This window comes from Papio anubis, chromosome 13 (assembly GCF_008728515.1).
Source record: "Papio anubis isolate 15944 chromosome 13, Panubis1.0, whole genome shotgun sequence".
Lineage (NCBI taxonomy): Eukaryota > Metazoa > Chordata > Mammalia > Primates > Cercopithecidae > Papio > Papio anubis.
The window spans coordinates 63708986-63983209 of NC_044988.1; the positions used below are offsets into that span (position 1 = coordinate 63708986).

Sequence of the window (274224 nt, forward strand, 5' to 3'; positions counted from 1 at the left end):
GCGCGCGCCCGCAGTCACAACTACTTGGGAGCCTGAGGTGAGGGATCGAGGGTGCAGTTAGTCGCGACAGTGTGCGACCCTGTCTGAGGAACAAAATCAGCCGTGCTGAGAATGAGCCCCGTGTGGTTAGTGCGCCAAGACGCACTGCCTGCGTAACTAGAAGAGCTGACGGACGACTACCCCGCACCACGCCGCTCAGCGGGACACGCTTCTTGGCGGACTTTACAGTGGGAAAGGGGAATGTCTACGTGCTTATGCACGTGGCACTCTCTGCCGGAGGTCCGGGGACTTTCCCCTAGGCAGCGGGGGAGGAACATAGTCCCCAGTTTGTAGCCTAGGATACAGGCCTTCAGCACGACTTGCATAGTCGCTGGCATACTGTATTACTTTATAGCCCTAAAAAAGACTTTATTTTTACATTAGGGTGAGAAAGTTGGTGGCGTCAGAGAAAAACAAACCGTTTTTGGGCATAACTTTCTAAGACTATAGGTTTCCAGAGGCATTGTGGCTAGCAGAATAGCTTAATAGATAAGGAATGAGCAAATGCAGGAAAGCTGGATTGACACTATCTTATGCAAATATGGTCTGGCCCCGCCCTACGAGTGGGCGTGGCCTCCCCGGGAGGCCCGTAGCGGGCGTGCTCGCTTGCGCGTGCGCGTGAACACTGGGGCGGCCGGTCAACGCCGGACTGCTTCGGGACAGCCCGCCCCATCCCTCCACCCGTGGGCTGGCAATGGCGGGCCCAGTTTCTCTCTTCGGTATGGTGGGGCTGCTGCTTGTGTCTGCGCTGCCCGGGGTCCTAGGAGACCGCGCCAGTCCCGACCTCCGGGCACACCCAGGTATCAGCGAGAGCTGCTGGAAGAGGGCCGGGACTGCGCACCGGTCCCAGGCCCCACCCAGCTCGGCTGACTTGCCTGTGTCCTCCCTCCGCAGGGAACGCAGCCCACCCCGGCTCTGGGGCCACGGAACCCCGACGGCGACCACCGCTCAAGGACCAGCGCGAGCGGGCCCGGGCCGGGTCGCTGCCTCTGGGGGCGCTTTACACCGCGGCCGTCGTGGCTTTTGTGCTGTACAAGTGTTTGCAGGTGCGGGACCGCCGGGGGTGGGGATGCCCTGAGCCCGAATCTCCCATGGGGGCGCCAGGGTACCAAGAGCAAGACACAGCTTCCCTGTCTGTAAAATAAAGACAAATGGTCCGTTGGCCTTCCAATATTATGAGGTTATTTTGAGGATCCAGGGAGGTAACGGATGTGAAGAGTGAACTGTAAATAAATAATGACCATCACATTTAGTTCTCCCACAATCTAATGAAGAGTAGTCACTTGCTCGAGGTCACCCAGCGCTGGCAACTACTGGAGCTAGGATTTGTAGCAGTGTCCATGCTACAAGAGTGGGGCCACCTTGGCACAGGAGGTTGATTGCTGCAGCGTGTTTCTAGAGTTCCAGATATGAAGTGGTCTTATGTTGTCCTTGGGAAGGAGGCCCTGAAATGTGAGTTGACAGTACATTTTGAAAAGTAGTACCTTCCAGGGCTGTGTCTTTAGCCCTGACCCTATTACATAGTTGCATTATAAAATAGAACCGATGGAACCAGTTTAGATGCATGAAACTAGAAGAGATAGCTAATAATGACCCCAGGTAGATATGACAGGCTAGGATGAATGACTGAATTTAACGATGAACTTTGAGGACAGACTAGTAAATTCTATTCTTGGACCTGAGTACAGTCTGGAAGAAACATAAAGTAGCAGCAACTCTTACGAAAGAGATTTAGGCATTCCAGTTGACTGAGTTTACTGTGGGATGTGACAAGCCACTTCCCAAATCAGTGCTGGGAACATGGCACTGTGCTTCACCTGTTGATCAGAATGCCCCTGGAGAATTGTATTCGCCTCAGGGCACTGCTTTAAGAGCACTACATGTTCAGTAAACCACCAGAGAAAACCACCGTCAGTGAGCACTGACTGTAAAGACTGAAGTTATTAAACCAGAAAAGACTCAGGAAAGGGGGTGAGGGTGTGGCCATTGTCTTCAAATTCCTGAGGGGCTGTCACATTGAGGAGACATTATTTTGGAAGCCTCCAGTAAGCACTATGGAAAGAAGATACATAAAGGACAAATTTTGGCTTTATGCATGAACTGTCTAACAACCAGGGTTTTTGTTTTTTGAGACAGAGACTCCTTGTGTCACCCAGGCTGGAGTGCAGCAGCGCGATCTCAGCTCACTGCAACCTCCGGCTCCCAGGTTCAAGCGATTCTCCTGCCTCAGCCTCTCAAGTAGCTGGGATTACAGGCATCTGCCACCATGCTGGCTAATTTTTGTATTTTTAGTAGAGACGGGGTTTCACCATGTTGGCCAGGCTGGTCTCAAACTCCTGACCTCAGGTGATCCACCCACCTCGGCCTTCCAAAGTGCTGGGATTACAGGTGTGAGCCACCGCGCCCAGCCACCAGAGCTATATTCAAACCGGAGAGAGCTGCTCATTCCTGGAGGTGTTTTTCAGCAAACTGAATGACCATGTGTGGGACATAGGACATGTTGCTTCATGTGCTGGGTGAGGAGCTAGATAGATTAGAATTGCTATTCTCTGAGCTAAAAACCCAATCACCGTCTCCACCTCAAATTGCACTCTCTCCTGGCTGGCTCTGGAGACTGAGGTGATGGAGCAGAACCTTGTTGCTTCAGTTCTGCCCTTTCCTTCTTCCACAACAGGGGAAAGATGAAACTGCGGTTCTCCACAAGGAGGCAAGCAAGCAGCAGCCACTGCAGTCAGGTGGGTGTAGCAGAAGTCTGTGCTGGGTAGAGGGAGATTAGGGGACAGCAGAAGATACGTAACCACTTCTGCCCCCCTTTTTTGCCTTATCCCCAGAGCAACAGCTGGCCCAGTTGACACAACAGCTGGCCCAGACAGAGCAGCACCTGAACAACCTGATGGCCCAGCTGGACCCCCTTTTTGAGCGGTGAGGAGAGCAATGATTCTGTTAATTTTGGGGGAATTTGTGGCAGGAGGGAGGAATGGGGACATAAGTTGGGAGCCACTGAGTGGACATTTCTTCAGTGTGACTACTCTGGCTGGAGCCCAGCAGGAACTTCTGAACATGAAGCTACGGACCATCCACGAGCTGCTGCAAGACAGCAAGCCGGACAAGGGTATGGAGGCTTCAGAACCAGGTGAAGGCTTGGGAGGCGAGTCTGCTGGAGGTGGAGACAAAGTCTCTGAAACTGGAACATTCCTGATCTCTCCCCACACAGAGACCAGCAGACCTCTTCCTGAGGACTTTTGTTTAAAGCAAGACGAGGAGGAGGTTGGTGACAGTCAGGACTGGGAGGAGCCCACAAACTGGACCACAGAGACATGGAACCTATCTACTTCCTGGGAAGTGGAGCGGGGGCTACGGAGAAGGTGCAGCCAGACTGTGGCAGAGGGCCCCAGTCACAGCCCTGGCTGGGAAGGAGGGACGATAGCTGAAGGTTGAGTAAAACAAAGTCTGTTTTTGTGATGGGGTGCTCCTGTGTGTTTTTTCCATCCTAGCTGGTTGTACACACCCATACTAGGTGCCTAAGGACAACTGGGCCTTCTTGAAGAGCTGTCCTTATTAGGACAAAAAGAGGCTGCCTTCCAGTGTGACAGCAGAAAAGATAGAGGGAGCTCCAGCTCTTTTCCTTGTATTCCTGAGGCCACCAGCATACCCGTGTTCAGGGCCCAAAAATCCCTTTTCTCATAGCAAAACTGAGACAGAAGGGTCTTTCCCCCCAAAAAGAAAAAACTTTACTCAAATCCAGTGGAAAAATAAATGATAGAAACTATACACAACATAAAAATAGCCACATTTACAAAGCTGCAGCCTTGATAAATGATGGGCCATGGACACAGCACGGAGCTTATCAGTCCCAAATCCCCTCATCTGTGTTAGGGGCTGGTTCAGTTGGGTCAGACTTGGTTTCCTGATTCTTTTTTAATAAAATATCTTAATTATTTTTTCTTAAATAGAGACAGGGTCTCACTCACTGCGTTGCCCAGGCTGGTCTTGAACTCCTGGGCTCAAACGATCCTCCCACCTCTGCTTCCCAAAGTGCTGGGATTACAGGCATGAGCCACTGTGCCTGGTCGTGATTTTTAAGAGTTGGTCAGGTGATCTTGAGTAGCTTGGTCCAGGTAAACACAAAGTGACCTTTGTCAAATCATGAAAGGTTCTGTTTTGTTCAGTACTGAAGAAGATTCCTTTGTACTCCTGGCTGTGACCTATCCCTGAGGTATCCTGAGTTCTGGAATCTGTAAGATTCCTCTAGTTTTTCTGGCTGCTGTGGAGAGAAGACAGTCAGTTCAGGCACTGGCATGAGTGCTCTTTTCAGACAAAATCATCTGTGGGGTTGGTGGCTGGGGCGTGCCAGACCAATGTAGGGCACGAGACAGGAACTGCTTATTTCCTGCTTGTGGGCCTCATCACAGCGCCCTTCCTGGGGGAAGACAGAACTTACCTGATAGCCCAAGTCAGACTGTGGTACCAGCATGACAGCTCCTCCTGGTCTGTGGACATAAGCAGTAGCTTCTCATGAGGGAAGGACAGCTAGAGAGAGACCACCTCTTAGCGCATGGCTCAGAAAGGTCCAGGCTAAAGCTGAAGCCCTTGCTGTTTCCATGGAGCTAATTCGGGGATGAGACAATTACTAGGTATGAAGCCTGAGCCCCAGCTATCCTCTCTCAATGTAGATGGTGCTGTTCCTATGAAAAGGGACCCACACCAGGAAGATAAACCAGCCTATAAGCATCTGAGACATATTTTGGGTCTAGGGTTCCCACCTATTACTTACACTGAGCAACCCACCACAAGGGCCTCCTGAGTGGCCAAAGACCCTGCTGAGTTGACACTGGGCCATGGGGTAGAGGGCCTTGCAGGCAAAGGTGCCACTCTGCAGCAGGTGCAGTGGAGGTCGAGGCTTGGCCATGAGCAGCACATCAGTGAAGAGGAAGAACATGCGGGGCCGAGGCTCCCCATGGGGAGGCACCACCAACAGCCAGCCCTGGCGTAGGAACCAGCGCCCTGGGGGATGGGAGCGCTGTTATTCTAGGGCAGCTTCAGGATCCATGGGAATAAGAGGAAAGGGAAGCTAAGAAAGCAGGGGTTATGTGCTGGGTCAATACCGGAAGAAGGGTGAGTAAGAAAAGAGCAGCTGGTTGGCGCTTGGAGAGTTAGATAAAAATAAAAGACGGGGCAGTTGAGGTTTGAGGGGGAAGTAGGCAGGCTACCTGAGGTCAGCCCCTTTGCCTGGCGTCCACTGAGCAGAGCCTGGACACGCCGAAGGTGCTGGTCATTCTTCTGTTTCTGACCAATGGTGTGGACTCTCTGGGCAGTCTCACTTATCAGTCGGGCAGCCCCTGGAATAACATCTCCCACGCCTTACTCCCCAAATAACTTTGACTTTGGGTGGCATGGTTGTGAAAGAGGCTATTCTGGAGGGGACCAGGGTCAGGGTCTGACTTCTTGAAGAAAAGGCAGAGCAGTAGGGATACTGTATACATGTCAGTGGAAGATAGGGTCATACCAGACATTGTTGGAGGTCAGAGTCAGAAAGGGATACAGGAAAGGAAGCCTCCAGCCTGCGTTGCAGAGGAGCAAGAACCTACGTGTGAGCTGTTGATGGTCAGGGCTGTTGGGACCTGTGTTTTCAGCCAAAGCAACGACGAGATTCTCATACCTGGAATTCAACAGTGGGAAGTCTGAGGGGAAGCACAGCCAGGCAAAATTCCCCCTGCCTGATGTGCAGATCACCCTCTACCCATACTTCAATTGCAAGGCCAGGAAAGATCTGCTTCTGGCTACTGTATCCCCTTCTTTCATGTAGGACTGAGAACCAGGGCTCACACCACACAGCCCTCTTCCATCCCGCACTGAAGAGTCAGTGGCAGACTAGCCATAGTTCAGGAGGCCAGACTGGAAGATGAAAGTTTATCAACCCAAGGAGGATGCTACAGACAGCCTGACTATAGCCCTTAACTCAGGCTTAACCCAGAGACAGAAATTCTAAGCCAGGCCAGCCCCTCATCTGAAACTTTTCCAGAAACCGTGCCTCAGGCCCTAGTAGAGGCCCCCTCACTTCAATGTAAAGTCCCACAGTTCCAGCTGAGGGCCTCAGGCTGCAGACTCTCAGTACTCCAATGGGTTCACATTTACTCTTGCAAAAGGTTTTTAGAAGCAATTTGGCTCAGGGTCGAGGCAGGGCTTTGGGATCGACCCCAAGACATCCCACAAAGCTGAGGGCCGCAGTCATACAATCTCAAAGAGAGAGGCGGCTGGAATCAAGGGAAGTTCACTCACTGCTGGAGCCGCTGCAGAGGCAGAGGGAGTAGGTCCTGGAGCTGAAGGCCCCCAAACTCAGGGCGGCTTTCCTGAAGCCGCACAAACCTCCGGAAACCTTTATTTTTCTTTAGCTGCTCCTGGAGTGAGGGAGAAAGGATTGGAAGCAGGGAGACAAGCCACTCCTTATATTGCATTCATCTGTATCCACATTCCCAGCCTTCAGTAAGCTGTGCGCTCCTAAGAGAAACCCTGTCTCCCTACAGAGAACTTACCACAGAGCTGAGCACCCAGAGGGCTCTATAAATGCAGGAAATGTATAAAGTTTGGGTCTCCAGATGAAGGGGAAAGGTAAGGGGCAAGATTTGAGGTCATCTCCAGGTTACCTGCAGGGTGGTCTGGGATCTCTCTGAGTTGGCAGCAAATTGGTTATAGAGCTCCAAGTGGCGGCAGAAGCCCTCCAGCCCTTGGCCCCAGCATCCTCCTTCCAGGTAGGGAAGCAGCTCCCTGTGTGGGCGAGGACAGCAAAAGAGCAGCTCTAGAGCCACTCAAGCACCACCTCATTTAGTTCTCATGAGAATTAATAGCACTAATAGTAGTGCTATTACCCCATTGTACAGATGGAGAACAAGGGCATGCTAAAGGCACTGGGCCAAGGCCACAGGTGAGGTAACTGGCGGACTCCAAATAGAACCTGATACAATCTGAGTCTCTGACTCCAAGCTCTGTGCACGGCCACAGGCCAGGACTCTCCCTCCTTTCCTCTCCCTGTGCCCCTTCCACTTACTGGCTCGCGCCGTAGATGAGCTCCCAGGAGCCAAACAGGGCCTGGCGCTCAGGTGGTCGCAGGGTCCCCTTGGCTTTCAGGATCCCCAAAAAGTACTGCGGAAGGAGAGAATATTGGTTCCTAGCCTGGAGGAAGAGGAGGCTAACGCCAGGCTCCCCCAGAAACCGCAGAAGTCTGCCCAGGCTCCCTGCATGCAGAAGGATAGTCCAAGACCACCCTATTCCGGGTTACCGACCTCGCAGAGACCCTCCCACACCCTGGGGTCCCCGTTCCATAATGGGAGTGTGTGCCAGGTCCCGCACCGTGGCCACCAGCCCCAGCTGTTCTTGGTAGCGCCGCTCAGTCGCTAGCAGCTCCCGGGCGGTGCAAGCGCGTTTCCGCTCCCAGCGGGCACGCTGCTCTTGCACCGGGGACCGCACACCCGCGTAGTGGATCTCCATGCCTGGCTAGGGGATCGACACTTCCGGCTGCAACCCGCGGCAGATTCAAATCCTAACCGCTCTAGGGCGGGAGCCGCGGAGGCGGGGCCGGGGAGGGCAGCGCGCAGGAAGGAGCATGCGCGGCGGCCGGCCGGACAGCGCAGGGTCTCTTTAGTCCTGCCCCACCGCCAGGGAGGCGCCTTAGCTGCGCGGCGCCGGCAAGGGCAGGGCGGGGTGGGGCAGGTGTGGGGCCCTCCTCTGAGTGGCACTATGTTGGAGCAGCAGCCTGAACTTTCAGTCAGGAGACGGGCTGCAGATGCTGGCAGGAACTTAGCGTCCTATCTGGAGAATTGGATGGGGGTGGGGCGCGATCATTACAGTACACATTCTGTCCCGAGCCCATGCCGAATGCCAGGGGGTCGGTTGTTCCCAGAATTGGCTAGGAAAAGGTATAGCCATTTGAAGGAATGATATGAAAGTATTAAATATTATAAATGGTGTTGTGAAGAAGCTATTAATATGGGAAAACACACATAGTAAGTATATTGCTGAGAGGAAAAAAGTAGGCTACGAAGGTGTATAATATAATCTCCTTTGTATAAAATACATACAAAAGGTTTGAAGGCGAAACAAGCAAAAGCTAACTGTGTGGCCGGCACGAGAGCTCACACCTGTAATTCCAGCACTTTGGGAGGCAGAGGCGGGAGCATCGCCTGAGCCCAGGAGTTCGAGACTCCATCTCTCCAAAAAAAAAAAAGAAAGAAAAAAAAAAGTTAACTGTGGTTTTTATCTCTGGGTAATGGAATTGAAGATAATTTGTTTAACAAATGTGTATTAAGTACCTAATCTGTATCTGTGCCAGGCACTGGATCACTGAAGCTAAAGGGATGAACGGGACAGACAGGGCGATTTTTTAAATTCTCGTATACTTCTGCCTTTCCCAAGTTTTCTACATTAAGCATGCATTACTTTGTAGTTAGAAAAAAAATGTTATAAAAAAAACAAAATGTCAGAAACTTTAGGCCCCCTCCCTACTGTTTTGGACTCCTAGGAATCTGGACCCCAAGCCAAGAACGAGGGGATTGTCAAGGTTCTGAGGTCTCCACCACCTCCCCACCAGCTCTGACATTCTAAGAATTCTAAGAAAGAAATAATGCTGGGCTTAGACCAGGGAGAAATAACTTGAAGCGCTTGGTTGAAGGAAGGGGAGAGTTTGGATCAGACTGTACCTTGGGCTCATGTCCCAAGGAAACTGGTAGTGATACCAAATAGGTAGAGGACTGGTTATACTGTCTCAAGTGAATGTGGGACAGTCCACACACTAAGAGCTCGAACATAGAAGAGGACAGATAATCCCGTGGTAATTGGTGTCACTGTGAGCCCAGGTGATGAGAGTAGACCACAACACCTGGGGTGCAGTTGGTGATGGGTATGTTTGTGAATGCTGCCAGTGTGTGTTAGTGCTTTGGGTGGGTGGAAGGGGGTGGAGAATAGAGCCTCCTATAAGCATCGGTTGGGGAAGAGGGCAAAGCCGAGAGGACACACTGAAAACAATTGGCGACAACTAATTCCCTGGGGACCAAATCCCTCACAGAGCAAGTCAGGCATACCACACTCTACCTGGAACAGCTGCTAAACTCTGCTCCCACAGCCAAAGATAGGAGGGGCCAACAGGAGGAGGTTCAGAGGGTAGTCAATAACCCCTTTATTCTTTATCCTCAAATTTTGCATTCAACCTGATGGATGCTGGAGAAGCCCTAGGGATGCTTTGAACAACAGTCATCAGTCATTCAACAAAATTAGGCTGAGTGCGGTGGTTCACACCTGTAATCCCAGCACTTTGGGAGGCCGAGGTAGGCAGATCACCTGAGGTCGGTAGTTACAGTTACAATGGCTGTGTGCTTCTTTATGTGTTGTTGGAAACCAGCCTGACCAACATGGTGAAACCCTGTCTCTACTAAAAAATACAAAATTAACTGGGCATGGTGGCACATGCCTGTAATCCCAGCTACTTGGGAGGCTGAGGCAGGAGAATCTCTTGAACCCAGGAGGCAGAGGTTTCAGTGAGCTGAGATTGTGCCATTGCACTCCAGCCTGAGCAACAAGAGCGAAACTCCGTCTCAGAAAAAAAAAAAAAAAATTAAATGCCAATCATGTGCCAGGTCCTGTGCTAGGCATGAAGATGAAATGGTGGACAAGAGAAATATGACTCCTGCCCATAGGCAGCTTACACTCCAGCATGGCAGATACAGTAAGGAGTCACCATAAAATGAGGAAACATTACAAGGGACATTTAGGCTTCTACACAATCATGCAGTGAAGGGACTGATCCTAGTGTAGGAGTCAGGGAAGGCTTCTCAAAGGAAGTAATATGTGAACTGATGACCTGAAGGATGAATAAAACCTGGCTAGGCAGAGCTGGGTGCTGGCAGCAGGGGAAGTGGAAAAAAGAGTCAAACAGCACGGACAAAGGCCTGGACACACACATACACAAGCATACGATGAATTTAAGGAACTGCTAGACGTTCTGTAAGATGAGAGCATAGACTGCAAGGGAGAGAGTGATGACAAAGGAGACTGGAGAGGTAGACAGAGGCCAAACTTAGAAGGAATTTATATCAGTAAAATTGTGATATAAGTAATAACAAATTCAAAGTGGCTAAACATTAAGATAATTTATTAACTCATGCAACTGAAAAGTCCAGAAGCAGGTGGGCCCTAGTGTTGGCCTAATCCAGCAGCTCAATCATGTTACCAAGGACCTCTTTCCACCACTCCACCGTGCCTTCCATGGTTTTACCTTCATCTTAAGGCTGGCTTCCATTGTGGATACAAGGTGGCTGCCCACAGTTACAATGACTGTGTGCTTCTTTATGTGTTGTCCGCAGAGTTGGTTCCCTTAGCCATCAAATACTTCAGACAGAGAGCTTTACTGATTGGACTCCCCTAGGTCACAAGCCCGCCATGGAAACCAGGGCAATAGTGGCACGCTGAAGGCCACGTCAGTTACTGTGAACCTTATCCTAAGAGCAATGGGAAACCATTGAAAGGCCTTAAACAGGGAGTGAGATAATGAGATGTGCCATTTTAGAAACATCACTCTGGTTAGCTGGACTCAGCAAGACCTATCAGGAGGCAGTTGCAGTCATCCAGGTAAAAGCTGATGTAAGTGTGAGCAAAGATGAAAAATGTGGATGAAAAATTTAGAAGGTAGAATCTATAGGGCATGGTTATTGAATGCTAGGGTGAAGGAAAAGATGAAAGTAGAGATGGTACCAGGTTTCTGGCTTCTAGGCAGAGGGTGGTGCTATTTACTGAAGGAGGATGAAGAGGAGGTTTGTGGGGAAGACAAATTCAACCTGGGGCCTGTTAAACTTGAAATACTTGTGGGACATTCAAGTGGAGATGTCTTGGGTCTTGTCTATTAGGCAGATGGTTATGGGTCTGACATGGGGAGAGAGTCCAGCCTGGGAATACTTGGGTGTCATCAATTTATAGGAGCCATGGGAGTGGATGACACTGCCTTGCAAAGATAAGGAGCAGGATAAGGGCAAAAGCATGAGAGTCTTCAATATGAACTCATCCCTTCTCATCCTGTGCATCCACTTCAGTTCCACCGTACTGATGGTGGACTAAATCGTGGCCCCATAAAGACACGTCCATGTCCTAATCCTCAAGACCTGCATATGTGACCTTGTTTGGAAAAAGTGTCTTTGCAGACATAATTAGTTAAGGATCTTTTTTTTTTTTTTTTTTTTTTGAGATGGAGTTGCTCTGTCGCCCAGGCTGGAGTGCAGTGGCGCAATCTCGGCTCACTGCAAGCTCCACATTCCGGGTTCACGCCATTCTCTTGCCTCAGCCTCCCAAGTAGCTGGGACTACAGGCGCCCACCACCATGCCCAGCTAATTTTTTGTATTTTTAGTAGAGATGGGGTTTCACCGTGTTAGCCAGGCTGGTCTCGACCTCCTGACCTCATGATCCGTCCACCTCCGCCTCCCAATAGTTGAGGATCTTGAGATGAGATCATTCTGGATTATGTTGGTGGGCCCTAAATCCAATGACAAGTGTCTCAATGAGAAACACCCAGTGGAGACACAGGGGCAAGAGAAGGCCATGCGAAGTTGGAGGCAGACATGGAGTAATGCAGCTACAAGTCAAGGAATGCCTGGAGCCGCCAGAAGTTAGAAGAGGCAAGGAAGGATTCTTTCCCAGAGCCTTCAGAGAGAGTCCAGCCCTGCCAAAACCTTGATTTCAGACTTCTGGTCTCCAGAACTGTGAAAAAATCCATTTCTGTTGTTTTAAGCCACCCAGTTGGTGGTAATTTGTTACAGCAGCCCTTGGAAATGAATAAAGATGGGGAGGTGGCCAGAACTACAAGTTAGCCTCAAGGTTCTATAAGGAATTTGATCAGTCTTTGCCCCCAAGCCATGACTTGGGAGAGGGACCATTTTCCCTTCTACCCAACCAGTGAATAGTTTCCTCCTCTGCCATGCTGGGATAGGCAGAGACATGTTTTAGTAACATGACCCTTCAGTGTTTTAAAACACAAACCCTCATGAACAAACACTTGACCTATAATAACCTGTATCAGAGAGGTCCTGATCCAGGTGTGGGGTGCCCTCATCAGTAAGTCCTGAGTACACTCTGTCCCAACCTGGGGAGACTCAGGAAACAATAACTCAAACCTGTTTTAGGGTTTGGCAGACTCCCAGCATGATCCAGGATCAGAGTCCACATTCTCCACTCAGATCAGAGACGAGAGAGACAAGGAGAGAAACGGAGCCATAGGGAATCGCATTTGGAAAATGAGTGAGCTGTAACAGAGAGCTGAATTAGTCTTTACCACATTCTGTCTTGTATAGGCCTGTCCAATTCAGATATTACCATGTACTTCCATGTGTCAGGAGCCAAGCAAGGTCCAAGCCAAAGACAGAGCTGACCAAGACAATCAGCTGGCCATTCAGAGTGTACACTGGACAACACTGCCATGGAGAGCTCTGAATTTGGCTCCAGAAATGGCACCCTAGAATCTTAGGCTGACTACATCTGAGGATGACCATTTGGAGGACAACTGTTATTCAGCCATATATATTTTGGTGTACAATATGACAGTCATCTGACAACACAGATGATTTGGAGTGCCACAAAAATGTGGTGTGAGGCCAGGCATGGTGGCTTACGCCTATAATCCCAAACTTTTGTAGGCTGAGGTGGGAGGATCACTTGAGGTCAGAGGATCACTTGAGGTCAAGAGTTCAAGACCAACCTGGGCAATATAGCAAAACCCTGTCTCTACAAAACAAATTTAAAAAATTAGCCAGGGGTGGTGGCTTGTGCCTGTGGTCCTAGCTACTCAGGAGGCTGAGGTGGGGGGATCACTTGAGCCTGGGAGATTGAACCTGCAGTGAGCTATGATGACCCCACTGTACTCCAGTCTGGGTGACAGAGCAAGACCTTGTCTCAAAAATAATAATAATGTAAAAAGTTATGTCCTGTTTATGGAATAGCTGTGGTTTGACATGCACAGGTCATTGACAATGAGCTCCCTGAGGGCAGAGACTATATCTTAGTCAATTTGGTATTTCTCAAGCACCTGGCAAGGTAATCTACAAATAGAAAATGCTCAATAATGGCTGTTGAATAAAAGACTGACTCAATCAAGTACTGAGCCCCGACCTTATGGAGCTGAAGGCCGTTAGAGCAGATAAAATGTCATAAATCACCCTTATATGAGTTAGATGGTGGACAAGGTTATTATTGAGGGCAGGCAAAGAACTGGGTTGGCTCAAAGATGACAGGGATCTTTTCCAGACTAATGGTAGAGGGTTGGTTAAGGAGTTTCCTGAAGGAGGTGGCCTTTCATCTGAGTCTCAAAGAATAGAAGGGATTAGACAGGGAGAACAGTAAAACTTTTTTTTTTTTTTTTGAGACGGAGTCTCCCTTTGTCGTCCAGGTTGCAGTGCAGTGGTGTGATCTCAGCTCACTGCAAGCTCCGCCTCCTGGGTTCACACCGTTCTCCTGCCTCAGCCTCCGAGTAGCTGGGACTACAGGTGCCTGCCAGCACACCCAGCTAATTTTTTTTTTTTTTTTTTTTGTATTTTCAGTAGACACGGGGTTTCACTGTGTTAGCCAGGATTTTTTTAAAAATTATTTTTATTTATTTATTTATTTTTTTGAGACAGAGTCTCACTCTGTCCACCAGGCTGGATTGCAGTGGTGCGATCTCGGCTCACTGCCATCTCCGCCTCCCAGGTTCAAGTGATTCTCCTGCCTCAGCCTCCTGAGTAGCTGACATTACAGGTGCCTGCCACCATGCCCAGATAATTTTTGTATTTTTAGTAGAGTCGCCATGTTGGCCAGGCTGGTCTCAAACTCCTGACCTCAGGTGATCTCCCAAAGTGCTGGTATTAGAGGCATAAGTCACCGCACCCAGCCAGCAAAACTATTTGGAACACAGCAGCAAGTGCACAAGCACTGACCCATCAGAGTTGAAGGTGGCTGAGGCACTCAAGTGGGCTCCTGGGGACTCTGTTATGCCAGGCAATACCTCTTTAGATAAGGGATCAGGAGGTCTAGAGGGTCCCTAAGGAAGAGCTAGGGAAGCAGGGGCACCCGGGAGCTAGGGGCCATGGCTATATGCCAACAAGATTAGAAATATCTTAATATATTTAATTAAGCTACTCAACCATATTGGTGTGTGCCTACTGAATATTAGCCCTAGATGGACCCGAAATGGCCTTATTCTCTTGTGGTTTATTGAAGCCAGTGGAGCCTTACTAGAATGTGAGCTACAAAACAGTAGAGCTGTTCTCTATTCAATGCTGCATCTGTAGGGCCTAGAACAGCACCTGGAGGACTAGAGGAGGCTTAATAAATTGTTAAAAGGGCAGACTAGCCAGCGGTGATGGCACGTGCCTGTAGTCCCAGCTACTTGGGAGGCTGAGGCAGGAGGATCACTTGATCCCAGGAGTTCTGGGCTGTAGTGTAGTATACCAGTCAGGTGTCTGCACTAAGTTCTGCATCAACCTGGTTGCCTAAGGATAGTTGAACTGACCCAGGTGCAAATTGGAGCAGGTCAAAACTCCAGTGCTGATCAGTAGCAGGGTCGCACCTGTAAATAGGCACTGCCCTCCAGCCTGGGCAACATAGTGAGATCCCATCTCGAAAATAAATTTTAAAAATAATTAATTAGAAAAAAAAACAGCCTGTAATCCCAGCACTTTGGGAGAGCAAGGTGGGCAGATCACCTGAGGTCAGGAGTTCAAGACTAGCCTGGCCAACATGGCGAAACCCAATCTCTACCAAAAATACAAAATTTAGCTGGGCATGGTAGCACGCACCTGTAGTCCCAGCTATTAGGGAGGCTGAGGCAGGAGAATCGCTTGAACCTGGGAGGTGGAGATTGCAGTGAGCCGAGATCACACCACTGCACTCCAGCCTGGGCAGCAGAGTGAGACTCTGTCAAAAAAAAAAAAAAAAAAAAAAAGGAAAAAGAAAAAAGGAAAGAAAAGAAAAAAACCTGGGAGGCCTAAGCCCATCCTTGGGGTCCTCACACTCTTCTACCCCATCTCCTTGCACCCAGTCTTCCCCTGCAATCTCTGTTCCATACTAGCCTTCAAGCCCTCAACATGACCTAGTATGAGAATTGGATTCTGTCGCTCTCCTGCTCATAATATTTTATGCCTCCCCTTCACCCAGAATATCATTCTCCCTATTGTTTTTACCAATTGAACTGGTATTTCTTCAAGGATATAAACAAATTTGCCTACTTCTATATTATCTTCTAAAGCAGAATTCATCTCTCTTCCCTCAATATTATGATATTGACAGGGTTTGCCCTCACTCACTAGACTGCGAGCTCCTCAGGGCAGGCAGTTGGTTTTTTGTTTCTTTTTTTTGTTTTTGAGACAGGGTCTTGCTCTGTCACCCAGGCCAGAGTGCAATGGTACAATCTCAGCTCACTGCAGCCGCAACCGCCTCGGCTCAAGCAATCATCCCATTTCAGCCTCCTGAGTAGCTGGGACTACGGGCACATGCCATTACACCTGGCTAATTTTTTGTATTTCTAGTAGAGACAGGGTTTGGCCATGTTGCCCGGGCTGGTCCAAACTCCTGGACTCAAGCAATCCACCTACCTCAGCCTCCCAAAATGAGGGACTGTGTCTTATTCATTTCCATGTCCCTAGTCCATAGCCCAGTGCTGGACCTGTGGTGGTACTAAATACATATTTGTTGGATGCAATAGTAAATAGCATTTCAGGGAGCAAGAACTAGATTAACAAAGGTAGTAAAAGGTTTGGAGAAAAAAATAATAGTTTAATTTGGCTAGAGTATGAGGGAGAGTAGTAGGAGACAAGGCGGAAAGGTCTCTTGGGCAAGGCTTTGAAGGGACTTGGAAGTCAGAAGTACACAATGTGCATATTGTGGTAGGTACTGGGGAGCCAATGAAGACTTTTGAGCAGTTGAGTAACGTGATGAAAAATAAATATAGGTTAAACCTATCAGAGCCCCTCTGACACATACACTTGCTTTTGATTCAAGCTCAAATTTGTCTCCCACATACCCAGTACTTAACTCACCCTCGGGCTCCCCTAGCAGCCTGCCCTACCCCTTTACCTGCTTCCTAGTGGAGTCAGGGATGTATACATAAGCTGCTTTCCCTCTCAGCCAGAGGACATGGGGGCCCCAGCTCCCCTGCCTTTCCCCTTCTGTGCCTGGAGCTGGGAAGCAGGCCAGGGTTAGCTGAGACTGGCTGGCAAGCAGCTGGGTGGTGCCAGGGAGAGCCTGCATAGTGCCAGGTGGTGCCTTGGGTTCCAAGCTGAGTCCATGGCCCTGATAACCTTCTGCCTGTGCACACACCTGCCCCTCACTCCACCCCCATCCTGGCTTTGGTATGGGGGAGGGGGCACAGGGCCAGACAAACCTGTGAGACTTTGGCTCCATCTCTGCAAAAGGGCGCTCTGTGAGTCAGCCTGCTCCCCTCCAGGCTTGCTCCTCCCCCACCCAGCTCTTGTTTCCAATGCACGTACAGCCCGTACACACCGTGTGCTGGGACACCCCACAGTCAGCCGCATGGCTCCCCTGTGCCCCAGCCCCTGGCTCCCTCTGTTGATCCCAGCCCCTGCTCCAGGCCTCACTGTGCAACTGCTGCTGTCACTGCTGCTTCTGGTGCCTGCCCATCCCCAGAGGCTGCCCCGGATGCAGGAGGATTCCCCGCTGGGAGGAGGCTCTTCTGGGGAAGATGACCAACTGCATGAGGAGGATCTGCCCAGTGAAGAGGATCCACCCAGAGAGGAGGATCCACCCAGAGAGGAGGATCTACCTGAAGTTAAGCCTAAATCAGAAGAAGAGGGCTCCCTGAAGTTAGAGGATCTACCTACTGTTGAGGCTCCTGGAGATCCTCAAGAACCCCAGAATAATGCCCACGGGGACAAAAAAGGTAAGTGGTCACCAGTCTCCAAATCCAGGTTTCAGGAGGTTCATGCCTCCCCTCCCATACCCCAGCCTAGGCTCTGGTCACTTAGCGAAGGAGGGGAGCCTGTACTCCCACAGAAGCCCTTCCATAGGTCCCATACCAATATCCCCATCCCCACTCTCGGAGGTAGAAAGGGACAGATGTGGAGAGAAAATAAAAAGGGCGCAAAAGGAGAGAAGTGAGTTGGATAAGATGGGAGAGAAGGGGGAGGCTGGAGAAGAGAAAGGGATGAGAAGTGCAGATGAGAGAAAAAATGTGCAGAGAAAAAATAGGTGAAGAAGGAGAGCCAGAGAGTTTGAGGGGAAGAGGAAAGGAGGTGAAATGGGTACCAGAGGACAAGCAAGAAGAGCTTGTAGAAGTCATCTCATCTTCAGTCTACAATGAGGAAATTGAGGCCTAGGAAGAAGGACACAGCAGGTAGAGAAACGTGGCGTCTTGACTCCCAAGCCAGGAATTTGGGGAAAGGGGTTGGAGACTAGACAAGGCAGAGGGATGAGTTGGGAGAAGAAAGAAAGGAGAAAGGAAAGATGGTGTACTCACTTATTTGGGACTCAGGACTGAAGTGCCCACTCACTTTTTTTTTTTTTTTTTTTGAGACGAACTTTCACTTTTGTTGCCCAGGCTGGAGTGCAATGGCGTGATCTCGGCTCACTGCAACCTCCACCTCATGGGTTCAAGCAATTCTCCTGCCTCAGCCTCTTGCCAAGTAGCTGGGATTACTGGCATGCGCTACCACGCCCGGCTATTAGTAGAGACGGGGTTTCACTATGTTGGTCAGGCTGGTCTCCAACTCCTGATCTCAGATGATCCACCCGCCCTGGCCTCCCAAAGTGCTGGGATTACAGGCGTAAGCCACAGCGCCTGGCCTGAAGCAGCCACTCACTTTTACAGACCCTAAGACAATGACTGCAAACTGGTAGGATAGCTGTTTGGCCCACCCAGTCGCGGTGATGAGTTTGAGTGCGGTCTCGAGCTTTGCACCTGGCCCGCTTAAGGCATTTGTTACCGGTAATGCCCCTGTAAGGCATCTGAGTTTGTGACATCGTTTTGGCCGCCAGGAAGGGATTGGGCCCTAAGCTTGGGCGGTTCATCCTTTTCATTTATACAGGGGATAACCAGAGACACTGGCGCTATGGAGGTGAGACACCCACCTGCTGCACAGACCCAATCTGGGAACCCAGCTCTATGGATCTCCCGTCCCACCCGCCGCCTGCCGTCCCATCCCCTCACCTTTTCTACCCGGGCTCCCTGAGTTCCTGACCTAGGCGTCAGACTTCCTCACTAAACTCTTCCACCCCAGGCGACCCGCCCTGGCCCCAGGTGTCCCCAGCCTGCGCGGGCCGCTTCCAGTCCCCGGTAGATATCCGCCCCCAGCTCGCCGCCTTCTGCCCCGCCCTGCGACCCCTGGAACTCCTGGGCTTCGAGCTACCGCTGCTCCCAGAACTGCGCCTGCGCAACAATGGCCACAGTGGTGAGAGGGTCTCCCCGCCAAGACTTGGGGATGGGGCGGGGCGCAGGAAAGGGAACCTTCGCTGCAATGCCTGCCCGGGGATTGGGCTGGCCCCTCCCGGGCGGGGCCGGTTTACTTGCCTCTCCCTACGCAGTGCAACTGACCCTGCCTTCCGGGCTAGAGATGGCTCTGGGTCCTGGGCGGGAGTACCGGGCTCTGCAGCTGCATCTGCACTGGGGTGCTGCAGGTCGTCCGGGCTCGGAGCACACTGTGGAAGGCCACCGTTTCCCTGCCGAGGTGAGCGCGGAGCTGGCGGAGAAGGGGCAAAGGAGCGGGGCGGGGCGAGGCCAGGCCAGAGACGTGGCTCTCTGCTACCCTCGTGTCCTCTCCAGATCCACGTGGTTCACCTCAGCACCGCCTATGCCAGAGTTGAGGAGGCTTTGGGGCACCCCGGAGGCCTGGCCGTGTTGGCCGCTTTTCTGGAGGTACCAGATCCTGGACACCCCCTACTCCTCGCTTTCCCATCCCATGCTCCCTCCCGGACTCTGTATGGTGGTGCCAGAGACCCCATCACAGCATGCTCACCCTGGCCCCTGGCTGACAAACTCTTTCACGCACTGTTCGTTCATTTAACACCCACTGTGAACCAGGCACCAGTCCACAACAAGGATTCTGAAGCTGTGGGTCCTTGCCTCTGAGGAGCCCACAGCCAGTGGGGGAGGCTGACATGACAGACACATAGGAAGGACATAGTAAAAATGGTGGTCACAGAGGAGGTGACACTTAAAGCCTTCACTAGTAGGAAAGAAAAGGAAGTGTTCATTGCAGAGGGAACATAATGTGCAAAGTCTCAGAATATGGCCTATTTAGGGAATGGCTCCTGCAGTGCATTAGATATCAGGAAGAGTAATTTCTCTAATACTCCAATGACCCATCATTTCCCCTTTGTGAAATGCAGTGTTTAGTGACCTCTTTGGACCCATAATAATCAAGGCTACATCCACCATAATTAGAGGAGGCCAGTAAAGGGAAGGGATGGTGAGATGCCTGCTAGGTTCACTCATTCACTGATTTTTGTTTTTTGGACAGAGTCTCTCTCTGTCGCCCAGGCTGGAGTGCAGTGGTGTGATCTTGGGGCACTGCAGCCTCCGTCTCCCGGGTTTCCTCCTGCCTCAGCCTCCTGAGTAGCTGGGATTACAGGTTTGTGCCACCATGCCCAGCTAATTTTTTTTTTTTTGTATTTTTAGTAGACGGGATTTCACCATGTTGGTCCGGCTGGTGTCAAACTCCTGGCCTCAAGTGATCCACCTGCCTCAGCCTCCCAAAGTGCTAGGATTACAAGAATGAGCCACCATGCCCAGCCACACTCACTGATTCTTTAACACCAGCCACACAACGCAAAGTTCAGAGAAATGCCTCTGACATAGCATGTCAATATGTTCATACTCTTAGGTTTATAATGTTCTTAACATTAGGTTCATAAGCAAAATAAAAAAGAATAATAAATAAAAGAAGTGGCATGTCAGGACCTCTCCTGAAAAGCCAAACACAGAATGATGAAGGTGAAGGCAGAGGTGACACCAACACAAAGGTGTATATATGGTTTCCTGTGGGGGTTATGTATGGAGGCAGCAGTGAGCGAGACTGCAAACATTAGAAGGGCCCAGGTCACTGAGAGCCTAGTATCCTCGTAAAGTGGCCTCTCTCCCTCCCTCTCCAGCTTGTCATTGAAAACCAGTCCACCAAGCTTGTTGGTTCGCACAGCAAGAGTACATAGAGTTTGAGTACTAATACATAAGATTTTTTTTTTTTTTTTTTTTGAGACGGAGTCTCACTCTGTCACCCAGGCTGGAGCGCAGTGGCCGGATCTCAGCTCACTGCAAGCTCCGCATCCCAGGTTTACGCCATTCTCCTGCCTCAGCCTCCTGAGTAGCTGGGACTACAGGCGCCCGCCACCTCGCCCGGCTAGTTTTTTGTATTTCTTAGTAGAGACGGGGTTTCACCGTGTTAGCCAGGACGATCTCGATCTCCTGACCTCGTGATCCGCCCGTCTCGGCCTCCCAAAGTGCTGGGATTACAGGCCTGAGCCACCGCGCCCGGCCTAATACATAAGATTTTAAGAGGGAGACCCTGTCCCAAAAACAACAACAACAAAAATCAACCACCATTACAATTTTACGTTCCCTCAGCATTTTCAGAGCTGAGGAATGGGAGAGGACCATGGGAACCCCCATGATGTTCCGGCCTTCAGCTATGGTCCTTGATACATGCACTCATCTGCCTTACAATGTCATCCCCCAGGAGGGCCCGGAAGAAAACAGTGCCTATGAGCAGTTGCTGTCTCACTTGGAAGAAATCGCTGAGGAAGGTCAGTTTGTTGGTCTGGCTACTAATCTCTGTGGCCTAGTTCATAAAGAATCACCCTTGGGAGCTTCAGGTCTGAGGCTGGAGATGGGCTCTCTCCAGTGCAGGAGGGATTGAAGCATGAGCCAGTGCTCATCTTGATAATAACCATGAAGCTGACAGACGCAGTTACCTGCAAACGGCTGCCTACAGATTGAAAACCAAGCAAAAACCGCCAGGTGCAGTGGCTTACGCCTGTAACCCCAGCACGTTGGGAGGCCGAGGCGGGTGGATCACGAGGTCAAGAGATCGAGACCATACTGGCCAACATGGTGAAACCCCATCTCTACTAAAAATACAAAAAAATAGCTGGGCATGGTGGGTGCCTGTAGTCCCAGCTACTCAGGAGGCTGAGGCAGAAGAATGGCATGAACCCAGGAGGCAGAAGTTGCAGTGAGCCAAGATTGTGCCACTGCACTCCAGCCTGGGTGACAGAGCGAGACTCTGTCTAAAAAAATGAGACAAAAAACCCACAAAAAACAAAAAAAAACAAGACCAAAAAATGGTGTTTGGAATTGTCAAGGTCAAGTCTGGAGAGCTAAACTTTTTCTGAGGACTGTTTATCTTTAATAAGCATCAAATGTTTTAACTTTGTAAATACTTTTGTTGGAAATCTTTCCCTTCTTAGTCACTCTTGGGCCATTTTAAATCTCACTTACTCTACTAGACTTTTAGGTTTCTGCTAGACTAGGTAGAACTCTGCCTTTGCATTTCTTGTGTCTGTTTTGTATCAATATTCATATTTATTTACAAGTTATTCAGATCATTTTTTATTTTATTTTATTTTATTTTTTATTTTTTTGTATTTTTAGTAGGGACAGAGTTTCACCATATTGGCTAGGCTGGTCTCAAACTCCTGACCTTATGATCCACACGCCTCGGCCTCTCAAAGTGCTGGGATTCATTTTTTTATTTTTAATTTGCTCTGGGCTTAAACTTGTGACCCAGCACTTTATGATGGTACACAGAGTTAAGAGTGTAGACTCAGATGGTCTTTCTTCTTTCCTTCTCTTCCTTCCTCCCTTCCCTCCTGCCTTCCCTTCTCTCCTTCCTTTCTTTCTCCCTCTCTCGCTCCCTTAGGCCTCTTCCAGTTGCGCCAATGCCCAGTACTTTTTTTGAGTTATGTCTTATGGGAAGGGCCTGCACTTAGTGAAGAAGTGGTCTCAGAGAGTTGAGTTACCTTGGCTTCTGGGAGGTGAAACTGTATGTCTATACCATGAAGCTTTAAGGGAGTGCAGTGTAAGTGAAACCCCAACATAGATCCTCTTCACAGGCTCAGAGACTCAGGTCCCAGGACTGGACGTATCTGCACTCCTGCCCTCTGACCTCAGCCGCTACTTCCGATATGAGGGGTCTCTGACTACACCGCCCTGTGCCCAGGGTGTCATCTGGACTGTGTTTAACCAGACAGTGATGCTGAGTGCTAAGCAGGTGGGCCTGGGGTGTGTGTGTGGACACAGTGGGTGTGGGGGAAGGAGGATGTAAGATGAGAAAGAGGAGAAGAAAGAAATCAAGGCTGGGCTCTGTGGCTCACGCCTATAATCCCAGCACGTTGGGAGGCTGAGGTGGGAGAATGGTTTGAGCACAGGAGTTCAAGACAAGGCAGGGAAACATAGTGTGACCCCATCTCTACCAAAAAAACCCCAACAAAACCAAAATTAGCGGGGCATGGTGGTGTGCGCCTAGTCCCAGCTACTCAGGAGGCTGAGGTTGGAAGATCGCTTGAGTCCAGGAGTTTGAGGCTGCAGTGAGCTATGTGATCCCACCGCTGCCTACCATCTTTAGGATACATTAATTTATTTATAAAAGATACCAAGGGGCCGGGTGGGGAATACAGGAGATGGAGGATGGAGCCCTGAGGTGCTGGTTGTGAGCTGGCCTGGGACCCTTGTTTCCTGTCATGCCATGAACCAACCCACACTGTCTACCGACCTCCCTAGCTCCACACCCTCTCTGACGCCCTGTGGGGACCTGGTGACTCTCGGCTACAGCTGAACTTCCGAGTGACGCAGCCTTTGAATGGGCGAGTGATTGAGGCCTCCTTCCCTGCTGGAGTGGACAGCAGTCCTCGGGCTGCTGAGCCAGGTACAGCTTTGTCTGGTGTCCCCCCAGCCGGGGGTCCCTTATCCTCCCATGTGTGTGCCAGTGTCTGTCATTGGTTGTCACAGCCCGCCTCTCACATCTCCCTTTTTCTCTCCAGTCCAGCTGAATTCCTGCCTGGCTGCTGGTGAGTCTGTGCCCCTCCTCTTGGTCCTGATGCCAGGAGACTCCTCAGCACCATTCAGCCTCAGGGCTGCTCAGGACCGCCTCTGTTCCCTCTCCTTTTCTGCAGAACAGACCCCAATCCCAATATTAGAGGCAGATCATGATGGGGATTTCCCCATTGTCCCCAGGGCCTAATTGATTAGAATGAAGCTTGAGAAATCTCCTAGCATCCCTCTCCCCAACCCCCGCCCCCCTTTTTTTAAAGACAGGGTCTCCCTCTTGTCCAGGCTGGGGTGTTGTGGCACGATCATAGCTCACTGCAGCCTCGAACTCCTAGGCTCAGGCAATCCTTTCACCTAAGCCTCTCAAAACACTGGGACTGTAGGCATGAGCCACTGTGCCTGGCCCCAGACAGCCCTTTTACTTGGCTTTTAGGAAGGAAAAACGGTGCTTATCTTGCCCCTTCTTGTGTATCCACCCTCATCCCTTGGCTGGCCTCTTCTGGAGACTGAGGCACTGGGGGCTGCCTGAGAACTTGGGGCAGGGGTGGTGGAGTGCACTGAGGCAGGTGTTGAGGAACTCTGCAGACCCCTCTTCCTTCCCAAAGCAGCCCTCTCTGCTCTCCATTCCAGGTGACATCCTAGCCCTGGTTTTTGGCCTCCTTTTTGCTGTCACCAGCGTCGCCTTCCTTGTGCAGATGAGAAGGCAACACAGGTATTACACTGACCCTTTCCTCAGGCACACCCTTCCCCAACCCCGTGTGGAGTCGCTTCGTAAAAAGTACATGCAAATGAGCTGCTCCGGGGCCCGTTTTCTGATTAGTCTTCCCTGTTGTGTACACACAGAAGGGGAACCAATGGGGGTGTGAGCTACCACCCAGCAGAGGTAGCCGAGACCGGAGCCTAGAGGCTGGATCTTCGAGAATGTGAGAAGCCAGCCAGAGGCATCTGAGGGGGAGCCGGTAACTGTCCTGTCTTGCTCATTATGCCACTACTTCCTTTTAACTGCCAAGTAATTTTTTAAAGTAAATATTTATAATAAAATATGTGTTCGTCATCTTTTTTCCCCAAATCAGAAGGATGGTATTTGAATTTCCTATTATTATTAGCACGAACTTAGTGGTAATGCACTTATTATCTTACAGTTCGGAGGTCAGCAGTCAGATGTCAGTAGGGCTTGCTCGTCCTGGATGCTCTAAAAGTAGAATGTTTCCTTGCCCTTTTCAGATTCTAGGAATTCAGATTCAAGGAACCTGCATTCCTTGGCTCTCAGCCACTTCCACACATCACTCCAATCTCTTGCTCCCATTGTCACAACTCCTACCTCTACATTTGACCTCCTTGTCTCCTTAAGAACCCTTGGGATTACACTGGGCCTATCTAGATAATCAAGGATAATCACCCCATCTCAAAATCTTAAAAACCAAGTTTCTTCCCATGTAAGGTAAGAACAATGCACAGGATTAGAACATGGACATTTTGGAGAAGGGGAATATTCTGCCTACCACAGATGCTATCAGGAAGAGGACAGAAATGACTGATACTGTTGGGATGGCTGTGTGTATGTGTGTGTGCAGTGTATGTGTTGAGGGGTAGGGCAGACAGCAGCCCAAGGCTTAACATCACACTCAAGCTTTTGGGTTTTCACCTTGCTGAAAGAAAATGTGTCACCTCTTGCAGTTTTTGCTTCAGGATGTGCTGTCTGGCCCAGCTGGCTGCTGGAACAGGGCGGTGCTATGGATGGCAGCTCCTCAGGCTGTAGGGCACAAGGCCTACGATGTCCCCCAGTTTTGTCAGACTTCCTGCTTCACACAGCCTGTTCACAGCCCCTCCTCAATGAGCCCAGGCCCCCCATCCCAGTTTCCCCTGAAAAGGAAGTCCTAATGCAGAGCAAGGACCCAGGCCCTGCTCATTCAGGGGTCCTTCAAACTCCATTGCCAACACCAAAGAAAGGCTTAAAGGGCCTTGAGAAGCTGGTAACATCAGTTTTATTGGGTTGGGGCAGCAGCCACAGCCTGGCTGTGGGTGGGGCGGGCCCTCACAGGTTGTTGAGTTCCAGCAGGGTCTGGTCCAAAGTCTGGTGAATCTCGACGTTCTCCTCCTTGGCACTGGCCAAGGTCTCTGTGAGGGGAAGCAGCAGGTGAGGGAGGAGGGAGACACAAGGGGGAGACGTAGGGGGACAGGGCCAGGGGAAGGTGACCTATAAACATTGAGTGGGTCAGGAGACACAGGAAGACACATGCTTTCAGGGACCTCAGGGCCCCATGGCAGGGACAAATGGATGGACTGACCAGGATGAGGGCAACAAGACGGACATGGATGCCTCACTCATGGCCTTAGGGTCATGGAGGTGGGGTGGGGAGGCCTGAGTCATAAACTACTTTATCCTCCTCTTTAGAAGGTTTAAGAAAGTTGGAGACAGAAGGTAAGACAAAGACTGCGCCAGGAAAGGAAGGGCCAGACAGACTTGAGGTAGAAAACAGACCTGCCGCTGCAGTGAAAGCCTCATGTTGCAGATATCCAACATTTTTTCCAAGCTCCATTCCAGACCTTTTGCAACCTTCTTGCCCCTGTCCTGCACCTCACCACCCTACTTCCTTTCCAGTCACTCTGTTTGATCCTGGAACCCCAGCTAAGTGCTCTGAGGTCAGTGATTGGCACCAGAGGGGGTCATGGTTTGACGGGGCTACACGTGTCCACATGCAGCGGTGAGTCAGAGAGCGACAGCCAGGGAGTGCCTGTGCAGAGGGGTTTCAGCGTGGGCCATGGTGTTTTGTGGGCAGGCTCAGTGCAGGGGCTGGGGGTGTCAGTAAGAGTCAGGGTGTCAGGAGTGAACCAGTGCTCCGTGGTGGCGATAGAGGTGCTCTCTGGAGGGCAGGAAAACAGCATGGAGACCAAGTTCAGAGTTTATTAAGCAGCAAAGGGGGGTGGAGGGGACAGGTAAAGGATGAAGCCAGTGCCAGAGTGGGTGGTGGGCATGATAGGGGCTCTCCCTAGGCTGCTCCCAGCCTGGCTGTGCAATGTTGGCAATTTCTGCTCCTCCTGCCTGCTCCCCTCCCCATAGAGAGAATAGAAAGGAGAGGAGAGAAGAGGGCTGAGGTGGCCACTCTGGCGTGGGGCTCAGAGGGAGGTGATGTCATTGAGTGCGTTGTCCAGTTCCTCGCTAATGGCCTTGTACTTCATCTTCTGGGCATAGACTTCATCTGGGGGGGTGTCCAGGGAGGCAAACAGGTGGGAGTGTGGGAAAGGGAGTGGAGGGAAAGAGGAAAGGAAGGAAAGAGGGCAATGGAAAGAAAAACAGAATCAGAGGTGCACAAAGACAGAGTGAAGGAGGGAGGCCAGGGAACAGGCTGGACGGCTGTCGGGAACTCCTTCTCCCCATCTCTACCCCATCTCTTTTCTGTCCTTCTCTGTACCCCAAATTGGCTCTACCCACAGAAGCTCCTGTCTCCCCAGGGAGCTGTGGGCACAGTGCTCTCCACAAGCAGAAGTGCTTGCTTTGCAGGGAGAGGGAGGGTGCTGGAGCCAGAAAGGGCAAACCTCCTAAAGCCGGAGGTAAAAGTGCAGCTTGCCTGAGAAGGCTGGAAGCGAGAGAAGTGGGAAAGTGAAAGGGTTATCACAGAATAAAAAGGAAAGGCAACTTTAGCCACAACACCATTAACAATAGAAATAGCCACAGACTCACAAATATCTGGATGTTTGCTTTTGCCAAATCTAGCTTAAAACAGTGTTTTCTATGAGTGTTGTCATGCAGACCTAGATGTTCAGTCCAATAGCTCTCTAGTTAATAAGCCAGTCTCTGAGCTAGAACTCTACTGCGTTACACTCGGGGACGCAATTGTCTATATGGGTGCCACTCAGAGTGTGGCATGAGGACCAGCAGCATCGGCAGTACCAGAGAACTAGCTAGAAATGTAAATCCTCCAGCCCAAAGTCAGCAATCTCTTTGGGGCAGAGCCAAGGAATCTGTTTTTAAAAATCTCCCAGTGATTCTCATGCATGCTGAAGTTTGAGAAGCACTGGAGTTGTTGTGCCGTGGGCAGCTACAATTACTTGAATTGTAGACGTGGCCCACAGAGCTGGGGAGTTGGTAGGGTCCTAGGTGGTCCAATCCTAGTTTACTGGTAGCAAATAACATGGGATGAGAAGGTATGGGACAGACTGATAATCACGGCAGGTGTGGACCTACTTATAAAGGCTTCTTTTACCTTCTAGGTCATCAATGGTTTTCTCCAACTTTGCCACAGACCTCTCAGCAAACTCTGCTCGGGTCTCAGCCTGGGGGTAAAGGCAGGGTGGGAGAAATGGCAAAGAATTAGGCCCTCCCACAGACCACTGCCTAAGTCAAGCTTCTTGCCCATCCCAACCCTCAAGTGTCCTGCCACAGGCTGTCTCTGGCAAGGACTAGGGTGGCTTGAGGGGAGACTGGGAACTGGAAGAGGACTCTCACCTCCTTCAGCTTCTCCTCCAACAGTTTGATCTCCTCTTCATATTTATCTTCTTTGGTGGAATACTTTTGGGGACACACACAGGCCATCAGTACAGCACCACCACAGATCCTTCATTTCTCCATTGTACCCCGTAGGCTCCTGGCCATCTTGCCTCTGTTGAACACCCCGCCCCTCCCTGCCTTGGGCCTCTCACCTCCCTCCCCTGTGGGACCCCATCCTCACTGCCCCTCTGCTCCCGTCTACCTTGTCCGCCTGGGCCTCCAGGGATTTCAAGTTGTTGGTAACAATTTTCAGCTCCTCCTCTAGGTCCCCACATTTACTGCAGGGGGTGTGTGGCGGGGGGGGCGGGGTGTGAGGGCACAGCGAAGCCAGACAGTGGAGATGGCACAGCGGGGGATGGGTGGAGGAGAGAAGAGAAGAGCAAAGTTGTGAGAGTGATAGCAGGCAGGGCTCAGAAGCCCCAGGCCCTTCCTGATCCCCAGCAGCTGAGAAAGAGCAGTCTGCAGTGCTGAGACGGAGGGAAGGTGAGCTGAGAGAAGGCGCCATTGCCCAGAAAGGTTCAGAGGGGTCGCTACCTCCTCCTCTGAGGCCATCAGGGACTTGAGGGCCTGGTCCATGGTTCGAAGTTCCTCCTCCAGCTGTCTGGCTCGGCTGGGGGCAGCGGGCAGGGGTCAGAGAACAGGGCCTGTCCCTATAGCCCCAAGCCTAGGACGCTACCTCCCCACTATGTGGAAGGCCCCAGGGCCAATGGGCTCACTTGCCACCCCAGGGTATCTTTACCTCTCAGCCACCTCAGCTCTCTCCTCCGAGCGCTCCAGCTCTCCTTCCAGGATCACCAGCTTCCTGGCCACCTGAGGGAAGTCAGAAAGAGAGGGTAGATCAGTGGAGAAGGACTGGGCATGTTGCAGGCTGGGCAGCGAGCAGGCAGAGGGGCAAGGCTGTCACCTCTTCGTATTTGCGGTCTGAATCCTCAGCGATGTGCTTGGCCTCCTTCAGCTGCATCTCCTGCAGCTCCATCTTCTCCTCGTCCTTCATGGCCCGGTTTTCAATGACCTTCATTCCTCTGAAAGACAGGGAGAGGGTGAGCGTGGGGTCAGGACTAGCAGAGACAGGCTCCCTCCTCCTTCCCGGACCATCCTCTCCGAGGCCCCAACCACCTCTCGCTCTCATCAGCCGCCTTCTCGGCCTCCTCCAGCTTCTGCAGGGCTGTAGCCAGGCGCTCCTGGGCCCGGTCCAGCTCCTCCTCAACCAGCTGAATGCGGCGGTTCAGAGAGGCCACATCTGCCTCAGCCTGTGGGTCAGAGGTCAGGTGTCAAAAAAGCCTCGTTAGCCTTGGATAAGGATCAGAGAGGCTCCAGAGGATGGCAAGATTCTTCTCAGAAAGAACTGAGGCTTCCTGGTTTCTAGACATTCTATGTAATTTTTTCCCAACCAATCATCTTCTCCCCAGACTGTGCTCCAGTAAAAATGTGCATTCGGCCGGGTGCGGTGGCTCACGCCTGTAATCCCAGCACTTTGGGAGGCCGGGACGGGTGGATCACGAGGTCCGGAGATCGAGACCAGCCTGGCTAACACGGTGAAACCCCGTCTCTACTAAAAAAATACAAAAAACTAAGTGGCGGGCACCTGTAGTCCCAGCTACTCGAGAGGCTGAGGCAGGTGAATGGCGTAAACCCAGGAGGCGGGGCTTGCAGTTAGCTGAAATCTGGCCACTGCACTCCAGCCTGGGCGACAGAGCGAGACTCCGTCTCAAAAAAAAAAAAAAAAAAAAGTACATTCAGGCCGGGCATGGTGGCTCACGCCTGTAATCCCCGCACTCTGGGAGGCCGAGGCAGGTGGATCACCTGAGGTCAGGAGTTTGAGAGCCACCTGGCCAACATGGTGAAACCCTGTCTCTATTAAAAATAAAAAATTAGCCAGGCATGGTGGTGGGCACCTGTAATTCCAGCTACTTGGGAGGCTGAGGCACAAGAATCACTTGAATCCAGGAGGCGGAAGAGTTGCAGTGAGCTGAGGTCATGCCACTGCACTCCAGCCTGGGTAAAAAGAATGAAACTCCGTCTCAAAACAACATGCATTCCTTGCTTGACAAGCTCCGCTCCCCTGCTGCAGGGCCTCTCCTGCACCGTGCACAGTTAGTTTCCCAAAGGTCACCTGCACACGAGTCCTCCTGTTCCCTGTGAGAGCACTTCAAGTGCTGGGGCCAGGTCTGATGCAGCTCTGATTCCTACACAGCAAAGCCTGGCCCAGGTAAGGGGATGGGGAAAGAATCAGGCCAACCAGACGTCACTGCTGCTAAGAATAGCCCGTCACAGAATCAAGCTCAGTGATGCTGGGCATGGTGGTGCACGCCTGTCATCCCAGCTACTCTGGAGCCTAAGGCGGGAGTTCAGCTTGACCCTAGGAGCCCAGCCTGGGCAACATAGCAAGATCCCATCTCAAAAAAAAAAAAAAAAGAATCAAGCTCAGTGATGTAATCTGTTATCAGCTGCAAGGCAGACTCCCAGCAAGAAGCCCAAGAGCAGGCCTATAAGGGACACCCATGGCTGTAGCAAGGGGCTCCCTGCCAAGGCCAGCAGAGAGCTGGGGGCAATGCAGGGGCAGTGTGAGAGATGTCTACTCAGCCCCTGGGCTTGCAGTAGGAGGCAAAACCATGGAGGTTTTGGAAAAAATTCATAAAAACTGCTCAAACACTGAGAAAAAGGGCAGAGCAAGGCGAGTGCCAATAAAGGAAAATGAGAGGAGCAGTGCAGCCTGGTGTTAAGAGCATCGGCTCTGAGTCAGACTTGTCTTTGAGCCACAGCTCAGCCACTCAACACTTGTGTAACTGTGGGCAACTTATTTAGCCTCTCTAAGCCTCAGTTTCCTCCTTCACAAGTTGGAGTTAACAATAACAGTTCCTTCTTCTTAAGGCTGTTCTGAGATAATCCAGTGTTTCTGATACTCAATTAATCAACAGGACCCCCAGTGAGGTCCATCAAACTAAACAGGTTCTCTTACTCCATGCTACATTCACTGAATTGGGATGTGTAGGGTGGGGGCTTGGGAATCTTCTCTTTTTTTTAAAGCCCCCTAGTGATTCTGATGATATACCAAGTTTGGGAAATCGTAAAATAACATGCAGAAAGCACTGAATACATTGCCTGCACAGGGTCCATATTCCATAAATATTAGATTATCCCCTTTCTCTGTCACAAACAAGGACACAGAGACCCTGAGATTTCAGAGTGGAGAGGAGAGAGGACCTGTGTAGGGGAAGGAGGTGGAGGGAGGGGCTGGGGGCAGCACTTGGACACAGCATAGGAAGCAGGTCCTTGGTAGGACTGTAGGGCAGGAGAAACAGCACCATATATAGAGAGTAGATGGTAGCTTGTCTTCCAGGTGCTGAAGGCACCTGGAGCTTGGCCACCTAGAGTGACAAGGGCCCATCATGGGCACAGGGCCGGATGACTCAGTGTGGAAGGATTCTGGGGACAGCATTGGGGGTTGGGAAGAATCACTGTGGGGAACATTGGAGGACCACCCTAGAGAGAGGTGAGACTAAAAGAAAAACTCTTCATGATGGTGGAGTGACAAAAGACTGGAAAGTTTGGGAAGGTCCTGAGGTCCTCATCATGGGACTGATATGTGCCATTTCCTGCCCCTCAAGCTCTTCCCAGTTACAGGGGCTGCTCTCTAGCCACAGGACAGGCACTACTGTCCCCATTAGAAAAATGGGAAGCAAGAGAGAGGGAGAAACTGAGGCACCATGTAAATTGAGTGCTGTGTTCAAGGTCACCAATAAGCTTGGGCAGTCTTTCCTATCTGCTTCTGGTGCCGTGGCTCTGCCTCCCCAGCTCTGTCCCTGTCCCCCCCGCCCCTCCAGCCCCAACCAGCTCCTTGGGTTTCCAATCCTGCCTCCAGCTGCACTGGGCCTTGGTTATTTATAGAGTGTCAGATGCCCAGGGTCGTCTGTGCTAGCAGCTGCAGGTCAGCTCCCTCCCAAGTGCCAGGACTGGTAGAGAACCAAAACTGGAGGCTGGAGGTCACAGAAGCCCAACTTTGGGGGGCTGGGAACATGAGCAGTCGACACAAACAGCAATGTCATCTCTGATGTTCAGACCATGCTTTATGCTAATCTAACCATAGGTTCATCTTAAAACAATCCTGGGTGGAAGGAAGATGGGGAAACTGAGGCAGAAAATGGGGAAACTACCATGTCCAAAGCCATATGGCCATTCTCCTACCTTAAGGAGGGGGTTGGGAATGGCAGGAAGTGAAGTCTGGTTGGGGTTGTGGGTGGGCAGAGAAATCTCAGGGTAAATAACCTGTCCAGGTAGCTGCTTTGGCATCTGTGGCCCTGTCCCTCTGCCCTGTGGCCTGGCGTGGTCTCCAGGCTGACAGCTTAATGAGGGTAAATGAGGAGCCGTTAGAAACTGAGCCGCTGGGGCCCCAGGGCATAGCAGGGCTGTAGAAGCCAGAGGTCAAGGCCAGGGAATTTCTAATGGCCCCTTAGGGTTGTAACTCAAGTGAGGCCTCATCTCTGGATCCCTCTCCCTCCTCCTGCCTGCTAGTACCTCACACCCACATCCCCCCACCCCCAAATGGCTGCAGTCTCCTCTCCAATTTCAGCTGGAGGATTAATTGAGGTAGATGGTAAATTCTTATACCTTCCACCCCCACAATGACTCACTGCTTGATCACTGTACATTCTAAAAGCTGGAACCAAACAGAATTACAGGGCTAAGTCCTCTGGGGGGAGTGGTAGGTGGTTTTGATTTATCCACTGTCTTGGATTACTTGTGTAAGGTTACCCTAACCCTGGTTACTGAGATGAAACCATTTCTTTCCTGGTGCTGGGGACACAAGGGGATAAGGTGCCCCTAATCCCCTTATTCCCATACCTGGGGGGCCCCTCCCTAGTGCCCTAACTCCTCCCATTGTCCCCCAAGTCCACACTCACATCAGTGGCCTTCTTCTCGGCCTGCTCCAGTTTCTCCTGGGCCTCCTTCACGGATTCAGAATACTTTTCCACCTCATCCTCTGTCCCCTTCAGCTTCTTCTGGAGGGCCTGCTGCTCCTCCTCCAGCTGGGACAGAGGGGACTTGGTCAGCCAGGCTGGGAGGGGGCCCAGGCCCAGAATGGAGACACGGTAGGTGTAGGGGCCCTACTAAGATTTGGAGGCTACTGAGATGGAAGCGAATAACAGAAGAGGGACAGTCCAGTCAAGGGTGCTGGTGAGACTTGTTGGGGGTACAGAGAAAAAACTTCAAGCTCCAAGGAGCAGGACCAACCACGCTCTGCAAGGGCAGGAGTGGAAATCAGGGTCCTGAGGCTTCCCCAGGCTATGGGTAGGGGAGATAAGCGGCTCTGGCGAAGGCCCTGAGGGTAATGTGAAGGCCCAGCCCGCACACTGGGTGGGAGAGAGCCCTGGTGGGCAGGCCCAGGGCTGGGGGACCCATGGCAGCAGCCCACCCCTGCCCTTGGCGCGGGGGAGAGCAGGCTGCATTGGGCCCGGCCCTAACCTGCTTGCAGCGGTCCTCAGCTTGTTTCTTGTCGGCTTCGGCCTGCTCGGCGCGGTCGATGGCGTTCTCCTTGTCCAGCTTCAGCATCTGCATCTTCTTCTTGATGGCGTCCATGGCTGCGGTGGGGGGTGGGCAGGCCGGCAGGCAGTGAGGACCGGACGGACTGGGCTGGCTGAGCGGACTGGGTGCACGGGTGACAGGCGAGGAGGACCAAGCGGAGCTGGGACGTCCCGGCCGCGCGGGCGCCTAAAAGGCAGGGAGGGACCGGGCGGGGCCGGCAACCAGGACCCTCCCCCACCTCGGCCCAAACCTTGTAGGGGCAGAAGCACGGCCCGGCCGGGGGGCGCGCCCGCCCCCTTCGCCCACCCACTGGGGACCGCCTCCCTTGGGGTCCCGCCCCCATTCCCCTCTTCCCCGCCAGCCGTCGGAGGAAAAAGTAGCAGAAGGTCGGCTGGAAAAACTCCGCTGCGGAGGGGAGGGGACCCTTGGGCTGGGGGCTCCGTGCTTCCTCTGAGTGACAGCCGAACCCAGTGGCAGCTGCAGCTGGGGCCCCTGGGGCTATTTCGGGGCGTGAGCTCACGGCAGCTGCCCAGGCGCAGCGACCGGCGTGCCCCCCCTCAGCTGCAGCAGCCGCTACCCTTAATTTAGAAGTTTCCTGCAAATCCCCCTGGATTAAATGTCTCTTGGGAGGCGGAGCTCCTCGGCAATTTGAGTGCCTCAGTTTACCCAGAGTCCCTCTAAGTTTGCGTTATCGACGTGGTGGTAGTAGCGGAGTCTCATCGGGGGCTTGGGGAAACTGAGGCAGGAGGCGAGCCCAGAGCCCCGGTCGCGGTGCGGAGTGTGGCCGGGCTTGCTGCCCCCGGGACCGGCCTGACCTCTCATCCCCTCGCCTCCCCTCCCAGCCCCCGCCCCTGGAGCCAGGCCCTTCCTGCGAGCGCCCGGCGGCTCAGGACCCAGCTCCCCGCCCAGCCCCCCACGTGTCCCGCATATTTTCCACGCGGTTGCGGCTGGGCTGGTCACCGCGCGTTCCCCGCCCCCGCTCCCACCCGGACGCGTAACGAACCCCTCCGCTCCCCGCCCCCGGCTCGCCTGGCCCCACTCCCCTCCGCGCGCCCTCCCTCTCTTCCCCCGCTCCCCGCGGACGCTCCCCTCTTTCCCAGTGGGCCAACTTTATGCTGAAATTTCTTTTCTGCCCTTTTTTGGGATGTTTCCCCATTGGGAGGCGGAGTCGGGCTGGGGCGGGGAAGGCGGAGGGCGAGGCGAAGAGTCACTGAGCTGCGGGGCGTAGGGGGTCCGGGGCGAGGTGCCTTCTCCGACCCAGGCCGCCAAAGCAGTTCCGGAGCCGGGTCGTGGGGTGCGGGAGTCGGAGGTGCGGGGCGCAAGGGTGTTTGTTTTCGTTTTTCCCTGGGGTGGGGTGAGGGGAGAGGAAGTGGAGAGCCGCCCGGAGGAGGGGGAAGGGGAGGAGAGAACAAGCGGAGGAAGCCGGGAGGGAGCTGCTAGCCTCGCCCCTACCCTCCAGTCGTAGAGGGGCGGGAAGCCTGGATTTTGCAGTGGACTGGGGACCGTGGGAACCCGAGGCCGCGGGCCGGGGCGGTAGGGAGGAGGCGTGGAAATGCATTCAGATCTGTTTAGCTGCCTGCTAGCCACACGGAGAGCAACCCTGGCCTGACCTGGCAGTGTTCCTCTAACTCCATGGAAGACCCCTCATCCACCAGTAGCCTATGCTGGACCACTGGGTTTCCCCTGCCCTTCGCGTCTCACATCCCCCTAATCCTGAAGAGGCTGCTTCTACCAATGAGGTTCCTCCTCGGGTCGGTCTGGGCTGGCTTCTGGCCGCTCCTTATGCATTCTCCAGTCTAAGTGTTTTGTAGTTTTACTTCTGGTTCCTCCATTCATTCATTCATTTGACTGTCCCATGACATTGTTGTCAAATATCTTTTTAAAAGTTAATGCGAATATTATCTAAAATCCTCCAAACCCCTCCCTAATCCCTGTTCCCCCACCTTTTTTGAGACAGGAGCTTGCTAGATTGCCCAGGCTGGTCTTGAATTTATGGGCTCAAGTGGTCCTCCCGACTCGGCCTCCTGAGTAGCTGGGATTACAGGCGTGCGGGCACCCTGCCTGTTTTGAGGAGAAAAAAAAAATCCACATTTCTTAATATGGTATAGAAGCCCTGCTGTTTTGGCTCTTGCCTGCCTCTCCGGCCTTATCTCCTTCCATGCCCAACCTCACCCCTAGTATTCAGACTTGTACCTCATGCTGCATTCGTAATGAGCTACGTGCAGGAGCTGGAAATAGCTATACTTTTCTTAAAGCTTCCACAGTTTATGCATTCTGTTCCCTCTCCCTAAAATGCCCTTCCCCTTGGCTGATTCCTAGTGGCCTTTAAGACTCAGATCAAATGTCAGCTTTTCTGGGAAGCCTTCCCTGGCCACTACTCTTCTCACCGCCTCACCTAATAGGTGCGTGTACTTGGTGCGGGCTCTCACCCTCATCCTAGGCCCATGGTATAACTGTTCTTATACCGGTTTGGCGCCTCCGCCGGTCTGTGAGTCCTCAACAGAAACGATTGTTCTCAATTCTGAATCCCCAAGGCCTAGCACAGCACCAGGCATAGAGTTGGCACTTCATGAACATTTGCCAGATGAGTTTTTTATGTACCAGGTTCTGGGTACTTTTCAAATACACTAATATGGTGTGGGTCTTTTGGTCTTAGAACCCTTCACACTCTTAAAAATTATTGAAGACCCCCAAACAGCTTTTTTGTTGAAGTGGGTTATATCTACCAATAGTTGCCATATTAAAATGAAACTTGAGAAAACTTTTAAATATGTATCAATTCGTTAAAAATAACAAAAATAAACTCATTACACATTAACCATGTTAACATAATGTTCTAAATGAAAGATAACTATATTCTCATTCTCCGAATTAATGAGAGTATGGAAATTATTTTACATTTTTACAAATCTCTTTACTCTCCGGCTTCCAAGGGAACAGCTGGATTCTCAATATCTCCTTCATATTTGATCTGTTGCTTTATGTTGGTTACTGAGACATATGAAGAAAATCCGGTTTCACAACAGGTAAGCAATTGGAAAGATTTATTTATTTATGTATTTATTTAATTTATTTTGAGACAGAGTCTCGCTTGGTTGCCCAGGCTGGAGTGCAGTGGTGCGATCTTGGCTCACTGCAACCTCCGCCTCCCAGGTTCAAGCAATTCTCCTATCTCAGCCTCCTGAGTAGCTGGGACTACAGGCATGCACCACCATGCCTAACTAATTTTTGTATTTTTAGTAGAAACGGGCTTTCACCATGTTGGCCAGGCTGGTCTCGAACTCCTGACCTCAAGTGATCCGTCTGACTTGGCCTCCCAAAGTGCTAGGATTACAGGCGTGAACCACCAAGCCTGGTCTATTTATTATTATGATTATTATTATTTGTTTTTTATTTTTTTGAGACAGTCTTGTGCTGTCACCCAGGCTGGAGTGCAGCGGGGCGATCTCAGCTCACTGCAACCTCTGCCTCCGAGATTCAAGTGATTCTCCTGCCTCAGCCTCCTGAGTAGCTGGGACTATAGGCATAAGCCACCACACCCAGCTAACTGTTGTATTTTTTTGTTTGTTTGTTTTGTTTTTTTGAGACAGAGTCTCGCTCTGTCGCCCAGGCTGGAGTGCAGTGACACAATCTCGGCTCACTGCAACCTCCGCCTCCCAGGTTCACACCATTCTCCTGCCTCAGCCTCCCGAGTAACTGGGACTACAGCCGTCAGCCACCATGCCCGGATAATTTTTTATATTTTTAGTAGAGATGGGGTTTCACTGTGTTAGCTAGGCTGGTCTCGAACTCCTGAACTCAAGTAATCTGCCTGCCTTGGCCTCCCAAAGTGCTGGGATTACAGGTGTGAGCCACCATGCCAGGCCTGGCCTATTTATGGTTTTTTTGAGACAAGGTCTGGCTCTATCATCCAGGCTGTAGTGCAGTGACACAATCACGGCTTGGCTCACTGCAGCCTTGACCTTCTGGGCTCAAGTGTTCTCTCCGCCTCAGTCTCCTCCAGTAGCTGGGACTACACATGTGCACCATCATGCCTGGCCTTTTATTTTATTTTATTTTTTTAAATAGAGATGGTGTCCCACTATGTTGCCTAGGTTGGTCTCAAACTCCTAGGCTCAAGCTACCCTCCTGCCTCAGTCTCCCAAAGTGCTGGAATTACAGGCCTGAGCCACTGTGCCTGGCTGATAATTGGCAGTTTCTTAAGGGGCAGTTGCCATGTAGAACGTGAAACAGTATCAATGACCTTTTTGTACTGTTAAACTAAAATCCATTGTTTTGGCCGAGTGCGGCAGCTCACGCCTGTAATCCCAGCACTTTGGGAGGCCAAGGTGGGTGGATCACCTGAGGTCAGGAGTTTGAGACCACCCTGGCCAACATGGTGAAACCCTGTCTCTACTAAACCTACAAAAATTAGTCGGGTGTGGTGGTGGCACACGCCTGTAATCCCAGCTACTCGGGAGGCTGAGGCAGGGGAATCACTTGAACCTGCGAGGTGAAGGTTGCAGTGAGCCGAGATTGCACCACAGCACTCCAGCCTGGGTGACAGAGCAAGACTCTGTCTCAAAAAAAAAAAAAAAAAAAAATCCGTTTTCCTGAACTGCACCTTGATTGGATCTTTTACCCATGCATGATTTTGTAACACCGTGCATTGGTCATATGAAAAATAATTGATTCACTGAGCTATGCAAATCTTCCAAATATTAATGTTTCATTATTTAAAAAATCACAATAGGTTTCAGGCCAGGCGCAGTGGCTTATGCCTTTAATCCCAGCACTTTAGGAGGCCGAGGTGGGTGGATTGCCTGAGCTCAGGAGTTCGAGACCAGCCTGGGCAACATGGCAAAACCCTGTCTCTACTAAAAATATAAAAAGTTAGCTGGGTGTCGTGGCGGGCGCCTGTAGTCCCAGCTACTCAGGAGGCTGAGGCAGGAGAATTGCTTGAACCCAGGAGGTGGAGGTTGCAGTGAGCTGAGATTGCACCACTGCATTCCAGCCTGGGCAACAGAGTAAGACTCTGTCTTAAATAAATAAATAAATAAATAAATAAAAATAAAATAAAAAATCACAATAGGTTTCAACAGTAAAGTCTTTGTTTTTCTTCATAGTATTATACTGGAGAACAGTAAAGTCTTTAAGTTTTAAATTTTGGAAAGCTGTGAAGCTCATGTAGCAAATACAAGTATTCGAAAATTCTATTTTTCACTTGAAAGCCTGAACTGTATCATTGGCAACAAACACTGTCAGATTTTTCCCTGAAGTGACAGACTCACTTTGTTCCTTTTTATAAAAGTTCTACCAGCTACCTAAGTCTGATAACCAGTTTGTCGGTCATTCTTTTGAGTAAACGTGGCATTCCACAAACAAGCAGCTAGTTCAGCTCGGAACTCAAAGAATGGTCTAAGTTATTTCCTCCTGAAAACCATCATACCTTGGTATGCAAAATGCCTTATGCATACTTCCCACTTTATCAGACAGAATGTTGAAAAGACTTTTCCTGCAGGATTAAGGTTTAATTAAATTAATACATTTAGGCTGGGCGTGGTGGCTCACGCCTGTTATCCCAGCACTTTGGGAGGCTGAGGCAGGCAGATCACGAGGTCAGGAGTTTAAGACCAGTCTGGCCAACATGGTGAAACCCCGTCTCTACTAAAAATACAAAAATTAGCTGGGCATGGTGGCATGTGCCTGTAATCCCAGCTTCTCAGGAGGCTGAGGCAGAATTTCTTGAACGGGGACCCAGAAGGTGGAGGTTGCAGTGAGCCGAGATCATGCCACTACACTCCAGCCTGGGCTACAGACCAAGACTCCGTCTCAAAAAAAAAAAAAAAAAAAAATTTTTTTTACTTCATCAAGTACATTTTTTTTGAGTCTTGCTCTGTTGCCCAGGCTGGAGTGCAGTGGCGTGATCTCAGCTCACTGCAACTCTGTGTCCCAGGTTCAAGCAATTCTGGTGCTTCAGCCTCCCGGGTAGCTGGGATTACATGTGTGCGCCACCATCCCCAGCTAAGGAAAATAATGTCTTGGTATTGTTATGAAAATAATTTTGACCTATGGACCCCTGAAAAGGTCTTAGGGAACCCTAGGGGTCTGAGGACCACATTTGAAGAGTTGCTGGTCTAATGGGTTTTAAAGCCTCTCCCCAGATGGCTCCCAAGGTATCACTAGTGAGAAGTACGTGATTGGTCCCAGTTCCTGAGGACATGACAAGGAAATGGTAACAGGAGTAAGCAGTTGTCCTGGGCTCATAGCTGGAGTTCAGAGTCTGGACTACCACTTGTCAGGGAGGTTGCAGAAGGGATTTGATCTCCAAGGCCCTCAACTCAGACTATGACATTGAATCTAGGATTAGGGAGCCCCTGCAGTATGTACTGGAGTTGCCAGTCCTCTGCGTCAGAGAAGTGATAATACATCTAAATTTTCCAGTGCTTAGCACAAGCATGGCTTAGTAAATATTAAATGAATGAATCACAGGTGATAGGAGTGACGGTAGGAAGTTGGCACCATCTCTAATGGGCTGTCCTAGAGTTTCATCTACTTTCTTAGAGAAGGGCTCTCACTCCGTCACCCAGGCCGGCGCACAGTGGCACCACCATAGCTCACTGCAGCCTTGAACTCCTGGTCTCAAGCAGTCCTCCTGCCTTAGCCTTTTAAGTAGCTGGGATTAGAGGCTCGAGCCACCGTACCAGCTACATTCCATCTACTTCAAGCTTTCCCTAATATGGTGGGAGTAGAAGGTGTTAGTAGCAGATGGGTGGTGTTTGTGTTCTACTTGAGGAAATAATGTACTGGGCGGTAGTGTTGACTAAAGAATCATGCATGAAAATAGAGGCCAACCTGAGATGACTGTCAGAGACTCCATGCATTATGGGCAGAGTGGGTGGATGAGGACATGGAAGCACACAGCATCCATCTTCCGGACTGGCTCCTTCCACTGACCCACCAGATTAGCAGGGCGGCTGGAACAGGGCTGCTAGCACCTGCCTGGCCACTAGGGGAGCTCTGCCCCTCTAACAATAAATTCTCACAGCTGGGTCAAGCTTTTCCCTTTTAGTGATTCTCTAGGCAGGAGTGCCCCAACCCAATCAAGAGTGGTGCCTACCCGAGGCAGCCTCAAGTTGGGATTTTTTTGTTTGCTAATGGCTTCAATCAATTTTGTGGCCATAGTTCTCTTAGGCTCACACACTTACAGGCTTATTATTTTTAGCAAAGCTTCTTTTGAAAATTTGAATTTGGTCGAGGACTGGATTTGCTGACATACCCTGAGTAGTCATGAAGAACAGAATGTCCTGGTAGCCACAAGGAGCTGTAATAGCTGCTGTCTCAGCAGCAGCAGAACAACACTTTGTGAGGCTTAGGTGCTGGCCAGTGAGGTGAGGATAACAGGAGTATGACTTCTCAGGCACAGCTTCCCCAATGGGTAACTTTAGGGGTCTGGGTGCAAGGATGAAGCGCCCTCAGGGGCAGATTGCCAGTCTTCTCTCCCATTTCAAGCCGGATCAAGGAGGGTGACAGAACTCAACCCCACTCTCTCCCCTACTGCCCTGGGAGAAATCTTCTGTCTCCCTTGAAGCCAGGCAGAGGTTGTAGGTAGAATCATTTTTATTGGAACATGACCTGTTTGGGGCTTACAACTCTGCAGCCCCCATGGGTAGCTGGGGGTGGGGGAAGATAGTATCAAAAAACGACGAAGAGAGCTGATGAGGCTGTGGGGACTGGCTGGAAGCTGCTGGCAGGGTGGAGTGGGCTGGGGCCCTGGCAGGTTCAGATCAAGGTACAGCAGCGTTAATAATACTCTTGGAGCGTTAATACTCTGGGGAGGGGCAGGCACTTGGGGGGCCCTAGGGCATGAAGGCACTTGGGGTTAGGGAGGGGAAAGGGGATGTGCTGCGGGATTGGGCGGGGCCAGGCCCTGGGGTTTGGCAGGCACTTTGGGGACTGCTGGGGTTGGGCAGATTGGGCCCTGACAGCCCAGAAGGCTTTGGTAGTGGCAGGCAGAGTCTCTGGGCTGGGTCTGCGTTAAATAGAAGCGGCTTCTCTAGTGCTCATCTCGAAGCTCTGAAGGCAGGAACTTATACTGCTGCTGCCGGATCTGGGCCAGTTTCTTCCGCGCCTCTTCTAGCTCTCGTTCCTTCCGAAGCATCTCTTCCTGTGCTGCGATGATCTGAGGGTGGAGATCAGGGACTTAGTTCAGTGAGGATGTACAGCAGGGGCATAGGGAAGTTGGGACCAGTACAGACAACATGACTGCCCTCCTGACAGCATTCCTCAGTGTCTGGGGTGAAGCTCACCTGGGCAATGCCGCCGACCATCTTCTCTTTCACCACCACTGTCTCATTCTCCTGCTCTTCGAAGGCTGCAGCCTTTTGTGCTGCTTTCACCAGGTTATCTGAGGCTCGCTTCACTGCGTTGCCAGCAGCCTGGGCAGAGAGAAAGTGGCCTAAGTTGAGAACTCAGGTAGGGTCCCAGTTGAGACAGTCCCTCAATTCTCTCATAGAAACATACATCTCGGGAGTGACAGTTTGAAGCAGTATAGCCCAAGGGACAATGGGATGGGTCAGGGTTCTCACCTGAAGTCGTTTCATTGCCTCCGAGTCCTGGTCAGCCTTGACCTTGCAGGCCACAAGGAGCTGGGCTGTGGAGGCAGCTACCTGCTTGGCTGATGAGATGAGCTTCTCCTGGCTAGCGTGGCCTTGCACAGCTGCATTGGCTGCCTCACACAGATTGTTGGTGGCCGCAGCCACCATCCGGGCCTAAAGCAGGGAGAGTTTGCTTAAAAATATGTCCCTTGCCCTGGTCCATCCCCACTCCAGCCTTTTCAAGTCTCTCAAACTGAAAGAGACCTAGCGGGTATTGCACACTTACAGCAGAAATGAGGCCCTGAGACCACTGTCCATCGTCCAGTGCATTGGCTGGAATGGCACCCACCTGCAGGAAGGAGAAGAGCCTGCTTAGACCTCCATTTTCCTCACTTCAAAGACTCGTTGGCTATGGATGTGGGTGTGGACATCAAAGTGCCGACCCGTCCCCATTCTTGTGGGTATTTAAACACTCACCTTCCCTTGGGCCACTAGTTCTCTCTGGGCAGCCGATGCAGCCTTTACCAGTGCACTGGTGGCTGCTGCAATGGACTTGGCAGCTTCTAGTATCTGTTCCTCAAAGTTCAAGGACTCATCTGCCTCCTGCGATAAGCAAAGGTTGCAGAGAGAGATGTAAAGTCAGAGATGGGGCGGAAGGTGAGGACACTCTGCCATGGTGAGGGTGGAAGAGGAAGGGAGCAGGACTGACCTTGGGTTTGGCCCGGGGCTTCAGCTGCTCTAGCTTTTTAGCTGCAGCCTCAATGGCGGCTGCAGCTCCCAGGAGCTCATTCTCAGCAATGACTGTGGGGTCCTCTGGGTCCACCCATTCTGTTCCTAGTGGGATGAGGGAAGAGGAAAGAGGCTGAGGCAGAGTGGAGAGGTCAAAAGCACCAGAGAGCATGGTTAGTATCATCAGGCCCTGGCACCTGTAGGGACTATGGGCAGAGGCTAGCACAGAGCTATCCAGCCAGGAAGCAGAGATCACACCATGATAAGGGTTTTCCATCCATCCCTGTCCCTGGTCACCCCTCACCCTTCATGGCTTCAGCAGCCTGGATGAGCTCAGTGACGGAACCAGCCACACGCTTTGAATGTCCTGTCAACTGCTGCTTCAGTTCTGGGCTTGGCTTCTGCAGGGTCTGGGCAAGAAGCAGGCAGGGGACAAAGAGCATCACATCTTAGGGTCTACCCTGATCTATGAAATAGGGCAGACCATGGCCCCCTCACCCCTATCCCTAGAGCACTCCATACCACAGCCCTCAAACACCACGCTGCCTATCCAAGCACACATCATGCATCACACCTCACACATGATGGAGACAGTGGGGCTGTGTCACTCACCGGCTGCAAGGAGCAAGGAGAATGATGAGATGAAAGAGATGACGAAGGTAGAGAAGGGGGTGATCAGGTGGGAAGGGAGGAGAAAAAAGAGGAAGAGGAAGAGGTGACTGGGAGAACCAAAGATGATAAGAAGGATAGGGCCTGGGAGAAAGGGAGACTTGGAAAGGAGAACAGATTTGGGAAACAGAAGGTGGGGTAGGGAGGAGATCTGAGCAAAACAGAGAGCAGGGTGTGAGGCCTGCAGGAAGAGAGGCCTGTGTATTCAGAGAGGCTGGTATGAGGAACAAGCTACGCCCTCCCTTACCAGCAGCACATGGTCCAGCAGTTCCAGGTAGCCATTGGCACACTCCCGGCCATAGTGCAGGGCTCGAAGCCGCACATCAGGGGCCACTTCCGGGTGGTAAGCTGCTTCCTGTCCCCAGAGTAATATGTTAGTTTTAGGATCCCAGATCCCTACAGTTTCTTTCCCACTATGTTCTGCCCCAAAGCTGCCTCACAGAAATGCCTCAAGGATTTCTACCTTGCAAGCCCGAAGCATATCTGCAATAGCACGGCGGCTCAGATTGGCTGTGGCAATGACATCTTCTTGGCGACAGGAATTGCCAGCGGCAACGGCCTTGGCTGTTGCCATGGTGATACCCTTGGTCATTCGGATGAAGTCTTCTGGGGTAGAGGTCTTGGCAGGTGGCTCTGGGGAACAGAAAACCTGTGGGGGCAGAACAAGAAGAAAGATTTTACAGTGGCTGAGACTATGAGACAGTGTAGAACTCTGTGTGCATGTGATTTGGTGCAGACATTCACATATCACAGTCAATGTAACAGAAGGCAGCTGGTTATCATTTCTGACTGAAGCAACTGGGGAGTTTGTTTGTTTGTTTGAAATCACAAAAGTAATTACAAAAGTGGCTTTTGGCTGGGTTTTCATTCCCAAAAGAGAGAGAACCCTTGAAGGGGTGAGAGGCAGAGCTGGGCCGTAAAAGATATACATAAAAGATGATAGGAGGGCATTTTAGGTAAATGGTAGGGCATGAACAACCAAGATGTCAAGTGGGAAAGTATCAAGGAATGTTCTGGAATATAGGAATGGTGAAGAAAAGGTTACTGGGGCCTTGAGTATCACACTGAGGAACCTGGAATTTTACATAATATGTGAAAGTCATAAAATATTTTGATGTATGGGTTCAATCTACAAACATTTATTAAAGATCAGCTAGGTGGCAGATTCTATGCAAGGGGCTAGGGATGCTCCTTGTTCTCACGGAGCTTACATTCTGGTTTTGGACACAGGTAATAAGTAAACAAGCAGTAAAACTGAGGACTGTGATTTGGATTATGAGAGAATTTAAAAAGAGTGCTGTGATGAGAACTATTTCAAATAGGTGGTCAAGGAAGGGCCCTCTGAGGAGGTGACACTGAAGCTGAAGCCTGAGGAACTGGAAGGAGCACAGCGTTTAAAAAGCTGGAGAAAAGTGAGTGGAAGAGCCTGCAACAGGTGAGAGCCTGGCATGTTCTCAGAACTGATAGGGCAGGGGGATGGGGCGCAAAAAGGAGGGGAGTAGGATGAGATTGGAGAAGCAAGCAGGGTCATCACTGATAGGTTTTAAGTAGTGAGGTGACATAATCTAATATATATTTAAGACAGGGTCTTGCTCTGTCACCCAGGCTGGAGTGCCCTGGAGTGATCATAGTTCACTGTAGCCTTGAACCCCTGGGCGTGAGGGATCCTCCTGCCTCCAGACTCATGAGTAGCTGGGACAGTCGTGGGCCACCTTGCCTAGCTAATCTTTAAATTTTTTTGTAGAGACAGTATCTTGCTATGTTGTACAGACTAGTCTTGAACTCACTGAAGTGATCCTACCATCTCAGTCTCCCAAAGCGCTGGGATTTTACAGGCATCAGCCACCATGTCCAGCTCTAATTTATATTTTAAAAACATAATTCTGGCTACTGTGTACAAAGAAGGGGGCAAGTGTTGAAGCACGGTGATTGGATAGAGACTACTGTATAAATCCAATTAAGGACTGATGATGGTTTGGACAGTGTGGTAGTGGTGGCAGATAAAAAGAGAAAATGAGCTGTATTTGGAAGGGGCACTAACAAAACTTAGATGTGGGGAATGAGAGAAAGAGAGAAGTCTAATATATTGAAGCTGGGTTTCTGGCTTTAGGAACCGAGTTACTATAAGGTGCCATTTACTGAGATGGTGGAAGACCAGGAAAGGACCAGGTATGGGAGGCAAAGAGTCAAGAGTTCCAACTTGGACATCTTCAAGTAAAGGTGAAAACAGAACCTTAGAAAGATGAATTTAGAAATCAGAAAGATGACTAGGGAGAGAGGAGAGTGGCAGGGACCGGAATCAGGGAGACCAGGGAGAAAGCTGGTGCCACAGCCAAAGTGCAGTAGAGTATGGAAGTGTGAACCAGAGTGCGGACAGGGCACCAGGGAGGAAGAATGAAAGAACATGGCAATAGCCTGGATATAGTGGCTAAGATGGTGAAGTCAAAGATGACTGAGGTAGAATCTTCATGAGTGCAAGGGTGTTCCCACCATTAGGAGGACCATGTCATGATTCAGAGACACTGTATCTAGGTGGTGATGTCAAACAGGCAGTTGAAAATAACTCAACTCAGCACTGGATGTCTGCTTCTTACAGAATAATAATGAAAGTGGTTAAACTTGCCAAAGAAGACAAGAGAGAAAGAAGGCTATTTGTACAACCCTGGGAAGACCTCTACATTTACTAGGTTAAAGGTGATTCAATGATGTTTGAGAAACAAGAGAAAAGCCAGTATCTAGGCCAAGGGAAAAAAGAATTTTTTTTTTTTTCTTTTTTTGAGATGGAGTCTCGCTCTGTCGCCCAGGCTGGAGTGCAGTGGCGCCATCTTGGCTCACTGACACCTCTGCCTCCTGGGTTCTAGCGATTCTCCTGCCTTAGCCTCCCAAGCAGCTGAGACTACAGGCGCACACCACTATGCCCAGCTAATTTTTGTATTTTTAGTAGAGATGGGGTTTCGCCATGTTGGCCAGGCTGGTCTCGAACTCCTGACCTTGTAATGCACCTGCCTCAACCTCGCAAAGTGCTGGGAATTACAGACATGAGCCACCGTGCCTGGCGGAAGAAAGAATTTCAAAGAGAGGCTTGTTAACAGAGTCAGATGCTTTGGAAATGTTTGAAGAGGATGAAGGCCAAGAAGTGGCCACTGAATGTGGCAATTAAGAGGCCACTAGTGACTGGAGAAAGAGGGAGGGTGGTGAAAAGACAGTTGTCAAATGCTAAAGAATAAACAAGTGGGTAGGGGACAGACATGAGTGTAGCTCACTGGCACAGTGGCTCATGAGTGTAATCCCAGCACTTTGGGAGGCCAAGGCGGGAGGATCACTTGAGGCCAGGAGTTTGAGACCAGCCTGGTCAACATGGTGAAACCCCATCTCTACTAAAAATACAAAAACTAGCCAGCATGGTATGCACCTGTAGTCCCAGTGACTCAGAAAGCTGAGGCATGAGAATTGCTTGAACCTGGGAGGTGGAGGTTGCAGTGAGCCGAGATCACGCCACTGCACTCCAGAAGGAGGGCGTGGGAGACCTGGGGTAGGGAAAGTCACATGGTGATTGAGGAAGATGCCATGTGAAATGGAAAGGTTACCCACACCTGGGAGAAGTGACAAGAGAAGAGGGCTGAGAAGGCTGGAGGAGGATGGCTACAGAGTGAGACCCTTCTCAAAAAAAAAAAAAAAAGTCTGGCGATAGATGAGAGAGAAGACTGTGTGTGACTCCATCTGTGAGTATATGTGTGGCACAGGTTCACAGGCTTTCAGGATCCCTCTCTCTGACCCTAGTCCCTGATGCCCCAGACTCTCACTCACCGCCAGTTCCTGCCGTATGTGTTCGGTGGTTGCCTCCAGGGCCCGAGTGCCTTTGGTGGCCTCATCTTCCACGGCTTTTACTGTCTTAAGCAATGATGTCACATTGGTCACCATCACCTGGAGGTATCAGAGGAGTGTAGAGGAATGATTTTAAGGAACAGGGGGAAGTACATTAATCCAGTGCCCCTCCTGATGTTGCTCTCATTCTCTCCAACCTTGGCAGAGTTCTTTAGCTGCCACACAGCAGGGTCATCTCCAACTTTGCCAGCTGCAGCCTTCGTTGCACTGATGAGGTCTCCCAGGGCCTTGGCTACATCTTTCACTGCGTTGATTAGTACCACCTGTATGGGAGAGGGTTGGCTCTGGTCTATGGGAGGAAGAAGCGGGACAGGAAGTGGTTCCAGCTGGAATTAGGGGCATCAGGTTGCTACCTGGGTCTCAGGGTCCTCAGCTCCCAGGCTGGCTGCACCCAGCTTGACCACATCAGCGAGGCGGGTGATGGTCGCCACGGAGGACTGGGCAGCCTGCGCCAACTTCTCCTGGCTCCCGGCTGCGTTTTGCACCAGGACCTTGGTGTCCTCCACCAGCACCTTCGCAGTCTTCAGGATGCCCTCCCTGAAGGAGGGCCCAGCTTAGTCAGATCTCCCCTACCCACTCTAACCTGTCCAAGGTGCCTGGTCCAGGCTTCCCTATTCCAGCGAATGCTATCCTGCCTCTTCCAGCCCCATGCCCTGACCTGTCTGCCTCCCTTAGGCCCAGGTCCTGTCTTACCGGTGGTCAGCGAAAGTTTCAGTACCCTCGCGATTGAGCGTGCCAGCAGTGGCGAACATGATGGTGGTGTCGAGGTCAGCAATGATACCAGACACAGCGCTGGCCGCTGTGATGCAGGCCTGGGTGCCACGATTCCCAGCCTGGAGCGCAGCTAGGACGTGAGAGACCTGGGGTAGGGAAAGTCACATGGTGACTGTGGAAGGTGCCATGTGAAATGGAAAGGTTGCCCATGCCTGGGAGAAGTGACAAGAGGAGAGGGCTGAGAGGGCTGGAGGAGGATGGCAAAGGCTACAGAGTTTGGAGGCAGTCCCACCATCTGCAGGGATGAGCATTGTCACCTTCTCAGAAACTCTCCGGGCACATTCTATGAGCTCCTTCTTGGTGTAGGCATCACTGGGGCTGCACTGCAGGGCGCCTGCCTTGGTGACCAGAGCGGCACAGCCATGGCCCAGCTCCTGTACCCGGTGTTTGATATGGGAACCTATCTGTGAGCCGAGGGAAAGAGAGAGATTTTACAAGGGGCACTCAGGGTACCACTGTGCTTGGAAAAGTCACTAAGGACATAGAAAAAACATACATCGTAGATTAAAGCAGCAGAGAGAGAAAGTTCCCAGCACAAGGACGTTTCTGGTTTCATGTCCTTTAGGCAGGAGGTAACCTCCCACACATGGAAAATAGTAGCATGCAGGCACTAAGTGGTGAGGATTGTGTTAAGCACAGTGGGGAGGAGGGGAGGAGCACTTTATGCTTGAGTGTTAGAATCAGAGGGCCATGGATTACCATGTGGCCTGTATGGGGTTATGGACGGTTTTGAGGATGGGGATTACATGTGTCCTACTAAGATCCAATTACTTGGTTTCTTGGAAAGCTAGAGGCTTAGGTAAGGAAGAGCTTCATGGCCTTGCAGCAAGAAAGAACAAGAACATGGACTGGCAGCACAGCAAAGAAGCAGCCGTAGGCCCAGATGAGGGTCAGCAGAAGCCAAAGAGACAGGTCCAGGAAGGCTCCAGATTCTGAGCTGTCTCCTTTGTACCCGTGACTGAAGAAGGCTTTGATCCTCTGTCCCTACCCAGAGCCTCACTAGTGTTCAGCAGAGTGGCCCTGAGGCTGTTCCCCTTTCTATGAAAGACCAGAGAGGGTGGGGGTGGGACAGCCCTAGACGCTGACACATCAGGAACAAGGGGCAGGGGGCAGGGCAGAGCTGCCTCCACGTTTACCTCTTCATTTTCAGCAGCCACCGCTGCAGGCTTGGCCTCCGAGGCCAGACGGCCATAGTCACTGGTCAGCTGGTTAGCAAGAGGGCCCAGCTCCTCTGGGCTGGTGTTTGACTTGGTAACCTGGTGATAATGGAAGGAGTGAAGTTATATCCAAAGTCAGCTCTCCGAGGGCAGTCCTCTGGCACTCGCCCAAACTCACCATCTCCTGAACGGTCACTGCAATGGCCTTGGCTGTCCGCACCATAGTTGTTTGGTAATCCACGAAGGAACCTTCTGGTTCACCCATTGGTCCTTCATCTAGCTGAAGGGGGAGGACAGGGACAGGGAAAGACTGTTAAGGTCTCTGCCACTGTGCTTGGAGGCTCTGGCCCAGGGTAGCCTCAGTGTCTACAGGCACCCCAAGACTCTAACCTGGTTGATGGCCTGGGTGATGGAGTCCACCATGCCACCCACGACCCCAGCAGCACTGGCTGCCTCGTTGAGAGTTGTTGTCAGGTCCTCTACGGCCTCTGTCATCATCTGCACAGCCTCCTCCAGGGCTTCCTGGGTGTGAGCTGCTTGCTGTGGGGAGAGAAGAAGAGCTCTGTTGTTCCTGTTTCTCCAGCCTCTTGCTAGTAACAGCTCCTCCCTCCCAACCCTCAATACCTTTGGGTTACCACCAGCCTCCTTGGCAGTGTATAGCAACTGCAGGGCAGATTCTGCCAATGTTTTAGTCTGGTCCAGGAGTGCCATCTGCTGCGGGTGGCTCAGGGTCTTGGAGGCAGCACCCACTGCAGCCAGGGTGAGTGGCTCAAAGTACTGGGCCATCTGGGACACCTGAGGCAAGGGGTTGGACTAGGGGTCAGGTCCCCTCTTTCTCACCCTACTCCCTGGGATTTCCCATGAGTCTCCATAGGTACCTTGTGTCCCAGCTGGGAGGCTTCAGCCCGGGCAGCATTGGCCAGTGGCTCAATGAGATGGGAGATCTCTTGTACTGCAGTGAGCATCTGAGTGTGCAAGGCCTGGGGAGGAAGTGGACTTTAGCCCTGATCGTGACCTGCAATAGGACCCTCTGGCTACACAGGACTGCTCTTCCTTTCATACTGAATACCCTAACCCTCCTTGGCACATCCTAGCCCTTTGATGTCCTAAGAAGCCACTCCATGATCCCCCAGCTTCTTTGAGTCTGACATTTCTCTTCCTAGACACATCTTTCCATATAACCCTCTCCCCCTCACCTCTTGAGAGATTCCCTCACGGGGAGCAAGCTGCTGGCTGACTGCAGCGAGGGAAGCCTGGTCTAGGTCCCGTAGACAACTGTTCAGACCTGCAATGGCCGCTTCACACTCCAGCTGCCCTGGAGCCTTGTCCCTGCAGACACATCAGGGGCTCCAACACCAAGAACATCCCCTAGTGCAAGGCCAGCCTATCCTTCCCCTATATCCTCCCAACACCATCCCATCTAATTGCACTTAAGTGCCCATCCTCCATTCTGCCACAATGTGTGCCCCCCAGCCACACTGGTTCTCCACCCCTCAGTACCTCATGCTTGTAATTAGCTTCTTGATGGAGTCTGAGACAGTACGGGAGTGGCCGGCCAGCACTGACCAGCTCGGGGGGTCCCGGGGATTGACTGCGAGGGCCCGGGCTGTCTGGATGAGTCCCCCAGCACTCTCTAACATTGTCTTGGCAGATATCACAATGGGCTCCATGGCAGCCCGACCCTGGGGAGAGGCGAGGCAGGAAGGTAAGTCTCAGGATTCCCTGGAAGATGAGGTGATAAGCTGGCCTGTCAGGTCCCCCTTCACATCGCCTCACCTCAGGGCTGATCTGGGCAGGAATGCTGGAGAACTCAGGGTTGGACGCAAAGGCACTCAGATTGTCCACAGCCTCCAGCAGAGGGGCTGTTGCTGCTCGGCACTGGGCACGGTTCTCCTCTGTGAAGGCCCCATCTAGCGCCTAGAAGTGACAGAGAGGCTCTCAGGACTTGGGATGCAGGCATAGGGGGTACAGGAAGTGAAGTCCAGGTCTCCTTCCCAGGACTTAAAGGATTTGGGGAGAGGCTAGGGGGTCAGTCTGGATAGAAAGAGTTTGGGCTCAGGCAGAGGGGATTTGGTAGAAGGCCTCAGAGAATAACTGGGGGACTCGGGAGAGATTGGACAGGTCAGGGAGAGGCTGGGAATTCAAGCACTGGGAACCTTGATGGTCTTGACAAGATTAGCTGTGCTGTTGGCCACCTCCTTGGCTGACTGTACAAACTGGCGCTTGGCAGTAGGATTGGCGGTACGGGCAGAAGCCAGGCGACAGCTGTTACACAGTGCAGAGGTGTGTTTGGCCACAATGGTGGCTGCGGAGAGCACCTGAGGAGACACGTGGAAGAGCCACAATGAGGGCAGGAAGGAGGTGTACATACCCAAGGAGGAGCCATTTTAGGGTCAGAGGATGGAGAGCAATACCCTGGGGAGTCAAAACAGGAAAAACAGAGTCACCTGAAAAGTCAAGATCTAGGAGACAGAGACACCCAAAGATGAACTGGGCATGGGAGAGGAAAGACATACTAACAGAGAAGCCATAAGAGGGCTGGTGGGAGAGTAACCTCGAACATCTACAGAGAAGTTGTGAATTTAGCAGTAACTGAAAAATGATGAGACCCATGGCAGAAAAAGATAGTTACTCAAAGAGAAGCCGTGTGTGCAAGGTCAGAGATGGGTCCCTGCCTTCTTTCCCACATGCCTCACCTCCCTCTACTCCACGGGGTTGGTCTGCCCTTTCCCAGACTTGCCTGTGGTCCCTATTCCCTTGAGTTACCTGGGCCTGGGTACAGCCAGGCTCTCCCAAACTGTGGCAGGCCATCTGAATTGCCTGGTTTGCACGGGCAAACTGTGTGGGCTCCACCAGCCCTTGCTGTCCAGCTTGACTATTGGGGTCAGAGACACCAACCAGATATGCAGCCTAGGAAGAGAAAAGGGGGTTGGGGTGAGGAATAAAGATTGCAGGTGGGAAATGAATAGTGATAGCAGGGACAAAAGAGAGCAGAGGTAAGTTTAGAGAACAGGGCTTATTTTTCAGAGTTCTCCATGAGTGGAGATACATTAGCAAACTATGGTTATACTGTAAAGAAGAAAAAAAATACTCTCCTGTTTCATTAAGTATATTCAAGCATTTCAGAAGATTAAAAAAGTTAATCAAAAGGAAAACTATATAACAAGGGTTTTTATCAAATCTCTATTTAGATATGTTTGTGTATGCTGGGTCTTAGAGTAAAAAGTATGGCTTACTTTAAGTAGCGGTAAAAAGTTTAAGAGTGAAATACAAATATACACCTTCGTGCACACAAGCAAAGCCTCTTTTAAAGACAGTTCAAAACTGATGAAGATTATTAGGCTAATTCACATTTACAGCACCTCCATGCAGCAGGTATTTTTGGAAAGGGAAGGGAGGGATTAAAAAGCCGTTTTTATGATGGAAACAACATCCTAATGTTTGATTCATACTTCAATCAATACACATTAGCTTTGCTTTTTCCTCTATGCATTTTCACAAGTTGGGGGAAAAAACAAACAAACAACAAAGAGGTTTAGTGAAACCCCCTCTTACTAAAAATACAAAAATTAGGCGGGTGTGGTGGTGCACACCTGTAGTCCCAACTACTTGGGAGGCTGAGGTAGGAGAATCTCTTGAACCCGGGAGGCGGAGGTTGTAGTGAGCCGAGATTGTGCCTCTGCACTCCAGCCTGGTGACAGAGTGAGACTCCATCTCAAAAAGCAAACAAACAAAAACAAACAAACAAAAAAACAAAAAAAAAAAAACAAAAAAAACCTCAAGCCACTTAGAGCAAGGGACCCATTCTGACAGGGCACAGGGAGGTGGTGGAGATGGAGGGCTAGGATGGTAGGCTTTCAGGGAAAACAGTCTGAGGCGAACTCTCATGCCAGTTTGTTTTAAGGATTCATATACTAAAGCAAAATACTTTAGAGTTAATAGGTAGTTTTATACTTGATAATGTGGAAAAAGGCAAAGTTAAGTGATGACTCAAGTAACTAGAAATTTTGTCACTAGTACTATTTTAAGAAAGTAGTCATTACAGCCGGGCACGGTGGCTCACGCCTGTAATCCCAGCACTTTGGGAGACCGAGGTGGGCAGATCATGAGGTCAGGAGATCGAAACCATCCTGGCTGACATGGTGAAACCCCGTCTCTACTAAAAAAAAAAATACAAAAAATTAGCCAGGCGTGGTGGGAAGTGCCTGTAGTCCCAGCTACTCAGGAAGCTGGGGCAGGAGAATGGCGTGAACCTGGGAGGCAGAGCTTGCAGTGGGCGGAGATCACGCCACTGCACTCCAGCCTGGGCAACAGAGCGAGACTCCATCTCCAAAAAAAAAAAAAAAAAAAAGTAGTAATTAGATGAAAAAATGGTTTGTATAAGCTAATTAGTATATTTTGAGAAAGCCAGCTGGAAAAGGCCTCATGGTTGGGCAGTGTAATCCTAACCAAAGTACCAGGGTTCAGGAATTACAGCAATCAGAACTGTTGATGTTCAGTAATTGCTGACAAGTGTCTCCACTTCAGGAGGACAACCCACACCACAGAGCTGGCTTTGCAAACATAAACTTCTTGATTTATCTACAGATATGTCAGGCTGAGAGGAGACAGGGTAAAGAAAGTAGGGGCCATTCAAGGAACCCATCTCAGGAAAATAACCTGTGCAGCTGCCTCTGTGAAGCCACAAAGTGCCTTTGAGGCTGTGGAAATGGCCTCTCCAAACTCTGGCAGATTTCCATTCTTGGCATTTTGGGAGATGCCAGTCATAGCCTCGCCCAGCACCTGAGGAACAGAGGACATCAGGGGAGTCACAGCGTGTTCTCAGAACCCCAGGGCAGCATCTGGTTAGCTCCATCCTACCGCCCTCTCTCCTCCGAGTTCCTGGCTGTGCTGACCTTTGAGTTCTCCATTACACTGTCCAGGCAACCAAAGTAGGACATGTCATTGATGGGCTGGACTGGGTTCTCCAGGAGTTCCCGGACTGTCTGTGTAGGGGGAGGGCAAAGTGAGATCCAAGACACCTCCCTCAGACCCAAAACCAGAACACTTCCCTCAACCTCAATGCCATCAGCCTGCCATGTGCCTACCTCCAATTCCCGCAGGGCATTATCACACTCCTTCTGGCCGGGTGCCTGCTGGGTGCACATAGTGATGAGCTGATTGATACTGTCAGTTACTGCCCTGGGAGGGACAGAAAGTTGAGTGAATAGGTGAATAGGTCATCATTTCTGGGTCCTATATAAGTATTTATCTTTTGCCTATAGCCACTCTTAAGCCGGGAAGCTCTCATGAACTGCCTGCTCCCCAGTCTCTCTCACACAGTCCAGGGCTGGGCATGTCAGCAACTATTTACCTGGCAGCTGCAGCCAGCTGACTCTTGAGGTTAGGGGCAGCAGGGTCCGTGGACAGGGCCTTGGCAGCCAGAAGAAGTTTGCTTGAAGACATGGAGATGCCCTTCAAGTTGGACACAACTTGGGCTCGGTCCTCCTGGCTCTGTTGAAGTTGACAAGGTCAATGCATTGTCCTGTCCTTTCTTATCTGTCTCTAAAAGGGATCTTCTTTCCCAGACACTCAAGTAGTGCTAGAGACTGGGGAGGGAAGGGAGCCAGGAGCAAGTCAGGACTGGTCACCCAACTGCCTCCTATCTAACCCTTAGTGGGAACCATTCAACCAGACCCTCTGCCTCTTCATACCGGAGCCTGGCCTGCCATCTCCACACCCGCTTCCAGGAAGGTGCTGAAGTCCTGTCCAAATCGGCCTGAGGCTCGAGCCAGGTCCTGAGGGGTTCCCCGAGAGGCCTGCACCAGTTCTGTGGCTGCCTGATTCAGCCCAGCAGCCGCTTCATTCAACCGGCTCTGAGCTTCTTGAAATGTCCCAGTGCTAGGAGGAAGCTGCAGGGTGAGAGGGGAAGTCAGACAGAAGAACGGGGAATGATGCAGGGAGAAGTTTCGTAAAGGAGGGCTGAAAAGGTGGGCACATAGCCTGGGAGTAATGACAGGGGACAGATCTGGGAAGTCAGGGTCAAAGGACAACCGAGAGGGAAGAAGGAGAGGCCTGGCATTCTTTGACTCCTATGTTCCCCCACCCCCTACCGTCCTCCTACCGAGTCACTCAGGAGTCGCTTGCTGGCATCTCCAACTGCCCTCAGGGCATTATCCACATCGCGCTGGCCAGGTAGGCAGCTGACACAGCGGTTCAGAGCCTGGGTCACTGCTTTAGCCACCTGGGGTGAGAAAGGAGACAGGGTTGCCCAAGTGAAAAAAATTTGAGTGATCGCCTCCATTCATGAGACCTGGGAGATGACTAGCTCTACTGCCTCTGAAAGTGAAAAAAGCATTGTAGGTGAACAGGCTGAGGTTAGGCTTTCAAGTGACAGTAATTAAACTTCCCCAAACTTGGTGTTTAGCTTGGCCCATGACTGAATCCAACTGAGACACTTCTACAAGACCAAGAGGGCTGGGCACGGTGGCTGACGCCTGTAATCCCGGCACTATGTGAGGTCGAGGCGGGCGGATCACGAGGTCAAGAGATCGAGACCATCCTGACCAACATGGTGAAGCCCTTTCTCTACTAAAAAAAATACAAAAATTAGCTGGGTGTGGTGGTACGTGCCTGCAGTCCCAGCTACTAGGGAGGCTGAGGCAGGAGAATCACTTGAACCCAGGAGGTGGAGATTGAAGTGAGCCAAGATTGCGCCATTGCACTCCAGCCTGGGCAAGAGCGAAACTCCATCTCAAAAAAAAAAATAAAATAAAAAAAATAAAAGACCAAGAGAACATAAGGGTGGAATCCACAGAGGGGCTCTCAAGAGCAGACACGAGAAGACATCGCTCTGTCAGTGCGGACGAGGCTTAGAAGCTTTGGCCTCAATCAGGGTGGGCCTTATGAAGGAACCTGGGGGAGAGGGAGAGGGAGAGGGAGGGAGCGGCCCCTCCCCAATACCTGACCTGGGCAAGCCGCTGCTGGCTCTCAGGGTCCCCTGGATGGCCAGCTGCCTTTTTCGCCTCCTCAATAAGGCTGCTAGCTTTGTCCAGCACATCACTGGCCGTGTCAAGTACAATGGCCTGCACTGCAGGATCTGACGTCAGTGCAGCAACTCCCCTAGCGGCCTGGGCCAGTGACCGCAGCCCACCTGCCACATCCCGAGCTGCAATACCTGGGGAGATGAGGAGAAGAGGGAAGGGAAGGTGCCTTCATTGCCAGGCCCTGATTCCAGTGGTTTCCTCTGTCAGTCCCATCCCTCATCCAGCTCCCATTTTCCTACCTCCCTCACAATATGCCCCATGCCTGGCCCTCTGCCCACATACCTGCATAATTCTCATTGCCCTGGGCAACCTCTCCCAGTAGCTGGGCGATGGCGGAGCTCACGGCTTTGGTGCTGTTGCCCAGGTCCTGGGCACACTTCTCCATCTAAGGATGAAGGGGGAAGAACTGGACTTGAGAAAGGAGGAGGTGAGGAGAAGGAACCTGAGAAGGTACTTGGGGACAGGTGGCAATTTAAATAAAGGTTTTGGGCTGGGTGCGATGGCTCACACCTATAATCCTAGCACTTTGGGAGGCCGAGGCAGGTGGATCAGCTGAGGTCAGGAGTTCAAGACCAGCCTGGGCAACATGGCAAAACCCCATCTCTACTAAAAATATAAAAATTAGCCAGGCATGGTGGCGCATGCCTGTAATTCCAGCTACTCAAGAGGCTAAGGCAGGAGGATGGCTTGAACCCAGGAGGTGGAGGTTGCAGTGAGCTGAGATTGCACAACTGCACTACAGTTTAGGCGACAGAGCGAGACTCCATCAAGAAAAAAAAAAAGAAATAAAAGAAAGAAAAAGAAAAGAGAAAAGGAAAGAGGAAAGGAAAGAAGGGAAAGGAAAGGAAATGAAGAAGAGAGGAAGGAAGAAAGAAAGGAAGGAAGAAATAAGGAAGGAAGGAGAAACAAGAGAAAGAGAAAGAAAGAAAGAGAAGGAAGGAAGGAAGGAGAGAAAGAGAAAAGAAAAAGAAACGAGAGAAAGAAAGAGAATATAAAAAAGGAAGGAAGGAAGAAAGGGAGGGAGGGAGGGAGGAAAGGTTTTGAGCAGCTCAGGGGCACGGAGGGGAAGGAAGACTTTAGGATTTGAGTAAGAATGAGGTCTTAAACATACTTACCGTCTCCCCAGGTAAGGGTTTAAGCTTGCCATCTCGAGCCGCCGCCTTCACTTCCTGTAGATCTTTCTCTAGATTCTGTACCAAACTCAGGGCAGAATCCATCTCCAAAGGTCCACATGCTTCCTGAGCCTGTAAGAAAGGGTTTTGGGTGTAGGAGGTCCTGCTGTGTCTCACCAATGCCTCTGATCACACAATTATCCACGTATCGGGTTATTCTGCACAGATTTCCTCTCATTACAGGACTCCAGCCTCATCTTCCAAAGCCACAACCAGCTTCCATACCTTCTGGGCAGCTGTCCGGAGTTCAGCCAGCGCGGTGCCCAGGTTCTTGGCACACTGACTCAGCTGCATGGCTGAAGCCTGGTCCTGAATCGTTGGCACTGAGGCCTTTGCAGCTGCCACCATCTTCCCACCTGGCTGTTGGGGAATAGGCAGGTGGATGAAGCGTGCCATCCTCCCTCTGGACTTGGGTACAAGGACTGATGATGATCAAGACGTAGGGAACACTGGGGCTTGGTATTGGGAAAGAGGCTGTTGGCAGAGATTCAAACTATGGGAGATGGAGGCTTAGAAAGGTGGGAAGGTCAGGTCAGAGAAGTGCGGAGAGGGTGCCTTGCCTGCAGAAAGCTCTGGCTGGCAGCAATGAGGGCAAGCTGAGTGCTGGGGCTGTCAGGCTGGGCTTGGCTTCCTCGGACACCCTGCACCAGCAGCGGAATCTGCTCTGCCACTGCCTGTAGGTGAAAAATGTCATAAGAGACGCACAAGTCTCCCTCTTCCCACTCCCACATGCTTCCTAGAGTCTTACCTTGCAGCTCTGCACCAGCAGGGGCTGGGGGCCGGCAGAGGCCTTGGGGGTAGAGGCTGCATGCTGAGCTGCAGCGATGGTCTGTGTGGCTGAGGCTGCAGCCTGCTTGGCTGCATGCTGTGAAGACAGAGTAGTCAGACCAAGCCCATGGATTCCCATGCCCAGTCCCTGGCCTACCTTGCCCAGGCTATGCCCCAAGGACATATGAACTTACTCTCCGCACCTCCCTTCCAGTTAATGCCTCCCACAGCACCCACACTCTCTCTTGCTCCTGGTGAAACTCCCAGCCTCACCTCCAGGCGCTGCACCAGCTTTTTCTTGATGGCATTCTGCGCGGCTGCATTGGTGGCCATGCGCAGCCCCTCAGCTGCCTCCCGCAGCCGCTGCTGCTGCTCCTCACTGTCAGGGTAGGCGGCTGCTCCCTGTGGGAGAGGTGGAAAGAGAGTCATCACCCAGCTCTCCTGTGGATCCTAAAGAAGCTCCTCTCTCACTTCTCTAGACTCGGTTTAAAATTCACGTATTTTCCTGAAGTCATCTCTAACTGGCCCCACCAAAAAACAATCACCTTTGAGAGGAGCTGCCTCATGAAGGTCAATGGGAAATCTCAGGGGGCTAGGATTCCCACTGGATGCTGAAATCCTTTCTTAAGGTGGAATTGTTTTGCCTTCCCCTCCTTGGGGAATACCACACATGAGTGAGATGAGTAGGGGGGCTCCCTGGGCAAAGGAGGACTCAGTTTAGAGCAGGCATCTCAGGAATACTAAAGCAGGGGACCTGCTTACTCCTGCCAACTAAAAAGCCCCAGAGCCCAGGGGGCCTAGGAATCATCTGGGCTTCTTTCTGATGGTTCTCTGCATCCTGGTGTCTCAGTGTCCTACTGCCTTGTCTTTCTCTGTACCGCTGGCAGCAGAGGCCCCGGAGACTGAATGCCTATGTGTATTCACAGGGGAGACCAAGAAGGAGAGGAATCCCAGGCAGGCTAGCAGCAAAGAAGGTAAAAATAGGAATAGAAGACCTTGGACTTAAAGAAAAAGGATCCGGTTGCCTACTACAGAGGAATGGGAGATATTTATTAAAGGACACAAAATTACAGCTAGATAGGAGTAAGTTCTAGCGTTCTACACTACTGTAGGATGACTAAAATTAAGAATAATATATTATATAGTCTCAAATAGTTGGAGAATACTGAATGTTCCCAACACAAATGATAAATATTTGGATAAATGCTGGCTATGTTAATTACTCTGATCTGATTACTATGTATGTATTTAAATGTCACTGTGTACCTCATGAATATGTAAAATTATGTCAATTAAAAAATAATTTTAGGCCAGGTGCGGTGGCTCACGCCTGTAATCCCAACACTTTGGGAGTCCAAGAGTTTGAGACAAGCCTGGGCAACAATAGTGAGACTACCTCTTTAAAAAAAAAAAAAAAAAAAAAAAACAAAAAAACCTGGGCCATGGCTCACCCGCAGCCTTAGGGCTCATTCACTTCCTGAGTGCTCCTCTACTTGTCCTCTTGTATTTTCTGCTTTTCCTGGGTCTCCCCTATCAGATGAGGGTGACCATCTGGACCTCTCTACTTCCCTCCAGGGCCCAGTCTGGGGGTGTGCACAGAAGACTTTGTACCTTGGCAGCCTCTACCATCTTGGCTGTGGCATCAGCTAGGATCTTGGCAGCACTTAAGAGCTTGCGGGAGTTCTCCAGATCACTTTCCCCCTCAGCATCGGCCTTGATGGCATTGACCAAGTCAGATGTGGCTTGGGCCAGGATGCGGGCCTGTCGCACCATCTCCCCTGAGAGCACAGGGTATAGTCAGGCAAGGAAGCCAGAGATACTGAGGTGTCAGGGGTGGGGACAAAGGTGGAGAAAAGTGGTGTAGACAAGGTAGACGGGGGCTTTAGGGACAGAAAAGAGACTGGCAAAAGCTCTTGCATGATTTCTTTGGGGTTTTTTTCTGCGTTTAGGATCTTGAGAAAAACAGATTCTCCAGTGGGTTCTTATGGGAGGACAGTCTCCAATGGGTATTTTCAGCCAGTAGCCTTGAGAAGACGAGACACTCTCTGAAAACTTTTGGGGTCAGGGGTACAGTAGGGAAGGCTATACCACTTTCATGTCACTTTCTATATATTTTTGTGCATACTTTGGTATATTCTTTAAATGCTCCAGGGAAGGTAGAGAACTTAATATTCCTTTTTTTTTTTTTTTTTTTTCTGAGACGGAGTCTCGCTCTGTCGCCCAGGCTGGAGTGTAGTGGCCGGATCTCAGCTCACTGCAAGCTCCGCCTCCCGGGTTCACGCCATTCTCCTGCCTCAGCCTCCCGAGTAGCTGGGACTACAGGCGCCCGCCACCTCGCCCGGCTAGTTTTTTTTGTATTTTTAGTAGAGACGGGGTTTCACCGTGTTAGCCAGGATGGTCTCGATCTCCTGACCTCGTGATCCGCCCGTCTTGGCCTCCCAAAGTGCTGGGATTACAGGCTTGAGCCACCGCGCCCGGCCTAATATTCCTTTTACAGGAGAGGAAGCAGAGGGTTCAGAGAGCTTTAATGATGAGCCTATGGTTGTGTGGCTGGCAAGCCCACACTGTGCTGAGTTTCTTGGGGTGAAGTGGTTGGGTCCGCAAGGGGATGATGTCCAGTGGGCTTAGGGAACCCTAGTGGGGTTTTTTGTTTTCCTGGGGGTGGGTGTCTTACCAGCATCACCCATGGAGCTAAAGATGTTCTCAGTGACAGTAAGGATGGTGTCAGTGGCCTGGTCATAACGGCCAGCAGGCCCAGCCCCTGTGGCATGGGCCTTCACATGCTGCAGCAGCTCATTCAGGGCCTGGGTGACAGCTGTGGCTGCTGCTCCTACCCCTCGCAACAGTTGCCCATCCTCTGTAGCTGCCTGGGAAGCAGACACACAGCCCTCCACGGCTTTGGCTACCAGTCGTCCAGCCTCCACCAGTTGTTCTTGGCAGACAGGTGAGCTGATTGTAGGTGCCACCACCTGTAGGTAAAGTGAATGTCAGAGATGTAGGCAAGGGAAAGGAAGTAGAGTGTGCTGCTCATAGCAGTAACTGGGATGAGTGAGGAGGCCTCTAGAGCCAAAGAAATAAAATGAGAGGCTCACATGTATGTGGTAGTATCACCCCTCAGCACAGACTAGAGCAACCTTTGGGGCTCACCTTAGTACAGGCCACTAGTTGGGAAGTGGACAGGGCACACTGTGTTGCTGCAGCAATAACTTGGGTCTGAAGTCCCGAGTCCTCTGTCCGCTGGGCCACACTCTTGGCCTTGAGGACCAGGGCAGCTGCAGCACTTGCCACAGCTTTGGCAAGCTGCATTAGCACGTCCTGTAAGAAAACAGCAGTTAGCATGACCTGAGATCAGGCTTGGGATTCACAGACACTTCTCAGAGGCGTAAGCTGCTTCATTATTCCCACTAATCCAATCAAAGGAGAGCGCACGCAGAAGCAATCAGAATCTACCCCGAGCCACTGCCCTGAGCACCCAGCAGGACAGAACCTCCACTGAAGAACAAACCCACACTGAGAGAAATACAGCCTACACCAAATGGAGACACACATGAGGCGGATACACTCGATGATGATGGGGAAAGAACGGGGTGGCACTGTTACAATGGGGTGAGGAGAGGAGGTATCTCCTGGGATCCCTTCACCCCCAGCTTCTTTACTTCACTTCTTGATCTTGGATTGGAAGTGGTCATCCTGGAATCTTGGGAGCAAGTCCCTGTACTACGCTACCTGATCCCATATCCCAAAGCCTGCCTTCGCCAGGCCTCTTCATCTCCCACCAAGTTCTGGTCCCCTAGGAGACTGAGGGAGAAGTACAGAAACGAGTGTATGCGGCTCAGAGAGGACAAAGCTGGGAAGGCCCAGGCCAGAGGCTGTTACCGTAGGGGAATCGGGGGGAGATCGAACCCCAGCCCCTCCGGATGCACATATCTGCACGGGAAATCCAGGGTGAAAAGTCAGCTGAGGATATTGGCATGGAGTGGGAAGGGGGAGAGCTAGAGGAACACTATCCTCAGGGTGGCATGGTCTATAGCATTGTGGGGGTCCTCAAGTTGGGGCAAGGGCTATGTATGGGGAAGAGAGGGAAAAGATGACAAGGGGCTAAAGAATAAATGAGGGCCAATAGTAAACCAGCAGGTTAAGTTTGGATTCAGAGGTTCTGAATTCTAACCCCTAAAAGAGAGATCAGAAGCTACCAGTATCATCCCCTGGAAATAGAGGATCATATTGGTTTTTAGGGGTCAATGCATAGAAGCCAGGACTAGGAACTAGATTCAGGAGCAGAAGTTACTTCCTAGATTCTGGGGTTCTGGGGGGTTGGGTAAGTCACCAACCTGGAAGTGGGGGTCAGTATCACTTTCCCCAATTTGTTGCAACAGCTCCCCACTGGCCTGGCCCACGTTCCCAGCTGCTTGCAGCAGGTTCTGACGGGGCTGTGGAGAGTGAACACCAGTCAGAAGCTGCCCAACCCCTGCCCACATGCCTGTGCATCTCACAGGCCCATGGGACCCAGGTTTCCATCCTGTGGCTTGGATTGTCCCTTCTCTTTGGGCTTGAACCCTGTCTCCGCCCTAGCCCAACCCTGTGGCCCCTGACCTCAGCACTGGCTGGTTGCGCACTGCGCAGCAGTTCTGACACTGCCCCCGCAAGGCCCTTTGCTGCCTGCAACAGGGGCCGGCCACTGCCGCCTTCGTCCTCCAGCAAGGCAGCCAGCAGCTTCACCCCACGGGACATCTCCGTCAGGTTGGAGGAGATTGTGGTGACTGCACAGCCCACTGCGGTATAGTCTGTCTCAGCAGGGTCCCCTAAGGGGAAAAGGAGAAAGAGGAACATGAGAGACGGACAGGCCAGACAAAGGGCTGGGGAAGGAGCAAAGTCACACCCAGTTAGTCACACACACGTCCACGGAGAGACGCACACACACAGTCCCTTCCACAATGAGTCAAGGCACAGTCATACACGAAGCCAGTCACATGCATGCCTGTGCACACTCACATCCTCTCTCCCCATCACACACCCGGAAGCTAGCATCCGGCCTACCTGCTGTCAGGTTCACCACAGACGCAGTACCAGCTGTGATGGCATCTACCTGAGAGTGGATCTCATGCTTTGATTCATCCATCTTGTTCTTACGCCAGGCCTTAGAGGCCTGAAAGAGAGAGGAAAAGACCTCAGGATCTGCCCTGGTTTGGTTCACCTCATCCCTATCCCTTGGAGTCTCAGCTTCAGTACCACGGGCCTCTCCTCCATCCCATACTTACAGCATCCTGGCCAAGAGGTGGCAGAGTGTCAAAGTCATCCAGGGTGGCCTGGGCAGCCTGCACGGCCTGCATGCTGGAGTTAATGGTTCCAGTGAGTGCCTGCTGGGCCGAAGTCTAAAGACAAATGGGGAGAAACAGGGACTGGAATGGATGTTTGGAGAAAAGAGAAGGTAAAAGAGAACCATGGGCTAAGGAGAGAATACAAATAGGGACCTGGGAAAAGACTGCCTAACTCCTGGCTCAGCCCAGCTGAGGGTGAGAGAAGGGCCCTGGCACCATGGTAGACATAGGACACTTACCAGAGGAGGCATGTGTCCTCGGTGCATCTGGCCGCTGGTAATCTGCTGCTGGGCAGGGGGCATGCTGCCCACCTGGAAATTCTCAGGACCAGAGGCTCCAGAGCGCATGATGGCAGGCAGGGCCACAGAGCCATGCTCCACTTTCCCTACCCGGTTGTACTGCTGCTGCAGGACTGTTGACCTGTAGAGGGGTGAACTATTGAGCTCACAGAGGACTCCTCATCTCTACCCCTCCCACCCAGTTACACGACCTTTGCAGATGTGTGAGGTTTCACTACAGCCTGCAACTAGTTAAATAACCATTTTAAGGACTCCCCACCTCCCAAGAGTCCTTAGAGTCAGGCCTTGCCTTCTCTACCCCTGGGAAATGGGATCAGCCCAACTCCCTTCGTACTTTTTGGGGGACACTGAGTCCTCCAGCATAGTAGACTCCTCATCTCCTTCCAGCCCAAAGTGATCCTTGCTTTTTTTCTGTAGGAAGAAAAAAGGAACAAGAGTTGGGATACTTAAAGAAGAGGGAAGTGGAGAAAAGGCAGCCTCTTGTTTCCACAACCAGCCATTTTCCAGAAGCTACGTGCCCATTTCATTTTTTGTTTTTTTGACAAAAAAGGGCTCTGTCACCCAGGCTGAAGTGCAGAGGTATGATCTCGGCTTATTGCAACCCTCGCCTCCCAGGTTCAAGCATTCTGAGTGCCCATTTCTAAAGGACTGGCTTGTGGAGAGGGCAAGGGGAGATAAGGAGAAGGCTGGGGCAGGCAGTGCTCACCTTCTTCAGGATGATATCAATGTAGCCAGCAATGAGCTGTGCAATCTGCTCCCCTTCAGTTGTCTGTACTGAGTAGTAGCCATCTTGGTAATCTCCAAAATCCTAGGGTGACAAGGTGGTGGACTCAGTGGCAAAGCTCTAATCTATCCAGGATGGAAAAGGCTAGGATGGAAGGCCCAAGGTTGAGCTGATGAGATGCCTTCCCGTGCAACAGCCCTCTTGGAAGATGCCCACCTTTCTTGAACCTCCTCTTTATTTTCCTCCTTGGAGGGAAATTTTTTACTTCTGAGGAGTGGCTTCTACACTACATGGTTTCAAATACATATTTACGAAGTCTCTTATTTTTGCTCTGATGATAAAATTGGGAGGATATAATATTTGGCATTAAATGGCCACACTTTAAGGTTGGCTGTAGTATCCAAAAGGGAAAAAACAGCATTTCCTATAATTTCTATTTCTGTCATTGGGGTACTTTATCAAGTTGGTATCAGTTTTCAATTCATAACCCTATAATATAAAGTCAAAAATTCACTGTACATAGCTGCTGCTGCAACAGGGAGGTTATCACATTTTTCCTTTCACCAACCCCCCAAGAATTCCAGTGATCTCAGTTTGCTGATGAGATTTTTGTTCTGCTGATTTTAAAGAATAAGTCTGTCACCCATTTCATTTAAGCCTCACACTCTCCCAGAGGAAGATTCTCCATCTACTCTAACCTCCTTTTTTTCTGGAGTAATACTCAGTATACTTACCCCAAGAGAGGGAAAAGACCTCTGCAGCTGCCCCTTTTCTGAAACTCCCAAAGCACTTCCTTGTTGGAGTCCCCAGACTCACCAGGGTGAAGCTTTTGGGAGAGGCAGCCCAGCGTTTGATGTTGGTGAGGTTCCACTCCTGGATCACTTCCTTGGTTTTCTCATCCACTCGCATCACACACTCCTTGGTGATGCCCAGAAGCCTGGGCACTAGCTTGTTCTTCCCTTTCATTTTTTCCTATGAGGCAGAGGTTGGTGCTGGTGTTACAGGTCAGAGGTCAAATGAGAGGTGAATGATCAGATCAGCTTGCAGCCATAGGGGATGTTGAGGTGGCCCGGAGGGCTAATGGACAAGGGAAAATGCAGGGTAGGGAGGGAAATGGTGGTGGAGGGCTGATGACAGGCAGGTTTTCATGAGGTCAGAGCAAGGAAGAGAATGAGGAATCTTAGGGAATGGTGGGAAATGTGACTGAGGGCAAGGTCAGAGACTTTCAGAGACAGAAAAGGGCAAGAGTGGGAAACAAGGAGGGCAGTGAAAAGGGTCTATAACCTACCTTCACCAGGAAGAAGGAGACACCGTAAGTCTTGAGAGAACGGGCTAGCTTCACGTAGCGGACCTTGGCCTCAATCTCACTCATCTGCCCACAATTCTTGTGTGCCTGAGCATAAAACGGGGAAGAATTTAGCAAATAGTTTAATATCACAGCTAAGGAATTAAGGTTGGATGCTAACTACAACAAGAGAGAATTATGGGGAGACTGGAAAGGTTGAGGAGTGCAAGATATGAGAATGAGACCGCAACGGGATGGAGACTGATAAGGGCTATGCAGAAGCAATGAGTCGAGGGATACAGTCAAGGAACTTGTAGACATTCTGGAGATATGAACAGAGTTCGGAAGCAGAAGGGCAAAGAGAAGGCCTTTTGGGCTGAGTATTCAGAGTAGGGGGTAACATCTTATACATGGACAAAGACTGTACTCTTCCAGAGTAATTTCAGATTATGCTACCTCATTTGATCCTCCTATCAGTCCTACACAGGGCAAATACTGTTATCCCAAATTAGAGAGAAATAAAAGAATACAAGAATATTGAACTGAATTGCACAGCAAAAGCAGGGATGGAGCTGAGACTAAAAGCCCAGGTTATCTTCTTTCTTGGCAGAGGTGAGGTGGGATAACAGTCTGGTGGGTGAAAGCTGAGTTAGGGGAGACAGGGAGGAGGCGGGGGGCCATTTAGTCAGTAAGATTAAGCAGCAAAGCTCCGCGGTCATCCCAAATACTTTCCCCTACCCACATTCACCTGGAAGATCTTACGTTCTCCCTTCTGCTTCACATACTCCTTGGGCAGGAAGTCCTTCAGGCTACACCAGAAAAGGGAGGGTCAGCATGTGGTAGACAGCATCAGGGGACATGTGGGCCATGAACTGTGGGCCTGGGGGTATGAGGAAATACCTACGACAGTGTTATCTTTGGGGAGAAAACAGACTCTAAGGGAATAGAGTCTAGATTATCTTCTGAAATAGAGGTGACTTAGTGTAAACTCTTCTTTTTTTTTTTTGAGATGGAGTTTCGCTCTTGTTGCCCAGGCTAGAGAGCAATAGCATGATCTCATCTCACCAAAACCTCTGCCTCCCAGGTTCAAGTGAATCTCCTGCCTCAGCCTCCTGAGTAGCTGGGATTACAGTCATGCACCACCACGCACAGCTAATTTTGTATTTTTAGTAGAGATGGGGTTTCTCCATGTTGGTCAGGCTGGTCTCAAACTCCCGACCTCAGGTGATCTGCCTGCCTCGGTCTCCCAAAGTGCTGGGATTACAGGCACGAGCCACTGCGCCTGGCCAGTATGAATTCTTAACGTAACCTGTGTCTCTCCCTGTAGGGAAAGGGACTGAGGAAAATTAAGTTAGAGGCTCAGTCCCTGAGGGAAAGTGGATCTAGAGCACCATTTTAGGGAACCAAGACGAGAAAGAGCTTTCCAGAAGGATGACCATGCACTTAGGAAGCTGAGAAAGCCACGCCAAACTCTGCATTCCAAGAAACACCAGCAGATGAGGCTTGTGAGACTTTTAACCCACGTTCCCTATAGGGAAAATTTTACCCTGTTTCCCTCTGGCTACTGCAGCAAAATTCTTCAGACAATCTCAAAAAAAAGTGACATGCTTGCTTCAGAGATGGGGGTAGGGGCAGAGATACTAACTACATTCATATTCCAGAGGTAGAAAAGAGACAGTGGATGATGGCAACTAAAAGGGTAACTATGTCAGTCAAACCCTGGTACCTCGGAAGAAGAAATAGGGGGAGCAGGCTTGGAATGGAGACAGGCCCACTGGGGTCACAATGGCAGGGAGTGCTGGGCCCTGACAGGGTGTAGGATGTGGGTCACTCACTCGAGGAAGCCAGCCTTGTGTTTCTGCTCATTGTGGGGCCCAAACTGGATCTGGCATTGGAAGCCAGCAAACTCACAGGCCTTGTCAAAGGAGACAGGGTGGGAGCCATTCAGGATGTCATCTCGTGCCTGGAGAGCACAGGGCAAGGAGGCGAATGTTGTGTGTGGGTGCAGGGACACGCACACTGTGCTTCCGACCCCTCCCTATTCCTGCCCCACCCCAGCCAAGTCCTCTGCATACCTGCACATACAGGAGGTTCAGCTGTACGGGGTCCCGGGAATCCACATTCTGGTCTGAGTAAAAGAACTTCCTCCGCAGCAGCAGCGTCTCATGCTCCTCTACACCCTGCTCCCTCAGTGTCCGGCCATGGTCCAGCCAGTTCACTGGGATACAGACAGTCCCCTCAGTGCCAAACCCCCATGGCCCCTGTGTTGTCTGGTCTCTGTTTACTTCTCCACTTCCTACCTCTCCTTACTTAAATGTAAGTTCCGTGAATGTAGGACTTTGTTTTCTTACTGACGTATCCCCAGGGTGTAAAACAGTGCCTGGCAGAAGCACAGAAGGCTAAAGCCCCTTCCCACCCTTCCCATTTCAAAAGCCCTCTTTTTTCTGGTTCTGCTTACACTCGTCATCTGTGTGTAATTTCTGCTTTAGTTTCTCCATCTTCTTTTCATCTCGCAGCAATGTCTTGTCTTTTCTTAAGGTCCCTGTCACTTCCTCCTTTTTCTCTTCCATCAGCTCTCGAACCAATGAATATTCATCATGGTTGGTGATGCCTGGGGAAGGAGATGGCTTGTTAGCTTCCCAGGTACTACATCAATGCCTTTTGAGAGAGCTGAGGCCTTCTGGCCCAGGCCTTCAACTGTACTGGGGCCCCTTACCAATGCGGGCACAGATGGTCATCAGCATGTCAGTGACAGTCTTAGAGTCATCCACCATGATCGTCTTCACAGTTCCATCCAGCATACGGATCTTCAGGGGTCTCTGTTTCTTCCTGTACTCCATAGTGTCCTGTTAGGGTAGGAAGAAGAGACAGGGGCCTACTCTGAGCTAAGGATATTATTTCCTCTTTACACAGCCTGAGGGGAGAGAGTGGAGCACTAAAAGGAAGACTATGGTGGTTCATTCAAAAGCAGGGAATTATGACTGTCTGTTAATAGGAAGAAAGCATGGGGAGGGCTAAGAGACAACAGATGTGGGTGCTGAAAACAGGAGGTGGAACAGGGAGAACCTGATGGAAGGGGATGTGGTGGTCCTTGATGAAGGGATACGTACCCCATTTCGGAGCATGTAGTAGTCCAAAGCTTTCCCAGCCTCCAGCCATATACCCTTTTTGGGGTCATCATCTGACAGAAAGAGCCCAAAGTCGCTGGCTAAAAGAGAGGATGGATCACCTTAGGCTTATGAAGACTCCAATGTGGCTGAACAGCTTGTACCATGTTGCCCCTGTTTCTCCCATGAACTTAGGCCTAAAGAAGGAGGGAACACAGACCTGAGGGGTGAGTAGTCTTAGGGGACAAAGGGGCCAACTCTCAAGGCCGAGAGCCTGGGAACAAGAAGGGACTGAAGACTCCCACTCCAGCCACCTGGGGAGTCAGACTCACGAGGACCAGCCGGGGCCTCTGGGATCCGCTCACGAATGATGCGGCAGGCGTCGTACACCATGGTAGACGGCTCAAACTGCATCGTCTTCACCACATTCCCAATGCTGATCTTCAGCGAAAGTGCAACCATGGTGGCAGCTTTTCTCCAGCCTGGCTATACCTGGCCCATGGCATCAGGGCATTAGAATACACTCTTCTGGTGGGAGAAGAGGCCCCCCAGATGGTGGAGTCCCAGGGAAGAGTGTTTTTGAAAGGGACTCACCAAAGTAGATAGTAATAAGGTTGTTTTCACTGTATTTAATAATTTTAAAGAGTGAAAAATTATTTACATCAAAAGAATGAATCCTGACAATTTTTTTTTTTTGAGACAGAGTTTCGTTCCGTTGCCCGGGCTAGAGTACAGCGGCGCGATCTCGGCTCACTGCAAGCTCCACCTCCTGGGTTCACGCCATTCTCCTGCCTCAGCCTCCCGAGTAGCTGGGACTACACGCGCCTGCTGCCACGCCCAGCTAATTTTTTGTATTTTTAGTAGAGACGGGGTTTCACCGTGTTAGCCAGGATGGTCACGATCTCCTGACCTCGTGATCCACCCACCTTGGCCTCCCAAAGTGCTGGGATTACAGGCATAAGCCACTGCGCCTGGCCGAGTCCTGACAATTTAAGACGTCTGAGGGAAAGGAGAAGCTGGTCTGCAAGGTACAACAGCAGGTCTGAAATGCAGTGCTACCTGAGGACACTGCCCTGCCCCACCACTGGAACTTGTACCTCCCTACTTTCATCCAAGTGTCTCTCTTGCCCCTTGTTCCTGATCACCTTTCTTAGCCCTACTCCTGCTTGTTTTCATTTTTGCCTGGTTCAGTATTTTTCTCTCTTTGTCTCCTGCTGTGTCCTGCTGGCTCTTCCCTGTCTGGGATTTTCCGAGCTCTCTTCTCACCACGTGACCTTCTTCTCATGGCTTTAGCTGCCTTCTCTGCAAAATGAAGACGTTATAATTCCCTAGGGCTCCCTGTCAGGGAGACCAAATACTGGATGCTCAAGCCATCCAGAGGTCCGCTCTTGCCCCAGCTTTTCTCTAACCTGAGATGCTGAGGGCCTTCTCAAGGAGCCTAGCCCTGTACTGGGCTTCCCAGGCAGTCAAGCTAGAAATGTGATTCTCTAACTCAAAAGGGTCTATCTCAGAAGTTATCTGATCAACTCTTGTGTTTTGGAGAAGGGGAAATAGACTCTGGGTGGCCAGGAAACATTTTCAAGGCAGGCCAGAGAAAGGCCCCAGTTCCTGTAACTCAGTCCTTGCTTGTTCCAAGTCACCAATACTCAGTCCTGCAACTCCTCCTATGCTTTCTCCTCTTCAGCAAGTCTGTCTCAAATTCTGCTCTGTCTCACCCACTTCCCCTGACAGTATTTTCAGTGCAGCTCAGAATACTAGTCCTACCCCACCTTGTTCCACCCTCCTGGCACCCCCTCTCAGCGGCTAGAGGAGACACTGGAGGCAGCAGGCGGCGCACAGGCTGCAAGAGGACAAGTCTGCCCAGCAGCTGATGATGTGCCCCAGCTTGGTACAGGGATTGGGTGCCTCTTAACTAAAAGAATGAGCAAATACAAGCTGCCCATTCCCCTTCTGGCAAACTACAAGCCTCAAGTGGGGAAAAGCAGGGTGAGAGGGGAAGGCTGGAAAGAATAGATGGGGGTGTTAGGATACAGAAGGCATTTGAAAGCCAGGGAAGTTAAGGGGTAGAGGGTAAAGAAGTTAGGAGAGATGGGATGAGGAGAACTGAAAATCTAAGTAGAAACAAGAGACAGGACACAGGTGTGAAAAAGGTGTAGATCAGGGGTCTGGTACCGAGCGGCAGATAGACCATTTCTGACCTTACAAGCAGTCCAGAGTCTCAGAAGAACCACAGCTCTCTGTCTTTACTCCCAAATAAGTGAGGACCCTCCCAGTCTCCCCAGTTCCAGCTCTCTGCCCCCCTCCCCACTCCTGGGGCACTTTGCCCAACCTTATTACTATCCGCTTTGGTGTCCCAGCTGGACAGAGCTGGCTACGGGGTTGCTGACCATGAAAGAATGAGGGCTGGGCTGGAGGATCCGAGAAGCTGGAGGAGTCTGTGGAGCCGAGAAGCAGGACTGAAGGGACCCTTCATACCAAGCTGAAACTGCATGTCTCCCCCCATTTCCTCCGGACACTTACACACCCCTTCTTCCTCAAGCACGGAAGCCTCTGGTGACACCCCGATAAGGGAGCTGAGTCATGCCCACCCTTACTCCCGAGCTGGTCCAGAGTGGATATTCACACAGCTACAAGAGGGTGAGTGGACGTGAAGAACTGATCAGTGAATTGGAGGTGATGGTGGCAAATAACAAGGCTGCTACAAGTATGAGTAGAAGCTAGCTCATTCCTGCTTTGGCCTGAGAACTTTGCTCCCCTTTCCATCGTGTTTTATGGAACAGCAACTCCCCACTGCAGTGTCCCCCTCCCAGGGAACTCCTCCTCCCTCAATACATTCCTGAGATGCATTCCAAAGGAGTTGGGCAATTGGAGAGGGGGAATGGAGGACAGGAGGTCAAATCCCAGCAAGGAATGGAATGTAAGGGTATTGGGGCTAAGAAAGTTGGGGTACTTGGAGAATACAGGCAGAGCAGATACCCACAAGGGGAACTGCAGAAAGATAGGGAGTTACAAAAAGAGGGACAAAAGGAAAGAGCCTAAGACAGTCAGAATATAAGAGGGATGGGGGAGTAACACTCAGTCTGTTACCAAATTTGGCCTCTGAGTCCGCAACCACTGGCAGCGGGGGAGGGCTGTGGGTGAGACTGACATATCCGGCCTCAGGCTGCTGGAGGCTCATTTAAAGCTGGACTGGGCAGCTAGATGAAGAGCTGCACAGAACTTCCCCCAGTATAGCCCCTCCACACCCACATGCACACTCATTCTCCCCAAATGCACCCCGGCCTATGTAGAGCTCTTTCCCACAAAGCTACCTTACTGTCTCTACATACACATTATCTCAATCACACAGCCCCTACACAGATCCCATCAGGACTGCGTTACCTTCTTCTAGGGAGCCCATCCTACGCACACGGTGTTCGCACAGATAACCTCCATAACAAGCACACCCGGCACCCAGAGTCTCTCCTCCTATTATGTAGACATTCTCCATTCACCCAGCAAGCATTCCTTGAGGGCCAGTTGTGGGGAAGACCCTGGGCCAAACTTTCAGCGGCTGGGGACCAAGATCAGTAAGACCTAGCCTTTGTGTTCAAAGGGCTCCCAGTCCATGAGGTGAGTGAATAAGCCAAGTACAGAATCACAACAGAGGGCAGGATGTGGTAAAAGCCAAAAGGTGTGTGCTCAGAGAGATCCCTTTAGGTTAGGGAAGGGGAACCAAAAAGTCTCCATGATAGGTATCATCTGAAGTTAAAATTTTAAAAAATAGAGATAATAAAAAATAATAGTGATCTGCCATTTATTGACTCTATGTCACTTGCACTGTATACATAATTTCATTTAATCCTTACAGTAAGTGCCATTATTTCCATTTTTACAGATCAGAAAACAGAACTCAAAGATGTTAAATACTTGTTCAAATACTTCTCCAAGTAATAAGTTGTGAAGCCAGGATCCGAACCCAGGTTTCTGACTGCAAAACCCAAGCTCTCTCCACTACGCCAGCCAGATGGAGATGTGTCAGGGGCAGTTTTCACTCCAGGCAGAGAAATAGTATAAGCAAAGATGGAGAAGCAGTAAATCGTGGAGGAGCATTCAGGGAAGTGAGCAGGCAGGCTGGTTGAAGCACAGGGTACCTGCAAGGGAGCAGTGGTGGGGAAGTCAGGGTTAGGATGGAAAGGCAGAGGAAAGCTAGAGAGGGGTATGAGGAATTTTACTTATTGGAGGACAAAAGGAGGCCAAGGGAGTCTTTGAGCAGAGAAGAGACATAACCAGAACTGGATTTTAGAAAAATAACTCCGGCAGTTACCTTGGAGATTAGTTAGAAGGATACTGTATTAGTACAAAATAAAGGTAACCAAGCCAGAGTTTGAATGGCATTGAGGAAGATGTCACTCAGAAGAAGTTTGGGGAGGTAGAATTGACAGGACCTGATATCTACTAAGGTAGTCAGGTTAGGGTCCCATAGCTTCCTATCATCAGCAGCCACTTTAGTGGCTGGGGCAGCTTGAGTTTAGGTGAGGAACTGGGAAGAGGGGAAAGGATCAGGTTGGGCAGAGAATGTAAGGATGAGGCTATGGTTAGGGGATGTGGTTAGGCTGTGGGAAAAAGCCGATGAGTATATGATTAGTAGCCACTAGGGGCAGATGGGGTTGGGTTAGTGACTGCATCGGGCTGGGAATAGGGAAGACAGGATGTAGAAAAAGGATGGGAAGACAGGGTGTAGAAAAAGGATGCTGGTGATGATGGTGTTGGGAAAAATACCTATACATAAGATACATATATGACCAGTCATTGGATCAGGTTGGGGGAAGGGGAATGATTACATAGATGGTGGCTAAGTCAGGGAATGATGGGGTGAGGTCAGAGGCCAGGTCAGGCTATAGGAAGTTGAGAAGAGATAGGCCTGTGGTCAGCGGCTAAATTAGACTGGGGTGGGGGTGGGAAAGTGAAGGGACATTGTCAACGTCTAAGTAAACTGGAGCTGGGATGGGGGATGGGGGATAGGGTATAGCCAGTGGCTGGGTCAGGCTGAGTAGAGGACAGTGCTGTGGTCAGTGGCAGGGTCAGGCTGGGAGTGAAATGGGGGTGTGGTCAGTGGCCTGGCTGGGCGTGGGATCAGCAAGACCCAGTTTCCTCTTTGGGTCTCGTTTCCTCTTTTCTGTTGGGGAGTGGGGGAAGGGGATCTACAAATGGTCCAAGAAATTAAAAGAGGCTTAGATCTAGGGGGTGGCACACAGCAGGGGCTGGGAGTAGGGTATTCAGCTGATGACCAGGTGGAATGTAGGTACATGACTGGGTGAAAATGGTAGGAGAGTAATTTAAAATGATGGGAAAGCTCAGGTTATGATGAGGCTAAATTCAGGTAGGATGTGCGGATTAAGGGTTGGTGAGGGAGGTAGAACTGAGGATGGGAACGGATGATAAGATGAGCATGGGACAGTTAAAGGCAAGGGAAGTATTTTGTAAGGGGATAGTCAGGATGGATGTGAAATGCAGAGTCAGGGATGAGAGTTGGAGAGGAGGCCTTAATACCTAGAGAACAAGTGAAGTGGGAGACAGCAAAGCTAAACTTTCAGGGGATTCAGTTATTCCCTTCTCCCGTGGCAACAGTGATTCCTTGATCAGCTTCCCCCATAGTCAACAGCTCCTTCTTCCCCAGGCAGTCTCCAACTTGTGACTAGGCCTTGTACATCCTGGGTCCCTATTTCCCACCTATATTGTATGTAAACAACATAGTCCAGAATCTCTGTCCCCTAACTGTGGTGGCCACAGCAAGGGCCTTAGGCTTAGAGAATGGAATAAAGATGCTGGAATCCCAGATGCCTGCAATAAGCCAGAACACTAGCCTGAAGTTAGTTTGTTATCTCTCTGGGTGAAAAGAAGCCCCTGTAACTACACAGTAATAAAGGACTTCCCTACAAAAGAAGGGCATTTACCTACTGCCAACCTCTTAAATTTCATCTGCTCAAGGCCAACTACGCTAGCCTCAATTACAACCCCTAAAGTTGCCCCAAATTCCTAACATTAACCCCACCTCTAATTTGTTTCCTGATTCCCACTACCGGCTTGGACATTCATCCCTTTCCCAGCAGAGACTCATATCCAATCCCTGATCCCTGATACTGATCTAAGTTTTACCTTTAGCACCAAATCGCCTGATGTTAACCCTAAATGTTGACCCCTAAGCCTAAAGTCCATTTGTAACTTGATTCCTAACTCACGCTTTCACTGTTTATCCTTAATACCGACCATGTCAACATTCTTTAATCCCTCAAACAGGCTCTAACCTGATTCCTGTTGTTGACCCTTAACCCGACCCTGAACTCAAATTATGACGTATGATGGCCATCCCAGCAAACAAAATAATGACCTTAATCTAAACCTTACCTACCTAAAACGGATCTGACTCACACTACTAACTCTTAAGTTTTAACCCCAGCTTTTAACTCCTATAGCGACCCTTGATTCCTAAACGGACCCCACCTAATCCCCAACTCACCCAAAGCTTTCCTACCCACATGGCCGCTATCAGCTAACACCAAAGCCCGTCCCCGTCCTGCGCCCCGCTGCCACCCGACTCCTCACGCTCCCCAAAGCCTATCCCAGGCAGAGGACTGCCCCCAGGAGAGGCCTGTCTCCCCCAAGACGGCCTACTTCACGATGAGCCCAAGTTGAGATGCGCTGGACGCTGACCTCTCCAACTAACAGGACCCGAACCGGACACGCAGGAGAGGCAGGGCCCCGCCCGCCCCCGGGGCCAGGCTCCGCGGCCCCACCCTAAGGCCCCCGCCCGGCCCGGTCTGGCCTACCTGCGCTGCCAGGCTCTGCGCCCCGCCTGCCGGCCCGCCGGCCCGCTGCCCTGCCGCTTCTCGGGTCGCCCTCGGGCTCCGGCCTCGCCCTCCCTTCGACACTCTCTCGGCCACTTCCGTCCTGGGAACGTCCCCCACCCGCGGGCGGCGCCCTGGGGCAGCGCTCTATGGTCGCGGGGGGCAGGCAGGAAGCTGCTCTGGCCGCGTTCTCGATGCTCGGGGGCCGCCAAAGGCCGGCAGCCCCTCCCTGGCAGGAAGCGAGGGTGCGGCGCAATCCGGAGAGAACGCCAAGGCGACGCCCGAGTTCCCTTTCAGGCCAGAACTCTTCCTTTTTCTAGCTTGGGGGAGAAGGCGGAGCCGGAGCCCCGGAACCCCCGCCCTCGGGGTGCGAGGCGGCAGCAGGGCCGTCCCCTACATTTGCATAGCCCCTGGGACGTGGCGCGGCACCCAGGCCTCTTCTCAGTTGGAGGGAACTCCAAGTCCCACAATGCCACGGGGTGGGGTGCGTCACTTTCGCTGCGTTGGAGGCTGAGGAGAATTGAGCCTGGGAGGCGGGTCCGGAGAGGGCTACGGAAAGCCCCCGGCCGGGAAGCCCGGCCGTAGAAGGACAGTGGATAGGTGCCCGAGGCCTACAGCTGGCCTGGGGCTCGTGTCTGGGCTTCGGACGTTGGGGCCCGGTAGCCCACCCTTTCCGTAGTTGTCCCAAATGGAGCTGGAATTGGACGCTGGTGACCAAGACCTACTGGGCTTCCTGCTAGAGGAAAGTGGAGATTTGAGGACGGCGCCCGATGAGTCCGTGAGGGCCCCACTGGACTGGGAGCTGCCGCTCTCTGAGGTGCGTTGGGGTTCTGACTGGGGAAAGCGTGGGATGTCCATGAGGTCAGGGGATGGTGATAGGTCAAGGCCTGTTCACTGGAACCCTGCGCAGGTACCGAGCGACTGGGAGGTAGATGATTTGCTGAGCTCCCTGCTGAGTCCCCCAGCGTCGTCGTTGAACGTTCTCAGCAACTCCAACCCCTGCCTTGTCCACCATGACCACACCTACTCCCTCCCACGAGAACCTGTCTCTATGGATCTAGGTTAGTCTGAAATAAGTTTGCGGGGAGGAGAAGGTTCATGGGCCTGGCTATTCATACTTTCCCTTTTGCAGAGAGTGAGAGCTGTAGAAAAGAGGGGACCCAGATGACTCCACAGCATATGGAGGAGCTGGCAGAGCAGGTACTTGACTTGATTTTCAGGAAGATTACTCTCACATTCCTCAGGTGGGGGCAGGATTCCCCATTCCTCTGTGACATCCCCATGCAACTGCCGCCCACTTTCTGGTTACCCTAGGATATTGTTAGGCTGGTACTGACAGATGAGGAGAAGAGTCTATTGGAGAAGGAGGGGCTTATTCTGCCTGAGACACTTCCTCTCACTAAGGTAAGACTCTCGTTAGTTGAGCAAAGGCTGAAAAGGGATTAAAAGTCTCAAGTAGGCCAATTCTGTTAACTTTATATCAATAACTTTAAAAAAGGATTGAGGTGAGAAACTTAGCAGATTTATTGCTAATAGGAAGTTGAGGCAGGTACCCAATATGCTAGATGCAAGGCAGATCATTTTCGTTGGGCTTACACAAATTTTGGTGTTCTGTTAAAAAACAAACAAACAAAAAACCCTCAAAATTATCAGTGCAACATTAGTATTGGGCCTTGGAAAGGATTGTGTAAGTGAAGGGCCTTGACACTTCATTGGCTTCATAGTAATCCACCTCTTGCTGAATGGTAGAACTGTTTAGAGAGTTCAACACGGTTCGACTAAGCAGTACATGAATAAATGCAAAATCCTTAGTTTCCAGTTTTAAGCAATCAGTGGCAACTTCACAAGCAGAGTACTGGGATACTATGATGAAATCAGTGCTCATTAATAGAAAGGTTCCAGGAATTTTTTTTTTTTTGACAAGGTCTTGTTCTGTTGCACAGGCTGGAGTGCAGTGATGTGATCATGGCACACTGCAGCCTTGAATTTCTGGGCTTAGGTGATTCTCCCACCTCAGCCTCCTGAGTAGCTGAGACTACAGGTGCACACCACCCTGCCCGGCAAATTTTTTTTTGGTGTTTTTAGTAGAGATGGGGTTTTGCCTTGTTGCCAGGCTGGTCTTGAACGCCTGTGCTCAAGTGATCTACCCACCTTGGCCTCCAAAAGTAAAGAATTTTAATTCCTTCAAAGTACAAGATGAGTCAGCAGTGTGATGTGGCTACTAGGAAAGTTAATGGGATTTGGAAACTGTAGCAAGAGTTATTGTCTCCACAAGTCACTATCTTGCTTTCCTTTATACTAGCTAGAGCACATCTTTGACAGATACTAAGAAGATGCAGTCTATCCTAAGAAGATGAGTTAAAATTTTTGTCTAAGCTGTTTTTTTCTTGAACTTTTTTTCTCTGAGGAAATGTCAAATGCCTGAAAATAGCTAAACAGGGTTCATTCTATTTGGCCCCAGAGATACTAGGTAAGTCCAACGTATAGAAATTGTAAGGAGACAGCTGTTGGTTCAGGATAAGGAAGTTTTTGTTTGAAGACAGATTCTTGCTTTACTGCCCAGGTTGGAGAATAGTGGTGAGATCATGGCTCACTACAGCTTCGACCTCTCAGGCTCAAGCGATTGTCCTTCCTCAGCCTCCTGAGGAGCAGGGACCACAGGCATGTGCCACCACACCCGGCTAATTTATTTTTAGTAGAGACAAGGTCTCACTGTGTTGCTCAGGCTGGTCTCAAACTCCTGGGCTCAAGCGGTCCTCCTGCCTTAGCTCCCCAAAGTGTTGGGATTACAGGCATGAGCCATGTCACCTGAATATTGCCTGACCAATTTTTTTTTTAATAGTTTAAAATGGTCTGGCTTGTTAGGGTTAACACCTGGTCCGTGGAGGCATTCAGAAAGAATGTGAATGCCTATTGGTCAGGGAAGCTGTAGAAGGGATTTCTGTATTGGAAAGAGATGGATCTCAGTTGCCTTTCAACTTCTTGTTCTAGAGTCCCTCTAATGATACCCCTTTCCCTGTTTCCTTTCAGATGGAGGAACAAATTCTGAAACGTGTGCGGAGGAAGATTCGAAATAAAAGATCTGCTCAAGAGAGCCGCAGGAAAAAGAAGGTGTATGTTGGGGGTTTAGAGAGCAGGTATGAAAGGGAGAGGGACTCAGTTTTAAGTGTTAGGTTTTTGAAGGGGGGACACAGGCCATATCCCCATATCTTTGTTATTTCCCCCAGGGTCTTGAAATACACAGCCCAGAATATGGAGCTTCAGAACAAAGTACAGCTTCTGGAGGAACAGAATTTGTAAGTATCCCTCCAAACCATTCCCTTCCTACGCTCCTCATTTAATGTTTTCTCACTCTTTCCCCTGCCCTACACTTGATTTCTAACAGGGTGGCTGCCTTCACTAGGTCTCTGATTCTAAGACGCTCACAGTAGTGGGGAATATATTTATAAGTAACTGAGAATAAGCTAAGTACCTAGAAAAAGAAAGGGGGTAAGAAAGACCTCATGGGCTTTCATAGGATTCTGGGGTTGGGTTGGGAAAACATTCTAGGCAGAGAGAAAGCATCCTAGGCAAGAGGATTGGCCCAGCATAGTCCTCTTGGGCTGGAACACATGTGAGCTGGGACAGAAGGTAGAGAACATAGAGAATGCCCGGTGAGGATTATGTGCATAGCTGATCAGACAATGGGGAACTACTGATGATATTTGCAAAGGAGGTTAAGTCCTGGAAGAGTTTGTTTTGTTTTGTTTTTGCTTTTTTTGTTTGTTTTAATGAGGAACTTCAGGCATTTTTTCCAGAGTGGAAGAAGTCGTTTGCAAAAATAGAATGAAAAGTAAGAGAGAGGATCCAGTGCAGAGATGGAGGAGGTGGCCTGAACAGGAGTTTCATTGTGTCTCAGGGTGCTAGGCCAGGGGATGCTCACCATTGGCCCCTCTCTTCCTCTAGGTCCCTTCTACATCAACTGAGGAAACTCCAGGCCATGGTGATTGAGATATCAAACAAAACGAGCAGTAGCAGCACCTGCATCTTGGTGAGGATAGTGATGAGGGGAGAAATTCTTTTCTCAGTTGCTGGGGACAGTTGTGCAATCCAGAGCCCTTCTTCATCTCCTTTTTCCTCTGCTGTAGGTCCTACTAGTCTCCTTCTGCCTCCTCCTTGTACCTGCTATGTACTCCTCTGACACAAGGGGGAGCCTGCCAGCTGAGCATGGAGGTAAGAGGCTTAAGGATAGCTCTCAGACATGGGCAAGGGGAGAGGCCTGGGTTGGCCTCTGAAGATTCTTTGTCTCCTCAGTGTTGTCCCGCCAGCTTCGTGCCCTCCCCAGTGAGAACCCTTACCAGCTGGAGTTGCCTGCCCTGCAGTCAGAGGTGCCAAAAGACAGCACACACCAGTGGCTGGACAGCTCAGACCACGTACTCCAGGCCCCTGGCAACTCTTCCTGCCTACTGTACTACATGCCTCAGGCTCCCAGTGCAGAGCCTCCCCTGGAGTGGCCATTCCCTGACCTCTTCTCAGAGCCTCTCTGCCGAGGTCCCATCCTCCCCCTGCAGGCAAATCTCACAAGGAAGGGGGGATGGCTTCCTACCGGTAGTCCCTCTGTCATCTTGCAGGACAGATACTCAGGCTAGATATGAGGATATGTGGGGGGGTCTCAGCAAGAGCTTGTGGGGCTCCCCATCTGTGTCCAAATAAAAAGGGGTGGGCGAGGGCTGGCTGCAGCTCCTATGCCCTATCAGGAGGACTGAGGGCTCAAACACACCACACTTACTGGCTTTCTGGGTCTTTTATTTGTACCCATGTGTCTCACCCCATGAATGTACCTGGGGAAATCAACTGACCTCCCTGAACATTTCATGCAGTGAGGGAACGGGTGAGGAAAGAAATAAATAAGTGATTCTAATGCTGCCTAGGTCACCCTCAACCCCCATTTACTGGCACAACTGGGTGGGGAGAAGGGAAGGGGTATGATTGTCCTGATGGCTCAGGGTTGCAGGAGGTTCAGAGGGGAAGGAGGAAAGGCCAGGCTGGAGGCTGGGCTGTTAGCACTTTCCTCCCACAGTTCAGATGGTTCACTCTGGGCTCACGTTTGCCATGGCTTCCTTTGGTTCAAACATAGGCCCTGTCCTTAGTCCTGTGCCCTGTTCGACTTTTGGCCTGGAGGCCTTTTTGTGCTGCTGCTGTTGCAGGGCTAGCTGCATGGCCCAGATGCTCAGTGGCCGCATGTAGGCCAGTGAGCGGAACACCCGCTGCTGGCAGTATGCCTCTGGGGTCTGGAAGGCCAGACCCAGGCGCTCCCACACGGTACGGTAGCAGCCTTCAGCTGTCTGGAAGCCCTCCCAAGTCAGGCCCTGTTGGGAGAGATGACAGTCATACATACTAACTTGGCACCCTCTGAATAGCCATTTCCACTGGATAGATGGAGGCAGTATAGTCTTTGCCTTCAAGGAGCGGGAAGCAAATAGAGGAGGTAACTGTGACCCACAGGCAAGCCTGAAGGCAGGAGCTAGAATGCATACCAGGGAAAAGCGGGAGGCTTTATAGATGGATAAGATGGCATTGGGTTATGCCTTGAAGAAATTTGGTGGCTGAGGAAGTTTTCTGGGCCAGGATACAGATGGTAGAGAGATGGGAAAGGGAGTGCATTACCTCTTGGATCATGGTAGCTGCCAATCCGTAGACCACACCCACCCAGACTTCATCAGACTGCACACTGGATTTATCAGGGACACCATGGGGCTGCATCCCATTCACAGCCCCCATGGCCCCTCCTGCAAAGGCCTGGACGTTCAGCTCAAAGATAGTTTGGAGAGCACGGACCACATGTGGGGTAGGAAACACCTGGAGGGGCAATGGCAGGAACATAGTCTCATATACTTACTTCCCACCTTCAGGGAAAACCCAGTTTTCTCTCTGGCTCCTCCTCCTAGTCTCACCTCAGTCTCTCCTTCTCCTAGGCCACAGGCCTTCAGGAACCACTGTCCAGCACACTGGTCAGACATAACACTACGAGACTGAGGCTGAGAGCTGCTGTCATAGTTGTAATAGCGGCCTGGAGTCGAGGAAGAGAAAATAAGGCTCCTGGTGTCCCTTCAGCTGCTTTAAGACTACTTAGGCTCTCCAAACTCACCATTCCACAGCAGTCTCTCATAGGCTTCTTGGCCCCGGTGGAGGATGGAAGAAAACTTATCCTGAATGTCCTGTGCCCCACACAGAGCAGCCATCTGGACCATCACAGCCACAGCTGCCAGCCACAGCCCTCCACAGTAAGCACTGATCAGGGACATGGGTTTGGGGGTCAGACTGGCAGCTCCAGCTACTCCCATGCAGTGTAACAGACAATGAGTCATTTTTTCTTGAGCCCTACAATCCCTTGGTGCCCAGTTTCCCACCTCAGGCCTCCTGGAAACCCCTACCCACTAACCTGGGGCCTGTGGTCACCCATCCATCATAGGTCTGGTCTGCGTAGCCTCCATTTTCAATGAGTCCATCATGATCCTTGTCAAACTTCATTTCAGACTCCATCACAGCCTAGAGAGGGGACCAAGATGCTGAAGACCTAGGTACCGAGGAAAGGCAACAACCAGCTAGGCTCTTCCCAGACACCAGCCATACCCCTGGCACACTGGTCACTGCATGTGCATCCCTTACTAGACACACAGGCCACATGTCCTTCAGGAAGTTTTGATCACCCGTCAGGTAATAGTCCCGATAAACCTGCAGCACAAACTTCAGGTTCAGGTCCTTCCAGTCAGCAGTATCGTGGATCAAATATGCATTGACCCGGAGCCATGGTTCATCATCTGTGGGAGAGGCGGGGACCTGGGTCATTTGCATTGGTGGGTAGGGTAGAGGGTACAAAAGTTGAGGGAGGGAAGCTGACCTTGGGGTGGACTTTTACCTGGGTCCCCAATATCATGGGGGATGACGTTCCTCCTTTTCACAGGTGCCATCACCCCACTCATCAGGTACCGTCGCCGTGTCAGGTCCTCCCTGAGAGTGGCCAGAGCTGCGGGAGCAGACACAGAAGGGAGGCAGGGAATGGGCATGCTTGAGGAGGGGCACAGAGCTATGTGTGTGACCGCAGTGGGGAACCAGTAAGCAGCATGCAGATATGTATAAAGGGAAGGGAAAGAAGAGACAATCTGAGGGACCACAGAAGTTCAGGGGTATGGGGAGCCAAGAGGGCAGAAGAGGCACAAAAGAGATCCTCACCCATGTCATACTGTAGGCTGAGCTCAAGTTTGGGCCATAGCATGATGAGGGCAAAGGAGGCATAAAAGTGGACATCATATGTGTTGTACATGCGGTACTCCTGGCCTGGAGGAATGAATGAGAAACACTGTTGCCAGAATTCCTGCTTCCCCTTCAAACCCCTCTGTAGCTTGTCCTCTAGATTTGGAAGTGGGGCACTGTCACTAGTCCACATCCATCACCCCCTCACCCTAACCAATATCCTGGGGTAGGCAAATCCATCATCCTGGCTTAGGCACGGCCTGCCATATCCCAGCCCACCAGCATCCTGTACCCTCAAGGTAGCCAAATCGACCGTAGTCCCGTAGGGTGGGGCAGAGGTGACACATGTTTCTGCCCAGCTCCTCTGGTAGGGAGTCCTCACGAACTTCCAGCCATACTGTGCCTCCATCAGCCAGGAAGTATAGTTCATTGAACAGTGCAGATTTGTACCAGGCAGGCAGTGATCTGGGAAGTGAGGAGGAGGAAATGGTTTAAGGAACATGCACCTCCCAAGATGGAAAGGATTTGGGGGTTCAGCAGAGTAGGAGCATCAAATTAATCCCAGTGCAAGTCTACTGACTTTGGTGGGTGGAGAGTAAATCGAGGAGTCCCATTCGGAGTGAGTGCCTAGGAGAAAGGCAAGAGATGGGCCCCACTGGTACCTGTCATCCAATACCGGGCTCTGCCAAGCTGAGATCCTCTCTTCCCACTCTGCGTATTGGCACAGTGCATAGTGGCTGAGGGCAGGTGCTGCATCTCCATCCTGGCCAAAGAACCTTGTATACCGCCTGGGGTGGGAAGGGGAAGGATGAACACAAGCCCCAGGTCAGAGCTTTGGATCCTTACACTTTCTTGCTCCCCTCACCTGTAGTGGACTTGGCCTTTAGCTCCAAACAGGATCCTGGGCATGTCCCAGGCCAGTGAAAACTCCAGGCGGCACTGGCCTCGAGGTCGCAACTTGCTGGAAACACACACAGCTCCAGCAATGCCTACTCCTTTCTGCGTAGGGGTGCTTTGGCCTGAGAGAAGCACAAGAGAATTCAGGACAGGAGCCCCTGCAACCCCAGGGATAGGGATCCCTAACAGGGAAACAAGGCCTACTTATTGCCAGGCCTCCCACCCTTGGTCCCAAGACAGGGACAACCTCTCTTCCCACCATCTCCCAGTCAGACCCCCCATCACCAGCGGGAGAGTCCAGCTGTCCATCCTGAAGTAGATCTTGCCACACCTGCTGCCCCGTGCTGTCAGGGTCAAAGGCTGTGATGTGGGTTACCGTGGTATCTGCCTGTGAAGGGGCCAGGGACTGTGAGGGCAGGCACGAGTACACTGGGTCCCGGCTAGCTCCCCAGCTCCTCTTACCCAGACCTAGGGGCTTACGGGAGTATGATGAGGGTGGATGAAGAGACCATGGTGGGGTGGAGATAGGGTTCAGGGGCTAAGGTATAGGGCAGGCTCTTTCCTTACCGTGACTCGTGCAGCCACAGCCATTGTGTAGGGGTTTGGAAGGGTTGGATGATGCAGCAGCAGCCCCTGGACAGTTTCCCCGCCATGCTCCAGACAGAAGGGCTCATTCCACAAACCCCCTGGGGCATCGTCTCCACCCCCCAGTCCGTTCCGCATGGAGAACATGATGGACACATCTAGAGCTTCATCCCCTTCATTTTCCACATCCCACACAAAGACTCCTACAGGCAGGCTGCTGTCCTGGGGGCAGAACATTAGACTCAGACGGTCCCAGTAGAGCCCCTCCTGACCCCACTCTCCTAGGATCAGTCCTGGGTGCACACAGGACCTGACTCAAATACTCCTCAGTATACTCTTCTTTTGTCCACTTGCATCTCCCTGTATTCCCAGGCAAGCTGCCTATCGGGACATAGAAGACCAGAACCAATTGGGCGGTGGTTCTGGGAAGCCAGTGTGATGGCTTCAATCTCCCTTTCACAGGTCATGCAGTTTATTTTCCTTTTTTTTTTGAGACGGAGTCTTGCTCTGTCACCCAGGCTGGAGTGCAGTGGCATGATCTTGGCTCACTGCAAGCTCCACCTCCTGGGTTCACGCCATTCTCCTGCCTCAGCCTCCCGAGTAGCTGGGATTACAGGCGCCTGCCACAATGCCCCGCTAATTTTTTTTGTATTTTTAGTAGAGACAGGGTTTCATGTATTAGCCAGGATGATTTCCATCTCCTGACCTCGTGATCCGCCTGCCTCGGCCTCCCAAAGTGTTGAGATTACAGGCGTGAGCCACCGTGGAGCCTGGCAGGCCATGCAGTTTCTAGCAGAGGCAAGGTCCTGGGGAAGGGAGGGCAATGGAAAATACAGACGTGGGGGCCTCACCTGGTAGTCATGGGGCAAGATGGGTGTGATCTGACGGCAGGTGAGGGTGACATTCTGGCCAGGAAGCTGATAGACAGTCCAGGCTCGGGGATAGAGGGCGTGGTAGAAAGCAAAGTACCCACACAGGCCCCAGTTCCAGCTGCGGAGGACACTTGGGCGCTCCAGGGACAGGACTTGCTGGTACACAGTCTGCCCTTCCCGGCGTAGGCACACTGTGAACTTAAAGAGGGCAGATAAGCTGGAACGGGGTAAGCCACAGGCACCACAAACTAAGTCTTCCCTCTTCTCAAATCAGCTCCTCCCCTTTCAGAGCCTGCAGCTGTTACCACTGCACCATCAGCTTCAAGTCATCCCCCAGGCTCAGTGAATCACCAAGTCCTGCTACCTCCTCGTCCATCTATCTCCCAAGCTTTCTCTCCCTTCTCCACTATGGTGGTGTTAGCACCTCATTTAAGCCCAAACAATCTCCTGCTTTTTCTGTGGCCCTTTTCATCTGGGTAGCAGAGTGATCTTTCTCACAGGCAAATCTAGATATGTCGTCCTTGGTTAGAATGTTTCAGTGACTCCCCATGGCCCTCAGGCTAAAGTCTCAACTCTTGCCTGGCTTTCAAGGCCCTTCTTGAGCTGGCCTCTCCCTGCCCATCAGACTCATCACCTCTTCAAGCACCTATATTCTGCTCATATAAAAATACTCACTGTTCCTTGAGCACACTACATTCCCTCCTCCATGCCTGTGCTCATACTTATTCGCTATCTGGTGAAACCTCTCATCCTGCAAAGCCTAGGTCAAAAGCCATCTCTTCCTCTTCCTCTCCTTCCTCCAGCAGTGAGTCATTATATGTGCCCCCCTCCCGCTCTATTCTAGCATTTGGTGTATTATCTTATAATGTATTGACTGACCATTCTGTGTCCCTGACTGCTCTATGGGTTCTTCTGAGGGTAGTTACATTTTCTAATTCACTGATGCACCATTCTTCAGAGTTGGTGTGTATGTGGAGGGAATGAGTGAAATCTGCAGCGCCGTCCCTTTTTCCACAGTATACTATCCACCCCTCTTCTTTTAGCACTGATGTGGTCTCTGTCTCCATTTCCCCTAAGTCTTGTTTTCTCAAAAAAAGTTTTAGCTCTTGGAGGGTAGGAGCTATGAGGGATTAATATCCCTTTCCCTGGTTCAAACTATGCCAAATATTTTTATTGTATACAGTCGGCTCTCCATATCTGTGAGTTCCGCATCAGTGGATTCAACCAACCAAATCTAAAATATGCGGAAAAAAAGTTGCATCTGTACCGAATATGCACACACTTTATTTCTTGTACGGTATGACAAGGGTTTATGTAACAATGTATGAGGTATTATAAGTAATCTACAGATGATTTAAAGTATATAGGAGGATGTGCAATGGTTATTTGCAAATACTGTATGCCACTTCAAATCAAAGACTGAGCATCCTCGGATAGTGCGTCCTGGGCCCAACCCCCAATGGATACTGAGGGACAACTATATAAAATACTTTTTCATTTTGTTGGAATGGTACATAATGGTTAAGACCGCAAGCTCTTCACCACAGAAAGAAATGGTTCTAGGCCGGGCGCGGTGGCTCAAGCCTGTAATCCCAGCACTTTGGGAGGCCGAGACGGGCGGATCACGAGGTCAGGAGATCGAGACCATCCTGGCTAACATGGTGAAACCCCGTCTCTACTAAAAAATACAAAAAACTAGCCGGGCGCGGTGGCGGGCGCCTGTAGTCCCAGCTACTCGGAAGGCTGAGGCAGGAGAATGGCGTGAACCCGGGAGGCGGAGCTTGCAGTGAGCAGAGATCCGGCCACTGCACTCCAGCCTGGGCGGCAGAGCGAGACTCCGTCTCAAAAAAAAAAAAAAGAAATGGTTCTGAATCCCAACCCTTCCATTTACCAACCTTGTGACCTTGCACATGTTACTAAACCTCTCTGGATCTTAGTGTCCTCATCTGCAAAATGAGCATAATAGTGGTACTTCCCTTGTAGGATTGTTTTTAATATTAAACAGTATACAAAGAGCCTAGAACAGTGTCTAGCACATGTTAAGCATGCAATAATTACTTTAATTGTAGAGTCACAATTCTAGAAGCCATTCCCCTCAGGATACCTAAGGGATGAGGCAGAGAGGGATCTTGGAACATGGGCAGGGCTGGTAAACCTGAACCAGGAAGGGCATTGTCATTAATTGGACCAAAGATTTGCTAGTCATTTTTCCTTTGAAGATGAAGCTGAATGCTGGAGCCAGGAAAGAGGAACTTCCTAGACAACTCTAAAGGGGTGGTCAACTAGAGAGATATGGTGAAAGGCAGGCCACATACTTCTGGCAATTTAAGGCCCAGATGTGATGCAGGAGCAAAAGGAAAAAAGTGAAGCTTCAGAAGAGGGAAGAAGGCTAGAGATCTAAGCCCGGGAGAGAAGGAGCTTTTTAGACCCTAAGCCAGAGAGACCTCCAGGGAAGTGATCAGCAGAGGAGCTGAACTTTGGTGAAGGTTCCTCAATCAGGGTGAGAAACTTTGTACTACATGTCTTTTTTTCCCATGAGTTTATAGACTTTGGGTTTTCTTCTCCCTTCCAGTCCTACCAAATGTTCTTTTAGCCAGGTTAAGTGATTTGGGAATTCTCTGCATTCTTTGTGGTTGGGGGCTGCCTCAGCTAGTTGGGTTGGGCCAGTGAGGTAGACAGGAGGCATTTGCTAGAGAAATGCCAAGTCTGTTTACTCTTTCAAGGAATGTGTGCTCTGTGTGTGTCGTATTCCTACAGTATATCCTAGCACAGGGCTGGGCACACAGGAAGCATCCTGAGAGTACTTATTGGATTGAATCATATTCACATCTAACTGCTACCTCCTACACTAGCCAAGAGGTCCTTCCTTCTTGGCCTGGGGAGGTACTGTCCTGGCCTCTCCACCTCCTGGCTCTTACTTGGTCAGCGATGACTGTCCGGTGCTGATACATTCCAGGGTTAAGCTGCCAACGACAGAACTGGCCTCTCCAGCCACGGGTAATAGTGCCTCCCCCGATGCCACCCAAGGGACAACCTAGAGAAATCAGGATGGTTAGTGGGGTATTGGGAGAGGAAAATAAGCATATTTCTAACTTTCTAGACTATAAAGCCTGGTTCTTCTGAAAACCTAGGGAATGGAACAGTGCAATTTGCATAAACTGGAAGCCTCTGCCTAACTGTGGTAGACCTGGAGGCTGGGCCTTTTCTGAGCAGAGCACAGATGGGGTGAGGCTCACCATAAATCTGTCTTAGGGGTACAGAATTGATCATGTCGATGAAAGGTGTCTTCTTTTCCACCTGGGTCTTCCGGTACCACCACTGCAGGTACCTGAGGAGCAAGAGGCAATGTGAGTGGAAGGGGGCAGGTGGGCAGTTGTTCACAGGCTGTCACCTGCCTGTCTCTGTGACCTCCCATTAAATGTCCCAAGGACATCTGCTTTCAAATCTCTCTTCCTCTTGATTTCTATACAGTTCAAGGTCCCTTCATCTTCCCAGTCACCCCAGCTAAAGTGTAGGAGTGGCTTTGTTTCTCTCCTTTTTTCTCCTCAGAAGGGGCTTTCTGATCTCTCCTTATCTCTCTAGTGCCACCACCACTGCTTTACTTCCAACATTAGGAGCTTCTGTCTGAGGTGCTGAAAGGACCGTTTATGGTTTCCTGGCCTACAGCCTCCACCCCCAATCCCCTACCTCCAAAACAGGCATAGACTGCTGGGGATAACTTTCTTATTTTTATTTTTATTATTTATTTATTTTTTTTGAGATAGTTTCATTCTTTGTTGTCCAAGCTAGAGTGCAGTGACGCGCAGTCTTGGCTCACTGCAAACTCCGCCTCCTGTGTTCAAGCAATTCTCCTGCCTCAGCCTCCCAAGTAGCTGGGATTACAGGCGTCCACTACCATGCCTGGCACATTTTTTTTTTTGTATTTTTAGTAGAGATGGGGTTTCACCATGTTAGCCAGGCTGGTCTTGAACTCCTGACCTCAGGTGATCTGCCTGCCTCGGTCTCCCAAAGGGCTGGGATTAGAGGCGTGAGCTACCGCTTGTGGCCTTTCTTCTTTTTAAAATGATCATTTTTCTTTCTAATTGTGAAAGGTGAAAGGGGGAAAAAAACCATCTCACCCACAGACAATCAGTGTTTATATTTATTTCTGGGCATTTCCTCTCAAGTCTTTTTTTTTTTTTTTTTTTTTTAAATTCAGCATTTAAACCGTGAAGCTTTCTGATTTTGCTCTCGGTAAAGCCTTCAAAAAATCCCAACATTTTCCTGGGCTTGCTACAGCCCTGTATCCAAGAGGCAAATGATTGAGGCTGTTTTCAATAGGCAAATGATTCTGTTTTCAAGGCTCTGACATCTGTCCCAGCCTATCTTCTAATCTTATTTCCTACAAATTCTCATTCCAGATGGGTCCTCACCAAGTAGCCCCTGCCTTGCCAGGCTCTTTCCCATTTCCACTGTCCTCCCTACCTAACCACATTATGCCTACTGTTCAGTCACACCACTTCTAGCCAAATAATTGGGTAAGTAACCCCTAAGTCCCAGTTTCTTCATCTACAAAATGAGGATACCACCTGCTCTAGCTACCTAATAAAATGGTTGAAAGATCAAATGACATAATAGATAAGAAAGCCATAAAGTACAGGTATGATTATTACTCATATATACAAACTGCTATCTCAATTCCTAATCAGACATTGCCTTGTTATTTCAGTGTTCCTCATGTGAGGCTGACATATTTTTAAGTTCCTTGGGGAAAGGGACAATGACAAAGACTAGTTGAATATTACCCTCAGGTCCAAGCACTGGGCAGGACATATGGTCTGCAGTCAATGCATATTTGCCAAATTTACAAATTAATGAACATACAAATGATGGGGCACAAGAGAGATAACAGACAGACTGGAGCAGAGGAGGAGAAATGTGATTAAAGAATAGGGACAGCGGCCAGGTGCAGTGGCTCACACCTGTAATCCCAGCACTTTGGGAGGCCGAGGTGGGCGGATTACCTGAGGTCAGGAGTTCAAGACCAGCCTGGCCAACATGATGAAACCCCGTCTCTACTAAAAATACAAAAAAATTAGCCGGATATGGTGGTGGGCACCTGCAATCCCAGCTACTTGGGAGGCTGAGGCAGGAGAATAGCTTGAACCCAGGAGACAGAGGTTGCAGTGAGCTGAGATCGCACCATTGCACTCCAGCCTGGGTGACAAAAGCAAGACTGTCTCAAAAAAAAAAAAAAAAAAAAAAAGGGACAGCACATTCTAGGGGTGGAAAGAAGAGGGAAGGAAGACAAAGGATGGGATGACAAGAAGGCAGAGAATCCTCTCTGCCAGCTTAGAGAAAATTGGACTTTGAAACTAGAGGCCAGAAAGGACTGGTAGAGGGAGGGTGCGGCCGAGGATTAGGGCAACCAGGGAGAGTAACTGCAATCTATGAGGATAGGCAGAACAAAGGACTATCTGGCAGGGAAGAAGCACTCAATAAATATTTATTGAATGAGTGGACTCTGGCTGGAAGGGAGAACAATTGAAATTGAATTCTTACCGAGGTAAGGCCCAGAGAACTCTGTCTTGCTGGAGCTCCTGGTCAGAGTGTCCCCAGTTCAGCTCTGTCTTAGGAGCTCTCTCACTCCCTTAATATGGTAGCTGGCCATTCCTGACCTATTTGGCCTTCTCCACAATTTCAACCTCAACTCAAGAGTTATCACTTAGAATTCTTGTCTCACCTGTGCTTTCTCCTCACAGGAACTCATCCTATTCCAAAAACCTTGTATCAGTCCCCCCCACTCTATCCTGGAATGGGGAGCCAGGGTCCAGGGGGTTGAGCACAGCTTCAGGCCTCTATGACTCAGTTCATATTTAAGGGCTAAGAGGCTAGGATGCCCATCTTTTCTTGATCTCATTGTTCCCACCACATGCAACTCAGTGTACTTCTCTCTGTACACTAGATCCTATTTTGACCCAAAAGCTTTTGGGGTCAAACTTGGACTGAATTGATTTCAGAAGCAGCCTGGAGGGATGATTCTTCTCTGCTGCAGGCCACTCACAGGCACCAGCAAAGCCAGATGTGCAGGCAGCATCAGGCCCTTCCCACTCCCCAGGGCTGGGGTTAGATAACTGACCTCTCCACCACAGCCCCACAGCACTTACTGGGGAAATGAAGGGTCTCCTACTCTAGAAGCTGTCAGGGCAGGATTTCCCAAGCTTTATGCCTCCCTCCACAGTTCTGTGTTTATTGTGTAGACTGAGTCAGGATGACCTCAGGGTGATGCTTTCTGTCCTCACATCCACCTGTTCCTGTTAGTGGGTCTGGCTCCTCATCACTAGTCTTTGAACTCAGTGGGGATCTAGACGGGTTCTACATCTATGGCAGTGCCTCTCTGATAAATGACTTAATATCAAGAGCTCTCTCTCCCAGAATAGAATGACAGCACCTTTTCATCACTTCAGAGTTGAGGGCAGGGAGGCTCTTACCTACTCCCTGGAGCTAAAGCTTGAGGAAAGAAGCAGTAGTGTTGGGACTCTAACAATGTGCCTAAAGAGGTACAGAGAATGCCCCAGCTGCTTGCAGGAAGTAAGGGGTTGAGACTCCCCACCCCCAAATAAAACAATATTGTGTTAGTATCACAGCAGCCAGATTATCCTTTCCTACCTTGCCACAAAGTATAGCTAATCCCAAAGGGAAGTCATTGGAAACCAGTATGTGAGAAGGAGCCTGAATGGGAAAGGCTGACTGCATGACCAAATGTTCCTACTGTTTCCTTCTGAAAAGACAAAACACTGGGAGGGAATGGTGTTGCAAAGAGATGTGACCTGGTCTCATGGTCCAAAACCATAGGCCTAAAATATGCCAGGGATAGGGGCCGCTTCACTGGGACAAGAAGCCCAACTGCTTTCTTGCCCTTTCCCACCTCTGCTAGTTTTGAGCTGGAACAAAGTGAAGCCAAAGGCATTCTAGGCAATGGGGTCTACTCACCTCAAGCCCATGCCTATATGCTTTATCATGTTCCTTAGGGAGACATTGTTAGCTTGAAAGGGTTTCCTCTTCTCTGTAAACTCATGAGCCAGACAGATGCGCCAGCCAAAGGGAGGCACCTGGTAGCCCACAGCTTTACCCTCATAGGAAGCCATCAGCTGCCCAGAGTCCTCCGGATTGCAGCAGCCCGTCTCTTTTTGGGGTCGGTTGTCTTCGGGACTCTTGCAGTCTGTAACCTGCACATCCTTGGTGCCTACAGTCTCTTCAGGGCAATAAACCTGTGGATCCTCTTTGGCACAGCTTATCTGCTCCGAGGCTGGGACGCCAGTTCCCATGTTTCCTGGATCCTGGGTCCCCATGACCTCGATGGCCCCAAGTTCCGAGCCCTCGGATACTAAGTATCTCGCCAGCCTATTCCAGATGTGGGCGCCGGTGGTTGTTAGGTATCGTCCCGGAGGACCGGGCGTTGGGGAAAGCTTAGATGAGCTGGTGTTTCAGTGGAGCCGGGGAGCTCTTGCTTCAGTGGCGGCGGCGACAGCAATGAAGCCGCCTTGGGCTCTCCTTCGGTTGTCTCTGTAGGTCCTGGACGGGAAGGGTCGGGCCTCGTCGTCATTGAGCCGCGATGATTAGCTCGCCCGGCCAAAGGGCGACTGGGCCCGCAGAGAGGGGAGGAGCCGCGGGGCCAGCCCACCAGGCACCGCCCCAGGACGGGCCCGCAAGGCACCGCCCCCGGGACCTCGGCCCGGCCCCTGGGCCACGGCACCGGGTCCCCCAGGATTGGGCGCCAGGTCCCGCAGGCCGGCTCCGGGGCAGCGCCCGCGCCCAGGTGCCAGCCCGTGGGAAGGTGACCCTGGGCGCCGGGACAACCCGAGCCCTTTCCGGTCTGGCCGGCCGGGCGCTTCCGGCCGGAAGGGACTCCGCGGAGGGTGGAGGACCGAAGGGAAGTCCCGCCTCTACCGCCCAGCGGACGCTGCCGCCGACGACGCCGCCGCCGCCGCTGCCGCGCACCTAACCGGGACCCAGAGGGGCGGGCAGGTGAGGCCTGGGGGTCCTAATCCCTAGTGTCGACTATGCGAGGTGACGGGCGGCCGTGATCTTGGGCTGGGACGTGGAACTTTGAGGAAAGGAGGAGCGGAGGCCAGTTTGGCAACTCCGCGGGGGTGCCCAGGGAGAAGAACCCGGCGCACAGGGGCGGGGTCCAGGGCCCAGAGCGACGTCCTCCCCCGGGCAGTACTGAGTCTTCAGCCGCCTCCCTGCCACCCGCTTACCCTTCCTATATCCAGGCGCTCCCTCGGGCACCACGGTGCTGACCACCCCTGTCCTCAGCCCTAGGTGCTCACCGCAACGCTCCTCCCTGTCACGGTGCTGACCTCCGCCCCACCTTGTTTCCTTCTAGATCTGATTCCGGAGCTGCCATGATTGAAGTGGTAGCAGAGCTGAGCCGGGGTCCTGTATTTTTGGCTGGGGAGGCGCTGGAGTGTGTAGTGACCGTCACCAACCCCCTTCCCCCCACGGCCACTTCTGCATCCAGGTGGGGATGCTGGCACTGAAGGTGGTGGCCCTTCTGGGAAGAAGCCAGATTATCTCTGGGGCTGAGGCAGAGCTCAGGTTGTCCTGTAGCGACACTACCTCCTTTTGCTTATTGTGCTCTCATTGTAGGAGAGGGCTCTTTAACAGAAGATGTGGATGACATAGCTGTGCGCTTTCCTTCCCCTCCCCCTTTCCCCGTTTTACCCACAGTTTGCTACTCTTTATTTTATGGTTTCTCTTTGGAGTTCTGGATTTCCTGATCACTAGGACAGTCATCTAACCTTGTTGGTTAAGACAGTGCGATAGGGAGCTTGGAAAAGCATTTGTGAGGTCGGGAACTACCTCGAATACCTCCTTTTCCTCTTCCCACAGTGAGGCCCTGGCCTGGGCCAGTGCTCAAATCCACTGCCAGTTCCATGCCAGTGAGAGTCGAGTAGCACTGCCTCCCCCTGACTCTAGTCAGCCAGATGTCCAGCCGGACAGCCAGACTGTCTTTCTGCCACACCGAGGTTAGAGAGGGGCATTTGCCTGGGAGAGGTGGGGTGTGGGGGGTGTGTGTGGAGGCATTGTCACCCATGGGTGAAGTTGTTAATTGTTCTTGTTCTTATAGTCCCTGTTGTGCTGGGAATGTTGGGGAGCATGACTATTTCTTTAGGGGTAGAAGACTATTCTCATTTCACAGCAGGGAAAGAGGGCCTGGCAGCTTTTCACTGTCTCCACTTGCCATGCTAGTCTTGTTCAGTACTGGACAATGGGTCATTAAATTAGTCATTCTTACCTTTTTCAGGTGAGAGGGGTCAGTGTATCCTTTCTACTCCACCAAAAATTCTATTCTGTGACCTGAGGCTAGATCCTGGAGAGTCCAAATCATGTGAGTGATTGTCCCCATCCCTGAATTGCCTTCTAAGCCTCCTGGAGGGAGAACTCCTCTGGTGCCTCTGGCTGCCCTGACAACTACTTCCCAACCAGACTCCTACAGTGAAGTGCTGCCCATAGAGGGACCACCCTCCTTTCGGGGTCAGTCAGTCAAGTACGTCTACAAACTGACCATTGGCTGCCAGCGTGTCAACTCCCCCATCACGTTACTCAGAGTCCCTCTGAGGGTTCTTGTGCTGACTGGTAAGCAAGGGCTCCTGGAGGGAAGGGCTGGGAAAGGACCATGTCAAAGCAGAAATTGTCTTACAGGACTTGCAAGAGGGGCTGCAGGGAAAGTTCCTGGTCTCAGTGATGGTGCTCGGGAGTTGGGAAGGAAGGGAGGGTTCTGGAGATAGAGATGTACACCTCAGCCCTGGCGCCCCTTACCTTCAGCCGTCTCACGTTGGAATCTGAAACCCTAACCTCTACTGTCATCTCTGTTCCCTGTCAGCGTTACCTCTCCACTTATTCTTTCTCTAGGCCTTCAGGATGTCCGGTTTCCCCAGGATGAGGCTGTAGCCCCATCCAGTCCATTCTTGGAGGAGGATGAAGGTGGGAAGAAGGATTCATGGCTAGCTGAGCTGGCTGGGGAGCGCCTAATGGCTGCCACATCCTGCCGCAGCCTCCGTGAGAATTCTTTCAGAATTGTCCTACCCCATCCTTCCCCTCATTGTATTCCCATCTCAGACAGTCTCCTAACCACCACACACTTCTGTGGATCCACTGATACCTCACACCTCCAATTATAAAGAAAAGCCCCACCTTTTGGCCTGTTGTGCCCAGTCCTAGACGTTCCCCAGTGTGTAGACTCCAGGCTTATAGTGTCCTATTCTCCCCAGATCTATACAATATCAGTGATGGCCGAGGGAAAGTTGGGACGTTTGGCATCTTCAAATCTGTGTACAGACTTGGCGAGGACGTGGTGGGGACCTTAAACTTAGGGGAAGGAACTGTAGCTTGTTTGCAGGTAAGAAGGGAGCAGAGCTTCTTATCCGCTGGGTGCTGGAGTTGAAGGGCTAGGGTGGAAGGCCTGTAGAAAGAGGGGTGGCATGTAGAAGGGGATAGTGGGGTCATCCAGGGTCCCTTTGTAAAACAGCTTGAGGTTGGGCTGTCCTCTCACCTACAGACAGCACTTCCTGTTAGCACAGATCTCTTGCTCCCAGTTTTCAGTCAGCTTACAGACCGAGGAGCGTGTACAGCCTGAGTACCAGCGGCGACGTGGGGCAGGGGGTGTCCCCTCTGTGTCACATGTGACTCACGCCCGGCACCAGGAATCCTGCCTGCATACAACCAGAACCAGCTTCTCCCTCCCAATCCCTCTCAGCTCCACCCCAGGCTTCTGTACAGCCATTGGTGAGACCCTCACTGTTACTGGAGAAGGGAGAGGGGGACAGTAAAATGCTGTGCTAAGGGGGGGTGTAATGGATCCTGATTCCTTATACACACTCCCAGACATACCCACATCTAGCCTCTGACCTTGAACAGTTTCTCAGACCTTCAGCCGCTTCCCGTTTCTTAGATGCACTGACCCCTAAACTCCTAACAGCTTGATAGAACTTCCCCATGCCTACCTACTGGGAGCTTGTGATACACTGATTTTTGATTACTTCACACTACCTAGACTTCACTGCCTCACTCTTGGGTTGTTAGGTATTCTATTCTGCTATGTTAGGTATTCTTTTCATTCTGCTATCTTCAGCTGACATCTATGGGACTACCCAATTGCTTCAGAAAAACCCTTAATCACAGCTCCCTGCTCTGTGACTTTTGCCTGTCTTCCTGAATACAGATTGTTTTTTTTCTCATTCACTAACTATATCCTATCATTGGCCTTTACTCCCGCTGGCTTCTAATGCTTGTACCTTAATCTTTTTCTTCCGTAGTGTCCTTGAAGTGGAGATTGCATTTTGAATTTGTAACGTCCCGAGAACCAGGATTGGTACTCCTACCCCCTGTGGAACAGCCCGAACCTACCACGTGGACAGGTCCTGAGCAAGTACCTGTAGACACCTTCAGCTGGGACCTCCCCATCAAGGTGCTGCCTACCAGCCCCACCCTGGCCTCATATGCTGCCCCAGGCCCTAGCACCAGCACCATAACCATCTGAAACTGGCCCACCCTGGCGCTAGTTCCTTGCGAATACTGAGAACTCAGCACCTGGACTCTAGTGGGACCCACTTTTTCCACCTGGGGTCCAATGTCGTGGACAGTGAGAGTCAGGCTTTCAGCTATAGCATTAATTTATTTATTCAGAATACATTGGCAGCTGCTAGTGGTTTCCCTGGAAGTGGCAGCAGCAGTGAGCAGTCAGCAGATGGGTGATCAGTTGAGTTTAGCTGGAGTGGGGAGCAGGAGCCCCAGGAACAGGGGTGTTGGCTGAGCCCCATTCTGGGTCAGGCCCTCCCCCTTTGCAGGGCAGCCGAGGGTCAGATTTTTGCACCAAGGAGAACTGGCAGGTTCCTGCCTCCTGACGTACCTCACACCCAGCTGGAAAGTCGATGGGATGCTGGGACCTGGGAAACCAAGGATGGGGGAAGGAATCAGCACAGTGAAAGGCTGCCTTTATCCCTGCCCATATGTTCCCTCTCTCACAGCTTTCCCCACTAGAGCCCCTTTCAGTGGCCCCTTGGTCCTCCTAAGCTCTCACCTACCATATGTGGGCCTTTTTGTTTTATAACAGGAGTATTTTCTCTCCAGGTACACCCCAACCTCCCCTGATTTATAGCCTGAGGCCTTATCTTTCACACTAGCGTTGGGCCCTTCATGTTCGGCCCATCTTGTACTGCTCTTCTGTTCATTCTTACATCACAGCAATCTAGTCCCTCCCTGGTCATCCCTCAGTCATTCACATCAGAGTCATTCTCTCTGGCTATCTTTGGTCACTCACGTGTCACAGCAGCCCACACCAACAGGATGCAGACAGGTGCAATGGAAACAGTCCTTGCGGAGCCAAGACTCACCCAGGGAGAAATATTTCCCCTCATAGTGACAGGGGGCTAGGGAAGAACGGAATATGTTAGTGGGTGTAGGAGTGCTGATGAGAGGCAGAGTCTCTTCAGGTCTGGGGTGGAGACGGTAAGTACATACTATATCCGTATTTAGTTTGTCTTTCCTCTTTCACAGCTGAAGGGAGCCTGGGTATTTTGACATGGGATCATCTCTAAGGCCCCGTCCTCCCTGTGCCCTCTCTGCTGCTCCTTCATTCCTAATGCCTCACCCCACTTTACCTTGAGCTTGGAAGTAGCACTTGCTGTAGACTCCTGGGTGCTGGAGGAGTAGAGACATCACCAAGCAGACGATCCCCCAGCCTCCTAGGATCCCCTTGGCCTGTCCAGCCCAGAGCATCCTCAGGGCCATTACTGCTGCACAGCCCTCTCGGACCCTTCTTGGCCTCTGCTCAGCTACTCTGGTCTTGACTCCTTGACTTTGCTTTGCGTTGCTCCTTGAGTCTTAGTTTCTTTCTTTCTCCCCTGGGCTCCTGTCTCACACTATCTCCCTGCCCTCTGCTCTCACAGGCTGGGGATGTTTATAAAGTGAGGACCCTGGCCCCCTGCTGAGTAGAGCTGGAAAAGCTGTAACTCTGTTTCCTGAGGTGAGGGCATGAAAACAAGAGGTCTAGCTTTAACAAGCTGTGAGAGCTGATTCATGCCCCGGCACAGCTAGAGGGAGGGAGGTGGCCATGGAGCGGGCACTGGACTGGGCACTTCCCCAGCAAGGAGGCAGGAGGGGTGAGGGCCCCCAGGTGGTCCCCAGATCTCTTCCCTGACCTGAAGAGAAGGAAGCATTCCACCTTCCCCCTTTCTCCCCCACTGCCACCACCAGGGGTGTGTACGCTGGGATCCCTGCCTGGACCGGAGGGAGGCATTTCCTGGGGATGGTTAATCCTGTGCCCCAGCCAAACCCAGGAGCTGCAATAGGGTGCGACGGCCAGAGGCTCCAGGAGAGTGAGCAGGCACCTGGAATGGAGACTGTGTTTCTCTCAGATCCTGGGGCAGGGTTTCCCTAATGTATCCAAGAAATAGGGCTGCCCCTCAGAGATGGTGGGGAGGGTCCCTTTTCCTCAGGCATTCCAGAGGTGAACTGTCCATTGCTTATCACCCTCAAACATACAGCAGATGTGGGATCACCCCACCTCTGGGGATGGTTCTTTCCCCCTTTCAAAAAGGAGCATCGCTATGTGCCCTGATAGGATGAATCACTCCAGGTTCACAGAGGTGTCCTCTCTTTCCTCCCATATGTAATAAGTGTGGTTTTTAGGAATTTATCATTTGGCATCCTCTGAGTTTCCCACAGGTTCTGGAGGAGCCCAGGATGCATGATTGAGAGCATAGGCTGCAGAGACAATCTTCTTGGATTCAGATCCTGACTCTACTTAGCTATGTAACCTGGTCAGATTACTTCACCTCTCTGAGCCTGTTTCCTCATCTATAAATTGGGGATAGTAATGCCAACTCATCGGGCTGTTATGAGGATTAAATGAGATAATGCATGCAGTGCTCTTATCACCATCTCTGGTACGTAAGCATCAGGAAATAGCAGTTGCTGTGATTGGGGTTAAAGCTCAGAGGCAAAATGGGTGACATCCTTTTCTTTGAATGACATTAAGCAGTTTGTGCATAGCTGAGGGCTTCTGTTGGGGATGGCTGTCTCCTGGCATAGACCTCTGCCCCTTTCACACTCATGCTCCATGTTAGCAGTCCCCATCCTTTTTGGTACCAGGGACCGGTTTTGTGGAAAACAATTTTTCCAGCAGTGGATAGAGGGGGATAGCAGCGAGGGGATGATTTTGGGGTGAAACTGTTCCACCTCAGATCATCAGGCATTAGATTCTCATAAGGAGCGTGCAGCCTAGATCCCTTGCATGTGGAGTTCACAGTGGGGTTTGCACTTCTCTGAGAATCTAATGCCCCTGCTGATCTGCCAGGAGGAGGAGCTCAGGCGGTAATGCTCACTCGTCCGTGGACCATGTCCTGCTTTGTGCTCCCGCTTCCTAACAGGCCACAGACTGGTACTGGTCTGTGACCTGGGGGATGGAGACCCCTGCTCCATGTCACCTTTCCCACCTCTTTCAAAAACAGGTACCTCCAGGAGCATTTTGGTTTTGGCCCTTGTATTGACTTCTGAATGTCTAGTTTGAAAAACTGTTCCCAATAAGCCTTCTTCCCCCAGATCTGCACCCTTACCTCTACCGTGGGACAAGGTGTCCTTTTAAGTCTCCTGCTTTTTCTCACTGGGATTCGGATCCATTTCTTCCCATCTCCGCTCATGTGAACTCTCCAGTTCTCCTTTCTCACCACTCTCCTGCTAGCCATCTCTTTGGCACTAAAGGCCCTGGTCAAACTGGATTTCTTTCATTTTCCATACTTCAAAGACCCATGTTCCACGTATTCCCCATAAGGACAATTTCTTTGGCGTTTATTTGATTTGTCTAAGTTTTCAGTCCCGTTTACTCCAAGACTCACTCCCTGCCACCTAGTGCATCAGATACAACTTCCGGCTGACTTTTCAAGGGGGGCCGCCCTACCTGTCATCTCTTCATTGTTCAGAAATGACTGTGTCAGTGCACCTCATACTGCCTTCCTGTCCTCTTCCAAGGAGACAGCTAAGGTGGATGGAGATGCAGAATGGACCTCACGTTCGCCCTAGTCAGGACTGATGCCCTTTCCGTTTCAGAGGAGTGCCAAGAAAAAACTCACAGTTGCACAGCAGGGTGCTGTGAGGTCGGCTGCAGTGTGGGAGGCACGGCCTGGGCCTGCTCTCTGGGCGGGAGCAGGTGGATTCGAAGGCCTGTCTAGCACGAGGACCCAAAGGTCTTGTCAGTGGCCAGTAGCTCTGCTGCCTTTCCCAGAGAGGGGGTCCAGTGGACACCTTGGAAGGAGGCTGGACTGTGGGCCATCTTCTGCAAGCTAGAGCCAGCCCAATAGGGGGCGGACGTCAGTGGGTAGCTGGGGCGCATGAAGGTGGGGGTGATGCTGAAGGGGAAGGGAGCCCCAGTGGGGATTGGTGCGTGTGCGGAAACGGGGACAGAAGTGAGGGTTCATCGCCTGTAACGAAGATGAGGTAGGCATACAGGGGCTTCTGGAAAGCTAGAGGCTGGGCTGAGCCAGGAGTCCTCTCCCAGAAGTTGGGGGGCGGCGCAGAGGTGTGGGTCGAGCCCGCATGCGTGCCTGATGGGGAGGGGGTGAGTCGTTGAGGACCAGGCCCGCTGGGTCCCCGGGGCTCGGTGGCTGGCGCGCAGGGCCCGGAGGGGGCGGCTGGCGCGCACCGCACGCATGGGGACAAGGAAAACATCCGCCGGAGGCCCGGCCGGGCGGCGCTCCAGCCTCGGGGCAGGTGCGCGGCGAGGAAGTGAGAGTATTCCGGCCCCACCCCCAACCCCGGCGGCCCTCCGGTGAGTCACCGCCGACCCCCGCCGCCGGAGGGAGAGGGGAGCTGCGGGCCAGAGCCCCGGAGGGTCTGGAGGAGCCAGGAGGGTTTCTGGGAGCAGAGGGTCACTTAGTGGGCTTCTGTCCTGATGTCGCTACGGGCGCGAAACGGACACTGAACACAGTCTGACTGAATGGAGGCAGGTGGGGAGGGATCCCTTGGGAGAACTTGGCGGACCGAGAGCAGACCCCAGGGCAAGGAGGAGCCCCCGAGGAGGAAAGGGGAAACCGGCAGATGGCGAGGCCCAGAAAGGGCAGGGGAGCCGGGTTGATTGGGGTGACACAGGAAGGAAACACGCCAAGTTAGGCCTGGGAGAACTGAGGGACCTGAGGAGGGAGGAGGGAGACCAACATCAGGTGGGAAGGTGGAAATGGCTAAACCCCAGGCATCAGGTCTGTCCAGAGGCTGGCGTAGACAGTGAAGGGTAGGTTTTAGGGGGTAGGGGGAGTTATGATTATTTGGGTACATTTTGGGATTATTTGGTCTCATAGGTAGAAGGGAGCCTGCTGGTCTCGTGTAACGGATGGTTTAAAAGCAAGGTTGTCTGCGTCTTGGATTACTGTCTGCCATTCAGCCTTTGCCAAAAAATTTGGCACTGATCTGCACATTTTTATAGTCATTTAAAATTGTGTGACTCTATTTGTCAAACGATTTAGGTAATTTTGGATTTTTTAAAAGTAAAAATTTAAAAATAAAAATAGAAGAGTTGCACAATCTAATTCAATATTTGACTTAAAACCCAAAGTGAGGCTCTCAGATTAATAATATGGTGTTGAGCCTTTTTCTTGTTTGACCCTTCTGCCATTTTCCCCTCACTGACTTGATTGAATTCTTTGTGACTGATGCCTCAGTTTTTCTGGATCAGTAGTGCTGCACTTCTACTTTTCCTCTCCCTCATTTTACTGTCTTTATTTTTAACCTTTTTTCTGTGTAGCCCTCTAACAGGCCCTATACATTTTGAACCAAGTAAAACATTTCTTGAAATGGGAGCCTTGGACTACAGTATACAGAGACAAACAACTCACAGTTTTAGCATATATGTTAGGCTACTATCTTCTGTGGATGTGTATATAACTATACAGTTTCTGTATTTATCCTGTGGCTGACAGAAAAAGTTAAAGCTGTTTAATTCACCATAGTATTTCTTTTTTTTTTTTTTTGAGACGGAGTCTCGCTGTGTCGCCCAGGCTGGAGTGCAGTGGCCGGATCTCAGCTCACTGCAAGCTCCGCCTCCCAGGTTCACGCCATTCTCCTGCCTCAGCCTCCCAGGTAGCTGGGACTACAGGCGCCCGCCACCTCACCCGGCTAGGTTTTTGTATTTTTTAGTAGAGACGGCGTTTCACTGTGCTAGCCAGGATGGTCTCGATCTCCTGACCTCGTGATCCACCCGTCTCGGCCTCCCAAAGTGCTGGGATTACAGGCTTGAGCCACCGCGCCCGGCCCTTTCACCATAGTATTTCTACAACACAGCAATTTATTAGCCTGACTTCTCTTCTAAAATCAACACTAAAATGGTATTTTGTATTTGTCTCAGAGACACTAATTCTGTCATGATCCTTATGATCTGTGTTGGGCCAAAGGCGATTACTTTATAAATTATAAAGAACCTTAAACTCTGCATTGCCTTTGGTCCCAAACAAGCAAATCTGGGTCAATTAATAATAACAAAAAAAAAAAAAAAAAAAAAGAAAAGAAAAATGTCTTGCTTTGGGCCCTGTTGCTTTCTCCCATGCTGTTTTAGCCCCAGCCCTACCCTATGCCCAGTGGCCTTTGCCTTCATTCCTTCTTTGCTCTGCTGGGCATCTTGAGAGGAAAACTTCACACTAACTTCCTCTACTATAAATTCTCTCCCTTCTCTCAACTCTACACTTCTCTTCGCCAACATACACCATTACTGCTTCACTGATTTTTTTTTAAAGCCCTACAGTCCTTTCTGGCTCTTTTCCACCTTTAACACTCTTATGTTGAAATCCTCCCTTTTCCTCCTTTCTCTTTAGTAAGACCTCAGATTTTTTAAAAAGCTAGGCTTGATTGTTTATTCTGCATGGTCCACTTCTGCCTTCCTTCCTCTTCTATTACCCTTTTCTTATTCTAGACTGTTTTTAAACTCAGTTATGCTTGCTTTCACCAAAACCTTAAACTTTCCTGTGATTAGAAAAAGATGCTTATGTTTCCATTACTTTTCCTACAATAAAACACATTCTCAAATTCATATCCACTTCAAACTCTCCCAACGTTTTGCATCCAGAAGCATAAAGTGGCCATTATTGTGAAGTCTACTGAGTGACCATTTAAGCTTGGTGTTATGCCAGACACTGTATAGTTAATTTCATAATCCTGGTACCAGTTTTCTAAATTATTACAGACAATAGATGATGGGCTGGGCACAGTGGCTCACACCTGTAATCCCAACACTTGGGGAGGCCAAGGCAGGCAGATTGCTTGAGACCAGGAGTTCAAGACCAGCCAGGCCAACATGGTGAAACCCTGTCTCTAAAAATACAAAAATTAACTGGGCGTGGTGGCGCATGCCTGTAATCCCAGCTATTCCGGAGGCTGGGATGGGAGAATCACTGAAACCTAGGAGGCTGAGGCTCCAGTGAGCCAAGATTGCACCACTGCACTGCACTTCAGCCTGGGTGACAGAGTGAGACCCTGTCTCCAGAAAAAAAAAAAAAAAAATTCTTTGATATGCAATTGCTTCTCCACTTTCCCTTCCCTCTCATGATCTCTGCTCAGTAAAACCAAGGTGCAGTTTCTGGATCCACCTATCTTGGGGTGATTAGGAGTAGAGGGTTGTAAATACCTAGAATTTTTTTCCTTTCTGATATAATTCTTGACCTCCTTCTAGAAGTCCTGTTGTCTTTGCCGTAGAATTTTTTTTTTTTTTTTTTTTTTGAGACGGAGTCTTGCTCTGTGCCCCAGGCTGGAGTGCAGTGGCGCGATCTCGGCTCACTGCAAGCTCCGCCCCCCCGGGTTCACGCCATTCTCCTGCCTCAGCCTCCTGAGTAGCTGGGACTACAGGCGCCCGCCACCTCGCCCGGCTAATTTTCTTGTATTTTTAGTAGAGACGGGGTTTCACCGTGTTAGCCAGGATGGTCTCGATCTCCTGACCTCGTGATCCGCCCGTCTCGGCCTCCCAAAGTGCTGGGATTACAGGCTTGAGCCACCGCGCCCGGCCAGAATTTTTATTTAAGCATTCTTTTGCAGAAGAATCTCTAATGTCCTTTTTTCATCCAGATTTACACTTGACAAATCCTAAAGCTACTTCTACACAGTTCCTTTATCCATTTTTCCTTTTTTGTGCCTATGTTATTTTTCATGGGTTTATCATCTCTTTACAAATGGGCTGCATTCACTGAGGGGCAGCATTGATTTCCCGCTGCTGTCACCCAGTGCCTCAGCCTCTCTTGATTCTTTTTTTTGGTTCACCCTTGTTTCCTGTACTTACTTTCCTTTATTGTCTGTTCTAATCTTTTCCATATCTATCTGTTTAATGAAATTCACTATTTTGAAAAAGATTTCTGGGGTCTCAAAAGTTTTTCAGGGGATCTCACATAAGTCTCTGCATTGTGACCTAAACTGTGTAGCATTGATTTCCAATAGATTGAGGCTAATGGGCGAGGGGAGGGGGTGGTTGTTGGGAGAGTGGAATATCCTCATGCACAGAGTTTCTCAGCTGTGACACTGTTAACATTTTGGAGGATAATCCTTTGTTGTGGGGTGCTGTCCTGTGCGCATTGTAGGATGCTCAGCAGCTACTCAGTAGATGCCAGTGATACTATCTCAGTTGTGACAACCAAAATGTCTCCAAATCCTGCCAAATGTTCCTGGAAGACAAAATATGCCCTCTACCCGAGTGTTGAGATTACTGTGCTAGAATATCAGCTTTTTGAAATTGATTAAATGGTTATACTTTCTCTTCCTAACTGCTGATTTGTAGCTGGAGTTTTAAAAGTGTGGTCTTTGACTTACTTGGTAGGTGGTAGCTTCTTAAAATTGCAGGTTCCTGAGCATATCCTAGACCTACTGAATCAGAAATGCTGAAGGTAGAACCCAGATCTGATTTTTACAAGACACTACCTTCCCACCCCCAACCAGGTAATTCTTCTGCCCTAGGCTTGACCCTCCTGTGGCATAACTGCTGCATTATCTACATTTTTTTTCCCTGCAAGTCTTCCTGGTGTTCCAGCTTTGCTTCCGCTTTTGGCCCCATGATGCCAACACAAATAAGGAGGCCTCAGGTTACCAAGACAACTGGAGCACAGGAAACCGTAAAGGCTCAGTGCTCCCACAGGCATCACGGACTGTGGCTATGCTGGCTTGCTTTCTCCTTAGGGACTCAGTCATACTTCCTTTTCCCTATCCCCCAAACTACCCAGACTGGCAGATACTGAGGCCCAAGCCACAGATCCTGATTTCACAGACCTGGTAGTAGATTTATGGGGTGGGTGGGATAGGGAATGGTGAATGAAGCTTTCCTTCTAGCATTGATATTTCATGTCATTTTGGTGATAACTGAATTTGTAATCATGAGAACTACATTTCCCTGGGAGTTGGTTGTTAGATGCAAGCTTTGAAATCAGGATGCTTCTCTTTATTTATGTTATTTATGCCTACTTCACTGGACCTTGAGTCTTAGATGTTTTTGCATCCCTAGCTAAATTTCTTTACAATTTGCTTTGGGCCAAAAGGTTTGGCAATCTACTTCTAATACACTGGAAGCAGCTAATGTTTAGCAAGAAAAGAATATTTTTAGGGCCAGGTGCAGTGGTTCATACCTGTAATCCCAGCACTTTGGGAACATGAGGCAGGTGGATTGCTTGAGTCCAGGAGTTCAAGACCTGCCTGGGTAACATGACAAAACCCTGTCTTTACAAAAAAGAATACAGAATTAGCCAGGTGTGGTGGTGCACTCCTGTAGTCTCAGCTACTCAGGAGCCTCAGGTGAGAGAATCACTTGAGCCTGGGAGGTCAATGCTGCAGTGGGCCATGATTGTGCCACTACACTTCAGCCTGGATGACAGAGCAAGACCCTGTCTAAACAACAACAACAAAAACAAATAATGAATTTGGGTTCTGTTTACACTTACCAAAGCTAGTCATTTTTTTTTTTTTTGAGACAGAGTCTCGCTTTGTCGCCCAGGCTGGAGTGCAGTGGCCAGATCTCAGCTCACTGCAAGCTCCGCCTCCCGGGTTTACGCCATTCTCCTGCCTCAGCCTCCCGAGTAGCTGGGACTACAGGCACCCGCCACCTCGCCTGGCTAGTTTTTTGTATTTTTTAGTAGAGACGGGGTTTCACCTTGTTAGCCAGGATGGTCTCGATCTCCTGACCTCGTGATCCGCCCGTCTCGGCCTCCCAAAGTGCTGGGATTAACAGGCTTGAGCCACCGTGCCCAGCCAGCTAGTCATTTTTTAAAGGAGGATCATCTGGCTTGATTAATTAAGTCTCTTTAAAGCCATGAATAAATGAAAACCTACTTGCGCTTAGATGCTTAAAAATACTGACTCGGGCTGGGCGTGGTGGCTCACACCTGTAATCCTAGCACTTTGGGAAGCCAAGGCAGGCAGATCACTTGGGGTCAAGAGTTCGAGACCAGCCTGGTCAACATGGTGAAACCCCCATCTCTACCAAAAATACAAAAAAGTAACCAGACATGGTGGCACATGCCTGTAATCCCAGCTGAGGCAGGAGAATCACTTGAACCTGAGATGGAGGTTGCAGTGAGCTGAGATCAGTGTGAGATTCTGTTAAAAAAAAAAAAAATTCGACTTGATCCAAAACAGGAGCAGACTGCCTCCCTGGGACATTCATGCCATGCCAGAGCAAGGGAGAATTCAGGGAAATAAGGCAGATGTGATAGCTCTCCTCAAACAATTGAAGGACTGTCATGATGAAGAAGCGATTAGATTTACTTGGTTTAGTTCCAGAAGATAAAGAACTTTTATTTAGTGATGGGGGACAAGCTTTGGCTTGATAAGGAGAACTTCTGACTCATTTGCGGACCCCGAAGTGGAGGAGCTGAATTGTTAGGCAGTAAATTGTGTCCATATTGTTTATATACGTGTTAGATGACTGTTTGCACAAGGGTTAGATGAGGTTTTAGACATTAAATTGGGTTCAACCTGCAAGAAGAAGCAGGCAGATTTAGGAAAAGTCAATTCGCCCTTTCTGTCATGTGATTCTGTGGCACTATTAAATTCATTGTTACTTTTCTAGGCACCTCTGTCAATTTTACCCCCTTAAGTAAGTGATAATAGAGTTGATAGTAAAGTCTTTAGAGATTTCTCAAACTTTGTTCCTCAGCCCTCTGGAGATTTCTGAAGGATGCCTCAGAAGTGGCTGACAAGGTTGAAATGAAGGCTAGCTGAGGCTCTGAGCCCTTTACCTATGCTTCAACCAGAACAATCTTGCTTTTATTTGTTTTACAAATTAAATGTACTGGCTTCCTTGAAGATTTTCTTTTTAACTGAAAAAAAAAAATAGTTCTGCTGTTAAAGAAAAAAAAAAGTTAAAGGCTCTGATATTTCAAGATGTTCCTTTTATTGACAGGGAAACTGAGATATGGAAGAAGTGTCTTGCCAAAGGTCACACAGCTAGTAAATTTCAGAGCTGGGACTCAAATCTAGCTGTTCTAGTTCAAATCTTTTGTTTCCTCCGCTCTACAAGTCTGCCTTGTTAGAATTCAGTAAAAGCTTCTCTCCATTCTACTGGCCACCACTGTAATCCAGAATCTCATTTCTTCTAATCTACTATTCTGTATTAGCCACTTAACTAGTCTCCGTGCTGTCTAATTCTATTCTATATTATATATACTGTTGCCATTTTATTCTTCTTGGAACATTGTTTTCATCCTGAGATTTCCCTGTTTAAGAACCTTCTCCCTATCTCTTATAAGAACTTTTCAGGCTAGCCTTGTGTTAGCATTCTTTAGGATCCTCATTGTTTAGCTGAATGTGAGCCTAAATCCATCCTATTATGAGTAATTAATGGGCTATATAATAGTGAGATTAACTGAGTTCCTCCCTATTCCTAGACTTCACCTTTGGCAGGATTTTCATGTGTACGGTTTTAATCAGGCATGACAAGAAGATACAAAAGAAATAGAAAATCACAGCCTATAAAAAGCAAGTTACATAATAATACCAATAATATTATCCTATTTATATCTCACATGCATGCATTTTTTAAAACAAGAATGAATATATAGAAATTGCCTGGAAGAAAACACATTAGGCTGGGCGCAGTGGCTCATGCCTGTAATCCCAGCACGTTGGGAGGCCAAGGCAAACAGATCACCTGAGGTCAGGAGTTTGAGACCAGCCTGGCCAACATGGCGAAACCCTGTCTCTACTAAAAATACAAAAATTAGCCGAGTGTGTTGGTGTATGCCTGTTATCCTAGCTGCTTGGGAGGCTGAGGCAGGAGAATTGCTTGAACCTGGGAGATGGAGATTGCAGTGAGTCTAGATCTTGCCACTGCACTCTAGTTTGGGCAACAGAGCAAGACTCCATCTCAAAAAAAAAAAAAAAAAGAAAACACATCAGACTGATGACAGACATTAACTCTGATAAGAGAGATTGAGAAAGGAGAGGAGGTGAGGAAGAGAGACTCCTTTTTTTTACTCAGGAGGCTGAGGTGGGAGGACGGCTTGAGGCTAGGAGCTTGAGGCTATAGTGAGCCATGATCATGCCACCACACTCAGCCTGGGAAACAGTGAGACTCTGTCTCAAAAATAAAATAAAATAAAATAAAATGAAAAGAAGAAGAAAGAAGAAAAAAGAAAAGAAGAAGAAAAGTGTTTAGTTTTCCCTCAATGGAAAAAGGTTAATTTTAATTCTTATTGCTTGGTCTGATTTTTTAAAATTTGACTTAAGCTAATGATGAGAAGTGTGCATATTCACACTCTTTAACTTCTGTGAATTGAATAAGAAATTAACCTCCATTTCCACTGACAGAGGACTCGTTCTTCTGGTATGTTTCAGAAGGCTAATGGAGCAAGGATAACCTTATATTACCAATGGGCTGCTTAATCTCTATAATGATTTGTTGGCCAGCTACTATTGATAACAAAAAATACTTTTAAATAACCGTTTCAAAATGCTTTTTTCAACTTTATTGAAATATAATTTATATACAAGAAGATGTACCCATTTAAAATGTACAATTCAGTGAGTTTTAACAGATGTATATACCTGTGTAATCATCTTCCCAATCAAGATATAGAACATCTCTGTCACCACCCCACCACTGCCCCCAAATTTCCTTATTACCCTTTGCATTTACTCCCCACTCATTGCAATCCACACTGATCTGGTTTCTATCACTGTAGATTTGTAGAGTTTCATGTAAATGGAGTCACAGAGTATGTATTTTGCATTCTGCATTTGGCTTCTTTAACTCAGCACACTGTATTTGATATTTAGTCATGTTTTTATGTATATTAATAGTTTGGCCAGGCACGATGGCTCACTCCTGTAATCCCAGCACTTTGGGATGCCAAGGTGGGTGGATCATGGAAGGTCAGGAGTTTGAGACCAGCCTGGCCAACATGGTGAAAATCTGTCTTGACTAAAAATACAAAAACTAGCTGGGCGTGATGGTGTACGCCTGTAGTCCCAGCTACTCAGGAGGCTGAGGGAGGAGGATCTCTTGAACTCAGGAGACAGGTTGCAGTGAGCCAAGATGGCGCCACTGCACTCCAGCCTGGCAACACAGCAAGACTCTGTCTCAAAAAAAAAAAAAAAAATTGTCCATTTTTACTGCTGAGCAATAATTCATTGTATGGACATACAGCAGTTTATTTATTCATTCATCTGATTATGGATATTTGGGCTGTTTTCCACTTTTTTGGAAGCTGCTATGAACACTCACATTGAAGTCTTTGTGGACATATGTTTGCATTTTTTAAGATCAATGCCTAGAAGTGAAATATTAGGTCCTGTTGTAAGTGAATGTTTTACTTGATAAATAAAAATTGCCAGTTTGGTGCAGTGGCTCATGCCTATAATCCCAGCACTTTGGAAGGCCAAGGCAGGCAGATTGCTTGAGTCCAGGAGTTTGAGACCAGCTTGGACAACATGGCGAAACCCCATCTCTACAAAAAATACAAAAATTAGCTGGGTGTGGTGGCCCAGGCCTGTAGTCCCAGCTACTCGGGAAGCTGAAGTGGGAGGATCATCTGTGTCTACAAGGCGGAGGTTGCAGTGAGTCATGATCTTGCTGCTGTACTCCAGCCTGGGTAACAGAGCATGACCCTGTCTCAAAAAAAAAAAAAAAAAAGTTACTAATTTATTAATAAAATAAGATACATTTTTTAAAAAGAGAAGTGCCATACTGTTTTCCAAAGCATCTGTACAGTTTTCCACTTACTAGCATTATATGGGAGTTCTGGTTGCTTTGCATCCCTGCCCGCAGTTAGTATTGTCAGTTTCTTTTTTATTTTTTTTGAGACAGAGTCTCGCTCTGTCGCCCAGGCTGGAGTGCAGTGTCATGATCTCGGCTCACTGCAAACTCCACCTCCCGGGTTCAGGCCATTCTCCTGCCTCAGCCTCCTGAGTAGCTGGGACTATGGGCGCCCGCCACCACACCTGGCTAATTTTTTGTATTTTTAGTAGAGCCGGGGTTTCACTGTGTTAGCCAGGATGGTCTTGATCTCCTGACCTCGTGATCCGCCTGCCTCGGCCTCCCAAAGTGCTGGGATTACAGGCGTGAGCCACTGCACCTGGCCTTAGTATCGTCAGTTTCTCAAAAAAAAAAAAAAAAATCATTCTAGTAGATGTGTAGTGCTGCCTCATTGTGGTTTTAATTTGCATTTTCCTAATGTTTAATGACTTGGAGCATCTTTTTATGTGCTTTTTTGTCATCAGTATCTCATATTTGGTGAAATCTATTCAAATTATTTGCCCATTTAAAAAACTGGAATGTTTGGCTTCTTGTTACTGAGTTTTAAGAGTTCTTTATATATTCTGGATACAAGTCCTTTGTGAGTATATGAATTAAAGATATTTTCCCCCACTTGGTGGCTTGCCGTTTTGTTTTCGTTATAGTGTCTTTTGAGGAGCGGAAGTTTTAAATTTTGGTGAAGTCTAATTTTTTGCTTTTTTCTTGTATGGCTAGTGTTTTTTGTATCCTGCATAAGAAATCTTCCCTTATAACAGGTCACAGAGATTTTTTTTTTCCTACATTTTCTCCTATATCTAAAAGTTTTATGATTTCAGCTTTTACATTTAGGTCTTTTATGTCTATGATCCATTTTGATTGCATGCTTAATTTTGTTCTCACTGCACAAAAGACACAGTAGGAAAGGAAGAATCTGGAATAAAGATGACTGCCTCTTTCAAATGACAGACAGGTTGTAGAATAGAAATATTAAACTTTTGTTCTGTGTATTATCTTCATCTAATATTTATTAAGTAGTAACTGTTCAGTAGTAAAATATATATAGATTACCTACTATGAGTCAGGCACTGGAGTTACAGTAATGAAAACACTGGACAATGTCCTTGCTCCCTTGGAGTTTTTATTGGAGTGGGCAAAATTGTGTTTTTATTATGACGAGCATCCATTGTATATATGTTAAAGTCAAGAAAAATGTTGTTGCCTCTCTGTGGTTTCTCAAATCCTCAATTGAAGGAAGCATTGTTGGTAATCTTCTTTTTTTTTTTTTTTTTTTTTTTGAGACAGAGTCTTGCTCTGTCGCCCAGGGTGGAGTGCAGTGGCCAGATCTCGGCTCACTGCAAGCTCCTCCTCCCAGGTTCATGCCACTCTCCTGCCTCAGCCTCCCGAGTAGCTGGGACTACAGGCACCCGCCACCTCGCCTGGCTAATTTTTTGTATTTTTTAGTAGAGACGGGGTTCCACCGTGTTAGCCAGGATGGTCTCGATCTCCTGACCTTGCGATCCGCCCGTCTCGGCCTCCCAAAGTGCTGGGATTACAGGCTTGAGCCACCGCGCCCGGCCGATGGTAATCTTCTTAATATTATTGTGTGATAGAGCATGAACCTCTTTCCACGAAGAGTCACTGATCTGCAGAGAAAAGGGAATCTTGGGCTGCATACAACCAACTGTAATACAATGTGTCATGTGGTAGAGCAGTACTGGATGCAGAATCATATTAAATGATCTCATGTTCCTGTTACTATTGAGGTGTAATGACCAGACTTAATGCTCTTTTCTTTGGTTTAAGTGAATTGGTTTTATTTTATTTTATTTTTTTTTCCAGAAGAGTTCATTAATACTACCTTTGGAGAACTCTTAGATCTCTTTTCTGATAGCCAGAGGACCAGACACCTTCTATAATTAGCCATTCATGTATTCCTTAAAACGAGTCATACTTTGTGTTAGTGATACCACCATTCTTCAAGCCATTTCAAGTATTAAAAATAAGTTCTATTTACTATTAACCTTTATAAACTAATACCAGTATTAAATAGCCAAATAATAAATGGTGTTAAGTCAGAGCAGGATGAGCTGTATGACCTAGTCTTGGATGATGAGTAGGATTTTAGTAGATACAAATAAAGAGGGCAGATTAATTTATATTGATGGATTTGAGGAAACAGATGATATCAGCAAATACACTATTCATGGCTTGACTCCTTTATCATCTGTCCATAACAGACATCATTAAATTCATCATGGCATTCTTTCTTGCTGAGCGTGGACATAGCCTGGTAAGACTAGAACTAGATGATAGGAAAAGAAACGTAGACATTAAGTGGACATTTGTTGTTGTTGTTGTTGTTTTGCACTCCGTTGCCCAGGCTGGAGTGCAGTGGCACGATCTCAGCTCACTGCCATCTCCGCCTACCAGGTTTAAGCAATTCTTGTGCCTCAGCCTGAGTAGCTGGGATTATAGGCGTCCACCACTACACCCGGCTAAGTTTTTGTATTTTTAGTAGAGACAGGGTTTCGCTATATTGGCCAGACTGGTCTCCAACTCCTGACCTCAGGTGATCTGCCCGCTTCAGCCTCCCAAATTGCTGGGATTACATGCATGAGCCACTGTGCCTGGCCAGAATTTTTTTTTTTCTTTTTTCAGACAAGGTCTGGCTCTGTCGCCCAAGTTGGAGTGCAGTGGCTCACTGCATCCTCCCACCTCACCCTCCCAAGTAGCTGGGACCACAAGCATGTGCCACCACTCCTGGCTAATTTTTGTCTTTTTTGTAGAGATGAGGTTTCACCATGATGCCCAGGCTGATCTTGAACTCCTGAGCTCAAGCGATCCACCCACCTTGGCCTCCAAGAGTGCTGGGATTAGACATGAGCCACTGTGCCTGACCGTGGAGAGGTTATTTTGAAAGAGACATCAGTGAGATTTTATGGAGATATCTGACCCTGGAGGTCAAGATGTGGGGCATTCCGTATGTGCAACAGGGAAGCCCTTGGCACAGAGACTATGAAGGGTTTCTGTTGCATGCATCTGAGGGGTGCAATAGGATCACAACCGCACTCAGAAAAAATAGTGCCGGGGAAGACAGTGCAATTTATTCTGCCAGAGGGTACCACTCAGGCTGTCTCCAGGCTGAGAGAGACCCTAGAGTTATACTAGCACAGAGTTGGACCATGGTTGCCTGCAGAGTAAGCAGCAAACAGGGGCAAAGGGACATTGGCCTGGAGATCTTAAGAAGCTGGAGGAGCACTTCCTCAAGGGTTGCAACTTTTTCCTGCTGCTATGAAGTCCCCTTCCCCTGATATATCCAGATCCATCTCAGGTAGATAAGCAGGAGAGGGGTTGCTATCTGAGAGACTGAGCAATTTTTATTCAAGAGAGTCTGAGCAGTACCTAAAAAGACATTAACTGATCAGATAGGACTATGTTAAAGTGGTTTGGGGCTTATGAGGGACAATGTAGGCAATTGTGAAGATGCACAAGACCTTCATGTGAGTAGAGGGTGCCCTCAGTTCACCCACCACTTTCGATAAAGTGAGACAGGACTGAATGTGGAATGAGGCATGCCTGTTTACAGTGTCCAACGAGGACTGATTGGGTCCATTTGAGGTAAGTTAGGTAGCAAGCGGCCTAGCTGAGCAGGGAGCTAGGTGCACTCAGCTGCAGGGGCACTGTGTGCCCATGTGTACCTGCCTCAGCACCACCAGTGTCACAGCCCTGGCTGCACCCATTGCCAAGGAAGAAAGAACCATGTGGTTGAAACACATCTACTGTACCTGGCCCTGTCAGACTTGGGAGGACAGGTTCTTGTCTTGTTGTCCTTGATGCTGTTTCCATCAGCATCCACCTGTTATCTCTCCTCACCCTGAGGAGCTCAACCCATCCTGATTTTGTCATTCGTTTTTTTTTTTTTTTCTCATTCACTCATTCTGTTATTGAGTCTGTTATGCCATACACTGTGCTGGGGACTGAGGACACAGTATTTTGTAGAGGTAAGGGAATAAACACACACGAATACAATGAAGTTTGAACAATATTAAGCTTCAGAAATATTACTGAGAAAATACAGAGTCTTATTGGAGTACACATTTTTGGGGGAACATAATTTGTAAAGGAAGTAGGGAGGTTTGTGCTGTGACCTGAGAATGATTTTGAGGTAATCAGATGAAAAGTGCAAAGAAAGTTTCAGGCAGAGGGAACAACATGTGCAAAGATGAGAGAGATTAAAGGAACGAAAGTTCAGTGTGTCTAGAGTATAGAGGATGAGGAAGAGGGATGTGATGTGAGACGAGGCTGAAGAGAGGCAGGGACCTGACCATGGGGCACCTTGAAATTCAGGATCAGTTGTTTATATTTCATCCTAAGCACAATGGGAAGCTATTCAAGGGTTTTATGCAGAGGAGTGACTGCCAGCATTGCATTTTAAAAAAAAGAATTTAAAAAATTTTAATATAGTTCAAATCTGCATGTCTGGTTCATTTCAGCTCCTTCACTGCCAAGCTTCGGGGCAGGGACTGCTTCAGTTTCTCTGCCTAAGATTCTTACCAGCACTGCATTTTGAATGTTTATAGTGTGGATTGGAGTGGATCAACACTAGATGCTGGGAGACAAGTTAAGGTATTGTTACATTAGTCCAGATGAAGGATGATGGTGGTTTGAACTGCATAGGGTAGAGGTAGTAGAGAAGATAGATTTGGGGCATATTTTGGAGGTGTGTCCAGCAAGGCTTAGATGTGGAGAGTAGTGAGGGAGATGGAGAATTCAAGGATAATTGAGGTTTTTGGCTGAGCACCTATGTGGATGATAGTGTCCTTTGCTGAGTAGGAAAACATTGGATGGGAATATATTTTGGAGGGAAATCATGTGTCTTGTTTGGATGTTGAGTTCGAAGTTCTTGCAAGACCATCAAGTGAAGATATCCTGTGGACAATTAGATATATGATTTGAAAGCTGATAGAAATGGACTAGCGATTCATTCTTGGCATACAGAAATTGGTTATTGGAGCAACAGGCATAGGTATTACCGTAGAGAGAGAGAGAGAGAGTTGAGTGGAAAAAAAATCTAGAATAGATCCCTGAGGATCATCAATCAACGCAGGGGCAGGTAGAGAAGGAAGAATCGGTAAGAGACTGAGAAACAGCTGCCAGGTGGTTGGAAAAAACCTGGACAGTGTGGTGTCATGGAGGGTGTACCACTACAGTCAGCTGTAGGGGAGTGTCAGAGTGTTTGGCTGCACTCCTGGAGATGCTCAGGTTACTTATAATAATTGAATGAGTGGGTAGGCTACAGAGGATCAGAGGATCACACCTGGAGCTCCCAGCCTCCCCTAAGCCTCTCCCTAATAAACACAGCAACCTTCTGCCTGTCAAATCAGAAGAAAACCTGAACTCCAGGAAGTAGCAGGGGTTCAGAGGAAAGACCAGGTGCTCACACAGGTGTATTATACCTTCAAGGTAAACCTTTAACCTGGTGAGGTTTGGTAGGATCAGAATGAATTTCAGTCTCTGGATCTGAAGCATCCCATTCATTTTGTTGCCCTCTTATCACTTCCTAGAAGCTGACCTTACTTTTTTCTGTGTCTGTGCCTCTATCTTTGCCCCTCTGATTCTCTAGCCCAGTTGATTCTCCTTGGCTCTTGATCTTGGTTTAGTTTGGCTAGCACCCCTTTTCTGAGGAGTAACTTCCATAACAAATATTTACAGTAACCCCTCTGCTTGGCTGGCAAGTCCCGGAATCTGTGTCCTTACGCACTGCCCTAAAAAGCAGTCATCCCAGAACACAGCCCAGCTTTATTGGCCTAGATATGATTAGATGCTTCCTTTACCCCTTCTGGAGGTGTTAGTGGTTCTGAGCCTTGGAAGTTCTGTTCTCCTTAACCATCTCCTTCTCTCCTGTATTGCTTGTCTGAAACATATTTATTAGCTAGATGTTAAGGTTAGTAGTTCTACCCTTCAGTTAAGATTGATGAAAAATTAGCCCAAAATTGCTGTCTTCTAATTCCAAAAATCTATAATCTCTATGTTCTATGAATTGGGTCTGAGGCTAGCTCTTAGCTTATTTCGGGACCTAAATTTAACATACCCTGGGTTTAAGTGGTGGCTTGTAATTTATATGTAGGAGAAGCTTAAGGGGAGAAATCTGATTGGAAGAGAAGGGAGGCAGTTAGGTTTGCCTTAAAGCTGAGTACACGAGAGTAATCTGATCAGCTGGCTGGGACTGACTGCTAGAAAAATTAAAAAACAAAGATGTGATTGATAAAAATGGGTACTTTGTTCATGTAAGTGAGTTTTAAAAATGTAGACTCTAAGACCTTTTTTCTCTACCTTCCATTGGCCAATTATTGCATTTACATAGTTTCTTCCTTCCTTCCCCAAACAAGGTATAACACCATTAACCTGAGAATTTTAAACCCATACTTTGCTCACTTTTTTTCTATTTATGTAGTATTTTTATTTGATTTGCTTTTGGGGGAGGGGAGGCAGGAGTTGCCATTTGTGCCAACAACTCTTCCTCAAATCTTCCAAGCAGTCTTTTCCTTGGGGAGTTGTACTACAAAATTCTACTAATTATGGTTGTGCAATTTTGAGATACCTTACATATGTAGTGACAATGACACATATGCCCACACCCAGTGAAACAAGGTCATTTTCTACTGTCAGTTATATGCATCAAGGTGACGGGTGATGGCATGGTTATGGATTAACTCACCAAGGAAATGAGTGTGGAAAGAAGAATGCAGAAATCTGAGGACTAGAGCCTGGAGATTGGGAGCTTCGAGCTCAGAGGAAGAAGAGGATCTTCATCATGGGGAGACATCAGCTGGATATTGAGATGGAAGGATGACTATGAGTATGAGCTATTATAGAAACCATGGTAAGAGTTTTAAGTAGATGACAGTAACATCAAATGTGACTGATGTGTAACTGGAGGAACTTACTGTCATATGCAAACTAACAACTCCACTGTATTCTTCTTCAGCTAGATCATTTGTAAAAATTTTATACTAGACTACTCAATTCTACTCAACAAATATTTTTTGAGCTGCATACTAACTGTGGTGGGGTTGTATAAAAGAGCTATAAAGTTGTGTTTTAAAGTGATATTTCTTTATAAACAAATATGCTGCAAATTTATATGTAAAACTCTCAGACTTTACTGGTGTATTCGGTAAGTGGAGACTACAGACCTATTTCAGTGACATTTACAAAAACTCCTTTGGTATTCTTTCATCCTTGTGGTACCTTAAAAAACCCACATGTAGCTTCTTATTACAAAAGTAATACATAATTATTGAAAAATACAGCCAGGCATGGTGGCTAACACCTGTAATCTCAGCACTTTGGGAGGCTGAGGCAGGAGGAGTTCAAGACCAACCTGGGCAACATAGTGAGACCTTGTCTCTACAAAAAATAAAAAACAAATAGCCAGGTGTGATGGTGAATGCCCATAGTCCCAGCTACTCGGGAGGCTGAGACAGAAGGATTGCCTGAGCCCAGGAGGTTGAGCCTGCAGTGAGCCGAGATCGCACTACTGCCCCTCAGCCTGGGTGACAGAGTGAGACCCTGTCTTAAGTAAAAAGAAAGAAAAGAAAAGAAAATAAATAAATAAATATATATATATATTCTAGCACATACTGTTCCTAAAGAGACAGTCACTCTGAACATTTTGATTTATACTGTTCCAGGTTTCCTTTTTCTTTTTTTTGAGATGGAGGCTTGCTCTGTCACCCAGGCTGGAATGCAGTGGTGCTATCTTGGCTCACTATAACCTCTGCATCCTGGATTCAAGCGATTCTCCTGCCGCAGCCTCCCAAGTTGCTGGGAGGACCAGGCCTGGTTAATTTTTGTGTGTTTAGTAGAGATGGGATTTCACCATGTTGGCCAGGCTGGTCTTGAACTCCTGACCTCAGGTGATCCATCCACCTTGGCCCCCCAAAATGCTGGGATTACAGGAGTGAGCCACCAAGCCCAACCCCAGGTTTCTTTTTTAAAATTATTTATTTATTTAATTTTTAAAATAAATAAAAGAGACGGGGTCTTGCTATTTGCCCAGGCTGGTCTTGAACTCCTGGGCTCAAGCAATCCTCCTGCCTTGGACTCCCAATGTTGGGGTTGCAGGTGTGAGCCACCACGCCTGGCCCATATTATTATTTCTGAAGATCTTTTTTTAATGTGAAAAAATAGTCCATTGTTATTTCAGTTTTAAAGCCACTTTAAAAACATGTGTATTGGTGCAAAAACTTTATTCTTTGATGATAAATTTCATTAAAACAGTAAAAAATTATTATAATTTGGTTGAATGAAGTGAATGGTTAATCTGGGTTATTCTGGTTTTGGTTGAATGGACATGGGACTCTGAAGGGGTTATACCCCAGTTCTAACACTGCTGGGTCCTCAGGAGACTCAGCTTCAGCACCTTACTCCCCCTTGGCAGCAAACGCCTCCCTCCCTGAGAGACTGATTGTGCTCAGTTCTGGTCAGGGCAGGCTGCACAGGCCTTTTGCTGGATGACCCGGTAGGCAGACTAAGTGTGTGCCTTTAGGGGCTCAGCAAAGCAGTGGTACTAAATAGATTTGGAGGAAAGGATGTTGATGTGTTTTTAAAAACGTGGAAGTAGTTGGCCGGGCGCAGTGGCTCACGCCTGTAATCCCAGCACTTTGGGAGGCCAAGGCGGGCGGATCACGAGGTCAGGAGATCAAGACCATCCTGGCTAACATGGTGAGACTCCCTCTCTCGGGAGGCTGAGGCAGGAGAATGGCGTGAACCCGGGAGGCGGAGCTTGCAGTGAGCCGAGATCGGGCCGCTGCACTCCAGCCTGAGCGACAGAGCGAGACTCCTTCTCAAAAAACAAACAAACAAAAAAACCACAAAACAAAACAAAACAAGCAAAAAACAAGGAAGTAGTTGCTATGGGGAAATTTGAATTTATTGATTTTATTTTTATTTCTTGTTTGGAGGAAGGGAGTACTACAATCTTTTTAGTGTTTTTGGTTTTTATATAGGTCAATTCCCCTCTTTGACTCATCCCAACTTTTGGTGGGGGGGGGCTTCAGTCACATCCTTGTCTTTTTAAGTAACCCCCTCCCCATATTGTCCCGAGGATTGGGAAGCAGGAAATTTATAATGCCCTTTTCTCTCTCTTTTCTCCAAATTCATTTTCTCTCCTGTGTTCCTTTGGGAGAAAAGGGAAATTAGTTCTGTCTCTTCACTCCTCTATATTACTCCATCTGGATGGACCCACACTGATAGCAGTGAACCTTGAACTTGGCAGTTTTGGAGCCAGAGTCTTTGCTCTCAGTGCAGTAAATTCATTTTTTTTTGTTTGTTTGTTTAGCTGCCAGATTTAGAGTCCAAACAGGAAAACAGAACTCACTCTGAGCATTTAAACCAGAGGGCATTTAATCCAGAGAATTAGCTGGCTGTGAATGTGGTGGAAGAGCTGAGAAGCCTTTCAAGGGAAGGTGAGGCAATGCGGGGGAAGATTAGCAACCTTAGGAACTTTCTGTCATCCCTAGGCTGCGGGAAGGGGGGGAAGTGCAAGGGTCAGGGTAACTTAGAAGCCAGAACTTTGGGGGCCTTTTTAAAGATGGGGTCTGTTGCCCAGGCTGGAGTGTAGTGTTGTGATCATGGCTCATTGCAGCCCGAATCTCTTGGGCACAAGTGATCCTCCTGCCTCAGCCTCCCGAGTATCTGGGACTGCAGGCATGTGCCACCACATTTGGCTAATTAAAAAAAAAAATTTGTTTTAGAGACAGGGTCTCCCTATGTTGCACAGGCTGGTCTCAAACTCGTGGGCTCAAGTGATCCTCCTGCCTCAGCCTTCCAATGCCTTGGGATTACAGGCATGAACCACCGTGCCCAAGAAAGATAGCATTTTGACATCTGCCAAACAGCAGTTTGGCATGGACTGTCAGCAAACAGTGGTTTGTGATAACTAGCTTGTTAAATAAAAAGAGAGTTGTTCTTTTCCTCCCTTCCCTCGTCTTAGTTCCCAACCACCAAGGAGCTAAAACCCTTCAGGAGAACCTTCCAGAGAACTAGAAGAGGAGGAGCAGAATCAATAGAAGGGATCATATTCTCCTCTCCACCGCAGGTTCTTTAAGCCATGGCTTACGATGAGTTCTGCATTGGACCTGAGACTGGAGTTTTAAGCCATACTGGACTGAGTTTTTAAATAACCAAAAGGGAGCAGAGTGTTATGGACTCTGACCATGATGTTGTGAAGAGGTACAAAAGAGACATTTGTCATGGCACAGATGAAGACTGTGATGAGTGGCAGGTTATGTTTATATCTGACCAAGCTCAATGCTCAACAGATAAGTTCAATTTATCCATCACTAAATCTATCCCTGAATCCATTGTCCCACCTTTCCCTGAAGTCTCAGAGGAATTTCTTTTTCTTTTAAAGTGAATTCCTGGCTGGGCACAGTGGCTCACACCTGTGATCCCAGCACTTTGGGAGGCTGAGGAGGGTGGATCACTTGAGCTCAGGAGTTCGAGATCAGCCTGGGCAACGTAGTGAAACTCCATCTCTACCAAAAATACAAAAATACAAAAAAAAAAAAAAGAAAGCAACCAGGTGTGGTGGTGTGTGTCTGTGGTCCCAGCTACTTGGGAGGCTGAAGTGGGAGGATTGCTTGAGTCTCGGGGGATGGAGGTTGCAGTGAGCCGAGATGGCACCACTGCACTCCAGCCTGGGTGACAGAGTGAGACTCCATCTCAAAATACAAATAAAAAAATAAAAATAAAGTGAATCCCTTCATCCATACTCATATATCCATTAAGAAAATATTTATTTGAATTCTAAAATGTGTTGCCAATGTGAGGTACAAAGATTAAGGACAATAAAATTCCTTTTCATGGAATGCACAATCTAATGGGGTAGAAAGTACCTACTTTAAAACCAATGTATTAAATTAAATTGAAAAGTGGCCTGATTAAGCCTCAAAGAAGAGTAATTAGAATGCAAGGGAAGAGAAAACATTTCAGGCTGACAGAAAACCCATGGGCATGGAATAACGTGGCCCACTTAGAGGATTATAGATAGTTCTATATGTTTAGAAGGCATATGTGGCTGCAGAGGAGGCTGGAGAGGAAGATGGAGCCAGGACCACCTGGTGGGCTGAGATTCTTGTTCTCCACCCTGCAGGCTAGTGGCTCTGAACAGCAGTAGTACTTTTCCTGGAGGGGCACTTTGGCAGGTAGTGGGTGTGCAGGAGGTAGTGGGGGCAGGGGGGAGGAGGGAGGAGGGCAGGTGGGAGGTGGTGGGGAGGAAGGGGGCATTTTCTTGGTTGCTATAGTGATGAGAGTGGGTGCTACTGGCATTGTAGTAGTTGGAGGCCACAGATGTTAGACTCTGCAATGTGAGGACAGTTCCACATAATTAAGAATGTATTCCATGAGAGAAGGAATTTTATCTTGTTTTGGTTGTTAATCCTTGTACCTTGACACTGGCAATACCTTTTAGGTGTCAAATAAATGTCCTGCATTCGGCATGATTTAGAGATCCTGAGTTCTGCAGAGTCTTCAAATATTGCACCAAACAGTTGTGTAGGGTGTTATATATAAATACATCTGGTCTATTATTGCTTATCCTAACACTGGTGTTTAATGCCATATCTTTCTTTATGGAGTGGCTTCTGATCTCTTAAATCTAAATTTGTTCATTCCTTGTAATTAGATGATGGAAGCATCTAATTACAATTAGTTGAGTGCCTCCTTTAGTGTTCTATCACAGTTATATGCAACCATTTACATATTGAAATACCTATTTTTAAAAATAAGTTATTGTCTTTTATTTCTCTAGTTTTATTTTTTTTTTGAGATAGAGTCTCACTCTGTTGCCTAGGCTGGAGTGCAGTGGCGTGATCTCGGCTCACTGCAACCTCCACCTCCCAGGTTCAAGGGATTCTTGTGCCTCAGCCTCCCGAGTAGCTGAGATTACAGGCGTCTGCCACCATGCCTGGCTGTTATTTCTCTTCTATATTACAGTTAGGACATTTTATTGATGTTTTGAAATTATGTGTAGAGATAGGTTGTATTATCTATGCATTTTATTTTAAGTTAGTAAAGGTGCCGTTAGAAAATAATTATTAGAAGGAAGATTTAGGTTTGGTAGCATCAAGAGTCATTGTTTAGTCACTGATTTTCAAAGTGTTATTTTGAGCTGTAGAGCTCAAACATTTTTGTTCATGAGCTCCTTAAAATAATAACCCACTCACACAATTTTAAATTGAAATCTAACTTTATTATTACAAGATTTTTTGTTTTTGTTTTTGTTTTTCGAGACGGAGTCTCGCTTTGTTGCCCAGGCTGGAGTGCAGTGGCGCAACCTCGGCTCACTGCAATCTCCACCTCCTGGAATCAAGTGATTCTCCTGCTTCGGCCTCCCGAGTAGCTGGGATCACAGGTATGTGCCACCACGCCTGGCTACTTTTTGTATTTTTAGTAGAGATGGGGTTTCTCCATGTTGGTCAGGCTGGTCTCAAACTCCTGACCTCAGGTGATCCACCCTCCTCGGCCTCCCAAAGTGCTGGAATTACAGGTGTGAGCCACTGCGCCAGGCCAGATAAAGTAGACTTTTAACTATTTTATTGAATAAAGTACATCAACTATGAAATAAGTTAATTTTTTTTTTTTTTTGAGATGGAGTTTTTCTCTTGTTGCCCAGGCTGGAGTGCAATGGTGGATCTCGGCTCATTGCAACCTCCCCCTCCTAGGTTCAAGCAATTCTTGTGTCTCACCTCCCAAGTAGCTGTGATTACAGGAATGCGCCACCAGGCCTGGCTAATTTTTGTATTATTAGTAGAGACGGGGTTTCTCTATGTTGGTCAGGCTGGTCTCGAACTCCTGACCTCAGGTAATCCACCCACCTCAGCCTCCCAAAGTGCTGGGATTACAGGCGTGAGCCACCATGCCTGGCTAGTTACTTAATTTTGTTTTGAGACGGAGTCTCACTCTGTCCCCCAGGCTGGAGTACAGTGGTGCAATTTTGGCTCACTGCAAGCTCTGCCTCCCGGATTCACACCATTCTCCCGCCTCAGCCTCCCAAGTAGCTGGGACTACAGGCGCCCGCCACCTTGCTCGGCTAATTTTCTGTATTTTTAGTAGAGACGGGGTTTCACCATGTTAGCCAGGATGTTCTCGATCTCCTGACCTCATGATCTGCTGGCCTCAGCCTCCCAAAGTGCTGGGATTACAGGTGTGAGCCACTGCGCCCAGCCCTTAATTTTTTTATTCATGGATTTTATTCAATGTAGCTGAAGTATTTTTGTGGCTTGTAAAACTTTTCAGTTTAATTTTCTCTTTTTATTTTATTTTTAATTGACAATAATTATATATACTTATGAAATACAATGTGATGTTTTGATACATGTATAGTGTATAATTATCAAATTAAGGCAATTAGTAGCTCAAAAATTTATCATTTCTTTGTGGTAGGAACATTCAAAATCCTCTCTTCTAGCTATTTTGAAAAATACAATAATATTGTTAACCAAAATCACCCTATTGTGCAATGGAACACTGGAACTTACTCCCCCTGTCTATCTGTAACTTTGTACTAGTTGGCCCACCTCAACCCATCCACCCCTCCTACCTATGCTTCCCAACCTCTGGTAACAATTATTCTACTCTTTACTTCTAAGAGATCAGGTTTTTTGTTTTTTTTGATTCCACATATGAGTGAGATCCTGTGGTGTTTGTCTTTCTGGCTTATTTTTCTTAACTTAATGTCCTCCAGGCTCATCTATGCTGCTGCAAATGACAGGAATTCATTCTTTTTTTTATGGCTGAATAGTATTCCATTGTGTAAATATACCACATTATCTTTATCCATTCATCTGTTGATGGACACTTGGGTTGATACCATATCTTGGCTACTGTGAATAGAGCTGCAATAAACATGGGAGTGCAGACATTTCTTCAGCATACTATTTCCTTTGCATAAATACCCACTAGTGGGATTACTGGATAATATGGTAGTTCTGTTTTTAATTTTTTGAGAAACCTCTATACTGTTTTTCATTATGACTATACTAATTTATGTTCCCACTAGTATAAAAGTTCTCCTTTCTCCACATCCTCATGAGCATTTGTTACTTTTTGTCTTTTTGATAATAGCCATTCCAACTGGGATGAGATGATATCTAATTGAGGTTTTGATTTGCATTTCCCTGATGATTAGTGATATTGAGCATTTTTTCATATACCTGTTGGCCATTTGTATGCGTTCTTTTGAGAAATGTCTATTTTGCCCATTTTAAAAATCATATTATTTGGGTTTTTTTTTTTTTTTTTTTTTGCTATTGAGTTGTTGAGTTCCTTATATAGTCTAGGTATTAACCGTTTAGATGTATAGGTTGCAAATATTGTCTTCCATTCTGTAGCTTGCCTCTTCATTTTGTTGACCGTTTCCTTTGCTGTGAAGAAGCTTTTTAATATGATGCAATCCAATCCCGTTTGTCATTTTTGCTTTGGTTGCCTGTGCCTTTGAAATCTTATCCAAAAAATCCTTGCCCAGTCCAATGTCATAAAGGGTTTTTCCTGAAATTTTTTCTAGTGCTTTCATGGTTTTCAGTCCTTACATTTAAGTCTTTAATCCATTTCGAGTTGACTTTTGTAAGTGGTGAGAGATAGGATGTTTATATATTTATTTATTTAGAGACAGAGTTTTGCTCTTGTCACCCAAGCTGGAGTGCAATGGCACTATTTCGGCTCACTGCAACCTCTGCCTCTTGGGTTCAAGTGATTCTCCTCCTCCCTCAGCCTCCCAAGTAGCTGGGATTACAGGTGCCTGTCACCACACCTGGGTAATTTTTGTATTTTTAGTAGAGACGGGGTTTCACCATATTGGCCAGGCTGGTCTCTTGGCCAGGCTAGTCTTGAACTCCTGATCTTGTGATCTACCTGCCTCGGCCTCCCAAAGTGCTGGGATTACAGGTGTGAGCCACCGTGCCCTGCCCTATCTCTATATATTTTTAAAACAGAAGACAGGGTCTCACTATGTTGCCCAGGCTAAACTTGAACTCCTAGTCTCATGAGATCCTCCTGCCTTAGCCTCCTGAGTAGCTGAAACTACAGGCACACACCACCCCGCTCAGTTGAAAACACCCCATTTTAATGCCAAGCTTTACTCTTCACAGAACATGGATATGGTGGGGAAAGACAGGAAGCCCCATTCATTGAAGGCACTTTGATTCATCTTCACAAATTTCCCTAGACCAATACTTGATGTATATATCCTTTTTCTTGGTGCTCCAAAAGTTTTTACACCCTAGAATAATTCATCATAGTAAAATTTGGCTTGGGGGAGGGGCATGCCTTTCTATTGTAAACTGGGAGGGTTGTTGTCAGCACAACTGTTGTGAGCACAGGTCATTCTCAGGCAGATCAGTTTTGGGACTGAGTACATAAGGAAGTTCAGGGTCTGGAGATGGATTCCCTTAAAGCTATCTGCACAAACATAGTCCCTGGAAAGCCTTTTTGTGCTACCACTGTTTGAAGGCTGCTGCCCAGAGGTTCCCTGAAGGTGCCTCAGGGGTTCTGTTTGAGAATGAGGTGAAGGCGAAGGGTTTCTGGGCCCACTCCCACTGTTTCATCTGGAGCAGCTGGGTTTTTTTTTTTTTCTTTTTTCTGTTTTACGTGTACGTTTTCATCTGAAGGAATAGTTTTGCTGCTAAAAATAACAGTGTGAAAAACATAGCCTCCAAGGGGGACCATTTAAAGATTTTAAGCAGTGACATGACATAATTAGGTTTTTGTTTCAAAAGATCGCTTTGGCACCTGAACATATCGTGGAGGCTGGACTGGAGGGAAGTGAGACTGGAGAGACCCAGAGAGAACACAGAGTAAGAACTGGCCACTCTGGGCTCCATCCCAGGGCCAGCATCCACTTTAGATGGAGCCAGGGTTCATGGCTTGCCAGTCTCCACTCAGCTCCTTCTCCCATTTGCATTTCCTGCCTGGCCTATGACCACCTTTGCCTTTGCGACCCCTGCCTTTGACTGTTTTTCGTCTTGGATATCCAGTTGGCCACCTAATCCTGTTGTTTCTTTCCTCAAATTACCTTAGATTTGTTCCTCTCTCCATTACTATCCCATCATCCTAGATTAGGCACTTAGCATTTCAGGCTTGAGTTTCTCCAGGAACCTCTTCACAGTTCTTCTTGCTTTCAGTCTGTCTGCCCACCAATCTTACATCACTACTGCTTAGCTTCTCTTTGTTCTTCATGACATATTGCAGTACGGTTTTGCCCATTTTTACTTCAGATTTCTTCTCTTCTTCCCAGTCTTTGGCTTCCATAGAAAATTCTACACAGAGCAGAAGATTAAAATAGTGACTAGTGCATTTCCAGTCTCTAGAAGCAGTGACAACCATGTTTCCTTTGCCTCTTTTTATGCCAGATATTTGTGGAGTTAGCAGGACTTAAAAGGCAAGGGGACACCTTTCCCTCTTGCCACTTGCCTCTTACCACTTTTTCTTTAGTGAAAGATTTTGTGAAGTGGAATTTCAAATTGAGTGGGGAGGAGATTATTTCAGGGAATATTATATTTGAGACTTCATGCTATCGGACGCTCCCAAGGGGTCGTAAATAACTATTGGGGTTGGTAATAATGACAAAGGGTGGAATAGGAAAATAGGGAAACAATCTATATACCTAGGAAGATGGGCCAAGTGTGAGACAGCAGAGAAGACCACCAGGGCCTTCCTGGAGACTCACAGAGGTGCCAGTCCAGGCCCGGATGGAGCAGACAGGTGAAATATGGTTCACCTGGAGCTTGAATCATCAAGAAAATAAATGTTTGTGGTTGCTTCTCCTGACGATTCTTAAATTCCTCTCTAAGGAATCATTGGCTGTCTATGAAACAATTTCCATGGGAAAATGACTTGTTTGGACTGTATTTTCACAAAGCTGATATTTCTGGTCCTTAGAATATGATACCTGTTTGTCTTTTAAAACATATATCTATTCAGGTAAGTTGGAAGCTGGGATCTGATTTGAAAACATTTTGAACTTACAAAGATGTGTATGAATTCAAAGTAAAAACCCTTGACCCTTTAAACAATCACAGCAGTGCCATCCCCCTGCTTTTTTTTTTTTTTTTTTTTTTTTTTTTGAGACAGAGACTTGCTCTGTCCCCCAGGCTGGAGTGCAGAGGTGCGATCTCAGCTCACTGCAACCTCCACCTCCTGGGTTCAAGCAATTCTCCTGCCTCAGCCTCCTGAGTAGCTGGGATTACAGGTGCATGCCACCACGCCTGGAGTTTGTATTTTTAGTAGAGATGGGGTTTTGCCATGTTGGCCAGGCTGATCTTGAACTCCTGACCTCAGGTGATCTGCCTGCCTTGGCCTCTCAAAGTGCTGGGATTACAGGCATGAACCACCACACCTGGCCCACAGCAGCCTTTTGAGGCTGTTGAATATCTGTGAGAAGATGAACTGGATCTTAGATCTCCAACCATACTGTGCACTGCTGCGTGGCTGGGAGGGAAGTAGGAGTTGGAGGGGAACTAGAGGTTTGACCTGATTTCAGGATTCTGTCTCTCCCTTATGGGGCTAAAGTAAAGAATGCAGAATTTGAATAAAGTCTGTATTTGCTTTCTATATACTTTACTACATTTCTTTTTCTACATTACTTTCTCCTTTTCCTATTGAGATGTGTTGTGAAGTGTCTTTCCTGCGTTATTCGATCTACCTTTCCATGGCTGTTCTCTGCCCTCTGTTGGCAGGTTCTCTTGGACCTGTCTGTCTGTGTGCAGGGGACAACTGCATGGAGTCAAAGCCCATTTCTGCTAGTCAGGTCAGCAGAGAGAAGTCTGGAAGATATTTTGTTTTCTGGATTTCTGTAGGCCTAGGAGGCATGATCTGGTGTAGAATAAACCTGAGGATCCAGATTCAGCTGCACATATAGGTCAGTTATAAAATGTTTAATGCTGTCAGTTTGGGGCATCAGAGCCTGTCATGAAGATTAGCATGAGCCTGAATCCCATGGTGGTTGCAGAGCTCAGCTAGGGTCTTAAGGCACCTTTGGCCTGAGTGAAACCAGGATTAGGATTTCTTTTGAAGAAGGAACAGGGCAGCTTGGAAACCATAGGAAATTCTAGCAGCTGGCCAATTTGATGCTCTGCAGTTTAGTTCTGCATCAGAAATAAGGTGTTTGGGGCTGGGCATGGTGGCTTACGCCTGTAATCCCAGCACTTTGGGAATCTGAGGCGAGTGGATCACTTGAGGTCAGGAGTTTGAGACCAGCTGGCCAACATGGTGAAACACTGTCTCTAATAAAAACAAAAATTAGCCAGGCGTGGTGGCGGGTGCCTGTAATTCCAGCTACTTGGGAGACTGAGGCGGGAGAATCACTTGAACCTGGGAGGTGGAGGTTGCAGTGAGCCGAGATTGTGCCACTGCATTCCAGCCTGGGTAACAGAGTGAGACTCCGTCTCAAAAAAAAGCAAAAAAAAAAAAAAAAAAAAAAAGAGATAAGGTGTTGATTGACTCTATCCAGAAGAAATTATAGCTGGTATCTGTCTGTGAAGTAGAAGAAGGCCATGACAGTGCTACAAAGAGAAAGTTGGACCCTAGCTGGTTGCTGCTTAGGCCAGTAGAATCTAAATTTCCCAGGTTTTCTATGTATTGCAGCAGGGTCACCAAATACAGCCAAAATATTATTGTCCATATCAATGAGAGCAGTGATAGCTTGGATAGTGGGATATATACATAACCGAAGGTCTCATTTATCTAATATTTTCAGCTTCCCCTCAAACATGAAAAAATAAATACCAAAAGCCTTTCACTGTATGTTAATAAAAAACCTCATTAGGTGATTTATCTTTTATGTCCCCACTCCTTCCCACTTCCCTTTTGTCTTTTAAAATTGATTTTTAGTTTTTACTTGTGTTTTCTTTTTCTTTCTTTCTTTCTTTCTTTTTTTTTTTTTTTTTGAGATGGAGTCTTGCTCCGTTGCACAGTGGTGTGATCTCTGCTCACTGCAACCTCTGCCTCCCGGATTCAAGCGATTCTCCTGCCCCAGCCTCCCAAGTAGCTGGGATTACAGGTGCCCGCCACCGTGCCCAGCTAATTTTTCTATTTTTAGTAGAGATGAGGTTTCACCTTGTTGGCCAGGCTAGTCTTGAACTCCTGACCTCAAACGATCCTCCCACCTTGGCCTCCCAAAATGCTGGGATTATAGGTGTGAGCCACTGCACCAGGCTCCTTCCACTTCCTTTTTTTTTGTTTTTTTTTTTGGAGACAGGATCTTGCTGTCACCCAGGCTGCCTCTATCCTCTGGGCTCAAGCGATCACCCCACTTTAGCCTCCCAAGTAGCTGGGACCACAGGTTCGTGCCACCATATCCGATTGATTTGTTTGGTTTTTAATAGAGATTATAGGCATTACAGGCAAGAGCCACTGCACCTGGCCCCTTCCTACTTTCTAGTTAAGTGGCCAACTGGAAGGAAGAGGGAAAGGCAAGATGCTTGAATGCTTAATCCCTAACATAATAAATTGTCCTTAATGTTCAGAATAATGACATATCATGCACTTGTACTTGCTTAGGAGTCGGGGTGACAGTGGTAGTGGTGGCTGATCCTCACTGAGGGCTGCAGGTGTTCCAGAGAGACTCACCTGGGTATTTGGTAGCTATTATACTGTAAGCACAGCTTTCTGTGGTAAGTTCTATGAGTCAGCAAAATATCTGTAAAGAGCCTCTCCTTGGAGACCATGAAACCTGCATTTTAGTCTCTCTTTTGCAACTAAAAAGCCATATGGGATTGGGGGAGAGGAGCAAGTAAGGACACTGCGACTTTCCTCTCCGGGATTTGGTTTTCAATTATCTTTAAATGAGAGGGCTAAACAATATAGTTATATGATTCCTCCTAGCCCTGCCATTCTGTAATTCTTTCAGGAATTTTGTCATTTTGGATTTGCTTGTCTCATAAAACAGTGAGTAGTTGCTTAAAAATCAATTATTCTATTTGGTTGACTTGGTCTAAAGTATTTCTCATGTTGTCTCTTCATTCTTTTGACTGTTCCTTTTTTTTTTGCCTTGGCCAGATAGGACAAATTCCTTTTCACTACAGTATTGGGAGCCTGGAACTAGAGTTACCACCCCTCTGCGTTAAAGAAGGAGCTGTCCTGAGGCTTCTCTACTGGGCTTGAGGCAAGAACATTGTCAGGGGCGGTCTGCTCTTGGCCTCTTGCCCCAGGGATTGCAAATGTATGTGCCTCAAAGGTAAGGGCTGTATCATTCGGCTTTCTTTGTATTCACAGTTACAGCTTGTGCTAGGCAGCCCGTGTTCAATAAATACCGTGCCTAAGGATAAAGTAGCATTGTCCTTAATTTCCCCCCCCAAACCACTAGGTGTCGCCTTCATCTCAGGGAAACCATGCCCATCCTCGCCCTATACACTCCCACCCCACTCCAGGGCTCCAAGAGCGCTCTTGGTGATTTCTGGAGAAATAGCTTGAAGGGGGAGAGAAACCGTGGCTCTCAGCGCGGGCAGAGAATGGGCTTATGTGCATGTCCTTTATGACAGTTGGAGGAAAATCCCCAAGGTCCCATAGCAGTCCCTCTCAGCCACCATGAGATCATCCCTCACAAGCTGTTCTTGGGGTCAGATTGGCACTCCAGATATGGGGGCCCCGGGGAGAGCTTCCTAAGGCTGGAAGCCTGGGAGCAAGGTGGAACCCCAGGAGAGGGTGGATGGGCTTCCACTGCGGGGGGGTGTCCCGCCCGTCCGTTACAGGCTTTCCCCAGGCGCCAGCCCGCGCTGTGCAGGAGACAAAAGAAAATCGAGGCCCTGACCGAGCAGATGGTGTGGAGGAAGCCGGTCGGGCTGCGGTGGGCCTCTGAGGACACGGGGAGGGCAGGGGGTCATGGAGACAGCGGGGGGCCTAGGGTTGAGTCCCAAGCAAGAAGGAGCCTCGTGGACTTTCTAAGGACTGGTGGGAAGTGTAGCGCAGGGGCCCCTGGCTGCTGGAGGGGCCCGTCCAGGGAGCGGGCATGGTCCTCGGTGGAGTAAGCGGCACTGCCGTCGGGAGGGCGCTATGGTTTGCTAGGTGGGGGTGCTGGTGAGGACACCACACGTCTGGGGATCCTCGACTGCTTCCTGGAGACTGGAGCCACTGAGGGACTCAGGGAGTTCACAGGGGAGACCCAAGAAGAGCGGGCTAAGCGAGGGGAAGAGGACAAACCCTGGGGTCGCCGGCGTGTGTGAGATGGAAGGAGAGGTGGCGGGGGGACCAGGGGCGTGGGGGAGACCGGGGTAGGCCCTGAGAGTGAGGGAGCGCCCGGGAATCCTGCTGGTCGGCGAGGCCTTGGTGCGGAGCCCCCAAGTGCTCACCGGGGTGGGTTTGGGACCTGGCGGTCCCGAGCGCCCGGGTGGGGGGTGGGGGAAGGCAGCCGGCGCCGGAGGGTGGGGCCGGGAGGGAGGAGGAGGGGCAGCGGGGGAGGGGCGGGGGCGGGCGGCCTGCCCGGGGGAGTCGCACTCGGTCGCCGGCGCAGCGAGCGGAGACGGGCCGGGCCGAGGCGACCTGACCCGGACGAGCGGCGCGCGCGGGGCCCAGGCGGGGGGCGGGAGGAAGCGCCGGGCAGCGCTGGCCGCCGGGGCCCAGGAGAAGCGGAGCAGAGAGGAGCGGGGACACGGGCGGGGCCGCCGTAGCTCCGGATGGGACCGGCGCCCGGGCCCGTTAGTCCAAGCAGGAGCTTCGGAAGAAGTCTTCACAGGGAGATTTTCCCCTGCCTTCCCCTGCCCTCCGGCCCAGGCCTCGCTTCGCTCCCCGCCTGCCCATGATCCCAGTCCGTCCTTCCGCGGCGCGGGCACCCTCCCACCTTACCCCCTTGGTCCTATGTGTCGCAGCGTCCTCCTGTCCTCCCGGCCCTTTCAGCTGTGAGGTTCCCCCAGGCCGTTTCTTTGAACCACCCGCCTCCCACCCCCACCCCATCCCAGTCCCAGATCCCCTTTTTCCTTCTCAGCTTTGGATTCATCAGGCTACTTCACCTCGCACTGTCTCCATCCCGGCCGCAGGACCCCTCGGTGCCTCCCTCCCCCTGCCACCCCGCTCTCAGTCCTCAGTCCTTGCCTTAGGCTGGTAGCCCACTCCTTGCCCGCCCCCCGCCTTCCTCCCATCTCTCTATCCTCTCCCTGGCCCCCAGCACCTTTTGCATCCCAGCCTACCTAGCCTACTCCTCCTTCTCTTCCTGGCCTTCTTCCCCAGGCTCCAGGCTGGGGGGTGTTCGTGTCTCCCCTGTAGGCCAGAGCAGCCCCAAGTTCTGGGGGCGGTGGGGCTGCTGCTTTATCCCCATGGCGCTGCCATCACTCCTGCTGTTGGTGGCAGCCCTGGCAGGTGGGGTGCGTCCTCCCGGGGCGCGGAACTTGACGCTGGCGGTGGTGCTGCCAGAACACAACCTGAGCTATGCCTGGGCCTGGCCACGGGTGGGACCCGCTGTGGCACTAGCTGTGGAGGCGCTGGGCCGGGCACTGCCCGTGGACCTGCGGTTTGTCAGCTCCGAACTGGAAGGCGCCTGCTCTGAGTACCTGGCACCACTGAGCGCTGTGGATCTCAAGCTGTACCATGACCCTGACCTGCTGTTAGGCCCTGGTTGCGTGTACCCTGCTGCCTCTGTGGCCCGCTTTGCCTCCCATTGGCGCCTTCCCTTGCTGACTGCGGGTGCTGTGGCCTCTGGTTTTTCGGCTAAGAATGACCATTATCGTACCCTGGTTCGCACTGGCCCCTCTGCTCCCAAGCTGGGTGAGTTTGTGGTGACGCTACACGGGCACTTCAATTGGACTGCCCGTGCTGCCTTGCTGTACCTGGATGCTCGCACAGATGACCGGCCTCACTACTTCACCATCGAGGGCGTCTTTGAGGCCCTGCAGGGCAGCAACCTCAGTGTGCAGCACCAGGTGTATGCCCGAGAGCCAGGGGGCCCTGAGCAGGCCACCCACTTCATCCGGGCCAACGGGCGCAGTGAGTGTGGCCCGGGCTATTTTAGGGTCAGGGGAGGAGGGTCGCTGTGTCCTTAAAGCTCAGCACTGGGGAACTGTAGATGGAGATAAGCATTGAGCAGCTGTATGTGGTGGTTGGGATCAAGAAGCACACATGGACAGAGCACCTGTGAGAGGGCCAAGGCTTCATGATGGGAGCTCGTGAACACCCTAAGCAGATGCAAACAAGGCAAAAGAGAGCATGAGGGGTGAAGCTTGTATCAAGGTGGAATGTGAAAATGAGGGGATATTAAGTTTCAGGAGCAATGTGTGCGCCCTAGAGTAGTGAATGTGATTGATGGCCACTCTGAAATGTGCCCTGTCTGTGATCAGAGCTACCACCCAGACTGGGCGCCAAGACCACTTGGTGGTGTAAAAATAATGAGGGCTCCATGAACGGGCTCAAGGCTCAGCAGATTTGGGAAAGACAGGTAAAGCTCATACTGAGAAATCTGTGCTGTCAGTGCCTTTGAGCCCAGGGAAGGGCAGGGAAGAGTCAGGGAGTGAGGCAGGTTGGGTGGGGAGCAGCAAGGGAAGCTCTGGGAAAGGGAGGGGCTTGAGAGTGACAGCTCCCTTCCTCTGGGGTCTGGACAGGCTCTGACTTCTGCCAGATGGTCCATATGGTCCCAGGGTACTTATGGTGGACTCCAAGGGGTGCAGGCTGTGGAGCATCTGCTTTGGGGTTGATAGGTTAGGGCACTCTCTTTCTTGCTGAAGAGGGACATCCCAGTGATTCAGAGAGGGGGCTGTGTGGGGGACCTGGATACTTTCTCAGGGTGCTCCTCTGTCATGTACCTGCTCCCAGTTGTGTATATCTGCGGCCCTCTGGAGATGCTGCATGAGATCCTGCTTCAGGCCCAGAGGGAGAATCTGACCAATGGGGATTATGTCTTCTTTTACCTGGATGTCTTTGGGGAGAGTCTCCGTGCAGGCCCCACACGTGCTACAGGCCGGCCCTGGCAGGACAATCGCACCCGGGAACAGGCCCAGGCCCTCAGAGAGGCCTTTCAGGTATCATTTGAGCCAAATCTGAAGGAGGAGGGGGAAGAGGTGCTTCGTTGGAAATTCCCTATCTCTCACAAGACCCCACAGAAACCCTACGAACCAGGGAGGAATTGTGAGCCACAGGAGTAAAATGAACAGAGGCGTTCTGAGTCTAGTGTCACCCTTTCTTACTTCTCTACTTTTGTGACCCTTAGTGTGCTTGCTGCCAAGACTGACTTTGGCTGCCTCCAAAATCCTAAAACACTGACTTTCCTAAGTGCCAGTAGTAGGCTATATTGTGGGGGAGAAAAGTTCAGGAAAAGATTTGATCCTAACCCTTGGGTGGGCTTCCACTCTTTATGGAGAGGTGAGGCATCGTTCTGGTACAGTTAGACAAAGTTTGAGAAAGGGTATGATTATGTGTCCTGGAACAGACACTAAGAACTTTAGTGGCTCAGAGGAGGAAGAGTCAATGTGGGCTGTGTTTAGGGAAAACTTTTATACAGAAAGTGAGACCCTATTGTGACTTTAATGATAGATGTCATATTCATAGTTAGAGTGGGAGAGGAGATCCAGGCATCCTGAGCAAAGAGAAAAAGATAGGAATGGGCGTGTTTGAGAGACCAGGAAGATACTGACCTGACAAGAATGAGGGGTTCACTTAAAGGAGATACAGGAAATAAAGTTGCAAAGGTATAATCAGATTAAGGAGAGCCCTAAGTCTTAATGCACTAGGACTTGAATTTGGGGTCCTTGACTTTTTGTGTGTGTGTGTGTGTGTGGAGATAAATATACAGTAGTGACAGAATTCAGGATTAGAAGAGAGGGAGACCTGGGGCAGTGAGACCAACTGTAACAGGTTAGAAGGGGGTGAGGTGATATGCTTGAACTAGTGTGATGATGGCAGGAATGGAAAGAAATGCATTTCAGATTTCAGAAAATTTGTGGGGAATGTTGGCATGACTCTGTTCATTTCACTCCTGCTCAAAACTTTCAGTGACTTGTGTTCTAGAGAATAAAATCCCAACTCCTTATTGTGACATTTAAGACCTTCTGCAGTCTGTTCTGAAACCACTTTTTCAGTTTTACCTCCTGGTACCCTCATGCTGAGAACTGCAAACCACCAGGCCTCTCTGAGTTCCCCCAACCCCAGGGCCTTCCTGCCCCTATGCCTTTATGTTCTTTTTCCTTTTGTCTGGAATGCTCTTCCTTCCCTCATATAAGTGTTTCCCATGTATTTATCCATATCCCTCCTTTTTACCAAGAAGGATGGGAGGTGGCTTATGGGATAACCTTAAGGTCCTTTAAACTCTGGGATTATTTGGTCCTAAGTAGCTGTGTATAAGGGCTGGACCTGGGTGGCCATTCTTCTCCAGTGAGTAAGGTTTTATGTGGCTGTGATTATATATTTGGTTGCGACTGACGAGTGTGTGTCTGACTGTGGATGACATAGCTGTTTACATGCCTGAGAATGAGTCTGTGACTGTCACACTTGAATATGGGCAGTGGCAGGACAGGTTTTGTTTATGCTATAATGTTTTCCTAAAACAATCTTCTCACCTTTGTCTGGGTAATGCTTCCATATTCTTTAAGATTCATACCAGTTATTTTCCCTTCTAGGAAATGATCCCAGAATCCCTAAGTGGGACTGAATTTCCTACTCTTTTGCTTAACTCCATCTATGATAGAACTAACCATATTATTCAGTCAGTGTTTGATTTATTTGAAGGCTGACTCATTTCATTAGTATTTACTGAGCACCTATCATGTCCAGTCACTGTGCTAGGTACTGGCATACAAGAGAGAGCATACCAGACTTAGCTCCTGCCTTTTTGGAGTTTACATTTGGTAGGATGGGCAGGCAGTAAACAAGTAAGCAAATAAATACAAATGTAGAAACATATTGTGATGTGTTACTAAAACATAAAGGGGAAAGGAATAGAGTGCTATGAAGAGAAGAACGAGGGGATTATACCTCAGCTGGTGTGGACTTCAGAAGATCTGTGGCCCTCTCAGATGGGAGCACTCCATAACCTTCCTGGTGATATCCTTTTTCTTTTTGAGTCAACTCCGTTGCCCAGGTTGGAGTTCAGTGGTGTGATCACAGCTGCTCACTGCAGTCTTGACCTTCCAGCCTGAAGCAATCCTCCCACCTCAGCCTCCCGAGTTGCTGGGACTACAGGCATATGCCACCACACCCATCTAATTTTTTATTTTTTGTGGAGATGGGGTCTTGTCATATTGCCCAGGCTGGTCTCAAATTCCTGGACTCAAATGATCTTCTTGCCTTGGCCTCTCAAAGTGCTGGGATTACAGGCATGAGCCACTGCGCCTTGCTGGCTGTATTCTATTTGTGGAAGAAAAGCCTCGCTTTCTTCTGTGAGAATTATTGGCCAGCCAAGGGTCCCCAGCATTAAGGGTAGGGAGAGGAGGGATCTAGTCATCCAATAATCAGTTATATCAATTAACTCTCAGTTCTCCCCCTCACTGTGGGCATTATTCAGACAGAAATAAAGAGGGAGCCTTTGCTGCAACACAAGCGAAGGGAACTAGGCAGCCAGGAATATGCTGACAGGAAGGTCAAGGCTTTGGGTAGGTGGGGCTGAGGGGTGATGAGGTGCCCCGCCTCTCCCCCCCACCTTCCAGTGTGGAAGCAGGGGAGGGGCTGAGGGAAGTTGGGCAGTTAGCTCCAGCCAAGCAAGGATGAAAGAGCACAGAGCCCTTCTCCCAGAGACACTGGCCCTCTGAGGTCCCAGACCAGGCCAGCCTGGAAAAGGTGGCAATAGAGGAAAGGAGGCCTTGACACAGATGCCCACAGCTTTTCCAGGAGGGTATCATGCTCAAGGAAAGGCCCTAGCTCATGCTGTATTGATACTGGCTACTGGGGAGAGAGCTTTGAAATCAAGTATGTTGATACGATTTTTCTGTCCCATTTAGATCTAGCTGCTCCAGGGCAGGGATCATGCTCATCTTCATATTCCATATGTCTAGTATGTAGTAGGTGTTTAATACATATTTGCTGAATTGAATTAGGTGTGTGTTGGGGAGAGGGGGATAGGATGAGGGATTCATCTAGACAGGAGTAGAGCTGGCAAGTAATGTAAACTAGGTGATCAACCAGGATAGGGAAGAAAAGATTGAGTGGAACTAAATAAGCAATGACCAGGCTCTGAGGATCCAGAGGCCCAGGCTGGTCAATGGAGGACTGCAGGGTTAGAAACCCAGGCATAGGTCATAACCTACATGACCAGCATGAGATTGGGTTACATGCAGGGAGCACCAGTGGCAAGAATGGAAGAAAGCACCAAACCAAGGGCTTGGAGATCACTCGTCTTGTCAGGCCACCATTGACCACCCTCCTGCCGTGGCCAGGGCAGGTCTCAGTGGGTGGGTCCGCAGGTAGAGGCAGGTGCCTCCTGATGGTGCACATTTCCTAGGTGTGTTGCTGGCACCCACCCACCACTGCACCCGTTTGTGGTGGCCTTTGCTTGTTTTTTCCACCTGGGGTCCACTGTGAAATGAGACACAATTATCCTAAACAATCTAAACAATCTCAAGCCCCTGAGCAAGCCCAGAAACTGTTTGAGGTTGGGGTTTTTTGGTTTGTTTTTTCATTTTTGTCTTTTGGTACTACAACTATAACTAGTAACCACAGCAAAAACAGTTCTAGCGTAGCAGTTTAGGGGGACCATGGGGTCAAAACTATTTAAAAATAATACTAAGATCTTATCTGCCTGTCATGCTTGTTCTTTTGTGATTGTGTAGTGAAGTTTTCCAGAAGTTACATGGCATGATGATGTCATCACTTGGACAGCTATAGAAGGTGTACTTGTGTGTTCTTGCATTTTCAAAATTTATCAGTTTTAATTTCTAAGATGGTCAATACTGATAGATATAGTCCACATAAATAAACTTTATTTGGGGGTCCTTAATAATTTTTAAGAGTGCAAAGTGATTATGAGACCAAAAAGTTTGATAACTGCTAGCCTAGCAAACCAGCCAACCTAGAGAATTGTGTTAAAAATATGTTAAAAACTTTTCATCGGCCTTTATTGAAATATAAATTGTGTTGGACCTGATCTTTTCTCGCTCTTTTCCTGACTTTTTTTTTTTTTTTTTGATATGGACTCTCGCTGTCGCCCAGGCTGGAGTGCAGTGGCGCGATCTTGGGTCACTGCAAGCTCTGCCTCCCGGGTTCACACCATTCTTGTGCCTCAGTCTCCCGAGTAGCTGGGACTACAGGCGCCCGCCACCATGCCCAGCTAATTTTTTGTATTTTTAGTAGAGATGGGGTTTCACCGTGTTAGCCAGGATGATCTCGATCTCCTGACCTCGTGATCTGCCCACCTTGGCCTCCCAAAGTGCTGGGATTATAGGCGTGAGCCACCGCGCCCTGCCTTTTCCTAACGTTTTATATTGCTTGTCAAAAATATTCTACCTCTTTCTTTAATTCTTGGAACAGGTGCTACCGAATGAACTGTTTCAACCCTTTCCTCAGTTCCCTTGTCTTTTTTTTTTTTTTTTTCACTCTTGTTGCCCAGGCTGGAGTGTAACGGCATGATCTTGGCTCACCACAACCTCCGCCCCCCAGGTTCAAGTGATTCTCCTGCCTCAACCTCCCGAGTAACTGGGATTACAGGCATGTGCCACCACGCCCGGCTAATTTTTGTATTTTTAGTAGAGACGGAGTTTCTCCATGTTGGTCAGGCTGGTCTCGAACTCCCGACCTCAGGTGATCCGCCCACCTCAGCCTCCCAAAGTGCTGGGATTACAGGCGTGAGCCACTGTGCCCGGCCTCCCTTGTCTTTTTAAAAAATTTCTACCTGAGACTGGGAGAATATTAGAAGTGTGTAATCAGGGAGCCAAATGCTCTAGTAAGAATAATGATATCTTGAGGCAAGCTGCAGTCTAATGTAATGAATGCATATTAGAAATAGACTTTATTATTTCCTATCTGAAATGAATTGATACATAATAGGCCATATGTGATGTGTCTAGTGCAGCGTACCTCTATGGTCCATGTGTACTTTCTACGACAAGAATAAACAAAACTGGGAGAAATGACCAGATTTTAAATTATCATTTCACAAAGTCACGTTTCACAAAATATATTGAACTGAAGTCTTTCCTTGAAGTTGTGATGCCAGTTTCCTGTTGGAGCAGAGGTTGGTCTCAGTGACTATGTGGCCTGAGGCTGGGAGGTCCAGCAGCTCAGGCAGGAGAAACGTGTGAGACTAATGGGAGCCAAGCAGGCACTTCGGTGAGAGACAGAGATGCTGACTCATGCTCCAGTGAGATGTGTGCATGGCTGAGATCACGTGTCATTTGCTTACCTGTGAAATATGTGTGGGCATGTGACTGTGACACATCTGTTACTCAGTGAGCAGGACAGTGCTGTTTGTGGTAGGTGTTCCACACATGTTAAATGGATGAGCACACAGCTCTTCACAGGTAGAATAACTGTCTCAAAGGATTTCCCTCAGTTGTCATAGGGCCTGAAATCTCTCTTAATTCACTGGGCAGAGACACTGTGTTCAAGTGGCCCAATGACAATGTATTTTACTGATGACATTAACAGTGATTAACACCTCAGAGAGGAGCTGTTGGTGGGTGTTGTCCTTAGTCATGAGCAGATACCCAGAAAACATGGGACAGAGGAGCAGTGTGAGCTGTGGTGGCCTGGCGGGAACGTGGATGCTGGAAGGGAGCTCTGGAAGATGTTGGGCTGGGCTTTGGGGATGGGGTTGACTATTATTTGCCAGTTTCCACCTTCCCAGAACCAGTCCTATCTACCTTTCAGGAGGAGTGCCACTCCCTCTTCCCAGATGTATGAAACACAACACAGACACACACACACACACACACACACACACACACACAGAGGTTAGTAGCCCTTTCAAAGCCTTCAGACACACCCGTGTATATTTTATATTGTGTATATTTTACCAAGTTTCCCTGTCCTGCATCTTCTCTTCCCCTAATGCCTATCTTGAATCCTGTTCACTCTTCCCCATATGCTGCTGGTACAGACTGTATTGGTGATCACATACCGAGAACCCCCAAATCCTGAGTATCAGGAATTCCAGAATCGTCTGCTGATAAGAGCCCGGGAAGACTTTGGTGTGGAGCTGGGCCCTTCCCTGGTAAGTAGATCTCTCCCTTCCTGAGAGTCAGACCAGGCTTTGGGGAAGGGCTTCTCTCCCAAACTCAGCATCAAGTCTTGGCTGTGGAGCAAGCCCAACTTTGGGGGGTATCCACTTCCATCCAGGATTTTTCCTTCTGCTCTAGGGAGTAGTTAGGAAGGGATGGCACTTTAGGAATGAGAGGAGGGAAGAAAGCAAACCAGTAGAGAGACTAGGTAGAAGGGAGACCCCAGAGAGTGGGCAAGGGGCCTTGCAGGACATTTGGAGAGTACTGCTGAAGTTGCCACCCCCAGATGAACCTCATCGCTGGCTGTTTCTATGATGGGATCCTGCTATATGCTGAAGTCCTGAACGAGACAATACAGGAAGGAGGCACCCGGGAGGATGGACTTCGAATTGTGGAGAAGATGCAGGGACGAAGATACCATGGTAATGAAGAGGGGTCGATGGGGGTCTGAGGGCTGACGTCAGGAATAGAGTGGGCTGAAGATGAAACAGATGTCAGGGTCACCACAGCTTTAGTGGGGGTTAGTGAATGTGGCAGAGGTGCCCACACCTCAAGATCAGGGAGGGGCAGACTCTGAGGGAGCCGTAGGCATGGGTGAGTGGGAGAGGAGCCCAGGGTAGAACTCACAGTAAGGACACTCTTTTCTATCTTAGGTGTAACTGGACTGGTTGTCATGGACAAGAACAATGACCGGGAAACTGACTTTGTCCTGTGGGCCATGGGAGACCTGGATTCTGGGGACTTTCAGGTGATGGGGGAGGAGGCAGGGAAGAGAGTGTGGCCTTGCAAAATTCAGCTTTCAAGGGTTCAGTGGGGGCAGAACCAAAAGTACTAGAGGAGGGACTTGTTTTATCTGCTGGTGCTGCATCCTGGCTGGGTGGTAGGCTGGGGAGAAAAGCAGCAAAACAGCTGGGGTCTGGGGAGGAGGCTGGTGGGAGTAGGCCTGTGGGCCCAGCTTTTTGCTTCCTTACAGCCTGCAGCCCACTACTCGGGAGCTGAGAAGCAGATTTGGTGGACGGGACGGCCTATTCCCTGGGTGAAGGGGGCTCCTCCCTCGGACAATCCCCCCTGTGCCTTTGACTTGGACGACCCATCCTGTGATAAAAGTGGGTGTGTGCAGGGACTGGGAGCAGCCTTCCTCCCTTTGCTTTCCATTCGTGGTCTCCACCCTCACTGACCCTCCACTCTTAACTGTGCTTCTGCCTTTACGTCTGCATCCCTCCCTCATTTCTTCCTACTCCCAAGGAATCTGTCTATGCACCTATGCACCCCATTCTCCATTCTGCCAAGTCCACACACAGTCTTCCTCAGGGTCTCTATCTCCCCTTCAGCTCCACTTTCAACTCTGGCAATTGTGGCTCTGGGCACAGGAATCACCTTCATCATGTTTGGTGTTTCCAGCTTCCTAATTTTCCGGTGAGTTCTGTGTTTCCCGCTGACCTACTCCCTACCCCCACTGCCACACAGCCTCTGGCTGAAGCCAGGTGGTCACTATAATGTGGGATAGGGTAGCAGGTTTCTTAATTTGCTGGTTGTTTCTTAGATCCAACAGTGTCTTCCTCTCTAGTCTCTCTCTTTAGTTGTCTTTTAGCCTAGGTGTTTGTTCCACTTTTGGTTCTAGACTGGATATACTAACTAGTGTTTTTCAGTGGGGTTAAGATCAAAGGTGAATTTTCCATTGGTCTTCTTTTAGGAAAGAACTTTCACCCCCAATCTCTGTGTTTGTTAGTGAGCATAGGGCATGTGCCAGATATGCCGAGAATGCAGCCTCATCTTCCAGCCCTGTCTCTTAGGTGTAACAGTTGCAGCTTCAGGAGCTGCAGGGAAGCCCCTGCAACCCCGCTGTTGGCTTGGGGGTGGCAGGATTTGGCTTGCCAGTCAACTGAGGTGTGCAGTCCTTACAGAAAGCTGATGCTGGAGAAGGAGCTGGCTAGCATGTTGTGGCGCATTCGCTGGGAAGAACTGCAGTTTGGCAACTCAGAGCGTTATCACAAAGGTGCAGGCAGTCGCCTCACACTGTCGCTGGTGAGCCCTTGTCTCAGCTGTCCCTCTGCCTCCCTCTGAGTTCCTGTCCCTTCTTACCCTGGATCTCTCCCAGCACATTGGCTTGTAATGATAGCCCCTGCACTACCACCATCATCTAATGTTCCTTTCATCCTTCCGCCTCCATGTTGCCCTTGGCCCCAGCGGGGATCCAGTTACGGCTCGCTCATGACAGCCCATGGGAAATACCAGATCTTTGCCAACACCGGTCACTTCAAGGTGAACAGTCATCTGCTTGTTCTGGTCCCCACCATTTCATCCTTTCTCATCCCCATCTGCCACCTCTGCCCCTGCACCTCTGCCCCTCATACCCCCCTCTCTGTGCCCAGCTGAGCTCCTGGATGCTTCCACTGCTCTCTAGCATTTCCTTGCACCCAGAACTTCCGATATTCATTTTCCTTTCCCCTTTCACTCCCACCATCAGGGAAATGTTGTCGCCATCAAACACGTGAATAAGAAGCGCATTGAGCTGACCCGGCAGGTTCTGTTCGAACTCAAACATGTATGTAACGGAGGATGGGTTGAGGGTGAGGGGTAAACAGGGATGGGGAAGAGGAGTGGGGAAAACTACGAAATAGTAAAATTGGCTAGACGGGCAAGGGGTTGATTTATAAATGATTTTAAAATTGTAGATACAACTAAGAGAAAGGTCCTTGTATGTAGTGGTAAGTTTCTGTATCTAATTTTTAACTCTTCCAATGTTCTTATCCTTCCCATTGTTTTTTTTCTGCCAGATGAGAGATGTTCAGTTCAACCACCTCACTCGCTTCATTGGCGCCTGCATAGACCCTCCTAACATTTGCATTGTCACTGAATATTGTCCTCGTGGGAGTTTACAGGTGAGAGATAGGTGTAGGAGATTATGGCAGGGGTGGGGAGGATAGACCCAAAATTATACTGACTCTATGTCAGGTGATAGCTAGTGGGACCAGGACAGACAATCTATTCCATGTCACTTACCAGGATATTCTAGAAAATGACAGCATCAACTTGGACTGGATGTTTCGTTATTCACTCATTAATGACCTTGTTAAGGTGAGTCTTCCCCACTCCTTAAAAGTCCATCCACTTTGAAATCACTTCCACTGTTCTTTGATTGTGGTTTTTCTCCTTCTAGTCCTCTGAAAGTCCTGTTCTCTCATCTCCCCTTATTCCCATGGGGGGGTAATAATGGGTAAATAAGGAGTCTGGGACTCATAACTGGGAGAGTGAGTTTTACCTGCCACAGGGAGTCCTGTCCCTGTAGAGAGTTTCTGTCTTTCTGTCTTAAATATCTCAGGTCTCTTTCCATCATCTCTTTTACCTCGAAGAGCTCATAAAATGAGTGGGGTCTCTGAACATATTTATCTCCTATATTTCCTCTCATTATTTTACTCTCTGACCAATATTTGGGCATGTCTGCCCTTTTGTTCAGAAAACTGAAATTTAAAAAAGGAACTTTTACTAGTAGAACTAAGAGAAACCAAGGAAGAGTGTATTAAAAACCTTTGGTACTCTTCTGTTATACTAGGTTTCAGCTATATTCAAATGACTCAGAGGTTCATGGATTTGTGGAACATAAAATAGAATCTTGCATGAGTTGGACAGGTTTTCTGAAATAAGTCTCATAGCCAGTGAGCATCCCAGTGGATCACCCCATGCTGTATTTGAAGCTAGCTTTGGTTTTCTGCTAACTTCTCATGAAATTATTTAAAAAGTATTTTTTTGTGTGTGAAAATTTGCTATCAAGTGAGAGATAAAATATTAGTAAAGCCAATGTCATGCTCAACTAGAGGTGTGATGATAAATATAAGAAAAACACGACTCTTGAGAGAATAGTGATTTGGTGGAAAAGTGATTTACAACAAAGCCAGAAGCCTAATCCTGTGATTTTTGAAGGCATCCTTTGCACAGTTTCCACACAAGTAAATTCACAACTTCAGAGATTCCCAAAAGTTTTGTTGATACCAAAAGAAATAAAAAGGAAGAGTTCATAGAGATTAGAGATTAGACATTAGAGTTATGAATTAAGTCCAGAGCTAAACATTTAGACAGAAATGTTTTTCATTAGCATATTGAACCTTGTATCCTCTTTCTGTCTCACCTGAACTGACTTGGGTGGCTCCTAGGGTTTCATTTTTGGGGAGCATCATTAAGACTTTTTTTTTTTTTCCTGAGACTGGGTCTTATTCTGTTGCCCAGGCTACAGTGTAGTGGCTAGATCACTGCTCACTGCAGCCTTGACCTCCTGGGCTCAAGTGATTCTCCCACCTTAGCCTCCTGAGTAGCTGGAACCACAGCGTGTGCTGCCGTGCCCAGCTCACTTTTGTATTTTTGGTAGAGATGGGGTTTCGCCATGTTGCCCAGGCTCGTCTTGAACTGCTGGGCTCAAGCAATCTGCCAGCCTTGGCCTCCCAAAGTGCTGGGATTACAGGCGTGAGCCACTGAGCCCGGCCTTTAAGGCCGTCTTTCAGCTCTTCAGAGGCAAATGTTCTTCCCTCTGTGGACCCACGGAGCCAGCAGTTTTAGGCTTCTGCACTGGCTTAGCAGATTTTGTCCATTTTCCAGGTTTTTCTGATTTATGATGTTCTGTACTTTCTCTCTGATCCAGCATTCCCTCTAGTAGATCTTATTCCTCCTCTACCCGGACTTGCCCACCTACACATGGTTATGCATTAAAGTTTACAACTGGTCTTCCTTGGTATATCCAGCTACTCTTGATACCTGGGTCTCAAGTCATGTCTTTCTAATTAGTAGCCAGGTATCTGAGGCCACCATGGGTGTCATATCATTTTGGTCTTCACCCAAGTTCTGTTCTCTTCACTAATCAAGATTGACTGTCCTTTCCAGGGTAGTCACTGGTAGCTCCACTTATCCATCTTTTTAAGCATTTTCCCTGTCCCTGGTGGCTGGGTGCCTGTGTCCTGCTTATGATACCAGGAAGAGATGACTCTTCTGTTCTTCCTGCTTCCTTGGGTGGAAGCTGCAAAGGATGCCTTCCAAAATCAGCTTATTATTTTTGTGGACCTAAGATCTGTAGACAGCTAGCCAGCGCCCATCTCATGGAGAGAGGGTATTCTAAGCCAGACATGATCTAGTCCCATGACTTGATCTGTACCTTGCAGGGCATGGCCTTTCTCCACAACAGCATTATTTCATCGCATGGGAGTCTCAAGTCCTCCAACTGTGTGGTGGATAGTCGTTTTGTGCTCAAAATCACAGACTATGGCCTGGCCAGCTTCCGATCAACTGCTGAACCTGATGACAGCCATGCCCTCTATGCCAGTGAGGCCCACCCCCACAACCCACTTTATATATTGCTGCTCTTTCCACCTAGGGATGGTGGGAGAGGGAGGTGGAGTGACAGTAATATAGGGATGAGCCCAGGTGGGCTTGGGGGTACCCCATTTTGGGGGACCTGGCCAGCCTGTTTCCTCTTTTCAGAGAAGCTGTGGACTGCCCCAGAACTGCTCAGTGGGAACCCCTTGCCAACCACAGGCATGCAGAAGGCTGATGTCTATAGCTTTGGGATCATCCTGCAGGAGATAGCACTTCGCAGTGGTCCTTTCTACTTGGAGGGCCTGGACCTCAGCCCCAAAGGTAAGAGTCAATCCACTACCCACAGCCTCTTCTTCCTGGGGGAACTCAGTTCCTCATCCAAACCTTTGATCACCCTCAGAGATTGTCCAGAAGGTACGGAATGGTCAGCGGCCATATTTCCGACCAAGCATTGACCGGACCCAGCTGAATGAAGAGCTAGTTTTGCTGATGGAGCGATGTTGGGCTCAGGACCCAGCTGAGCGGCCAGACTTTGGACAGATTAAGGGCTTCATTCGACGCTTTAACAAGTGAGAGGGCATTATAGGGCAGGGGCTTCCCAGGGATAGAAGCCTCATTAGTCCTAGTGCATGAAGTGGGGCAGGTGGGACCAGAGGGTGGGTTGGATAGGAAGTCCTGGGAGTCTTCGGAATCTTAGAGCAAGTGCCATATCCTGGCCTCCCCACAGGGAGGGTGGCACCAGCATATTGGACAATCTCCTGCTGCGCATGGAACAGTATGCCAATAACCTGGAGAAGCTGGTGGAGGAACGCACACAGGCCTATCTGGAGGAAAAACGCAAGGCTGAGGCTCTGCTCTACCAAATTCTACCCCAGTGAGACTTTGTCCCCCTTCCTGAATTTTCCTTTGGGATTCTGCTCTGTTGGGCTCTGCCTCATCAGGCACCTGCGAACTCGCCTCCCGACCCTCAGAACGCTGCTGGCCACAGGGAGTCCCCCTGGCTATAGATTTTTTGCTGTCATTCTGTCTTTGCATCAGCTGTGCTGCCTTCTTACTGGCTTCCCATCCCTTCTTACAACACTGCTCTACCATGCCCTTGCTTCAGCAAGTGTATGTAAAACAGTCCCAACTTGAGACAGCTCCCATGCACAGGGATCTCCTCAAAAGCCCCTGCCACTTGTGCACCTTACCTTGCATTTGACTGTAATGTCTTCCCAGCCACTTTCCTCCCTCCCACTTGCAAAGCCCAGCTTTCTTGTTTCAGCTCATATCTGCTGCAGCCACATGCACCTTCCCTCTCTCTTCTGCTCCTACTCTCTTGGAGTTTGGCTCACACAGCACCCTTGCTTCCTAGTTCAGTGGCAGAGCAGTTAAAACGGGGAGAGACTGTACAGGCTGAGGCCTTTGACAGTGTTACCATCTACTTCAGTGACATTGTTGGCTTCACAGCATTGTCAGCAGAGAGCACCCCCATGCAGGTGAGAGCCATGGGTGAGAGGTAGCGGGTGGGGTCGGGTGGGTAGGGACCTGGGGAAGCCTCATTGATAACAGGGAAGATGAGTTTGTTCTAGAGTTCCCACATCTTGTGATGGCTCGTGGGTTAAGAATTCTTAGAAAGTTGGGTACAAGTTTCAGGGCCTCTGCTTTTCTATCCCTTTTAGGTAGTGACACTTCTTAATGACCTGTATACCTGCTTTGATGCCATAATTGACAACTTTGATGTCTACAAGGTGAGAGCTGGGGTGGCTCTTCAATAGAAGACTCTTTAATAGAGACCCCCTTTGAAAGCCAGTCTCCCTGAACCCCACACACCTTACCCACCCCATGATCAGCTTTCCCTCCAGGGGCCCCAGCATCCTGGTGCTGGAGTATACTTTGTAAACAGATGTAGCTCCAGCACTGTCACTGTACACTCCAGTCGAATTTCTTGTGAATCCTTTGGCTTCCCTAATTAGAACCATCATGAGATTTAGCTCCTATCTCCCTGGAGTATAAATACAGCCAATCCAACATTTCTCTCCAGTCCTCTCCAGACATGGAAGAATCATATAGGATGTGGGTCCAGACTGATTTAGTGGGGTGAGGGAAAATATATTTTAAAAAGTAAAACTTTTTGTTGAAGTCATTGAGTTGGATTTATTGTCCTTGGGAGTAAAAATCATCTGAATTTGAATATTGACTTGTTACTAACTATGTGGCCTTATAGGTAAGTAACAGAATCTCCCTGAGCCTCAGTTGTTTTATCTGTAAGATGGGAATAATAGATTTGTTGTATAGAAAGTGCCTAACATTGTTTGGCATGTGGCAGAACAATGACATTCATTCTCTTACATACCTTTGGTACAATTACCAGCATCAAATGCCTGCTTTCCTCCTGACAGTTTGGGCTGTCTGGTCATTTCACTGGGCCTGCTTTACCTCCTTACCAGCCTCTGTCCTCTTGAGTTTAGCCTGTTGTCTTGCTTCCCATTTCCTGATGGCAGAGCCTATCTGTCCATGTCCTGCTGCAGACAGGGTGTTCATTCATTCAGCAAATGTGTACTGAGTATTCACCAGGTGCTGGGTGGAGAAAGAGGACTTAAAGATTCCCTTGACATCTCGTCTCCCCTAGACTCTCAGGACCATGGCACTTATTTTCTAGTCAATATTCTGGCCTCGGGGATGTCAGGATGATGTCCAGCTTGTCTCCCTCTACTCTTTCCCATCCCCATGGATACAAATAGAGGTGACCTTTTAATCCCCCTCTCAATCAGGTGGAGACAATTGGGGATGCTTACATGGTGGTATCTGGCCTCCCAGGCCGAAATGGTCAACGGCATGCACCAGAAATTGCTCGTATGGCCCTAGCATTACTAGATGCAGTTTCTTCCTTTCGCATCCGCCACCGACCCCATGACCAGCTGAGGCTACGCATAGGGGTCCATACTGGTAAGGCTGACTCTTACTCCAGCCCTAATCTCCACCTTTCCCAGACGCTCCCAACCTGTTTCTTCTCATAGGGCCAGTCTGTGCTGGGGTTGTTGGCCTGAAGATGCCCCGTTATTGTCTTTTTGGAGACACAGTGAACACTGCTTCTCGAATGGAGTCTAATGGTCAAGGTAAGACACTAGCCCTCAACCCCACTGTTGGCCTCAATTTATCTTGCCCTTTTCTTCTTTTCATAGTTCCTCCAATCTCTTAATCTGAGAGACCACAGTTCCTTAGTGTTGCATCCTTGGGCATATTTTGGTTCTAATAGATATGCATTGGGAGATCTGGGAGCTTCCCTGGAATGGTTGGTCGGGCACGGTGCTATACAGTATCACCAATTCTTTGCCTTTTCTTTGATTCCTTTTTCCATCATCCTCCCTATCCCACCCACCCCAGCGCTGAAGATCCATGTCTCCTCTACCACCAAGGATGCCCTAGATGAGCTAGGATGCTTCCAGCTAGAGCTACGGGGGGATGTGGAAATGAAGGTGACGGCAGGCCATGGGGAGGGAGGCGGGGGAAAGGGGGGTGAAAGTGATTATGGGAATCATGGGGAAAGAGAGGGAGACAAAGGGACTAACGCTGAAGCATCTGAATCCTGTCCACTCTCCCACTTCCAGGGAAAAGGAAAGATGCGAACATACTGGCTCTTAGGAGAGCGGAAAGGACCTCCTGGACTCCTGTAAACCCCCATTCTTCCCAAGTCAGACAGTCTCCTGCTGCTGGTACCTGGGTGGGCAGTGGCCACCATGTCTGCACACACCAGAAATGGACATTTTCATATGTAATGGAAAACAGCCACAAAAAACCTACCTTATATGGAAGTTGTAGCCCTCTGCAGCTCAGCCCTGTACATATACCTGTCCCTCTCTGGCTTGGTCCCCTTCCTCCCTACTTTCTGTAAATATCTGTATCTAAACCAGAATATTTTGGTCAAATATAAAACAATAATAAAAAAAGTTCTGATGTTATAGTGTGGGATGGGGCAATCCCAAGGAAAGGTTGTGGGGTATGCACGCAGTGACTCACAGAATCACTAAATTAGCAGTCTTGGGATGAGAGAGAACCCTTTATGTAAAGCCTCTTCAAGTACAGTGAGAATTAACTTCCTCCTGACCTCTCTAGTGCAGACAGAAATAGATTCCATATTCCATATCCCACTTCCCTCCTCACCCCTGACAGGAGTCATTCACCCCCTCCACCACCCAGCCTTCCTCTCTGACAGGGAAGGGAAGAGATTTCTCCCAGTTGGTGGGGGTAATTCTCAGGTTCATAGGGCAAAAGTTGCCCCAGAGACAAGGGTACTGGTGTTGAGAAGCTGCAGTTCTTCCGGAAAGGTGTATCCAATGTCCTGATGTTACTGACACCCTGGAGGAGTGCCAGGATGAGGATGGATCTCGCTTTCCCCAAGCCAGAACAAAACAACTCTGCCCTACCTTTCCTGCCCCGCTCTGCCCCCAATACCTAGTCACCCTCACACACCGGTAGCTGTGGTGCCCTCTGTATCCAGAAGGTCTCAGGCTGCTCCTGGCGGTAGTCGTGAGGCTGTGAGGGAGGGTACTGAGTAAAAACTGGCCTTCAGCCCTCTCTCTCAACCTCTGGGCCCGGTACTTGACCACAGCCTGTCAGAGCCCAGCTGTGCAAGTGGCAGGGGGTGGGGAGTGGGTTCTCACCTTTGCTGGGGCAGGAGTCCCTGATTGCACCAGCTCCATTCGGTAGTCATGGTGTGTCACAGACTCGACCTCAAAGAGCTTCCTTGTGGGTTCCTGTTCTGCCTGTACCTCTTTACTATGTAGCCCGAGAGGTGTCAAGGCCATTCTCACCCAATTTTTCTCCTCCCCCTCCCTCTTCCCTTTTACCCAATCCCTTACCGGATCTGATGCTGCAGAAGCATCTCCAGCATGGCTTCACGCTTCCCTGTGAGAGGGCGGGGGGTGGGCAGGGTGGGGTCTGGTTAAGAAGGAGGCCCAGAAGAAACTAACTTGAGAAAAGGAAGAAAGACCTTGGGGGTTCTGCCCTTATATCCATTGGACAATCCACAGCGCCACCAGAAATTCCTTCCTCTTTTTCCCTCTGACTATTGGACTCGTTCTGGCCTACACTCTCTCACATTTCACACCTCGAAGTGGCCAATAGACATTTCCTGGTGGCTGGTAGGAGTCTTTCTGGGTGGTGCTGCGGGGCATGGGTGACTTTAGTTGCATAGTCAGCAGTCCCCGGTGTCCGTGTCGGAAGAAAAAACTCTCAGAGCCATCCTGCATGCTTGGGACTTGATCCAGGTGGTTGGTGGCTCTCTGTGGACCCCAAGTTGAATGACTATAATATCCCTTCTGGTACCCACCCTTATGTGAACTACTGCCTCCCCTAAGAAACTGAGGGCAGCCTTCAAGAAAAGGGAGCAGGCCAAAACTTTAATACCTCTTCCTCCCAGTTGTAGAGGAGGCACTGGCCCCGTGGCAATGTTTCATAGTGAATCGTAGGCTTCCCTTTAATGTCTGGGGGTTTCCATAGTCCTCGGGTACCCGGTTCTAAAACTTGCAAAAATTCCCAAGGTGGTTGTTTCTGGGGCTCCCAGGGGCAGTGCTGACTCCCGGAGGTATAGTTAGGGACTCGATCTGCCCCCAGGTTTCTGAACCCTGGAGGAATAGAGGGGCTGAGCTCAGTGTCAGGGCCAGTGCCTGGACCAGGCCCAGAGGCAGGACCAGGATGAGAGCCAGAGCCATGACCAGGACCAGAGCCAGAGACAGGGACAGAGCCACAGCCAGGACCAGAGCCAGAGCCAGAGCCAGGGACAGAGCCACGACCAGGACCAGAGCCAGAGCCAGAGCCATGGCCAGCATCTGAGCTGGAGCCAAGAACAGGCCCAGAGCTAGAGCCTGGAACAACGTCAGAGTTAGAACTATGGTCGGTTGTAGTGCAAGGGTCCTGAGCAATACAGGAAACATAGCCGGGCTCAAAGCCAAGACTCCCATGGGCTATATTGTGGGTAAAGCTGGGTCCCGCACAGGGCTCCCCAAGAAGGCTGGGGTCAGAGGATGGCTCCATGAACTCAGAGCAGGGCGCTGGGGTCTTTGTAGATAATGCAGCTGCTTTGGTGGTGGTGAAGGCTGCGGTAGCTGCAGCAGCTGATGCAGCCGCTGCAGCTGCTGCGGTTGCAGCTGCCAGGGCCGACCTAGGACTGTCATCTGAAGAAGGAAACGGTTCCGAAGTGGGCCCCAGTCCTTCGGAGCTGGGCTGTATGTCTAAAGATCTGAAAGAAAGCAAACACGACAAGGCTGTCAAAAGCGCAGCAGAGGAAGTCTGCTGACCTTCCTCGTCCCCTTCTGCCTGCAGCCAGAGCTGCGGCTCTCACCGCGACCGCGATCCCTCCGTAGACTCGTTGGTCTCCATCTTCAGACTCCAGCTACCGGGTTGCCATAGAGACAGCAAACAACTCCTGGAGCCTGCGCAGAAGTAGAGCTAGGCGGACTTGCAGGTGGGGGTGGAGGCAAGTCCTCTGCCGGGCGGAAGTCTTCAGCCTAGTGCTGTCAGGGAGGACCGCTTTCCGGTCCCGGCGGCAATCCGCCTCAGACTGGGTTTTAGGGTTCCGCTGGCTTAAGACCTCCCCCTCCACGCCCGAACAGAACAGTCTTTGCGGTTTTCTAAGGTGATGCTTTATGCGGATATGTTGTAAACAGGCACAGGCCTGTGGCATTAGGTAACAGCCTACTTGGTGTTTGCAGAGACGCAACAGTAGCTTTCCTTTAGTTTGCTTAGTTCATTCTCAAAAGTGAGTAGGGTCTTTAACAAATGTTAAGGTTGAAAATAAACAAACTAGCTTGAGCAAAATGGTGAGACATGGAATAGTGAAAAGGCAGCCGCTTTTGTTTGGGCGATTACTCCTCCTCTAATAAAAGATCCTCATATTGACAGCCCTCCTCCTAAGCCCCCTTAGAACCTGGTTTGACCTATGAAGAAGGGCCAGGATGGGCTTTCAGTTTCTTCCTACTCATTTAGGCTCATTCCTAGTGTTAACTTTTCTAGAAGCTTGACCTAGGGTGGACCACTTGTCAAGAAGACTTACATATCTGCAGGCAACCTTTAACCACAGGTTGGACCCTCCTCAGTGTCTTTCACTCAGACCAGTCAAGGGGCATCATAGCCCTGAATCAGTTTTCTTTCCCCTTTGTGGTATAAAATTTTATATTAAAGACAAAAGAGCATAATTAAAGGATAACAGTTTTATTGGTATCACAGGGTCAATTTTTCCCTTTCCATCCAAGCATCCAGAGTCTGGTGTCCTTTGGTCAGTTGGCAGGTTCAACCTGGAGGCCACTGGAGCTGCCGGCCCCCAAGTACATGAATGTGCAGATGATACACAGATTGTGCACCCAGCTTCCCATCGTTGATCACTGAAATTGAGCTTAGGGTTAGGGAGTCAGGATCATGGCAGAGGTCAAAGAATGAAGATCATATTGAGAAGTAGGAATGAGAATTCATAGGTGAGGGACCAAGGGCCAAAAGTCACTCACCAAGTCGGTATCCATCTCCCAGGCCCTCAGCCTTTGCTATCTTCTTGGCCACAAGGAGTAGGTGTCCTAGAAGCTATAGGGAGAGCAGAGGGACATAGGTGGCTTCATTCATAGGGAGCAAGACCTCTAGCTGGGTCCAGGGCTCTTCCCAGCCAAACCCTGGCCCTGTTCTTCCCACCTGCTGGTCGTCTTCTTCAGCCTGGCTAATCCGAGGAATGGGCTTCTTAGGAATGACCAGGAAGTGCACAGGAGCCTGAGGGGCCACATCACGGAATACAAGACACTGGGGGCAGTGACAGGCCAGAGGCCACATTAGTTCAACAGGGTGGATGGTATCGACAACATTCCTAAGGGGATGGGTCCTAAGAGCACCCCACCTGCTGGTCCTCATAAAGAATGTCAGCTGGGAGGCTCCTGTCCAGGATCCGGGAGAAGATGGTTGGGGCTGCTCCCCCAGGAGTTGCCTGTTGGGCCTTGGCCACTTCATTCCCATCAGTCGCACCTGCAGCTCCTCGGACCTGAAGGTAGATCGACCATATTCAAAAGAGGGAGCTGGCAGAACCTGTGATCTGGTAGTTGTTAACTTCGTCCTTCTAAGAACCTATTTGTGGTTCCCACCCAGGAGGAAAATTCCTGAATTTCAGAGCACCAGCAGCAAAGGGTAGGGCCAGATGGTGCTGGACCTGGTTAGATAACAGGCAGTATTATTATCCAGGATTCAGCAGTGCAGTTGATTCCTGCTCACATGTCTATGAAATATAGCACTGTTTAGGGAAAGGATCTAGAATGAGATACTGGGGATTTTGGTCTCAGTTCCTATCTTACCACACCACTGAATTACCTCAGATAAATTCCTTCTCTCAGCTTCTAAAATAAAGGGGTGGTTTCCATAATCTCTTACGATGGCCTGAATCTCTTTCCACTCTCACCTTGTTAGTACATTTCCACTTATTTCCGTTACTTGTTTTCTGATCTTTAAGCCTTGTCGCCTGTTTTATTTAGGTTTTAATGCAATCGCCCTGTTTGACACTAGTTGACCCCTCATCTGGGTGTCACATGTGACTCTGAATTTTAACTCTTGTCCCTTGAATGAGTGGAGGTAAGAGTTCAGCTAAGTGATCTCTGCTTCACTAGCCCCAGGGGACTGCGGGTAAGGCAGTCCCAGTTTCCAGGGGATTCAGAGAAGGCTGACGTCAGTGCATCACGTTGGGGGAGAATGGGAGGGAATGAATTCTCTGACCTCCCAGCCACTTCTGGCAAGTGCAGAAGAGAAGTTAACACTAGTGCTCATTAGGAGGCCAGAGGCCTGAGGAGGGCAGAGCACTGGCTCCATGAACAGAAAGCTCATTTCCTGCAGGGGGCACCGGGCCAGCTGGGCTGCAGGCAGTGGAAAGAAGGCGGCAGCCCCTGCAGTGACCCTGTCCCGACCTCGGCGACCGGGCCTGCGCAGGGCGGGGATCATCACTAGCTCGTTCTCTGCAGCCACCAGTTCGACCTCACCGCACAGCCCCGGAGCTTGTGCCTCGGAGGGGCAGAGGCCACAGGCAGGACCTCTGCGCGGCTCTGCGCGCCTTCGGGAGCCCTGGCCCCGGATGGCTTCGGAGCCCGCAGGACCCCCTACTCGCTCCCGTGCCACTTCTCACCTGCCCCCCGCGCGCTCCCGTGGCCGCCACGGCTCTGCGCGCCGCGCGCAACCCGGTGGCCAGCACCACGACTGCCGCCATCTTCCCGGAGCCGCGGGAACCTCTCACCCGGGTCAGCACTCGGCTCCGCGGCCGGCCGGGGGTGGGGAGTTCGGGAGCGGGGAAGCGGGGTAGCGGCGGCCGGGCGAGCCCTGCTACCCCATTGGAGCGCGCCCCTAGGCACGATTCGCCCCATTGGCTCTGCAGCCACTTTGGAGGTGGGCTCTTTTCATCTCATTGGCTGCTTCTACCAACGCGAGGACAATTTTCCATTCCATTGGCTTCGTCTTGTAGTCCGTGTGAACGTTCTTTTCCCATTGGATCCCCTAACTAGTTTCGCTGTGAGCGAAACTTCCGCTCCATTGGAAGGATTAAGGAGCCTGGAGGTGGGATTTTCTCCTAGTTGGATTTGATACACAACCCTGGCTTCTAGGTTGCGGTTCCCGAGTGGGTGGGGCTTTTCGTTCTTGGGTCGTCCTCTTCAGGTCTGGTTCCTATTGGTGCGCGGGGAGGAAGGGAGCGTGGCTCCGTCACCTGCTGCAGAAAGGGCTATTTTAGACCCTCTCGCTGCTTTGGCCAGGAGGAGGGCGGGGCTCTGGGGGCATCCGGCGCTTATTGGCTCCAAGAACCACCCGGGATGGGGCTAAAGGTGAACGGGGATGAGGTGTGTTTTTTTGTTTTTGCTTGTTTATTTTAACTGGCGGGGCTGATGCGCAGCATTTTCTCCACAAGGGCAGTTTTAGTCCCTTGAGCATTTTGGAGATTTTAATGTACTTATCTAAGGGAAATTCTTCCTTAATTCTATGTTCTTGTTAACGCATTCACTCTATAGGTTAAAAATTCTGTGGTTTTTGCATTTGTTTTTTTTTTTTTGAGCAGGCGGAGATAGGAGTGGCCTCTCTTGCCGCACAACTATTATAATAAGCAAAGGAGTATGTATTCATTGTTCTTTTCTAATCAGAAAAGGTGTGTGATACAGTTAGCTCGGTGCCTGGCTTTTTTTTTTTTTTTTTTTTTTTTTTTTTTTTTTGAGACGGAGTCTTGCTCTGTCGCCCAGGCTGGAGTGCAGTGACGCGATCTCGGCTCACTGCAAGCTCCGCTTTCCGGGTTCACGCCATTCTCCTGCCTTAGCCTCCCCAGTAGCTGGGACTACTGGAGCCCGCCAACACGACCGGCTAATTTTTTTGTATTTTTAGTAGAGACAAGGTTTCACCATGTTAGCCAGGATGGTCTCCATCTCCTGACCTCGTGATCCTCCCGCCTCGGCCTCCCAAAGTGCTGGGATTACAGGTGTGAGCCACTGCACCCGGCCGGTGCCTGGCGTTTTCAATGAGTCAGGTTTGCACTGCTGGAATATATATTTTTGACATAAGAAACGTGGGGTCACAAAATACTAATGTTCTCAGACACTAAGTAAGTTTTAGTCTGACATCACATAGAACAAGTTACCACTGTGTTTCTTTGGTTTTTCTTTTTTTCTTTTTTCTTTTTTTTTTAACACATGTCCTGATACATATAGGTGCTCAGTAGTTGTTGAATGAATAACATCTGGTGTTTCCTGTCATTTTTTCACAATATGTAATACTATGTATTGCATATGATACTAACCCATGTGTAATCAATTTTTCATATTTGTACAGTCTATGTAAATATAGTTTGTATTAGCTGCTTGTTATTTCCTTCAATGAGTTTATCATAGAGTATTAATAGAGTAATCCTAACTCTATTGTTGACTATTAGTTGAATTAGTTTTAGGTAAATGGTTATCATGGCGCTTATAACTACTGTCGGCGAACTCTCTTCTAGAGATAGTACAATCTCTTTTGTATAGCTGTATTATTGTTAGAAAGTCCTTTCTCCTCCAAAGGGCAGACATTTGATTCTGTGATTTTCCCCAGGGATCCTAGCAGTACAGATTACATTCCTTCCTTTGGAGGAACAGATGGCCCCCCTAATTGTGAGGAAATGTAGAATGGCCTCTTCTCTGGGCCCCAGAGGTTGCAGTTCTCTGTGGTGCCTCTGGGACACTGGGAGACCCTAGAATTGTCCTGGAGAAGGGCAAGAGATAAGTGGATCTGGGATCTAGGAAGAGGAGGGAAGCCAGTCTGGAGGATAGGTGGATACAAAGCACTTTGAAATTAGTTATTTCTTTGGTTCTCATAGAAAGCAGGCAACACAGAGGTTATTCCTATTTTACAGGTTCAGAAACTCAGCCTAAAGAGGGACAGTGACTTGCGTGGGGTCACAGAGCCTATTAGTGTTAGAATCTCCTACTCCCATAAGAACCTATGGACTTCCTAGTCACTTCCCACATTCACTGATTTTGATCCCTGGCCCACAGTCTTCTCTACTCCAAGCACTTATCACCTACAGTTGCCCTCATCTGAAAGATGTTATGCTCTGCAGCCTCTGAACACTGTCTCCTGTACTTCAACCCCTGCCCCTATATCTGCTACTGTACCTCATTAGAGACTTCTCTTCCTTTGACTGCTCCCTTTTTCAATCTGACATTTGCCTCCTGGCGTCACTTTCTTTCCCTGTTGGTACCGTATGCTCCCTTCACATCCTCACGCCTTCTTTTGCTTAGTTTTCCTGATCATCCTCCCTGATACCCTCACATCATCAACCCATTAAATATTTGGCTTCTCTGCTCCTCTAACTAGGTTCTCACTTCCAACCGTGCCCAAATCCTAAACTACCCACTGATCAGGTTTTTCTCCAGTTCCCTACATTAGCCTTCCCAAACCTTCCCCTTTCTTCTCTTGTCTCCTACTCCCTACTCTTATCCCTCTCCCCCTGGACCCCCAGCCATTGGCCTTATCTCCTACTTCACAGGGCATATAGAAGCCATCAGAGGGGAACTTCCACAGGTTCTTGTTCCCTGAAACTCTGGGAAGGCTCCATCCTCTTCCTTCCTCTTGGTCATAGGAAGTGGTGTTTCTCCTGTCCAGAGCAAATCCCTTTACCTCTGCTTTGACCTCATGCCTTTCCTCCATCTCTGGGATCTTGTCTCACCAGGCATCTCTTCTCTCTCTTCTGGGTCCTTCAAGGTCCTTTAGTCTACTGGCCTCTTTCCCTTTTCCTGTCTATGAAAGTGCTTCCTTGACTCCACAACTCCCTCTGGATATTGTCTGACTTAAGCTTCTTTAAGAGACTCCTTGAAACTCACTGCTGTTTGACTCCTGCCTCCACTGCACCAGTGTGAAACTGCACTCTCTGAAGCTCCCAGAGATCTTCTAACTGCAAAACCCAATGGATACTTTTCAGTCTTTATCTTATTGGTGCCCCAACTGCATCTAACATCACTTCCCACTCTACCCTTCTTGAAACTTCCTCCCTTTTGGCTTCCTTGAAGCCACTTTCCTTCAAGCAGGCAGCTTGAATGTGGGTGTGATGGAGGCAGATGGCCAGATCCAGGCTTTCTCCTGTGCCTAATAGGTGTCAACTCTAAGTTATTAGGCGGTCTCTCCCCGGGCTGGGATCTACCTGCCCCATATGGAGCCAAGTCAGGTTCCAGTGACTCCTCTTTTATTGCTGATCTGGGCCAGACTCACAAAGGCCTGTGCCAGTTGCTGACAGTGTCTGTCCCTGGAGGAGGGAAGAGCAGAGGTGAAAGGGTCAGGTATGGGGGTCAGAAGGGAGGCCAGGCTGGAGGTTGTGTGAGGCAGGGAGTCCCGGGGAACTAGGGTGGGAGCTGGGAAGGCCAGAGGGCCCCTGTATCGGCAGGGCCTCAAAGTCAGAGTTGCTGAGGATGGCTTCTCGGAGCACAGACATCTCTGCAAAAGGTACATAGTCTGCTCCTGGGGGTGAAAACCAGTGCAGATGTGGGATGCAGGTAGGTGGGTGGTGGGGAGGTGGGCTGAGGGAGCGCGCTAGTCCTGGAGGGGATGGTCGAGGATGGAAGTGCCTTCCTGCCTGGCCTTCTGACTACAGACCCTGGAATGGCCCCCTGTCCCAGGTTTCTGCCTCACCGTGAGGTCTCCCTCCTCGTCGCTGGGTCCTCTGGGTCTCAAAGAAAGTCCCGTGTTCCTCCCAGCGCCGGTCACAGGCCGCACAGAGGAAATTAGACTCAAAACAGCCGCAGCAACAGCCTGGGGCAAAATTGCAACCAAGCAGAGTTTAGGAAATGGTGGTATCCCCAGGAGCTGATCACATTCTCATCTCTTCCTCAGTGACCGCATGCCCAAGGCTCTCATACTCGCTCCCCATCATTATCCCCAGACTGCATCCTATCCCCACCTACCCTGTTCCCAATATGCCTCTTGCCCTAGAAGTTACCATGATGCCTGCAGGGATGGGGCCCAGTGGCTGCATGTTCTTCGTGGCTGTGTTTGCAGCGACATTGGGCCCTCCAGGCCTTGGGGTCAAAGGTGGCCCGTCTCTTGAGCCAGAACTCACCCACCTCCTCTGGGCGTGATGGGATAAAGCAGAACATGAGGCAGCGGCACTGGCTCACCTTGCAGGGCACGGATATGTCTGTGGGATTGGGGATGGATGGTAGGGTTAGACCAGTATCTGATAGGACCTTGCCTTCTTGTGCCAACCCCATCCTCCATCCCTGCCACCCCCTACGCACTCAAACATGCTTTTTTTTTTTTTTTTTTTTTTGAGACAGAGTTTTGCTCTGTCACCCAGGCTGGAGTGCAGTGGCATGATCTCAGTTCACTGCAACTTCCACCTCCTGGCTTCAAGTGACTCTCCTGCCTCAGCCTCCTGAGTAGCTGGGACTACAGGTGCGTGCCACCATGCCCAGCTAATTTTTTGTATTATTATTATTATTTTTAGTAGAGACGGGGTTTCATCATATTAGCCAGGATGGTCTTGATCTCCTGACCTTGTGATCTGCCTGCTTCCGCCTCCCAAAGTGCTGGGATTACAGGGGTGAGCCACTGCGCCCAGCCACATGCTCTCTCTCATACTTCCCAAGACATGACAGAGTACAGTTATTCCTCCACACTCAAGAGGGGCTGGTCAGTTCTCCCCTACCTGAGATGATCCGGTGCTCTCTCAACAAGTGTCCACAAAAGCATCTGGACTCATCCCCAATCCGGAAACAGTCCCATAGGTAATGGGGGCAGCGCCAGCCAATGTAGAGACCTAGGTATGCAGGATTAATAAGGAAAAGTGAGAAGTAAAAAAATTCTAAGCTCCCCCAAAGTGTTCTTACCTATCCCTTGATGGGGGTGAGGGGGTGGGGGGAACTTACCTCTCCCACCCCCAGGTATCTTTATCTCCACCTGAAAGTCCTCACCTCTATCCCTTAGATTTTCTTTTTCCTTGGGATTTTCTCATTACCCCACAAGTGTCTTCAGTTCTCTTTCTACCCAGGATCCACTCCATCTCTGTCAGCCTGCCAGAGATGACTCAAGAGAGTCTTTGGTTTCTGAGCAGGAAGATTATAGATGAAATTTTGTTTGAGGCTGAACATGAATCTCACTGAGTTCTCTGTGACCACAGGGATTCTCATCTCCTCTCCTGATCCCACTAAAGCCCAACTTTGCTTTGTTTTCTTGAATTGTCTAAGGTGAGGGAAAGGGAAGATGATTGGCCAAGTGTACAGACAATGGGACTGAACTTTGCTTTGTTTTCTTGAAGTGTCTAAGGTGAGGGAAAGGGAAGATGATTGGCCAGATGTATGGACAATGGGATTGGCTCCTAGGTCCCGAAGAGGAGGAGGAGGTTGGATAGCCCTGGTGCTAGAAGGTAGGTGGAGGGTTTCCTCTCAAGTCTCCAGGTTGGTACCTTAATACCTTCCTCTGTGTTCCTGGTGCTATTGTCCCAGTGCCCTCTATGTACCTAAGAAGGGCTGCCAAAGGTTCTTCAAGGGTCAGGAGAAAGGGGTAGGTAGCAGTCATGAGCAGTGAAGACCAAAAATTATACGTTGTGAGGCTAAGCAAGGAGGCGTGGAAAGGAAAGTGAGGCTAAGAAGTGTCCCTGAGAGTAGGCACCAGTAAGAGGTCACAACCCTTGAGAGCTGGTGTTCAGCAGTGAGGTCTGAATCCCTGACTTCGTGACCAGTCTTGAGGTGAGGGTGGTGCTCCTCACCATTCAGATTTTCTCATTCTCCATGAGAGCTGAGAGTACCCCAACTTCTAGCCAAGAATCCTGTATGAGGCCCCATGGAGTGGACCTCCAGGTGTAGGATTCTTAGTCCCAATTAAAGGCTCAACTGAAATGTCACCTCCACCAAAAAGGTGTCCCTGACTTCCCCTGTCTGTGTGGGCTCCTCCTCTTGCCATCCGTAGCTCCTTGTGCTACTCCCATCGCAGTACAGTGCATTATAATAGACCATTCCCTTGTATTCCTATTAATCCATGAGTTCTTCAAGGGAGCTGTCTTTTCACCCATATCTCTAATCCTAGTACAGGGCCTGGCACAAAATGGTTGCTGAGAGAATGTAGATTGCCTGATTAAACAAATGAGCTCACTCCTTCAAGAGGAAGAGAGAGCCAGTATTCAGGCATAACCCTGAGGCTCCGTAACACGAATAAGAAGAGTGGCATCATCTGGTCTTTGACTCTGGTCAGGGCCACAATTCACAATTCCGTGCCTCAGATTAAGTTTTCTTGTCTTACCCATAGTCTGTCAGGATCTAAAGCCTGTCTAGATGTGGCTTTTGGCTTTGCTGCTTCTGTCTTGATGCTGATTGCCTGTAGTGCCACTGCCCCCTTACACCAGGGAGGCTTTGTTGAGAGAGCAGGGTATAGGCAGTCACAATGCAGGTGGGCGGGAGCCAGGATTCCACTAGAGGAGTTCTGAATTCTGTCTGGAGTAGCAGGATACATTAAAAAAACAGGAGGTGAGGCCCATAGATCAAGGCCTGCTCAGAGGACCCGGGGAGGGGGAGTCAAGTCCAAGCACTAGTGTAGGAATCAGTGCCCAGCATTCAGATGAAGAAGACTGGAGTTTGAACAGGGAGACTGGTGACTATACTTCAGATTCTGTTACAAGTGTTAGTGCTCTTAAAGTGGGACAATTGGAAGGTGGCTGTGGATTCCAGTGGGACCCTCTACTCTCTGTCTTGATTCCAAACTCCCTTCCTGTTGTGGGTGGACAAGGCCTGGCGGAGGAGGAGACATTGTTTGGGATGCCGTTTTGATTCTGTCTAATACAGTCCAGTTCCACAATCACATAATCACATTTGCATGATGACATCTTTTTATGCATAGTATGGCTCCATAAAACACACAGCTGTCTTTACAGGAACAATGTCTCCAGCCTAGCCCTTTCTCCCGAGCTTCAGACCCATATGGCCAGCTGTCTACTAGATTCTTGGGCCAGCATGTTTCATAAGCGCTTCAAATGTCTTATGCCCAATTATTCCCTCCAAACCTGGCTTTCATCCTTTGTCCTCTGTTCATCCAACACATGCCTACCAAGCATCTACCCTTTTCCAGGCATTCAGTTAATGGCACCATCATCCTACCACTTACTTATGCCAAAAACTTAGGTGGCATTCCAGGCATTTCCCTCTCTCTTATCCTATACATCCAGTGTTCCAATGGTCAGTTTCACTTTGTTAGCTTTTATTTTCTTTTCTCTTTTCTTTCTTTTTTGACAGAGTCTTGCTCTGTTGCCCAGGCTGGAGTGCAGTGGTACAACCTCGGCTCACTGCAACCTCCACCTCCTGGGTTCAAGCAATTCTCCTGCCTCAGCCTCCCAAGTAGCTGGCATTACAGGTGCCCACCACCATGCCTGGCTAATTTTTTGTATTTTTAGTAGAGACAGGGTTTCACCATGTTGTCCAGGCTGGTCTCGAACTCCTGGCCTCAGATGATGCACCCACCTTGGCTTCCCAAAGTGCTGGGATTACAGGTGCAAGCCACCATGCTCGGCCTGTTAGCATTTCTTGAACCTGTCTACTTCCTTTTTTTTTTTTTTTTGTTTTTGAGACGGAGTCTCGCTCTGTTGCCCAGGCTGGAGTGCTGTGGCCGGATCTCAGCTCACTGCAAGCTCCGCCTCCCGGGTTCCCGCCATTCTGCTGTCTCAGCCTCCCGAGTAGCTGGGACTACAGGCGCCCGCCACCTCGCCCGGCTAGTTTTTTGTATTTTTTAGTAGAGACGGGGTTTCACCGTGTTAGCCAGGGTGGTCTCGATCTCCTGACCTCGTGATCCGCCCATCTCGGCCTCCCAAAGTGCTGGGATTACAGGCTTGAGCCACCGCGCCCGGCCGAACCTGTCTACTTCCTAAGCCCATCTACTTCTTACCTGGTTATGACCAGTGCCTCACAATGTATTCACTTGCCTTTCCATACCTCCTCTCTTAGCCTCACAACTCCAGTCTTGTCTTTCTCCGGTCTAGCCTATTGCCAGAGTGATCTTTCAGAAACAGAAATTCGCTCATGTTATTGTCCTACTTAAAACCTTCTAGTGACTCTCAGTTGCCCTCAGGATATAATTCTAGCTTTTAGCTTGGCACAGAAATGCCTACAGAATTCTGCCCTTCTAGAGCAGAGCTGGCTCTTCTCCCCCACCACTCTATGCATCAGGCATAGTGCATTGCTGTAGATTCCTGCTGTGCCTTACCCTATCATGTCTCATCTTACAGCACTCTTTACTTGGCCACCTCTTCTTACTCATCTTACAGATATCAGCTGAGAAGTCATTCCTTCCAAGGCTTATTATTCCTCAAGCACTCCAGATAAGATGCCCCTTTTTTCCTGCTCATGCAGCAGTCTAGGATAACCTTGATTATAGCAATTATTAGAGTGAATTATAATTATCCTTATACTTATTGGTATCTCTCATTAGAGTGCCAAGTATTTTGGCTTTGAACCCCCACCAGCATTACCACTTCCATAGCTAGCTCAATGCCTGGCACATAGTTGGTGCTCAATAAATGTTTGTTGAATGAATAAAAACAAAGGTTACACTTGATATTTCTGTACACATCACATATACTGTTATGGACTACCCAGGACTCAACATCCCCACTATTAGGAGGGGACCTCAAATATAATTGTTCAGGGTTGAATGACACGAATTTCTTTATAAAACTTCCTGTTTAACAGGAAGATGAAGAAGTTCAATTTGAAGAAGAAAAAGAAATACAGTGGCCTTGAGGAGTGGGGAGTAGACAGGAGGTTCTAAGAAGGGGAATGAGAGAACTGAACACATCCTGCTTTTTTTTTTTTTTTTTTTGAGACATTCTGTCACCCAGGCTGGAATATACTGGCACAATCACGGCTCACTGCAGCCTTGACCTCCTGGGCTCAAGTAATCCGCCCACCTCAGCCTACTAAGTAGCTGGGGCTACAGGTGTGCACCATTATGCCTGGATTATTTTATTTTATTTTTGTAGAGATGGGGTCTCACTATCTTATCCTGGCTGGTCTTTAACTCCTGGGCAATTAAGTGATCCTCCTGGCTCAGCCTCCCAAAGTTTTGGGATTACAGATGTAAGCCACCTTGCCAGCCAGAATTTGCAAGAAAATAAGAGTAGCCGAATATGTTAATATAGCAAACAAAGTCATTTCAATGCCTGAATTGAGACTGGGAAACAAATGAGATCACTATGACTTTCTTGGCTCGGTGGCAGGGCGGGGGTGGGGGTGGGGGGGCAAGGGCAGGGAGGTGGAGGGTTCCTGCATGGGAAAGGGGAAAGTAAATTTCATGGAGGAGGGATAAGCATTTAGAATTACTTGGTTGTCTTTATATTTTAGGCCTGTCATCATAGCTCTGTTCCCATCATAAAGGGAAAGGAAGTATGAAGGACCGAAGTAAATGTCATAACATCTATTGAATTCAGTCTAGAAAGACCTGAATCCTTATAGCAGGTCAGGGTGGCCCTCTTACTGAAGGTAATCCCTATAGATACGAATTTCCATAACACAGGTAGACATGCTCATGCACAGGATGGCATGTTTTTACAAGTTCATCTGTACGCAGCATGCCACTAACAGGACTGTCAGGAGGACTAATCGTAGGCTGAGGCTTGGAATCAGCAGGGCCAGAGGACACAGCTCTCCCCTTTGGTAACAGAACTCAAAGCTTTTGGGCACCCAGCATGGGCCTGGCATGCAGGGGTGTCAGCCTTTTAATGGAGTTCCACCAAAGGGACTAAGGTCTTTGTCATGTCAGAACAGCAAGTCTCCTGGGGACTGTCCAGGGTCCTGGGCCATCTCTGCTTTAGGGTCTGTAGGCTCTCTAGGCCCTATATCTGGGGTGGGCCCATGACCCTTCTGTTTTTAATAATTTTAGTTCAGGTACCTGTTTCTACCTGGGCTTTATATGAATCTCCCCACTTTTTGTCTGCATCCACCCTTGTATTCCTTGGCCCACTTGCCTGCTTCTTTTCCACACAGGTGGTACTGCCATTTCCAAAAGGGGCAGCTATCTGCTGAATGTTCAGGTTCCCAGATCTTTTGGATTAGAGGATGCCCATGGGCCTGTCATAGGCCTCTGTAAGGCCACATGGGCTCACCTGTCTGGATGGCATTCAGGGCTGCATCCTTCTCCCACTGGAAAAGATTGTTCACCTGAGCACCAAACTCCTCTCTATGCATTGCCTTAGCCACTTCCACCAGCTCTGTCTGCTTAGCAGGGACCACTGGGCGGGCTGTGTAACCTAGGATGGGAGGGGATGAGTAACCAGGGGGAAGTGAGAAGGCCCTAAAACTAAGAGAAGGGGCCATGTCCAAGAGTAACTCAGTCTCCTCCTCCTGGGGCAAGTCAAGAACAGTGAACAGAAGGCCGGGCGCGGTGGCTCAAGCCTGTAATCCCAGCACTTTGGGAGGCCGAGGCGGGTGGATCACGAGGTCAGGAGATCGAGACCATCCTGGCTAACATGGTGAAACCCCGTCTCTACTAAAAATACAAAAAACTAGCCGGGCGAGGTGGCGGGCGCCTGTAGTCCCAGCTACTCGAAGGCTGAGGCAGGAGAATGGCGTGAACCTGGGAGGCGGAGCTTGCAGTGAGCCGAGATTGCGCCACTGCACTCCAGCCTGGGTGACACAGCGCGAGACTCCGTCTCAAAAAAAAAAAAAAAAAAAAGAACAGTGAACAGTAGTGAGAACAGGACAGGGGAGAGGACAGGTGCAATTACAGCTAACTCCTTTCTTCTTCTTCTTCTTGCCTAGTTGGTGTCCAGGTTGGGCTGTGTGATCAGTGCTGTCACTGGCATCTACTCCCTTTTCAACCTCTCCTGCTTCTTCCTCCTGCTTTTCAGATGCGTCCATTTGGACCTGGGCTGAAGGGCCTGAAGGAGAGTGTTCTGGAAGGCTCTCAGATTCAGAGAAATGGGTAGACCTCCTTGTCCATGGGACCTCATTGGAAGAAAACTCAGAGGAGAGGTCTTCCTTCAAAGTATCAGAGGAAGACAGAGAGACATAGTTTCGTGATTGGGGAGGAAGAGTAAGGTGTTTCTCTGGTACCACTGAGATGGGACTATCCAATGAAGCCTCATAGGTAGGGGTCTCTGAAGGAGTCTCAGAGATGGAAGGCTCCTGATGGATTTCAGGGGAATAGGCCTCCAAGGGGATCTGGGAAGGGGATGGCACCAAAGGGGATTCAGAGGTATGGGGCTCTAAGGGGGTCTCAGAGGTGGAAGGCTCCAAGAAGCTTTCAGAGATACGGTTCTCCTGTAAGTCCTCAGCAGAGGGGTCCTTTGAAAGGGGGTGCTCCTCTGCATCCATGGTGGTATGAGGCTCTTCTGTGATCTCATCTGCTTCCATCTAGTGGTAGAACAGGGTACAGGCTTCATTAGTTTGGAAATAGAGGGCCTGTAAGTCAGGGCACAGCCCAGGGTTCGCAGTGCACCTGAGATATCAGAGGGAAACAACATGAACTCTGGGTCTTAGAGTGTGATGCCAGAGGGTTCACCCATGTGTCCAGACCTCATATGGCATGCTGCTGTGGCTTGTTAGGGAGGTGGAACTTAAAGATTGAAAGACTGAAGTAGTTAGAATCTCATCAGTAGATGGTAGCAGAGAACCATGTCCCAGGAGGGAGTCTGAACACCGCCACTTGGCCAGTACAAGAGCAGGGTCCTTGGCATTTCGTAAAACCCTGGAGGTCAGACCATGGAGTTTTAGAGACTGGCAATACCAAGCCAAAGTTGGGGTTGGCTCCTGAGAGTGCAGGGGAATGCTATGTCGCATAAGGCAAGACTCTGCACGCAGCCTGGTTTTGTCTAAGCACCACACACATCTTCCTCCCTTAATGATGTCATTCGTGTTCAAAGCTTCAACTACTTCCCGTTGTGTACCAATGACTCCTAAATTCAAATTTCTAGCTCAGACCTCTTTCAACCTCTGTACTTCACACTCATATCCACCTGTCTGCTGGCCTTCCCTTCCCTTCCCTTCCCTTCCCTCCCGTCCCCTCCTGTCCCCTCCCCTGCCCTCCCCCTCTCTCCTCCCCCTTCCCTTCCCTTCTCTTTTCTTTTGTGATGGAGTCTCGCTCTGTTGCCCAGACTGGAGAGCAGTGGCGCAATCTCAGTTCACTGCAACCTCCGCCTCCCGGGTTCAAGTGATTCTCCTGCCTCAGCCTCACGAGTAACTGGAATTACAAGCATGTGCCACCATGCCCAGCTAAAGTTTGTATTTTTAGTAGAGATGGGGTTTCACCATGTTGGTCAGGCTGGTCTTGAACTCCTGACCTCAGGTGATCTGCCCCGCTTGGCCTCCCAAAGTGCTGAGATTACAGGAGTGAGCCACCATGCTTGGCCCCTGCTGGGCATTTCTAACTGAGTGTTTCCACAGGCATCAAAACTGAACTTTGGGAATTATCCTAGTCTTCTCCTTTTCCCTTAGACTCCATCTTCAAATAGGCACCAATAACTATATTTCCTATCTTCTAAATATTCCCCAAATGCATTCTCTCCTCTCCCTTCCAATTTTATTCAAGTTCTCATCATCTTCAGCCTTTGTGTGACAACTTTGCCCCTCTACTTCCATCCACAGCATTTTAATCCATTCACCCATTCTTTCATGGATTTATGTAACTTATACTTTTACAAAGAGCCTAATCTGATGCTTTTACTGAGCCACTGTGCTAAGCTCTAGATTGAGCTGAGTCTGGGAGAAAGACCGAATAACCAGCAATGGCAATACAAATAAATTGATGTTGTGCTGGGGTGAGCCTAGGATACTGTGGGGAGGGGTATATACCTAATTTATCCTGTAAGGATGTAGTCCTCCTTCCTGACCCAATCAGGATCTTTCTAAAGTGCAAACCCAACACTGGCACTTTGTGGCTTAAAAATATTCCATGTCCTGGCTAACACGGTGAAACCCCGTCTCTACTAAAAAAATACAAAAAACTAGCCAGGCGAGATGGCGGGCGCCTGTAGTCCCAGCTACTTGGGAGGCTGAGGCGGGAGAATGGCGTAAACCCGGGAGGCGGAGCTTGCAGTGAGCTGAGATCCGGCCACTGCACTCCAGCCTGGGTCACAGAGCGAGACTCCGTCTCAAAAAACAAAAAACAAAGAACAAAAAACATTCCATGACTCAGTCTAAAGGATTAAGTCCAAATTTCTTGGCCCTGGCATTCAAGGCCTGTCATCATTTTCAACACAGCCTGAGGATTCCTACCTTAAATTTCCATGCTCCCTACTTTCCCCCCATGTTCCAGAGACACTAGATATATCACTCCTTAAACTAATCAGAGCCTTTTTGAAGTGGACGTTTGGGAAAGGAATTAGGGGCAGAGGTAGGATTATGGGGAGGAAGATGACCAGAGTCAGCTAGAGAGTAAAGGGGCCTAAGGGTGGATAACCAGAGGATGGAAGGTGAGGAAGGGGAAAGAGAAGGGGAGGAGGAAATTGGGTGGAGGAGGAGAGTAAGGATGAAAAGTACAGAATGTGGGCCAGGCATGGTGGCTCATGCCAGTAATCCCAGAACTTTGGGAGGCCAAGGCGGGTGGATCACTTGAGGTCAGGAGTTCAAGACCAGCCTGGCCAACATGGTGAAACCCCGTCTCTACGAAAAATACAAAAATTAGCCGGGCATGGTGGCCCGTGCCTGTAGTCCCAGCTACTGGGGAGGCTGAAGCAAGCAAATCACTTGAACCTGGGAGGTGGAGGTTGCAGTGAGCCCAGATCGCACCACTGCACTCCAGCCTGGGGGACAGAGCGAGACTTTGTCTCAAACAACAACAACAACAACAACAAACGACAACAAGAAGTACAGAATGTGAAGGGACTGAGGGGTGGGAGAGAGACAGAGGTCTTAGGGGGAGGAGGGGGAGGGCCATTGGAGAAATTACCTACCTCTGGGTTTTGGCTTGGTTGTTACAAGTCCTTAGGTCAAGACCTTGCCTTAGGATGACAGGGGGAGGTGTTGATCCTCAGGGAGGGAAAGCTCTTGGTTGTGGACGTGCCCCAGCTGCAGGCGCTGAGTGTTGAAATGCCTTGCCTGAAAGTCTGCTATCTGGGGAGGGGACTTGGCTATCTGCAGAACTTGGCAAAGGAGCTCTGGCATGACCTGGGGAAGTGGGTAGGGGCAAGGGGTCCAGGGCCGATGAAGGAGGGGCTTGACTGAAGCCTCTGGAACCCGGGCCAGGAGAGTAGGCACAGGTCACCAGGGCAACTGGAACGCCTAGTAGTTTCCGTGGCAACGGCGGTCTAGTCACTTCCCCGGTGGATGCGGTCTCCTGAGGAGCTTGCATTGGGCCTCGAGGGGGCGAGCCCAGGGGGTTTACTTCTGAAAAGTGGGGTGTGTGTTGCGGGATCTCTGTGAGCGAGTGTCTGGGTAGGATCTGCGGAGATCTGTGCGTACATCCGGGGGAGTCTGGGATTGTGAGGATAGGTTTCCTTTGAGACATCTGTGGGCCGGTCGTTGGGGGCTGTGAGGATCTGAGGGGACCTCGAGCTCTGTGCTTGGGTGAGAAAGGCAGGGTCTTGGGTAGCGGGGCGGGGGCGGAGTCTGTGTGTCCTCGAAGCCCGGCAGGACTAAGTTGGAGACCAATAGAGTAGGGCGGGGGCGGGCTTTACTGACAGGGACCAATTGAGCCGGCCGGGGGGCGGGGCGTCATGCTGACGTCAAGCCGAGGCCGCCGCCGCGGGGCCTGGTTATCGCCGGTTCAGCGCAGCCCGGAGTCGCCCAGGCCTGAACTCCCACCCAGATCCCCGGCCCCCACTCCGGGCCCGTGAGGACACCGGAGGTCACCCCCCGGGGGTGGGGAGCGGAGCCGCGGGTCAGCTCTGCGAGCGCCCCGCGCTGGCCTGTCCGGCCCCGCCCCCGCCCCGGGCCATGGCCCAGCCCTTGTCCCGGCCCCTCGTCCTATCCCGATCCCCGCCTTGGCCCCCAGTCCCGCCCTCGCCCCGCTTCCCAAATCGGCCCCAACCCCTGCCTGGGTCTCCATCCAGGACCCCCTTCCAGTCCCTGCCCCTGGCCTGGCCCCCATCCCGGCCTCAGCCCTCGTTCCACCCCCTGTCACAAATCTCAGCCCAGGGCCTGTCCCAACCCCATTCCCAGTGTTTGCTTAAGGCCCTGGCTCAACCCCGTCCCTTGCTGCAGTCCCCATCACAGCCCCTCCTTCCATCCCACTCCCTGCCCTTGTTCAAGCCCCAGTGTCCAGCCCAGCCCAACCCATTATCTCAGCTTTTGCCCTCATCTCTGTGTTTACCCAAGTCTCTCCCGCTAGTCCCCCCCATCTCTTATACTCTGCCCCTCTCCCAGCCTAGACTCAAGTCTGGGTTTCAGCTGCCGCCAGCCCTATTGCTGCTGTTGCTGTTCTCTGTCCTTGGCCCGGGGGCTGGTGAGTGCAGAAGCAGGGAAGATTGAGGCAGGAATGGGGTTCCGGCAGGGAGGGGTGGGCTGGAGAGATTCAGGAGTGGTGGGACCTGGGGAACTAGATCACTGGGGAGCAAGTGGGAGAAATAGAGAGGAGAGAAGTCTTACAGAACAGAGGGATTGGCAGGGTCAAAAGAGTGGTAATTAATTGGGTTTGAGGCTCAGCAGGTGGCTTACAGTTTCTAGGACAGAGACTCCCAGATATTTTCTGGTGTCTGTCCTGACCCCACTTTGACTCTTGCTTTTCCAGGGAAATCTTGTGGGCTTTGCCCCTGCTCACAAAGTTTGATGGGGGAGAGACAGTCCCACACCAGAAGCCCCTAGTGCAGTCTGGGAATATATAGCCTAAACCTTTGAGATATTGGGCATGCATTCAAACAGCATGAAGAAGAGTTTTAAAGATAATATGTAGCAAACAGATGAATATGGATTAATTGCCATTATAATGAGTTTTCTTCTTGTAATGATTCTTGTTCCAAAGAAGATTGATTTGCCTAGGAATAATTCCTGATACTTTTAGAGCAGGGCTGAAACTCGGAGGCCATTTTACAGATGGGGAAACTGAGGCTCAGGGAGGGAGCAGTTTGTCCAAGTTCAGGTAGCTTGTGATAGGCTGCGTGCTGGGGCTAGAAAAAAGGTTTCCTAATTCCTATCTCATACTAGTGGGTTTTTTTTTTTTTTTTTTTTTTCTCTCCACTGCAATGTATACTTAATAGAAAAACAGACCCAAGTGGGGAAAGGCTCAAAGTGTAACCTCCCTTCTCCCCAGTCTGCCCACAAGGGGGCTTTATCCACAAACTGTTCCTTATTTGCTGGGCGTCAGTCAAGGGCCACCCTCCAGTGGGGAAGTGACTTGGACAGGAGAGAGGTCCAATATTTTAATGGGTGGAATGTGGGAGGAGGAGGGGGTGTCTTGGTCTAGGGGATGTGCCATGAAGATGGCTACATCATGAAATGACTCTAGTCTTCATGGCCCAAGTCCATAGCCGCCACTGGTGTGTGTCACTCTAGGATGGAGATGTACCTGATGGAGTCTTAGGAAATAACAGCCAACAGAGCAGCTAGGGGTGGAGAGTGGGTATGAGTGAGCTCTGGGGGCCTGGTTCAGTGTACAAACTTAAGGAGATGAATGCACATGAAAGGTCACAGCCCCTGCAGAGATGTGTGGTCACTTACGTGTCTATGTGTGTAACTGAGGGATTGTGGGAAGGCTGGCAGCGTGTGTACATGCTTGTGTGTTGGTGAGTGTAGACACATGCATGTGTGTGGGGTGCATGTGAGCCAGTGTATCTTCTGAGCACCTGTGTTATGGTATGAAGGGGAGGGGACATGTTGTGGCCCATGTACATTCCTCTTCAGCTCTGCCTGCTCGTCATATGAGCAGATCACTAAAGTTGTGAATGGGGCTGGAGACCCTTTCTCAACAGTTCCAAGGGTGAGGGCAGTGTTGGGTGCCTCCCAGAACGAATATAAGTTATCCATCCACCCCCAGCCAGTCCCCTTGAAGGAAGGAGCCGTGGAGGCACTCAGTGTTGATTATTGCTGCTGTCAAGTTGGGCACTGGGCAGAGGCAGTAGCCAGTCAGGTTTTCAGTTTTGGTGACGGGGAGTTTATGCTGTTGAGCCAGGTTCCTAGCTTCTATCCCCTGCCATCATGGCTGCTTCATGCGCCATTGAGCAAGCATTGGGCGGGTGAGGAAAGCAGGGTGACTGATGGCCACAGAGCATATACAGCTGAAAGTTGTGGATAAAAATACTGTTGCCCAGAAGCGGGTTCAGGTGCTTTGGGGAGAATTGTAATGAAGTTGGAAAGGAGTACCAGTCCACCCAAAGGGAGGCAGGGCTGCCTTTAGTGCTGTTAATAGTGAATGCCTTGGCAATTTTGGACCTAAGTGCAGGGTGCTCTGTGACCTAATGGTCGCGATGGGTTTTGTCTGAGAAGAGGCTGGCAGGGTCATAGGATCATCATGGCACAGGACTGCATAGTGCTTATTGGTTGCTTCGGTTTCATTTCAGGAATGGAAGTTATCTCTTAGATCTAGTGGTCCCATTCCTGATCCTTGGATCTTTTCCTTGGGCTTAGTTGAGGACCCACACATGCCTTGCTAGTCAAAAAACAATGGGCTTTTATTCTACCTAGTGCTGTTACTAGCAGGGCTAGCCTCAGCCTATGTGTTGTGTGGGGTGTGCGTGTGTGGTGTGGGTGATGGTCGGAATCACCCTAGCTTCATCATAGAAATATTGGGGAACCCGGAATAAGTTCATCTGAACTCGGTAAGGGCCTTACTCATGCTTCCTCTGGACACAGCTCTGAAAGGCCCTGTTCAAACCACAAACCAAAGTTTGGAGTGAATGGGGCTGTGGACCCTTTTCAAGCATCTGCCCTCAGAACTTCTTCCAAGTTCCTCCTAGCATTCCCAGCTTCTGCTCACTCCTTTATCTCACAGGCCTATTCTGTGACCTCTGTAGCCCCTGGCCACGTGGGGATGGCTTAGCTAGTTCCCCAGTTCTCCAGGCCATACTGTGGTCCTTTGAATTACAAGCATCTTTGTGCTTGTCTGTCCATGTTTCCCAGAGGTCATTACACTTTTCACCACTAGCCCTCTGAGGGTCTGCACTGAGAGACTGACCAACATTTCTCCTAACAGTAGCAATGGTTGATCAGATGACCCATCCCTGGTACCAGCTTTGAGGAGGAACAGCCCCTCCCTAACCCCATCAGAAGGCGTGCTAGAGTTCTGATTTCTTCTAACAATAGTATCCAGGCTGTTCACCTCTTAGCCTTCTGCCTCCTACTTAGCACAGCTAGGGTTCCTAGGAAACCTGTCTCCCCCATCAGTGGGTTCCGTAACCTTTATCCCTCTTGGATGTATCTCTGTCACTCTCTGAATGCTGCACTGGTAGCCTCTCTGGGTTCCTGGGCAGTGCTCAGCTTGCAAGGTGGCAGGCTTTCCTTCTTGACAGTTGAAACTGATCATGTGGTCTGAACTGGACAGACTAGTCCTTGAGTGTAACCATGACCTCCAATGGCCCCCACCTATGTAGGGCAGCTCTCTGGGGTGACTCCTGGGGTTGCTCTGGTTCAGCGTTCCTCCTTCAGCAGCCTCCCTTTCCCTTTCTTTTTTATTTCAAAAACACCTAATTTTTGGAGTTAATCTCTCCCATCTCCAGAGAGGGAGATGATTGGACTAGGTTAGCCCTAAGGGTATTTCCTGCTTGGCTGAAAATGCCCCTCCAGAGTAGTCGGTACCCCAGCCCCGGGTGTGTCCTGAAGCTGCTGAGTTCCCCACCTTCTCACCTGTCCTAGAGGTGTCATCTTGGGCTTCTTTTCAGGCTGGTCCGAAGTCTCCAGAGCAGTCAGATTCCCCAAAGGTTTACTCTGAGAGACCTTGCCTGCCATTTGGGACCCTCTTCCCCTGTCTGCTACTGGGTTGCCTCCACTGTGACAGCTCTTCTAGTCCCTTGCCTGGCTAGCTGCTGACAGGACTTCTGCTTACCTTGGCTCTGCTCCTGACAATCATGATCAGGTATCTTGGCATTTTAATGAGAGATGACCACTTCCTCCCCACCTCCCAACTCAGCCTGCTCTGAAGATTCCCAAGGGGCTTGAAATCCACTGGGTCACCAACTTACTGCCTCACTGGGCCTCCCTTTGGGAAAACATTCCCCCGGCCCCCACCTACTAGCTGTACATTCTGACCCGGGAGGCCTGATGAGTCTCGTTTCCTGGGGACTCTCATGGTGGCCTGCCAGCTCCTGTCCTTCTGCCACCCAAGCAGGCCCCTGGCAGCCGTACCACACTTTCCCCTCCCCTCTCCTGCCCTGAGCCAGTATACAGGCAGCGCTTGTGAGGCTGCTGAGGGTTTTTACTGCTCCTTACCACAGGGGAACAGAGAAGGGAAGAAAATCAACAAGGAAGTTACACAGTTCCGTGCTGACTCCCAAGCCCCACAGGTGGAGTTCCAGCCTGCTTAGTGGCTTAAGAGCCCATGCCAAGATACACACACACACACACACACACACACACACCTTCCCCACATCTGTTTTTTTTTAAGTTTGGTAAGTGAAGAAAATGGCTCCTAAGTGAGGGGCAGCTGTGAAATCAAAGAAAGGGTCTTAGTTTTGGATTTAGAGAGAGCTAGATTTGCATCCTCAGTTTGATCTAGGTCTGAGCCTCAGTTTTCTTATCTGTAAAAGGAGGGTTTTTTTTTTAAATAAGATTAACGTAAGGATTAAACCAGATGATGGCTAGGTTTCAGATCTGCAGCCTGAAACCTAGTTCCTGGCTCAGAGGAGAGCATTTGTGGAGTTGATGCTATCAGTGAGGAGGACTGGCATGCCTGTTGCTTAATGGAAATGCCCTCTGTCCTGCCCTGCTCCTTTCTCTCTCTCCTGCTTCCCAGGAGGCCTTTTCCTGACTGATTACTCCACCTGCTCACCCCGCAAGCTGAGTCCTTTCCGCTCCTTTGCCAGCACCGAGCTCTTCCACTTCCATGTTCCCGAGGACACATTCCTGGCTGTTTGGAACCTCATCATCTTCAAGGAGCAAGGGGGAACCTTTGGGGACCACTGCCCAGACCAAAGTGTGACTGTGTGAGTGTCTGAGTTAATTTCCCAACCCCACTTCCAACCCCTGACCACTTTCCAGACTAAAGTGTGATTTTAACTGACCCTGACCCCAACCCGCGTCCAGATTGAAGTGTGACTGAGTGAGGGCCATGACCTCTGTCACATGACCACTTCCAGACTACTGTATGACTGTGCGAGTGCTTGAGCTGATCTCTCACCCGTGACCCCTGACCTGGAACCACTTTGTTGAATGTGTCAGTATAGGGAATCTATTTGTTTTACCGGTAATGAGTGACAGTTCTTTCTTTCTTCCATTTCCTGCCTCCCACCCCATTGCCTGCTTTTCTCCTCTCCTAATTCTGGTCCCCCAGGTATTTCCGGTCCGGGGCACCCCCTGTCATCAATCCCCTGCATACACACTTCCCAGGGGACACAGCTGTGCCTGGGGTTTTCTCACTGACCCTCAGCTGGACACTGCCCAACCGCACCTCAGGCATCTTTAACGTCAGCAGCCCCTTACCTGGGGACTGGTTCTTGGCTGCCCACCTTCCCCAGGCCCATGGCCACATCTCTGTCAAGGTGGGTTAATGTTGCCCAGGCTCGGGGGTCTAGAACTGCCCTTCCATCTTTGCTGAATTCCCCCCACAGGCTCCCTGGCATGCCAGCCTTGTGTCAGGGTGGGCAGCAGCACAAGGGTGGCTGGGGTGGGGCATGGCTAAAGGCCAGCAGGTCACCTAGTGGGTCAGAGGCCATGATCTGGAGGAGGCAACTTGGGAGACCCAGGAGGACATGCTGGGTCCAGGTAAGCTGAAGGGAAAGTTGAGAATCTGGAGTCAGAGGCTCTGGCATGGGGGAGTAGTGCCGCTTCCTAGTGGAAGGCACAAGTGTTAATCAAGGTGAACAGAAGCCAACTATGGGCTGGTCCAGTCTGCTGCACACACCCAGGACTGGTTTTATTCTACATCTTGATTGACAATAGCCCTGAAGACTCTCTTAGCCCACGGCCCAGCCTTTAATCCATCTGGGAGAATGCATTCCTCTTGCATCATAATTTCAGACAGCTTCCTACACCCTTCAGAAGACCACAAGAGGAGCTCTTTCCTGCTAAAAGGAGGCTTTGGGCAGCTGGTGTCCATCCTGGCCTTTGCCTCACTTTTCTCCAAATATCAGCCACCCCAAGCACTTATTTCACAGAGGTTGTTAAAGACTGAAGGGCAGGTTCAAAGGTCAGACGCCTCTCTGGTTTGGAGTGAAAGGAAATGCCACAATGTTTTCCTGCCACTCTCATGGATTAGGCCAGACAGGTCTCCTACTCCTGTTCACTGGAGGAGGAGCAGGGGGTGTACTGAGCTGGCTGTTGTCAGCGTGGGATGACCATGTGCATGGGGCCTGTGGTGAGGGTGAATAAATGAGCAAGAACAGAGCGAGGATTTAAAGAACAGGACTCTAGCACTCAGAAATGTGGTGAATAGTGCCTTTGAATGAGCTGAGACTCACATAAGGACAAGGGTGCTGGAACTGCTATTGTCAGAGATGGGAAGTAGGGCTGAGGTAGTGTCTCTAGGCCTCAGTGACGGCCATTTTTCCTGAGACTGATGTGGATGTGCAAAAGAACTCCCCATCAAGGCCTGCGAGCCTGCTGAAGGACAGCATGTTGGGAGCTAGCTTGGAAGGGGCCCTAGGTTCTAGGTAGGCCTTGACTCTCATCAGAACTGAGGGTTCTTCTGTTAGAAGGAACTTCTTCGTAGGTCTTTGGCAAAATCCCAACAGGGATGTTCCTTATCCTAACTCTGATCCTTGACCCACTTTGTGAGAACTGACAGGGAAAATCCTCCTGAAGCCTGGCTGTAGTTATCCAAAAACCTTTCTAGGTAAGCAGGAACCTAGGGCCTAGGCCTGGGCTGGGATTGTGGGAGCTGAGGCCCAGTTAGAAGTGGTCAGGATTGCTTATGGCTATCAGATTGGGACAGTGGGGAACGGAGATAGTAGTGCAGAGAAAAGCTGATCAGACCCTAAAGGGTGATTCAAGTACCCAGACCAAGGGGGAGCTGGGCAGTGAGAAAAGAACTAGGCCTGACATGTACATTTGCATCTAGACATGCGAAGTGGGGCCTGGGGAACTTGGTACCGAACTGGAATCCTGGTCAGAGCTCCCCCAGGTATGTGGTGAGGCTAGACAGAAGAGGACCATCCCACTCTGCCCACAAGCAGCAGTGGGTCTGAATGCCATGAGAGATGTAGTGCTTCCGCCAGGCCTGTTTGAGAGGTTGATGGGGCGAGGATCTTATGTTGGTCCTTCTAAGAATGAGATTAACTTCTGTAATCTTATATGGTCCTCTAAGGGTTCTTCAGCTCTCCAGATCCTGGTTAATTTCCAGGATTCCAGCCTGTGGGTTCATTGTCTAGAGCATTCCTCCATCTTCTCAACTTGTTTCCTCCTGCTACTATGGTATGCTTCCTGTGAGGCTTGGCGAACACAGGAATTTATGTGGGTTTAGGGATATCCTTTGGTGGGAACTGAAGAGTCCCAGCGATAAGAAGGCAGTGGTTTCTAGGGCCCTTCTCAGCTTTGGGGATGAACTCAGATCTCCCTTTAGCCTCAGTCCTTTAGTACCTGCTTTGTGCCAGGCCTTGGGTTGTGTGCTGGGGACACAGAAATAAATAAGATGCATGTTAGATACAGGAGATGTTTTAGGAGGATAAAGGGGAGATGGCTAACTTAGCGTGGTGGAGGTGGTATTGGAAACTGTTAAGTGGCGAGGCCTGAGGTTGAGAAGGTAGGGAAGGGCATACCAGGTGGTGGGAGTAGCATGGCCCAAAGTTTAGAAGGAACTGAAGTGGTTCAGTGTGGGCTGGTTTTGGGGTGGTAAGGAAGGTAGAGGGATGAGCAGAGGCCAGATCATGAAGGGCCTTGACATTGGAACTGTATCCTGAGCGTGATAGGGAGCCCTGAAAGGTTGTGAAAAAGAAGTGACTTACCTGGTCTGGGCCACCCTCATGAGCTCTAGTCCCACACTTCTGCCAGACCCTGTGTCTGTGTTATTTACTATGTATTCCTAGCCTTCAGTGCAGAGTCTGGCACATGATGCTGTTTCACCTCCTTTCCCTGTCACCTTCTTCCTACCAGCCACTTCTGTCCTGTCCCTGGCCTCCATCTCCTTGCCTTTCCTGTTTTGGATCCTGTGTTCATTCTAAGGTGCCCAGTTGCCAGTCTGCTCTGAGGGGCTGGCCTTTGGGTTGTGGATACCATTTGGCACCCAAATGGCTCATAAGGGGAAAGTACTCCTAAATGTCTTTAGAGCACAGGTTCTCTTCTTATCCTTCCTCTTCCTGTGTCTAAGATTTGAAAAAGTAGGTAAAATAATGAAAGCAACTACAAGGAAAGTGAAGAAGTCAGTTGTACAGGAGAAAGGATTCTGTTGAATCCACCAACTAGGACCACACGTGACTCAATATCTCAGCAGAGGTGGTTAGAATCTGCTAATAGTGCAGCTGCTTTTCCTCTTCCTCCTAAATTATTTTATTTATAGTTTGAATAGGCAATCTGTGCACCTGGTACAACATTCAAAAGGTACAAAAGACATACAGTGGAAAGTAAGTTTTCCTCTTCCCTTCTTTCAGTCTCCAATTCCCCTCCCCAGAGTTAACTAGTAACTAGCTGTTAACTAGTTCCCTATATTACTCTTTCCTTTTTGAAACACCTTCCCTTCTTGGCCTCTGTGACTTTACAGAACTGTCATGGTTTTCCCACTGCCCACTCCTCTGTCTCCTTTCCTGGCCTCTCCTCTGCTTGATCTCCATGTTGTAGTGGCCCAATGCTTGGTCCTGGAACAGCTCCTTTTTTACTTTTCTATTCTCTTGCGTGGTGTTCCAGCACAATAGTTTAAAATACTGTCTGTATGTTAATGCTCCCAAGAGTATTCAGCCAGTCCTAATTTCTTTGAATCCCAGACTTTATATCCCACTGCTTACTTGACATCTCCAATTGGATGTCTAAGAAATGTCTCAAAGAGTATTTAATAAAACCAAATCAAAGTGAAGCTAAAACTATAAAACTCCTTAATTTCTATTTCACTGCTCCCAGTCCATGCTGCTGCTTTCTGTAGTTATTGTGATCTTCCTCAGGAAATTGCACTGTCATCCACCCATTGCTCAAGCCCCAAATTAAGTGCCCCAAATACTTGATTTTTCTTTTCTTCTGATTCCTCACAACCAATCTGTAAAGAAAAAGTCTTGTTGACACTACTTCTGAGGCATGCCCTGAACACATCTACAGTTCTTCATTTCCACTTCCAGCACAGTTTCTCTGCTTTCTGCAGGGCTACCACAGTAGCCTCATAAATGGTCTTCCTGCTTTCACCCTTGCCCCCTGAAGTCTGTTGAACACTCGTTTGCTTCTACACTGATTGGGTGCTTTCTGACTGTGGGCATGGGCTCAGCTGTGCACTCGCTATTCCCGCAGAGAACGCTAAGTGTCTTTGGGCATCTTCAGTCTGCAAGCCCCACCCAGAGTCTGGCACTGGCCACCCCGCTCAGGTCTTTCTGAAGAAACTCAGCCCATACGTATGAGGACATTCTAGGAATCTACCTACCATGCCTTCCACTCCAGCATCTTTCAGCCTGTAGCCCATCCATGTCTCACTTTTGCCTCTCCTAATTTCTCGAGCTTCCTTGCCTGGGCCCTGGGCCTCCCCGACTGCTGATGTTCTTCTGGCCTCTTGGCTCAGTTGGGACACTCTCACTTGGCATCTGCCCTGGCAGCTCTTGAGGACCTGACTTCTGGTGCTCTTTCTCTGGCCCCATCACTGGGTGACGGTTCCCTGCATCTCCCCTGGTCTCCACTGACTAAACACTCCCTCCGCATGAAGAGGGGGGACTGGCACGTTACACAGTTGAAGGAAGGAGCACATCTTAACCAAACAGGTCATGTCCACTGATCTTTCATTGAATCAAACACAAGCAAAACTCCAAAACATGGAGCAAAGCGTTTCTTTCCTGGACTGTCTAGCAAGGAAATGGGCCACCACTGGAGCATGAGCCCCCACCCTTGGGACTCATTCACTACAAGATTATTATGGTGGTAATTCTTGCCTTAGGAGGTGGGGTCAATGCAGTGACTTGTGAGAGTCTTTTGGTTCTTAGGGTTTGACACCAAACCTGAACATCTAGGTTGGTTCAGGAGCTCTCTGAAGGGACCCCCTTTTTGACACCCATTCTTTAACAGCTATTTTAGCACCTAGTGTGTGCCAGATGGTGTACTAGACACTGGGGATGCAAAAGGCACAGACCTTCTAGCCTTGTCGAGTTTTGCTGGAAGTCAGTGCCTTGACTGGCTTGTTCTGAGCCATGGAACTCAGTGGGATGTCAGGGCCTGGAACTTTTGTCACAGAACAGAGTTTGAAGGTATGACCTAATTAGGAGCCCCCACTTCCCCTTAACTGTGAGGTCTGTAGGGCTCATATAGCTGCACGTGCTGCAGAAGAGGAACTGCGACAAACGGGACTGTGCTCACTGGAGAGTGATGAGGCTGTGCGGGCCAGGGGGTGTCAACAGAGAAGGAGCTGGGGATTTTCTCCAGAAGCAAAGCTGGGGGAGACATGGTTGATATCCTTTAGCAGCAGAAGAAACACAGTCTGAGGCTGAGGGACCAGACAGATTAGTGGGTCTCCTGAAGGCAGAGTTGGGGCAGGGGCATCAAAAATGACAGGATTTGGCTTTAGCAAGGTCAGCACTTCCCCCAGATGTTGTGATCCATTTACTGATTCGTTAATTCAGCAAACATTTATCTGTGAGGTATGCACTCTATGTGAGGCCCTGTGTCTAGAGGAACAAAAATCAAATAGGACAGAGTTCCTGTTCTCAAGCTGCTTATAGTCTGAGGTTGCCTGGAAGGTAATGAGTGGCCCAGCACTCATTACCTATGCAGGGCTGCTCATTACCTGGGTGTAATGAGTGTGAAAGCAGAGGCTGGACAAGCACGTGGGAGTGGGGCAGGGTGGGGACTAGAGGAAATTAAAGGTTGAGATTGGTGGCGGGGAGAGTGAGGGGGTTGGATTGGAGGCCTTGAAGGAGCTTTCCACCCCACCCCACTTTGCCTAAAAGAGCCAGTGTTCTAAGTTCCTGAGCCTGGTCGGGAATGGGCTGGTTGGAGATCACAGTGCTGCTGGGCTGGCCCAGAATGCTCAGGGGGAGAGGTTAGCTTGGGAGAAGGGGCAAGCCAGGCCTGATTGTTAGGAGGGCCTGGGTTTGAATCCCAAAACCTTAGCCAGTGCTGAGGATCCCAGCAGACCTTGCAGACTGAGGTGGGACAGAGATGACCAGAAATGACTGCTCAGGCAAGAAGGACCTAGAGTTTAGAGAGACCTGGGTTAGAGTCCTGGGAGTGGTGGCCAGGGTGGGGGTTTCTCCCTGGCCCACCCAGCAGGTTCTGTTTGCCTTGGTTTAGTCACGCCCCTGCTGTCTCTCCCTCTCCTGCCACCCCTGCTTTTGTCCCAGGGTCTCCAGGATGAGTGTCAGTACCTCCTTCAGCCCCAGCTGATTGTCCGGCGTTTGCTGGACGTTGCTGTACTGGTTCCTGGCCGGCCCTCAGAGCAAACCCTCTCCCCACACAATCGCTCAGCGCTCTACAAGTAAGTCAAAGACTCCCCACACCTGGTCCTTTCCCACTTCTCTGGCCTCAAATAGGCTGCAGGGTTCTCTTCTCCGCCTACCTGCCTGGTCCCTGGGTGGGATCCCTGCCTCCCTCCCTCCCAGAACAGAGCGGGAGACCTGAACAGGCCTCCTTCCCACCCCACGCCCCCTCCTTCCTAGTGCTTCCCTTGCCCTGTGTTCCTCTCGTCTCTGTTTTTGCCTTCTTACCCCCAACCTCTCCTCTGCCCAGGGTCTTTGTGCCCAGCTTCACTTACAGGGTTTCAGCACAGCTGGCGTGTGTGGGGGGCCGCGGGGTATCTGCCTGCCCCCTGTCACTGCGTCTGCGTCCCAAAGCCCCACCCCTGCACAACTCAAGCTCTGTGTCCTGTGGAGGTGCCTCGGGATGCCAGCTGGAGCTGGCACTGCCCCCCTGGGGGCACTGGGTCTACGTGCGTGTGGAAACATCATCCCGGGGCCCTGGTAGGACCATCCGCTTCCAGCTGTGTGTGCGGTTGCAAGGTCAGAACCCCTGCATTTGCCCTAGTCTGTGCAGATATCCGTGGCTGGGAAGTGACTTGGGGTGGCTCTGTTCAGTGGCCCTCTGCCACATCCCTGCAACTTCCCCTTCCCCACCCAGGCTCCTTCACGCTCCCTGAAGCCATCCCGCTTGGAGCTCCAAGTTATTGGAAGGCTTTTAGATACCTTTTTTTTTTGCATCTAACTTGAGACAACTAAAGGACCTCATTACTTTCTTTGATTTAATCTCTCAGTTTCCTGGGGTAGGCAGAGACATCCAGGACCTCTGGGACACTGTCCTTGCCAAAGCCCTTGCAAGTCAGTGAGACAGGCTGTCATACTTAATATCTGTTTCAATAGCATCTTCACTGCCTTTAGGGAGGGATAGATGACCTTGGTTCCCTCCAGTGTGGTATTGCGTTAGCTGTCACCATTAGGAAACCCCTATGACCCTGGATGCCCCACACTCCCAAGGGACATTGCATTCTAGTTCTCATCCTTCCCCACTCTTTGCGAAATCCTGTCTAGCTCAGATCTGTTTATGAGTAAGTTCAGGACTGTAAAGGCTGCAGGCCCAAGCTCTGGTTTCCTCTGCCCCACAGAGTGCCCACAGCCCGGCCTGCTTCGAGCCCTGGTCCCTGGAGCTGCCATGAACATGCCCCAGTCACTGGGCAACCAGCCACTGCCCCCAGAGCCACCATCCCTTGGAACCCCTGCGGAGGGGCCTGGGACCACATCCCCACCTGAGCACTGCTGGCCAGTGCGCCCGACTCTGCGCAACGAGCTGGACACCTTCTCTGTCCACTTCTACATCTTCTTTGGCCCCAGTGTGGCCCTTCCCCCTGAGCGCCCAGCCGTGTTCGCCATGAGGCTGTTGCCAGTGCTGGACAGTGGAGGCGTCCTCAGCCTGGAGCTCCAGCTCAACGCGGTACTCTTTATGGAGAGTGGGGAGGTTGCTCTCCCGGGGAGCTTGCAGGGAAAGGTGTCAGGGGTGTTGGGGTCTTTACCTCCTCCAGGAGGTAAAAGCCTATCCAGGTTGCTCCCTCCCATCCTGACAATTAGAGACCATGACTTAGCCCAATTCTGGTCAACAAACATGTTCGGAGTATTGACTCTGCTACAGATGGGCAGGTCAACCAGGTCGACTCAGTGTCTGGGGTTTCCCAGTTTTGTAGGCTCACCTCCTGCTCATTACTGGCCTTTCACTATGGCAGTTGTTAACCTTTTCTTGCAAATCTCCTTTGATGGGGAGTTTACCACCTCTTGAGGCCACGCAGTTCATGTTTGGATAGTGCTGATTGCCAGAGGCATTCCTGACATCCATGAAATCTGTCTCCATGAATTTTTTACCCACTCATCTTTGATTCAGTGGGTAAAAGCCATATCCAGAAGCCATTTCCAGTAAATCTATCTCTGTCTTGTTCTTTTTTAAAGCAATAGACTTAATTTTTTTTAGAGCAGTTTTAGGTTGAACAGAAAGCACAAAGTTCTCATATACCCACTCTCTCACGTTTTCCCTATTATTAATATCTTACATTAGTATGAGACATTTATTGCGTCCCAGTCCTATTTTTACAGCCCTTCAGATGTTACCTCCAACCTCCCAAAAGCTGAAGAACCTCAGTGTCTTTGGGGTCTTGGTATTTGGATCTCTCCCCTTCCTTCACTGTTTCACCTGGTCATACTTCTAGTGGTCACTGTGTCTCTGAAATAAGTGATCTGAGGTGGTCTGATCGAGGTGGCAGGTAACAAGAATTGCATTTGTGCTGCCTGAGATTGAGTTACTTTTTTCAGCAGCTGCATTACACTGTGGGATCACCTAGGGCTTGTGGTGAATTGAGATCCCTGGGTCTTTTTCCTTCCTTTGTATTTTCTTCAAACCAGTTGTACACATTTTTTTTTTTTAAATTATAAGAGTAATAGGATCACATACAAACTTTGGAAAATAGGGGAAAATATCTCCCTAATGCAACTGTTTAACCTTTTTTTTGAGACAGAGTCTCACTCTGTTGCCCAGGTTGGAGTGTAGGGGTGTGATCTTGGCTCACTGCAACCTCCGCTTCCCGGGTTCAAGCGATTCTTGTGCCTCAGCCTCCAGAGTAGCTGGGATTACAAGAGTGCACCACCACACCCAGCTAATTTTTTGTATTTTTAGTAGAGACTGGGTTTCACCATGTTGCCCAGGCTGGTCTCAAACTCCTGGACTCAGCTGATCTGCCTGCCTTGGCCTCCCAACATGTTGGGATTACAAGTGTGAGCCACTGTGCCTGGCCCACTGCTGCTTTTGGTTTATGTCCTCCCATTTCTTTTCCCCATTAATTGCTTTGTTTCTCTAGTTGTAATCAAGGGGCATACACATTTTGGTGCCAATTCGCATATTGTATTTTTGCAGTGAATTTTTGAACCTGAATGGAAGAATTTATGTCCCTCCTTGAGGCATTGCCTAATACTGGTTTGGGACTCGGGCCTTCTCCACTTTGTGTAATTCACACATTTGCAAAGCCAACTTTTTGTACTTCTTAGTCATTACTGTCAGCATTAAGACTGAGATGAGGGTGGAGCCCTATGCTGGCCCATTAGAGAATATCTTCAGCTTAGCTTTGATCCAATAACTTACATACTGTTCCCCCAGCCAGGGATCCTTTTAACTCTACTATCCTCCAGCTCTGAGGGCAGGGACCACTTTCCCATCAGCCAACCTGAGGCCTGGTCTGTGGCTTCATGTGGCCTTTTATGGGACATGGCTTAGAACTTTCTAGTGGTCCTGTTAGAGTCATTTATGCACCCTGAATATATTTCTCATTTACATAATCAAATTCTCTCTTTGTTCTCGCTAAGACTTTATGTATTTTGTGTTTGCTTATTGCCATGCCTCTGGGCAATGACAGTGAGATCTTGATTCGACCTTGAAACTGTAGACCCTGAATTAGAGGACAGCCTTGCCCATACTTCTTGTTTCTTCCTCAGTACCCTGAGAATAGAAGCCTAGCCCTGCTGCAGCCCCTCACCCTTTCCCTCTCTGCATTCCCATCCATTCACTTTAATGAGCATCTGTTTACATTCCATCATCTGCATTCTATGACACGTGCTACCCACCTCAGCCTGTTCTGTTTATTCTGAAAGGTATTTCGTCCAAATATTTTGATTTTTTTTCTCCCCTTGGATCAAGAACTGGACATTTGGATCACAGAACTGCATACACCTTTTTCTTTGGCTCCCTCCTAGAAAGACTTTCACTGAGTAATACTTTGGCATATTGCCCCGGGCTTGCATTGAAGGAAGTTATATAAGCAAGTTGTATGAAACTCACTCTTGTGGCTGAGGACAGGATGCATGACAACACACAGTGCTGCTTTGATGAGAATTTATCTCAGAACTTCCCCTTTGGATGCTGTGATTCTCCAGAGACTCTGATTAGCTTTTATATTATGTAGTTGCAAATCTGGTAACTCATTATACTTCCTTTGCTTTGGTTGCTTGGAAGTCAGTATCAAATATATGGCCTACATTAGGGACAGACTTTATTTTCCTATCCTGATTTTTAAGTTTCCCTCAGGCATTTATTGTATTCTATTTTATGTAAGCTGCCTCAAATCCTTCTTGAATGAGGTGAGCTTATGGCATCCTGTTACCTTTATTCTTGTAGACAACCCCTTACATTTACTCTTGCAGATTATCTGGTTTCTTTTAATCCCAGCCATGTTGCTACATTTAATCTCTTGGGCATTCTGTTACCACCGTTCAGTACCTAGGATCATTTCACCTGAATTGGAGTGAGTGTCTTCATGCTCTGCCTGTCTTGGGGTCCAGGTGAAGATGATGGAAAACCTTACAATTGCCTTTGTCCACAATTAGTTTCTATAACTGGCAACAGCCCTCCTTCCCCTCAATGAGCTAGATAGGACTGAAAAAGAGGGTGTTCTCTCTTGCTCGGACAGAATTGAAACACTTCTGCCCAAATAACAGATTCAGAATTGGGCCTTGCCGTCTCATCAGTCCTTGAAAGATTTCTGCTGTGGAGGATCTGTTGTTTTTCAGTTTTTCTGTTCTGAGAATAGAGGTGAGAGGGCAGCTTTGGCGTGCAGAGCGCCGGCAGGAATGGGCTGTCCTTGGAAGGTGTGGGTTAACCGGGGTGGGAGTCCGAGGGTGGCTGTGGGTGGAGCTGGAGGATGTGGCGGCCTCACCTCCATACCTACCCTCCCCAGAGCTCCGTGCGCCAGGAAAACGTGACGGTGTTTGGATGCTTGACCCACGAGGTGCCCTTGAGCCTGGGGGATGCAGCAGTGACCTGTTCCAAAGGTGGGGTGAGGAATGGGGGAGGAGAGAAAGCTGCAGTGTGGTAGGGGTGGTGGTGGTGGTGGCGAGCAGAGGTGAAGGTGGGGAGGGATGGAATGGAGGAATGGTAGGCCAGGGTTCCGGGAAGTGGGGGCAGGTGGGTGAGGGTTCTTGGGTCCTGACCCCTCCTTCCTCTCACTGACCCCTTCCTTCTCCCTTCAGAGTCCCTGGCCGGCTTCCTCGTCTCCGTCAGTGCCACTACCAGGGTTGCCAGGCTGCGAATCCCATTCCCGCAGACGGGGACCTGGTTCCTGGCCCTTCGCTCCCTGTGCGGGGTGGGGCCTCGGTGAGCGGGGCGGGGCGGGGCGGGGCCAGGGCTGGGACCGGGACTCGGCGGGGGTGGCCCGGGGCCCCAGGTGACTGCGAGTGTGTGCGCAGGTTCGTGCGGTGCCGCAACGCGACGGCCGAGGTGCGGATGCGCACCTTCCTGTCCCCATGCGTGGACGACTGCGGGCCCTATGGCCAGTGCAAGCTGCTGCGCACACACAACTATCTGTACGCAGCCTGCGAGTGCAAGGCCGGTGAGCGGGCTGCGGTGGACTGGAGGTGGACCTGTGGGCCTGTGGGCAGGCAGCGGGAGTAGGGGAGTGCACAGCCTGAATTGGGGACGGCTTTGGCAGAGCCAGGGTGAGACCACCCTCCACGGGCAGTGGCATAGGCCCATGGCTGCCGTCTGTCCTCTTCCATCCTGTTCCCTCCCCAACCGCAGGGTGGAGAGGCTGGGGCTGCACCGACAGTGCAGATGCGCTCACCTATGGATTCCAGCTGCTGTCCACACTCCTGCTCTGCCTGAGCAACCTCATGTTTCTGCCACCTGTGGTCCTGGCCATTCGGAGTCGATATGTGCTGGAAGCTGCTGTCTACACCTTCACCATGTTCTTCTCCACGGTATGCGGCTGTGTCTGCATCTTATCACTGGGTGCTTGTGCGTGGTGGTGGGTCACAGTCTGTATTTCCACCACGTTCTCCGAAGGTTTGGGAATGTACGTGCCTTCACTGTGTCTTCTACAGACAGAGACAGCAGTGCTTCCCAACCTATCATGCATAGAAAAGGGTCGTTTTTGTAAGGCACATTGGAGGAAATGAACAAAACTGTTCGCAACTTAATAAAGTAAGTTTGGGCCTCCAGCTGTTCCACACTCTGTCCACCCTGAAGGCTGAGGGGACCTTTACTCAACACATGGGCCAAGAAACTGGCCTACAGTATGGATTTGTGTCTACACAGTCACCGTGTTCTGTGTATGGGGGCAGGAAATCTGTGCTTTCCCCCACACCTCTGCATGGAGTGTCTTCATCTTCACCACATTCTTCCATGATGTGAGAGCTAGCTACTCTGAGCTCCCCTGCTCCATCACACTGGGGACTTCTACACTGTTAGCACGTTCGTTCCTGTGGTCTGAAATGGTGTCCCCATTCAGTCGCCGTGCCACCTTGATTTCTCATGGGAACTTTGGAAAGATAGAGGGGATCTCTGTATTGGGGGATTATAGGACAGTCTGACTTTCAGAGTCCTGAGAAGCTTTACAGACTCAACTATGTCCTGAGGCATTGTCAGATGTGGCAGTATCATATCACATCCCAGCTCAAAGGAGTGCATTTTGATGAAAATTAATATAGTTTAAAACCCCTCCATTCCCATTGCAGAATCGCCACAATCTCTTTCCTGTGTTTTCCCCACTCCTCCATAATCAGAAAAGTTCATTATAAGCAAGTGTCCAGAAACTATAAGGAAAGGTAGAGAAATGAGCCTGCTGATGTGATTTAACCCCCAAGTAGACTTTTTACCCCTGAAGTGTCACGTCTGGGAATCTTTTCAACTCATCTCTAGGCTCTTGACACCATGTGACATGCATGTGAGCACTGCAAAAACTCTTAGATGGTTTCAGACTCTCAGGCCTTGGCAGCAAGGATATCACAGAAACCAAAACAGGCCTTCCTGGCGTCCAGCATTACTAGGTCAGACATATGTCTAAATTAGAAAAATCATACCTCTCATCTGGGAGAAAGCAGGGGCAAATGTGCTGAAACTGAGGGGCCTGGGTGCTGCTGGAGATTCATCCAGAGATGAGGAAGAAGAGGCTGCAGCCATGCTGCAGAGAGAGATCTTGGCTCTTTAAGCTGGGTGAGAAGCACATACCCCAGTTTTGCTTGATTGGCCCCTTTTTAGGCCTGCTCCCACAGTGCCTCATTCTATTTTTATATTAGACACTGTTTCTCTTTCGTATTGCCAGATGCCCTTTCTACTGTGGCTCACCAAATCCTCCAGCAACAGCTGTTCCACCAGCCCACTCTCGGCTACATGCAGATCGAATGTGATTCATAATTAGTAAGCCTACCTAAGTGTGTCAGGAGCCTGCAGCATGTAGGGAGAGCATATTCACTCTCTGGACTTGACACAAGCATCCTGATTGGCTCCAGAGTGTTCAGTGCTAGATGATTCTTCCTTATCTGGATACAGTGTCTGTCAACCTGAAAAGACCTTCCTTGTAGCAGGGAGAGCCTCAAGTCACATAAAAAGCTCCCACTTTCTTTCCTTCTTTCTTTCTTTCCTTTTTTTTTGAGACAGAGTCTCACTGTCACCCAGGCTGGAGTGCAGTGGCGCGATCTTAGCTCACTGCAACCTCTGCCTCCCAGGTTCAAGTGATTCTCCTGACTCAGCCTCCTGAGTAGCTGGGACTACAGGTGCACACCACCACACCTAGCTAATTTGTGTATTTTTGGTAGAGACAGGATTTCACCATGTTGGCCAAGTTGGTCTCAATCTCCTGACCTCATGAACCACCTGTCTTGGCCTCCCAAAGTGCTGGGATTACAGGCGTGAGCCACTGCACTGGGCCAAAAGCTCCCATTGTCTTAAGTAAGGCAATAAGGAAAAGCTGCTGGCTTTGAGGTGTTGCCTAAAGCCCTGCTCTAACTCCTGTTCTTTTCCACATGGGCCAGAACATAAAGCTGTGTTTTCTCTTTTCCCTGTAGGTTCTCTGTGGTCCCTCCTTGCCATTCTTAGACTTATTTCATTCTGCAGCAGTGTCCATTTAAGGGCCCATTGGTCAAATTGCAGTTGTCAGTACTAGGACGGGAGATAACAGTTATCTTCCTTGTCTTCAAATAATCCAGGACAGTCTACACTTGGGAGTAGTAATTCATTCTTATCTGGGACATAGGAGCAGACAGTAGGGATTCAGGAGTTTACAGATGTAAAATATGTTTTGAAAAAAAAACAGGCCACAAACTTAGCATTTGATTTTTGTATATAGGCAAACAATTCAGATAATGTTTACAACAAAATGACATATACTGAATATGTGCTGTGTTTCAGACACTGCTAATTTAATCCTCACAATAGTACTGTAATAGTTGATACATGCTTTTATTCTTGTCATCGTTTTTTTTGTAGATAAGGGAAAGTTAAATATTTTGCCTGAGGTAGAAGGTGAGTATCTACCTTAGAATCTGGGTGAGCCTGACTCCAGATCCCTAGCAAGTAACAGATGAGCTATGTTGCTCCCTTTGCACTAGGGCAGTGAGCATGCATTGAAATGCTTTTAACCTGACTTCAGTTTCTCCTAAGGCCTGGAGTATGTAGAAAAAGGCATGGCCGCAGTTTAGTAGTTCTCACCAAATTCTTTGTTTTGTTTTGTTTTTTTGAGACGGAGTCTTGCTCTGTCGCCCAGGCTGGAGTGCAGTGGCCGGATCTCAGCTCACTGCAAGCTCCGCCTCCGGGGTTTACGCCATTCTCCTGCCTCAGCCTCCCGAGTAGCTGGGACTACAGGCGCCCGCCACCTCGCCTGGCTAGTTTTTTGTATTTTTTAGTAGAGACAGGGTTTCACCGTGTTAGCCAGGATGATCTCGATCTCCTGACCTCATGATCTGCCCGTCTCGGCCTCCCAAAGTGCTGGGATTACAGTCTTGAGCCACCGCGCCTGGCCGTTCTCACCAAATTCTTAAAAGATAGGAGCCAGTCAAGAGATCTGAAAATATAACTAAGCCACATATAAGAAACCATCAGGGCAAAGATATCAAAAATTTTAGCTGTGCAATTTGAACCCATACTGTTCAAACTGTGTATCCGTCACAGTGTTCCTTGAATCCTTATAATTAGATCTCAGAAGACCCAGACAGAGCTGGCATTCTGGGGCTGTGCAGGTGTCCTTGCTGATTGCCGACATCCTGGCTACAAGGCCACCTTCTCATTACCCCTTACATCCCTCAGACCATCCCAGGTCATTCTCAGTGTCCCTTGGCAAAATCCCGTAACTCTTTCCAAGAGAAAATGAAAGCAGAAAACAGGAAATAAGGGAGTAACAGCGAGTTCCGTTATATCCCAATATTGGTATGGATTAACTATGTTTGCATTTATAGTCCACATTCTGCAGTACCTGGATAGCCCATTTTGGAGCATTAGATGTACTGTTATAAAAATGTAAAATTCCACAGAAAAAAATGTGAGGATAATTTCCCTACATTGCTTCATAAATAATGTCCAAAGCTGAGAAAGTTATCAACTTAGATTAGTTTGTAGTCTAATTTTTTTTCTTAAATTCCCTGATTTTTCTGTGTCACTTCTACTTTTTTATTGCTGTTGACAAAACAAATGCCAATCTAAAAATTAGTCCACAATTTTTAGTGGACTAATTCCCTCATGCTGCAATTTTAATTTAACTCTATCCCTGTGGATTTTTCACAACCTAAAACAATCTCTTTGACCTTTTAGTATACTTGGAAGATAATCAGTCGTAAAATATTCGTGAGATGATTTCTTCAAATCCTCTCCACTCTGGAGATAATATCTCCATTTTTCTTTATTCTTTTAGTGCACACTCCTAGGAGAAAGTCAGCCCTTAATTATTCCCCTAGATGTGTCTTCAGTGTTTAGTGATTCAGCTTTGCCTTTTTTCTGCTGATATATATCTTCCTTTATCTGAAATATAGTACAAATCCCTCTTCCAGAAACTTCTGGGCATTTCTTTCTATATACTTGAAAGTGAAGCATATGGAGCCAGTGTTTGGTTAAGCCTGGATGTAAAATTAGTGCTTTAAAATAAAATCCAAGTCATAAAACAGTATTGGGGTAATTTAGTGGCCTATAGTACTTATGTCTGGTCTTAGAGGCAGAGAATAATCAATGTCCTATAACTAAAATAGAAAAAGACCAAAATATTGATTTGTTTAGAAACTAAATTAACTTCCAATGAATCAGCACATATAAATAGTTGAAAAATAAGCCAGTCTCTTAGACATATTCAAACATTAATTACTTTAGCATTTTTATTTATTTATTTATTTTTGAGACAGGGTCTCATTCTGTCACCCAGGGTGAAGTGCAGTGGCATGATCATAGCTCAGTGCAGTCTTGACCTTCTAGGCTCAAGCAATCCTCCCACCTCAGCCCCTTCTGCCCCCACCCCCAATTCCCTGTTCCCCACCAAGTAGCTGGGACTATAGGCACACGCCACCATGCCCAGCTAATTTTTGTATGTTTTGTAGAGATGGGGGTTTCACCATGTTGCCCAGGCTGGTTTGAGCTCCTGGGCTCAAGTGATCCACCCACTTCATCCTCCCAAAATGCTGAGATTAATAGGCGTGAGCCACTGCATCCAACCTAAAAAAAATAATTCTAATGTTGATACGGACCTACATGAAAAGTCTCTGAAAATTTCCCAGTAAGAACTCACTTTTTCAATTTAACAGTATATTAAAAGGGAACCATGTCCCCAAAATAACAAGCCCTTTTGAAAGCCTGGAACACTCACTTAAAACATGTTCATCCTAAGGCAGTCTCTTCTTGCAGGAACAAAATTATTTACCTCCAAAGTGAAGGAAAAGAAAGAAGATAGATAGACAAGCTTGAGTCTTGCAGCTTAAAATTTAAAGGAATCAAACCCAAAGTTTCCCGATGCCAATTCATATCCCAGGTTTTCTTCTTCATTTTGTTTTCTTTTTCTTAGATCCTAGCTTCTTCCTTTCCATATTTGTCTGTTGGAGTTGTAATTTTTGCAATTTGAATGACTGGATGACATCTTCAGTAGGGTCAAAGGAAACAGCGATTTCTTTTTCATCTTTTGTCTCTAGAGACTGACTTTGAGTGTGTTTTCCAGTTCTTTTGGTGGCATCTCTGCCACTAAAGAGTTATCCCTAGAAAACTTTTTTCACAAATAAGGAAACACAGAATGCTGGAAGCCATGGCATTGTCCAGAGAGACAATCTGGACGTGGGTCAGGACTACAGACAAGGGAGCTAGTGGCAGACTTTGCTTGGTTCCTTAATTAGGATGTCCAGTCGAGTTTGATCCAATTCCACTTCTGTTCCCTGCATCCCCTTTGAACCTCCTCAATAGTCTACTCTTCACTATGTTCTCCAGAATGTAGGATGGGTGGACACTGTCCCCTCTCCATGTTCTTCCCCATGGTGTGAAGTGCCATGCCTCTCTCCATGGCCTTAGGGACTGCCTTTTTTCTTACCTGCCACACACTCCCCGCATTTGCTGGGAGGGGATGAAGAGGGTCAGTTGGTGGAAGGCCTGAGAGTGAAGCCCAGTTCAGAGTCTGAGCTATCAGGGGAAACTGGGACATAGTGGGGAGATTTGGATTCTGGGTAGCCCAGAGCTTGGGCCAGGGATGGGGATTATAGGTGGGATCCATGGTGAGCATGAGGAGACGGGGACAGGACTGGCTTCAATTTGAGGATATCAGAACCCCCTGGCAGGGCACTCTCCACAACACCTTCCAGAAGCAGGAAGATTAGGAAGGTCAGGACCAGGGTCAGGGCTGCCAGATACATACTAGCTATGCAGCAGACTGGACCTCCTTACCACATTCTTCTCAGGATTTGGGGAGTCAGGCATTTCCCAGATCTTCTCATCTGTGACCTTTCACCTCTGCTGCTCTGACAGCAGCACACCACCCCTGGGCCCACCCCCTCCAGTTTTGTAGACCTGGACCTCTGCCTCACGTTCTCTCAATGCCTGTCATTTCTTCCTTCAGTTCTATCATGCCTGTGACCAGCCAGGCATCGTGGTTTTCTGCATCATGGACTACGATGTGCTGCAGTTCTGTGATTTCCTGGGCTCCTTAATGTCCGTGTGGGTCACTGTCATTGCCATGGCTCGTTTACAGCCCGTGGTCAAGCAGGTCAGTCCAGAGTGGGCCCTGGGGAACAGCCGTGGCCAAGTCTTCTTGAAATCCACTCCTGATCTCTCCCTGGGAGCATTTCCAAGTGCCTCTCATGATTCTGACCCAGCCCCTGGAGTGCTGTCTGTCACCTGGCCCTAGCCCAGCCCTGGAGTCTCTTTCTCTAGGTGCTGTATTTGCTGGGAGCTATGCTGCTGTCCATGGCTCTGCAGCTTGACCGACATGGACTCTGGAACCTGCTTGGACCCAGTCTCTTCGCCCTGGGGATCTTGGCCACAGCCTGGGTAAGGGTGGGAGGGACGTTGGGGGAGGGTCCTAGCAGGACTTGGGTGTGGGGCCCCAGGTATCTGGTCCCCAGTTTAAGGTGGGCTTAGCTCTGTCGTCATCACCTGCTGCTGGCAGTGTCCGCTCCAGTCTTAGAAGATGTCTTTAGGTCACAACCTAAAGAGGAAACCTGAGAGTGACCAACTGTAGCTTGGGTCCCAGGGCTTGGAATTCCTGAGCCCCACTTCTCTGTCTCCCCCAGACAGTACGCAGCGTCCGCCGCCGGCACTGCTACCCACCCACGTGGCGCCGCTGGCTTTTCTACTTGTGCCCGGGCAGCCTTATTGCAGGCAGCGCCGTCCTGCTTTATGCTTTTGTGGAGACCCGGGACAACTACTTCTACATTCACAGCATTTGGCATATGCTCATTGCGGGCAGTGTGGGCTTCCTGCTGCCCCCTCGTGCCAAGACTGACCACCGGGTCCCGTCTGGAGCCCGGGCCCGGGGCTGTGGTTACCAGCTATGCATCAACGAGCAGGAGGAGCTGGGCCTCGTGGGCCCAGGAGGGGCCACTGTCAGCAGCATCTGTGCCAGCTGAGAGGGGCTTTGGGCCTGGCCCAGGGGGGATATGGACGCTTCCTAGAGTTCTTTCTGGGGGCGTGGAGCCCTCTTAGAAGGAGACAGGCTGTATTTCTTGAGGACACGGAGTCTTTCTCAAGGACACGGAACTCTTCCAGGGACCTGGAGCCCTTCCCAGGACATGGAGAACTTCCTGAGGGCCTGGAGTCCCCCTGCATCATGGAGTCCTTAAGGACTGGAGCCTATGCAGGCACAGAGCCCCTCAGGACCAAGGAGTCCCTCCTGCAGGTGTGCAGCCTTTCCTGGGATACGGAGCCTTCCCAAGACATGGATTCCTTCCCAGGGAGACAAACCCCTGTCAGGAACACGGATCATTCCAGAGGAGGTGGAGTCTATCTTGGGGAAACCAAATTTCCAGATTTTCCCAGAGGCTCAGCAACTCTGGCCTCAGGCTCCCTTTCCAGAGGCAGCGTCTGGGCTGTGCTGTGCTGCGGAGGAGGGATTGCAGGATGGATGAAGCTGGGACTGGGGCTGTCTGGGTGGCTGGTATCCTCGTTTGATACAGGTGGAGTCTGTGTGTCTCCAATGAATGATTGGTTCAGAATGGTTCTGTGCTGCCTTTTTTACCCCTGGGGTCAGGGGTGTGGGGAATGGGGGAAAGAGGGCCCCTCAGGGAATCAGCAGGGCTGATGGGAGCTACTGCTGGAGGCTTTTGTCATGCCATGTACACAGTCTGATCACGCTCATCTGGGCCTTGCATTCATTTCTAAACACCTTCTAATGTCCATTCCCCAATTCATATTGAGCCCAGTTTGCAATAGCTGAGAGGGGTGTGTGTGTGTGTGTGTGTTTGTGTGTGTGTGTGTGTGTGTGTATGCATATGCTGAGATGGTTTAAATCAGCGAGACAGACTTTCCTCATGACGCCCACACCCAACACAGAAGGAAGCCGAGATCCCAGGAAATTGGAATAGCAGGTACACATCTCAGGTGTGCAAGAAATATCACAAGAATGTAACTTCTGTTTTGAGCCCCCATTTTTCCTGAGTGCCAGAACAGATCTTTTGTCTATTCGGGATTTCTTCTCTTCCCATGAGGGTCATAGCTGAGTTCTGAGGGTCTTACATAATGCCAAGAAGTTGGGAGAGCATTCTTACTGACCACCAGTGTCCATACTTCATCCATCCCCGAGATTTCCATCGTTCCATCTGGTCCCCAGTCAGAGGTCCAGACAGTTCATCTGGGATGCAGAGAGATTTCTTGTTCCCATTTGCATAACCCTCTCAGTCCTAAGGTTCTCTCTGCCACTTCTGGGCCATATGTGGAGAACTGTGAAGTTGTCTGAGGCCTTGGCTATGCAGACACGCCTTGAAGCCATTTCTGTTCTGGGTTTTCACAAGGCATGAGTTGCTGCATCTTTTAAAACCTGCAAATCTATCTTGGCCTGGGATGTGGGGCTCAGGGACCCTCCCTTTTGGTACCCTCTGTGTCAGTATTCTCACTACATTCTCTCCCCTTCTCTCTTCTTTCTCCCTTTTGTTAATATTGGAGGTGAGGAAGCCTTACTTAATGTTTTCTCCTGAATCTTTTTTTTTTTTTTTGAGACAGAGGTTTTGCTCTTATTGCCCAGGCTGGAGTGCAATGGCCCGATCTCAGCTCACTGCAACCTCTGCCTCCCGGGTTCAAGCGATTCTCCTGCCTCAGCCTCCCGAGTAGCTGGGATTAGAGGTATGCGCCACCATCCTCAGCTAATTTTTGTATTTTTAGTAGAGATGGGGTTTCTCCATGTTGGTCAGGCTGCTCTCGAACTCCTGACCTCAGGTGATCCTCCTGCCTCAGCCTCCCAAAGTGCCGGGATTACAGTCGTGAGCCATTGCGCCCGGCCTAGCCCGAATATTTTATTTATGCCTTAAGCCTTTTCTGTTCCCTTCAGGACCTAGGCTTTTGAACCCCAAAAGCCAGGCAAACATGCCTTTGTTATCTGCTTTCTGCAATCACATCTCTTCCATGGGGCACTGAGCAGAGAATGGTGTGGCCAAGTAAGTAGTGAGAAGCAGTGAGGGGATATGAGCTACGTGTCTGTTCCTATTTTAGAAAATACTGTTCCTACATCAGAAATACCACATTAAGATGTATAGAGCCACGTCACTGGGATGCTTGAACCCATATAGCTGGGATTCTGGACGGAGTCGGCAGAGTACAGAAAGCTCTGAAGTGGGAGATGGAGCTGGGGTGCATCCCACCCAGTGAGGGGGGGTCATAAGGGGCATCCTGGAAGAGGGACATTTGAACTAGGATTAACTGAGTTGCCATGATGCCAAGATAATGGGAGAGTGTTCTTTGTGGTCACCAGTGTCCATATGGCATCCCTCCCCTGAGATTTTCATCATTCCATGTGGTCTTCAGTCAGTAAAGCTCTTAGAACACTTGTATAGTGCCTAGCCTGGTATGTGATGTGGTCCAACATATGTTAGCTTAAGGTCACCAAGTGTTTGGACATGGAGAGGGAACAGCAAGAGGGCATGCAGAGGCAGGAAAGACTGATATTTACTCTGGGCACTGAATAGTTCAGTGTGCCTGGGCCGGTGCACGTGCGCATGCTTTTGTGTGTGGAGTGGGATAGTGGAGGTAAGCAGTCAATGGTGTGGTTGGATAGGTAAGTGGAGGTTGGGTCTTTAGTCTATGGGAAATGAGGAGCCACTGGAGAGATTTAAGCAGGAAAGTAACATGATCAGATTGGAGTTTTGATGGCTGGGGCAGAGGATGGACTTTGGGAGACCTTGGAGGACAAAGTACAGTGACACAGCTATTGGAACATTTGAGAAAGAAATAGTGAAGCCTTCTTAACGCAATGTCGGTGGAAAGGAAGGGACTCTTTAGGACTTGGTGACTGGATGTGTGGGGCGGTGAGGTATGAGAGAGCCTAGGATGATGGTAATATTCTGATTGGGGGTGGTGGTGCCATTCCCTGAGATGGTGACACCACTTTGGGTCGGGGGACGATAAGCTCCACTTTGGACAGTTTGAGGTGCATGTGGGATTCCCGGAGGGAAAGGGGCCAGCAATATGACAGTGCTGGACGTAGCTGCTGAACCAGGCCTGTCTCCAGGCTTCCAAAATGGGGATCCTTGGTTGTCTCCTGACCTGTCTCAGTGGGAGAGATCCCAAGATTCAAACAGCCCTTCCTTGCCTTGAATACAGGGCTGTGGCTGGCAGATATTGCTGCACCCTTGCACGTATCTGTACATACGACTGGACTGAGACTTCTGAGCACCTGCAGCTGCCTGGGGCATGTTCAGCAGCACAGGGCTCAATCCCCACAGGGTGATGTTCTGAAGGCTTCTGAGTGATGATTCAGTCCCGCAACCCTTCCACAGGGAACGTGCTGTGGGAGCTACAGAGATGAGCCAGACCCGACTGAATCCTGCCCTGAAGGAGCTCACACGGTGGTGAAGTGTCATGAATGCGAGTTAGATGGGACAAGTGTGAAGTGGAAGATCTGACAAAGTGCTGTAGGATGTAAAGAGAACGATCTTAAAGTGCAATGGGAAAGGATGCATGAAAGAGATGATGTCTAACCTAGCTTTGAAAACTAGTCCCAGGTATCATCAGAGAACAGCACAATACGTGCAAGGGTACAAAGACATGGGGGTGCGGCAGTACAGATAGTGTAGCGAGTGGACAGCCATGTGAAGGGTGTAGTGGAAAATCAGGCTGAAGAAGCAGGTGGGGGCAGATTCTGGAGGGCCTTGAGGACTCAACTGAAGAATTTAGACTTAATGGTAATGGGAGCTGTCAAAAGTCCTTGATCAGAAAAGTGATGAATCAATCCAGGTTTGACCAAAGTAACAGAACCACTATGAGTGATAAAAACACGAGAACTTTACAGTCATGGGAACAGTTGGAGAAATCTGTGCAAAACTGTTAACCTCTGCATTTGGTGTTGGGCCTGAAGCTGTTACAGCTCAGCTGGGCCAGCAGTTAGGAAAGAAGGCTGAGTGTGAAGTGAGGGGCAGTAAGGGCACACTAGAATCCAGGAGGACAAACTGGAACCTGTGCCTGGCCCTTGTGCCGTCAATCTCAGTGACTGGTGACCTGCAGGAGAAGCTGGCACTTTTGCCATGGAGCTTGCACTTGGTCCAGCACTCAGCACAGTGGAAGGAAGTGTCCTGGTGGGGACTGGACAGGCTGTGCTAACGGGGAGCCAGCAGATTAGCGACATGTGAGTGGCCTCACTGTGTCTGGTGCTGTTCCATTTTTTCTTTCTTTCTGTCTTTTTTTTTTTTTTTTTTGAGACGGAGTCTTGCTCTGTCACCCAGGCTGGAGTGCAGTGGCGGCATCTCAGCTCACTGCAGCCTGCACCTCCCAAGTTCAGGCAATCCTGTGTAGTAGCTGGGACTACAGGTGCACCACCACACCCGGCTAATTTTTTGTATTTTTAGTAGAGGCAGGGTTTCATCATGTTGCTCAGGTTGGTCTCGAACTCCTGGCCTCAGGTGATCCGCCCACCTCGGTCTCCCAAAGTGCTGGGATTACAGGCATGAGCCACCACAGCTGGCCCACTTTTGCCTTCCAAATCTCATGCAAACTTCTCTGTGGCTAACACTAACCCAGACCCTCTAACCTAGTTTGGTTGACTCAGTATAAAGCTACCACAAGTGAGCTAACCAGAGCTTTCTTGGGATGATTAACCTGGCAGCAACCTGTGAAGGATAGATGGTCAGGATAAAGAAAACCAAACCTCCAATAGCTGTTGGGTTGACACTGTCAGCTGGTGTGGTAGTCATTAGGCCATTCACAAATCTCTCTGTCCCTCTCTTTTGCCGTCCAGACACGATAGCGTGCTTCTCCCCCTTCACAATAGGTGTGGTCCTGTGCCTTCCTGTTGCCATTGTGTTGGCCACTGAAATGTAGGTGGAAGCAACACACCCACTTCTGAGTAGAAGCTTTAAGAGTCTGTGCAGGCTTTGTTACTTTCCCTTTTCCTTTTGTCATGGTGACCAGCAATGTTCCCAATGGTAGCTGCTTTATCATCCGGAGTCTCAGAGGGGTGAAGACCATGATGTGGAGCAGAAGCCCCACCAGCCTCTGGTGGACCTGCAGCAGGAGCAAAAAACAAACCTTAATGGCTTTAAGCCTCTGAAGGTTTGAGGTCATGACCACAGCACAACCTAGCCTATGCCGGCTGACAGGGGCAGAGGGCAGCAGTAGCAGTGGGATGCTTTCCTGGAGAGCAGACCTCCTCTCAGCAGAGCTAGGACAGCAGTTTTCACCTCTGCGTTCCTCAGGCTGTAGATGATGGGGTTCAGTGAGAGCGTCACAACCCCATAGAACAATGTGACAATCTTATCCATGTTGGGGTCCTTGGCCTTGGGTTTGAAGTACATGAAGGAGATTGTCCCATAAAAAACCACCACCATTGTGAGGTGGGCTGAGCAGGTGGAGAAGGCTTTGTGCCGGCCTGCAGCAGAGGGTACCCTAAGGATGGCGACCAGGATGAAAAGGTAAGACAGGCAGATGAGCAAGAGGGGGGCCAGTGTCAGGACAGCTGTGGCCACCATTAATGCCAGCGCATTGAGGGAGATGTCCCCACAGGCCAGTTTTAGCACTGCCAAGATCTCACAGAAGAAGTGGTTGATGACGTTGTGGCCACAGAAGGGGAGGCGCCAGACAAGGATGGACCGTAGCAGTGAGTTGACAAAGCCTGTCCCCCAGCTCAGCACTGCCATCCGCATGCAGGTCTGCCCACTCATGAGCTCTGGGTACCTAAGCGGCTGGCAGATAGCCACATAATGGTCATATGCCATCACAGCCAGCAGCAGGCACTCTGTTGATCCCAGCGCCAGGGTCAGGTACATCTGCAGGGCACAGCCAGGGAAGGAGATAGTCCTCTGGGTTTCCAGGAAGTTGACTAGCATGAGTGGCACAAAGGAGGAGGTGCCGCAGATGTCCATGAGGGAGAGGTTGCTGAGAAAGAAGTACATGGGGTTGTGCAGGTGAGGGTGCAGCACATTCAGCCCTATGAGGAGGGCATTCCCCAGCACATTCATGGAGTCGATGCCCAGGCAGAACACAGACAGGAGCACCTCCAGGTTACAGTGCTTGTGTGTCCCCAGCAGGACGTATTCTGTCACAGCTGTCTGGTTTGCCCCTTTCATCTCATTCTCTCTCCTTTTCCATCTGGACCACCCAGCTTTTTGGAAAAAGCTGCAAGTGGCCTGGGAGCCCAGTGACCTGATGTCTGAGCTTCAGCAGGTCAGCCTCCCTCTCTGTAATTTAGTTTCACCATCTGTATAATGAGGGAGTTGGACTTCAGATCTGCATGCTGGCCTTCTCAGTGCTGCGGTTCTGCGGACATCACTGAGGGGAGGATGGGGCACATTCTAGTTCCCTAGGTTCCTCTCTGCTCTCCCCAGGATGGGGTCAGAGGAGACAACAGAGAAGGATTCATGTTTAAAATGATCCTTTGGAATCCAAAGTGTTTTTGGCCATTAATGGGAAGCAACTTTTCTACATTACGGCTTCATATGACCAAGTTATGGCCATAGAATTTCAGATTTATCCATCCACTAAATATTAAGCACCTATTCTATGCTAGGTATCATGCTGGGGCTATAGCAGTAAGGAAAATAAGTGGACAAAAGGATTCCACACCTGTCACAGGTGCTGCCCCACTCCCTGAGTCAAGTGAGATGAGCTCCGGAAGGCAGGTGGGTAATGGATGACGCTCACCTAGTGTTCCTTTGGGCCATGAAGATCAAATATTTCAGCCCCACAGGATGTGTAAGCTTGATTTCTGGTCATCTCTCCTTAAGGAATCATGGACCATTCATTAATTTTTTTAAAAGGACACATAAGAACATACATGTCTCAATAGAGTTACTGGTCACAGGATTGAACTCTGGTCATGAAAGCCAGGTGACTTACTTTCTGGCTTCCATATTGCTTTGTAGGAGAAATGATACAATGATGTCACATGAGGAGGGAAGCCAGACACGAATCTGGTGGAGGTGCGGTCAGTCGTGACCAGCTCTGCAAAGGGAGCAGTGGGCGAGGCTGTGGTCTCTCCCAGGTGACCTCCATCGCCATGCAGAGCTGCTCTCACTTCTCGGGAAAGGCCAGCGTCAGGTATTCATAGGAGGAAGCCCAGGTGTCCCCAGAGAACAGTAGTCTTGTTAGGACTGGAAAACCGTCTTATGGCCAGGTGGTCCCTGGTCTGAAGGAAAAATAGGAGCTGAGTGTGAACTTCTATCACTCGGAAGATATAATCCACCTGTCCCCTCCCGCTCCTGGATTGGTTGTGAGGACAGTGCTTTGCGACAGCGATGGAGCCTTGTCTGTCCTTCCGGGCTAGATTTCTTTTTTCTCTTATTCCTCCTGTTTCGTTTTATCCACCATTTTTCGAGTTGCAGGGCTCACCCTTTCCTGAAGAAATCATCTCTTTTCCCAGCTCCGCACCTTTGTCCTAGATGGAGGCATGTCTTTCCTTCCATCCCCAGTGGGGGGTGTTCCGCCCATTCTCCAGAGCCCAGTGCTGCACCGTCTCTTTTCCTCCCCCTCCTTCCCCTTGCTGTTACCTGCTCCCATCTTGTGCTCCCACCGCCCTTGGCCATCCCTCCGTGTCATTGTGTGCTGTGTGGTGCACCTGTCTTCCCTACTACACCTTAAAGTCAGGAGTCTGCCTCCTTCCTACCAGCACCTCACGCAGCAAGTGCTGCGAACTGCAGGCACCTGACAGATAGTGAATGCATGACTCCAAAACCCAGCTTTGCCTCCTGGCTGTAGCTCAGACCAGCTGTGTGATACTGACCAAGACACTTGACCTCTCTGAGACTCAGCTTCCTCCTTGAAGACTGGGATGCTGTGTAGCTCAGAGGAAACATACACCTGAAGGTGCTGCCCCGGGGGTGCAATGACCTGTCACTGAGGCTGGATGGAGGACGACATCCATCATCAGCTACAGGTGCCTGCTCCATCTGTACTAGCCACCTCCTGGACAAAGGCTCCAGTGTCCTCCATGACACCAGCTTTCTCCAGGGCCTGTGCAGGTTTCCTTCCTCTACCCTGAATCAGGGTGATTCTTTTTTTGTTTTGTTTTGTTTTTTGAGACAAAGTCTGGCTGTGTCGCCCAGGCTGGAGTACAGTGGCGTGGTCTCGGCTCACTGCAAGCTCCACCTCCTGGGTTCACACCATTCTCCTGCCTCAGCCTCTCGAGTAGCTGGGACTACAGGCGCCCGCCACCACGCCCGGCTAATTTTTTGTATTTTTAGTAGAAATGGAGTTTCACTGTGTTCGCCAGGATGGCCTAGATCTCCTGACCTTGTGATCCACCTGCCTTGGCCTCCCAAAGTGCTGGAATTACAGGCGTGAGCCACTGCACCCGGTCAATCAGGGTGATTCTTAAAGGACAGTTTCAGGAACATACAGGGGGCACTTGGGTAATCTTGGTCAGTAACTGACCTTTAACTATGATCCACGTGAACATCTATAGTTAGGGTTTTTCTTGGCGAGGCTTGGCAAAAAGTAAAGAATTCCCCAAGTGTGAAGCCTCATTCATTCACTCATTCAACAAATAGTTATTGAGCACCTACTATGTGTTAGGCCCTGGGCTACGTACTGGGAATACAGCAGAGGCAGACCTGGCTCCTGCCCTCATGGAATTTGTAGTCATTCATTTACTCACTCGGTGACTTTGGACACCTCCCCTCCTCTCTCCGGGCTTTAGATCTCTGAGATTCTCTCTGCGTCTGGGATGTAAAAACAAAGTAAAGCCTGAAATCTGGAAAGTAGAACTGTAAGATCTTTGTTTTTGATGGGTGTGTTGTTACAGAAAGAACTATGTTCATCTCAAATTCTGACAATGGACACAGATGTGGGGGTTTCCAGCAGGTGAAGGGTGGGAAACCACCTGACTGCATTTTTCTTCATCACTCACACCTCTAACAGTAAGACCAAGTGGGCATGGCGGAGGCATTTGAGGGCTTTTGTGTGTAGGCTGTGGCCCATCCTCCTGCCTTGCCTCCACTGCATCCCTCACGCACAACTGCTGCAGCCTCACCAGGCCACTCCCCGTCTTTTGGACAAAGCCTGCGCGCTCCAGTCCCGTCCTTCTTCTTGGGCAGTTTCTTCAGGCTGGAGTGCCTTTTTTTTCTACTCATCCTTCAAGGCTCAGTTCACACACCACTGTCTCACGCAGCCTTCTCTCAGATGGCTTCATACAAACTGACTACCCGGACAACAGGATGGTCACATAGCTATTAGCAGAGTTTACATTCATTTTGCCTTCATTATAGTTCCTTTTTCTTGTATATCTCTCTCTGACTAGACTATGAGCTATTGCAGTGAAAGGGCTGTGTCCTTCATCACTGTCACCCTCCAGTGACCTGCAGCCAGGAGGTGTCAGTGATTGCCATTTGAGTTGAACTGTTTATTGACATCCCGCGTTGTCCTGCCAAAAATCCCAATCCTAGAAATGGTGGTTTGCACCTGTGCACCCAGCTACTCAGAAGGCTGAGGTGGGAGGAGGATTGAGCCCAGGAATTCGAGGTTACAGTGAACTATGATAATGCCACTGCTCTCCAGCCTGGGCAACAGAGTGAGTCCCTTTCTCTAAAAAAGCAAACAAAGAATGCTGAACCCAAGGTCTTGCCTCAAAATCCATTCCCCCTTCTGCCTCCAACACATATACCGCAACAGAATGATGCAGCTATTGTGATTGCTAGGAGAAGGGCTTTGGGGGGTGCCAGTCTCCTATTTGCAGAAACACCTGCTCTTTCTGAAGAGCTACGTCAGTAACATGGTGGATTTTCCTCAACTTAAGAGTCTGATCGTAACACATTCATGGAAACTAGAACCAGCACATGAAACCATTGGCTTATGGCCCTAAGGAAATAACTCTATGTCCAGAAAATGCCATTTTACCACGTTGCCAACAGCTTTGCCTGTAACATGGGCACAGGCTGGGACATCAGAGAGGAGCTGGTTCCCTTGGTGGGTGGGTTGGGATGGGCTAAATTATGTCACAGTAACATACAACCTCGTCATTTTAGTGGCTAGCATGACAAAGTTTTATTTCTCATGCTACGTGTCTACTGTGGCTTTCCAGGTGGCTCAGAGTTCTCAGAGCCGCTGGCAGATGGAGGCTCCACCCTGTGGGATGTCACCAGTGGTTATGGCTGGGGAAGGACACACTGGAGCCTCTCGTACCAGTTCACTGCTCTGAGCCACAAGAGACATTTGTCATATCTGCCCATAGCCAACTGGCCCTGTGACATCCTACCACCTGCCCAGAAGGAAGAGAACCAGAATTACTGCTGAGCAGCCCCTCTGCGTGTGGGTGCAACGGTGTCTTACGACTCTCAGAAAGCTACTCTAGCGGCCATCTACCAGTGTCACGCAGTGTCATGCTCGGTCATGGCCTGGAAGATCAGAGTCGCAGAGGGATAGGACCTGGGGTGTCTCTGAAAATAACTGCCTGGTTTCACTCCCCAGTTTTACGTCTCTTAAGAGGCAGAGTGATGCCTAGAATGAGCCCTGGACTGGAGGGCGGGTCCCAGGTTTGAATCGGGGCCTTTGTTCCTCCTCTGCTGTATGACTTTGGTCAGATTTCTCTTCTGAGAAGTGGGGCCAATTAGGCGATCTCTGGTACGCTGTAATCTCTGAAACATTTCCTCATATGTTTCCAGCAACTTCCAACCTAAGGTCTGATAGACCCAGGGTTACTCTGCAAGCTAACTGTCATATCAGTCTCATTGTCTGGTAAATCTAATTTTAACCACTTAATACTTATTTTAGGCTTCACAAATTATTTTAAAAGAAAAGAAAGGGGCATAATAAGAAGGCTTCAGTTACAATTTCCCCGAAGAGCCTGGATCCGGGATTCCTGCTTCACTGCTTTCTGGCTGTGTGGCAGAGAAGATGAGGATGGCCCTGGAGTCAGACAGGACCAGGGTCCAAGCCCCAGGTCTTCCACTTGTTAACAATGTTCTCAGCCTCAGCTTCCTTACCTGTACCATGGAGATGGCAGCATCTCCTTGTGGGCTTGTTTTAAGGATCCAGTGAGAGGAAGCATGCAAAGCTCTTAGAACAGAGCCTGGCACTGGTGAATAGTCAGTGAGCGGTAGATGGTATTATTACCATTCTGTCCCTGTCCCCCAGCAAATATTTTGGCTTTTAAATGTTTTAAATGATTTCATGAGAATAAGAAATGGGTCAGATGAATTCTCCTTACCTCCCACCTACTGGCCATGGCCTAAATGTCTGCAGGGAGCTGGAGCCAGGTGAGGGGAGCTGAGGTTTGGGAAGTGCCGAGTTCATTACCAGCAAGTGCACGGTGCTGAGATGGGCTAGGTTCCCCCTACCTCGCCCTGCCACTGCCTCCCAAGACCTGCCCCTTGTTCCCCTGCCACGTAGACAGTCTGCTTGCTCCCTGCTCTCAGGGAACTCACGGTCCCTGTCCAATTTAAAGTTCAAACTCTGCAACTACACAAAGGTGCAGGCTTGGCAGCTGTGGGACCTGGGCTTCAGAGACTCCAGGTTCCTCGGCCTGCCCCAGGAGGGCCCTGCTGAGGTACAGTGGGCATAGGAGAGAGAGTGAACAGAGAATCTGAAGACTGGGTCACGTTGCAGTTCTGCCCCTTGGATGCCATAGGCTCCGGGCCCATGAGCCCGGCTTCACTAGGCCTGGGTGTCTGGGTTGTAGAATGGGGTGTCTCCTTCCAGGATTGCCGTACGGACCTGGATTCATCGAAGCTTAAAGTAAATTGCTTTGTAAGGTAGGAGACACCAAGTACAGGCGAGGGACTTTGTTAGGTCAGGGAAGTTTTTACAGATTTCTTTATTCCTGTTTCCTTCCCTCCCCTTCCTGTCCTTTCACAATAAAGAATAACAACTTGACACAGCTTAGAGACTAAAAGTCATCCTTCAATAAGAAGTTGCAAAGTTTCCTATGATGCTATGATTTGTCTTCTGGATTTTTTATCAAGAACATAGGTCGAAGTAAAAAATGGAAAGGTTGTTACTGTTTATTTTCTATATGCTCATAGTATATTGTCCTCTTGCTGCCCCCATGGATACCCTGAACTCAGCAGGTCAAAGACAAACTCACCATCTCCCCACTTCCCCCATCTACCGTGCTCATCCTCCCCACTCAGTGTCTCAGTCCACCCCAAATAAATCAGAAACCCGGGACCAACCTACGGTCCTCACTCTTCCTCCTCCACCTCTATAATCCCAAATATCTCTCCCAAATAGTATTTTACACATATATACAGTTGACCCTTGAATAACATTGATTTGAACAACATGAACTCACTTATACTTGTATTTTTCAAATAATATATTGGGAATTTTTTTGAGATTTGCTACAGTTTGAAAAAACTTTCGGATGAACCGCCACCCCTGAGACAGCAAGACTAGCCCCTCCTCTTCCTCCTCCTCCTCCACCTACTCAGCGTGATGTTGACAATGATGAAGACTTTTATGATGATCCACTTTCGTTTAATAGATAGGAAATCTATTCCTCTTCCTTATGATTTTCTTAATAACATTCTCTTTTCTCTAGTTGTATTGTAAGAATGCAGCACATAAAACATATAACATACAAATTATGTGTTAATCGACTTTTTATATTATTGATAAGACTTCCAGTCAACGGTAAGCTATTAGTAGTTAAGATTTGGGGGAGTCAAAAGTTACACATGGATTTTTTTTACTATGAGGAGAGTTGGCTCCCCTCACTCCCGTGTTGTTCAGGGGTTAACCGTAATCCCAAAAATTGTATCTCTAGCTCCCAAATACTATTTTGCATCTATATCTATCTCCCCAATATTTCTTGGGGCCACCCTCTCCTTTACTGACCAGCTGGCTCAGGCCTCACTGAGGGACTGGGTGACTGCAGCAGCTTCCTGCAGCAGCTTCCTCCCATCCCTGCCCTCAGGAGGAAGCCTTTCTCATCTGTCCTGTAGTATGGGCAAGGTGGTCTTCCATATACCATTATTTTTTAAGTTCAAAGTCATGGTCATCATAGAAATATTGGACAATATTACAAATAATAATTTAAAAACCAGTATTTATCTGTAACCCTGTCACCCAAAGGAAACAACTGTTAGTTAATATTTGGTCATCATTTTCCAGTATTTCCTAGATACCCACTTATTCAGAGATCTGTAAGAAAAATATTTAAAAAGTTAAAATTGAGATCATACTAAAATACAGTGTTATGTGTTCTGTTTTTTTTTCTATTAGTTACATTATGAGCATTGCCCATTATCATATACCCTTCAAAAAATAAGATTCCTGGCCAGGCATGGTGGTTCACGCCTGTAATCCCAGCACTTTGGGAGACTGAACTGGGAGGATCAGTTGAGCCTAGGAGTTCAAGACCAGCCTGGGCAACATAGTGAGACCTTGTCTCTATTAAAAATAAATTAGCTGGGCGTGGTGGTGCATGCATGTAGTTCCAGCTCCTCAGATGGCTGAGGTGGGAGAATTGCTTGGGCCCAGGTAGTTGAGGCTGCAGTGAGCCAAGATTGTACCACTGCATTCCAGCCTGGATAACAAGTGAGACCCTGCCTTGAAAAAAAAAAAAAAAAAAAAAAAAAAAAGATTCTTAATGGCTGCATCACATACTACCACTGGACTCCACCAGGATTTGTTTAAATATTCTTCTATGGTTGAACATTAAGATTATTACAGTTTTTTTTTTTGTTACTACAAATAATGCTGTTATTAATATCCTTATGTCCAAATCTTTGTGCCCTTTATTATTTACTTAGACTAGATTCCTAGAAGTAGAGGTGTTGGGTCAAGGGGTCTGGAATTTTTAAAGGCCCTTGATTCATATTTCCAACTTACCTTCTAGGAAGTTCATATTAAATTATCCCCATTTCCACCAGCAGTGTATGACACTGCCTACCTCACTACACAGTACCTAACAGTGGACATTGTGTTACACAAGAGAGGGAATGGTATCTAATTAGTGACCTTGCTAAAAATCAACCTGATTGTAAACCCCCAGAGCCCACAGAATAAAACCCAAACTCCTGTCATGTATGCAAGGCCCAGCAGAATGGCATGGCCACTGGCATGGCTGCTGACAACCTTCTCTCATGCGTGGTCAGACAGGCTTGGGTGTCTCTCACTCCTCCAGCTGTGCTTCTCTGTGCCTCTGTTCTGGCCAGCAGAGGAAGCAGGGAGAAAGCCCTGGGAGGGGAATCATGCAGGAGCTGTGCTTACCGATAGCCGGGAGCAGGAAAGGTGGACTGCTGCTCACAGGCCAACCCCACTGCTCCCGTTGTACAGATGGTACCATAGAGGCGAGGGCAGGGCAGGGAATGGAAATACTCTGTGAATCTGGGTCAATGTCCACTGCCTGTCCACTGAGTCATCAGAAAGGAAAGCTGGAAGAGGCTGAGCACCAGGCAGGGACAGCTATGGCAGGGTCCCAGGGCATGAGGTGAGGATGGGTAGAACAAGCCCCCTCAAGTCAGGTGAGGCCTGGATCCCAGGAAAGGGGGCACTGGAAGCTGCTGCTGCTGCTGCTGCTGCTGGGCGGGGTGAGGTGGGAGGAATGGCGAGGCTCCAGGCTCTGGCTGGATGATTGGTGTCCCAGGGCCTGACAGGTCTGGGAATCTTGGACTTTGGGCCTTGTTTTGGTTAATACTGAGTGTCAACTTGATTGGATTGTGGGATACAAAGTATGAATCCTGGGTGTGTTCTGTGTGGGTGTTGCCAAAAGAGATTCACATGTGAGTCAATGGGCTGGGGAAGGCAGATCCACCCTAATCTGGTGGGCACTATCTAATCAGTTTCCAGTGAATAGAAAGCAGGCAGCAAACTGTAAAAAGGAGAGACAGGCCTAGCCTCCCAGCCTACATCTTTCTCCTGTGCTGGATGTTTCCTTCCCTTGAATATTGGACTCCAAGTTCTTCAGTTTGGGGACTTGGACTGGCTTTCCTTGCTCCTCAGCTTACAGACAGCCTATTGTGGAACCTTGTGATCATGTAAGTTAATACTTAATAAACTCCTCTTTATATATATATCAATATCTATCTCTATATATATATCTTCTATTAGTTCTGTCCCTCTAAGAGAACCCTGACTAATACAGGCCTCATCGCTGCCTCTACTTTCGCCTACCAGGGAGGCTAGGCCATTCCCGTCATCTGTGGACTCCGTCTCAGCTCTGCTCAGATTTGGGAAGAACTCCGGGCTCTGCCATTGTCACCCCTACATTGACATGTTTATATCTCTAAGACACTTGTGCAGGGCCTAGGGTTGGGCAAGGCTGGGCCTTGGGAGAGGGAAGAATCTGACACTCCCTGCTCTTGGAGTAATGCTGAAAACACAGGCACAGCAAGAGGAGCAAGGCAGGGTGGCTTCCTGGTGGAGGTGGTGTTTGAGCTGGGCCTGAAGGGTCGGGCAGTCAGTCCTTTTACATATGGAGTAGTGTGCTGGGGATGGGGGAGGGGGTGCTGCTTCGTGGGGAGGACCCAAGGAGAGCACAGAGCTGGGCGGTGCAGGGCATGTGGGGGTCACATCTGGCTGGTGTGTGAGGCTGTGAGGAGGGAGATAGGGTGGGAGGGGAGGAAGGCTGGGGAGTCAGTCAGGCAGGACCAGCTTGTGAGGGCCTCAAATGCCCCACTGAAGAGCTTCCACTTTGTCCTGAGAACAGTGGGGAGCCACCTAAGGATTTCAGTGAGAAGAGTGATACAATCACATGTGCATTTCAAAAAGATGCCCCATGATGGAGAGATTGTAGGGAGGAACAGGACTGAAGTCTTGGGACCAGCCAGGAGGCGGGTGTGAAGGCCAGGGTGATGCTGAGAGCTGACCTATGGCAGTGGCAGGGGCAGGAGCAGAGGGTGATTTGAGGGCTGTTCTGTGGCAGGATCGGCCGGACTTGGTGCTGCCTTGCTGGGATGAAGATACCAGACCGGTAGCCCTAGCCCTGCCACATCCTCACTGGCATTGGCATATGCTGGCCTCAGCCACTAACCTGAAACCTGCATCTGTACAGAGCCCCACCCTCCCTCACCTGGAGGTCCAGCTCCTGCCCCATGCCTTCTTGGTGGCCTCCTTCACCTCCTTGTTCCTCAGGCTGTAGATGATGGGGTTCAACATGGGTGTGACCATGGCGTAGAGGACTGTGAAGACCTCATCAGAGATGTGGGCTTCCTTGCTCTTGGGCTTCATGTACATGAAGATGATGGTGCTGTAGAAAAGCAGCACCACAGCCAGGTGTGCTGAGCAGGTGGAGAAGGCTTTGCAGCGCCCAGCAGCCGAGGGCACCCTCATGATGGTGGCCAGGATGAGCAAGTAGGACAGGCAAATGAATGCCAGGGGCACAGGCAGCAGCAGGATGGAGCCCACCAGCAGGAAGACTTCGCTGACCAATGTGTCACCGCATGTCAGCTTCAGCACCGCCAGGATCTCGCAGGTGAAGTGACTGACCACGTGGTGGCCACAGAAGGGCAGCCTCATGGCAATGACTGTCTCAGTCACCGACTTGAGGAGGCAGAGGACCCAGGCAGCTCCCACCAGCAGCACACAGAGCCGGTGGTTCATGAGCACGCGGTACCTGAGTGGCTGGCAGATGGCCAGGTAGCGGTCGTAGGCCATGATAGCCAGCAGCAGGCACTCCGTGGAGCCCGTGGACAGGCTCAGACACATCTGGATGGCACAGCCAGTAAAGGAGATGGTCTTCCGGGATGACAGGAGGTGGACCAGCATCAGGGGCACAAAGGTGGACGTGTAGCAGATGTCCAGGGTGGATAGGTTGCCCAGGAAGAAGTACATGGGCGTGTGCAGGTGGACATCTAGCACGCTCACTGCCACAATGGCTGTGTTCCCCAGCAGGGTCACCAGGTACATGACGGAGCACAGAGGGAAGAGCAGGTGCTCTAGGGCTGGGTAGCCAGAAAATCCTTTCAGAAAGAATGCGGACACCCCTGTTCTATTGAGCGGCTGCATGCTGCAGAGTTCTGAAGGGATGATCCACAGTTAGGATGAAAGGAGAGAGGGTACAGGGCGCGGGGAAGCTCACAGAGCCCCTTCTGGGACGAGATGGACTGTCAGGATCTTTTCCAGCACTACCACACTTGCTCTCTGTGATGTCGGGCAATCCCTTTACCCTCTCTAGGCCTCAGTTTCTCCATGTGAAAAGTGAGGATTGCTTTAGATCAGCATTCCCTGAATGTTAATCAGAATATTAGTAAGCAATCTGAAAAACCAATTTGAGACAACATTTGATTAATAAAAAATAAAGCTCTTTACTGCAGGACTTCTCAGAGCCTTTAAATGCTATTGTGATCTATGACTCCCACAAAGCAATGTAGAACATGTGTACCCCAAACTTATTTGATCATGGATCCCCTTTTACAGAACACCCATTAACCTACTGCAGATAAGTGTTCTATGAACATAGTCTGGGAAACAGTGGGCTAGATCAACAGTTCTCAAACTTTAACATGCACCAGAATCACCTGGAAAATTTCTTAAAACAGATTGTTGGGCCCCAAACCCAGTTTCTGACTCAGTGGGTCTGGGTGATGCTTCTGCTGCTGGTGCAGGTACCACACTTTGAGGAACTATTGGGCTAGATGGTCTCTGAGCAGGTGGAGATTCTCCTGGCTTTAAGGAAGCCTCTGAGCCATCGCATTTGCTATTCCCACTGTCTGGAATGTCCTCGGCCTGCAGTGGTCTGACCTGTCTCTTCAGGCCTACTGTAGTGTCCATGAACAAAGCATACACCGTGCTGTGTGTCAGAGGGGCTGCTGACCTTGAAGGCTGTTGGTGGGCATGTTCCCCTGCCCCCTGCCCAGGGCCTGTTTCATTAGCTACCCTCTGTGGATTGGAGCTTCATAATCTGCCTTCCTGTGGGTATCCCAGCTAAAATCTGATGGAGCTCTTGGCTCAGCTCCAAACCCCTCTGTTCTGTGGGCCAGAGCCAGGGTTGCTTTGACTTCATGAACTCCTAGGATATTAGCATGGAACATGCCCAGAGGCCAACTTGTTGGATCTCCCATTGTATAGATGGGGATGCTGAGGTCACACAACAGGTCTCTGGTGAGGTGAAGCTAGAATCCAGCCCTCCCAACATACACCATGCTCAGAGTGGGTGTATGCTTCTATTAGGTTTCAAACAATGCTTGTTCTTTTACCATTCTAGATGGATATCTGTGCCCCACATGCTGCCACAATCCTCTCACCAGCAAAAGAGCGTGAGTCACCTCTCTTTAGTGTTCCAGGGTATCTGGCACGGTGTCATTAATCCCATCGGACATGATGCCAAAGCCTGGGCCGAGCACAGTTCCTCTCAGTGCCTCCCTTACAGGAGACCATTTCTATCTTTTATTCCTCCCTCACTTACTCGCCCCAGAACCCGGAAGTGACTGAGGACCTACTACATGCCAGGTGGTGCCAGATGTGAGGGACCACCGAGGACAGGTGTGCTCCCAGGCTGCTGATTTTGATCTTTTTCTGACGGTTTTTGATTGATTGTTTCGATCTGCTGGATTGATGCCTGATTGCCTGATCTTAATGATTTCTTTTGATTTCTGGATTTTTCTGGGATTTTTCCTGATTTCGACGCGCCGAGGATTTATTTTTCGATCTGCCGATTTATTTTTCCCGACTTTTTTTGCCGGATGAGCTTTTGATTGTTTCGGATCTACCGGAGCGATTTTTCGACGCTGATTTATTTCGATTTTGGATGACGCCGGATTTCGACGAGATGGTTTATTTCGACTTCGAGATTTATTTATTTCTCGACTTTTCCGGATTTGTCTGACGCCGACCGGATTTGTTTTATCTCGACTTCCGAGATCGGTTTTATCCGAGTTTGCTTCCCTCTAGTGACAGGAAGCTCATTACTCCTGTACATATTTTTCTTCCTTTCTTTCTGCTGTCAGGCTACTTGAAGGGTCACAAGTGGAGTCTCTCTAGGTCTCACTGGGCCTTCACCACTCATGAGGTTTCCAGGTGGGTGGCCCCTATGGCTACTCGTTCTTCTCCCAGAGTGTAAGTGTAGGGTTCAGAGCTTAACGCCACACACGGAGGCCCTCCCTCAGGGAGTTCGGGGGTGCCTTGCAGCAAGATCTCTGATCCAGTCCTAGGGCCTGAGAGAAAAAGTCTTGTCTCACATGACTGTGTCCAGACTCACCATGGGCCCAGGTATATGTGAGCCACAAGTTTCCTTCAAGACTTTGGAGTTTCCAGCAGGGAAACTCTGAGGCTGGGTTCCTGGAGAGGGACCCCCATTTAACAGGGCACAAACAGAAACAAGCACTGTGCCAGGGCTGGGGTGCGACACAGAGATGGCATCATGAGGCCCCAGTGGCTGGCTCAGGCACCACTTCCTCTTTGCGTGGTTCCAGGTACTACAGTTTATTCCCAAAAGTCACAAGGAAGCATCTGCAGTGTTGGCTACCTATTGGAATATACATACAGGCCACCACATGTACACTCACCTACAGGAGAATGCACAAATACCTGTGTGACATACAGGTGCACAAATGTGTGCCTGTGAGTATAAGCCACACATAGGCTCATGTGTGTACCTGTGTTGTCATTCATGTGAGCGTACACACATTAGGTACCGCTCACTGTCTCTTACACATATGTGTGCACACACATATCCAGCTCCAGTAGTGCTTCTCCTTGAACCCGGGGCCAGGGTGCTTCAGAGGGCTGGGCAGATGCCTTTGTCCCTGGGAGGAGGCGTGTGGAAACCACGGCCAGGAGGGGCAGCAGGGGCATCTCTAGGAAGGGGCAGCTCTGAGGGGAGGGAGCAAACTCTGCCTACAACAACCCAGAAGGACACGGCAGCCCAGGAGCAGGGGCAAGCCGCAAAAGACTTGGGGCCCCCCCGCTCTTCCTTCTGCCCTTCAGCCAGGGGGTGGGGCCTGCGGGAGGAGGAGGAACGTGACTGATGCTGTGGACTCTGGTTCCCAAAGCAGGGCCAGAAAGCTTTGTCTGCAGAGCCCATGATGTTCTTTCTGCCCCCACCTCCCTCCTGGCAGAATGCTATGGAAAAACCAGTTCAAATGGCACCTCCACAGGGAGCCTTCCTGTGTCCTCCCTAAGGCTGCGCCGAGCCTTCTCTCCTTTTCACTCTGTGGCCCTATGTTTGGACCTCTTGGATAATGCCCACCTTTCTCTCTCACTTCTTATCTGCTTCCTATCCCAGCCAGCCTGCAGGGATGTCACCCTTCCTCTCCTCTCCCAGGTTCTGAAGGCCAAGCTGAGACTGCCAGCCTGGCCACGGCTGACTTCCTGTCTTGCTGTGATGTTCTGTGGCTAAGGCAAACTGGGAGTGAGCCGCTGGATGCCAAACACGGGCTGGTCCCTGCCTAGGTGACACCTTGGCAGAGCTGGGAAGGGTCTCACAGATCAACTGGACTGCCCCCCTGTTATACATGGAGAAACCAAGGCCCAGCGAGGCGAAGAAGCTTGCCCAGTGTTGCACAGTCGATCAGAGGGGGAAGCCAAGGCTCCTGTTCTTCTCAGGCTCTTGACTCCCTCCTCTGCCTTCACATCCCCATTTCTCACTCACCTTCAGGCTCTCTGGATCCATTTCCTTGGCTCACTGGAGGATGTTTCAGAGGGTTTGAGACCAGGGACCTTTTCTCTCTGGAGCCAGGGGGACACAGTTCAAAGAAGGAAGCCCAAGCCTTCTAAACATAGAGAATCCTGGTGGACGGGACATGGAGTTTCACACCAGCCCAGCTTTCCAAACTCTGAAAACATGCCTGAACTTTCATAGAATTCAGCAAAGGGTTTGCAACTCGATAGAATTAAATGGAACTTTGGAATTTGGCAGAATTACACAAACTGCTTAGAATTCAGTGGGTTTCTTGGCAATGTGTCAGGTTTGGTAAAATTAGGAAACGGAGAGGCCAGTAGTTTACTGTGGGCAGCCAGGGACCCCTGGACCTGGTAGCGCCCAGCTCCATCTCAGCCGACAGCTTCCAGGGGAGCAGGCAGGCCATATGGAGGTGACACCTTTCAAAGCACTCTGTGCACCAAGGGACTGTGCGATCCCTGAGGAAATTTAGAGGGATGAGAGGAAATGTGCCCAGCTTAGAAACTTTGGGGTGCCTCAGGGATAATGTCCCAAAGACCCAATTACAAAGAATCTATTTAGAAATCTTAATTGGTGTGGAAAAGTCGGAGAAAGTGGCTAAGGGACAGGAACCATCCTCTTAGGCCAGGCCCCAGCCAGTGCTGACCCAGGAATGTTTACAGAATGAATATGTGAATGGATGATGAGCAATTAAATGAACACATAAGCAATTCTCAATGAATAAATAAATGTAAAAATAAATGAATGAGTGAGTGAACAAATGATAGGCAGACTTGCTTTCCAGGTGAGGAGCTAGAGGTCTTGGCTCAACTCTCACAGGGATCTTACAAAAGTGCAAAATCTAGGAAAGTGAATAGGGGAGTGAACTGAACTGGATGAAGAAGCACAGCAGAATTACAGACTATCAGAGCAGGAAAGTGCTTAAAGGCCATCATAACCCATGCTCACTGTCCAGGGGGAGAACTGCCCTAGAGGGGTGAAGGGGTTAGCTCAGCACCTCCTAGTGAGGCAGGAGCATGGCCCTGGGTTAACTCTGACACTGACTTGTCCACCCTTGAATCCTATCTCCCTCAGTCAATGCAAAGCCTGTCTGCCCAGGCAGCCAGTGACTGGGTTCCTCCAGTTGGTCCCTCTTCCCTGTGTCAGAGCATCCATCTTGATGGTTCCTCCATCCATGTCTCTGCAGGTTTAACGGTCTCTTTATTTACTTATTTATTTATATTTATTATTATTTTTTTTTTTGAGACAGAGTCTCCCTCTGTTGCCCAGGCTGGAGTACAGTGGCATATTCTTAGCTCACTACAGCATCCGCCTCCCGGGTTCAAGCGATTCTCCTGCCTCAGCCTCCCAAGTAGCTAGGACCACAGGCATGCGGGCATGCGCCACCACACCTGGCTAACTTTTGTATTTTTAGTGGAGACAGAGTTTCACCTGTTGGCCAGGCTGGTCTCGAACTCCTGACCTCAAGTTATCTTCCCGCCTTGGCCTCCCAAAGTGCTGGGATTACAGGTGTCAGCCACTGTGCCCAGCCAAAGGGCGCTTTAAAAATTAGGGTCATTTTATTTTGGAACTAGGTATTGTTGTTAGATTTTTATTTCACTATTTTAAAAGTAAAAGGAAGTTTATTAGAATTTTATTTATTTACACAAAATAAATGTACACTTTCACTTTTCCAAAAGTAACTATTGTTATTAGTTTTGTGTATATCTATCCAGATACTTTTCTGATCATTTGCGTATGTATATCTATACATAGAAATAGGTCTTGTGATTATATATATATATCTATACATATAAATAATCTTGTGACTTTTTAGTATGCTTTTTTGTTGCAGGTTTATTGAAGGATGATTGATGTACAACTACATTTAAATAATATAATTTGATTAGTTTTAATGTATACAGTCATGAAACTATGACCACAATCAAGATAATGAACTTATCTAATATACCCACAATTTTTCTCATGCTCCTTGGTAATCCATTCCTTTCTTCCCCAACCAGGCAACCACTGATTTGCTCTCTGTAACTGCAGATTACTTTCCTTTTCTAGCATTTTACATAAAGGGAATTATGCAGAATGTACTCTTTTTAAAATCTGGCTTCTTTCACTCAGCGTGATTATTTTGAGAGTCATCCATGTTGTGCGAATCAATGGTTAGTTCTCTTTAAAAATAGCATCTTTATTGAGCTATAATTCAAACACCATGCAGCCGCCCATTTAAATTCCGCCGTTTAAAATGTACAATTCAAATACAAAACTGTTGCATTGTACACTTTAAATGGGGGAGTTTAAAGTGTACAACGGGCGAATTTAAAATGTACAATGCAATAGTTTTGAGTATCACCACAGTTGATTTTAGAACATGTTTATCACTTTCAAAAGAAAGCCCATACTGTTTAGCAGTCACTCCTCTCTTCCCCTCAACCTCCTCCAGTCTTAGGAAATCTACTTTTTGTCTCTATTGAGCTGCCTATTCTAGACATTTTATATAAATGAAATTATAAAATATGTTTCCCTTTGTGACTGGTTTCTCTTACTTAGCTTAATGTTTTCAAGGTTCATCTATATTGTAGCATGTATCAGGACTTAATTTCTTTTTATTGCTAAGTAATATTCAATTGTATGGATATACTACATTTCATCTGCCCATTCATCAGTTGATAGACATTGGGTTGATTCCACTTTTTGACTATTATGAATAGTGCTGCTACGAACATTTGTGTACAAGTTTTTGTGTGGATGTATATTTTCGTTTTTCTTGGATATTTTCTTTTTTTTTTTTGAGAGTCGCCCAGGCTGGAGTGCAGTCGCGCGATTTCGACTCACTGCAAGCTCCGCCTCCCGGGTTCATGCCATTCTCCTGCCTCAGCCTCCTGAGTAGCTGGGACTACAGGCACCCGCCACCGCGCCCGGCTAATTTTTTGTATTTTTAGTAGAGACGGGGTTTCACCGTGGTCTCGATCTCCTGACCTTGTGATCCGCCCGCCTCGGCCTCCCAGAGTGCTGGGATTACAGGCGTGAGCCACTGCGCCCGGCCTTTCTTGAATATTTTCTTAGGAGTGGAATTTCTGGGTCATATAGAAACTCTATGTGTAGATTTTTGGGGAACTGCCATTTTCCAAAATGGAAAGTATCATTTTACTTTCCCATTTTACATTTCCCCAATACATGAGGGTTCCAATTTCTCCACATCCTCACCAACAATTGTTATTATCTGCTTTTTAAATTATAGCAGTCTTGGCCGGATGTGGTGGCTCACGCCTGTAATCCCAGCACTTTGGGAGGCTGAGGTGGGCAGATCACTTGAGACCAGGAGTTCAAGACCAGCCTGGGCAACATGGTGAAACCTCGTCTCTACAAAAAATACAAAAATTAGCCGGGCGTGGTGGCATGTGCCTGTAGTCCCCACTACTTGGGAGACTGAGGCAGGAGAATAGCTTGAGCCCAGAAGGTTGAGGGCTGCAGTGAGCCATGTTCATACCACCCTACTCCAGCCTGGGTGACAGAGTGAGACCCTGTCTCAAAAAAAAAAAAATTTATATATGTATAGCCATCATAGTAAGAGTGAAGTGGTATCTAATTGTGATTTTGATTTGCATTTCTCTAATGGCTAATGACGTTGAACATATTTTCAAGTGTTTATTGGCTATTTGTATATCTTCTTTGGAGCAATGTATATTCAGCTCTTTAGCCTATTTTAATTTTAATTTTTAATTTTAATTTTTTTTCTTTGAGATGGGGTTTTGCTCTGATACCCAGGCTAGGGTGCAGTAGTGTGATCTGGGCTCACTGCAACCTCTGCCTTTTGGGCTCAAGTGATCCTTCCACCTCAGCCTCCCGAGTAGCTGGGATCAGAAGCACACACCATCATACCCAGGTAATTTTTTTGTATTTTGGGTAGAGATGGGGGTTTCACCATATTGGTCAGGCTGGTCTCGAACTTCTGATCTCAAATGATCCAACTGCCTTGGCCTCCCAAAATGCTAGGATTACTGGTGTGAGCCAACGCACCTGGCCTAATTATATACTTAAATTTTACTTTACATACGTAAGATCACAGTTAAGGAGGTTAACTATAATTTCAAATTTTATCACCAGCCACTTGTGCTATTTTATCACATTTGAAAATATTCACTCTTACTATTTAAACAGTGATCTATAAATTTGTTTAGACAATAATAATTAAGGACCTTTTCTTCTTCAGGATGATAAAAAAATTAATGATGTATTGAAGATACTACTAAAGAAACTTTACTTTTGGATTATGGCCTCTGCACTGAAGATCTGTAGGATTTTTTAAAATTAATTTTCAAATCTTTCCATGACCTCTCTGTTCTAAGAAATATCATCTTTGTAATAATTTGTGTGAATGCTTTTTAAATCAAAAATTGATTCACAAGACTGTATTACCATAATCACTAATTTTAAGTCTCTTAAATATTTTCTATATTTCTTTTCTTGATCATAAAATGTCAATAATATGGATATGCTCTTAATATAACAAAATATTTAATTATCTCAGTTTCCCATCAACCCACCAGTCATTTATTAATTACATTGGCCATTTCCATTGATTGGCAGGCGGCTCCTCCATGAACATCTCCCATGGTTTCCACTGCATCATTTTTCTTGCCAGACTTAATTCATTTTCAACCTGAAGAATCACCTCTTTTATTTGAACACCTTGAAGTTGGTCTTCTGATTGTTTAACGTCTGGTTCTGCTTTAACCATAGTCAGCTTCTCATTTGCAATCTGTTCTGTATACTTTCTATATGCTGCTTTTTTAGGGGTTCGCTTAAGAACATCAAGGATCTTTGTGTACAATATTCTTAGCCTCTTACATTTTAGCAGACTGATTTTAGCTGCTTGTCTTGTGTGGACTCTTGCATACAGCCAATCCCACAAGGCCAGTGGTCTTCTTCAGCACACCTGCCATGACCGTGCCGATGAGCCAATTGGATCTTCTTTAATTTCTTTCAACAATATTTTGTAATTTTTAGAGTATACATTTTCTCCAAGAATATAATTATATATATAATGTTTTATATAATCTCTTTAAAAAATAGGAGAAGAAATAAGAAATATGCACTTAAAACTGCCTTTTATAATTATATAGTTATCTTTATCAGTGCTCTTTGTTCTATCACGTGGATTTGAATTTCCATCTGTATTTGCTTGCTTTCAGCCTAGAGGATTTCTTTTAGTATTTCTTGTAAAGTGGGTCTGCTAGCAATGAAATCTCTTAGTTTTTGTTTATGTAGTTATGTCTTTATTTTGCCGTGGTTTTTGAAAGATAGTTTTTCTGTTTTTAATATTTTTGGTTGGCAGGCTTTTCTTTCAGTACTTTGAATATGTCAGCCTGCTGTCTTTTGGCTTCCACTGTTTCTGATAGGAAGTCAGCTGCTAATCTTATTATCATTCCCTTGTATGTGATGAGTTATTTGTCTCTTACTGCTGTCAATGTTTTCTCTTTGTCTTTCAAGCACTTTTACTATTATATGTCTGGGGTGGGTTTCTTTGAGTTTGTAGAGTTTCTTGGATGTGTAATGTTTTTCAACAAATTTGGGAAGTTTTCAATGTGTAATGTTTTTCAACAAATTTGGGAAGTTTTCAATCATTATATCTTCTAATACTTTTTCTGTTCATTTCTTTCTCTTCTCTCCTGGTAATCCTATCACACTCATATGTTAGTACACTTAAGGGTGTTTCACATTTCCCTAAGGCTATGTTCATTTTTCTTTATCCCTTTTTCTTTCTGTTCTTCAGATTATATAATCTCTATCAATCTATCTTCAAGTTTGATGATTCTTTTGCCAATTCAAATCTACTGTTGAACACCTCTAAGTGAATTTTTCATTTTGGTTATTGTACATTTAATTTTGGAATTTCCATTCAAAATAGTTTCTATCTCTTTATTAATATTCTCTATTTGATGAGAAATTGTCACCATAGCTTCCTTTACTCCCCCACCCCTCACCAGAGGTAGAATTGCTGGATCATATAGTAATTTTATTTTTAATTTTTTGAGAAACTGCCATACTGTTTTCCATTTTATATTTCCACCAACAGTGCACAAGGGTTCCAATTTCTCCATAGTCTCACCAACACTTGTTATTTTCTGTTTTTTTTTTTTTTTTTTTTTTTTTTTATAGCAGCCATTCTAATGGGTGAGATGGACTATCTTATCTCATTGTAGTTTTGATTGCATTGCCTTAATGATTTAGTAATAAACATTTGTTCATGTGCCTATTATCCATTTGTATAGATTTTTGGAGAAATGTCTATTTAAGTTATTTGCCCTTTTATTAATAGCACTGTTTTTCTTTTGTTGTTGTTGTTTTGGGTTTTAAGAGTTCTCTCTATATTATGGATGTGAATCCCTCATCAGATATATAATTTATAAATATTTTCTCCCATTCTGTGAGTTGCTTTCTTACTCTGTTGACATAGTCTTGTGATACACAACATTTTAATATTTTCATGAAGTCTAATTTGTTGATTGTTTTCTCTTTTTTGCCTCTGCCTTTGGAGTCATATCCAAGAAATTATTGCCAAATTCAAATTCATGAAGTTTTTGCCCTGTGACTTCTTCTAAAAGTTTGATAGTTTTTGGTAGGTCTTTTGTCCATTTTGATTTTTTTTTTTTTTTTTTTTTTTTGTATTTGGCACTACAAAAGAATCTCTTTTGCATGTGGATATCTAATTTTCCCAGCATGATTTATTGAAAAAAACTGTCCCTTCCTAAATAAACAGTCTAATTTCTCTTGACAAAAATCACTTGATATGAGGGTTTACTTCTGGGCTTTTCATTCTATTCCATTGGTCTATGTGTCTGTTTTTATGCCAGTACCACACTGTTTTGATTACTGTAGCTTTGTAGTAAGTTTTGAAATCAGGAAGTGTGAGTCCTTCAGCTTTGTTATTTTTCAAAGCTGTTTTGACTACTCAAGGTCCCTTGAGATTCCATATGAATCTTAGGATGGATGTTTCTATTTCTGCAAAAACATCATTGGGATTTTGATAGGGGTTGCACTAAATATGTAGATCCTTTAGTTCTTTAAGCATGAATTCCTTTAATTCTTTGAATATAGTTATAGTGGATGCTTGAAATCTTCATTGGCTAAATATGACTTGAGGCCCTTGGCTGGCAGTTTCTCTTGCCTGTGTTCCCCCTTCATGTGTGCATACTTTCTTGTTCCTTTGAATGACTCATAATTTTTTTGTTGAAACTTTATATTTTTGGTAATATATGGTAGCCACTCTAGATATCGATCTTCCACCCCTCTTTGTAGCTTGCTTTTGTTATTTTTTACTTCTTTACTACTGACTTGGCTAGACTATTTAATTTAGTCTATTATCCCACAGCATGAAGCCTCTGTCTTTCCTTAGAGACTGTAGCCTTGCATATGTGCACATTCACCCTGGGATAACAGTGGTTTTAGCAGAGCCATTTGACTGTCGCTTTTCCTGATCTATTTGTAAAAGTATCTACTTCTGCTGGTATCACACCCAGTGTTAGGCTCCACACATTGTCATCTGATTGCTTTATTGTTTTTGATCATGTGCTGGGGAATACATTGCACCACAGTCTGATCCAATTACATTTGGGCAGGAGTATTTTTGAGGCCAGTCTTTGAGGTTTGTTTTGACCTCAGGAGAATTCTCCTTAGCTGTCTTTTTCCATGGTGTTCTGCTGTTGTTGGGTGAAGGGTTTTATAAATATCAATTAAGTTGGACGAAAGTATTGTTCAAGTCTCCTATATTCTTACTAATTTTCTGTTTACTTATTTTTCAACTACTGAGACAGGGATGTTGAAATCTTTGGCTGCAATTACAGATTTGTCTGTTCCTCCTTTCAGTTCTGTCAGGTCTTGCTTTATGTATTTTGAGGCTCTGTCATTAGATATATAAGCTTTTAGGACTGTTACGTTATCCTGATGAATTGACATCTTTGTCATTTTCAACTAACCCTCTTTATCCCTGTTAATATTTTTGCTCTAATATCTACTTTGCTATTAATATAGAGTTGGATCTTTAATTTTTTTTTTTTTTTTGAGATGGAGTCTTGCTATGTCACCAGGCTGGAGTGCAGTGGTGAGATCTCAGCTCACTGCAACCTCCACCCTGGGTTCAAGCGATTCTCCCATCTCAGCCTCCCGAGTAGCTGGGATGACAGGCACGCACCACCATGCCCAGCTAATTTTTGTATTTTTAGTAAAGGCGGGGTTTCACCATGTTGGCCAGGATGGTCTCGATTTCCTGACCTCATGATCCGCCCTCCTTGGCCTCCCAAAGTGCTGGGATTACAGGCGTGAGCCACCGTGACTGGCCGGATCTTTAAAAAATTAATCAGACAATCTCTGTCCTTTAATTTAGATGCTTACACAAATTACATTAAAAATGACCAGGGATATAGTTGGATTTAAATATTTCATCTTGCTGTTTGTTTTCTATTGTTCCATCTGTTATTTGTTCCCCTTTTAATCTACCTTTAATTAATATAATACCACCTCACCTATAGTATATAAATGTTGCAACAGTGCACTTTCACTTCGCCTCTTCTGGGTTTTGAGCTATTGTTGTTATATATTGTAATTCCACATCTGTTAAAATTCTATAATACCTTATTACTTTTGCTTCCAATAGTCAACTATGTTATATATTCCTTCCTTTAAAAAATTTATTAGCTTCTTATTGGCCACATCCAAGTTATGTTTTAAAAGGTTTAAAAATTAGAGTAAAAATATTTTATATTTATTCACCTATTTACCATTTCTAGAGCTCTTTATTGCCTGGTATAGATAGGTATTTCCTTCTGATAACATTTTTCTTCCACCTGAAGGACTTCTTTTTAATATTCTTATAGATCTGGTCTGTTGGTAATAAAGTCTTTCAAATTTTGTATGTCTGAAAATATTTTTATTTAACTTTGGTTTTGAGAGGTATTTTGCTCAGTATAGAATTCTGACAGCTGAATTTTCCTTTTAGCATTTTGAAGATACTGCACCACTGTCTTCTGGCTTGCATTGTTTCTGACAATGACTGCCGTCATTCTTATGTTTGTTCTTCTGTATATAACGTGTCTTTTTCTATGATTGCTTTTAAGATGTTCTCTTTACCACTGATTAAAGCAATCATTATAATTTACCTTAGTGTTGCTTTCTTCATGCTCTTCTGCTTGGGCTTTGTTGAGATTCTTGGATCTATGATTTCGTAGGGTTTTTTTTAAGTTTGGAAAAATTTTGATCATTTTTTTTCCCATTTTTTTTTTCTGTCCATTGCTTCTTTTCCTGAGATTCTAGTTGTACATATATTAGGCTACTTGAAGTCCCAAAGCTCACTGATACTTTATTTATATTTGTTTCTATTTTATTTTGGTTAATGTATATTGCTATGGTATCAAGTTTACTAATATTTTCTGCTGCAGGTTCTAGTCTGCTATTAATGTCATCTAATACATTTGAAATTTGTTTTAAATTTTGAAATAATTTTAGATTGGCAGAAAAGTTCTAAAGATAGGATGTAGATTTCCTGTATAACTTTCAACCAGCTTCTCCTAATGTGAACATCTTATATAGCCATGAAATGTTTATCAAAACTCAGAAATTAGCAGTGGCACAACTAAACATAATTGGCACTATTAATTAAACTATAGGCTTATTCAAATTTTCCCAGTTTTCCCACAAACATCCTTTTTCTGTTCCTGGATCCAATCCAGGATATCATGTTCATTCATCCATTTGGTTTTTTAAATTTCAAAAATCGTATTTTTTTATTTTTAAAAGTTTTGAGTCTTTTAAAATCCTCTGTGTCTTTCTTTAATATATGAGGCTTGCTTTTAACAACATACCATGTCTTGTGTATGTATATACATACACACTTTCTCTCTCTATATATATATATTTATACACATACACACACTATATATTTACATATATATATTGAGATGGAATTTCCCTCTTGTTACCCAGGCTGGAGTGCAGTGGTGTGATCTCGGCTCACTGCAACCTCTGGCACCCAGGTTCAAGCAATTCTCCTCAGCCTCCCAAGTAGCTGGAACCACAGGCATGCACCGCCACACCTGGTTAATTTTTGTATTTTTAGTAGAGACGGGGTTTCACCATGCTGGTCAGGCTGGTCTCGAACTCTTGACCTCAGGTGATCCACCTGCCTCGGCCTCCCAAAGTGCTGGGATTATAGGGGTGGGTCACCGCACCTGACCGTAGATATTTTTATGTAATTGTTTCTTTGAAAGTTATATGTAGGGCCAGGTGTGGTGGCTCATGCCTGTAATCCCAGCACTTTGGGAGGCCGAGGTGGGCGGATCATGAGATCAGGAGATTGAGACCATCCTGGCTAGCACGGTGAAACCCCGTCTCTACTGAAAAATAGAAAAAATTAGCCGAGCGTGGTAGTGGGCACCTGTGGTCCCAGGTACTTGGGACGCTGAGGCAGGAGAATGGTGTGAACGTGGGAGGCAGAGCTTGCAGTGAGCTGAGATTGCGCCACTGCACTCCAGCCTGGGCGACAGAGCGAGACTCCGTCTCAAAAACAAGCAACAGAAAAAAGTTACATGTAATATTCTATTGTGTGAGTTACATGTAATATTCTATTGTGTGAATATATTATAGCTTATTTGAGTATTTCCTGTTGTTAGACATTTAGGTTATATGTAATGTTTTCTTTGGCCATGCAAACAATGCTGCAAATCATATCATTTTACATGACTCTTTGGCACATGTACAAATACTTCTCTAGGATAGATATTTTGACAGCAAGTTATTGGATTGAAGGTATGTTTATTTAAATTGTTGAAAGATGCCCTAAATTGCCCTCAGAAATGCTGTCTTAATTTAAATCTCCACCAAGAATACAACAGTACCCATTTCTCCATATCCTGACTGATACTGGGTGTTATCAGTCTTTTATTTTTTATTTTAAAATTTAAATTAAATTAAATCAAATTTTTAAGGAGACAGAATTTTGCCTTTTTGCCCAGGCTGTAGCGCAGTGGTGCAATCATAGCTCACTGTAACCTTGAACTCTTGGGCGCAAGTGATCCGCTCGTCTCAGTTCCCGAGTAAGTAGGATAAGTAGGCCTACAGGAGCTTGCCAGTGCACCCTGATGATTATTTTAATTTTTTTGTAGAGATGGAGTCTTGTTATTTGCCTAGGCTGGTCTTGAACGCCTGGTCTCAAGTGATTTTCCTCCCCTCAGCCTCCCAAAGTGCTGGGATTACACGTTTGAGTTACCTTACCCGGCCTCAGTCTTTTAAATTTTGTATTACAATGGGTGAAAAAGGATATCTTGCTGTTTTATTTTACATTTCCCTGATCACTAAAAATGTTAAGAATAAATCTATTTGTCATTTTTTGCTATTAACATTTTTCTTTTGTTCATTATCTCTTCATATTTTATGCTCATTTTTCTAATTTTGAAAATATTGATTTCTAGAAGTTCTTTATATATTCTCTATAGTGTTTCTTTGTGTATTACACATGTGGCAAACATTTTATTTCAGTTACCTTTTTCATTTGTGTATGATATCTTTTGTTATAAAGAAGTTTAATTATTTGGGGTAGCAAATTTCTTTTTCGTTTTTGTCTCTTGTGTAATATCCCCAAGGTTTTAAGTACATTCTCCTTTTTGTATTTTCTTCTAATGATTTAAAAGTTTTACTTTTCAATTTAACTTTTATTTTATCTTGAATTTACTTATTGAGTCAGTGAGGTAGGATAAGTAAGCTTATTTACTTGCCACAATAAAATTTATTATGAAGGTCATTCTTTTCTCATTGATTTAAAAAATGCCACCTTTCTCATATATGAATTTCTTACAAATTTATTAGTCTCTTTCTGGACCCAGTGTTATGTTCTAAAGAAATTTTATTGTCTCTTTCTGTCCTCATGTCACACTGTTTTAATTACTATAGCTTTATAGTGATTTATAGCTTTATATTGATATCTGCTAGGCCAAATCCTCTCTTACCAGCCTTTTAAAATCATTTCTTGGCTGTTCTTGCACATTTTCTTTTTCAGATAAATTTTGCAATCAGCTTGTCACATTTCATAAAGATTCTCCTGGGATTTTGCTTTTAATTTATTGGCTAATTTGGGACAGAATTGACATCACTACAAAATCAAGTTTTCTCATCCAAGAACATTGTCTTTTGTCTTTCCATCAATTCAGGTCTTTTAGTTTGTCCTGACCACATGGCTCCTCTCCTTTCAATATGTTAATAAAGTGATTTATATTAATGTGTTTTTTTTCCCTAATGTTGAATTATCTTTTTATTTCTGGGATAAACCCTTCTTCTTTCCTATGTTTTATTCTTGTCACGCATGGATGCTGGATTGATTTCAGGTGAACTGATCAGCTTCTGGGCTCCCCCTGGTGGCCATCAGGCTCTTCTCTGTGATCTTTGGGGATGGGGTTTGGAATAGCTGTGAAATCCTGGGCTTCAGGGCTCAGGCCCAGGGAGTTCCCTATGGCAGCAGGATCACAGATCTAGGAATCTGGTAGACATAAAATCTGTGTGCCCGAGTTATGTAACCATCTGTTTTGCCTCTGTGGGTTCTGTTAGTTTCTGTTTGCTAGGAGACCCTGAGGAAAGAGACCATATGTATGTTAAAAGAAACTACTCTCTCAGAATCCAGCAGTCCATTCACTGACTTGTCCCTTTCTCTAAGCTTTATAATTATCTTTATGTCATTTTCAATGAGGGGAAACCCTCAAATGTAGTTTCACTTTTATGAATTTGGATGGCTTTTCATATCAGTAAACTTTTAAATCAGAAACTTATGTCCCAAATTTGGTCCAGAAAGTAAGATCTTGCATCTCTGGTATTTTGATAGGGATTGCATTTAATATGTAGGTCGCTTTGGTAGTATGGTCATTTTTGCAATATTAATTCTTTCCATCCATGAACATGAGTTTTTTTTTTCTATTTTTTGTGTGTCCTCTTCAATTTCTTTCATCAATGGTTAATAGTTTTCCTTGCAGAGATCTTTTATCTTCTTGGCTAAATTTATTCCTAGGTATTTTAGAAAATAAATTCTTAACAGTGCTGAAAAGCAAGAGAAAGTGCTACCAGCCAACAAGAAATGTTCAGGAATTCGAAAAATGGTAAGCAGATGAGATTGAATTGTTGGAAGAAACCACAGCCAAACAAAGTAAGGAAGGGATTACTGCAATAAGGGGAGTGGTTCTGGAGGCGTTCTTAGTTCAGAGGCAACAGTTACAAGGAAAAGAAGGAGGGACCTGGGGCAACCATCATGATGGCTGGTTAGGGACTCTAATTTGCAGCAAGTGGGCAGGTTGAAGCAGTGAGCATCACAGATATTTACCCTTAAGCGGAGTCAGTCATTGCCAATGCTTGAACTTGAAACTCAGAGAAATCTCTGAAGGGATGAGGGGCACAAACAATATCCTCCCATTTATAATTTCTGGAGATAGTCAATGAAAACCACATCCACAGACAGGCCAATATGGAACCTTAAATAAAAAGATAAACCTGACAATAAGAATAAGCACACGCCGAAGGAAAACTAACATCATAAAAGTGAGAAACCAAATCCAACAAAGAGAAACTAACGTTGAAGAAAACCATGAATAAAGTAAACAAGACTTTGAAAGAAGCGTGATTTATACCACTGGAAGGACAAGAAAGGATTTTTCATCCATGGAACAATAAGTTCATATGAAAACAAAAACCAATTAGAGATTCTGTTGATTGTTGAAATAAAGGCAAAAACAAACAAAAAACCTCAGTGAATTAGTTCCTCTAATGATAATACACTCCTCAAATGTGTTCACTTGAGGAGTAGATTATCAAGCCAGAAGGTCAAGCTGACGAATACTCCCGAATGTGATATAAAAAGGGAAATATGTGGAAAGAAATGTTAGATAATGTGAAAGATATATTCATCATTTCAAATCCAGATAATAGAAATTCCAAGCGGATAGAATGGAAAGAATAGGGCCTGGCCCTTGAGTTCTTTGTTTAAAGTGGGCGATTTGTCTATCATTGCAGCAATATTGTACCGTCTTGATTACAAGAGCTTTAGGATAATTCTTGTTATCTGGTAAGGCAAATATCCCTGCTTTGGTATTCTCTTTACAAGAATGCTTTGATGATTGCTTACAAATTTTAAAATTAGCTTGACAAATTCTAAAAAAACTTTCAGAAATTTGATTGGAATTGATTTGAATCTATAATGCAATTTTGAGATAACTTATATCTTTTTTATATTGAGTCTTCCAGTCCATAAACATGGTATATTGCTCCATTTACTTTCATTTTCTTTAAATGTATTTCATTAAATTAAAAAAAATTTCTCATTAAAAGGTTCTGTACATTTGTTATCTTTGGAACAGCTGTTTTTTATATTTTAATGTTATTGTAAATAGGATCAATTTTAGAAATAACATTTTCAGGGTTTATTGTTGTTATACTAGAATGCAATTAATTTTTGTTATTTTTGTTTATTGATTTTAAGACCTGGATTATTGCTCCACTATCACATTAATTGTAGTAATTTATCTATTTTGGATATTCTTGTAGACAAACATCATCTGCAAATAATGACAGGTTTGTTTCTTCTTTTTCAATCCGTATTCCTTCTTACATATTTTATTATGCCTCTGTGCTGGCTAAGATCTTTGAGAATAATGTTGAAAAGAAGTAGTAAGAGCAGCCATCTTTGTCTTGCTTTTTTTTTTTTTTTTGTGACAGAGTCTCTGTCACCCAGGCTGGAGTGCAATGATGTGATCTTGGCTCAATGCAACCTCTGCCTCCCGTGTTCAAGCGATTCTCCTGCCTCTCAGCCTCTTGAGTAGCTGGGAGTACAGGCATGTGCCATCATACACGGCTAATTTTTGTATTTTTGGTAGAGCTGGGTTTCACCATGTTGGCCAGGGTGGTCTCAAACTCTTGACTTCAGGTGATCTGCCTGTCTCAGCCTCCCAAAGTGCTGGGATTACAGTTTTGTCTTGCTCTTGATCTTTAATGCTTTCAAGTATCTTTTATTTATCTATTTATCTGTCTATTTATTTATTTGACACAGGGCCTTGCTCTGTCACCCAGGCTGGAGGGCAGTGGCATGATCATGGTTCATTGTAGCTTTGATTTCCCGGGCTCAAGTGATCCTCCTGTCTCAGCTTCCTGAGTAGCAGCAGGGACTACAGACACACACTATCAAGTCCCGCTAATTAAAAAAAAAATGTTTTTGGTAGAGACAGGATCTCATCATGTTGTCCAGGCTGGTCTTGAACTCCTGGTCTCAAGGGATGCTTCCATCTCAGCCTCCCAAAGTGCTGAGATTACAGGCATGAGCCAGCATGCCCAGCTGCAAATATCAGTGATGTTTGATTTAGATATTCTTTATCAGGTTAAGAAAGTTTCTTTCAATTCCTAATTTGCTAAGCATTTTTTACAAATGTAATTTAATTGTTAAGTTAAAATTTATTTTTAATAGTCTGTTCATTTTTGCGACACAATATTCAAAAGGCAGAAAAGGATATGTAGACAAACTCTCCCTTCCACTCAGGTCACACACACACACATTCTCCCTTTATTTTTCACCCAAATGAAGACATAATATATTACTGTTCTTCATTTTATTTTTTTCTCTAAGAGTTTTAAAATCATAAATGAATGTTAAATTTTGTCCACTAGTTTTCACATCTATTGGGATGATAATGTAATCTTTCCTCTTTGTTTTTTTTAATATGATGAATTATGTTAATTGCTTTTCTAACACCTTTGTATTACCGGAAGAAATCTGTCTTTGTCATGATTTATAAGGTTTTCCATACACTCCTGGATTTAATTTGTTAATATGTTTTCAGGATTTACATATATATTCATAAAGGCTGTTGTCTCATAATTTTCCTTTTCTACAGGGTCTGGTCAGGTTTTGGTTTCAAGGTTATGCTAGCTTATAATATTTTTCTATACTGGGATAGTTTGTGCAAGTTGGACCTATTTGCAACTAGTGTTCACCTTGTGGGAGGATTTTAACTACTGACAATTTTTTAAATGGTTATAAGTTTTCTGTCATATCACAAATCAGTTTAGGCAAATTATGTATTTTTAGGACTTTTTCTACTTCATCTAGGTTTTCAAGTTAATTTGTTATATTTTCTTTTTTGTTTTTTTGGGGGGGGGAACAACTTTATTGAGATATACCATACAATTCAGCCATTTTAAGTGTACAATTCAGGGCTGGTCGCAGTGGTTCACACCTGTAATCCCAGCGCTTTGGGAGGCTGAGGTGGGCAGATCACCTGAGATCAGGAGTTCGAGACCAGCCTGGCCAACATGGTGAAACCCTGTCTCTATGAAAAACACAAAAATTAGCCAGGTATGGTGGTCTGTAATCCCAGCAATTCAGGAAGCTGAGGTGGGAAAATCGCTTGAACCCGGGAGGCGGAGTTTGCAGTGAGCCAAGATTGCGCCATTGCACTCCAACCTGGGCAACAGAGTGAGTAAGACCCCATCTCAAAAATAAACAAACAAATAAATAAATAAAATAAAATAAAATAAAGAGTATAATTCAAAGATTTTTAGCATATTCACAGAGTCGAACTGCCATCACCACAAGCAACTTTAGAACATTTTCATCACCTCAAAAATAAATTTGGTACCCTGTAGCTATCCTTCTGTGCCCCCATCCTCCAATCCCTAAGCAACCACTAACCTACTTTCTAGCCCTATAAATTTGCTGATTCTTCAAGTTTCATATAAATGTAATCATATAATATATGTTTTTTTGTAACTGATTTTCCACTTAGCATGTTGTTTTTAAGGTTCATCTATGTTCTAGCATGTATCAATATTTCATTCCTTTTATGGCTGAATAATATTTCATTTTACAGCTATACTACATTTTATTTATCTATTCATTAGTTGATAGATATTTGGGTTGTCTCCACTTTTAGCGATTACAAATAGTGCTGCTATAAATATTTGTGTACAAGTTTTTGTGTGAACACAGATTTTCATTTCTCTTGGGTGTATATCTAGGAGTGGAATTGTTGGGTCATGTGGTAACTCTGTTTAACCTTTTGAGGAACTGCCAGGCTGTTTTCCAAAGCAGCTGCACAATTTTACATTCTCACCAGGAGAGTATGAGGTTTCTGACTTGTCCACATCCTTGTCAATACTTACTATCACCTGACTTTTTGATTTTAGTCATCCTAATGGGTGTGAAGTGGTATCTCATTGTGGTTTTGATTTGCATCCTGATGTTTAATGACATCGAACATCTTTTCATGCGCTTATTGGTCATTTTTATATCTTCTTTGAAGAAATGTCTATTCAAATCCTTTGCCTGTTTTTAAGTTGGGTTGTTTGTCTTCTTATTAATGAGTTGTAAGAGTTATATATTCTACATATAAGTCCCTTATCAGATATATTATTTTCAAATATTTTCTTCCATTCTTTGGATTCTCGTCTTACTTTTTTTTTTTCTTTTTTTGTTGGCAGAGTCTCGCTCTGTTGCCCAGGCTGGAGTGCAGTGGCATGATCTTGGCTGACTGCAATCTCCACCTCCCGGGTTCAAGCGATTCTTGTGCCTCAGCCTCCCGAGTAGCTGGGATTACAGGCACATGCCACCTCGCTGGCTAATTTTTGTATTTTTAGTAGAGATGGGGTTTCACCATGTTGCCCAGGCTGGTCTTGAACTCCTGACCTCAGTTGATCCATCTGCCTCGGCCTCCTGAAATATCCCTCCCTGGGATTACAGAGGTGAGCCACCATGCCCGGCCTCTTCTCACTTCTTAATAGTGTATTTGGAGCACAAAACTTTATTTTTAATGAAGTCCAATTTATCTAGTTTTTCTTTTATTGCTTGTGTATTTGGTGTCATATTTAAGATTCCATTGCCAAAGTCAAGATCATAAAGATTTGAGCTTATGTTTTATTCCCAGAATTTTATAGTTTTAGCTATTACATTTGGACCTTCATTCTATTTTTGTATTTGGTGTATGGTAAGTGTCCAACTTTATTCTTTGCATTTGGATATCCAGGTGTCCAAGCACCATTTCTTGAAAACACTGTTCTTTTTCCATTAAATGTTCTTGGTATCTGCTTCTAATTTTTTGAAGAGTTTGTGAAACATTCATATTAATGCTTTAAATGTTTGGTAAAATTCACCAGTGAAGTTATGTAGGCCTGTACTTTTCTTTGTAGGGTAGTTTTTAAAATTACTAATCTAATCTCTTTATAGGTCTATTCAGATTTTTAATTTATTCTTGAGTCAGTTTTGGTAATTTCTGCCTTCCTAGAAAGTTGTCCATTTCATGTAAGTTATCTATTTTTTTTGGTACACAATCGTTATAGTGTTTTTATAATTTTTTTTTAATATCTGTAAGATTGGTAGTGATGTCTCTCATTTCTGGTTCTAGTAATTTGAGTCTTTTCTCTTTTTTTCTTGGTTAATCTAGCTAAAGATTTGAAATGTAGTTAATTTTTAAAAATATCCAACTTGGCCAGGCACGGTGACTCATACCTGTAACCCCAGCACTTTGGGAGGTTGAAGTGGGTGGATTACCTGAGGTCAGGAGTTCGAGACCAGCCTGACCAACATGGCGAAACCCCATCTTTACTAAAAATACAAAAATTAGCTGGGCATGGTGGTGTAGGCCTATAGTCCTAGCTCCTCAGGAGGCTGAGGTGGGAGGATTAGTTGAGCCTGGGAGGTGGAGGTTACAGTAACTGAGATTGTGCCACTGCACTCCAGCCTGGGTGACAGAGTGAGACCCTGTCTCAAAAACAAAAAAAAAAAAGAAAAAAAGAAAAAGAAAAAAAAAATCCAAACTTGTGATTTTGTTAATTTTCTCTATTGTTTTTCTATTCTCTATTTTATTAGTTTCTACTCCAGTGTTTTTCCATCCTTCCTCTTGCTATATCTTTTCATTTGTTTTAAAATATATGAAGTATCTGTGATATTCTTTTTAAAAAATTTTATTTGTGCTTTCACTCTTTTTGTTTATTTTCTTTCCTTCTTTATTTTATTTTATTTTCTTCCTTTTGAGACAAGGTCTTGCTCTCTCACCCAGGCTGTAGTGCAGTGGCATGATCACAGTTCACTGCAACCTCAAACTCCTGGGCTCAAATGATCCTCCTGCCCCAGCCTCCCTAGTAGTTGGGACAGCAGGCAGGTGCCACCATGCCTAGTTAATTAAAAAATTAAAAAAAATTTTTTTTTTTGTGATGATGGAGTCTCACTGTGTTGCCTAGGCTGGTCTTGAACTCTTGGGCTCAAGTGATTCTGTCACCTCTATCTCCCAAGATGCTGGTATTATCGGTGTGAGCCACTGTGCCTGGTTTCTTTTTGTTTCTTAATAAATATTTCCTGAACTTTCTTAATTCTATTAGTCTTTTCAAAGAATCAATTTTTGGTTTTGTTAACTGTTCTTATTTTAATTATTTCCTTTCTTTTATTTTCCTGTATTTATTCTGTTTGTCTTTTTTCAATTTTTAAACTCATTAAATCCCAGACTTTCTTTTTTCCCAATATAAATGATGATTTCATTTACTTTTATGAGCTTTGATATATAGTATTTTGTTTCTGTCAGGTTCCAAGTAATTTCTAATTTCTATTGTTACTTCTTTTAATTATTTCAGAAGTGTTTATTTCTTAATTTCTCAACAAATAATATTTTTGTGTAAACCTTTTAATTTTTAAAATTGATTTTAGCTGAATGTCTAATGTAATTTCCTTGTGGTCAGAGAATGTGGTTTGTATGATACCCATCTTTAAAAAGATTTTTTTTTGTTGTTATTGGTTACAGCAGCAATAGGAAAAAACACTTTTATTCTTGCTTAATGACTTGATTTCTGGTCATTTTTCATAAATATATTCTGTGTGCTTGAAAACAATGTGTCTTGTTTGTTGAGGGTAATGTTCGTGTATATGTTCATTTGATCAAACTTTATAATTAATTTGTTTAAATCTAAATATCTACTGACTTTTTGGCTCTGAATTACTTAAAGATATGTGTTAGAGTTTTTTTATTCATTGTGAATTTGTGAAATTCTCCTGATAGTTCTATAAGTGTTTGCTTTACATATTTTGAGACTATGTTTTAGGTGCATATGAGACTAGAATTGGTATATCTTCCTGGTGAAAATTATCTTTTATATTTACATACAGACTCTCTTTATCTCATTTGGCCTTAAAATTTACTTTGTTTATTATTAATATAATTATACCAGTTTTCATTAGTATTTGCGCTATATTTCTTTTTTCTTTTTCTTTCTTTCTTTTCTTTCCTTTTTTTTTTGTTTCTTTTGAGACAGAGTCTTGCTCTGTTGCCCAGACTGGAGTACAGCGGCATGAAGATGGCTCACTGTAGCCTTGACCTTCTGGGTTCAAGCAACCTTCCCACCTCCGCCTCCTGAGTAGCTGGGACTACAGGCATATGCCATTATGCCTGGCTAATTAAAAAAAATTTTTTTGCAGAGACAGGGTCTTGGCATGTTGCCCAGGCTGGTCTCAAACTCCTGGCCTCAAGTGATCTTCCTGTCTCAGATTCCCAACGTCCTGGGACGACAGGCATGAGCCACTGCACTCAGTCTACATTATATATCTTTTGTATCCGTTTGCTTTCCACTTTTCTGTAACTAGTCTTGTGTTTTAGACTTTTCTAGTACATAGCACATAGGCTTAGAAATTTTTTTTTTTTTGGCCAGGTGCAGTAGCTCACGCCTGTAATCCCAGCACCTTGGGAGGTCGAGGCAGGCAGATTGCTTGAGCCCAGGAGTTCGAGACCAGCCTGGACAACATGGTGAAACCCTATCTACACATACACACACACACACACAGACACACACACACACATCCAGGCATGGTGGCACACATCTGCAGTCCCAGCTATTCGGGGGACTGAGGTGGGAGGACTGCTTGAGCCCGGGAGGTCAAGGCTGCAGTGAGCTGTGATTGTGCCCCTGCACTTAGCCTGGGTGACACAGCAAGACCCTGTCTCAAGAAAAAAAAATTTAATATGGGTATAAGGAGAGAGAGAAGTGAGGCCCAAGGAGGGTCATGTCAAGATTCTAGAGAACAGGAGACTCATGACATTGGGTACTGAGACAAAACATCAACCTCAAAACATCCTACTCCACCTCTCCCTGACTCTAATCCCTCTCCCTTCTGTGGGGACCTCATTCTGTGAGTCCTGACCCTCTCCTCTGGTGACTCTACTGAGAATATAAAGCTCAATCTTCTTGCACCTTTAAAGTAAAAATCTTTGGCATAATTCTCTCTTTCAGCTGCTGCCTCATCTCTCTCTTCGCCTGCACTGGCAAGTTTCTCCAAAAGTTACTCCTGCCTGTTTTACCACACAGTTGCCCAATCCAGATACGTAGGAATTATGCTTGGCTCTTGCTTCTGTTCTCCTCATCAAATGACTCAGAAAGTCTTTTTAATTCCATCTCAAAAATAGATATGGATTTGAAATCTGTTCCACCTGCTGCTCTCTCTGCCACTGCTGTGACATGGGTATCCATCATCTCTTGCCTGGACCTCTGAACCTCCTCCTGGGAATGGATTTCTGATCCTTTCACAAGCTGACAGTGATCCTCTTCTCCTGTCTGAGTCCTCACACCCTTACCTGTTCCCCAACCAAAGCTTTCTGGGATTTCCTGAGGTTTGGGAACTCCAAGTCCTTCAACCTGAATTACACGGGACACCCACACACTCTCCAACTCCCATAGCCCCAGCTCCTGAGATTAGACCAGAGAAGTGACTCATTTTCATTGGGTACCATCCCCAGAAATGCTCTGCCACCGTGACACTTTAGGGTCTGATGCTGGAGGCTGGCATGCTGAGCTCTGGGGACAGCCTCCCAGAAGCCCAATTAGTCTGGGTTAATTGAAACTTGCTATTGGCAATCTCCATAATCAGACAGGTTTCCTGCTGCAAGTCAATCCCTTGGGTGTTCCTGACTGTCCCAGGTGTTTTTCTTACCCTTAAGGAGGCGTGGAATTGGATTATGTGACTCAGTATCCCAAGAAGTTCCTTGTTCTTGACTCCATAGAAATAATGATATTACTGGCCAGGTGCGGTGGCTCACGCCTACAATACTAGCACTTTGGGAGGCCAAGGTGAGTGGATCCCCTGAGGTCAGGAGATCAAGACCAGCCTGGCCAACCATACTGAAACCCCATCCCTACTAAAAATACAAAAAAAGTGAGCCAGGTGTGGTGGCAGGTGCCTGTAATCCCAGCTACTCAGGAGGCTGAGGCAGGAGAATTGCTTGAACCCAGGAGGCGGAGGTTGCAGTGAGCCGAGATTGTGCCACTGCACTCCAGCCTGGAGGACAGAGCGGGACTCCATTTCAAAATAATAATAATAATAAAAAAATAAAATAATAAATAAATAAATAAAAAGAAATAATAATATTGCCCCAATGTGGGATGGAGAACAGACCTCAGAGTCCTCAACCAGAGGAAAGAAAGGGGAGTGTTACTTTACCTCTACTTTTGGGTTTCTCAGCAGATGCACTACTGATGTTTTGGGCAGGACAAGTCTTCCTCCAACGGGACCATCACACTCATTGTAGGATATTTGTCATGCTTGGATCCTGCACACTAAATACTTACCCAGTCATCCCAATAACGCCAGATGCCCCCACATATTTCCAAATATTCTCTAGGAAGGTAGTTACGCCCCAAGCCTAATCCAAACACACCGAGTGGACATCCACAAGCAAGAAAGTCACTGAGATTACAGTGTGCTGAAATCATCTGATGATTTTTAGGCTTGTTTTGCCCACAGGACCTAGACCTTCTGCTCTCTGAGATCAGTGTCTACGTTTGATTCATCTAGGTGTGAGATGTGCCACTGTTCAGTAGAAATACAATGCAAGCAACAGAATTTAAAATTTTCTAGTAGCCACACTAGAAAAGTGAAACGAAACAGGTGAAATGAATTTCAATAACATTTTATTTCACTAAATATATCAAAAATACGATTATTTTAACATGTAGACAAGATTTAAAAGTTACTAATGACGTGTTTTACATTCTTTTGTGTACTAAGTCTTTGAAACCTGGAGTGTATATTGTACTTACAGAAATCTTTTTTTTATTATTATAAGTTCTAGGACACATGTGCACAACGTGCAGGTTTGTTAACATATGTATACATGTGCCATGTTTGTGTGCTACACCCATTAACTTGTCATTTATATTAGGTATATCTCCTAATGCTATCCCTCCCCCCTCCCCCCACCCCACAACAGGCCCTGGTGTGTGATGTTCTCCTTCCTGTGTCCAAGTGATCTCATTGTTCAATTCCCACCTATGAGTGAGAACATGCAGTGTTTGGTTTTTTGTCCTTGCGATAGTTTGCTGAGAAGGATGGTTTCCAGCTTTGTCCATGTCCCTACAAAGGATATGAACTTATCATTTTTTATGGCTGCATAGTATTCCATGGTGCATATGTGCCACATTTTCTTAATCCAGTCTATCATTGTTGGACATTTCAGGGATCTAGAACTAGAAATACCATTTGACCCAGCCATCCCAATGCTGGGTACATACCCAAAGGATTATAAATCATGCTGCTGTAAAGACACATGCACACATATGTTTATTGCAGCACTATTCACAATAGCAAAGACTTGGAACTTACAGAAATCTTAACTCAGACTAGCCACATTTCAAGTGACCAATAGCCATGTGGCTAGTGGGTACCATATTGGACAGCACTAGAAAGCTCTGTTCACTTACTTTCTCCCACAACTATTGTCTACTTTTTCCTCCCAATATTTTTTGTGTGTTTTCTTCATATTTCAAACATATAGAAAGGTTGAAACATAGGGAAAAGTTCAAACATATTTCAAACACACAGAAAGGTTGAAAGAATTGTACAGTTGAATAGCCATATACTTAACACTAGTCTCTACAATTGCTAACTGCTTGCTACATTTATCATATATCAATTTGTCTATCCAACCATCACCCCATAACATTTTTTGATTATTGTCTACTTTTTAGAAGTGTTTCTTTTTATGTGTGTGTAGGATAGGTTGAAAACCCACTCAGGAAATTATTATCTCTTTGAACATTGTTCTACAAAAGCTTAATCAGGAGATTTTTCAAATTTCAGGGCAAAAGAACTTGAAAGCTTCCTCCTTTTCCTCTTTATTATCCTCTTATGCCTGTGTCCTGATTTTCTCTCCTGTGGATTCTCAGAGACATGACTTCTCTTTCCCATCAGAGAGCAAGCTTTCTGAGTGAAGCATCATGTTCAGTTACATCTCTCAGTCTAGCACAATGTTGTTCTGGGTTAGAGGCAGGCTTTGGGGTCAGGCAGGTCTGCACTTGATTCTGGCTCTGTCGTTTACTGCTGCGTGACCCAGAGTGGGTGCTTTATTTATTTATTTATTTGTTTATTTTTGGAGACAGAATCTCACTGTATCCCCCAAGCTGGAGTGCAGTGTCGCAATCTTGGCTCACTGCAACCTCTGCCTCCCGGGTTCAAGCGATTCTCCTGCCTCTGCCTCCCAAGTAGTTGGGATTACAAGTGCTCGACACCACACCCGGCTATTCTTTTGTATTTTTCGTAGATAATGGAGTTTCGCCATGTTGGTCAGGCTGGTCTCGAATTCCTGACGTTAGGTGATCCACCCACCTTGGCCTCCCAAAGTGCTGGGATTACAGGTGTGAGCCCCCGTGCCCGGCAACAGTGAGAGCTTTAACTCTCTAAGCCTCCTATGTAATGTCAGGACAATACGTTTGTTGTGAGATTTAAATGAGATACATTTGAAAGTGTAATTATTCTAGCAATTATTAAAATAGGGAGGAAAAGGAAAAGAGATTATTGCTTATAAATGACTTCTTTTGTGCTTTCTTTGTGAACACTTAGGTCCCAGAATTTACGCAGTGTGTTGTAATAATTTACATTTCTGTCTCCTGTCCTAGGTAAAAAGCTCTTGGAAGGCATGGATTGTCTTTTTTCTACCCAGCCTCAGCACCAGGCACAGAGTCTAGTTCAACAGATGTTAGTCACATCAATGAATATAATTCTAAGTGTCACAATTATCTTTAGATAATGATTTCAGAAAATTACAGAGACTTGAAAATCCAGAGAGCAATAAACCTTAGACTGCACAGATTCAATCTGTCTCCAGTTCTTCCTTCTTTGTGCATGAGGGCAAACTTAGGCTCAAGAAAGTTCACTGCGTTTACTGTATGTACATTTCTCAAAGCCCATGGACACGCTGTCCAGGGAGGGTGGGAGAAGCAGTCCCCTTGGATTAATCAGCTCCCACACATCCCCAAGGACAGCGAATCTAGGACACCTCTTCCACTGGTTGGCATCTTTTTTTTTTTTTCTTTTTTTTCGAGACAGAGTCTCTCCCTGTCACCCAGGCTGGAGTGCAGTGGCGCGATCTCGGCTCACGGCAACCTCTGCCTCCCGAGTTCAAGCAATTCTCCTGCCTCAGGCTCCCGAGTAGCTGAGACCACAAACACACGCCGCCACGCCTGGCTAATTTTTCTGTTTTTTAGTAGAGACGGGGTTTCACCGTGTTGCCCAGGCTGGTTGCAAACTCTTGAGCTCAGGCAATCCGCCCCCGTCGGCCTCCCGAAGTCCTGGGATTATAGGCATGAGCCACCGCGCCCGGTCGGCATCTTTAAAATGACACCAATGAAGCTTATTATTCTGGGGTCTAGCTGCTCTCTTTGCTGGTGAATGGGGTGGATCACTTGGCTGGGATGCAGACCTGTTCTACTTGGTGGGCGTGCTTTCTGAATATTTTTCTAAAGGTGCTATAACTTTTGTTCCTTTCATTATTATACAAGTAAAATGTTTATTGTTGCAAGTTTTAGAAATGTAGAAACGCCAAATAAAAAGCAGTCACCTGCAAACTCACTGCTCAGAGGAAGCCCTGTTAAGATTGCGTCATGTAGCTCTTCAGACTTCTGTCTGTGTGTGTTTATATGTGTAACACAAACATTGCCAGCACTAACCACCCTGCATGTACAAATGAGGTCACATTTTAATGAATACCTAGATTTTGTAGACCATACTCCCCATCCAAATAACATCAGTGCCTCAGTGTATTCACCTCTAGCCCTGTCTTCCTGTAGCCTTCTCCATTTATTTTTGAAACTCCCTAGTAGCTGCCACACACATTTTGTACTTCATGCCTCTCTTCTCTCTCCTTCCTATCATCCCTTGGGGCCAGAAGGAACCAGGCTTCTCCCAGGCCTGGATATCATGGCCTCCGTCTACCTTAGAGCTTCAAACTTCGGCTACATGGCTGTCGCATGTGGAATAGGGGAGCTTTCTACATTATGGGAGATCTGCATGGGCTGGGTCCTCATTTGGTTCTTGATTCAGTATGTTGAAAAGGAGAGAAAAAAGAATTTGGAAAATCCTCTTAGGAAACTGGCTTGACTTGCAGGGCAAAGGCCAATTTTGAAGGTCAAAGATTGCATGCATATTAAACTCCTTCTCCTTGCATTCTTTTTGTAATAATTCAACTCTCTCTCCAGGCGAATGCTCTGCAACAACTAGGAAGAAACTTACATATTTGGAAAAGTAACTTTAAAAAGCAGGTTATCAGTCTAGGCAACATAGCGAGACCACCTCTCTACAAAGAATAAACAAGTTAGCCAGACGTGGTGGCACACAACTGGAGTCCCAGCTACTTGGGAGGCTGAGGCAGGAGGATTGTTTGCACTCAGGAGGTCAAGGCTGCAGTGAGCTGTGATCATGCCACTGCACTCTAGCCTGGGCAACAGAGCAAGATTCTATCTCAAAAAAAGTATATTAATACTTTTCAAAAATATTACCTCTATAGCGTATAAGAATTTATTTAACAGATGCTTGTGGCAGGTTGTTTGCAAGTCTCACAGGAGCCATATCCACTGAAGTGTAGCCTGGACTATAATACGGGCTCCTCCCTTTCAGACACACGGTGTGGCGCTTCAGTTAGGTCTTCTTTCATAGCTGTCAGTGAAGAGCTGCTTTTTCGTTTGTTCATGTTGGTCTTCCACATCTCTTGTTAAGTTTATTCTTGTTTGTTTTTAGAAGTTTTATATTCTTTGTTTTAAATATCAGTAATGCCTTCATTCTGTTTTTGAATTAGTTATTACTGTTATGTAGGAAAATCACTGATTTTGTATTTTTTTAATTTTAGAATCTAAATTTATTATTATTATTATTTAGAGATGGGGTTTCATCATGTTGGCCAGGGTGGTCTTGAACTCCTGGCGTCAAGTGATCTGCCCACTTCAGCCTCCCAAAGTGCTGAGATTGTGGGCATAAGCCACTGCTCCTGGTAAAAATTTTAAATTAAGTTTTATTTAAAAATCTGAATGTTTAAATTAACTCTTATTAGTGTTAATAGTTCTCCAGCATATTCTTTCAAGTTTTCTAGATACATAATCAGATCATCTCCAATATTTCTACCTTTTATTATATGTTGTTATTGTATTAAGCTAACTAAAAATGGTGGAAGTAAGCATTCTAGCTTGTTCCTGGTTTCACTGGGAATCTCAAAGTGCTGGGATTACAGGCCTATTTTTTTTCACCATTAATCATGATGTTGACTATTGGTTTGAGATATTTTTCCTTTTAATAATGTTAAGAGAGTATCCTCCTAATAGTACACTTTTTTTTTTGTTTTACTCATTTGCAACACAGGAGTACCTTGGAGATACTGCAGGTTCAGTTCCAAATCACTGCAATAAAGTGAGTCACATCAATTTTTTGGTTTCCCAGTGCATAAAAAATTATGCTTACACTATCCTGTAGTCTGTTATGTGTGCAATAGCACTATGTCTAAAAAGTACATATCTTAATTTAAAAATACGTTATTGGCTGGGTGCAGTGGCTCACACCTGTAATCCCAGCACTTTGGGAGGCTGAGGCGGGTGGATCATGAGGTCAGGAGTTCAAGAACAGCCTGGCCAACATAGCGGAACCCCGTCTCTACTAAAAATACAACAACAACAAAAAATTAGCCGGGTGTGGTGGCATGCACCTGTAGTCCCAGCTACTCCAGAGGCTGAGGCAGGAGAATCATTTGAACCCCGGAGGCAGAGGTTGCAGTGAGCCGAGACCACACCATTGCACTCTGGCCTGGGCAACAGAGTGAGACTCCATCTCAAAAAAACAAACAAACAAAAACCTTATTGCTAAAAAATGCTAATGATCACCTGAGTCTTCAGTGATTTGTAATATTTTCGCTGGTAGAGGGCTTTGCCTTCACGTGGATGGCTGCTGACTGACCAAGGTGGTGATTGCCGAAGGTTGAGGTGGCTGTGGCAATTTTTAAAAATAAGTTGTTAATAAATTTTGCCATGTCGATTGAGCCTTCCTTTCACAAAAGATTACTTTGCCCAGATTCATCAAAGGAATCACTCTGTATGGCAGCTATAGCCTTACAAAATGCATTTCTTAAATAAGATGACTTGAAAATTGAAATTACTCCTTGATTCATAAACTGCATTATGGAAGTTGTGTTAGTAGGCATGGAAACAACATTTATCTCCTTATACATCTCCATCAGAGCTCTTGAATGACCAGGTACGTTGTCAATGAGCAGTAATATTTGGAAAAGAATCTTCTTTTCTGAGTAGTAGGTGTCAACAGTGGGCTTAAAATATGCAGTAAACCATGCTGTAAACAGATGTGCTGTCATCTGGGCTTTGTTTTTTCTTTTATAGAGCACAGGCATCTATAAATCAATACAGTGGATTTAGCATAATTCTTAAGGGCCCTAGGATTTTGGGAATGGTAAGTGAGCATTGGCTTCCACATAAAGTCATCAGCTGCAATAACCCCTAACAAGAGAGTCAGCCTGTCCTTTGAAGCTCTGAAGCCGGACATTGACTTCTCTCTAGCTGTGAAAGTCCTAGATACCATCTTATTCCAATAGAAGACTGCTTCATCTACATTAAAAATCAGTTATTTAGTGTAGCCACCTTCATCGAGTATTTTAGGTAGACCTTCTAGATAACTTGCTGTAGCTTCAACATCACAAAAGTACAAGTGCTGCCTCACCTTGTACTTTTATGTTATCAAGATGGCTTCTTTCCTTAAGCCTCTGCTAGCATCGAACTTTTCTTCTGCGGCGTCCTCACCTCTCTCAGCCTCCATAGAAATAAAGAGCGTTAGGTATTGCTCTGGATTAGGCTTTGGTTTCAGGGAATGTTGTGGCTGGTTATCCTTTTATCCAGACCACTCAAACTTTCTCCATATCAGCAATAAGGTTGTTTCGCCTTCTTATCACTCATGTATTCACTGGAGTAGGACTTTTAGTTTCCTTCAGGAACTTTGTCTTTGCAATCACAAGTTGGCTAACTGCTTGGCGCAAGAGGCTTTGCTTTCAGCCTGTGTTGGCATTCAACATGCCTTCCTCACTAAGGTTAATAATTTCTAGTTTTTGATTTAAAGTGAGAGACGTGACTTTTCCTTTCATTGAGCATTTAGAGGCCATTATAGGATTATTAATTGGCTTTATTTTGATATTGTTGTGTCTTAGGGAATAGGAAAACCCTAGGAGAGGAAGAGAGATGGAGGAAGGGCTAGTCAGTGAAGCAGCCAGAATACACACAACATTTATTGAATAATATTATACGGGTACAGTTCATGGTGCCCCAAAACAATTACAATAGTAATATCAAAGATCACTGACCACGGGCTACCATAACAGATATAACAATGATGAAAACATTTGAAATATGGTGAGAATTACTAAAATGTGTGACAAAGGGACATGAAGTGAGCACATGCTGTTGGAAAATAGTGTCGAAAGTCTTGCTCGAAGTGGGTTGCCACAAACCTTCAATTTGTTTTTGTTTATTTTTGAGACAGAGTCTCACTCTGTCACCCAGGTTGGAGTGCAGTGGTGCAATCTCAGCTCACTGCAATCTCTGCCTCCCGGGTTCAAGCAATTATTGTGCCTCAGCTTCCTGAGTAGTTGGGATTACAGGTGCAAGCCACCATGCCTGCCTAATTTTTGTATTTTTAGTAGAGATGGGGTTGGCCTCACCATGTTGGACAGGCTGGCCTCAAACTCCTGACCTCAAGTGATCCATCACCTGGGCCTCCCAAAATGCTGGGATTACAAGCATGAGTCACTGAGCCCAGCCCAAACCTTCAATACGTTAAAAGGAAAAAAAAAAAAAAAAAAAAAAAAGAAAGCAATATCTGTGAAGCACAATAAAAATGAGGTATCCCTGTATTTATCAGGAATGCATAGTGAATTTTATTAACTACTTTTTGACATCTGTTGAGATGATCATATGGTTTTACTTTTTTAACCTATTAATATAATTAATTGCAATATATATGAAACCACCCTCACATTCCTAGAATAAATTTATTTTATGGCGTGTTCATCTCCCAATGTTCTGCTAGGGATATAACATAAATTTGTTAGAATTCTGAGATTTGGGACAGGTGCGGAGGTTCACGCCTGTAATCCCAGCACTTTGGGAAGCTGAGGTAGGCAGATCACGAGGTCAAGAGATCGAGACCATCTTGGCTAACACAGCAAAACCCCATCTCTACTAAAAATACAAAAAATTAGCCAGGTGTGGGGGCATGTGCCTGTAGTCCCAGCTACTCAGGAGACTGAGGCAGGAGAATCGCTTGAACCCGGGAGGTGGAGGTTGCAGTAAGCCAAGATCATGACACTGCACTCCAGTCTGGACGACAGAGCGAGATTCTGTCTAACAAAAAAAAAAAAAAAAATTCTGAGATTTGTAGTGTTTTTGTGATATGATTCTTATATTTGGTATCAGGTTACGCTAGTTTTATAAAGTAAGTTATATGAATTTAAAAAATAAAAAAGGGTCTCTTTATTTTTTGAAACAGTTCAAACAGCTCCTGTTGTGGTTTGTAGGATTATTTTCTTTACTCCTTTTGTTTTTTAAAAAAGTAGACTTTATTTTTTAGAGCAGTTTTAGGTTCACAGGAAATTTGAGTGGCGACTACAGAGATTTCCCATATGAATCCCCCCTCCGCTATTACCAGCGTTCCACAACACAGAGGTACATTTGCTGTAATCTACTCTATGTTGACACATCATCACCCAAAGGCCATCGTTCACGTTAGGGTTCACTCTTGGTGTTGTACATTCTACGGATTTTGACAAATTTCGAAATGACATGTATCCACTATCATAGTGTTTTATAGAATAGTTTCACTGCCTTAAAAAATTCCCTGTGCTCTACCTCCTGCCTCCTTCCAGCCCCTGGCAACCACTGATCTTTCTACTGTCTCCATAGTTTTGCCTTTTCCAGAATGTTAAATAGACGGAATCACACATATGTAGCCTTTTCAGATTGGCTTCTCTCACTTAGCAATATGCATTTAAGTTTCCTCCATGTTTTTTCATGACTTGAGAGTTCATTTCTTTTTAGTGCTGAATGCTGTTCCATTGTCTGGTGTACCACAGTTTATTTATCCATTCACCTGCTGCTTCCATTCACCATCTCAGTTGCTTCCAAGTTTTGTCAATTATGAATAAAGTTGCTATAAACATCCACATGCAGATTTCTGTGTGAAAAAAAGTTTTCAGCTAATTTGGGTAAATTCCAAGGAGTGTGAGTGCTGGTAAATAGTTAGAAACAGTAAATAGCTGGTAGAGTGTGTTTAGTTTTATATGAAAATTCAAAGTGTTTTCCACGATGGTTATACCATTTGGTTTCTCTTTATTGTTTTAATGTTAAAATTTTACCTGGATATAACTAGATGATCTGGCCTCTTTAAATAGTTTCCTTAAGCGGGGTGTGGTGGCTCACACCTATAATCGCAGCACTTTGGAGGCCAAATTGGGAGGATTGCTTGAACCCAGGAGTTCAAGACCAGCCTGGACAACATGGCAAAACGCTGTCTCCACAAAAAAATTAAAAAAAAAATTAGCCAGCATGATGGGATCCGCCTGTAGTCCCAGCTACTTGAGAGGCTGAGGTGGGAGGATCACCTGAGCTCAGGAGGTCGAGGCTGCAGTGAGCCAACTGTGATTGTGCCACTGCACTCCAGCCTGGGTGACAGAATGAGACCCTGTTTCTAAATAGATAGATAGGTAGATAGATAGATAGTTTGCTGAGTACTAAGTCACTTTTTGATCTAAGGAGTTAATTCTTCAAGTCAGGAAATTTTCTTTATATTTCTTTCATGATTGTTTCTCCATGGGCTCTATTTTCTATTTCTGGAATGCCTCTTATATAGGTGTATTTGATTTCTGGATTTTTCTTTTCTTTCTCTCTCTTTTAATCTATTTATTTATTTCTGAGTTATAGGGAAGGTTCTCGAAGCAATCTTTCCAGATTTGGTTTTTAACTGGAAAATAAATTTCCTGTTTTTGCATATTTTCCATATTCATACATAGACTGACTTTTGGAATTGTATTTACAATATACATTATGGAATTTTACTGTTTTTGTTTCTTAGATTCTAGTTACCCTAATGATAAAGATACAACAATTTACATCTTTTTTTGTATGTCTAGATATTATTACATATTTGTTCACTTTATGGAGGGACCTAGATCTACATATGTTTGGAATTGAGATTTGAAATGGGCCCTCTGAAAGATATATAGATCATTTTCAAACATGTTGGTTCCAGGCAATGGGAAAAGAAGAAAAATGGAATATTTATAGTTTAGTTTTCTAGATTGGGAGATCCCATCGACCATGATTAGGGCAGGGAGAGCTTCTGAGAACAGGAGAGAAATTTGCTGTTCTGCTCTGCAACTTGTTTTCACTATTTGTTGAGGTAGTCCAAGGTTGGCTGGAAGAATGTCCCCCCTTCTCTAACTGGCACGAGCACCTGGGTTAGAAACCTGCTGGCCAATGTCCCTACTTTTCTGTGCAAACCAAAAGACGAACTGAGCCTTGGCTACCTTCTCTGTGAGTAGGCATTCGCAGTTCCCAAGGTTGCTCAATTTGTTTCCCGCTTATGCCCATCTCAGCCTTGTTCCTAGTCCTGGCTGTCTACTATGGGGCTTTAGGGAGGCTCTCCTGGGGCGTATCCTCCATTATTTCCCAGGAATGTCCTTCTTTAGTCAATACACCCATCAGCTTGGCTCCATTTGTACTGTATCTTGTTGAAATTCCTTAAAGTTTGTGGGCCAGTAATTTGATTTTTTTTATTGATTTCTGGTGTGGAGTAGGATTTTCCCTCTTTTGCCTCTTTGTCTATTTTAATAGGAACTTGGAATAGAGAGGATTTAAATGCATGGGTACAAATTATGATCTATAAACAACCATCAGATACTGTAACTTTTGACAGGTCAGAATACAAAACTGATTTATTTACAGTGTCACCACTAGGTGGTGCCACCAATTAGTGAAAACAATGTGGTTGCTATGGCTAGATTGCCAAGAACCACCTGCAGCTACTACAAGCACAAGTTTGAGTTGTCTGGAACTTGTATTCACCTGTGCATATTTACATGTGTGTGTGCACACACAATTATTGGTGTATGAGTTTTCCTACAATGTTGATTTACAAGCATGTGCATGAGTCTGTGTACCCTGGAAATATGGGCATGAAGCTAAATAATATGAGTTTCAAAAAGCTTACCCATCAGCTGTGTGGTCTAGAACTCCCGTTCCTTGGCTAGGAAGTCCCAACCCTGGGGAAGAAATACAATGACAAGCTTTTCTGAGGCGGGGGATCCGGAAATACAGCCACAGTGTCCTTAAAGTTATCAGTCCTGCAAACCCTTGTGTACAGTGTACAGTCAAGCCTCCAAGAAGGTCTCTGTCACTTTTTTTTTTTTTTGAGACAGGGTCTTGCTCTGTTGCCCAGGCTGGAGCACAGTGGTATGATCTCAGTTCACTGCTGTCTCAACTCCCCAGGCGCAAGCAATCCTCCTGCCTCAGCCTCCTGAATAGCTGGGTTCATAGACATGTGCCACCATGCTCAGCTAATCTTTTGTAATTTTTAAAGAGACAGGGTTTTGCCATGTTGCTCAGGCTGGTCTTGAACTCCTGGGCTCAAATGATTCACCCCCCTCCGCCTCCCCAAATGCTGTGATTACAGGCTACTGCACCTGGCTGTGTCACTTCTTAACATTTATGCCTGGTGTTCCATTATTGGAACACTAAGCATGTGGGAGTTATTTTTATCCTACTGATCAAGGTCATTGCCAAGGTCTGATTGCAAAAATTCAAAACATTGCAAACTTAGGCATAAATAGGTTACGTCACGGAGGACTGTATTCTCAATGGCTGTCCCTCATTGCCCCCATGAGTGCCCAAAGCATCTAATCAAATGTTCACTTTGGGATCCTACTACCCAGATGGGGAGTGAACCTGCACCTAATGAAACAGATGTCATGTGTATGTGTATGTGTTAGGGGGCCCCCCACCCCCTGCGCCCTCCAGGTTTATTCGCATCTCCACCTCATCTTCCCACTGTCTCTGTGGAAGGCCCTGCTGATCTCAGGCTCTCACTCTGGACGGCTCCCTCACTGCAGGGACAGTACTCTGTTGAGTACCTGCTGTCTAGATTAGCACACAAGGCCGGGGGAACTTAGGGAAGTCTTTCCCTTCTCTGGCCTCAGTTTCTCCATCTGTCAGTGAAGGCTGGGTCTGGGTGATTCCAAGGGGCCCTTTTTGCTGATTGAAGTTCTTCAGGTTCATAGTTGTAAGGTCCTGCCCCGCCGCCAGCGGCTGGTGTGGGGTGGGAGTCTTCTTGGAGAAGTTCTGAGGACGAAAATCCCCTGTTTGGCTTCCTCCTCCTCCTCACAGCAGACTTCCCTGCTTAACTTCCCTAGGGAAGGCAGCCAGGCTCCCAGGGCCCCAGGAGTCTGCAGGAGGAGTTCTTATTCCAGCATCATTAAAAGTTCAAGTGGCTCCCCCAAGGGCCAAAGAAGTGCCAGGATTCATTAAACCTGCTGCCCCCTGAGCCCAATTTGGTTGAAGGGAATGTTTAGCCTTTTCATCTGCTGAGGGTTTTCATTAAGGGTTTCAGGCCTCCCTGAGAGAACTCACCTCAGATTGAGGTCAGAGGGGGAAGGGTCCCTGGAGGTCACTTCTTGCCCTGGGAGTTCTGCAGAGGAGACAGGCTGGGTCAGGGCGAGGGGTTTGCCCAACATCACAGGGTGGAGGTGCCACCAGAACTCAGAGAACCAGCCCTGCGGTGTCTGCTGACATTCCTCCAGGTGGCGGGGAAGTGAGCCTGGAGGGAGGGGCTGGGGACTCAGCCTGGAGGGACCCTGCAGAGGCAGACACAGAGCTGGGGCTTTGGGGAGCCCCGCTGCATGTGAGGAAGGGCTTGGAGAACAGCCCAGCATGCCCACAGCAGAAAGGGTTGCCAGAGAGACAATGAGCACCTGTGGCTGAGGCCTGTCAGCAGGATGGGGCGGCGCCTCCCAGGAGGAACACAGAGGATCTGGGCCTAGCGGGTGGGCTTGGAGGGAGAGTCAGTACCGCTCAGATCCTGCCGCTCTGTAAATGCTCCACTGGGTAGGACTGGCACTCACCATGCTGGGCAGGGAGGGTGTGACAGAGCAAGGAACATGCCATTTATGGCCAGTTGAGACTGCTGAACTGGGAACCAGGAGGCTGGGCCTGTGCCTGCCCTCTCTGAGCTCAGTGGCCTCCTTCTTGCCTCCCAGCAAACTTGGGCGGACACCCAGACCCTCCTGCCTCCCAGCACAAGCCGGATGGAGGACCTCCCTGGATGGCAAAATCTGCCTGCGGTGCCTCCCTGAGCTTCTCAAGCTCACTGAGCTCGGGATGGCTCATCTGACAGAGCCTGACTCAGCCCCGGAGGGCTCTGCAGGCTGCAGGACAGGGAATCACAGACTCTCAGACGACAATGGCTCCTGAGCCATGGAGTCCATTGCAGTAATATCAATGGCAAACGTGTGACAGGAGCTGGTGTTGCTGATTTATGCATCTCAACTCCTTTAGTCCTCAGAACACCCTATTAAGGAAGGAACTGTTAGCAGCCATTTTACAGAAGAGGAAACAAAGGACAGAGAGGTTAAGTAACTTGTGCACAATCTCACAGCAAAAGAGTTGTCTGGCTCCAAAGCCCGTGTTGTTCATCTCTGTTCCACACAGTCTCTGAGAGGAGACTGAAACCCGGAGAGGGAAAGTCACTGAGCCAGGGAGCAGGAGGATTTCTTTCCTCTAGACTCAGGGCTCCTCCCTCAACCAGATCCATCCTGACAGCTCCTCTGTCTCCACCCGGCCTCCCTGCCAGGCCTCCTCAGAGTTAACAGCAGCCTGGCTTCACCCTTGGCCAGCAGTTGCAAGTCCAAACAGGCTTCGCCCACATTCCCTGGCTGCTCTCCAGCCCGCAGCGGAGACAACAAAGTTCAGTGACTGAGACGGCTGAGCGGAGGCTGCTGAAGGGGAGAAAGGAGTGAGGAGCTGCTGGGGAGAGAGGGACTGTCTGGCTCCCAGATGCTGGGCCTCCTGGGGAGCACGGCCCTCGTGGGATGGATCACAGGCGCTGCTGTGGCGGTTCTGCTGCTACTGTTGCTGCTGGCCACTTGCCTTTTCCATGGACGGCGGGACTGTGACGTGGAGAGGAACCGTATAGCTGCAGGGGGAAACCGAGTCCGCCGGGCCCAGCCTTGGCCCTTCCGGCGGCGGGGCCACCTGGGAATCTTCTACCATCACCATCATCCTGGCCACGTATCTCACGTGCTGAATGTGGGCCTCCACCACCACCACCCCCGCCACACCCCTCACCACCTCCACCACCACCACCACCACCACCACCACCCCCACCGCCACCACCCCCGCCACGCTCGCTGAGGCTGCTGCCGCCGGTGCCTATGGACAGCAGCTGCCCCTGCCCTGCCATCCGTTCCCAGGACAAGTGGACCCCATGTTTCCATGTGGAAGGATGCGACTCTGGGGTGAATGAGGGGAACAATGGCCTGGGGCTTGCTCTGGCTGCATTTGCATGCTATGCCCCAGTGTACTATGGCAGCAGAGAACAGAAGAACACTGGGGCCTGAAGTGCTGAAGGGTTTGGGGAGTGGAGAGTAAGGGTGCTCTTTTGGGGCTGGACAGCCCATCTTGTGACTGTAACTACCAGTGAGCCCAAGAAGTGACAAGGGTGTCTTGGCAGAGCCAGCACACAAGTGGATGTGAAGTGCCCGTCTTGACCTCCTCATCAGGCCGCTGAAAGGCCTCTGGCGGGCGGGGCACTGGGAGAGGCCCTGAGAATGTCCTTTTGGTTTGGAGAAGGCAGTACGAGGCTGCACAGTCAATTCATCGGTGCCTTAGTCCAAGAAAATAAAAACCACTAAGAAGCTTTTGTGAAGAGGCTCTTGATTGCAGCGGGAGGGAGCTGCCCGGCCTGTGTCCTCATTGCCCTGGGACCTCCCTCTCTGATGGGAAGTGTGTGCCTGGAGCAGGCGGCTTCTGTCTGGGTCTTAGGGGCTGGTTGTGGAGTGGGAAGAATTGGGTGGGCTCTTTCTGAGCTCTGAGGGAGGATTCAGGGTTTGCACAAAACCCTGTCCACAGCAGGTCCTGTGTGCACCAGCAGGGCTCTGGCCTTCCATGGGACAGTCCAGGGCCTTGGGGAGAGGAAGGTTGGAGCCACTGTGAGGCTCGCTTCCCAGGGCTCTGCCCCTGTACTCTTTTCAGCCCATGTCCGGGGCAGACTGAGCTCTGAAACTCGAGGAAGCCCCATCCACCGGCTGCCTTGAATCCACTTTCCTTGGTAACTGGGTCAGGGTTTCTTCTCCAAGCCTTGTGTCTTCAGCCATCCTGCCCCAGTTGGTGCCTGTGCGTGGTGGGAGGGCTGGGAGGCAGCGAGTGGAGTTTTTTAAAGTGGAGTCTGTGGTGCTGGGGTGCAGGGTGTTGGATGGCCTTGGGAGAATGCTGGGGTCTCACTGTCCTCTTCTCTGCAATGGGTTGGATAACAGAGATGCCCCCTTGCCAAAGCCTGGAGGCTCGTTGGAATATGCTCTGTGAACAGCTGGTGGGATCCACAGCGAGGGAGGAAGTCTGGCTCTGAGGCCTTCAGCCTGTGCCTGTGAGATGAGGTGGGAAGTCGGGGGAGATGAGGACTGGGGGCCAGGAGAGGCAGTGGGGAGGGGCTGGAGAGCAGGCCAGAGAGTCAGGGGCCTGGTGACTCACGGGAACAGAATGTCCTCTTTCCTTTCTATTTCCCAGTGGATTCTCTGTGAGGGCTGGAGGAGGAGGGTGTGAGAGAGAGAAGGAGGCAAATTCACACTGATTTCCTCCACCTTAGGTTTCTGGGTTGGGAAAGTGGACCCTAGGCTGCCGTGCAGTGTTGATTTTCTCTGCAGTGTCCTTCAAATCCACCCCCTTCTCCATTCCCATGCCTTGCCTAGCCCAGCCCCCTCCATCTCCCTCCTGGATTCCCGCCACGACTCCTCTGGCTGCTCCCTGCAGCCCTGCCCCTTTCCCAAGTATCTCCAGGCTGATTTCACAGATGAATCAAAGACGGAGAGGAGGTTCCCTGAAAGCCGGAAACAGGAAAGGAAGCCTATGCAGGGCAGGAGAGAACCTGCTGAGCAATCGGCCTTTATTCCAGTTTAAAAATGAGGAACCACTCAGACAATCTGCAGGTGGCCTACAGCTGCATGCACACAGGAAGAACAGGCAATGAGAAGTCAAAGGAACAAATGTTCAAGCTTGAGGCATAGTCCCCTGGTGCCCTCTATCACCCCAGTTAAGGAGGTGATGTTGGTAACTCAATCTGAAACCACAGGCCCTGCAGATCTGCCCATCGTCTCCTTCCTTCTGGCCATCCCAGTTAATACAAATAATCCAAGGAACTGGCTTCCTGTTGCAGCCCACAGCCTGCTCCATGTGGAGGAGGAGCCCACGGCCCAGCTGGTCTCATCATCTCAGAAAAGGGACAGATTGAGAATACGACAGGCCATCGCTTGCTCTGAAAAGCTGCTCTCCCATTCTGTGCAAAGTGCCAGTTTCCTAATACTGGTTCTAAAGCAAGTTCCCTTGGGTCTTGGAGAAACTGAAAAGGCCCCAGGCTGTGTGAACTTGGGCCAGCCCTCTGCCCTTTCTGGCACTTTGCACCCAGATCAGTAAAATCACAGAATCAGATGGTCGCTCTGTGGTCCCACGGTAACTGGAAAGTTCACTGAGCTAGGAGTGGAGGGAGGGCGGTCCCTCCTCAGCCACTGCTGCTTCTGTTAACATGGCTAATTCAGAATGGGCTACAGGCAGGTCATGTAACCTCTATGACCACAGGATCTTTATCTATAAAATGGAGGCTGTATTGCTATCGCTATGCAGGGGTGCTGGGGAGGTTATATGAGATCATGTCTGGTGAGGTCCCATGCCTGGAGTTATTGTTCTCACGACTCTGTTTTCCAGAATAGGGACAAAGTGGGGCTAATAGTCCAGTCTCCTTTCTAGAAGTGGTGGGGGTCTCAGGAGGTGTTGGGTGTGAAAGGGCCCTGACCTGGCAGACTAACTCAGTTGCCTGGGCCTAGCTTATTTCCCTGACCTCCTGGCAGGGAGCAGGGTGGAAATGGCCTGGGGTGCGCCTGGTGGGGCAGGATAACTGCTGAGCGGGGGTTGGACAGCTGCAGTGTGGGTCCTGGGCCCTCGCTCACAATTGGAGGAAAGAATTCAGGAAGTGTTCACAGTTGCTCAGACATCTTGGAGCCAAGTTCCAAGTAGGACGGAGGCTGCAGCACCCAGGGAGGAACGCCAAGGTCCCTGGGACAGCCACCAGTCCAGGAGGTCGCAGCACCAGGTACAGCCAGGGCTGGCCCTTGGGAAGCCCAGGGTAAGTCTTCATAGTACAAGAGTGTGAGCAACGGGCTGAGCAGGCAGCAAAGAGGGCGGGTGAGGCCAGCACCTAAGAAGGCTCTTCCGGGACCTCTGGGTAAACAGCCCCACAGTCATGGACAGGGCAGGGATTCCCGGGGAAGAACACGATACTCTATCTAAACTGCATGATCCCAGCGCCATGCAGAAAAGGAGGCCAAATGCAACCTGCCCCTGCCTCCAGCCCTCGCTGAAGGCCCTGGCACCTGGGGTGACCCGTGAGTGTCCCCTGCCTTGCCCAGAGCTGGCGCATGCCTTCCTCCTTCCTCATGTCCCTGCCCCCACGGGCTGGGGAGGCAGCAGATAGGCCAACTGAAGGACTGGCCCAAGGTCCCTCCTGGGGAGGAGCCGGGATACTCCTGCATCCACAGTAGGGGGAGTATTTTGTGTTTGGTCTGAGTGTAACTTGCTCTTGAAATCCGTAGGCGTCACGGGAGGGCCAGGGCTGGCTAGGCTGTCTCTGTGCGACGTCTTCTGACCCCTCCTCTCCACCTCCTCCGTGTCCAGGGAGTCTGTGCTCACGTCTTCCAGGACAGTGCTTCTTCTAGAAGCTGACATGGAGCTGACCACAGCTCTTGGAGGCCTGGCCTGAGGCTTAGAAAATAGACAGAGATCATCTGAGATTTGAGCAGTGGGGCCACGTGGCGGTGCCCGATGGCCTGGAGCAGGAGCAACCCAGGGACTCGGAGCAGCATCTTCTTAGGAGACAGAGGGAGAGCCACCGGAGGAGCACCGGGCACCTGTGATCGCCAAGAGCCTCCTGTTCTGGATGGGAGCGAAGGCTCTGAGAGGACTTAAGGTTGCTCAGCGGGCCATGGAAACGGCAGTGATTGGGGTGGTGGTGGTGCTGTTCGTGGTGACTGTGGCCATCACCTGTGTCCTCTGCTGCTTCAGCTGTGACTCGAGGGCCCAGGATCCTCAGGGGGGCCCTGGCCGCAGCTTCACGGTGGCCACGTTTCGCCAGGAGGCGTCTCTCTTCACAGGGCCTGGTCGCCATGTCCAGCCAGTGCCGAGTGCCCGGGACTTCTGGACCTTCATGTGAGGCCTGAGTCCCCAGGATTTGCTGTGCTGATGGGTCAGACTCACCCACCCCTCAGCAGGCCTTCCTGGGCCTTCCCCTCCTCCCAGGGCCTTCTCCCCGTCCTTCCCCTCCTGTACTGTGAACTTCCTGTTTCCTCCCATTCCAGCCTTCTCTGCCCTCCAGGCTTGGGGATCCTTGTTACTGGGACCCCTGACAGCCCAGCCAGGGTCGACCCACAGGATGGGGCTTAGGAGGGGTCTGAGGAGTGAGTGAACAGACACAGCGCCGGACTGCACAGTCGGCTGGCTTTGCGATCTACACCGGCCACTGAAATATCACTGGAATGTATTGTAAACGGTAAACGGTGTGCCTATGACTCCCACCTGAGCACGCAGCACCCTCGAGTGGCCATTTTTAGAAACCGCTTCTTACTTGCTCTCCCAATTGATTACTTTTGCACATTGCACAGAACCCAACCTGGAGGCCTGCTCCCTGCCAGTTGCCTGAAATCAGCCCTAAAATTCTGAAACCAAAGAGGTGCTTCCTGGGAACAAGTGATTTACTTTAGATTTGAAAATGTATATCCTTTTATGGGCCTTTCCAAATGTGATTTGAAAAACCACAAAAGGAAACAGAAGAGAAAATAAGAGCCACAGAAAGTACAATATGTTTTATTGACAGGAAAGCCAGAAATAAGATTTTTTAAACATATTTTTAATGAGACTTTATTGCTATATTCCAACAGGTCACTTCTATTCTTAGAGAATGTGAATGACTTGTGTCACTTCAGAGTGACAGAAAAATCAGGAACCGAAAGATAATTCCAGACAAGTTAAAATGTTATGTTACATTCAGAGCTCTTGTTTTCATCACAAATAAGGAGATATTCAGTTTTTATTAACAGAAAACCCATTCTCCCGTGGCCATGGAATAAATGCTGTGCTATATTTAAGGACTTTGGTTTGAAGGGTGCAAAATTGTGAGCCTCCTGGCTCTTATGTCTGTGTCCAGCCCTGAATAGATGGCTCTCCCAGGACCTGTTTGTTGAGGAGGGCAGGACTGAGCTTTAGGGGGGCTCTGGCCTCTAAGGGTGTTCAGACAGGCTGCCCTTGCCATGTGGCTGCCACGGGAAGGGCTCTCAGAGAGAGTGGCTTGGAGCTGGAGAGGTGTGGGAGCTGGGACGAGGCGGGGAGGGGGGCAGGAAGGGGCGGGGAGAGAGTGAAGCTGACAGAGAGGGAAGGGGAGGAGCATGGTGGACAGGGCTCAGCCCAGGTCCAGGAGGTCCTGGGACCATGTTCTGGACACTCCTGACGCCAGCCCCGCACACAGGGCCTTCAGAGATGCACAGAGAAGGGAACTGGCACGTGTGGGGAGGCCCTGGAGATGGAGGGAAGAGAACTTTTGAGGGCTGTGTTCTCCAAAAGCAACAGTGAGACAAAGTTTGGGTGCAAGACATTTATCACCTTTAAAGGGAAGAAGGAAGAAGCAAGATTGGGTAGAGGAAGAAGTCAAACGGTGATGCAGGTCATTAATATCTCCACAGCTTTGCTCCATCTCTGAGTCCTTCTCCCCTCCCCCAGGGTCTAACCTCAGCCAGGGCAGCTCTCTGCAGCTGAGGCAGGCCTCGAAGTCCTTCCTTTCTATTTTATTATTATTATTTCTTTTATTTTATTTTAGGAGATGGGATCTCACTCACTCTGCCACCTGGGCCAGAGTGCAGTGGTGCGATCATAGCTCACTGCAGCCTCGAATTCCAGGCTCAATCAATCCTCCCACATCAGCCTCCTGAGTAGTTGGGACTATAGGTGCATGCCACCATGCCTAGCTAATTAAAAAATCCTTTTCTTGTAGAGATGGGATTTCACTATGTTTCCAAACCTGGTCTTGAACTGTCCTGGCCTCAAGTGATCCTCCCACCTTGGCCTCCCAAAATGTTGGGGTTACAGGTGTGAGCCATTGCATTTGGCCGAAGTCCTTCCTTTAAAGGGGACCTGGGCAGCACATCTCCATAGGAACTCAGTGGGGTCCTGTTCTTGGAAGAACCTGTACTGGTCAGAGGTGGGTGAGTGTGTCCAGACACAAAGAAAAACCTGGGCACAGGAGATTCATGATGGGAGAGACGGCTGTGCAAGATCTGGAAGGGAGAAGAGTGGGCCTCAGTCTCCCCCTCTCCTAAGCCAGAGTCAGCTCTGCTCCAGCTCAGGCACCCTTCACCAGGAGCCAGGTCCAGGGCTCTGCTCTTGTACTGTGTGGTCACAGCGCTCACTACGTCGATCTGGGAGGGTCTGCAGGCTGGAATCACAGGGCCGTGGAAACAAAGTGCTGATGAAGTGGGCATGGGGAGGGAGCCTGGCTTCCCTGTGCAGGAGAAGGCTGTCTGCCAAGCCCGGCATGCTCTTCATTTGTTCACTGGCCCATCTGCCCACCCATCCACCCACCCATCCGTCTCCTCCTGGAGTAGATGCCGCCTCACTTACCCATGCATTCATTCACGTATTCATTCACTCCTCCATTCAGTAAACACTGCCTGGGCACTGACTGTGTACCCAGCCCTGCCAAGGGAACGTGGGGGTCAACTGGACATTTGGACCCCGTGGACACCTAGATAAGCCTGCAGATAACACACTGTAGGTGCTCGGGGAAGGAAGCGGAGCTGGGAGGAGGAGGCCTTGTGAGCTGGACTTGGAGAAGAGAGGGGACTTCAGAAAGCAGAATTTGGGGGAGGTACTGCGGGCAGGGGGAACAGCATGAATGGGGGTTCTGAGCGCATGTGGGGGAAGGAGGTCAGCAGCTCAGCTTGGCCAGGCACAAGGAGATGAGGCTGGACAAGAGCCGGCTCCTGGGGAAGCGCTTCTGGCCACATCTGGCCAGCATGTTTCCGGGCAGTGGATGACGCAGGCAGCAGAGACGCAGCCTTGCTCGCCAGGCTGGCAAGCCCAGCCTCTGGAGGCACTTGCAGTGTGGCAACATGCTGTCGCTGCAGGGAGGGCGGCTCCTGTATCCGGAGCTGGAGAGAAGGTCCTCGGAGGATGCTAGTGAGGCCAGCCCCACGTGGAGGTGGATCCAAGGGGTGGAAGAAGCCGTCCCAGGAAAGCAAGAGTTTGAAAAAAGAGGGTTGCCAAGGCCAGCACCCTGGAATGGGCTGACAAAGAGAGGGACCGAGGAAAAGCAACAGGAGTTGAGACAGGAAGGTGGGGAGAGTGGGGAGCAGAGAACTGGGGGTGTGGGGTTGCCAGATTTGGCAAATAAAAAGACAGGACATCCAGTTAAATTGGAATTTCAGACAGGTAACGAATTCGTTTTAGTATAAATATGTCCCATGCAATATTTGGGTCATAGTTACACTAAAACATTGTTCATTGTCTATCTGAAATTCAAGTATAACTGGGCACCCTGCATTTTATCTGGCAACCCTACGGAGGGGGAGAGGGTTCAGAGAGGGCGGACCCGCCGGGCAAGAGCACAGGGGGCTGGACAGGGGAGCTGAGATGAGGCTCCTGCAGTTTGCAGCATGAGGGGTGACAGTGATGAGGACGCTTTGAGTGGAGGGAAGTGGGCAGCCCCCTACACACGTTCACACCAGATGTGCATGTGGTGTGTGTGTGTGGTGTGTGCATAAACTGTGTGTAGTGTGTGTAGTGTGAGTGCATGTTGTGGTGTGTGTGGTGTGTATGTGATATGTGTGGTGTGTGTGTAAGGTGTATGTGTGTAGTGTGTGTGTTTTGTATGTTAGTGTGTTTTGCGTGAGTGTATGTGGTGTGTATACGGTATAAGTGTGTATATGGTATATATGTGTAAGATGTGTGTGTTCTATGTGTGTAGTGTGTTTTGAGTGTGTATGATGTGTATGTGGTGTGTGTAAGCTGTATGTGTGTAGCGAGTGTGTGTATTTTTGTATGCTGTGGTGTGTGTGTAAGCTGTATGTGTGTAGTGAGTGTGTGTGTTTTTGTATGCTGTGGTGTGTGTATAAGCTGTATGTGTGTAGTGTGTGTGTGTTTTTGTATGCTGTGGTGTGTGTATAAGCTGTATGTGTGTAGTGTGTGTGTGTTTTTGTATGCTGTGGTATGTGTGTAAGCTGTATGTGTGTAGTGTGTGTGTGTTTTTGTATGCTGTGGTGTGTGTATAAGCTGTATGTGTGTAGCGAGTGTGTGTATTTTTGTATGCTGTGGTGTCTGTTGGTCCCAGGTACTCCCTGCCATTCTCCCCAGTGCAGCCTGCTGTGTAAGAAGTGGGAGGGGCCCAGCAACAGAGCAGCGGAAGCCTCTCTCTGTGACAGTGGCCTCTTCTACTGTCCCCAAGGGCAGGAGGTGGCCGTGCAGGGACAAGACTGAGGCTGGCGCCAATATGCAGCAAAGCCAGGAGTGCTTATCTGGCGGCAGTGAGGGAAGCGGCTGTGCAAGGTCACCCTGGAATCTGGGGCGGAGCCACACTTGCACTCAGGCCTCCCAGCTTCCAAACCGAGCGTTCTCTCCATTCATTCTACTTCTCTTGCTGGTTCCATTTACTGGACTGACTGACTGACTGACTTATTTATTTATTTATTTATTCATTGAGACAGAGTCTGGCTCTGTCGCCCAGGCTGGAGTGCAGTGGCCAGATCTCGGCTCACTGCATGCTCCGCCTCCGGGTTCACGCCATTCTCCTGCCTCAGCCTCCCGAGCAGCTGGGACTACAGGCGCCCGCCACCACGCCCGGCTAACTTTTTGTATTAGTAGAGACAGGGTTTCACCGTGTTAGCCAGGATGATCTCGATCTCCTGACCTCGTGATCCTCCTGCCTCGGCCTCCCAGAGTGCTGGGATTACAGGCGTGAACCACCGCGCCTGGCCCATTTACTGGACTTTTATGACACACCAGGCACATCGTGCTTCCTCTGTGTCCTCTCATGAGTGTTTACAGCAACTCCATCGCCTCCATTTTACAGATGAGGGAACCGAGCCCCCACGCTGTGAGCCACTTTGGGCGAATACCAAATCTGCAGAACAATGCTAAGCTGTCATTTTCCTCCATAAGTGATATCTGCACCCAGCCAATTCTCAGGGGCCCTGTTCATATCTTCAGGAGGAAGGGAGCCAGGGGATCTTATTTGCCCCAGGTTCACCTGAGCAAAAGCCTTGCTGGCACCTACCCATCTGCTTTTTTTTTTTTTTTTTTGAGACAGAGTCTGGTTCTGTCGCCCAGGCTGTAGTGCAATGGTACGATCTCAGCTCACTGCAACCTCTGCCTCCTGGGTTCCAGCGATTCTCGTTCCTCAGCCTCCTGAGTAGCTGGGATTAAAGGTGCACACAACCGCCCCTGGCTAATTTTGTATTTTTTTTTGCAGAGTCGGGATTTCACCATGTTGGCCAGGCTGGTGTCAAACTCCTGGCCTCAAGTGATCCACTGGCCTTGGCCTCCCAAAATGCTGGGATTACAGGTGTAAGCCACCACGTCCGGCCCCGTCTGCATCTTTGACTTGAAGAAGAAGCAGGTCTTTGCCCTCTACAGTTCTAATGGACAGTCCAGGAAGCCTCCCCCATAGAGTAAACTTCTGTGGAGGGCTGGAATTAAGGGTTAACAGACATCAGTCCTGACCCAGCCTGCTTAAGGCCTTCCTAAGACTTTGCACCTGCAGAGATACAGGTCGTGCCTCTCTGAGCAACGGGTCTTGCTTCCCCTTCACCTCCTGGGGCTTCTGTCAGCTCTACATGGGGCAAAGGGCAGGGAGAACGCTGCTCAGTCCCATCCCAGCCCCCACGGGGACGTGGAAAGGCTAATCCAAGCCCCACCTCTGCCACTCATTTGCTGGGCTTCAGTTTCCCTGGCTGTATGGAGAAGATGAGAATCCCATCCTGGCTTGTCTAGAGGATGTGTGAGAGTGAAGATCCTGGGAACACAGCTGTGAGGAGCGGTCAAGGGAAAGAGGTCCGCCCCGCACCGCTGCCCCCCGTCCTCCACCTCCATCCCTCGCCCTGCTCTTTCTCTGCATTCCTGGACCTGAAACCCGGGTGGCGTTTCTCGCTGGGACAGGCTTTATTCCGGAATCTAGGAGGCCTTGAAATAACATGTTTTCCGGAAAAGTACCTTCCTTAAAGGAAACCAGTTGTTCCAGGCAGTAGAAAAGGGTCATTGTACCTTGCCAGGTCCCCATTTCCCTTACATGACATTTGAAAAGGCAGACTCAGTTGAAGACAGAGACCTGCACCCCCTGCCCAGTGCCTCCATCCAGCATATTCATAATAGTGAAAAGTTAGAAATCACCTCGACACCAACAGCAGGAGGCTGGGCTGGCAAATCGCAGCACAGCCACAGAATCAAACGCTAGGCAGGCGTAACAACAATGAGGTAAATCTAAACTCATTAACCTGAAAGGGCATTTATCATGTATTGGTAAATTAAAAGGAAATTAGAGGACTATAAATGTGGCTGCACACTTAGATGCATAGAAGACGATGTGGAGGAGCTGTATGCCGAGGTGTTGATAGGCCATTGTCTCTAGGTGGGTGGGATTGTTTGTGCATTTTATTTTATTTTTTATTTTCTTACTTTTTTTTGAGATAGAATTTTGCTCTTTTTGCCCAGGCTGGAGTGCAGTGGCACGATCTCAGCTCACTGCATCCTCTGCCTCCTGGGTTCAAGTGATTCTCCTGCCTCAGCCTCCCGAGTAGCTGGGATTACAGGCAGGTACCAACACACCTGGCTAGTTTTGTGTTTTTAATAGAAGCAGGGTTTCACCATGTTGGCCAGGCTGGTCTTGAACTCCTGACCTCAGGTGATCTGCCCACCTCGGCCTCCCAAAGTGCTGGGATTACAGTCGTGAGCCACCTTGCCTATTTGTGCATTTTAAATGTTTTCCCTTTGTGTTTATCTGAATTTCTCATAATGAATGGTTTGCTCTTGAATAAGAAAGCAAGAACCTAACAAAGGAACAAAAATGATTTTAAAAATTATAAAACAAACCAACTCCAATTTAAGATAGAGATACAAAAACACAGTCAGACACAGACACAAAAATGGGGGCAGATGAATTTCTCAGAACAGATACAATGATAAGGACATGCACACACACCCCTCTTCTGCCTAATTCACATGGCTGAGGTAGGCAAGGCTGGGGAGTTGCAGGGCATGGGGGTTTACCAAGTTTCCAGGAACACTGGACTCTGGGAGTTGGGGTTGCTGCTGGAGCTTCTGGGCAGGTTGGGTGGGCTGAGGAGAGTAGAGGGAGCGGCGTGGGGCTCACTAGCCTGAGTGAGAGGCCTGGCTGTACCCACACCCAGCCTGCACCTCCTGGAACAGGGTACGGCTCCTAATCCCGGGTCCCCGTTCCGGCAAGGCTGAGGAGCCTGCCAAGGCAACTCTTCCCCATCCCAGCAGTGGAGGGAGACAGCAGGGTCCATAGCTGGGGAGGGGCTTCCTGGCAACCACCTATGACTTCCAGGCTGAGGCCTTGTCAGCTGCTTATAGACCCCACTTAGGAAGCCAGGGCTGTGGTGGCCCATACAGGGTCCCTCTGTCCTCATCCTCCTGAGATACAGGCACAGCTACAGCCCTGGGGGCCTGGCCCAAGGCAAGGGGTGGCTGCCTCCTATTTCAGGTGCCAGTCAACTGGCCCATCCCATGTCCTCCATCATCCCCACTTTCACTGTCCTTGCGCAGACCTCACCATGTCATCTCCTCAGGGGCCTCCCTGGCCTCACCTCACCCCTGCCCACCCAGCTGCCAGACGGCTCTTTCTTGGACACAGACCTAACTCCTTAGAGGGCTACTGGGTGGGCCTCTGTTCCCACCTTCAGAGTTTGCTATCTGTGGTAGGCATAATAATGGTCCCTCAAAGATGTCCATGTCCTAATCCCTAGAAGCTGAGAAAATGTGTTCACAAAGGGGAATTAAGATTGCAGATGAAATCACAGTTGCTAATCAGTTGACCTTAAATAAGATTATCCCAGATTATCTGGGCAAGCCCATTGCCGTAAGAAATGTCCCTTCACTGTGGAGGAGGGGGGCAGAGGAGTCAGGGCAGGTGATGCAAGAAAGACCTGAAGACAGAAGCAGGCCACCAGCCAAAGAATGTGAGTCTCTAGAAACCAGAAAGGAAAAGACAAGGAAATGCATTCTCCCCAGTTGCCTCCAGATGGGAACATAGCCCTGCCAACATCTTCATTTTAGCCTAGTGAGTCCTATTTTGGACTCTGATCTCCAGAACTATAAGATAATGCATTTGTGTTGTTTTAAGCCACTATATTTATGCTAAGTTGTTATAGCAACAGAGTATTCTTAGCTCGACCATTAGTGCTCACAAAGACTTAGCCTTGAATTAGCTCCTCTAGTTAAATCTATTCCTGGCCACCAAGAAACAAGAGAAAGGTGGCGTCTGAGGGGGTCAGGTCTTAGAGCTGAAGAAGGCTGTTGGGTCTGGAGTATGGGTGGGCTGACCACCTTAGAGACAGGGATGGGAGTCGGAAATTACACTTCTTTCTGAGTAGGATGAGAGTGGTAATGTGGCAATGGTCAGGCCCTGTACCAGGTGTCGGGCAATGTGCAAACCCAGTCATCCTTATCCTTACCCTACACAAACACCTGTGCAAGTGTGCAGGCATGTATGTCCAAGGATGTTCTTATAGTATTGTTTCTATTAGCAAAACATTATAAAAATCCAAGTACCCATCAATTGGGAAAGATATAAAGATCATGATACAGCCACAAAAAAATGGAATAATAGGCAGCCATTACAAAAATGTACTGACTTGGAAACTGCCTTCTATACATAGAGAAAACACAGCAAGTTACAGAATGGTCTCATAAAACAACAACAAAAAAAACAAACAAAAAACACTTTTCCTTCTCAAGAAAACAAAAATAAGAACAAAAAAAAACCTCCTAAATTACACATATGCATATGTGTTTGTATGAACCTAGGAAAACGTCGGGAAGGATGTGATGGCCTCTGGGGGACAGGCTTGGAGGAAAGAGGAAGCTTACGTTTTACTTCACATCCTTCTGTCCTGTTCCACCTTATTTGAACAAGCATGTGTTCCTTTTAATTACAATGTTAAAAGGAAAAATCCTTAGACTAATTAAGTTCAACAATCTACTTGAGCAATTAAAATTATTCAAAACAAAGAGAAACAGAAAACAATTTAGGAATCAGGCAGCCCCAGAACCAAAACAGGTTCAGAGAACTCCGGCCAACACCATGATTAGCCAACATTTGTAGATAGAGAACAGAAGTGAATTACAGAGCCAGCTTAATTGGTTACAGCTTAATTGGTTGATTAGTTCTATCTAAACATCTTACCTTATTCAACTCAGCTGACCTACTGTAATTCATTAAGTTCAGCTGTGCGACTTACTGAACCTCAACCATTTGCAAGAACACATTCCTAAAATAATTAGTTTCATTAAGCGTGATGGCTTCATATTGGTTTGATCTGCTGGGCTCAATAAAGGAGCCTAATTCAAATCAATGGCCTTCTATTTTAACACATAATAACTTTTTTAATGTTAAGATAGTACAGGTTAAGAAAGCAAACTTGACTATCCTGTTCTGTGACAAACAACTGTTATTTGCAAAAAGGACTCCCTGGGTTGAGGGAGACCAGAGCTTCACTTAGCAAGGCCACTCAGGAAACAGATGGACCAACTTGAGTTCTTTTTCTGCGTGAGCTCATCTGGGGAATGAGACGCTGTGGATCTTCTGCGTGGAAAAGTGGAGTCATTCAAGCCCTGCTGGCTTCTACGGAGGTGAGAGCTGAAGTTCTGAAAGGGGAACTGACATATTCCTTTACATTTTATGGCACTTCCAGACTAAAATATAACTTTCTGGCCTCCATTTCAATGAACTTTGAACTTCCTCAAAACTCACACTCCGTTTTTCATAATCCATAATTTTTATGTGAGGGATAACATTTTCTGTTTTACAGCCTGATCCTGGCTACTTACAGAATGACTGCACTTTAAACTCAAGGTGTTGTTTACACCTTGTAGCCCCAGCCTGTAAAAGAGACAAACACTGGCAGAGAGATGGTCCCAGGAGAGCGGCCGGGAGGAGGCACTGGAGTTCAGGGCTCCAGTCCCAGCTCTGCCCATCTGACTCCTATAACAAGGGTTGTATCCAGTGTGTGGACGTCCCCTCTCCTCAGTGAGGCTGCAAACCCTCTGAGGTCAGTGCAGAGCTTCAGAATAGCGACATTGACATCTGTCTGGCACATAATGGCCTTCAAGGAGTCCTAAGTTTACAAAGCTCTTTCCCAGGCATCTCTCAGTTGTCTCCCATAACAAGGCTCGGGGCCCAGTAGAGCAGGCTGAATTAACCGTAGTTTACAAATGAGGAAACCGAGACTTAGAGATGCAAAAGTGACGCACCCACCACAAGTCACTCAACAAACCGGTCGCGAAGTTCAGCACAGGACCTTATTCTCCCCTCTCCTTCAGCCAGAGCCTCCTTTTTGCCTCTTTTATATCTTCTGTTCCCCAGGTAGATTTTGCTTGATAAAAAGGGGTCTGCTGCTTTAAAAGGTTTGAAAGCTCCAGAATAATGTTTCCAAATTCCCAACTAATACTTCTGTTCAGTATTCAGGAATGAGAAATTGAAATTTCTGGGAATTCATGAGCATTCCCGAAATTATACGCTACATTTTTTTGTTTGTTTGTTTGAGACAGGATCTTACTCTGTCACCCAGGCTGGAGTATAGTAGCACCATCATAGCTCACTGCAGCCTCGAACTCCTGAGCTCAAGTGACCCTCCTTCCTCAGCCTCCGGAGTAGCTGAGACTATAGGTACATGTCTATAGAGTGTGCCCCTAACATCTTCATGTTAGCCATTAGGGTACTCCTGGCTATTTTGTTTTCTTCTTTTGTAGAGACAGGGTCTTACCATGTGACCAGGCTGGTTTTGAACTCCTGGCCTCAAGCTATCTTCCTGCTTCAGCCTTTCAAAGTGTTGGGATTACAGGTGTGAGTCACTGCGCCTGGCTCATATTTTCTATAACATTATATTTACATGCTTTTAAATAATGAGTGACCAGAATAATAAACAGTTAATAATTGTCAGTGACAAATTGATGCTAAAAGTTTCAGACTTTTTCCTTGTGGTTTATTATTATGAACCAATATGTTGTGACAAGATTATTTCAATAACGTAAAAATTATCTCCACCTGATATAGGCACTGGCTATAGAACACATTAAAAAGGAGGGAAACTTATTGCAAAATAAATGCCAGAAAAAAATCACTTAAAATGGAAAAATAATAGCACAAACATTTAATGTTAAAAGTTATTATTTTTAAAATGAACTTTTAAAACACAAAACTTTAATTGCTCCATCTGATAGTTTTGATCTTTGTTTTGTGACAAATATTCTAAATGTAGAAAACTTTTTTTTTTTCATTTTTCATTGATGTTGGTTGAGTGTGCCCCTAACGTCTTCAAGTTAGCCATTAGGGTACATGTTGCTTCATAGAAGCTGATTTCCTTTTTAAATGATGCTTTATTTTTATTTTTACTTTTTGGTCTGCTTATTCTGGTCTTGATTTTGCCATTGAGATCAATATTGCTCTTACTAATTCAGATTTTAGAGCAATTTCTGATTTCCTTTTGGAGTGTTCTACAACAGCAATAATGTCTTCTTTTTGCATCTCTTCTGTTAAAGTATTTACAAAGAACTCTGGCCTATAGAGAATATTCAACACGTGGAAATGCCAGCAATCATTATTGGGAAGTGTTCAAATAACTAACATTCAGACTCACTAATAAAGTTCACAGAATCACTTTGTTGGACTTGCCAATTTCAAGACTTATTTTGCTTTCAAAATTTGTTATTTTTTCCGACACTGCTCATAGGACTTGTATAAGTATCCTATGTGTACAAACTTATAAATATTTGTTTTATTTGCAAAAATGACTTACCATTAGAAGCAGACTAGGTCACAAACACACACTTGTAACCAGTGTGTGCTGGTAAACTGACTCTCCTGGGGAAAAAAAAAAAGCCCTGATATGTAGGGTTTGCCAGATTCTGAGGGGAGGCATAACTGCTCCCACGATGGTCAACGCCCAGGTACTGAGGTGATGTCACTGAGAGCTGGGAAGAGCGGCACACAACTGGCTCTTCCTGAGCCAGCTCTAGCCCAGCACTGCCTCTACCCGGGCAACAGCATTCGGAAGACTGATTAGATGATGGCCTTTTCTCTCCTCTACTCCCCAGTTCCATTCAGAACTTAACTTTCCGATGGGTGCCTCAGTATTTTCTACTCTCGCTTTTGATTTGGTGTCAGTGGATTCCTTTGAACTAGTAACATCTAGTTCAACATGTTGATTGCTAAGCTTTAATTAGCACACGAGAACACTTTTACCAGGTTCCTATCTAGAAACCTATCTTCTTTTTCTCGGAAATTGACATTTGGAAAAACATAATATTTCCGAGAAATGCTGGGAAGGAATTCCTGCATAAAAACACAAATCCGGCCAGACGCGGTGGCTCACGCCTGTAATCCCAGCACTTTGGGAGGCAGAGGCAGGCGGATCATGAGGTCAAGAGATCAAGACCATCCTGGCCAACATGGTGAAACCCTGTCTCTACTAAAAAGACAAAAATTAGCTGGGCGTGGTGGCACGCGCCTGTAGTCCTAGCTACTCGGGAGGCTGTGGCAGGAGAATCACTTGAACCCAGGAGGCGGAGGTTGCTGTGGGTCAAGATTGTGCCACTGTACTCCAACCTGGGCAACAGAGGGAGACTCCATCTCAAACAAAGCAAAACAAAACACAAATCCAGGAAACCCAAGTTAAACCCATTTGCTTGACTGATCATGATCCTACTGGATACATTCTCACGGGTCCCAATTTTGGCCACTGCTCATTTTCATTGATTTCATTTTAGGGGCTTGTAGGTCTGGAGTCCTTAGGATATGGTGTTAAGTTTGGTGATTTTTCAGAGGGGCTGATCACCAGAGCTGCATCAGTGATCATTTGACTTTATCTCTGACCCTGTGCACAGGGGGCTACCTGCCTCCTAACCTCAGTTTTCCTCTTTTTCCTTATTAGAAAACAATAATAACATCAACACAGGCCCTCTTGGAACTAGGAATGGCCAATAGAAGTGGTGTGTGACTTCTGGGAAATGTCCTTAAATAGAGGTGGAATACTCTTCTTTGTTTTTTCTCCTTCATCTGGCCAGAATGTGGATATAATGGCTGGAGCCACATAAGTCAGATTGGAACAGAGTGGCTTTGGGAGTAGAAGCCACATTTGGGGGAACAATAAGATAAAAGGGGCCTGGGTTCCTGATACTGTGGGAGCCCGTATCAGTCCTATATAGACTTCTTCCAGGCTTTTATACCAAAGCAAAACAGTCTTATTTAAACCACTATTGATATGTGGTTTTCTATCACTCAGAGCTGAAACAAATTAAACAGCATACCAATGCATTGTATTCTGTTAAATAGTTTAGAGGAGGCCATTGTTTTGGTCGAGCCTCCTACACTGGCCCCAGCAGACCGGATCAAACCAGAACGGAGTCACCTGTGTTAACTGCCAAGTCATCAAACTGGACTTTGAAATGAGGCAGTTTTCCAAAAACACAGGCGATTCCAATCACCCTGAATCAGCACAATAATAAGTGCCCTCTGCTTTAACCCTATAAGCAAAGCAGCTTTGAAATGACCAATCTGCTTTTTGTTCCCTGTTTCTGCTTTCTTCAGCCCTCTTTTATCCGTAAAGCCAAACTTCTCTGCCCACTTCACTGGAATACTCATTCTATTTCATAGAATGAGAGAAAGCAAAGTCCACTAGCAAGAATCCTTGAAAGGTTTGTAATGAAGGTGAAAATGAAAGACCGTAGCATTACCCAGTGACTCAGAGGGTGTGGGGAAGGCAACTGCATCTAGTGATAATGGATGATACATTTGGAATAGAAGAGGCTGTGGTTTCATGCATGCCTGTCTTCCCAGCTGCCAAGAAGGCTGATAAATAAGTAAGCTTTTATACTGCTCTAAGTTGGTAAAAGAAGTTTTCAGATTTTTAATATTCAAAGGTCTTTTCACAAATGACTATGATCTTTTCTTTTCAAGACTGGGTTTCACTCTCGTCGCCCAGGCTGGAATGCAGTGGTGAAATCTCGGCTCACTGCAACCTCTGCCTCCTGGGCTCAAACGATCCTCTCGCCTCAGCCTCCTGAGTAGCTGGGACTACAGGCACACACCACCGTGCCCAGCTAATTTTTGTATTTTTTCTAGAGACAGAATTTTGCCATGTTGCCCAGGCTGGTCTCAAACTCCTGAGCTCAAGCGATCCACCTGCCTTGGCCTCCTGAAGTGCTGGGATTACAGGTCTGAGCCACTGCGCCCACCCTCTATGCCTATGATCTTTAGTTTGTAGGAACCAGACCACTCAAAGGCTAGAACATGTACCTTACTGCTCTGCCAGTGAATGGTTTAGGAACTGGCTGAAGGAACTGGGGATTCAGTCTAGGAAGAACTTATAGGAGTTGGGATTGGGTTTGAGAGCTGCTTTCACACATGTAAATAAAAAAGATTTAGCCTTCTTCATGGAGGGCTCTAGGCCAAAACCAGAACCAAAAGGTGGAGGCTGCCAACTTTACCCTACATTAAAGAGAAACCTCCTATCCATCAGAACTGGAAGGAGGTAGCTTTTTGATAGCACCTCTCCACTGCTGGGAATATTCAATCAAAGGATGCAGAAGGAATCATTAACTGAGCAGCAGTTCCCATATACCAGCCTATGTATTGGTACCTACCTGTCTATAAAATTTTTCCAGGTCTCAGCCAGGCACGGTGGCTCATGCCTATAATCCCAGCACTTTGGGAGACTGAGGTGGGAGGATCTCGAGCCCAGGAGTTACCAGCCTGGGCAACATAGGGAGACCCTGTCTCCACAAATAATTTAAAAATTAGCAAGGTGTGATGGTGTGCACGTGTGGTCCCAGCTACTTGGAAGGCTGAGGCAGGAGAATCAATTGAGCCCAGGAGGTCAAGGTTGCAGTGAGCTGTGACTGTGCCACTGCACTCCAGCCTGGGTGACAGAGCAATATGCTGTCTCAAAAAAAAAAAAAAAAAAAAAAAAAAAAAAATCCAGGACTCATTTTCTAAATGAGAAAAAAGGGCAATGTGGTGGTACATTTTTAAAATAAAATTAAATATTTGCAATTTGAAGTACATTTTGTTTATTCTGGGATTGTGTTCTTTCTATTTCAGGAGGTGTTATAATGTCTTTTTTTAGTAGTAGGTGGTATTAGCTATTATTGTTTAACATCCTAATTAGACAAGATAAAATCTTGGCAATCCCATATAATTCCATTAAAATTTACACTGGCTGTAAGATCCGGAAGTCTGGTAACCATATGGTAACATGGACGAGATGACACTTGCTTGTCTGAATTGACCTTCCAAGGATTTGTAGTTCATTCGAGTGTCTACTAGATGCCATTCTTGTGTACTTATAGCAACTAGATAATTTCACGGTACAAATCAGAGAAACCAGTAATGTGATCCACTTGCTTACAGTAACTTAAACTTTATTGACTAAGTATTCAGTTTAGGCACATATAGATACTTTTTGATAGACATGAATTTTCTATTTGCATTTAAAAACAAAACTAATTTTCAAAGTTCTATTCTCAAAATGGCAATGATGACCTTTCTAAACGCTCTCTTTAAATAATCCTCCAATATTCTCAGAAATTTAGTGTACCTACAACAAACTATTTCTCTGGTAAAAGCCTTCTGTGAGCATCTAAACTGTCTGATGTCTTTATCCACATGAGCAGAGACTGGGTCCTGTCCTTTTTTTTTTTCTTTTTCTTTTTTTTTTTTGAGATGGAGTCTCCCTCTGTTGTCAGGCTGGAGTGTAGTAGCACGATTTTGGCTCACTGCAACCTTCGCCTCCAGAGGTCAGCCTCCCAACTAGCTGGGACTGCAGGTTCATGCCACCATGCCTGGCTAATTTTTGTATTTTTGTACTTTTAGTAGAGACAAGGTTTCACTCTGTTGGCCAGGATGGTCTCGATCTCTTGACTTCGTGATCCTCCTGCCTCGGCCTCCCAAAGTTCTGAATTACAGGCGTGAGCCACCACTCCTGGCCTGGTCCTGTCCATTTTTACAGAGCACAGAGCATCTAGCATGCCACCACATTAATGTAATGATAATAATTTCCATTTGTCTAGAGACTTATGCTTTACAAGGCCCTTATAGTTTACTTCCCCTTAATGGTAGTTCAAGTAGCAGAGAATGACCTTTTCATTGTCCTTCTCTGTGATAAGCCAAAGTGAATGTAATGCACATTCTTCATAGTGAAGGCTTTCTACCTCATTCATTTATTCACAAAATATTTGCTGAGCATGATTATGTGTTAAGCACAGAACTGTGCTCTGTGCTGCTGGGCACTGCGTGTTAGGTACGAATACAACAGATGGAGCCCCTTCCCCCATGGAATGAACATTCTAATGGGGCGTTAGTCAATAAACAAATAAATAAATAGATTGTCGGGGGTAATGAGTGTTATGGGGAAGAATAAAACAGTAGGAGCTGGGAAGCAATGGGAGGATGTCAATCTTAGGGACATAAGAAGGAGCCCTCATGCAGAGAATTGGGCAATGTGAAGGATCACCACAGTGTGACGAACTGGAGGAAGCACATTCCAAGTCTTGTGGCAGAAAGGAGCTTGGCTATTTGAGAATCAGCAGTGACATCAGTGTGGCTGGAGGGCAGGGAAGGTGGGGTGAGTGGGTGGGAGATAATTTCAAGAGGTGGACAGGATGCAGATTATATGAGAGTATGGATTTGATTCTCAAGTGTGATGGGACACCACTGGAAGGTTTTGAGCTGGGGAGAGACATGCCATGAAATGTGAAGTCTGGCCTGTAGGGAAGCAGGTACACTGACCGAATGAGTTCAATTTGGAGATATATATATTTGAGATGGAGTTTCGCTCTTGTCGCCCAGGCTGGAGTGCAATGGCAGGATCTTGGCTCACCACAACCTGTGCCTCCTGGATTCAAGCAATTCTCCTGCCTCAGCCTCCTGAGTAGCTGGGATTACAGGTATGTGCCACTGTGTTCCACTAATTTTGTATTTTTTTAGTAGAAATGGAGTTTCTCCATGTTGGTCAGCCTGGTCTCGAACTCCCAATCTCAGGTCATCCTCTCCCCTTGGCCTCCCAAAGTGTTGGGATTACAGGCGTGAGCCACCATGCCCAGCCCAGTTAGGATATATGTTAAAGGACTACCTGATGCATTACATGTAGAAAATGGGGGAATGTAGAATGCTCCACAGAGTTTTGTCCTGAGCAGCCAGGTGAGTGGTGATGCTTTTATTTACTTCCATGGGAAAAATTGGGAAGGAATACATTAGAAGCGGAGACTTGAGAAACTAAGAGTAAATGTTTTGGATTAATATTAAATTAAATTGGAAGATTCTATGACACATCCAATTACAGATGTCAGATAGGCAGGTGGTTATTCAAGTCTGAACTTAAGAAGGATGGGTTAGGGCTGGCAAAGTTGCTATGAGACCCATCCTTGTGGATCTCTGCTGCCTGGTCAGCTTAGATACAATAGAAACCATTTAACTTATTCTAATGGCACCTAGAAATTTAGCATGATCTCCTAATATCTTCACTACATTTCATCTGGAATATTTATTAAATTCTACATCTACTGAAACTATCAGACATTAGACCAATACATTTCAAAATACAGAAAGTATATTTTGAAAAGTTAAAGAATATGATTTTCTATTGAATTTACTTAGCTTATTTAGAAGTCACTTTGTTTCTGAATGACAGCTGTATCAACATGATAGAGCTTTCCTTGAGGATCCACTGGTAAGAGCTTTGTGGTACAGATACCTGTTGAGCCAACAGTCTCTTTCTAGAATTCAACCCTAAGGAAATAATCAAAGACTGGATCATTTTCTCAACAAAAATGTTCATCTCATCATTATTTGTAAAACAAACATTGGAAACAGAGTAACCACCAATAAATGGTAGAATCAATAATTATGGCATAGGATGGGCGTAGTGGCTCACGCCTGTAATCCCAGCACTTTGGGAGGCCAAGGCAAGTGGATCGCCTGAGGTCAGGAGTTCAAGACCAGCCTGGCTAACATGGCGAAACCCTGTCTCTACTAAAAAATACAAAAAATTAGCCAGGCATGGTGGCAGGTGCCTGTAATCCCAGCTACTCGGGAGGCTGAGGCAGAAGAATTGCTTGAAACCAGGAGGCAGAAGTTGCAATGAGCCGAGATCACATCACTGTACTCCAGCCTGGGCGACAGAGGAAGACTCTATCTCAAAAAAAAAAAAAAAATTATGGCATATTGATAAAA

The 274224-nt window shown here is 48.1% G+C and overlaps 18 protein-coding genes across 64 annotated transcripts; 8 read left to right on the top strand and 10 right to left on the bottom strand.

Annotated features, from left to right (window-relative positions):
• Positions 1 to 247: 247 nt before the first annotated feature.
• ARHGEF39 (Rho guanine nucleotide exchange factor 39) lies at positions 248 to 18287 on the bottom strand. Of its 9 annotated transcripts, none has more exons than XR_002517527.2 (10): positions 7387 to 7599; positions 7085 to 7179; positions 6684 to 6804; positions 6319 to 6437; positions 5628 to 5698; positions 5250 to 5378; positions 4814 to 5043; positions 4481 to 4646; positions 4011 to 4303; positions 248 to 1484 (listed from the first exon to the last, which is right to left on the bottom strand). XR_002517527.2 is itself a non-coding variant. In XM_021927403.2 (10 exons), exons 2-9 carry the CDS (start codon positions 12217 to 12219, stop codon positions 4494 to 4496), a joined length of 948 nt encoding a protein of 315 aa, XP_021783095.1. In that variant the 5' UTR covers positions 12220 to 12318; positions 18210 to 18287; the 3' UTR covers positions 3708 to 4303; positions 4481 to 4493. The 9 variants fall into 9 exon arrangements, 6 of the variants coding, with proteins under 6 accessions (XP_021783095.1, XP_031510702.1, XP_021783093.1 ...); XM_021927403.2 differs by lacking the exons at positions 248 to 1484; positions 7387 to 7599 and adding exons at positions 12190 to 12318; positions 18210 to 18287 and having other exon boundaries at positions 3708 to 4303; XR_002517529.2 differs by lacking the exon at positions 248 to 1484 and having other exon boundaries at positions 3708 to 4300; positions 4481 to 4569; positions 4828 to 5043.
• Positions 621 to 3501, top strand: CCDC107 (coiled-coil domain containing 107). 6 transcript variants are annotated; one of them, XR_638304.3, is made up of 6 exons: positions 621 to 839; positions 934 to 1085; positions 2714 to 2774; positions 2871 to 2961; positions 3085 to 3151; positions 3254 to 3371. XR_638304.3 is itself a non-coding variant. In XM_009188532.2 (6 exons), exons 1-6 carry the CDS (start codon positions 734 to 736, stop codon positions 3475 to 3477), a joined length of 747 nt encoding a protein of 248 aa, XP_009186796.1. In that variant the 5' UTR covers positions 621 to 733; the 3' UTR covers positions 3478 to 3501. The 6 variants fall into 6 exon arrangements, 4 of the variants coding, with proteins under 4 accessions (XP_009186796.1, XP_009186797.1, XP_003911580.1 ...); XR_638305.3 differs by having other exon boundaries at positions 3085 to 3172; positions 3254 to 3370; XM_009188532.2 differs by having other exon boundaries at positions 3060 to 3172; positions 3254 to 3501.
• A 3-nt stretch (positions 18288 to 18290) lies between the features above and the next one.
• On the top strand, positions 18291 to 24080 carry CA9 (carbonic anhydrase 9). Its single transcript, XM_031654843.1, has 9 exons — positions 18291 to 18450; positions 18584 to 18726; positions 18822 to 18914; positions 20731 to 20797; positions 22106 to 22263; positions 22773 to 22917; positions 23033 to 23059; positions 23670 to 23751; positions 23883 to 24080. The coding sequence occupies exons 2-9, from the start codon at positions 18613 to 18615 to the stop codon at positions 23941 to 23943; spliced, it is 747 nt and encodes a 248-aa protein (XP_031510703.1). The 5' UTR covers positions 18291 to 18450; positions 18584 to 18612; the 3' UTR covers positions 23944 to 24080.
• A 921-nt stretch (positions 24081 to 25001) lies between these two features.
• Positions 25002 to 34888, bottom strand: TPM2 (tropomyosin 2). Of its 6 annotated transcripts, none has more exons than XM_009188530.3 (9): positions 32992 to 34888; positions 32430 to 32555; positions 28645 to 28778; positions 28433 to 28550; positions 28268 to 28338; positions 27731 to 27806; positions 27487 to 27549; positions 27245 to 27314; positions 25002 to 25157 (listed from the first exon to the last, which is right to left on the bottom strand). In XM_009188530.3, exons 1-9 carry the CDS (start codon positions 33103 to 33105, stop codon positions 25075 to 25077), a joined length of 855 nt encoding a protein of 284 aa, XP_009186794.1. In that variant the 5' UTR covers positions 33106 to 34888; the 3' UTR covers positions 25002 to 25074. The 6 variants fall into 6 exon arrangements, 4 of the variants coding, with proteins under 4 accessions (XP_009186794.1, XP_009186795.1, XP_003911575.1 ...); XM_009188531.3 differs by lacking the exon at positions 27731 to 27806 and adding an exon at positions 28063 to 28138; XR_004178057.1 differs by having other exon boundaries at positions 25006 to 25157; positions 27731 to 28138.
• A 5744-nt stretch (positions 34889 to 40632) lies between these two features.
• Positions 40633 to 75652, bottom strand: TLN1 (talin 1). 3 transcript variants are annotated; one of them, XM_031654845.1, is made up of 58 exons: positions 75349 to 75460; positions 68872 to 69031; positions 68543 to 68640; positions 68149 to 68278; positions 67891 to 68043; positions 67508 to 67650; positions 67268 to 67395; positions 66181 to 66241; positions 65436 to 65540; positions 64964 to 65119; positions 64130 to 64231; positions 63758 to 63834; positions 63364 to 63544; positions 63065 to 63178; positions 62844 to 62952; positions 62400 to 62608; positions 62138 to 62236; positions 60954 to 61121; positions 60481 to 60775; positions 59418 to 59584; positions 58080 to 58208; positions 57787 to 57903; positions 57599 to 57712; positions 57264 to 57398; positions 56982 to 57110; positions 56149 to 56251; positions 55789 to 55997; positions 54945 to 55064; positions 54535 to 54732; positions 54195 to 54334; positions 53929 to 54022; positions 53737 to 53826; positions 53501 to 53623; positions 51608 to 51751; positions 50998 to 51159; positions 50618 to 50758; positions 50342 to 50523; positions 50038 to 50170; positions 49720 to 49821; positions 49466 to 49636; positions 49232 to 49381; positions 49020 to 49121; positions 48821 to 48940; positions 47942 to 48088; positions 47604 to 47770; positions 47264 to 47447; positions 47048 to 47173; positions 46833 to 46949; positions 43489 to 43674; positions 43273 to 43380; positions 42969 to 42971; positions 42661 to 42766; positions 42337 to 42461; positions 42105 to 42230; positions 41914 to 41976; positions 41619 to 41801; positions 41340 to 41468; positions 40633 to 41212 (listed from the first exon to the last, which is right to left on the bottom strand). In XM_031654845.1, exons 2-58 carry the CDS (start codon positions 68999 to 69001, stop codon positions 41087 to 41089), a joined length of 7629 nt encoding a protein of 2542 aa, XP_031510705.1. In that variant the 5' UTR covers positions 69002 to 69031; positions 75349 to 75460; the 3' UTR covers positions 40633 to 41086. The 3 variants fall into 3 exon arrangements, 2 of the variants coding, with proteins under 2 accessions (XP_031510705.1, XP_003911573.2); XM_003911524.5 differs by lacking the exon at positions 42969 to 42971 and having other exon boundaries at positions 75349 to 75652; XR_004178058.1 differs by lacking the exons at positions 40633 to 41212; positions 41340 to 41468; positions 41619 to 41801; ... (5 more) ...; positions 43273 to 43380; positions 47264 to 47447 and having other exon boundaries at positions 43654 to 43674; positions 47048 to 47199.
• Positions 75617 to 80266, top strand: CREB3 (cAMP responsive element binding protein 3). The gene is made up of 9 exons (XM_003911529.3): positions 75617 to 76183; positions 76277 to 76427; positions 76499 to 76566; positions 76681 to 76770; positions 78397 to 78503; positions 78594 to 78662; positions 79312 to 79396; positions 79494 to 79578; positions 79660 to 80266. The coding sequence occupies exons 1-9, from the start codon at positions 76055 to 76057 to the stop codon at positions 79992 to 79994; spliced, it is 1119 nt and encodes a 372-aa protein (XP_003911578.2). The 5' UTR covers positions 75617 to 76054; the 3' UTR covers positions 79995 to 80266.
• GBA2 (glucosylceramidase beta 2) lies at positions 80135 to 92840 on the bottom strand. Of its 2 annotated transcripts, none has more exons than XM_003911525.5 (17): positions 91926 to 92810; positions 88190 to 88281; positions 87872 to 87987; positions 84933 to 85151; positions 84064 to 84303; positions 83782 to 83884; positions 83465 to 83618; positions 83262 to 83387; positions 82892 to 83064; positions 82579 to 82683; positions 82265 to 82372; positions 82015 to 82166; positions 81788 to 81894; positions 81494 to 81636; positions 81300 to 81415; positions 81013 to 81204; positions 80135 to 80714 (listed from the first exon to the last, which is right to left on the bottom strand). In XM_003911525.5, exons 1-17 carry the CDS (start codon positions 92282 to 92284, stop codon positions 80436 to 80438), a joined length of 2784 nt encoding a protein of 927 aa, XP_003911574.2. In that variant the 5' UTR covers positions 92285 to 92810; the 3' UTR covers positions 80135 to 80435. The 2 variants fall into 2 exon arrangements, with proteins under 2 accessions (XP_003911574.2, XP_021783087.2); XM_021927395.2 differs by having other exon boundaries at positions 80436 to 80714; positions 84064 to 84298; positions 91926 to 92840.
• RGP1 (RGP1 homolog, RAB6A GEF complex partner 1) lies at positions 81560 to 130505 on the top strand. Of its 5 annotated transcripts, XR_001895737.3 has the most exons (11): positions 92843 to 92960; positions 93322 to 93456; positions 93828 to 93964; positions 94243 to 94326; positions 94425 to 94574; positions 94851 to 94997; positions 95210 to 95337; positions 95534 to 95723; positions 96254 to 100761; positions 116851 to 117064; positions 130240 to 130505. XR_001895737.3 is itself a non-coding variant. In XM_009188521.4 (9 exons), the coding sequence occupies exons 2-9, from the start codon at positions 93341 to 93343 to the stop codon at positions 96475 to 96477; spliced, it is 1176 nt and encodes a 391-aa protein (XP_009186785.1). In that variant the 5' UTR covers positions 92843 to 92960; positions 93322 to 93340; the 3' UTR covers positions 96478 to 101468. The 5 variants fall into 5 exon arrangements, 4 of the variants coding, with proteins under 4 accessions (XP_021783090.1, XP_009186785.1, XP_021783091.1 ...); XM_009188521.4 differs by lacking the exons at positions 116851 to 117064; positions 130240 to 130505 and having other exon boundaries at positions 96254 to 101468; XM_021927398.2 differs by lacking the exons at positions 92843 to 92960; positions 93322 to 93456; positions 94243 to 94326; positions 116851 to 117064; positions 130240 to 130505 and adding an exon at positions 81560 to 81629 and having other exon boundaries at positions 94364 to 94574; positions 96254 to 97995.
• On the bottom strand, positions 96593 to 97727 carry MSMP (microseminoprotein, prostate associated). Its single transcript, XM_003911533.5, has 3 exons — positions 97598 to 97727; positions 97258 to 97366; positions 96593 to 96883 (listed from the first exon to the last, which is right to left on the bottom strand). The coding sequence occupies exons 1-3, from the start codon at positions 97725 to 97727 to the stop codon at positions 96703 to 96705; spliced, it is 420 nt and encodes a 139-aa protein (XP_003911582.1). The 3' UTR covers positions 96593 to 96702.
• A 1682-nt stretch (positions 130506 to 132187) lies between the features above and the next one.
• Positions 132188 to 149536, top strand: NPR2 (natriuretic peptide receptor 2). Of its 6 annotated transcripts, none has more exons than XM_009188524.4 (22): positions 132192 to 133155; positions 133978 to 134183; positions 140186 to 140299; positions 140593 to 140728; positions 140960 to 141054; positions 141280 to 141412; positions 141638 to 141722; positions 142202 to 142331; positions 142494 to 142568; positions 142774 to 142851; positions 143084 to 143188; positions 143313 to 143384; positions 145454 to 145613; positions 145773 to 145928; positions 146008 to 146176; positions 146335 to 146481; positions 146962 to 147085; positions 147269 to 147337; positions 148361 to 148535; positions 148607 to 148705; positions 148974 to 149065; positions 149198 to 149536. In XM_009188524.4, exons 1-22 carry the CDS (start codon positions 132489 to 132491, stop codon positions 149261 to 149263), a joined length of 3153 nt encoding a protein of 1050 aa, XP_009186788.2. In that variant the 5' UTR covers positions 132192 to 132488; the 3' UTR covers positions 149264 to 149536. The 6 variants fall into 6 exon arrangements, 5 of the variants coding, with proteins under 5 accessions (XP_009186788.2, XP_009186789.2, XP_009186791.2 ...); XM_003911520.4 differs by having other exon boundaries at positions 132489 to 133155; positions 142211 to 142331; XM_031654846.1 differs by lacking the exon at positions 132192 to 133155 and adding an exon at positions 133221 to 133603.
• Positions 149537 to 149627: 91 nt separating this feature from the next.
• Positions 149628 to 152666, bottom strand: SPAG8 (sperm associated antigen 8). 4 transcript variants are annotated; one of them, XM_003911522.5, is made up of 7 exons: positions 151930 to 152666; positions 150996 to 151827; positions 150697 to 150871; positions 150449 to 150494; positions 150251 to 150365; positions 150060 to 150122; positions 149628 to 149945 (listed from the first exon to the last, which is right to left on the bottom strand). In XM_003911522.5, exons 1-7 carry the CDS (start codon positions 151965 to 151967, stop codon positions 149763 to 149765), a joined length of 1452 nt encoding a protein of 483 aa, XP_003911571.1. In that variant the 5' UTR covers positions 151968 to 152666; the 3' UTR covers positions 149628 to 149762. The 4 variants fall into 4 exon arrangements, with proteins under 4 accessions (XP_003911571.1, XP_031510717.1, XP_031510718.1 ...); XM_031654857.1 differs by having other exon boundaries at positions 149634 to 149945; positions 150060 to 150104; XM_031654858.1 differs by having other exon boundaries at positions 149855 to 149945; positions 150042 to 150104.
• Positions 152667 to 152782: 116 nt separating this feature from the next.
• HINT2 (histidine triad nucleotide binding protein 2) lies at positions 152783 to 154943 on the bottom strand. Its single transcript, XM_003911518.5, has 5 exons — positions 154732 to 154943; positions 153466 to 153606; positions 153267 to 153371; positions 153089 to 153161; positions 152783 to 152968 (listed from the first exon to the last, which is right to left on the bottom strand). The coding sequence occupies exons 1-5, from the start codon at positions 154810 to 154812 to the stop codon at positions 152877 to 152879; spliced, it is 492 nt and encodes a 163-aa protein (XP_003911567.1). The 5' UTR covers positions 154813 to 154943; the 3' UTR covers positions 152783 to 152876.
• Positions 154944 to 155045: 102 nt separating this feature from the next.
• TMEM8B (transmembrane protein 8B) lies at positions 155046 to 195128 on the top strand. Of its 12 annotated transcripts, none has more exons than XM_031654850.1 (14): positions 169369 to 169459; positions 170390 to 170468; positions 174906 to 175095; positions 175443 to 175650; positions 181567 to 181700; positions 181952 to 182220; positions 182820 to 183145; positions 186423 to 186516; positions 186715 to 186838; positions 186931 to 187073; positions 187262 to 187440; positions 193533 to 193679; positions 193847 to 193963; positions 194210 to 195128. In XM_031654850.1, the coding sequence occupies exons 7-14, from the start codon at positions 182867 to 182869 to the stop codon at positions 194615 to 194617; spliced, it is 1491 nt and encodes a 496-aa protein (XP_031510710.1). In that variant the 5' UTR covers positions 169369 to 169459; positions 170390 to 170468; positions 174906 to 175095; positions 175443 to 175650; positions 181567 to 181700; positions 181952 to 182220; positions 182820 to 182866; the 3' UTR covers positions 194618 to 195128. The 12 variants fall into 12 exon arrangements, with proteins under 12 accessions (XP_031510716.1, XP_031510711.1, XP_031510713.1 ...); XM_031654848.1 differs by lacking the exon at positions 169369 to 169459 and adding an exon at positions 169743 to 169904; XM_031654852.1 differs by lacking the exon at positions 169369 to 169459 and adding an exon at positions 169746 to 169904 and having other exon boundaries at positions 174976 to 175095.
• Positions 156888 to 169256, bottom strand: FAM221B (family with sequence similarity 221 member B). 3 transcript variants are annotated; one of them, XR_638296.4, is made up of 8 exons: positions 168979 to 169256; positions 165814 to 166441; positions 165193 to 165336; positions 161346 to 161536; positions 159757 to 159867; positions 159049 to 159246; positions 158742 to 158861; positions 156888 to 158358 (listed from the first exon to the last, which is right to left on the bottom strand). XR_638296.4 is itself a non-coding variant. In XM_003911519.4 (7 exons), the coding sequence occupies exons 2-7, from the start codon at positions 166439 to 166441 to the stop codon at positions 158321 to 158323; spliced, it is 1209 nt and encodes a 402-aa protein (XP_003911568.1). In that variant the 5' UTR covers positions 168979 to 169248; the 3' UTR covers positions 158282 to 158320. The 3 variants fall into 3 exon arrangements, 2 of the variants coding, with proteins under 2 accessions (XP_003911568.1, XP_009186781.1); XM_003911519.4 differs by lacking the exon at positions 161346 to 161536 and having other exon boundaries at positions 158282 to 158358; positions 165844 to 166441; positions 168979 to 169248; XM_009188517.3 differs by lacking the exon at positions 161346 to 161536 and having other exon boundaries at positions 158282 to 158358; positions 168979 to 169247.
• A 3884-nt stretch (positions 195129 to 199012) lies between the features above and the next one.
• On the bottom strand, positions 199013 to 200679 carry LOC101026510 (olfactory receptor 13C7-like). Its single transcript, XM_031654313.1, has one exon. The coding sequence runs from the start codon at positions 200677 to 200679 to the stop codon at positions 199693 to 199695; it is 987 nt and encodes a 328-aa protein (XP_031510173.1). The 3' UTR covers positions 199013 to 199692.
• A 9472-nt stretch (positions 200680 to 210151) lies between these two features.
• LOC101016144 (olfactory receptor 13J1) lies at positions 210152 to 212932 on the bottom strand. The gene has a single exon (XM_003911516.5). It carries the CDS (start codon positions 211490 to 211492, stop codon positions 210554 to 210556), a length of 939 nt encoding a protein of 312 aa, XP_003911565.1. The 5' UTR covers positions 211493 to 212932; the 3' UTR covers positions 210152 to 210553.
• A 38219-nt stretch (positions 212933 to 251151) lies between these two features.
• On the top strand, positions 251152 to 252375 carry HRCT1 (histidine rich carboxyl terminus 1). The gene has a single exon (XM_017949744.3). The coding sequence runs from the start codon at positions 251511 to 251513 to the stop codon at positions 251865 to 251867; it is 357 nt and encodes a 118-aa protein (XP_017805233.1). The 5' UTR covers positions 251152 to 251510; the 3' UTR covers positions 251868 to 252375.
• Positions 252376 to 253200: 825 nt separating this feature from the next.
• SPAAR (small regulatory polypeptide of amino acid response) lies at positions 253201 to 256031 on the top strand. The gene is made up of 2 exons (XM_031654314.1): positions 253201 to 254847; positions 255396 to 256031. The coding sequence occupies exon 2, from the start codon at positions 255658 to 255660 to the stop codon at positions 255928 to 255930; it is 273 nt and encodes a 90-aa protein (XP_031510174.1). The 5' UTR covers positions 253201 to 254847; positions 255396 to 255657; the 3' UTR covers positions 255931 to 256031.
• The last annotated feature ends 18193 nt before the right edge of the window (positions 256032 to 274224 follow it).

Bases quoted from the DNA above. Each gene is read 5' to 3' on its own strand.
- CCDC107 (XM_003911531.3), top strand. From the start codon at position 734: ATGGCGGGCCCAGTTTCTCTCTTCGGTATGGTGGGGCTGCTGCTTGTG. The intron at 840-933 runs GTATCAGCGAGA...CTCCCTCCGCAG, and splicing joins CGACCTCCGGGCACACCCAG to GGAACGCAGCCCACCCCGGC. The intron at 2,962-3,059 runs GTGAGGAGAGCA...ACATTTCTTCAG, and splicing joins CTGGACCCCCTTTTTGAGCG to TGTGACTACTCTGGCTGGAG.
- ARHGEF39 (XM_021927401.2), bottom strand. From the start codon at position 7,524: ATGGAGATCCACTACGCGGGTGTGCGGTCCCCGGTGCAAGAGCAGCGT. The intron at 5,699-6,318 runs GTGAGTGAACTT...GTTGAATTCCAG, and splicing joins CCTCTGCAGCGGCTCCAGCA to GTATGAGAATCTCGTCGTTG. The intron at 4,647-4,813 runs GTAAGTAATAGG...TCCCCGAATTAG, and splicing joins CTTGTGGTGGGTTGCTCAGT to CTCCATGGAAACAGCAAGGG.
- CA9 (XM_031654843.1), top strand. From the start codon at position 18,613: ATGGCTCTGGGTCCTGGGCGGGAGTACCGGGCTCTGCAGCTGCATCTG. The intron at 18,727-18,821 runs GTGAGCGCGGAG...TGTCCTCTCCAG, and splicing joins GCCACCGTTTCCCTGCCGAG to ATCCACGTGGTTCACCTCAG. The intron at 22,918-23,032 runs GTACAGCTTTGT...TTTTCTCTCCAG, and splicing joins TCCTCGGGCTGCTGAGCCAG to TCCAGCTGAATTCCTGCCTG.
- TPM2 (XM_009188530.3), bottom strand. From the start codon at position 33,105: ATGGACGCCATCAAGAAGAAGATGCAGATGCTGAAGCTGGACAAGGAG. The intron at 32,556-32,991 runs GTTAGGGCCGGG...CCTCTGTCCCAG, and splicing joins CTGAGGACCGCTGCAAGCAG to CTGGAGGAGGAGCAGCAGGC. The intron at 27,807-28,267 runs GTAAAGATACCC...CACCCCCTGCAG, and splicing joins AGAGCTGAGGTGGCTGAGAG to TAAATGTGGGGACCTAGAGG.
- TLN1 (XM_031654845.1), bottom strand. From the start codon at position 69,001: ATGGTTGCACTTTCGCTGAAGATCAGCATTGGGAATGTGGTGAAGACG. The intron at 68,044-68,148 runs GTAAGGGGCCCC...CTCCTTCCCCAG, and splicing joins GACCATCTGTGCCCGCATTG to GCATCACCAACCATGATGAA. The intron at 59,585-60,480 runs GTAAGACACCCA...CTGTGCTCTCAG, and splicing joins TAGCTCCATGGGTGATGCTG to GGGAGATGGTGCGACAGGCC.
- CREB3 (XM_003911529.3), top strand. From the start codon at position 76,055: ATGGAGCTGGAATTGGACGCTGGTGACCAAGACCTACTGGGCTTCCTG. The intron at 76,771-78,396 runs GTAAGACTCTCG...GTTTCCTTTCAG, and splicing joins AGACACTTCCTCTCACTAAG to ATGGAGGAACAAATTCTGAA. The intron at 79,579-79,659 runs GTAAGAGGCTTA...TTGTCTCCTCAG, and splicing joins CCTGCCAGCTGAGCATGGAG to TGTTGTCCCGCCAGCTTCGT.
- GBA2 (XM_003911525.5), bottom strand. From the start codon at position 92,284: ATGGGGACCCAGGATCCAGGAAACATGGGAACTGGCGTCCCAGCCTCG. The intron at 83,388-83,464 runs GTGAGGGGAGCA...TTCCCACCCCAG, and splicing joins AAAGGCCAAGTCCACTACAG to GCGGTATACAAGGTTCTTTG. The intron at 81,416-81,493 runs GTGAGTTTGGAG...CCTCGACTCCAG, and splicing joins TGAGAGACTGCTGTGGAATG to GCCGCTATTACAACTATGAC.
- RGP1 (XM_009188521.4), top strand. From the start codon at position 93,341: ATGATTGAAGTGGTAGCAGAGCTGAGCCGGGGTCCTGTATTTTTGGCT. The intron at 93,457-93,827 runs GTGGGGATGCTG...CTCTTCCCACAG, and splicing joins ACGGCCACTTCTGCATCCAG to TGAGGCCCTGGCCTGGGCCA. The intron at 93,965-94,242 runs GTTAGAGAGGGG...TACCTTTTTCAG, and splicing joins TGTCTTTCTGCCACACCGAG to GTGAGAGGGGTCAGTGTATC.
- MSMP (XM_003911533.5), bottom strand. From the start codon at position 97,727: ATGGCCCTGAGGATGCTCTGGGCTGGACAGGCCAAGGGGATCCTAGGA. The intron at 97,367-97,597 runs GTAAAGTGGGGT...GTTCTTCCCTAG, and splicing joins GTGCTACTTCCAAGCTCAAG to CCCCCTGTCACTATGAGGGG. The intron at 96,884-97,257 runs GTGAGTGACCAA...TTGGTTTCCCAG, and splicing joins GGTGTGGGCTGCTGTGACAC to GTCCCAGCATCCCATCGACT.
- NPR2 (XM_009188524.4), top strand. From the start codon at position 132,489: ATGGCGCTGCCATCACTCCTGCTGTTGGTGGCAGCCCTGGCAGGTGGG. The intron at 143,189-143,312 runs GTGAGAGATAGG...GTCACTTACCAG, and splicing joins GTCCTCGTGGGAGTTTACAG to GATATTCTAGAAAATGACAG. The intron at 149,066-149,197 runs GTGACGGCAGGC...TCCCACTTCCAG, and splicing joins GGGGGGATGTGGAAATGAAG to GGAAAAGGAAAGATGCGAAC.
- SPAG8 (XM_003911522.5), bottom strand. From the start codon at position 151,967: ATGGAGACCAACGAGTCTACGGAGGGATCGCGGTCGCG. The intron at 151,828-151,929 runs GTGAGAGCCGCA...GCTTTCTTTCAG, and splicing joins ACGGAGGGATCGCGGTCGCG to ATCTTTAGACATACAGCCCA. The intron at 150,872-150,995 runs GTATTAAAGTTT...TGGGGTCCACAG, and splicing joins TCTACAACTGGGAGGAAGAG to AGAGCCACCAACCACCTGGA.
- HINT2 (XM_003911518.5), bottom strand. From the start codon at position 154,812: ATGGCGGCAGTCGTGGTGCTGGCCACCGGGTTGCGCGCGGCGCGCAGA. The intron at 153,372-153,465 runs GTGGGGTGCTCT...CACTGCCCCCAG, and splicing joins TTCTTTATGAGGACCAGCAG to TGTCTTGTATTCCGTGATGT. The intron at 152,969-153,088 runs GTGAGTGACTTT...GCTCAATTTCAG, and splicing joins GGGAGATGGATACCGACTTG to TGATCAACGATGGGAAGCTG.
- FAM221B (XM_009188517.3), bottom strand. From the start codon at position 166,441: ATGGAAGCAGATGAGATCACAGAAGAGCCTCATACCACCATGGATGCA. The intron at 165,337-165,813 runs GTAATTGCACCT...CTCCCATCCTAG, and splicing joins GAAGAAGAAAGGAGTTAGCT to GTTACACAGCCCGCCCAGTG. The intron at 159,247-159,756 runs GTAGGGGAGAAC...CCAATCCCACAG, and splicing joins AGAGCACCGGATCATCTCAG to ACATATCCGTGCCCTGCAAG.
- TMEM8B (XM_017949745.2), top strand. From the start codon at position 169,961: ATGGCCCAGCCCTTGTCCCGGCCCCTCGTCCTATCCCGATCCCCGCCT. The intron at 181,701-181,951 runs GTAAGTCAAAGA...TCCTCTGCCCAG, and splicing joins AATCGCTCAGCGCTCTACAA to GGTCTTTGTGCCCAGCTTCA. The intron at 186,517-186,714 runs GTGGGGTGAGGA...TTCTCCCTTCAG, and splicing joins AGCAGTGACCTGTTCCAAAG to AGTCCCTGGCCGGCTTCCTC.
- LOC101026510 (XM_031654313.1), bottom strand. From the start codon at position 200,679: ATGAAAGGGGCAAACCAGACAGCTGTGACAGAATACGTCCTGCTGGGG.
- LOC101016144 (XM_003911516.5), bottom strand. From the start codon at position 211,492: ATGCAGCCGCTCAATAGAACAGGGGTGTCCGCATTCTTTCTGAAAGGA.
- HRCT1 (XM_017949744.3), top strand. From the start codon at position 251,511: ATGCTGGGCCTCCTGGGGAGCACGGCCCTCGTGGGATGGATCACAGGC.
- SPAAR (XM_031654314.1), top strand. From the start codon at position 255,658: ATGGGAGCGAAGGCTCTGAGAGGACTTAAGGTTGCTCAGCGGGCCATG.